Source organism: Erithacus rubecula (genome assembly GCF_903797595.1).
Source record: "Erithacus rubecula genome assembly, chromosome: 13".
NCBI lineage: Eukaryota > Metazoa > Chordata > Aves > Passeriformes > Muscicapidae > Erithacus > Erithacus rubecula.
Window position 1 is genome coordinate 14904728 of NC_136665.1, and position 288358 is coordinate 15193085.

The following is a 288358-nucleotide window of genomic DNA, read 5'->3' on the forward strand; positions in this document are numbered from 1 at the left end:
GAGCTCTCTAAACACAGAAACATTTCTGTTTATTCTGCACAGGGTGCAAGGTGAAAGTTTCCACAAACCAAGCACTCCAAGGAGTAAAATGTTACACCTATTACACAGTAAAATTTACATTAATTCGCCTATCTAATACATATTCTCCACCTGTCTAATGAATAATTATTTGGATAATATGATGGACACAATGCCGGAAAGAAAAAAGGTCTTTTGTAGAAGTTGTCTGATGTCATCAGTTACGTTCACAGAAGGTGAGAAAATTCATCCTGGAGACAGAAAATTCAGCTTGAAGACATCAACGTCAATTAAGGAAAACCTCAATTTCAGATTTCAGCGCTCTTTTCCTTAGGATGTCATTTTTTTCCAGAGCACATGGGAAAACTTGGTTCTCCAAACAGGCATCTCAGGGGCGCCGGGAAGAGCTGCTATACCGATACTGCACAGCAAAAACTCACTAAGTACGAACTAATTAACACTAGGCGCTAATTAAGAAGAGCTGCCCGGCGTGCGCATGCGCACGGGCCCGCGCAGGCGCGCTGAGAGCCGCGATCACGTGACCGCGCGGGAACGGCAATATGGCTGCGCCCATGTGCGCGCACGGGGCGTGCCCGGAGCGCCGGGCCCGGCGCCGCTGATCCCCGCCCGCACCGACCGCCTGCCCTGCATGGAGCCGCGGGAGTCCTGGGCGGCCTTGGCGGTGAGTGAGCGGGCCCGAATGGGGCGGTCTACCCGGTGTGCACCAGCCCGGTCCATAAACAGAGTGGAGTGTATTTACAGGTTATAAATTATATCTAAATTATATATATACATACATATATATATATATGTATATATGTGTGTATGTATTTATCTATGTAATATATGTAATACATATAGAATACATATATATATATACACATATACATATATATATATATATATACAGACACACATATATTTATATATCTGTTCTTTCTCTGCACAGAAAGTGGCCCTGAATGGCAAACCCCCAAAGCCAGCGCTGCGACCACCAAAACCTTTCACTATTTCTCCTCTTTACCAAACAACTAATAATGTTCATTGGCTAAACTTACAGAGGTTTATTTTTTTTTTTTTTTTTTTGGCTGTATCTTCTATAGCTTAGTGATTCTCTGGCTTCCCATAGTAATTAATCACACGGTCAGTGTTTCTCTTCTCGGGTGGGTGGGTTTCCCTGATGCAGCTGAGCTGTGCCCCTGCTAAAATTACCTTTTACCCCACCAGAACTGATTCAGCTCAGTTATTGAGCTGTCTTTATTAGTTTATCCCCTTTCTTTGCAGTTCTGTCAAATGCCCTTGTGGCCCATAAATTCTGCATTCTTTGTGCCCACTGTCAGGGGTTCATCCTTCTTCCCAGCATTTGTTAACCTCTCTCTGGTCTGACATTATTGAAGCATATGCAGCCCTGAACTTTGGCAATTCTGCTGACAAGTATTTTGGCTTTCTGGCACGTGGATATCACCTAGAGCCTGTTGGTTACTCTCTGTTTCAACAATTCAATCTCCTTTCTGGTTGATTAGGCTTGAAATTTGCCAGGCACTAACATCAAAGAACATCCTTTCTTAGGGATATTTTACATATTCCTCATTTTGCAGATGACCATTGCCAAGGTGATGAGCTGAGCTGAGGGGTGGCCACATTTTGTGGCTTCAGCAGCCACCCCAGCACCATGGGGAGCCCCTGACCCTGTGTGTGAAGCATTCCCCACCCTAAAAGCTGCTTTTCCATCTGTGCTCTCAGCAAGGTGCAGCCCCAATAGCTGGGGACTCCTTGGAAACACCAGTGCTGCTGTCAGTTCTTGTGGAAAGTCAGGGTGCTGCTGTTACTGACAGGGGAGGGAGAAATTGTGTTCTAGGTGTTTTATGAACCAAAAGTCATTTTTCTGCAGTTGTAGCAAACACACAGCTATTGTCACCCACTGGCAGGTGCTCTGTTAGCTACCTCATGAATTTAAATGACATTTTAGATACAGAACTTGGAGAACTTAAAGAAGCAATTAGTAACTTTTGATTCATGTTTTAACAGATGGCTAGATTAAATCTGATTAAATCTGATCAATGCTATTTTGAGCAGATAAGGATTTTGATGAAAAAGAGTGAAGAAGAATCAATGCATTCAAAATAGCCAACTAGATTAAAAGAGTAATTAACTTATTGATTAAACCTTTAGTAGTAGATAGTGAACACCTCTCTGAATCCTCTGTTACCCTGAAAAAAATTATCAGAGTAACACACATGTGATTTGTTTTCAGGCAGAGTTAAACATCTGTGCAGCTGTTTCTTGTGCATTTGAGGTAGCCTTCAAACTGTGTTTTCTGAATAGCACTGCATCTAAATAATGTCTCATGATGGATTAATGCTAGCTATTGATGGTGTTTTATTTTAAAACAGTTTTTCTGTTTATTTCAACCTTTTCCTCGTGTTTTTGTGAAATAATTATTTTCTACAATCTGCCGTGTCATGGAGTAATTATAAAAAACAAATCCCAGTCATCTAGAAATACAGACAATGGACGAAGATTGAGCCCTAGCTGGTTAAATTGTTAGGCTTTTGTTTCATGCATTATTTGGATATAACCTTTCCCTTTTCTTTATAACATTGAAAACACCTTTATTTAACATGATTTCCAGTACCTTGAGGGATTCTACAAGTGGAAGGAGCACATGGTGGCAGGACAAGGGGGAATGACTTCAAATTGACAGAGAGTAGGTTTAGATTAGATATTGGAGAAAAATTCTTCACTATGAGGGTGGTGAAACCCTGGCACAGGTGCAGAGAGAAGCTGTGGCTGCCCCATCCCTGGCAGTGCCCAAGGCCAGGCTGGACAGGGCTTGGGACAACCTGGGACAGTGGAAAATATCCCTGCCCATGGCAGGGGCAGGAACTAAATCTTTAAGGACTCTTCCAATCTAAACCTTCAATGATTTGTCCTTTTTTTTTTTTTTTTCTTCTATAGGCTTTTATTAGGAGGGGAAAAAAGCTTACTTTAGGCTTTGTTTGACAAAGGCAATGAAGGAGTGTGAACACTTTAAATGAAGATGTTTGATGGAAAAATGTGAATGTGCTTTCTAGAAATACCTAAGGGGAGTGAGCAGAATTGCTTCAGTCTTTCCCTGATTTTATCACACAGCTGTTGGAGCTGTTGGTCATTCTGTGCTATCTCTTGATAAGTGACATCCACTCTCTGGCTTTTCTGTGGGATGGGGAAGTGTTGCATTGCTTTGCTTGCACTATTGAAAACACTGAGATTGTTGTGAAAATGCCTTAAAATGGTTTAAAAGTTGTAGTACTTGTTACTTTCTTTTGTTGACCCCTCCTTGTAAAAGTTGTGGAAGCTGTTGAATTGTGTGTAAGACAGTTTATGAGTTTATAATTTTATTAGTTTATAAACTGACCTAGGTTACAATCAGCAGTGCTTTGGGTTGCACATGCCTCAGTTACTCACATAAGCACCACAACTTCACCCCTGAAATATTAATACACTTTTCTCCATGGTTTTGTCTTGAAGGCTGGTGGAGTTGCTGGTGTGTTTGTTGACTTGATCCTTTTTTCCCCTGGATACTGTGAAAACAAGACTTCAGAGTCCTCAAGGATTTAGAAAGGCTGGTGGTTTTCGTGGCATCTACGCTGGTGTTCCTTCCACTGCAATAGGATCCTTTCCAAATGGTAAAGTTCCTTTGGCTTCTTTAAGCAGTAATTTATGTCACATGGCACATTCTGGCTGTGGCTTCCTCTCCCATGGGTGCCTGGATTTTGTGAGTCCATGTCCAGATGTGAAGAGCAGTTTCTAGAATTCCAGCATTGAGCAAACTTGAGCAAGACTGGAGTGAAGGGTGCTGCATGTTTGCTCTGAAAAGCAACCCTAATTCCTTGGGAGCATTCCTGGATATAAACCTGTCCTTACAGGAGCACACTAAAGCATTTCTGGGTGCAAGGAGGGCTTTGAGTCTTGCTTGTCCTGGCCATTTTTGTCATGACCCACTCTTTCTTGGCCTTGGAAATGAATGGAATTTCAAAGTGCTTGAACACTGCAGGTGTTTGAGTTAATTGCCCTGGGGATGCTCTGCCCATCTCCCTGAGACAACAATGCTTCAGTTGTAAAGACATCAGGAATACTTTTGAAACTGAGGCTTTAAAAAAGTAGATACTTTTAGTCCCTGCAGAGAAAAGGCATCTGAAATTTCTGATGCCTTTGTCCATTTTGTCTTTGTAGGGAGGGATGAAAAAACAGCAATCTGTGCTGTGAACGTAAATGTTAGGAGAACTTTGCTGACAAATCCACTGACACCTTCAGATGTTTGATGTCCTTCATAAGGTGATATAAAAAAAAATCAGTTCTTTATCTTGGCTGCTCTGTTATCTCCTTTTGAGGTGATAAGCATCTTTTGATTAGTAGAAGGCAATTCACACAGCCCTTCTTTACAATTAAAATCTGTTCCCCCGCAAGACATGTCATTTTTTTTCAGTATTTACATCTCCAAAATCTGCACTGTAGTTTTATCTTTCACACGTATGACTGAGAACTGAAATTATCTTTAGGAAAAGGAATAACCCTTAAGGTGTAAGTGCCTTTGTAGTTGACTCTTGCAGTGAATAAACACACGTTGCTGTGCTCAGTTTAGTTTTGGGTGTTTCTTGTTCACTGCACAGTACTTATACAAATCCTTCAAAAGCCTGGAAAAAATGTTATGGAGCTAAATTCAATATATTTAACTGACAATAGCTAGGAAGAAGTTATTAATAAACTGCTACTGAAACAGTTTTTCACATTGCAGGATAGCAGATTTGTGCTATCCCCCAAGTTATGCTTTTTGGGTTTGTTTTTCTTTTCAATTAATCAACTGATTTGTTTTTCCCTTCCTCCTCCCCTCAAAAAAAGGACCATGTGTTCAGTTCAACCAAGAGATGGTCCCTCTCCAGATAACTGTTTTTCAAAATGTGCTGGACATTCATGGCTAATGAACACATCTTTCTGTAGCTCATACTAAATGTGGCCTGGAGTCCTGACACCTTTGATATTAATGGGAGGTTTGTCAGGGATAGCCAGAAGCTAAAAGTTCTGAAGGGATTATCTCACACATTCTGTTGATAATGTACTGTTTTGGAGTAAAAATATGCTCTAACTACAGCCCTGTGATGGAGGAACAGTACAATGATTGCATGTTTTTGTTGAATTTCAGCTGCTGCTTTTTTTATCACCTATGAGAATGTGAAATCTGTGCTGCCCCATGGATCTTCATCTTACTTGTCCCCTGTGACACACATGGTGGCTGCCTCCCTTGGGGAAGTGGTAAGAAGGAAGTTCATCTATTTTGTGTCCAGTTATGGGAATTTGGGTTTGGTATCATATCTTGTTTCAGTTCTTACAACAGCCTCATTTTTCACTGTTGGCACAGTGCCTTGGGGATGGGTGTTGAGCTCTAAACACCCCTTGCTGTTCTGCCAGCACTGCCCACCTCTGCTCTGCTGGTTTTGACACTGTGTGTCCTGGCACTGCACTGATAAAATGGGGTGCAGATTGTCTCTGCAGTTTGAGGTAAGTAAATGGGCTGTAAGGAAACAAACAGCTTTTCTGGCTCTTTTGCAACTTAAACTTAACTAATGGCACGGGGCAGAAAAATTGGTTTCATCTGTGGTTCTGTATTCTGCTTTTATTAACTGACTTTTTTATTTTCTTTCCCATGGAGGGCTTAGCTTAGGTGCATGTTGGTCCCAAGCTACCAGGAGTGTGGAGATGCCATTTATTTCAGCTTAACACCAGGTACCTCACTACCACAGCAGCACAGCCTTGCTATTTCCCATGGGAAGCAGCTCAGCTCTCCCTGCTCTCTGTGAGATCAGCTTTACCCAAGTAATTTTTATTCTTCTGTGGAAATGTTACTGATTAGATTGAATGAGATTTAGCCAGGAAACTTAATTTAACATAGCAAGTACATGAAGATAGATGAGTGCAGCACCTATGAGCACTCTGGTAGGGGTAGATGGAAGGTGATAGATGTGGGGTTGGGTGGGATTTGTTTGTGTTGCTGCCTCAGGTGGATTCTTTCTGAGCTTGGTTAGAGCCTGTGCTGTCAGGTTGGAACTTCTAACTGAAGGCAATGCACAGAACTTATTTCCATGAAGATTCTCTAAAGGCTGTTGGAAATCAGCATGAGGTTATTTACCACCAATGCACAGCCCTAAAACTCCTTGTTTGCCTGATGTGTCATGGAGCAGCAGATCCAGGAGGTGTTTTGAGCTTCTCACCTGCTATTGCAGAATCAAGCAAGATGGCAATGGGGCTCATGAAGAGGTACCAGCACTTTGTAACAAAATTACCAGAAGAAAATGTCTCTTCATTGTGGAATAGGTTATTTATGGTACACCCTCTGTCCCTGTGATGATCCTGTGAGAAAATAACAACTGAGTAATTATTTCAGCAGTTGCCTGAGCCCAGTTGCCTACAGATGACTCCTTTCCACAGAACCTGTTGCAGGTTGTTCCCTGTGCTGGTGTGTGACCTTTACAGCTCAGGCACTTGCTGCTTCCATGTTGGGGCTGGCAGAGATGGTGCAGCACAGTTCACTGAGCTGCTCAGGGCTCTCACATGCTTGGCTCTGGCTGCTCTAAGGCCAGAGAGATGTGTCATGGTAGCCATGAAATGGCAGAGTGGCTTTATATGTGGGAACTATGGTGTCAAAACAGCCATTTTCCACCTCATTTTCCTGTTTTTGCTAGCTTCTCTTCTCCTCTTGGAGTGATGGGTGTGAGGAGAGAACTAAGCTCTGAAACAACTGAGATGTTTAGAGATTTGCTACAACGAGTCTGTAATAAAATAGCACAAAGACCTTCTCATGTATGTTTTTTATAAAGTGCTAGGTGATCAATAGAAAGATAGGAACTGGTCCAAATTGCATCAGGGTGCAAGTTATAATTACAATTTTATTGATTTGTCATTAAGTTTTAATCAGGGCATATGTACTGGGAATATTATTTTGTCAGTATTTTTTTTTGATAATATGTACTTTTCTTCTATTTTATACTTCATAATTTAAATTGCTTTTAAATGTGAAGCATTAAGCCAAAGACTTAATTCTTAAGGTATGTCTTTGCATTTCCACACAGTTTTTTTACAAAACATGAGGAGAAATTAGGACTTAGAGCAAGAAAGTGTTGGTGGATTTCTAGGTTTGCTGTTCCTTCACTGGTGAGTGTAAATAAGTCAGATACCTTGTTGTGCATCAATAAAATGTGAGTATGTGCAAAACTTAATTGTGTGTTTTTGCTGACTGATCTGTGTTTTGAATGTGAACTAGTAAAAATAGTAAAATAGGTAAAGAGGAAGAGATACAAAGGTTGCTTTAAGATATGATAAAATATATGTGAGAAATGGGCCAAATAAAAACTTTTAGCTTTTATAACAGCCACTCTCCTGTATTGTTTACAGTCTGTGGAAATTCATGGGAGAAACAGTCCCCTGAAACTGGTTTAGTTCATTTTTCCTGTTCCAGACTGGGAGAGACAAAGCCAAGCAATAAAAAGGCAGGGGTTGCAGCAGTGTTTTGGTTTGTTTTCTTGTATTTTTTTTTTCCCTTTTAGGCAGGAGGAATATAGAAAGCTAATCTATTCTCCCAGAGTGAGATAAAGAAAAATACATACAAAAATCTAACCCTGTTAAGCATAATTATTTTTCCCTACAACTGAATCTCGCTGTATAGGGACTCTCAATATCCCATAATATGTGAAAAACTGCTTACAAAGGCACATCCAAAACTCTAGAGGGCAGATACATGGTGTATCATCTCATCAAGGAAGGAGAAGGTTGAATACATGAGTTGCCAATGGGGGAAAAGCCCTTATTACACCACTTGTGTAACTGAAATGTGGAGATAGGAAACACACTTATTGCATCCAGGACTTTGGAATTTTTCATCTTGACTCTGCTTTGCCCTGTATGTTTAGTCTGCCTGTATCTTTACTGGGAGCTGCCAAATGTGCTTGGAAAACATGATATCATAGGGAGTGGAAAGGAAAACCAGATGTTCTGAAATTTTACTTTTAACATTCTAAGGTGGTATAAGTAACTCTGAGAAGGAGCAGCATTTTTAAGCTCCTAGTGCCCATTTTCAGCAGTAACCAGGCCCAGAGTTAATTGTACAGCTCCAGCTTGATTTGCACAGATTTTTTTAATGTCAGTTTAATAAGTGTGTATATTAATTACAAGAAACTTTGCTAAATAGAAACCCCCTCTGAGCCTTTCCCACCAAGCTCCTGCAAATGTGGTTTTATGGCACAAATTTAAGGTTGTCCCAGTTTGATCAATGCAGGAGTGCCAAAGTGGTTGGATTCAGCACAGCTAATTTGGATTCAGCACAGATAATTTTACACCCCAGTGGCTTTTCCATGGAGGTGAGAGGAAAGTCATTTGGCTCTGGCAACAGCCCTTTCCCATCTAATATTTAGATATTGTTATGGTTACAATCTGAGCTTTGCAAGACATTAGTGAAAGCTTTGGGTTGCTGCCTGTAAATTGTGGGTTCACTCTTATCTTTCTGACCTTTTGTTCTTGACTGGCTATTTTTGATGGCATTGTCTTTCTTTTTTTTCCCTGCTTTGCAAGACAGCAAACTACCTTGGTTTTCAGAGAGGAAGTGTTGGGTAGGCTGAGGACCAGCATGGCAGGGAAATGTCCTGTGGTAATGACCATGCTCTGGATCTTCACCAGCTGAAGGCATTGAGCTGCTTTTGTCCTTGTGCAAGTTTCTAGAGTATTTTAGGGTTTAAAAGTCTGTAAAAAGTAATTTGGGGTTAAAAGTCTGGAGATTTGGAAAGTTTAAAACTTTGTCACTTCAGTGGGGAGAGGGGATCATTGACTGCACAGGGCAAGGTGAGGACAGGTATTTCAAGGTGAAATTCCAAGTTCACTTGGAATTCCAGTGCCTTACCACTTGAGGTACTTCTGTGATAAGAGCAAAGTGTGTGGTTCATCTATGATTAGCATCTGACCCTTCATATTAATAACTTTGGAATTTTTTTTTATCTGCTGTTGGGATGTGTCAAATAGGAAAACTTCTTAATGCAAGAATTATCTTTCTGGGGAATTAATTTACCTTTCTCTGCTAGTATGAACTTGTTTCTTAGAAGAAGAAAGCTCAAATGCAAGCAAGTTTACAGTTTTAAAAATCATGATTCTGTAGAATGATATTTTAACTGTGCTTTTAATTCAAATGAAAGAGGAAAGTGTATGCTTTACATTATTTTATGCTTGTGTTTTTTTTTGGATTTTCTTTTCCTGCATAAAAAGAGGAATTCTAGACATGATGGACAACACTGTTGTCTGTCTCTATCCACAAATAATCCACTTCTTCCCTCTGCTCTGGCAGCATTGTTTGAAACAATTAAATAGTTTCAGTTTAATAGAAGAACAAGAATCTCCAAAAGTATATTGGTGTTAATTCCATGAGAAACTGGCTAGATCAGAGAAGAAAGTTGTTATTAATGCCTGTTCTGAGGAAAAGGCAGGAGCATGAGTCAGGCAAATCTGCAGAGTAATGGGATGGAAATCTCCAGCAGGATAATTGGCCAGGGCTTTGCAGCATGGTAAGCTCTGGAGGATCAGCTTCAGGAGCCCAATCTAACAGGGGTGAGACAGCCACTCACATCAGACTTGAAGTTAAAATTTTAGGTATTTCAAACTCTAAACCTTGCAATGTTGGAAGATGTGACTTTTCAGTTCAACAGGAAAGTTGGACAGTCTAGGGAGAGATGATTTTAGTTCAGCAAAGAGGAGATAAAGTGCTTGTTTCTAGACTTTGGGCTAATGGCTTTGGATATTTCAGCTGCTCCTTTTCTAAAAGCTGAACTAATAAATGGACAAAATTGTCCTGCATTTTGTGCTTTGCATCCTGTGTCCTCTCAACCAGTGTAGTATGTGCTGGCAGATCTTAGTATTCAAAGCAGTGTGCAAGTGACAGCAGTCCAAGTGTGGCAGGATCTTTTCCACAATACTGAAACTTTTTTTCTTTTCCTATTTTCATTGATCAGTGCCTGTCATTTTAGCTGTGACTGCACCTTTTGTGCTGTGAAAATCTGGCTGCACTCAGGCTTTGAGAAAGGGAATACCCTGGCAAGGTGAGCAGTGGTGGGGAGTGCAACGTTGGTGGTCTTCTGAATTAATTGTGGTGGGGTTTAAAATATTCATAAATTAATCTATGTGAGGTCAGGTCTGCAATACAGATACAGTAGGATTTTTGCCAAATCTTTATGCAGAAGCAGAGGTTAGGAGATGGTTGGGAAGGTGAGACTGCTGCCTTTGAGAGATAGTGGAGAAAGAACAGAGAGTGGATGGAAACTGAGAGCAGCAGCAGGAATTGGTTGTAAATAAAGATAAACAGGGGCATGAATCCACAAATGCTGCCAACAAATTCATCATACAATTAGAGGCTGAAACAGCAAATTAAGAACTGTCAAATACCTAGCCAGCCACCCATGCTGATCTTCTCTATGCCCCATGCTAAGTGCACATAGTGCATCTTCTTCATCAGCTGCTCTCCCCACACTGCTTTGTGACCCTGCTGGGTTTAGGGTTTAGAGAACATGCTGCTTTGCTCTAAAACTTGATGCTTGTCATGCCTTTTGATCACAGGGCTGATACTCAGTTGATTTAGAAATATTTGTAGCTCAAGGTGTCTACAGAGGAAAGCAACTTTGGATTAAAAGTTATGAACGAGAAATAAATAATTTTAAAGTATTTCCTGATGGATTTCCTCACTTACTGTACCAGTCAGCTTTGGAAATGTTCGAGGCACTTTGGAATAAACTTACCTTAAGCTAATGTTCTATGCAGGATTTGTCAGGAATAGCTGTGAATAGCTCCATATGTGGACAAACCCATAATTCTTTAAGTGAAAAGGCTGAAGGAAAGAGTAAGGGATCAATTAAAGGAAAATACTTAATAAAATACAATGTAGTTGAAGTTTCCATGTTCTGAGCCAATGTATCCCCAAGAGAGTGAGCAAATTGCAAAATACTAGTCTTCTTTCAACAGGAGACTTAATGTGTTTTCAGAAAATACTGCCTGTGTTCTCTTGCCTGGAATCTCATTACTGTCTGTCCTCCTGTAGCACAGCCTGACCCCACTTGGCTCCTTGGAAACAGTTTTCTGCTGGATGGGATGCACTGTCCAGCTTTTGCTGAAAGAACAGTTTGGCTGGTGGATTTAATGAGTTTCTTAAGCCTTTTAAAGTAAGTTTAACAGACTTTCACTGTGAAAGTATTGCTGGAATAGATTGGATCATACAGATGGTTCTGTACATTGACTTAAGGATCTATTTTCTTTAGGTTTTAAGGATTTCTGACTTTAAAAGTGGTAGTAATTGATGATGATTCAAGCATCCACCAGGTTAAGGAAGATTTTTTTCAAGTTATTCAGCTGTCTGATTTTTCTTCTTGAGTTTAAACCAACTGCTTGTGATTGTACTGAGGAACTTCCAAATCTCTAGGACACAGTTTGTGCTGGAGTTCAAGAAGTGTGTAACATCAGGCTACTTTTGGTAAGTTTTAGGTCTAGTTTCAAAAAGGAAACAAAACTCTACCTTGCTTAAATGTTAAAAGACCAATTGGTTTAGGCAAAGCACACAAACTTTCAAAACATCTGCAGTGAGAAGTACTCCTGCAAAGAAGTGTCAGCTTCACAAACTTTCCCTTGATCTAACTGGACTGAGAGTTTCTCCTTGCTGTGAATGGTGCTTGGCACAAATTCCCACTGCTGGAGGACAGAAGTGTTCTGAGCTGTATCTGACACAGCTAAAGGAAAGGTAGGCAGGGAACCCACAGCAGGATTTGTTGGGAATATATCTGGGCAATTGAAGAGCCATGTGTTGGAAGGAAATCTGAGAGGGGCAGAAGCCCAGTAGCCCTGAGAGGGCTCCTGGAATGATGGATGAGGAACCAGCTGGGATGGAAAGGCTCAGCCAGCATGGCCATTGTGAAGAGACAAGGGTGTGCTGGTGCAGATGATGCTCTGAAGTGGGAAGGAGGGAACTCTGGAAAGTAATAAAACAGAGCTGTTATACATCAGAAAATTACAGGATGAAATAAATCTGCAAAACAGCTCTGCAGATTCCAGGTAAAGTCATCTAAGGTGGGAATGTGGAGAAAGTTGAATATGTTTGTGCACAAACTCCAGTTTTCCAAATGCTGGTGACATTTGGTCCCTGTGAATGGTCTCATCTCTGAAATAATATGTTTTTAAGCTCTGGGAGGTGCTGAGATCTGAGGGATCTTGCTGGGTGAGATTGTTCTTTGAAGAAAAGTTTCCAACCAGCATACAGGGGAGCTGCAGTTAAATTAATGAAGGTGGTGTTGTGTCAGTCAGAGGAAAGATGGGAGAAAGAGCTTGGCTTTGTCTAAACTTTCCCATCCAGAGCCTATTAGTCAAAACTTGTTCTCTCCATGGGGTTTAAATTAGGAGTGGAGTCACCTGTTCATGACCCCAGCAGCTTTACACAGCACTGGATTTCACTGTGCTGTGCATGGCAGTGGGGAGGAGGAAAATAAGATTTAGCATCTTTTGAGGCTTTGTGCTGCCCTTTCCCTGGGGCTGGCATTTAAGGACAGTGGACATTACATGTACAGGGCAGTTTCTGTCACCTCTGGAGACAATTCCCTCATTAAAACAGGAATTAACACTTCCATTCTCTGTGCTCTAGCAGGTAGCACAGCCTGCTGACAGGCACAAGTGGAAGGACTTGTTCACAACTGCAGCTGTGACCCACAGGGAATTACTGACCAGAGAAACTTGGGGTTTTGTTCATCTTGGTCAAAAGGGCAGCAGTTATTTAGGTGGAGGTTTATTGGTGTTTGAAATGTTTTGGGTGTGGGATTGCAGCAGTTGAGGTGCTCTGTGCAAGGAATGTAAGAAATAATATATATGAATATGAAGATATTTCATGTTCCTCCTCTTTTCTCTCATTTTTTTGCTGCTGGGAAGGGTGAGGCAGTTCATCCTCCATCTGCCACTCATGTTCCCTGCTAGCTGATATTTCCAACCCAAGAGCTGTGACCACAGTTAGAAGCAGTTATTTGGAGGATGAAATACTTTGCTAATCTCATAATATTGCATTCAGTTTTCCATTCTGTTGAATAGGGGCATCCCAGGGAGATCTGAAAAATCAAGCATAAATTGACAGGGTTAAAGAGGCATGGAAAGCTGCAGTGCTGAATTCAAGTTTTGTTGAGAGCCTTTGACATGAATCAAGAGGGAAATTTCCCCTTTCTTCTCCAGATCCAAAGGAAACCAGTGCAATTTAAGAACTTTCAATTTTAAACTCGCCTGTTATTTTAATAATTCAGTTATCTGAGAAGGGGAAAAGGACAATTTTAATGTTTTAGATTAAAAATAGTAACTTCCTACTTAGAAGGGAGCATCTGACATAGAAACTGAGATGTTCAGGTTATGACATATTAACCTATTTTGGGAAGCAGCATTTTTTTTTTAATATTTAAAAATCCCCATAAACAGAACACACAGAAAACCAGCAAAAAAGCAAACTTGAGCTCCAATGTCACTTTTGTCTGCAGCATAGTCAAGGCTAATGCAGGTTACACTTAAAAACCCCCAAACCCCAATTTATTGCTGCTTCTCTTTGAACAGGGTTTTAGAGTTGTTCTATTTTTCTTGCTTATTTTACATTCTGCTCAGCAGGCAATCCTTCTGACCTTCAGAAACGGGGTGAGAGATTAGGATTTTGTTAGCAGATTGACTGCAGCCTAAACATATGTCCTTTGATAAATCATAGCATCTTTGTTGTTGTCATTTTTGTGCAGCAGCTTTTTCTCCCTAATGGGTTAGTGATTATCTTGCACAGGTATTGTGAGGTTTAGCCTAAAGTTTCTGCTCTCTGGAGACAAAGTTTTACAGTGTCATAAATTATATTCTTTTTCGATTAAGAATAAACTTATGCGAATTATTAAGAGAAACTGTCCCCAGGCATGTTCCTTTAGTTTTGTATGAAGTATTGAATTATATTTATATGGTGAACATCAATTAAAGCTTCCCAGACTACTCAGACAGATAAAGTTCTTAAAACTTTCTGCTTGAGAAATATTAAAATCCTTTAGAAAGGGTTCCACAGGGTTTAAAGCTGCAACAAAAGAAAAAGTTTCTGGAGGTTACTCCATGTTTCTGCACTAAATTTTCAAGTAGACTGAGCTATGAAAGCCAGAAATTTGCTCAGAGTCACTGACTGCAGGTTCCTAAATCATCAACCACTCACAAATTCCATATGAGTCCTTTGTCCTCAAACTCCCCTTCCCCTGCCATGGGGCAGAATGGTTGGCTAATTAATAAGTGGAAAAATATTTGGCCTTGATGCTCAGCTATGCCCAGGTTAGTGCAGAGAATAGTTCAGCTCATTAGCCAGGAGCTCATCAGGTGCCAGAAATGGGCTCTCACTTCAGCAGGCTGTCTTGCAGCAGGTGTAATATTCTCTTATTAAAGATAACAAGTGCTCAGCCCTTATGGCTGTGGGAGCTTTTAGGAGTGTGTGAGTCAGATCATCAGCTGTGCAGGGTGCTGCAGGAGGAGATAAATGCTTTCTCAAGCTGCTCTCCTTAGAGCTACAAAGCTGGCAGTGTTGTACCAGCTGTGCCCCTGTTCTGAGGAAACCAGCCCAGCTTAAATGCCAGCCTAAGCCCTTAATAGCAATTAGGACACCTGCTCTGTCCTTTTCCAAATATTCCTGGATACACCTCGTGTACAGGTCACAGGTTACTGGTCAAACTTCAGTGGAGGTGCCTAAAGATAAATGTGTCTGTTATCTTTGATTCTCTACCAAACCCAGCCTGGGAGAAAATGCTTTTAGTGCAGCATAAAGGGTGGAAGGAAAAGGCTGTTAATCCAAATAAGATATGTTGATATTTGGATCATAATATAGCACTGAAGACCAGGAGTTGTGTTCTTTTCTAAGGATGTTGGCATTGTCTCTGTTTGCACCGTGCCTCTGTGTAAGCAGGACAATGCCCCCCCCTTTGTCTTTTTTTATTCTGTATCTTGTGTTAGTGTATAAAGAGAAGTTCTGGGTACCTCTGTGCTGAATTAGATAAGTCTGCCTGATTCTGAACAGCTGCTCCAACTTTAGGTGGGATTGGCCCCTATGCAGAAGTTACAGTTTTGAGATCAGGTGTTTCCACTAAACTCAGGTGAGCCCTTAGAAAAGGCTTTGGGTGGGTTCTGGTGCTATTTACAGATCTGATTTTCTGTTTGCTACAGCCACATTTATACTGAAACAAGCTGTTTAAATTCTGTTCTAGGTAATAACTGTTTCATAGCACTTCTGAGACTTTATTTGCTCTTTATTTATTTTCATTCTTCACAGCAGCCAGGACAGTCTGCTTCCAACATAAATCCAACCAGGAGATGGCAGTGCTGATTCGTGCAAGAGCACCCAAAAGTCAAAATGCTTTTCCCCCAGCTGACAGAGGAAAGAAATTGCTTTAATTTAATTAGAACCTCCACTGTCTTAGCAATACATAGATAAATGTTAATGAAATAGACCTGTTTTTAGCTTTAGTCCTGACTGGCTAATGCAAGTCAGCAAATTAAAAATGCACCTAGATTTTTGTCTAAATACTGGAGTCACCCTTTGACCTAGTAATGATTAGAGACAAGGTTTTTGAAATTCAGCACCCTCTTGTTTAGAAGTGGTGATAGCATTAAAAAGCTGGAAAGGTAATAGGTACTAGTATTTTCATTTCTGCATACTTGCTCTGTAAACTATTAATGGCTTTGCTTGTAGCTGTAAAATCAGGTTTTCCTATAGCTTAAGTTTGAAAATTCTTGAGCCTTTTGTTTCAGCATTATTGTCTTCCTGCCCTTATGGTGTGTGTACATGTGCATTGAATTGTGTTACCTGGCCTGGTAAATAAGGAAGGAGCTTGTAGGGCAGCACCTGAGCTTTCCCAGGGTCTTGATTCTGTGTTTTTGCTCCCGTTAAAAGATGGGAATAGTCCCTGGCTCCAGAGGGAAAATGAGTGTGGCCCCTGCTAGTGAGGAGCTGTTGTCTGCTGCCCTAATGCCACTGAGGTGGCTGAGGGGCCACTGCTGGACCCTTTCCATGCTGGCTCTGCAGATGTTCAGCACAGAGCTAATTTGTCACAAGATCATCCCCAAATGAGCAGGATGCAGCAGGCATGGCCTGAGCTTGGTGCCTGTGTTGTGCTGCTCTGTGTCAAGCAGCAGGCTGCATCTGTGTGAGCAGCAAGGGATGAAAAAGCAATTTCTCCCTGGGACCTTGGTGATTAGGGAGCTGAAGGGCCCCCCTTGTGTTGTTGTCTGTGTTCCATGTCTGTTGACCCTATGCTGGATGCAGGTAAAATTGGGAATGTGGGCAGGTACTGTGGGACAGCTGCACTCCTGCATCCTTCACCCTTCCCATGCTATTTGCTTAGAGCTTTCACATCTGAAAATTGAATTGTGGACTCAGTGTTACCATACTGGTGCTGCTTGAACATCCTTGTCCAAGAAAGCAGAGCCTGTGCATTGTGTTCTTTTACCTTTGGCAGCCTCACCTGGAAGAAGCTGCAGTGATTGGGATCAGAGCTGAGATTCTTCTGCACCCACCCATCCAGGCTGTCACTTTTTAAATATGAACTTAATCTTGCATACTTCCCTTTGGAGACCTGTTCTGCACATCAAAAGGCTGCTGGGGCTGCTGTTGATGGGAAGGTGCCTGTGCAGGAACAAACAAGGTGGCACTCTGTAAATTCAGGTGCACAGTGGAAATGTCACCCGGCAGTCTGATGTTAGCAGCTGCAGCTCGTGGCTTTTTGAATGCCACATGGAGCCAATCTGACAGCACTGCCTGGGTGACAGGAGCCTTTATTTCCTTTCAGAGCAGCACAGTGTAATCACTGTTTTTGTTCTTGTGCAGCCACAGACTCCCTTGTAAGCGCAAATTCAAATGGAAGAAACATCAAAGTTAATTTGAAATGAAATGCACCCCAAGTAGTCCAGGGGAAATGGAGACATTACTTTGTAGCCACCCTTCTCCTGCCAAAACTGCAGCACCCCAGATGTCAGGAAGCCACGCTGAGCTCTTTGTCTGGTCTTGATTGACTGGATTGTTTTCATCCCAGCCTTTTTAAAGCTTTCCTCCTGCCTCCATATTTTTAAGGAATAAAAAGCTAATATAAGGACATGGAGTGTTATGAAGCATGAAGTTCTATAAATATTTATGCTGAACTATCAAAAAAAACTTGACAGGTCTTATTTTCTTGACAGATTGGGGGCACTTGTTATTTTTGACCCTGAGAATTGAAGAGCACATGGAGTTAGATCTGTTTGTAATGACTTTTGGATATTGTTGTCCAGCAAACTTTAACAGGATAACAGGTTTTTTTTCTTGGTGTCTTTGTGAAAATGGAACTTAAGCCTTGTACTGTGTTACCCACAAATGACCACTCAAGTTACTGTGTCTGTGAATTCCTGTACTTTCTTTGGCACACATGGATTTCTCATTTAGCTGCTTGGTTTGCCACTTCAGATGGACAGCTTTCACCTGAGCTGCTCTGCACTCTGTGATCACCTTTATGTCTAGGGACTACATTGTGCTCCTGAGCCCAGCACAGGATGGTCTCAAGGCAAGCTAAAAATCTGGCAAAGGCCTGTGGGGTCTGCAGTGCTTTGCCTTCAGTCCCATCACTGCTTGAAGTATCCCTGGAGGCAACTGAAGATAAACTCTACTTTAAAATTTAAGTGCTGATAAATAGGCATTTTGTAGAGACGTGAGAGGCTTGTAACTCCCACACTTCAGGATCCTCATTCTATGAAATGATGTGCACACAATCTTAAACCCTCCCTGAAGCCAAAGTGGCAGTGAATATTTAAAATCTAAGCCTGGCTTTTTCAGCAAAGCAGGAGCTTTGTGGCAGCAGCCACATTTTTACATCCACTGCAGAGTCTAGTGAATTCATTCTGCAGGAAAGAATCAATCCAGTGCTTTACCTTGAATGAAGTGTGGTGTGTATTTTAAGGTAAACCTTGCAATGTGTTGTGTCTAAAGCTGACCAGAATGGCTCCCACTGTTGGTCACTAGAGGGCACAAAGGAATTGCCAAAGAAAGAAGTTTCTTGGTTTTACAGTTGTGAATCTCCACTTTAAATCTATGAAAGTGGGGTTGAAATTCCTGTGACTGCCAAAAGACAGGATGGATTGAAATTTTGGTTTTATCAGTGATTTTCTTCACTCAAATCTACTTCTGTTTTTGAGGTTAAAAATTCCAAGGTTGCTTCCATTCTCCTGTTACTATAATGTTGTGATCAGAAAATACATGGCACTCAGAACAAATACATAAGCTGCTCATGAACAGCTTGTAAGTCCCACAATTCCAAACCTGATCTCATTTGTCAGGTTTGTGCCCCTGGGAGAAGTTTTTGCTGTATGAAGAGGAAGCCAGCAGTGTCTGCCTGAGCTGTGGTTCTTTTGCAGGTTGCCTGTCTCATCCGGGTCCCCTCTGAGGTTGTCAAGCAAAGGGCTCAGGTTTCTCCTTCCTCCAGCACCCTCCAGATTCTCTCCCAAACCCTGTACCATGAGGTGAGCTCAGAGCAAAATTTCTAAAAGTTTTTATCCTTCCCACTCAGTGCCTTACATGTCCAGAAGCATCCCTACAACTGTATTCCAGTTGTGCTTTCCCCGCACTTTTCCATCTATTTTTCTGTTCTTTAAAGTGATTGGCATGTTATGATTGAGGAAATCAAACCCCCACCTCCCCCTGGGCATGCATTTACATGCATGCTCCAAGCAACTCCTTTTTTTGCTCCTCTTTTTATATGGGATACCTACATTTAAAGATGAGAGGAAAAGAAATAAAGGGATTTAGCTGCCAGATTCCAAAGCTCTGCTTGTATTTATGCAAACAGTCCCTGTCTGGGGCAGCAGGACATTGAGTGTCTGTGTGTAGTTTGCTGAATGAATTTTGAAGCAGGATTTGGAGGGGATGCCCAAAAGGCACCATTTCAGAGGGGCTCTGGAAATGAGTGTTCATCCAATACTGGTTACTTTTGAAAAATAAGGGCCTTTGTCTTCTTTTCAGGAGTTATATTGTTCCCTCCTGTGAAAACCTGTTCATGTCTGTTTTAGCAGAGCTTCACAAGGGGGGATTTTCAAGCTGTGTTCCATAAGAGAAAGCTGCTCCTAAAAACAGTGTGGGGAACAATATTTTAACACACTTTCTGAGTGTAAAACCCAGGGAAAGAAAGACATAAATATGACCTTTAAATGATCCACTTGATTTTTATTTGCTTTCAAATGAAAACTATTGTGATAACCCTGCACAAGAGGGTCACTAGAACTTCTTTCTGTGACTTGATTCTGCTTTAGAAGCTGATTCTGTCAAAACCATATGTTTTTCCCTTTCCATATAGCTGGCCAGAGAGCCATAAGCCTTGCCAAACACTTGAATTAAGTGCCCTATAATAATAAACAACATAATTTTATATACACTTGTAAAAAAAGTTTTAATTGTTTTGAGTGTTTTCAGCTGGTTAAAAATACAAAACATTTGTCTTGATAAAGGCCCTGAATCAAGGCTAAGGAGGTGAAAATAAAACCCTCTGGCACTGTAAGTAATGGAATACAGTACACAGTGTTATAATCAATATAGTCAATTTGAAGCTGAGGTGTGACACTTTAGGGCTGTAATGCTTGCCTTGTAATCACCAATAAATTGTGTTTTTTGACAAACTCATTCCCCCTGGATGATGCTTTCTTTTGTTGCTTTGCAGGGTATTCAAGGACTTTATCGAGGTTATAAAAGCACAGTATTAAGAGAGGTAAAATACTTGTCTTTTTCTCTTTCATTTTTTTTAATTGTTTCCTTTCCCTCACTTAGTTTTCTAAGGAGACAATAGTACAATTGAGATCAGTTGCTCTAACCTTAAGCTCTAAATCCCAGCATATTTAATTTCAGGTAAGTTACCAGCCTTTAATTTAAATATAATACTGATAATGAGCACTAAGAAAACTTTGGTACATGCAAAAATTCATTTGCCATCCTATCTCCCAGTTCTGTTGCTGCTAAAAAGGATGGAAAGGTGTATGTTAATATGAGAAAACCATAAAGTACTGGAAACTTTCTCAAGTCTTGTGATTGCATCATGTGAACTATATATGCCAACAATTGTGAACTGGTGGCATCAGGCCAAGTTTAGCACAGACAGATTTAGTCTTTCTTTAAATATATTCGTCAGCAGATGCCAAGGGATTATTTGTCATCTGTATATAGAGAGGATTGTGCTCTCTTTTTTTTTTCTTTTTCTTTTTTTAATGTGTGAAAGAAATGCATTTAGTTACCCAGTCTGTAGATTTGACATGGCATTACTTAACTCCAAATCAGAAGTATTTCACTGTTAGGAAAAAAAAAAAAATAGAGCTAAAAATATTTTGGCCCACTCAGAAGAAGAGAGTTCCTAAACTAAAATCTTTTCATAAATGTACTATGAATTCAAGGATTAGTGTCATGGAAGTGCTTGACATGCTGGGTGAACTGAGGGCAGATTATAAAATAAGTAGAAAAAGCTACTGATAGACTCCCAGTCTAAAATTGTTTCAGTATCAGACCCCAGATCACCTTTTGACAAAACAGGAGTTGCATGATGTATGTGTACCTCAAATAGAGAGATCAGGCTTGGTTCATGGGAAAACATAAAATCACAGAAAGGTTTGGGTTGGGAGGGACATTCAACCCATCTTGTTCCACCCCCACCTTCCACTGTCCCAGGCTGCTCCAAGCCCTGTCCAGCCTGGCCTTGGGCACTGCAGGGATGGAGCAGCTTCTCTGGGCACCCTGTGCCAGGATCTCAGCACTCCCAGGGAGGAATTCTTCCCTGGCATGTGTCTGGACACAGCCCTGTGCCCAGGAAGGGCTCTCCATGTGATATTTTTGATGTGGGTTTGTCTTCTCCTTAAGTGACTCAAGTGAATAAAGAGGGTTTGGATCTTCCCTCTGGTTTAAACACAGGCTCAGATCTGTTGTCTGTGTTGCCATTGATAATAAAGCCAGTTGCAGAGGCTTTTTCTTCTTCATTCAATAGCTCTGCTTTTTAAAGCTTTTCTTCATGCTGGAAACTCTTTTCAGGACAGTTATGTTGGCCATAAGCTCTTGTTACAAGTGCAGGATAAAGATGGGTATTACCTAAAATAAAAACCAGCAAACTTAGTGTTCCTTAAAGTGCTGACAAATGCTAATGCACTGCAGTTTATTTTAGCAGTTTTGAGTGTTTAAAAAATGACTTATTTGTGCAAAGATGACACCTGCTTCTCTGAAATGTAACCCCCACCATAGCTTTGTCCTGTACTTATTTTCTGGCTCACTAAACGTGTTATAAACTCAGATTTCATTTGCAGACAGGCAAAAAAGGCGAATGAATAGGAATCATTTTGATTTCTCAGAGGGGTTCTGAATAAATGAATAAATTTAGATCCCATTGAGTACAGATTTTGCATACTAACAGGTAGATAAAGCACATGGCTGCTACTGTGTGCTATTCTCCTTAAAATTTGTTTTGACATATGTCAGGGTGGTAATTAATTTGCAGACCATATTCATGGCACAGTGTGTGACCTTGCTGAGATAACTTTGTTTACAAAAATGGCAACACTTTGTTGGAAATTTAATGGGAGCCCTCTCCATTATGTATATTCATAAAAGATCCTTCAGAACTGATTTCAGCTGGAGTATTGCTTTTTGGGAGAACCTGTCCTATAGAATGAGAAGTAAATGATTACTAAATGGAATGTGCTTTCTCTTCAAAATAAAACAAATCATAGGTGATGTTTAAAAAGGAAAAAAAAAATGTTTGAATTTAACACTGTTAAGACTGATGCATTTTTCTGACACTAAATTTTGCAAAGCAATGTCCACTTGAGTATCAGCTTTTTGCACCTTCAGCTGGAGCTATTGTAAGCCTGACATTTAATCTTGGTATTTTTCCTTTTCTTTGTGTACACTTCTTCCTTTAGGGTCTTTATTTTCAGATAAAAATCTGTATTAATTCAGTATTAGACACATCCTGGTGGCTACATAGCATATATCAGCTGGTACTTAATTCCAGCTGACTTTTATACTTACATGCTTTGGTTCTCTACCTACACAAGCCCCTTTTTTTAGTTATAATGGAGTGGGAATTTTTGGATAGAGGGTCTTCAATACATGATTTTTCATTTAAAAAAAATGGAAGAGGCTGGGAATATTGATGTTTTTCAGATTATTATACTCTTGTGCTGGCAAAGTTCTTGAGCTGGAGTTTAAGGAAGGTTAATTTTAGCTGTTGCATTGGGATAAAATTTTGTGTATTATATCAAGCAGATTTCTGGACAGAGATCTGCTTGCCAGTTGATTGAATTTCAGTGAAAATAAGTCTGTTTATAGATGGAGTGTGGTGTGGAAGCCTCATCTTCTTGCTCTAGCATAGCAGATTTCTTCAGGACAGCCTTACCCTGCTCCATGTAATTGGCTTTAGCTGCTGTGCTGGTGCAAGGTTGTTGTTTCATCCTTCAGTTTTGATTCTCACTCTGACTTATCCCCTTTATCTCCTCAGAATGATTTCTGAGCAGATGGATATTAGAAGAGAAAGAAGATGGCTAAATACATAATGCTTTTGGAAATAACTTTGAGTGAACCTCTGGGCTTGAAAGTTTTGGCTGTGACTCTTTTCACCTTTTTGGTGCCTCTTCTCTCACATCTCCATTACATTTTGGTCTTTACATCTTCCTTTGATGTAGTTACAGTGGACTAATCCTAAAATGGAAAGGGAGGTGAGGTGCAGTGCATCATTCTGTTGGCAGTAGAAGCTTGAAAGAGACATCTGTGCTCCAAGAGGAAGGCTTTTGTCATAAAGCATAAAGTGGGATGTGGGTATTAGGTTGCTCAATGAGACTTTGAATAAATGGCAGAAATCAGAGGCTGTGAAATGATGTGGAATTCCCATGATGTCATTTCCAAAGCAGATCCAAGTGAGAATTGCCCCTTCCTATGGCTGTAGTGTACCAGGGTGCACCACTGTGGAAACTGGATCATGCTGCTAAGATCAGTCAATGAACAGGTAAATTTATTCACATTTTCCACAACAGAGAAAAGTTAACTGGTAAAATTTCCAGCCATCTCATAATAAGGCAGGAGCAGACTATAAATCCACTGCAAATCCTTTAGAATTCCTAAATGGGGATGGAGTTCTGCTGCTGAGATCTTATATAAGCAAATGGAGCCAGATTTTTAATTCCTGCATAATTCATTTTATTAACTATGACCAAGTAGAACATCTGTTAGAATTCCATAATGTTCAGTTCATGGGAAAAAGAAAGAAACCCCTGAGTTCCCATTGGAGCTCTTCCATTTCCGTTGGTGTTACAGGACTCCAGCAGATGTCTGGGAGGACTTTATTATAAATGAGGGGACAGCACAAAAGAAAGGGAAGTGCTTTGCCCAGTTTCCCTGAGTACAGTGAATTACTTCACTGGCATGTCTGAGTGCAGGTTGCAGCCTCCCAGTAAATCTGGTGTCCCTTCTCTCCTGAATTACCATGCTTTGGAAGAAAGCAGGGAGTCCAGAGTGGGTGTGCTGGGTGCTTTTAATCCAGTTTGTCACTTGTAAAAATACTGCAGATGGAAGTATTTACAAAAGGAGTAGATTGGAAGTAGATTTTAAAAGGAGCTAAATTAATATTAAAGTTTCTTGGAAGTAGATTCAAAAGGAGCTAAATTAATATTAAACTTTCTTGGAAGTAGATTCAAAATTAATATTAAACTTTCTTAAAGACAAAGGGGGTGGAGAATGACTGGCTCTGCAGCTCACAGATGTCTTGGGAAGAGCTGAGAGTCACTTTCAAATGTCACTCTTTGCTGTGCAGGTGGCCCTGGCTGAGCTTGTCCCCTTGGACTTTTCTGAGACAATTCAAACTCTGCTTGTGTTTTCTCCATTCAGGTGGAGGTGGCACTGGGGCTTTCCTTGTTGGTGTTTCAGAGCTCAGATCTCTGAGTTTGGAAGGAAACCCCTGACAAACCTGACCCCACTTGGGTACCACAGGTGAGACAGCAGAGTTGTCACTTTTGGCAGTCCAAAGGAGCTAAAAGTAAAGAAAAATCAAAAACAAAATAACCCCCCCAAAAAAACCAACCAACCAACCAAAAAAAACACAACAAAAAAAAAAATCCAAACAAAAAAAAAATCAAACCCACAACAAAAAACCCTCTTAAACAACTTAGTGCTGGGAGAGGGAAACTAAAGCAACTAGCAGCAAAATGGGCTTTAAAGGCACACCTGCTTGCATTTTCCTAATTTTAAAGGGTTGCTGGAGAAAGAATGCTGAAGGGGGGTTTGTATAAAGATATAAAACCCAGCTGAGATATGCTGACCCTGTTGACTGAGGGTTGGAGAGGATTTTGGGGGCTGAGCTCCATAGGGCACACTGCAAACAGGGAGTTTGTTTATCCATTTAAGGTACTTTTGCATGCTTTTCTTTTGTTAGGACATCTTTATATAAATATCCTGTTCTCTGAGCTGTTAGGGAGGTTTTTTTTTAAGTTTATCTCTGTTGCTGTAGGACAGAAAGAATGTTATTAATACATTCTTTCACTTGCACAATTAAAACTTTGATCTTTTGTCATTCTCTGTGTATTACAGAGCAGATGTCGATAGAAATAGGCAAACAGGACACTATCTTAATACAATATTTGGAAAAATAAACATCCTCCTTAGTGAAATATGTGCAGTATCTGTCTTTTGTTACCTTCTGGAAAACTGGACTGGCTTTCATGTTATTTTGTGACTCTAGATAGGTTCAGTTTAACCAGCAGTTTGCCAGGCAGGAGCTGCAACCATGTTTTTTGATTTTTACTGAGCAGCCAGCATTTCTCTGGCTTAGGTATTTCCATATAGAGCATCAGCAGTCCCATGAAAGGTGTGGGGGCTGTAAAATGGATTAATGAGCTTTGTGGAAAATTGTGCAGAGCTTATGTGACTTCAGGATTAATGGGAGGAAGTTGAAAAATAAATGTCTGCTTCCCACTCTAACATCACTTTGTCTTGGAAAGCCCAGCACTGGAGTTGTATCAGCTCTTGTATCACTTGTATCATCCTAAGTATAAATATCCAAGGGATTTTCATTCTGAAGGGGCTGTCAGGGTTAAAGGCAATTCTTGAGGGGTGGGAGCAGGAGACAAGTTGGGATGGGGTGTCAGGCACACCCTGGCTTGTGACCTGAACACCAGTAAATGGATAAAATGAGTAACTCTGCTGCTGGAGGTTGTACTCATTGCCTTCTCCCTGGAATGCTGGAATAGTACTTGGAGATGAAAATGGAGATCTCACAAAGCAGTTGTCAATGACTTTTACAGACTGCAGAATATCCCTGGTTTTCCTAATTTACCAGCTGTGGGAAATAGCTTTTGTGACACGCCTGAATGGTGGACAGAATGCTTGAGCAAATTCCTTTGGGAGGAAGGAATGAGGGATTTTTGGCTGTTTTTTGATCAGGCATGTTTAGAACCAAGCTGTTCTGGTTGAACACTCTCTTGCTCAGGCCAGGTGCAGTGTCCACATGGACTGGCCAGCAGCAGAATCCAGCCATCCTTGGTGCCATGGATTTACCAATGCAGCACACACTTACTGCATCTCTCTGACATCAGTGGGTGCATTCAGATGAAAAGAATCCCATATATGCAGAGTATTTCTGTATTTTGAAAGCCACAGCCTTGCAGCTGGGGTCTTTGAACAGCAAAACCCTTGGAAAGCCATGTGCACTCAAAGCATGGTGTGTGATTTGATAATGCAGATTCTTTCCAGCTGAATGTGGGTGCAAGCAGAGTCTTGCAGGAAGCTTGTCCTGCTCCAGGCTTCCAACAAAGATACCATTTCCATACATTCTCAAAGCAGCTTGCTAAAGTGTTTCTGCAAATGCAGCATTCATGGTGTAGGAATGTGTTTTGTGGGTGGGTAGCAGCACTGTAGGCACAAACTTGTTGGGAAAAAGTAATACTATGAAGAAAAAGTTCTGGTTTTCTTTGTGCTGTGATATTTTTGTTTCTTTTGTTGATTTTTTTGTTGATTTGTTTTTAACCTAGGCACTCTATTTGCTACACTGTTTGCTTTGATTTCTGCATGTTTCACAATAATTTGAATTTTGCCTAAGTGGTGGCTTTTAGTTTTAGTTCCTCAGCTGCATTCCAACATAGGCAACTGCATTTTGTTTGTCTGAATACTTTCTGTAGGTCTCAGTTCCTGTTTTGCTAAGCTGGAGAATAATCCTGCTGATGGCTGGAGGTTGCTGGGCTGTTTTTGGGGAAGGCCACATTTTGTTGGTGGGTGAAGCAACTTCTGTATGTGTGAAATGGGTAATTCTCTAAACCCAGAAAGATATATATGTATATGGCATATGTTGATAAAATATGTACAAATATACATGTGAATACTTCTATGTGTAAAATATGGTGTTGCTGTTAATAACTTCTTGTCAAGGGTCTTGGACTCTCTGAAGCAACTAGTCCTGTAAATGTGTGTGATTGGTCTGGAACAGCAAGCAATTTAGCAATTTCCTCAAAGTACAGGGCTATATTTCAAGGATGAAATTCTTGCCTGAAGTAGACCAAAATATGATTTTACAGTGAAAGACTTCCACTTGCAGGATCATGCTGCTGTCAATATTAATAGCACTTAAATGTTTTTTCATACTTAGGCTACTATTTTCTGGTTTCTCTGTACCTGCTAAAAACAGGAGCACAGTTAAAAGAATCAGCAAGTCAAGAATTGAAACTGTAGCCCACAGATTATGGTGAAGGTGTGAAAAAGGAACCAGATCTATGGCAGAGAGCTTGTGTGATTTATCAATTATGCTAATGATTGGAAGAATGGCTAGAGAAGCACTTGTGAGAGTGTGCCACAAGAGCAGCTCTTCCAAGGGCTTAAGACACATCATAGTCCAGTTATTTTGAAAGGCTACCTGCTTATTATCTAGCAGAAAATAGGAATTGATCCCAGTGCTTTGAGAGCTGGAGAAGTGCCCCTTTAAAGAGAAAACAGAAAGCCATGCCTCACTTCAGGGTATTTTACCAGCCAGAATTGGCTGGTTTAGTGGATGGAATAAATGAAAGAGCCTTTCTCAGCTGACTCCAGGGACATTTTGGGCAGGCAAAGGGCAGTGGGTGAATCCTGGGCAGCAGGGGCACATTTGGGGTGAAACTCCAAACTGGAGCTGATGCTTTCAAATGCTGGGGCTGATGCTTTCAGCAATTCCCATCCCTTTCACCCTGCCTCAAAACCTACCTGCAAAATATACCCAGCATCCAAAATGCTGTCCATTTGACTCTGGGAACTAGCCCTGCTGAATTTCTGGGGACTGACTTGTGTGAGGAAATGGAGTGAGGTTTAGCTTGGGAATGATTTTATGGGCTCCTATTTTTTAGCTTTAATTAGGTATGAATATATTATATATGGTCTGTAGCATTCCCCACGTGTTCTTGCCCCATGGAATAATGCCCATGTGCCATGAAAAAGAGAAAGAAGAATGTCTGATCCTAGCACCTGGCAGTATCTGTGCTGAGACTTCATGGGCTGTATAATCATCTATTTCAAATTTCACTTCAGCATCACTTTCTGTTAGTATTCTGCATTTCTTTAGCTTAGCAGTTTATGAATTTAGTTGTATTTTTCTTAGAATCTTTGAGATAGTGTGTCGTGCACCTTAATTAATATTTCATGTCACTTCTTAGTGACTATGTGATTGAAAACGTGTGTGGGGGGTGGAGCAGGGTGGCAACATGTTTTTCATAATTTTTATAGAAACTTAGGTAAAGCAGGCCTGGTGTGTGTACTGCAGATGGAAATAGTGCTATTAAACCAGGCTCTTATCTCACTTTTATTTTTCTGTTAATTTTATGGAAGCCAATAAAGCATAAGCTCTGCACATTTTCTTTTTATGTTGGCTGAATATGTGAAAATTGTGTTCTTGCTTTCAAAGCCAGCAGGTCTAGAGTTTGGCCTGAATGTTTTGGCATGATTCTGCAATGCTGGGGTCCCTCTGCCAGATGTGGCTACTCCAGGCTTGAATCTTTCCCATTTAAAGGCTGCTGGTGATGCACAATTTGTGACATGGGTAGATTTCTGTCCTGAGGAGTCTGAGGCATCTCAGTGCTCTTTCAGACAGCAAAGCCTCAAAAAGAGAGAGAATCACAAGCCAGGATACAACCCCTGCTTTCCCATGGGAGAACAGCCAGCACATTGTATTCTGTTTGCATTTGGCATTGCACAGTCTCTTAATGTAAAAGAGAGGGGCAAATAAAGAAGGTTGCTTGAGTATCAGAATAAGTAATATGCTCATACCTCAGTGGGAGGTTATCTGCTCCCTTCTTGCTTTTGCTGATATGAAATCCTGAAGTGCAATAAAACATTTTAGGAGGCTCATGAAATACAAGACCATAAGGCACTTAACTGAATCTTGTCTTGCTGACTTTAATGTACTGAATGCCAATTAAAGCAAAATTTAGCCCATTATTAATTTTGCCCCTGGCTACATACTTTAAAAGTTTTGGGTGGATGTTTCTTATGCCTTTTTCTCCAGCCTTCCCAGCATTTTGCCTCCTGGCCTGTGCAGCTGTGCTGCTGATATCCTTTCTATTTCTGGAAATGACCCATGCAGTTAGGTCAGTTTGTTTTAGCCTCACTCCTTGTTGCTGAAGGAGAATAGCACATTTCCCCTAACTGCATGAAAGCCAGGGTAGACAATCTTGATAAATATGATTAATGGGCCTCTCTGCTTTGCTGTGCAGCTGAAGGCTTCCTGAGATTCCGTGTCAGCTGGGCAGCAGCTCCCCAAACCAACCTTTACATAGAAAGTATGTCTCAGCTTCAGTTATGTTAAAGGTATTCCCTGATTTTGCTGTAGGAAAAACTTTGCTATTGAAATACAGTAATAAGAGGCTGAAGATGCATTATTGGCAGGAAACAGTTAATAAATGTGGGTCAGTTTGGGTTTCTTAGTCCTATTACCTAGAGATCTGTTAAATCTGGGGTTAGTGAGGTGTTGGATTCCTTGTCCTGATCAGCAGGACAGGAGATAGTGACAAGTGGTGGCAGCTTTGAGTCAATTATAACCTGTCAATACTTGGCATATATTTCTAAATTACTGTTATGTTTATCTCCCATAATGTGACTTAAATAATATAGTATTCATAGAATTTGACAGAAGATGCTTTCTGAAGTATTGTCAGAAGGAAAACCAAGTTAGAATCACATTATCTTGGTGGAAAATGTTATCTAGAAACTCCAGCAGTTATGCAACTTTTCCTTCACAGATGCAATTAATATGGGGGGAAAATCCCCCATAAAATAAAATGTGTATTGGTATTAAGGAACACTGAGCTTGCACCTCTCTGTTAACTGCCAAGCACTCAAATTTGCAAAGGTGTTCTGCAAGTTTTCCTTAAAATTCAGAGCCCCTGCATGTGGGAATTGCTGGCTGCAGCACAGGCTGGATCCATCCAGCTTTCCTGATGACTGCTCTGCCATTGTAATTGCAGCACAGCAGCACTCTCAATAATTGAGTACAAGTCTTAATAGCAAATAATCCTCTTGAAGTTGTTCCCCCTCCATTGCAATCAGAGGAGAGCTTTGTTAAGGCATTAATGAACAAATTAGCTACTAAATACTGGTAATAACCTATTTCCCAAAGATTGCTTTTTAATTATAGCCTAAGCTGTGTGATTCCTGAAATCACTTCTTTGGCAAACCAGTGTTTGTGATCATTTCCAACCACAGTAAGTAATTGGCAAAAAAATAGTTTTTAAGTTTTTACTGATATCTGAACAGACTTTGCTTCTATATTCCTGCCTGCAGAAATACTTTATCAGTGTTTCTTTTCACTGCTGCTGGTATTTCCATTTAAATGTATTAGGCTGTGCTGTGAAATTATTGTTTTACTTCCACGTACAATATGTGGTTTCATTAGATTTTTTGGAAGTGTACGTATTTTTTCACTTAACCAATACAAGAAACTTTTCTTTGAGGGAGGAGGAATTAACCACTTTATTTATATTTTTTTTAATGTATTGGTTAATGCAAACTATTTATTTTGCTAATCTGTGTGGCAGTAACTAATTAGAAACATAAATTATGTTTGGGCCTTGGCAAGAAGGGATGTTTTTGGTACACTGATTGTTTTTCCTCCCCAGATTTCAATAAGGGCTGCACATCTTCCAGTATATCATTCCACTTCCCTTCAAACCTGACTTTTTTCTCAGGGAGCACAGCCGTCAAAATTGGCAAGCGTTGAGCTTGATAATTAGTTCAATATAGTGACCAATTCTGTGAATTAGGAGTTCAAAGCAACACATGGACATGGATGAAATCAGATTTTGGCATTTCTCACTTAGATTGTTTCAGGACACTGCTGGGGCTTCTTTGATCTGTAAATAACAACTGTGGTTCAGTGTCTTACTTAAAATACATCAAACGCATTCATGACTTTTGCTTTTACATGTAGATCTGACTTCTAGTTACAGTTTTGGAACAGACTAATAAAACTGTTCATGTTTTGAGATTTCCTAGAGAAATCTCAAAAGATTTCTCAAAAGAGCCACCAAAGATAGCTCTTCTCATTCTTTATATTTAAAGAAAAGCAGCAAAGGCTTCTCTGGTGTGATGTGCACCCCAGACTACATTGACAGATGCTTTGTGAAGCAGAAGTGACCATTTCCTGCAGTGCAGATCCTCCACAGCCTGTTGGCAATGCTTGTCTTCCTCTCTTCTTTCAGCTAAAACTGGTGAACCAAGGGTTTATTTTCACTATGCCATGTGGTAATCTCATTTCCCTGCTGTATCTTGTACAGACCAATGTTTTTGCTATCTGACCTTTTTGGGGTTTCAGCTGTTGGTGCCAGCCAGCAGACAGAGGAGCTGGAGATCAGTCAGGGTCTATTTGCTACTCCTTAAAAATACACCCAGGTGCTGCCCTAGTTGAGTAAGAGTCACTGCCTTTCAGTGCTTGGGTAACTGCACTACCCTGGGCTTTTCACCTGGTTATAAAAGAGCTGTGTGATTTCTTGGTAGCAAAGGAATGTGTTGAGTTATGACTTCTCAGTGTTTTACCATCAGCTTTCCAGCTGAAGAACTCCATTCCTCTAATTTGACTCCCAGTGTTTGGCTTAGAAAAGTTCAGCATTCAGGGGTGGAATGGGGATTTTCTGCTCCAGAGTTCTGTAATTGCTTGAGCTCCATACAAATAGATTGGTGTGGGGTTTGGGGTGTACTGAGGTCAAAAGTTCTTCTCTACAACCCTCAATATACAACTCAGTAAAAATGCAATGCAACCCCAAAAATTATAAGCCTGAATTTAGCTGAAAAGCAAGCTTCTTGTCTAAGCCCCCCCTGCCCTTTTCTGGTTATAATCCCTTGTTATCTCACAGGTGGGGCTTTTATTTCTGTGGGTGGCAGGAGACAAAACCCAAGCAGGCAGGTTAGATTTTGCCTGATGGGATGGTTCTGTGTTCTGTCCAGTATCTTGTCTCTCAGCTGTGGAATCCTCAGGGAAGGTGCCCTGCTGTGTTTCAGGCTCACAGCTGGCAGATGTTACAAGAATTCAACCTCCCTTCAGTGAGTCCCTGTTCTTACCAGCACCCCTGGCAGAAATGACTGTAGAAACAGGTACTACAAATCCTAGACTTCCACATGAACCCTTTTAAATGGATTCAGCTGGCTTAGAGTCACCTTACACTAATGATTGATATTTTGAGGGGGAGGCAGCTTATATTTATTATATGGGAAAACAAATTAACCTTCCTAGTTATTCCCCATCTCTCTTTCCCTTCAACGCTCTGCTCCAAAACACACTTATTTATTTCTGTATCCTGCCTTGCAAAACATCATCTTACACAGGCAAACTTTGAATCTCTGAGAGCCAAATCATGCTCCCATCACTGTTCCCCTGCTGACTTCCCTCTCAGCAGAGGTTTCTGCAGGATGGCTGCATGATGGTCTCTTACCTTTGTTGCAATATCTTTTGAAAATCACAGCTTATTGTCCAGAAGTAATAGCCAGAAGAGCATCTAGCAGAGCTGTGGGCAGAAAAGATGTTTCAGAAAGAATTTTTCACCATGAAAATTCTTGGCAGCTTTGGCACAGTGTCATCCACACCACACCTGTCGTGCTTGGAAGAGGTTTTCACTTTGTATCAGGGCAGGTATAAAAGCTGTACAAATCCAAAACCCCCTGAGTTATGTAGTTATAGTGTGATATTCTTCAGAGTATTTGCCTTTTTAGTGCTCTGAAAAATATGCACATTTTCTGAGTGCTTACACTCCATCCTAAGGTAATGAGTAGGAATTCCATTTTGGATGCTCTGTCACCAGTGTTCTCTTATTTATTTTTTTTTTCACTTTACTCCTAAGTCTAGATGTGTGTTTAATTTGTCGATTTTGAGTTTTAGATGGTTGAGAGATGCTTATTCTGAATATTTAATGATACTAACTGTTATTTTGAGAGCATGTAGTGTCTGAAGGAATGCAATTAGAAACTAAGCCCAGGAATTTCTGTGGCAGGTCAGGAACTTCTGGCCTCAGCTGTCAATGACTGGAAGAAGAAAAAAGCTCACAGTGCCTCTGCAGGTCACTGAAGCATCCCCTTCCTTGATGTTATGATACAGGTCATACACTCTGTTGAGAGACAATGTGAATGTGCCTGCTGGATAAATGTTCTCTGGGTAGATTTGGGTGTTACTGTTTCTTCTCACCTTTTGTGATCCACATCTCTCAGACTGATGTGAATATGTGAAGTAGGAGCTGCTTTGAGAAAACAGAAATGTGTATACATCTAACAACCATGGAAAAAATGTCTGAGGCATGAACTGGATGCTGTGCTGAAGTTTCCAACACCAGCCAACAAAAGAGCCCTGATGTGTTTGTTTTCATTCCTGTATTTTGAGAGCCTGTTTTGTGACTGTTGATGCTTGATTCAGAATTTTAGGAGGGTGTTTGAAGAAGGCAGTGTGAGAATTCTGCCCAAGTTCCCACTGGGCTGTGCCTCATTGAGAGGAGTGAAAGGCAAGATGCAAAAGATCTTTAGTTCTTTATTTTGCTCTAAAATTTGAGTCAATGTGTGGCTCAGCTCCACAGGTCAGGTGCACATAAATGGTGCAGTTGGGATTTATCTGGGCATTAAGTTAACCTCTGACTCACCCCAGCAGTGGTACAGCATTACAATTGTGGTCTTCAAGGAAGGATGAACAAATTTCCTAAGCCATTGGGCACGAACAAAACCTTCAAAATCAGCCAAGAATACCTCCTTGTTCCACTGTTCTGTCACCCCTCATGCCCTGGGATGTATTTATTGTGGCTAATGCTAGAAAATTCAATCTGTCCATTTGTGCTCAGGGTGACTCAAGGTACCTCTCCTTGTTTTGTCCAGCTCATGTTTAGTTCTGTTAGGTCCTATAAAAGATTTCCAGACCACCAAGTGTGATGAATCTCAGCTCAGCATATGAATATCAGTGGTTTGACAAATTAACCTCTTTTGTTAATATACTTCAGCAGAAGGGAGCATAAAGAAGGGAATGCAAAAGCATGGTTTTCTTGACAGTCCCAGCTGTTTAGGAACTAACTAATTCAGGCCACAGGAATCTTGTGCATTTCTAAGTGACCTGAAAAGAATGCGTCCTCTCATCTGTGATTTTATTTTACCTTCTTGCTTTCCCAAACCCCATCAGACACACAGAGCTCCCACCAATGGTGAGGAAGGAGCTTAGAACTTCCAGAAACAAATAAAGCTCAAGTGTATGAGCTGGAAATGGACCTTGGATGTGTAAGGGAGCTATTCTTCTCTCTTTTCCTAACAAAAGCATTTCCTTTCTCTACATTTCCCCCTATTTTGGATTTAGAAGGGGAGCAGAGCTGAGCAGTAGTGGTAGGAAGAAGCCAGTCAAGGACCCAGCAGGACCTTTGTCCTAAGCAGCTAGCTGGAAGATCTTTCACAGATTATGGGGCAGAACTGGACTATGGGACTTCTTGCTGAGGTTCATGTTTGGCCTCTCAGTCCCCTTGGAAGTGATGATCTTGAAAGAATATGGCCTAGAATGACTTCATGTATTTATTTTCCAAAGGCCTGTGAATTGCCAGCATAGGGAGTACTTTGACTGTAACAAAAGACTGTGTATTTAAAGAGAATTCCTTCTTTTTGAGGAGAAATGTGACCTTGATTAAATTACTTCTATTTTTAATCAACTTTAAGGTCCCTGGAACCTCTGAAGTTCTCAGCAGCTGTTCCTCAGATGTCTCGTGGCCTCTTGGCCTCACAGATTTCCCCATCTCCTTGGGAGGACTGAGGACTCTGAACATCCTCAACAGCCAGAGATAACATTTTGTGGCCAAGAAAGACTCAGTGGTGCCCTGAGCTCAGGAAAGCACTCTGTAAATGGTCTCAGAGCTTCCCCACAGAGGCTGTGTGTTAGAGAACCCTGCTAAAGAGCACTTCAGCCTTAATAGCTGTACACTGATCCCCAAACACTGCAGCTTCTTTCTGCTGCCAGTCTTTCCTTTGTGCATTATGTCTCCTTTGAGAGCAGAATGCAGGCAGAATCTCTTCAGCTCTTGCTTTGCTCTTTAATCCAGCACCACAAACCAGAAATCCTCGGGGTTTAAGCAGCTTCACCATTTATTTACACAGATCTGAGGCAGCTTTTTGTTTTCTTTGTTGTCTCATCTGGTTCCCCCTCAGCCCTGCTGTGTTTTGGATGATTCTGTGTTCCGTAGGAAATTCTGGAATTTTGTTTAGCTGCCTGCACACAGCCTCCCTGTGCATCCACCTCATCACCTCTGCTCCTGCTGCAGTGCAGGACCAGCACCCTGCTCCCAAAGCCATCCAAAATCCTGTTGACCCTTTCCTTCACTGATGTAGCTCTGCAAACAGCCCAGCCACAGTTCCCCATGCATCTGCACCCACAGCACCTCTGCTTCCCTGTCGTGCTGACTCAGGCTCTGCTTTTGTGGCCCCAAATTCTCTCCTCCAGCCCTGAGCTGTTGGTTCAGCAGATGGTTCCAGGTGCTGGGCACTTCCCCAGGTGCTGGTTCCCAGCCCCTTGGGTGCCTGGCCAGCAGCACCAGCAGCTGCTGACTCCTTCTGCAGCCTTTCCTGCAAAGTGGGGTTGCCAAATTGAGTCTCTTGGCTCAACCAAGTTGCCTGCAGATGGGTTTGAGATGTTTCTTTGATGTTCACAGAAATTTTAGGTGTTCTGTGGTTATTGCTGTCCTGTTTGTCTAAAATCAGATGATGAGTTCAAAAGCTAAGGAGGAGGGAAAAAGAGGGGAATTCATGCACCACTTCAATAGCAAAGCACTCTAAAAATGGAGCTCTATACAGTTAGAGACAAGATGTCAGTAAATATCCCACTGAATGGCTCATGTTCCATTACTTACTGGTACAGCAGTGAAATTATTAATTTTTAGAGCAAAATTATAAGTATATGATAGAGATGAAAACCTTAGTACTGTTTAAGTATTATTATCCAAGTGATTAACTAGAAGTTTACCATCCAGACATTGTGTAGTTGCAGCTGATGGAAAGCAAAACCCAGCAAGGTTTTGGATCAGGACCATGTAATAGTATTACTAGTTGGCAAAGGCACTGGGTTTTACTGTATGAACCAAATATTGCCATTTATTGTGTGTCAAGTATCCATTGAAAATACATGGGCTGCAGTCCAAATACCTGTGGAGATTAACAAGTTGAAGTGTAGTTCAGGGCACTCCTGGAAACACTAGGGTGTGAAAAATGAGGAATACTTGTTGGTACAAAATGTCCTCAGAATTCATCAGTGCTGAGGTTCTTTCAGGAGTCTGAGAGTAACCAAACCATGATGCACATCTGAGACACCACTTTCCTTTTCCTGCTGAATATGAGACTTTAATTGAAGATCTGGTTATGGAATTTTGTCTGTATGAGCAGAATTCCATAGTTTATTATAGTGAAATGCCTGAAATAAAAAAAAAAAAAAAAAAAAAAAAAAAAAAAAAGCCTATAAAGAGGATCAAGGAGTTTAAAACCATGATATTAGAATTTTACATGGTGTTGTGTGTGCATTGGGTTGTTGCCTTTACCCAGTGAGAATCAGACTTGCAAATGCTGTGTGCTTGCAAAGGTGGAGTTTTTACATTGTTTGTTTATTTACAATTAATTGTGTCCATACCAGATAATGGTGACAGGTACTTGAATGGGATTAGAAATCATTTTTAAGAGATATCTGGTACTTTGCTGCTTTTAAGCTTTAGCACAGTCAGAGGGGGTTTATGCAAATCTGTCAATGTCATTTCCACCACTGGTGATCTTATTTCTGACTGCAAGCACTGCTATTTAATTCTGTCAAAGGTGTTTCCGTAATTAAATTTATAGTGCAGCTTAATAACAGTTCAGAGAACATAAAGCTCCCAATGTGTTTTAGTTCTATTTGAAAAGGGATACCCAGGCTAAAGTTTGGATCAGAGACAGTAAAACTGGATAGCTTTGTGACCCTAAAGTTTTTCTGTTCAATCACACCTTGACATTCCATGTCACTGGGTTGGAAATGATTTTTGTACAAGCAGGTTTGGAAGTGTTTTAATACATTGAGAAAAAACCCACAATGAAACAGAGCTGTTGGCATTTCTGTGTATCAAGAGCTGCTCTGCTCTCCAAGCTCCTGTTAACTTAAGTGTGAACTGCTTGACTGAGATGTTTGCAGGGTCAGGCTGCTCCCAGGCATGGAGATGGAAGATATCCTGGTTTCTTTACTTGATGCAGCATGTTGAATTATCAGGAAGTTACTAGTACCTTGTCTCTCTCCTTCTTGTATTTTTCCATGAGAATAATCAGGAGATAAAAGGAGTTTGTTGCTTAGCAAAGAAAGAATTAAATAGTACTTTGAGAGTAAAGAAATTGCAGCATTAGAAAATCCTATTGACCTGAAGTATTTTTCAGGTTGTAGAAACTAAAGTATCATGAATATGGACGTAGTGCAAATGCCCAGATGCCACAGCTGGAATAAACTTTTTGATCAAGGATGCAGGTGTATTTTTGGATGAAAGAATGTAACACTGAGCGTTGCTTCCTTTTTAGCCAGAGCTTTACCCCAATATATCCTTTAATGCCTATGCTCAGACTAACAGAAAACCTTTGATTACCAGTGCCTATAAAGAGCAGATGGTATCTTCTGACTGTGTTTTAATATGAGTATAGATTGAGACTGTGCATATTTTAAATCAACTGTGTCTGTAAACTCCATTCAGTGTTACCTGTGCTTTGAAGAACTTCAGATATTTAATATGTCTACAGACATCCCATAAATTCTTATTCACCCCACCTGCTTCCATGTGCAAAGTTCCTGCTGTTACAAGTAGAGCTTTGATGAATATTTTGATTGCACTATAAAATTCCTTCCTTCAAAGATATGGATTTTCCTCATGGAAAAGGCTTTGTTTCTGTTCAGAAACACAAGGAGAAAAGGACTGTCTTATGTCTGCAGCTCTCTGGCCTTGCCAGTGGGAATGAATTCCTAGACCTGTAAAGAGCAGCAAATAAAGGTTCCTATTACCCCAAAAGATCAGTAAAAAAAAAATAAAAAATTAGTCTGTGCTTTAGATTTTTGGTACTAAAGCCATCTTTTTCCATGGCACTGACATGACTGCAATGTTGCTTGTTAATCTTGTGACCTTCCCTCCCTGCTCTTCTCCACCTTTCCAACCATCCATCAGAAGTTCCAACCATCCATCAGTAGTGCCAGCTCTAGGAACCTGGCTGGGCTTTCTTTGTTTTCCCTCTCCAGGAATCAGCTATTTAGAACGAGATAGAGTTTTACACGTGCAGCTGTGTGAAATTACAGTGCTCTTTTCTGAAAGGGGATGTTTTACTGCCTCATTAATACCAGCTAGAAATCCTGTTTTACAGCATTGCATCAACAGGAGCAAGGTGGGAACTCGAGTGGCAGCACTGGGCTGAGGTTTCATTCATGCTTTAGAGTGTTGTTCCTGTCTTTGTAGAGCTGCAGGGCTCTTGGGAGAGCTGTGTACCCCAAAGCTGGCCAGGAGGGTTACAGAGCTTTAGATTCATCAGTTATCATCTTCCTTTCTTCACAAATGACCTCTTTGTGAAGCTCTCTAGTAAAGAGCTGTTTGATCAGAGTTGACTTTGTGAGGTCTCCCCTAGGACTTCCTGGAAGATGTCATAATTTAATGGTTTAATTTCATCCTGGAGCATTTGGGTTCCATGGAAAATCTCTGGTGTGTGTGCACATCCACCCCTCTAAGAGGAAAGCTGAGATCTTGCAGTTATTACTGATGTTTGTGCTGCAGTGTCAGGATCTGACCTTTTGCCATCCTGATAGAGGGCTCAACAAGAAACCTGGGTCACGTACTTGCTGTTTTAGGGTTCAAAACCAAACTGGGAATTTGCAGACATAATATAAATGTTCCCTGTGTTGCTGGTGAATAAGATCCACAGGTAAGATGTATTATTAAAGAAAATTCTTATCCAGAAGGTTTTTTTCCTTCAGGGAATTTGTGCTTCTGAATGCAGCAGTAATTGTGAACAGAAGGGGGTTGTGTTCTCAGGTGGGCTTCATGTGTGTTCTCATTGCACATCTGAGCTGGCACATTCTGTTTGGGTCCTTCAGCCACTGCTGTAATATGAATAATCCACAGAAACCTGATCAAAAGCAAAGCCTTACTGTTAACTGACTGTCCTCTCAGCAAAAGGTCATCTTTGAGCTGATGACCTTCTAGTCCAATGGACAAGATGAAGGGCTACCATTTTTCCCAGATGTCAGATCCAGAGAGATTGAGTGCTTTGCCTGAGGTTATGCTGTGAACTTCCTATGCAGTTGGGGATTTCTCCACATTGCCAGAGCAGTTTCAGAAATGAAAGACCATCCTGCTGCCTCACTTAAGGGTTTTTGTTGTGGACTAGCAGTTGAGCACACACGTGGTGAAGCTGTCACCCTGGCTGCCTCTGCTAATGATCTCCTCTGAAATTCAGTGTAAGTGTGTGGGGACTTCTCTCCTGCTCTCTTCTGAGCCCCAGAATAACAAAGCCCTGTAGCTGAGGCTCCTGCCCCACAGCATGCCTCAGACTCCACAGGCTTGCACAGACTCTTAGGGCTGTTCTTTTTCCCACAATTTTCTGCGTGTTTGTCTCTAAACGAACCATGAAATGATTCAGTGCCCGCATGTGGTTTTAATAACACGCCTATGTGGGCAAAGAGAAAATGCAGAATGTTTGACTGGAAGTTTCCAGCACACACCATGGGTTAAAACTGAAGTGGGTTTGTAGTACAGTGTTGTCAGAGTTGGTTAATTACTTTGGGTTAGATGATATTTTAGATGATATTTTCTCTCTAACCTTGTAATAACTGTTGAGTGCTGGAAGACTATGCTTAATTAAGGGCAGATTTGGAGCAATAATCTCCAGCTTGATCTTTACTGGGATCTGATTGTTTTTCTGGGAAGTTTGTGTCATGTTGTTGGTTTTTCGGCTTTTTTGCTTGGCTGCTGTTGTTGATGGTTGTTGGGGGTTTTGGCTTTTTCAGAAAGAGAAAGAAAGTGCAGCAAGTAGTTTTGTGATTGTGTTTAGCTGAGAGTTATGTCAAGGGCTTGTGCTTCCACTTTTTGAGAGCTACAACTGTTGTGCATCCATCATGGCTACAGGTGGTCTTTTCTGACTCCAGAGCAATCCTCCCTTTGCCACGTATCCCCAGCTTTGCAAAATGCTTCTGAAAAGACTTTGTGTCCCTCATCATTATTTTGTTAGAGTGAAATAAGTTCTCAGATTTTCCAACTCTGCTTTTCTGTTCCCTTTTCCCACCTCAGACATGTTCATCTCTGATGTTCCCTCTTTACTGAAGGGGGATTTACATCCCACTGCTCTGAGATCAGAGGAAATTTGCCTTCAGACAAGAGAATCTCTCAGATTATTCTGAATCTATGTTTTCTTTTGCTCCAAGACTTGAAGGGTTAATGTTGGTTTAGACTTAAACAGCTTTTTCTAACAACCTGACTTAAGCTTGCTGATGAAAAGCACAGTGAGAATTGCCTTTGGCAGTCTTTGATGTCCTTGTGCAGGAAAGGGGGGGCAAGAGCCATGGAAAAAACACAGGAAGATAAAATGATAAATAAAGACAAGTACTTGAAAATTTTCTGCAAGCAGGAGAAGAAAAATCTGTTCCTATGCTCATGATGAGGAGGTGAAGAAGTAATGAATTGAATTGCTCTGGGGAACTATCCAACAAAGCAGCACCTGAGCTGACCATGTGTGCAGCCCATCCATCAGGAGAGGTGCTAGTGCAGGTTAGACAGGCTGCCTGGGAACCTGCCCTTGCTCTGTGGCCTTCAGATCTTATTTTCTCTATCAGACTAATTCCTGTGAAAGGCAGGTGCAGCTGTAAGAGAAAAAGAAATGCCAGGAGCAGAGCAATTCCTCTGACAGCTGTACTTTAGGTGTTGTGTAGAATATGAGGCTTAGGTAAAACAGGTGGATAAAGCCTTTAGAGTTTGTTAAATTCCATTTCTCCACTTGTGTTATTGGGAGAACTGTTTTTCTCTGGGAGTTTTTTTCACTCTCTTCAGTCCCTGTGAGTGCAGAGCCCCCTGAATTTGGTGCATAGTGTGTATATAAGCTGTGCTGGGCTGCCTTGGTTTCTTCTCAATCATCTTGGAGCCCCAAACTTGCTTGCAAAGAGGAGCTGTGTGAGTGTAGGTCTGCTGGAAGCTCTGGTCAGTGTGGAGGTTAGAAATGACAGCACAAAAACTGGGGCAAAATTTGCTGTAAATCCTGCAACCTTTATGTAACTGACTTAAGTAAAAAGCAAAGGCTGTAGCATCCAGGCAAATATTTGCATGTTCCAGAAGGGAAATGCACTTTGTGAGGCACAGACAACCCAAGGTGCTGCAGATGATAACACCTGTATCCAGTTATTTTATCTCTGGGCTCATCAGGCTTCAGGAGCAGAGCCATATCTTCAAGGAGCTGTCACAGCAATCCTTGTTTGCCCCCCAGGTGTCTCCTGGAGTGCTCCTGCAGGTAATTCATCACCTAATAAAACACACTCTTTGACAGTAGGTGGAATTTGGAAATTAATTTGCACCCCTTAAATGAGGCTTCTAAATCTATAATTATCACCAGAGAGAGAAATGAGCTGTGTCAGGTGTATAAATGATTTATTTATCAAGAATAAACTGTCACCAAAGTGGCACTTAGCTTGCAGAGTCTGTGCTGCATTTCTTAAAGGTGAATCAAGCAGTGACATTTGCCTTCCTTCCCATTTTTGCAGGTCTTGGGGTAAATCTTCAGTTGTTTGTGAAGTGTTTGGTACAAAAGTGACCTGTAAGAATATTACAGCTGCTTTTCCAACATTCTCTTTTTTAATATGTGATCACTTCTTGCTGCCCCATCAATCCCTGCTGGATGCCTTATCCACTGAAGAGCCTCTGGCCTCAGCAGAACTTGTGCAGCCCATCTGGCCATTTGGATTTCTCATTATCTCTCCAAATGGTGGATTTTGTGAGCTGGATGTTGGTAGCAACAGGAAATAGAAAAGGGAGGAAGTTTTAACTCCTTGACTGGGCTGCATATGGAATAAGTTACCTGGAATAAGAGGAAATCCAAGATATCTGATTCTCTCTCTCTCTTTTTCTCTCTTTTGTTTTTTTTTAATGATAGATGTAGGTTGTGAGAGAGCAATTTAAAAAAAAATCCATATAAATGTGAGAACAGTAACATTTTAAAATCAAATAGTTTACAAAATTATTTACCTTCAAAAATACCCTTTCAAAAATGTGTAACCAAAGTTTCTGACTGTGCACCAGAGCATGTGAAGACTTATTTTAGCTTCATGTGCTAAGGGGATATGGGCTTCACTTCAGCCTTCCCTGCAGAATTGCCACTAACAACTGTTGTAGTTGCTACAGCTGAAATGTATTTGTTACTGACAGTGTAATGGGCTGGCTTCAAAGGGCATACAGTGCATATAGTCTGTGGGACATGCAAGAAAATTGTCTCATTATTACATATTAATCTTACATATTGGTGCATTTATTTCTGAGAAAGCCCAAGAGGATTTCTATTCATTTGTGTCAGGCTGGCTTCTCTAATGCACAGCTCCAGGGAAGGGCCCTGCCTCATTATTTCCCCCAATATTTGTTTGCTTGGAGTTGAGCTGACTTGAAAAAGGGGTGAGGGTGCTCAGCATCACTGGCTTGATTCAAAAGTTCTGCACACAGTGAAATTTCTTGAGTTAAAACCCCTTGAGAAAAAAATGGATCAAGGGTGAGATCAGTTACAGTGCCCTTTGGATTTACATTTTAATCATTTACTGCACCATGAGTGACTTCTGCTGTGAAGCATCACAAACACAAACAAAACAGGGTGCCATTCAGAAAAAAGTCCCTGTGAAGTGATTAGATTGGCAATGCCATATTGTAGCTGTGAGAGCTGACAGATTGCAAATAACTGAGCAAAAATTACTTGTGGTGCTGACTCTTCACTTAGGGGTGTGAGTTGGAATGATGCTCTGAAAAATCCTTTCAATATAAACTAACATGTTTCTTCTTTTAAGTTTTACCACAAGGTCTTTTTGCTGGATTGCAGAGGTTTTTTGGAAGTGTAATTTCCATAAAAAGAAGTATTTTTCCTACAAACCAAGTGGCAAAAAATTAAACACTCAGGAATGCAGCTGAAGGGGCAGTCCAACCACCCTGAGCATGTCCTGGTTTGCTTGAAATATGGTTGCCCTTTCCAGGCACTCAATTCATCTTGAGGCCAATTTTAGCAGTGCTCAGTGCAGAAATGGCTGTTATGACATGCCCTGAACCAGCCCTGGTTCAGCTTGTGTAAATTCTACATGTGGGGTGCTTTTGGAGCTGACAGGTGGAATTTTATTGTGTTCTTATTTAACTATTCTACCACAGTAAAGGCTTTTGGAATTTATCTTACTGAGTTGATCTGTGCTGCAAAGCAAATGCAAGAGGTTTTTACATTTTTTGCTGTTTTTTTTAATCAGCACATCTTGTAAAGGCTCTTGTTCAGGGTAGGGTCTCCCCAAATGGGCACTATTCAGCTGGTCTGTGAGCACAAACCATCATGTCAGGCTCTTTTCTGTCTACAGGAGATTTCCAGCATAACAGGCTGTTTTCACCATGCCCATCAGCATTTCAGAATGGATTTGGGAACCTCTTTTCCACCCCAGATTAGGCCTGGGCCTGTGACAATGATAATGGAAATTCCATGCCCATGGCAGGGGCATTGGAATGAGATGATCTGTAAGATCACTGCCAGCCCAAACTGTTCTGTGAGTCTGTGACTTCCAGACAAACTCAGATCATTCACTGGCATCAGGTCAGCTGAGTTTTTAGAATTGCATGAGAGAACACAGAATCTGCACAGTTCTGCAAGTTCTTTAATTCTCCCAGTGATCCCAAAGCCCACTACCAGCACATGCTGATACTATTTAAAGAAAGGTGTTAATGGAATTATATCCTTTGATTGAAAGCCACAGTTGATTTTTGCTCTTGTATGAGTTCTGCAGATTTTGGTTGTTTTGTCTGAAGTGGTCTATTAGCACTTGCCCTGAGATAAAAATTGCTTTTTAAGTGAAGAAAGGATTCTGGCATGAGTCAGAAAATCCCAGGGAAGATAAATGAAAAATGTAATTAAAATGCCTTAAGGTTGAAACATTATGGGAATTGTAATGTATAACTTGCTAATCTCATTAGAAAAAATCCTGGTTTAAGTCACCTGGTTATATTATATGCTGCTAACACCAGCCTGCTCCTTTTCAGCCCAAAAAGTTACAACATTATACTGTAAAAGGCACTTGCTTGGACATCAGCAAAGCAAGTGTATTAGGCAGCAGCATTGTTTCCTCCTTTTCTCTTTGGTTCTTAATTTCCTTGGTAATTTTTCTTTACTTCACTGCCTGGTGCCCAGTTCCCTGAGCAAGTTGCAGTGCAACCTGTGGGACACCATGTATTTGATCAGGATCAGTGTTCTTATTTCAGATGCTACTTTATGGTTTTGTAGAATTAATTTAGGCTGATACATCCCAGCCAGGCTCAGGGTGAAAGGAGCATTTTCATTGCCCTATGGGGACTGTGAGTAGTACCCAGAATAAGGCATCCAGTCCATTCCTGAGGCTGCAGGAATAATTCTAGAGACTAGGTGAGTTTTCCAAGTAATTTCTGCCCTACTATCCAGTGAAAAGGTAAAATTTCAGGAGATTTCTCATGGCCAGGGAATGCCTGACTATTTCTCCAAGCAACATTTTTGTGTTCAGTTTTCTTTCCTCTCAAGTAATGCCTGTTAGCATGAAAATAATTTCATTGCTGACTGCTTCCCAGTTGGAAAAGACTTAGGAAGACTGTGGTTCAAATCATATATATGTAAATCCCAGTCATTTTGTCTGTGTGCTGCAGTCAAAATCCTGTACCTACCCCCAAGTTGAGCCATTGCAATGTGAGTTTTGTGCCTGTGACAGCAGGGAGCTGGCAAATCTGCTGTGGTGGGCATCTGACATGGCTGCAAAACCAGTGAGGAAAAGAAATCATCTCATCAAACATTTTGGGTGCAGAGTGGCCTTGAAATGAGTCTAAGCTGTGGGAGCAGCATTTCCCAGCCCGTCCCTCTGGAGGCTGTGCTGCAGTGGGTGTGCAGCTCAGCTTTCTCCTCTGCTGTCAGTGCTTTCCACAGGAGGAGGGTCCTTAAAGGGGCATCAGATGCTGTGCTCAGCAGGTCTGATCTGTGTGAGAGGAGCTGGCAGTGCTGGGCTCTGATCCCATGGTGGGGCCCTGCTGGCTGTGATGCTGGAGCTCCTTGGTGGAGCTTCAGTGCTGTTGTTCCCTTGGCTTGTCCTCTCTTGGGTGTTTGAGATCACTTTGAGCTCCTCACTAATCACTGAAAAGATTTAGACTGTGTTTGCTGGCTTTTCTCATCAGTCACCATGTTGGTTGCAGCCCCAAATTAGCAGAACATTTTGTTCAGGCATCAGTTCTACAAAATACTTTGGCCCAGCTCCAGCTCTGGAAGAGAGAACTTTCAGATTATTGGGAAGTTGGGAGTGTGAAAGGAAAGGAGCATGGAGTTTTGAGAAGCTGTATTTGGTCTTTAACATCTTTAAAGCTTAATCTTGTTCCCATTCAGCAGTAGTGAAAGCTGTTGTCATGGTTTAACCCCAGCTGCAGCTCATCCCCACATGGCCATCAGTGGGATGAGGGAAAGGTTGGAAGAGAGAAATTGAGAAAACTTGTGAGTTGAGATACAGACAGTTGAACAGTAAAGCAAAAGCCAAGCAAAGCAACACAAGGGATTCCTGCACTGCAAGGACAGGCAGGTGATCAGCTCTCCCCAGGACAGCAGGACTCCATCACACCTGATGGGCTTGGAAGACAAAAGCCATCCCTTCCTCTTTCCCCAGCATGACACACATGGTCTGGGATGTCCCTTGGCTTGGCTGGGGTCAGCTGTCCCTGCTGTGTGTCCCCTAACTCCCTGTGCACCCCCAGCCCTCTCTCTAGGAGCAGGAAAGGCTTTGTCCCTGTGTGAGCCCTGCCCAGCAATAACTAAAACACCCCTGAGTTATCAACTGTTTCCAGCACAAACCCAAAACACAGCCCCATCCTGGCTGCTGTGAAGAAAATCAGCTCTAGCACAGCTAAGCATGTGCTTAACTGCTTTGCCAAATGTGGAGGGGATGATTTATGCTGGTGAAGTGGAAACTTGGTAGTGTCTACTTTGGTGATCACACTCTAAGCAGAAGAGAAGAAGCATGAGCTGCTGTTGTGTTCTGCAGTTCAGTTCCCTCAGGCCCTGCTGATAGCCCAGAGCTGCTCCTGGGCTGTGTGAACACGACTGCAGAATGAGCAAATAAAGAAAATAAGGGTTTGTGTGTGTTGGGATGTTCCAGTTGTTCAGTTATCATGCCCACCAAAGCACCCTTGTTCCCCTTGATCTTATTCCCAGGCTTTTGTAGCCTGCCACACTTTCCTCCTGTCCTGGGTAACCAAGTGTGAGAAATCATTCTGGTTTAGCTTTATGGTTAAACATTGTGGTTGTGAGAGATTCTCCAGGCAGACAGAAATGAGGTGCCTGTACAGAGTCATGCAAAGCAGCTCAAAGGTTTATGATGAAAGCATCTCCTCCATAACTGGATTAAAACAAATCACTGAGAGGGGTGGCTTTTCTTTCCAGTTCTTACACTGGTGGTGCCACTGTACAAGGAGGGTTTAGGCTCCTTTGAGGCAGCCTGCAAGAGGTTCTTGAGAGCAAACCCTCCCTGCTCTGTGCACACTGGATTTGTGTGTTTTTCCCAGCTTGCTGACAGGCAGGAAGTTGGGGGATGCAGAAGTGAGCAGCTTTCCCAGGGGCTGCACTGCCATGGATGAGGCTGCACGTCCACACCTGGGAGGGCAGAGAGTCCCAGGTGGCCCAGCAGTGTCCAGCCCAACATCCTGCAGCTGCTACCTTGGGCTGGGGGGGAGAAATGCTCCATTAGGAGCAGAGTAACTCTCCAGCTGCATCAGCAGGGAGGTCTGCTGGGTCCAGGGGGCTTCCTGTTTAAATAGCTACAGAGTCTGCAGAATTGGTTAAACTGTCAGAAAAGAAAAATAGAGGGTAAAAAAATAAAAATAATCAAGGAACCATCCTTCCTGTGTCTGTACGTGCATTGTCTAACTGCTCCTTGGGGATCAAGCAAATGCTTGCTGGGATTTTTCAGTTCACTGTAATGAGTTTTAGATTAGGTCTCTTGTAATGTAGAATCAGATTAAAGTTTGTGGAATTGTAGCTCCAGTTCAGCAAAGTTTTAGTACATGAAAGCTAAGGGAAATCGTTGTCATAGCATAGTAGGTAATTTTTCTTCTGCAAGATCATGTCCTGTGGTTGGGCAAAAACAATGCAGCTGTTTATTAAAACAGCTGAGAATGGCAGCCACAGAAAGAAACTTAGCAAAGCCCATTTTGTGAGATACAAAATTCTGAATCTGCAGTAAAATACCTTTACATGAGCAGTTCCTAAATATGATGTTAGTCTGCATTCTTCCTCTCTGCCACATGATGGAGATAATGATGTAAGATCCATGAACAGCACTGCACTGGCCTTCCCCTGCAGGGAAAGAAGTTTCAGCTTGCTTTACAGTAGTTATTCCATTAATGTTGGTTCTGCTCTAGCATTGATGGAGTAGTTTTCTGTATAGTATCCATGAAGTGTTTTGTTTAAAACAATGTTTGCTTACTTGTTCATTTTGGTACAGCTTGGGGTTTTTACCTCCACAAAGGCAAAGAGGCAAGAATAGCCTTACCAAATAACCAGGGGCAGCAATGCAGCAAAATACCAGTAAAATTTGGTAAAACATTCAAAAGAACTTGGTTAGCTTACATTAACTGTATTGGGACTTAATATTGTGCTTAAAAGTTAATGGTTTGGGCTCAGATGTGAGGCTGTTGTGTATGTTTTGTAAAAGCAGGGAATTTGCTGTAGTTCCTGTTAAACAAGTTTTAAAAAAGGACATCCTAGAGCCTGCTCTGGCTGTGAGTGGGGTCTGTGTATCCTGGGAAGGACACAGTAGAATCCAGATTAGCTGATCTTTGTGTTGTACTGTAGAACATTTGCATCCACCTTCTCATCTTTTCTCCACCTTTAGCTTCAGTTCTGATCCAGAAGCTGTCAAAGCCACATGTGCAAAATTCCCATCAATTTCAATGGCCTTTGGATCAGGCCAATATGCAAAGGTAGAGATGGATTTCCTCTTGGAAAATTTTTAGTGATACTCAGAAAACTCCTGGCAAGAGATGTGTTTAATTTTTATGGTGATAGCTGCTGTGTTATATTTGTAATCATAATGTAGTTACAAGACATTTGTAACAAAACCAGTATAGGCTGAGATATATCCAGGATGGGAGAAACACATGTTTCTTCCCAGTCTGGCTTTTTTTTGGTTTTTTTTTCTTGTGGCTGTTACTCTGAGGACAAGAGTTCTTTTGCTGATGTCAGTGCAATTACAGCTGCACTGTTTTCCAGTTTTTAGGCTGAATATTTGCTGGATGAAGCAATACTGTCACTCCTCTCCACAGATCCACCTGCCTTGTGAATCAAATATGCTGTCTCTGATTTGAATCTTGAGCTCAGTTTTGGGCTCCCCACTACAAAAAAATTATATTGAGGAGCTGGAGTGTGTCCAGAGAAAGGAATGGAGCTGGGGGAGCTCAGCCTGGAGAAAAGGAGGCTCAGGTGGGACCTTCTCACCCTCTACACCTCCCTGACAGGAGCAGCCAGGTTGGGATCAGTCTCTTCTCCCAGGTAACAAGTGCCAGGATGAGGGTAAAAGGCCTCAAGCTGCACCAGGGGAGGTTCAGATTGGACAGTAGGAAAAATTTCTTCACTAAAAGACTTGTCAAGCATTGGAAGAGGCTGCCCAGGGAAGTGGCTGAGTTGCCATCCCTGGGGGAATTTAAAAGCCATGTAGATGTGGCACTTGGGGATGTGGTTAGTGCTTGGCAGTGCTGGGTTAACAGTTAAACTCAATGATCATAGAGGTATTTTCCAACCTAAATGATTCCATGGTTTTGTAAATGTATGTTGCTTGTTTAATTCCTTATGCTTAGGCCCTTATATAACCTGCAAAATTCTCACTTGAGGAATAGTTCAACTCTGATACTGCAAATCTTTCAGTTGGGTATCCACTAGTGTATGTTTTTTTCTTTGATTAGAGTTTCCAAGTTTGTATTTAGAGGCTATTCCTTGAAAGGTACCTTTCATAAGGCATTTAAAAAAATCATATTTACATTTTAAATGCCCCATGTATGTAAAATGCCCATTAAAATGCTCTCAGAGCCAGGGAGCTGACGTGCTGCCCAGACTGTGTGTGTATCTAATAGCTCCAAATGCTGGGAGCTTTTCCTCAAAAGACTTCTTCCAGAAATGCTGCCCTCCATGCTCTTGGGTTCTGCTCCTGTTTCTTTCATGAGAACAAAGATTAGTCCTTCATGGTCCTAAACTCAGTGCATGTGCATGACTTAAAGGCATTACCTACCAATAAATGGGAGATTAGCTGCGCCTTGTGCATTTCCTGATCACTTCAGGTTTTTTCAGATGGCTCGTTGTTATCCCGTTTCCTTTAACGATGGGACACTTTAATGAGTTTGCCATCTGACATACATCTGCTTCCTGTTAAACAATACCTTCATTCTTCTGGAGCTGCTAAACTCATCTTTTATCCTACAAGATTTTTATCTGTGCCCTGAAAACAGCGTGTGCGAGTCGGTGTCAGCATATTCATTTACTTGCTGAGAGGTTTTTATTAATATGTTGTTGAAAATGAATAGCAAATGGGCATCTCCTTTAATGCTTGTTTGTTGGAAAATGGGAGAACTTTGGTTATTATTTGTGTAATTAGGGGCTGGTCAGTCCAGCTCATATTTGAAATCCAATAAAATCGACTTTTCTGGTTGACATTATACAATCTCTAATAGTTATCCTGTTCTCCCAGCAGAATAAGAAGGGGCTGGTTCAGGAAGGGGTTGGGGGTGAAATTTGAGGCTGTTCATGTTGTTTCTTTGAGGAAGGAGCCCTCAGTAGCTCAGTGATGGTCTGTGCAAAGTTAGGGCTCTGTGATCATCAGGATCTCTTAAATCAATCCAGCCCACATTGAGTTTGTGCATCTGCCTCAGTGCCTCTCTTCTTCCCATGTTTTGGAAACATGCAGTCGTGCTGGATCTCTGACTGTGCCTTTCCCCTCCACTGCTCAGTATTGCCCCCACAGAAAAACATTTTTTCCTTCATTTTTCTTTGCTTTTTTAATCACAGAACCTTTTTCTCACAGAGACAAAACTGAATTTTCCTTTTACTTACCTTTACTACATAAAATGCCATCTAAGTTCCCTTTAGGATGAGTGTGTGAGCTATTTAAAGGGAGATGTGGATGTCAAGTTCTGCCACACAGGTCCAAAGGACATCTGTGAGAATGGCTTGTAACCAAATTAAGCAACCCTGTGGGGCACATAGTGTTTTGCCTTGGAAAGGAATTAAGTTCCAGCCATTCACATATGGCAGGTGGCAAATGGAAATACTTTGGGGTTAGAGCTGGGGAAACAGAGGAAGCAAGGTGCAAATATTTATTTGAGAGTTAGCAGATGCCTGAACCAGAAAAATTACTATAATTCAGGAATTTTGTATTTCTTGCCATTTATAGTTTGCAGTTTTCTCCCAGCTCACACAGGGTTAATGCTATTTGCTTGAAAATGAGGGAATTGCTGATTACTTGAGGTGGCTGCTGGTGCATGAGCTGAAACCTTTGTTTTAATTATACTCTTGGCATTGTTGAGATTGATGTTTCTACCACCCTAAATGCCATTCCTTTGCCTCTGGCAGTGCTGCAGAGCCTCCTGTTCAACACTGAAGGGCTGTGAAAAGTTGTTTGTTGCAAATGCAACTTGATAGTTTTCCCTGGGATGGCTGAGCTCCCCGTGGGGCTGCAGCTCTCTGGCTTGGTGCAGTTTTAGGAAGGTGCTGTGGTGAACATGGTCCTTCCCTGTTTTCCTTAAGGAGTGAAGCCAAGAGCTCTTCCCTGGTCATTGCTGTGCCAGTGTTGTTAAACTTGCCTAAGAAGCTTTGTTTGTTTTTGAATCAGTGTTTATTAACAAAGCCCTCCATCATTTGTTTAACATATAAACTTGCTCTCTCAACCTTCCATCTCACAGAGCTGCTGGAACATGGCTGATGGCTTTGACAGACTTCCATTCATGTTAAAATTACAAATTACCTTTTTATGCTTCAGCTCCCTGTGGAGTCTGCAGTTTTTCAAGGAGGGAGACAATATGAACCGAACCTTTGCAAGAAAATAAGTCTACTTTGTCAGCTTGAGGTGTCCCATCCATGATGGGTCTTAAACACATTCACCTTCAGTCAGTAGAAAAGCTGTGAAACCTCCAAATTTTCTTGATGGTGGCTATTGCTATGACCTCTGACGTGACCAGGAGCCAGGCTTGCCTCATTTCATGCTGTCTTCTCAAAGCCCATCCTGGGAAAAGTATATTTATAACTGGAACATCAGTTTATCATAATCCAGATGTGTTGGGCAAGTGTGTGAAGAATTTCAGAAGGGAAAGACACCAAACCAAATTTGCTGGGATTATTAACAGAGATGTTTAACTCCAGTGGGCTGACAGGGTTGCTTTATTCTGCTTTAACATGAAGCTATTAAAAACCCCTTCTTCTCTTTCATAAAGAGGCTAGAAAAAAAGGGATTGTAAAAGGGACTTAGGTTAAGGGAAGATTGTTCTCCTGTGTATGTATCCTTAAAAACCAGTATATTTTTGCTATTCAGAAGTGGGTGATCAGACTTTTTTTTGCAATTCCAATGGAAAAAGCAGAGTTTGGCACAGCAGCTCAGTACTCCTCATGAATACAGACTTGGACAGTGCTTGTCTGTCCTTGTCACAGTGCAGGTGACAGGCTGGTGCAGGTTTGAGGATGAACTAGGTTCTCCCTGAAGTGAGCAGCTGTTCTTGCTGCTGGCCTTTGTGACATTCATACTCTCAAAATCCTCTTCAGAAGTGTTTGCTTTCCTCCCATTGCTGTTAATGTAGGGAATAGTGGGCGTGTGGGTGACAGCAGTTTCTGGGTTGGAGGTGCATTTTTGGGACACTGAGAAAGTTCTTACAAGGTGAGCCTGTTCCTCCTCTGGCTGTTTATGCCAGTCTCTCCTCCAGTATTTATTCTAACATTTATAAAAACAGATAAGTCTTCTGGAGAGCAAAGCCTGCTGAACTGGGGACAGGCAAAACCTGAATAAACAAACATGTGCCACAGATTAGTAAGAACATCTGTAGGTTTTATATTGTTTTGAGAGCACATACCACAGTTTTTCATTTCTTTTGCTTTTTTAGTTTCTCCCTTTCTTTCTGTCTCTCTCTTTTCTTCTTCTTTTTAAATATATTGGTAATAAAGGTTGGAGGTAGAAAGCACAGCTGGACTCTGCATGACATGCCACTGTTTAATTTCTAGCTCGGAGGATGAGAAGAAGAGTAGTTTTATTGTATCCTAGAAGAGAATAAAGCCACATGCAAATTCCAGCCATGGACATCTGTTTCCTCTTTGTGTGAAAGAATTCTCATATTTGGAAGGGAATCCCAGTTCTGAAGGGGCTGATGAGGTTTTGGCTTTTTTTTCTTTTGGTTCTTTCCCCCATTCTTTGCCACTTCAGCTTGCTGCCCTAGCTCTGGCTGCTGTTTTCCTCAGCACAATGTCAGTTTGCAATTTACCATCAGATATTTTGAGATACTTTAAAGTGTTGTGTTGTAGTTACAAAAAGCATTATTAAGTTCCTCCTTAAATTTCTTTTATTTAATTAAACAGTATTTGGTGGGAGGACTTTTGCTCAGTCATCAATCTTCAGTACTTACAGGTCGGTATTTTTCCTTAGAAGCAAGATGTGTGTATCTGCTGCTCTGGTGGGGAAGGGCAGCTATTTCTAAAAGTAACTTGTTAAACATAATAATTTAAAATACTTTGTATCAGGGGAATTAAGTAGATGTGTAGAAATATGCATCTGCAAAGTTCATTACCTTAAGTTAGGCATCAGGTGCTAAGGACTACAGGGACCAGAGTAAATGATAATTTCACTAACCTATAAAACATTTTAGAATAATTATTTGCAGCTGTCTGGGGGCTTTAAATTTGCCTTTTGTGTGTGTTTAAGGGTTGACTCTGATGAACAAACAGCATAGTTATATAACATTAGGCCAGACATGAGAACTGGTACTCTCTGTCTATTTTATATTGATGTCGAATCAGAGGTTGGTGGAGCTTGCCAGGGTTTCATATTTGCTGGCAGCAAGTTACCCACATGTGTGGACCACATTTTTATTGTTGCCTTAGCCTATTTCAGGCAGAAATATCTCTGTCTAACAGGGTGTGATTCTGTTCATTGCTGAAGAGCTTTTCTTTCAAGAGGCAAAATGTGAAAAGGAATGAAATGCTCTAAGTGTTCAAATTAAGAAGTGTCCCCGCACTGCAGGATTTTGTCACGTCTGCCATGGTGGAAGAATAAAGGGCAATAAGCGATCTAAAGGCTTTTTCATGGTCAGATGAGCTACCCTCACAGAGCTATTTCTTTTTTGCATATATTAATGGTACTTTTGGGTGTGGGCTGTTTAGTCTGGTCTCTTAGGGAGACAGGGCTTATGCAAGCAGGGACTCAGAGCAGCCTGTGCAGCCCTTCCACATCTTGACCACAGAAATGTGCAAAGATTAACAGGAGCTCTGATAACTTTCTTAGAAATATGTCTGTGAGGGGAGAATAAAGGTGATTATGGGGTTTGAGGGAAGGTTTTCAATAGGAGCTGAACTTTGAACAAGGGCTGTGGAATAGATCTCCAGAAGAAATGGGATGGAGGTCCCTGTCATGGGAAGATTGCTGAAAGCAGCTTGGAAATGATTTGGCTTCAGGGAATCTGATGACAAAACCCAAACCTGCAGGAAGACAGACTCCCTTTCATTCCAATACCCATGAAATTGCTTGTGTGGGTTTATTTTTGAGTCAGGATATCAGACAGGATCCAATGGGTGACTGCAATAAATGTATGGCATCTCCTTAGGATCTTCTCAGTGCAGCAAAGATGCTGCTGCTCTGCTTGGAGGTGATGGTGCTTCCCATTTTGTTGGGGTTTTGCAAGTTTTTAAACTAGTAAAGCATGACTTGTGAATGTTTAGACATTACCCTGCAGCCCTCCTGAGAGGAGGGAGCCCAGTGGCTGTGCAGGTCCCCCTGACACACATCCAAAATCTTTCTGGGCTACATCACATGGGGAAAAGGGAAACCCATAATCCCCAACCTTCCCCTGAGCAGGACCCAGAAAACAAACACCACTAACAGTGAAAATCAGGCAGCACTTGTGAACAAGTTCCCCCTTTGACTGAAATGCTTCTAGCTAGGCGATATAAAGGGGATTATGTCACAAGCTTCCCTTGTTGTCTTATTAACAGCTGCTTAATTTTACCACTCATTCATGAGCATAAAAAAGCAAAACTTGGAGGCTGTATTTGAAAGCTTGTTTTGTTTGGTGTACAGCTGGCTACAGAGCGTTTCCTTTTCTCTTTTTTAATAAATTTGAAGCAAATGTATTGGTTGTTGTTACTTATTCTTCCCTGGTTTTTTGGCCTAGATGATAGAAGATTATGTTGCTTTTCATTTTACATTGCAAAGAAATCATTCCATGTTATTTCAGTTCAACAATGCTGCAGTAGCATGTGGCTGTGTATATATATTCTCATAAATATATTACCACACATTACTATCAAAGAGCTGGACTTTTTCACCTAGTATTTAAAATGAAATTTAATTACTACACCAGAGTTTCAAGACCCTGATAAAGAAGAGCCATGTCTGACCTTTATTGTGGAGCTTTGAGATGCCACCAGGGATACTGCTCGTTGTCCAAGATGACAAACTTCCTCTGAGATTTCAGTTTGTCAGCTCAATGTACAGCAGTGACATTGATTTCTTCTCACTGCCATTTCCTGCCTGAATAGATAACAAATTTTCTGTGGCAGGTGTCTGTCAAGTTTAGTTTTGCCTGGCAGATTAACTTAATAGACTCATTTATTAATCATTACTTGCAGCACAGGGAAGCAGACAATACTCTTTGACTCCTGTGATGTTGAATGGATGTTCTAGTTGAGATTCCTTTGTGTAGCTTGAATTTGGATTAAATAAGTCATTCATTTCTCTAGTAGACATTTAGTAAATGTTTTTTAGTCACTCAGAGCAAAGATATCTGCATTAAATGGGCACGATCCATTTTGAGTATTTACTCCTTTTCATGGTAAAAGATGTATTAGTGCCTTCTGAGACTAAATAATTTGATATATTAACTGCCAAATCAGCCCAAACAAGGTGGGAAATTAAGACAGATAAAAGTGGAAAAGAAATGGGTAATAGGAGGAAGATTTGAGGCTGGGATTGACTGGCTTACAAAGTGGAGGAGATAATGCAGCTTTAGGAAGGGGCAAGGCAGACCTGCAGATAGAGCTGTAGGGTGATCTAGGACAGGCCAGTGCTTTCCTGCAGACCCTGTTCCGTGAGGATCTGGAGACAGATACTGATAGCACAGGCAGAGTTGGTACCAGGGGTAGGTGTTAGGGCTTCTGTGAGTGGTGAAGGACGAGGAGGAATTCAGTGCAGGGCTTTGAGGAGGAAGAAATACAATAGAAGGCATAACCTTGGCAAGTGATGTGTCCTGTTGCAAAGTGTTTCAGTGTGCTGACAATGAAAACTGACGAGCTGAGGTGTTTATCAGGGCAGGGTCAGTGGAGGGCAGGGCAGTGCACAGGCAGTGCTGGGACAGGTGGCAGCAGGAATGAGCCCAGGCAGGGGTGCAGGTCACAAGAACCCCGTGTTCCAGGCAGCAAGGAGAGCCCACCAAGCTTCTCCCCTTCAGCTGGCTTGTTTAGGTATGTCCTCACAACCTGCTTTTCATTCTCAGGGAAGCTGGCTCATTCCCATGAGACATGGGACATTTGTTCAGCTGATGCCCAACTGCAGAGCACAGAGCTCAGCATTTGTGAGTCTGAAGATGTTTTTTTGCCAAGCTGTGTTCCTGGGCTTGGGAACGTGTTTCTTGAACCATCCTTTTGGCTTTCTTGGCTGACTGTCAAACCAGGAATGTCCCTGCACTAGATCACACTGCTTATTGCTCTTCTAGGCCACCCTGGTAACAATACATTAACCTCTCAGCAGGGAATGTGATAAACAAAGTAAAACTGCTTTAGTGAAACCAGTCATTTAATGGCAGCATACATAAAGTGTCCGTAAAGATTTGTAAGTGTAATAAGCTGCAGTTCACTGAGAGAACAATAACTGTTCCTAATTTAGCCAGTTGAGGAACATGCTAACCCAATTTACTTTTGTAACATTATGTTGTTTTTCTTTTTTTTTTTTTTCTTTTCCCACCTCTCCAGATTCCTTTCTCTCTGGTACAGTTTCCCCTCTGGGAGTCCTTAAAGGTAAGTTCTCTTCAGTGATGGAAATAAAAGTTATACATTTTGCAAAGGCTTTCCATGGTAACTTATCTAACTCATTTATTGCAATTATGGGTATGTTCAAGAATCAGTAATTATGTGCCAACCTACCTGTGCATGTGAAGATTCATACCTGAATATCTGAAAAATAACAGGGAATATCTAACCACTGATCTGTGGCACGCAGGCTAGATTTTACTCCCAGCATGCCAGAAATTTTATCTTTCTCTCTAACTTTTTTTTACTGCTTAAAAAGAGTGGGAACCAGCTTGTGTTGTATGATTTCTTTTTCTTTTTTAAATTTCATTTTAATTTTTTAGTGTTTTGCTCTTCATGGTAAAAGGAAATTGCAAATGAAAAAACTGTTTCAGCCTGGGTTTTATAAACATCACTGAAAAGATATTTTCATTGGCTACATGTACTTTATTTTTAGGTCATTTAGTGAAGGTGTCAATGGAAGCTGTTTTAACAGTGCAGTTGTTTGGAATGATGTGCTGTTCTTGCCCCAGCAGTTGGTTACTCTGTTTACCATGGTCAAAGTCAGAATCTAGATTTTTGAGTGGAGGGTTGGATTTGAAAGTGTAATTTCTCCATCCCTCTGCAGAAGATGAAAGGAAGAGTTTTTCAAGTACTTGGAGGTCATGGGGTAGAAGCACAGAGAATTATTGCAGCTCATTAAAAGCATTGTAGCAAAACATATTTATAAAAGAGGAGCTGGAGAGAGAAACTTTCCTCCTGGTAGGAGTGCTGGACTTCTGAGCAAGCTCAGCACAGAGACCCAAAGCGGGTCCTTGTTGGGCTGGGACAAGTTTGTCCTCTTGCTGTGGGGCTGTCTGGGGGGGACACCCACATCCACACTGGGAATATTTGCTTGCAGAGGCTTCAGGGAGTTTGATTTAAAGGTGAATCCACAGGCAGGAGGAGACTGAAAATCATCAAGAGCTCTTGCAGAGCTGGGCTGTGTTTGTGGAGGATTGTGCAGGTGCTTCATGAGCTCAGCCTGCTCTGGGGTCTGGGTATCATCCCACTGCACAGGGAGCTTGGGCTGCCTTATTAGGAATCTGTTTCCCTGCCAGTGTCCAGGAATGGCTTTCTGTAAACTCCTAGCAGTGGTACTGGCCCAACCTGCTCATGGTTACTGCAGCAGCAGTGTTGGGAGCCAGAGGTGGCAGTGCTTGAAGGGAAATGGTGCTGTGCCAAAACCACATCAACCAGCAACATTGTCTAGCTGCTTGCAGAATGTAAAGTTGTTTTAACTAATGTCCACGTAGCTGTGACAGTAAAATGCATTGTTTACATTACAGGCTTTAAAGAAGACAGTTTGAATTTAGCTAACTGCAGGAGTGAGTCACTCAGAATGAGGCTTCATGTTTAATCTAAAGAGGTCAGTGCAGATCTGAAGAGAAACAAAACTTGTGTCAGTTTGTTCCACAAACCTGTTGCATTATATTCTCCTGATGTGGAGTCAGGAGTAGAAAACTGCAAAATCAGTCTGGCATACTCAGTCCCTTTGGCTCAGCACAGGGACAGAGCTCAGGGCTTGTCAGATCAAAGCCAGGCACTGAAAGCAGAATACATTTTGTTTATCTAAGGGAAGCTCTTAAAAAATTGTTCTGACAGTATAACAAAGGACAAAAATCATTATGGTCCCATCAAGAGGATGGATGTGGCCAGTAGCATCACTGGGAGTATGGCTGAGGGTGTAGGGCTCCTCATGGGTGCAGGAAGGGAGCATGAACAGGCAGTAATTACAAAGAAATAGAAATGCAAAGGACAAGAGAAAAATGGCACAAAGCCTGAACAGAAAAGAGTTATTGAGATGAAGCCTGAGGGACTATTCTGCACTGTATTAATGGGATTTCTTGAGCAAGTAACTGTGGGAGCAGTTGTGTATGATGTGTGTGGGCCATGTCACTGAGGAGAACAGAACAAGTGCTGTGGCTGTGTCATTTTTAAAACCATTAGTATGAACTTACATAAGCTGATGGAAGAGAGACTCAGTCTTATGATTCCCTGAACAAGCTAATCACCATAAAAATGAGGAAAGCCATTCCACTGTGAAAGGACAGTTAGAGAAGCACATGGAAGAAGATTCTTTTTCCTTCAGATATGTGCTGACTGCAGCCAGCAGCAGGGTGTTAAGCTTAAAGAAGCCTATTAAAGGCTTGTCATAGGTGGCAAATGGTGTGTTTCTGTATCCCATTTTCTCTATCTGCTTTACTCCAAGCTGCTCTGGTTATTTCTTAGTCACAGAGTTTACATGCACAGTTTTCTCCTGCCTGTGAATGCACCAGCTGTCTCCTGTGAGAGCAAACTTGCATGCCATGCACTGAACTATGTTAAAGGAAGAGAGAACATTCTGTAGATTACTGAACTATAAAGTTTCATTGGCTGTGGGTGCTGGCAAAGGGAGGATTGCAGTGATTAGCAAGAAACAAAGACTGCTTCAAATACAGGTCTTACTGGCAGTGACTCAGGTGAATACACAATTTAGGAATAGGTTATAGACTCCTTTCTTTGTTCACAATGACTCAAAAACAACAGTAAAGAAATTATGGTGCTTTTAATAAAAAGAAAAATCTTTTTTAAAATTTAGGTAGCATCCACTGCTATGAGGTGTGCTTAATGTCCTTTCTCTTCCCAGTTCTCAATTTTTTCAGATTTTGTTTGAGGCACAGATTATTGCTGTAAACCAAAAGAGAGAAGGAAACTGCTGTGGTGTATCAGATTTCAGGACCTTTTAATTCCCAACTAGGGTGAGTTAGTGTAGCTCTTTCCTGTCTCTTTAGTCCAAACCTTACAGGTAAAACAGTTTTGAAGGTGTGCTTCCCAAACACCAGCCAAGCACAGAGCCTTCCATATTAGTTCAGGTTTTGGGATTAATGTTGGAAGATACAGTCCCCTTGTATGCTGCCCTGGAATTTCCAGGGTGCCTCAGTAAGTTGCTTTGGAAACTCTATATGTGTGTTCCTGACTGTAGGAATTTCACATTGTGGGCTGTGTCTTTGGCATGAAATTGTTGTGGGTTGCACAGAGCCTGGTGCTCACCCTGCTGCCAGGGCTCTGCAGTCTCTGCTCAGATGGCTGTGGCCCTGTGGAGCCCATCCCTTCTGTCTTGTCTTTTATTATCTTCTGTTCAGATATTTTATTCAGTGCTTATAATCATATCCAACTTCCTGTAATCAGCACATAAGTGATTTATCTTTTACTTTTTGTTTCAATCCTATTTTAGAACTAACTAAGAAAAAAGACAACTTTCATTTCTGCTGGGGGGCTGAAAATTGCAGATATACATTGCATCAGGTGTTTGGTTTTTTCAGTAAAATAGCATTTTTAAAACCCTACAGAAAATCAAGAGCCTCTGGTTAGGTTTGAGTCCAGAAATCTTGTCAAAAATGTCTGTTTCTTAAAGCTCAGTGGCAATGGTCAGATCCCTCAGAGAACAGTACTGTGTGTAAGATAAACCCTTCTCAGGTGAAACAAGACTCAGTCCTCTTGGGTTTTATATTTCTGCATGTTGGCTGTGCTTCAGAGCCTCTGAGAGTTCCTGAAATGCAGCTGTACAAGGAGAATGGTCTCTTTATAGACCAAATGTATTGTATGTCTGGAGAAAAGGCTTTGGTAGCCAGTGGGGAGGGAAGGAGCAGCCAGGACAGGAGGACACAGGTCTCAAATGAGTTGCCTTGAAAAACAAGGGGGTTTTTGTTTATATAGTTGGTGGATTTTTTTAAGAAAAACAAGCTTACTATCCTGGGAACCTTTTGTCTTTTTCATTAGACAGGTCAGACTCTTAAGGTGAGATATTGGACATTGCTGAGACTGTGGGACATCAGGGCCAGCCAGTGCTGCCCCTACAAACCCAACCTCTCTGGGAGGGCTGGCACACTCTGTGCTGCTCTGCTGGCCCAGGAGCTTCAGAGAAAGATAAAAATCCTCAAGTGGCCATGCTCAAGGTGATGTCTGACTCTCCTGGCACTCTGTAGGGCTAGGATTTCCCTCTTTGTCTCAGTACTGAGCAAAATTTAGAGTTATTAGGCTTTCTGCAGATCTAGTGAGCCCACAAGTTTTTTTGTTACTGGTTTTAGCAATAAAATAATTTTCTCAAATCTGCAGGTCCCACAAATTAGCAGGTATTGTACAAAAAGAGAATGGGGAGAGTCCAGGCATTCCCCTGTGAGGCTGAGAGAGCTCAGGGGGCTGGGATAGGCAGTGTGGGATATGAGCTGATTTTGGGGTCAGCTCAGCCTTGCTCTTGGTCATCAGAGCAGATAGATTTTGAGATACATCTTGAAGCTTGCTTTGCAAAGACTGCTTGATGGCTTTCTGTGGAGAGTGAAGATTCCAACTTTGGTTGAAGGTCACTGCACCTGATTTTTTAAGTTAATAAGAATCAAAAGCTTGCAGAATACTTCTGCCCAGGCAGCTGGGGTTCTCAGCAGTAATATGTGTTTATAACTCCACCATTGAATCAATAAACCATATGCTATTTCCCTCCTAAAATTTACAGTCAGTTCTGTTGCTGCTTAACAGGGCAAGTAGAAAATAGAGGCATGTAGCCAAACTGGGCCTTAAATGGCTCTTTCCCTGCTCTCCAGGTAGGTGACCATTTTCCTTTTTTCCTGGAGAAGCAATCTAGTATTTCTTTCCTCTCTGCTCAGCTGCATGTAAGTCAGGAGTAAATGAAACCCAGGCCCAGCTTTAAAGCCATTTCCTCACAGGCTAAGTGTTCTACCATGTTCCCTCTGGGAGTAAGACTGGGCTGATTTTGGGATTAAGTCCTAATGGTTAAATAACAGTGTCTGCCATTTGCTGAGGTGCTGAATCAGGAGAAGAGCTTTGCACAGGGTATTGGGGGTGGGTTTGCCACGAGCAGAGAGCTGCATTTTTCTCACAAAGGAACAATGCACCCAACAGCTGTTGAGCAAACAGCCCTGGCTTTATTGCTGCCACAATAAGTGTCATTCACAGCCCAAGGAATGCTGCACACCATCTGCACCAAAGGGAGAGAAACAAATGCAACCCTTGCTCACAGCACTGCAGGCACGTTTGGGAAAAGTCAGATGGCCTTGGGTCATCAATGCAGCATTTGAACAGACCAGGGGAAAACAAGCTCACACAGTCTGCAGATACAGAGCCAGATTGTGATGCTCTTGGTCATGGCCAGGCCACAGGAGGTTCTCTAGAAGTTGCTAAGCTTGCCAGTGACATCTGGGGATGTTTGAATGTCGAAGATTTGATTTGGACACTGGTTATTTGCTGAAGAATCTTAGCAGATTTATGTAATTCTTCCATGTAATTTATTCACACACACACCTACAAAGGTCTATTAGGTAAGAGCAGTGCAGGTGCTCAAGAAAAACCCTGCTGGCTTTAAAGTGATTTTTCAGAAGTGCATTTTCCCTCCCCATATGTCCCTTTGTGCCATGGAAACTGAGTGTAGCTGTTCTGCCTTGCCATGGGAACACTGTTTTGAAGAACATTTCCTTTAACCAGGCTTTTAGCACATCCATTTTGATTTACATCCAAATGGGTCACAGACATCAATGCAGTATTATATGGGCAGAAAAAGGGAATGAAATGCTTTTAACATGAAAAATATGCTCTTGCATATAGGCCAACTTTTGTTCTCTTTCAATTTATCTAGGATTTGGGTGGGTTTAATTCTAGGGCTGAATTCAGTACTGGCATAAGTGAGCACAACTCCATTAGTGCAAATGGAGTCTCAGCATTTGTGTCAACAGTGAACTTAGATCATTGAATTTTTCCCATGTTTGGGCTTGCATGTTTCCTGCAAGATAATATACACATGTACTTGCCCATATGCTGCACATATGCACATAAAAATCCACTGAGGAGGACGTTTGGCTCCTTGCTCCATGTTGATTTTATGTATAGAAACTGCAATCAACTTGTGAATTTTTTTGCTTCTCCTGTAGCTAATGTGCCATGCATCTGTAAGGGTCAGCCATGCAGAATGCCACGTTGTGAGTTCAATCCCTGGCAGGAAAGGCAAACATGAGAACTGCTTTTCTTTCCTCAGCCTGCAGGACCTCACATGCACACAGATCCATGGGTTCATTTGGAAGGATTTTTTTTCTCCCCCGTTGTCATGAAGTTGAACACTGTTGTGAACAGAGGGATACACAGAGATACTACAGATGCTTATCATTGGAGTGAATTGGAGTATTTATTCAGCTGCAGGCCTCAAGTGTAGTGCATGCCATGAGTTCTGCTGGCTTGAAGAATAGCAAGGGCAAGGCAGGGATGTCATTCTCTGCAGGGCTTCCTGCAGCATTGCTGGTGTTGGGCTGGTCATCAGGCTTGAGAGGTGTGTGACTTGCATTTTGCAAAGCTTAGATGTCCTGAACGTAGACACCATGACCTGACTGCATTGAGAATATAAAGCTGACAGCTGATTTTTGCTGTGAGCTTTTACTATAAATGCATGGCAAAGGTGACAGGCATGCACAGGTAAGAGTTGTGTGCACTGGTCAAAGGTTATTGGCCATCTGGAGGCCAGGTGTCCTCAGCAATGAGCAGTCCATATTTGTGGGCACCAAATACTTTCCCCCAGTATTTAAAAGCAGAGGTAATATTTTCCATTTTTGTTTGTTTTTAGATTGAGGGGCCTTTGGTATATCTCAAGACTGACTTTCCAGTGCTCCCTCTGCCCAATAAAATGGAATGTCCTTGTTTTCTCAGTGCCAAAAGAGCTAAATAACATTTATGGTGAGAATTAGGGGACACTGGCCTGTGGAGCAGGATGAAATGAAGAAAAGTTTCTATGAAGAAAAGTAGGGCTCTGCCCACATATAAAACTTGACCCTTCTCTGTGAACATTATCCCTGAGAATAATTGGAAATATGCAGCCAGGCTTCCTGCTGTGTCCCATCCCCTGAGGCCACACCCGCTGTATTGCTTTACATGGTGCAGCAATGCACAGTGAGATTTACATACATATCACAGAAAAGTGTTTACAAAAAAAAAAATTACCATGTGATTGAGCTGGGAAGCTGCAGAGGGCCCCAACTGTATGAGTTTCCATGCACTTCAGCCAGAAGATTTATTTCCAATTTGTTATTCATAAGGGAAGAGAGAGAGAGAGATTGGGATGGGGTCCTTTGAAGTGGAAAACAAAGTCTTCTATTCAGCCTTCAGCTTAATAGAATACACATGACACAGGCTTGGCATGGCGGCTGCTTTCATGTAATGTGCTCCTTGTCATTTTGCTTTCCTAGGCTGGGAGTGCTAGTGGGAATGGGTATTGCCCTGGAAAAGTCAGGTTATCCCCTGCAGCCTGCTGCTGCAGCAGCACAGTGTGAGCAGGTAGAAGCCTTTTTGGAGATGGGGTGGGGGAGCCAGGCTGAGCCAGCTGCTGGTCATGCTGCTGGGAACTGCCAGGTGGTTTCACATTGCAGGAGCATGTGAGAGAGAGCAGTGTCACTGGGGCTCTGCAGCATTGCATGGGCACTCCTGCCCTTCTCTGGAGCCTCTGAGCTGTGCCCCTTGGGCTCTGAGCTCTGCCTGACCTGAGCTCTCACCATTATCCTCCCAAGGGTGGAAGGATCTTCTGCTTCCAAGCAGCATCTAGGATGACAGAGCATTCTCTAAGCACTCTATCACTGCAATAACCAGCAGTTTTGTTCAAAGTCAGTGTTTTGGGGAGAGATGTATATGGATCTTATGTTTCTTTCCAGGAGCAAGGCCCTGGTTTTATAGTAATCTACAAACCCCTAACAGCTTCTGTGCTTTGCCCTGTCTTAGTGGTGTTAAAACCTGCTGAAAGGGTGAGTGTTTTTGAAGAACTTACAGGCCTGACATACCACAAAGCCCTGTCAATTATTTGGCCCATGGTCTATGAGAGGAAACATGTGTGACCTCCAGCACGTCATCCTGGCCCACAAGATTGTGTGGTTAGAAGGAATTTGGACCAGAGTCCTGCTGGTCCTCTTGGCCCTGTGACACTTGTTCCTCTTGGCTTCCTCCAGGATCATGTTCTCGTGCCCTGCTTCCCTCTTGCTCTTCTGCATGTTCAGGTTTGGAGCTCTGGGTGAATCACCGAAATTGGAGATGGAAAGAAACACATGAAGTCATCTCATGCTGCCCTTGCCAGCACAGGATTATTCCCCACAGTGCAGTCTTGAGTGCCTTCTCCAATCTATTTTTAAATGGCTCAAAGGAGAGGGCTTTCCTCTCCTCCCTGGGGAGGCTGGCTCTGCAGTTCAGTAGACCTCACTGTTGGGGAATTTGCTTCCTGTTCTCCAGCCTCAATTCTCCTTTTCCCTAATTTAATTGAACTGTTCCTGGCTCCACCCTTTTAAACCATTTTCCGTATTGCATGACTGTTGCAAATACCTGTTGTCAATTTGCAGTAATGGATGGGAATTCATCACTGCTTGCCTTGCTTGGCAGAGGCTCTTTGTGCAGAGCTGCACTGGGCAGCCAGGCTTTATTAGAAACTAGATTTTAGAGCTACATGCCAAGAGATCAGAACGGCCTTTTCCTTCTTCTTTGGACAATGACATTAACATAAAACTCCATCATGACTGAGAATAGGCTGGGTTCTGGCAAAACCATGAACATCTGTATTAATGGGCTGGTTTTCCTCTTAGTCTTCCAGCAGCTCTTCCACAGTGCATTTTTACATGGCAGTAGTAACTGTTCTGAGTTCTCTGGTTTAGCTGTAGATGTACAGATGTTTGGAGAATGTTTAATTAAAAAAAAATACAATAATTCTGTTTTGATCAAAAGAAAGCTGTGACTCCAGCAGCTGAGTTTTTAAACCCTGGCTTTCAATTCAAGGCTTTTTAAGCACCTGAAGTGTTTTGCAGATGGGTGCTGAAGGTGGGATTTATGCTTTGACAGCACCCAGATACTCTGGAAGGTAATTTGTCTAAGGGAGTGTGTCCTTCTTCCATCAGGACTAAGTTGCAAGAGAACTGTGTGTCCAAAGACTGTAAGTTATTCCAGAAAAGCACATTATGGTTTTGAAGAATTATGAATCTCTATTTATTTATTTATGAGATGAAAATCAGTTTCTGCTGTGGGTGACGGCAGAATAGCAGCCCATACCAAAAACACCAGGAAAAGAATGGCTAGCATTAGAGAGGCTGGAACCCCTCTAGTGCTTTGGTACAGCAGAGCTGCAGCTATTTAGCTGTGGCAGGGTACCAAACAACATTGTGGCTGGCCATTGTTGCTTGAACAGTTTGATTTTTAAAACATTCAACTGAAATAGAAGCGCCAGCCAAGTTGGAAGAAGCCAGTCACGAGGACAGCATGTTAAATAAAGAGTCAGCAAAGGAGAGCAGAGTTCTCCTGCTCCAGTGGAAAGTGGCTGTACTGCAGACCAGGAGCAGTAATCTCAGCCTAGCACTGCTATCCAGTTGCTTCTAAGAAAATTTTATAGTTCAGAACTAATGTGACTTTAACAAGAAGGAGAATGCCACAGCTATAAAATGAAATTGCAGTGGGTCTCAGAAGGGCTGTGGATCCCATCCCTTTTTGCTCAGTACTGATCCTTTCTGGTTACTGATAAACCAGAAACTGTCCTCCAGAGAGCTTTCCATGTGAGGTGTTTCAGGAGATGAGAAAGGGGAGCTGGAGCAGGGTGAAGGAGGGGAGAGCACGTGGCTGTAGCTGCCATGGCAAACCCCTCCCAGCACACACTGGCCTTTGCTGCTGGTACTGACCAGGCTCATCAAATTGTGTGATGGGACTTGAGAGGTGGTTTTGGAAGGCATTGTTATTTTGGGGGCTTTAAATGTGTTTAAAAGCTGCTGTGAGCAAATGGATGGGAGCAGGGTGTGTGGGAGCCATGGAGAGGAGGGTGTGTGGTCCCTAATGATGCCAAGTGAAAAACAGAGACACACCTGCTTTGGGATGTAATGGGAGTGATAAGAGTAATTTCTAAATGATGGGGTTTTTTGGGGAAGGGTTGATTTAAGAAATGTGGGGGAACAAACAGGACTTGTATCTCATGGAAGTGGGAGCCTCATTTGAAATGGGAGCCTTTTGTAAATCTGGGCTGAGCTGATATTGGTTCTTGCATGCCGCCCTCTCGCTCAGTGTTTTGCTTTGTGCTGTTTTATCTGCCAAAAAGAAAATAAATTCACAAAATATTTGCAAAGTTGCATGGCCACAGGCTTAAATACATACATATGAATTCCCTGAAAGCAATTTGCTTCAAGCCCTCCTCAGTTCCAGACGTCTTTCTCACTCCATCTGCTTGTTCAAGTACACAAGTTCCTTGGGAAAAATCACTTATTACATCACTCAAAAATGCCACAAAAATAGCTTTTCACTTAAGTTCCCATCCTCAGAGTTAACTCGCATGGGGATCAGATAGATTCAAGCATTTAATAACTTTTTATTTTCCTTTCTCTTTAAACACAGGATCTCTGGTCATGGAAGCAGGGTCACGTGGTGGATTCTTGGCAGTCAGCAGTCTGTGGAGCTTTTGCAGGTGCAAAGGATTATATGTTATACTGGGAAAGACTAAAGAAGAAAGGGAAAAATGTGCAAATCTATTAAGTATAGCAGAACAACATTCCTTTGTAATTCAAGTTTGTTTAGAAGAAAACGGATCCAGTTGTTTGGAAATAGGAAAGTCAGCAAAGGAAAGAGAAGAAAAAAAAAAAAGAGACTCAACCAGGGTGTCTGTTTGAAAGACAACCAATTTGTTTTTGACAAATTTCTGTTATTTAAAAACTGTGGGCCTGTCAGTCAGGCTTTGTGATTATTTCAAAGTTGATTTGTCAAATCCTCATGCAGGAGAAGCTTGGTTTGGGTGGGGGTTTGTGCAGCTGTTTGCTCCCAGCACTTCCCCAGGGGCTGAAGGGGTTGCAGAGCTGTGATTCACCATTCCTGTGACAGCTCTGACAGCCACCTAGATTAACTGGAGGCAGGAGAGCAGAGGGCCAGCACTGCTCAGCCTGCAGGCAAAAGCCTTCCACAGCAAAAAAAAACCCAGAGGATGAAACATCTGGGCAATCTCCAGACACTACAGCAAGAATAAAGAGTGGCAGAATACAATACTGCACTATTTATTACCAAACAAGCCAGAAGTTAATTGAATTCTTCAGCAGGCTTCTTGCTTGATTTTAGCCTACTGTATTTGTTTCCAAAAAAAACAAAATTAAGGGAAAAAAATCAATTAATGACTCATCAGTGTAGCTGTCAAGTTGGAAGGAGGAGAGATTTAACTGTCTTAATAGAAAAAACAGATTAATAGTAAAGGGATGGACAGCCAGAGCTTTTCCCCCAAGGAGTTAAAATACACTTTGAGATTCCAAACCAGTAACAGAATATGTGGAAAAAATAAATCCTGTTTAAAGAGAAATGATAGCATTTCTTGAAATAGAGATTATCAAAAGCAAAGCTTGTTCTTTGATAACTTATAAAATCAGAGCCATTACATTGTATGTAATTTTTAAAAAATAAATTCTGTTGGGGGCAATGAAGTATTAATAGCAGCAGAATTCCAGCAGAGACTGAGGCTTGGTTTTGAAGGGCACTGAAACTGCACAGCTGAGGGGAGGCAGCCTGGCTGTAGCTGCACAGAGTTAAGTAGATGGGGTGTGTGAGCAATGAGGGAATGGTTTAGGTAGAACTGATTCCATTCTGGGACTGAGGGAATATTTTAGGTGACCTCTTGTAGTCTTGTCCAGCTGTCTTTTTTCTGTTTATGTTGATGGGAAGGGAGTTTTCTGCTTCAAGGTCCTGCTGTTGGATTTTACTCTGACTTCATCAATCAGTGCAAACAAAACAAGAGGGAATGAAACAGATAGTTCATTTTTTATTTAAAACAAATCAAACTAACAGACTAATACTGCTTTAAAATGCAATCTGTATGTCTGCAGGTGTGATGGGAATCATTAATTTATCACTGTTGGTTGAGAGATTACAGTTAGATTGATACAACAACTGTGTTCAGGCATGTTCAGAGAGCTGGAAAGGTTATCTGATTTACCCAAAGCCTTGCAGAGTAATTTCCTGAGGTCAAATGTGGTGCCTCAGTTGGAAATTCAGCCCAGTGCCTCCAATTCTTTCTCTGTATGTCCTGATTCTGACCAGCTGTGCTTGGTTTTTCTGCTGTTTAATAGATGTTCAGCAGTGTCTGCTCCTTCTCTAGAGCTTCCAGAGGCACAGAAGGCATGGACAGGTGCTCACTGTCCTGGCACACTCTGGGGACACCAACTCTGTGCTGGAGGATCCACCAGCTCCTGGAGCAGCACAGAGGCTGCCAAATCCAGCTGGGGGTAGATGAGACACTTCAGCCTGCTTGCCTTCCTAGGCTCTATTCCCCAGGCACAAATCTTTGCAGAGCTGGAGTCTTATTTTGTAGATCATGTTGTAATTGATGAGGATAAATATTCTCTGGGTTATCCTTCCTCCAGCCTGGTTTTCCTTCTCTGTGCTGTCTCCTGATTCTTTGCTTTTCACCAGCAGTATTGTAATCTTCCTTTCTCCTGTGTCCTTTGAGGGCCTGTTTCAAAGCTCAGGAGGTTGAGCTCTTTTTGGATCAGAACCTTCCCCTCTGTCTCCATTGCCTCCTTCTGAGATGTGTAACAAGCTGGCTCTGATATTGATCTATTCTGGTACTGCATCCATTCTATTTCACTGAAAATATTTTGTCTTCTTGCTGAGGGGAGGCAGTGGAAAAATAATTTCCTGCATTCTGAACAATGGATTCCAGAGTTAAAAATTATTAACTACCTACATGCAGCATCAGATGAGGGAAGAAAAGGCTGACCAAACTTTTTATGCCCTTCTTTCCATCCCAAAACAAAAGAATTAAAACCTCGCCAGTAGGAATAAAACAAAGTGGATGTGTGCTTAGAAGTGATTTAAAATCATTGTATTATAAACCTTAAAAGGAGAATGTTATCCAAAAAACACCCTTTGCCCACAGATAAGCCTTCAAATGCCACCATGGTGGTGGTGGGATGGTGAAGTCACACAGACAGGCTTTTCTCCTGTGTTCTTTGCTTGAATTCAATACTTTCTAAAAATATGTTAGAGGTCCTGAGGGGCAGGGTAATAAGCTGAAAGAAACTGAAAGAAAAGTCCTGTTTAGCTTCCCTTTATGGCACACACACACATGTGTGTCTGCATGAGTTGGTTACAACTATTTGGTGAAGACAGAACCAAGAACAACAATCTGTTGAATTCCATGCCCAGTGCCTGTGAAATGGCAGTTTCAGCCCTCATGTGTAAGATGGATGTATGTGATCCATGGGCTTTTTATGGAAATGTAATAGGCATGAGTATAAATATTAGAGATTTGAAATCCTCTCTGACTCATCTGTTAATAATTTAGTCCCTTAAGGCCATGTCCAGCTTTATCATCATCTTTTGTGTCTTAACAGAGATGTTTGGGGAGTAGGAAAAGGTGATGCTTGAGCAGCCAGTGGGGAAGATCCCAAGGGTGGATGTAAATGAAATTTTAAGCCTGAGGTTTTGTTTGAACCAAACCTTGCTGGTGTCTGAACTGTTTGGACACCACCCCAGATGTGGGCAGGGCAGGGAGGCAGAGGAGGGAAGCTTGTCCCCATTCAGGCATGATGCTGCTTTCACCCCATGCTCAAGTTTTCTCTGGGCTTACACTGCCTGGCTGGATCACCCCAGTGTCCCAAGGCAGGCTGTCCCAGGAGAGCTTCTGGGCTTCCTCTCTTCTCCATGCACGTGGGACAGTGGCAAGGAAATCCTGTGAAAATCCAGGGGAAGGAAAAGTACTGCCCTGCAGCAGAGAGGTGATCCCCAGCTTGTCAAAGAACCTGAATGTCCATTTAATGTGACTGAAAATTGCCCCTGGTAAGATGCTTTCTTTCTCACTGCCATAAGAAAAAGTGTGGCTTAACATTAATAATTAATGCTCTGTGGTGACAGAGTCACCAGGAATGGAGGTGCAAGTCCAGTGAATATAATGCACTAACAAGAGCTTTTTGCACATTAACAGGGAGGATTTCCCATCACTTTTGTTTTGGTGTAATCGGCTCTGACAAGATTACACACTGTGTCTAAAAGCCTCTTTAACTCTATAGCTCTGAATAAATTTTTGAGTAGTTCTCAAGATTTCCCTGCAGAATCTGCTTGGAACATGCTGCTAACCCTGAATTGGTTAAATCTCTGGAGGGAGCAGTGCTTTGTCTTGGTATTTCTGCTGAAATCCAAGGAGTTTTTCAGATCATTTTGCTCTACTCTAGGCAGGTGTCGTTCCCACACTGATAAAGGACCAGAATAACCTTCCTCTTAAAAAAATTTAACATGATACCAATAAAATAGAAGTTCAAATAGGAACTTATTGATTGAAGAGTTCTAAAAAAGAATTTGTGAATTTAGAAATCAGTCAATGTTAGAGAATGCTGTGAGGTTTAGTGTTGGACCTGAGCTACTCAGTTTTTCAGCCTGTGTCTCAGTTTTGAGACAAATTTCAGGCTAAAACACCCTGGAATGAACATTTCCTCTAAGGAGAAGGGCTCTAATAATCCTTTCTTGCCAATGAGAGAAATGAATACCTGGGTGAAAGTGGAAAAAACTTGTTTATTAAAAAAAAAAAAAATAAGGTCCTGGATCCAGGTTGTCAGTATAGAAAATAATAATGAAGAAAGCCAATAGTATAGTTTGATGTGATTTTTTTTTTTCTTTTCCTCAGATGGGCTAATTCCGTCATGGAACAAACTCCTGTCTCTTGAAAGGAGCTTGACCTACAGAACAGGGCTGGTATTGCAGAAAAGAGAGCAGAGTCTGGCCATATGACAGGAGCTCAGGATCAGGGAGAACCCCTGTAATGGCCAGAAGGATTCCCTGGACCCTTTAGAAAAGAAGTTAAAATTGTACAGAAGAACAAGATGCCAAAACTGAAGGAGAACTTGTCTTCTTCCCTTCATAGGATTTTATTTGAGGATTGTATCTAAGTACCTGAGAAACATTTTCCTGTAGCAGCAAATTCTATAGGCTGCAAGAACCTGGGGTTATGTATTGTTCCCAGGTGAAGCATTGCACTCAGTTCTAATGCTTTTATTTGTGTATGACAGCTAAAATGGTAGAAAATGCCATCAGACACCTAGAGGAATATTTTAAGTCTTCAAGTCTTTTTATTCTTATTGCCAAATGAAGGTAAATCATTCTCTGCAGATGTCTGTCACCAGCACTGCCATCAAGGACTGGTCACTGGGAAAATGTGAGTAGCAGGGGGATTTTCTGTTTAACACCCTGACTTGGTAAAATTTGACTGCTCAGCTGATGTGTTAATATACAGTGACCATTGTAACTTCTGGGGAGATGGGTGATGAATTTTCCACTACTGCAGGAAGGTTTATTTTCCCAGCAGAGGCATTTGTCACTCTGCTAGTAGTATTAATGAGCCTTTTCCCATGTGAAAATCCATCTTTTAGCCTACTTGCTGAGCCCAAGTCATCCCCAGCTCTAAGGCAAGGGAGAAAAGAGCCTGGGCACAGACTGCCTGCAGAGGTGCTTCTTCTCCATCAGCTCTGCAGAGAAACCAGGATGGTTTAGGAGTGGGAGGCTGGATGTGTCTGGGCCTTTCTTGCCCACCTGATGCTCTGATGCTTTTCCTGGTGGCTGATCAGTGGAGCAGACTCCAGCCTCAGGTGGCAGCTCCTGGTGAGTTCAGAGACAGCAGGAACTGAATGATTATTAAATAAGTGATTTAAAGATCTGTTGGCCCTATTGTGCATTAGTGCACTGCACAGCCCTCCTATTTTCAATGAACAGACTTTAGCAGTTTCTGTCTGTTGTATCAATCTGGTGAAGCAGTCAAGTTTTAAGTTCCCATATCCTTTTCCTGGATACCTGTGTACTGAGCTTTAAGAGGTCACTCTAAAATTATCTTGGACATTCAGAGTTAAGGCTGGAGAATATTTATTTTGTCAGACTCTCTGCCTTCAATAAAAAGCAGTCCCCAAGAAATGCTAGCTTTAATCTCATGTTTTTGTCAAGCATATACAAACTTGCTTTTAATTTAGCCGCTATCCTGCTGCTTGTTGTGCTTATGAAGCATTTTATTGTTGCTGTTGCCATTCTGAATTGATTGGTAAATCTGTACCAAATACTTCCCAGTGATGGAAAAAGAAACATTGAAATGTTAATAACGAAAGAGTAGGGAAGATCCAGATGTCAGCTGGGGAAAAAATGAAAACCAATCAGCCTTGATTAAACTTTCCAGATAAGAATTTGGGAACATCATGTCAGGATAAATTGTGTTTGTTCTAATCACTCTATCAGCCAAGCTGAAGCTGCTGCCAATAAGAAACTCTCAAGAATAAATGCATAAAAAAAGTGCCAGGGATCTGATAAGGGACATAAGTTATTCTGATTAAAGTGTTGCCATCAGAGCTGGGTGATGCTTTGAGATTTTTTTGCTTGATAGAGCCTGACAGCCATGTGGTTCACTGTTTAATTTTAGCTTGGACTGTGGGCAAAGGAAGGCCTTCTACATCCAGACTTGTAAAGCCACTATTTTCCATGGAGATTATTTTTACTATTCTAAAAATACATTGCTGACATGAGTATGAAAGTTTCTATCCAGACCATTCTCTCAAAGCCTTTTGGTCACTTACGCAAAAACTGGCTCACAATAAAAAGATTTTTCTGACCTTAAAGAAGGTCCAAGAATGGACTGGAATTTAGTTTAACTTGCTCATAGCTTCTGCTTTGACTTCTTGAATACAGCCCATTTTTCTGCTTTTTAGTGAGGTATCACTGCTAGAAAGCTTCTGGCAGGATGAACCACATGGGCCAACCTTAAGGGAGTGGGAGCTGCTCCTAAAACCATTTTGGGCTGCTCAGCTTCCCTGCTCTTCTTGTTTGAGATCCAGGGGACTGCACATGTGCCTTACTGCATCTCCTGAACTGTCATGGGACAGTCCTTAATTAACTGTAAGAAGTCAAGCAGGGTGCCAGCTGGCCCAGCCTCCTCTGTCATAAAACAGGGGTTTAATATGTTCAAGTTAAGGTGGTTGAGAGAGATGCAGGTAAAAACACAAGCCAGCAGGGAAAATGTTTTTTTTTCATTACTTTACAGATTTTAGAAGAAATGTTTTTTCCCTTCTCCCATTCCAAGAGAAGAGAGATCAATTTTTCTGCATTCCATAAAACTTGGAACAGAAAATAGATTATTTTTAGCTTATTCCCTGGGTACTGTGGAGGATTCAGTCTTTGGAGTCACTTTGTTCCCAGCTGCAGCAGATACAGGATTTATACAAGCTCCAGAGAAAAGAAAATATTAGGAGGAAGAAAAAAGTTTTCAGAACAAGTCTCTTTCTCTTCTTTCTTCCCCTTTCATTCTTCACTTACTGCTGCTCCTACATTTCAGAAGTTTCCTTCACTTTGGCTCTTCCTCAGCATGAATTACTCATTTTAAATATTTTGAACAGATGAGGGAAAGATTAGAATTGAATTTAGGATGGGGAAATAAGGCAAAAGGAATAAAATCCTGTGAGGAAAAGCAGCAGAGCTGGTCTCTACATAGCACAAGAGGCCAGGCTGTAGTCACAGGGTTAAAATATGGAGCCAGACACACACACACATGTTTGGGGTGAGACATGCAGATGGATGAGCTGAAGATTTCTGGCTTTCAGGAGAAAAGTCACAGCTGAGCTAGCTGTGACAAGTGACAGTAACAAGCTCCAAGGATGAAGTTTGCGAGAGGGTAGAAAATAAAAATGCCCCTGAGGGTAAGATGGCACTGGTGACAGCAGAGACTTTGACAATTTCCTAAGACCCTTGGGCAGCTCCACATTGCTGTTATCCAAAGTGGAGCTGATTTAATGTGTTGGAGATGATCTCCATGCCAGACACTGACTTGTCTTTTTTCCTTGAAACAGTCCCAGATCCAGTCTGTGTGTATCTAGTGAGGAGCCCAAGCACATGTGTTTCAGATACTGAGCATGTTTCTATCTTTCTAGCATTTAAATGGTCAGACTTTAATTCTCTAGGCAGAACACAGTGTGATTACTTTATTTTCCCATCTCTGCAAATGACTAAGTAGTTTTTTTTTCCTTCCGAACTTGCTGTAGATGCTGGAAGTGGAATCTGTTATCCTCACAACCTTCCTATGTTCATATATGTACAGAGTCCAGAACAAAAAGACAGTAATGTCCCTGGGGATGTCTGGATTTAGAGTTAAGCAGCAGAGAGCTGTTTTCTAAAGTCAATACACAGTAACAAAACATCTGTGTGGAGCCCTTGGACAGAGGTACCTGGGCTGTGACGTGAGGGAACGTGCTGTAGGCATTAATAACACACAGTGTTGACCACAGCCCTGGGAATTATAGGCAGTGTGGCATTCATATTCACACAACAATGTCTCACTTGTGCTTGCTATTTTAATTTTCTCAGGTGGATTTGCAGCTGCAGTCACCACACCGCTCGACGTGGCAAAGACAAGGATTATGTTGGCAAAGGTAAGGGGGGCACCAGGCAGGCCAGGGAGTGGCCTGGGTACTGCAGGGTTGTTACAGAATGAAATCCAGCACCTATTAATAATCATTTCTGCTCCTGTCCTAGAAGGCAGGAGTAGATGTGAGCAGGCACTGCATGCAGAACTAATGAAATTATTGTGCTCCTTTCCATGAATGCTTCTCTGGTCCTTTCCCAAAGGAGCTGTCTGAAACAGACTCAGGCTTGTGCTCAGCTTCCAGAGTCTCATGCAGCGTCTTTAGGAGAAAAGCCTTGCAGTGTCAGACACCCAAAGTTAAAAAAACCCATCAGGGATTTATTGCACTGTTCTGATAAGTCAGAGTGTGTGTGTCTTTTCTCAGGAGAGCTTGGTACTGGATTTTCTGTCAAATTTTAAACTATAGAGATTGTGATGGCAAACATGTGCCAACCAGGGCAGAAGGAAGATTGCTTATAGGATCAGTAAGTTTAATAAGTTTAGAAATTGCTGGTGAGTCTGGTGTTCCCATCATCATCTCACTGACCCAGGGCAAAGCTGACAGCCACTGAGCCAAGAGCCCTCAGCAGGTGGATGTTCCTAAAGCCTTTCCCAGCCCTGAAAAAGCTGTTGTGTTGGTGAAGGATGGGAATTCTGGAGTTTCTCTGGGGGTTTTTTACCCTGTTGCTCACATCTCTCAATTTGGGATGTTTCTTGTTGCTAGCATGCACCTCCCCAGCTGAGTCACATCTGTGCTCACCATGTTGCTGTGTTATCTGTCATTGTTGGGTTTTGTCTGCTGCAGCTCCTTTGTCTTTGGACAGAGTCAGTGATAAACCTGTAAAAACTGGGTTTCATGTATCTCTGCCTCTCTCCTGAGCAACCAGGTAAAGAAATGAGGGTGCTTGGAGACCATTCAGTTTATATTGGGTTTATATTGAGTGTAGTGCAGAAGGGACTTGGTGCCCAATTCTGAACTGACCAGCTCTGTGACCTTGATAGTTTTGTGCTTCTGAGCGTCTCTTTCACTTTCTGCCCTTTTTCCATTCCTGGAGATGAGGAGCTTTTGCCTGTGCCTGGGCTAAGGAGGTCATTAGGATGTCTGTAATTCCTGTCATGAAGCACTGGGCAGGGACAGGAGCTCAGTAAAGAGCCAAACCTCTGCCAGCAGTTTCCAATCTCTCTCTCTGTGCTGCAGGCTGGTTCCAGCAATGCCAGGGGGAATGTTCTGGCTGCCCTTGGTGACATCTGGAGGACACAAGGCCTGTCAGGGTAAGGATGTGCTGCACCTCAAGGTTGTGTTGTCCATGTGTTTTTGGGGAGTGTGAGAGGATGGGATGGGATCTGTTTGTATTTAAATACTGGCATACAGAAAAGCCTTTTCATTGCTGTGCACCTGGGCAGGGAGCAGCAGTCAGGTAGCCAAGAAAAGTCCCTCAGGGAGGTTGAGTGTCCTCACTTTAGCCCTGGCTGGGGGCAGTGTCCAGGGAAGAGCTCAGAAAAGGGGCATTGTTGGGAGCATATCCAATGTCTGAGCTCAGCTCCAGGTGTCAGAGGTGATGGTGGCTTTGTGTTAATAACCCATGATGGACTTTTCCCTGTGAACGTGTGCATTTGTGATTTGTATCCATTTAAATGAGATCACATCTGATGGCAGTGAAGACAGCAGTTTCATCTGAGGGATGTGAACATTTCAGTATGGGAGCACAGTCTCTTCTGCTGGTGTTTCTAGAACATATTGAGGTGTCAAAATTAATTTTTTACTGACACTGCTTCACTTACACCAATCTTGTCCTATTTGAGTGAATGTCTTATACCAGTAGTTGACCTCTGAAATTGAATATATTTCTTAACTTCTCCAGTCCATGAAGTTCAGCCTGTGCTTCCTTCAGCAGGGCTTGTGTCTAACCTGGAAGAGAAATTGAGGGATTTTTGGAAGCTTGGTGCTTTTTCCTGTAGTTTTCCCTAAGTTTTTAACCCTCTCACTCTTTCAGGGCACTGCTCTAACCTTTATTGCCCGAAGCACTGTGCACAACACAGCTTTGCAGGGGACAGCTTTCTCTGAACATCTGATCTCTGCTTGCCCAGCTAATAAAAGTTCAGCCCTCTTTCTCCACACGTGGGGAATAATTCAAAACAAATTGCAGGAAGTTGCTGAACAGTGATTCCAGGAAGGCACCCAGCTGTGCCCCAGGCAGCACTCAGGGATGGGCTGCCCAGGTTTGCTCTCAGAGGGGACAAGCTGATGTGGCACTGGAGGAGTTTTGGGTCCTGCATGACTTGGTGGATTCTTAAGGCATGTTTTGAAAGGGATTGGGAGAAGTGAGGCCATGTCTAGTGGAAGTTGAGCTCTGAAGGGTGTGAAGAGGCATGGATTTGGCTGAGGTGACTTCCCCCACCCCCAGCCAACAGCAGAAAGTAAAAATGTATGTTTGTGTTCTTTTCAGAGTGTTTCAGCTGTGCCCTTTACTAAATAACCCAGAATTAAACTCTGCCCAAAGATAGCACCAGTGGACTAGGACCAAAGGGAACACAATTCAGTTGAAATCAAAACAAGAAGAGATCTGGATAAAAAGTAACATGTGAAGGAGGCCAAGCTGCGTCAGCTGCGAGGAGAGGGAAGAAAGTCTTGGGAAAAATAAACGCAGAGGCTGCCATGCCTGCTGCCAATTATAAATCTATTAATCAAAACCAATAAAAATGTCGGGCTTTTTTGGCCAGTTACAACATGACATGATTTATGGCTCCTCTAATAAATCTCATACTTGAAGAGGAGGAATTCTGAGGGCAGAAAGACGCATTGCTTATTGCCACCTTATTAAAACCAGAGCACAGGGCTCAGCTTCCTGGTCTGCACCTAGTAAATCCCTCTGCTTCATGCCAAGGAATTCCACATCCCTCTCTGAGCAGGGAGAGCCAGGACTGGGGCAGGGGCTGGGATGGGGATGGGGTGAGTGGGTCTGGGAACCTCTTTGCTCTTGCCAGAGGGGTGGAGGAATCCTTCACAGGAAAGGCAGTTTGCATCTTGTCTGATGGCTTTTCACACAAGGAGACAGTGGTGTTTGAAAGCCTGGGTGAAGCTCCAGAGCTGTTTGGTGAGAAACATGAGGACTGTTGGAGTGGTGATGCTGGTGAGGTGGCCTGTGTAGAGCTGGAGGTGTTGCACCAGGGGTCCTGTTCCTCCCATGAGCTTCCTGGCCACATTGGCTCGTGTGAGGTACCAATTTAATTTTGGAATAATAATCCCTCACCATCGATTAGTTTTATTTGTTGAAGTGTGGGTTATGAATCTCGATTTCAGTGAAAAACACCAGAAGGGCACGTGCCTCAGCTGTAACAGCACATGCAGAGAAAGCCTCTGTTCTGGGGCAGCCCCCTGGAGGGGAGGAGAGCAGAGAGAATTAATTTTGGGGAGCAGAGAATAGTCCCATCTCTGGCAAGCAGGGAGGAGAAAGCCTCCACCACTGAGCTGCAAGTTGCACTGCTGAGACTCTTGAGCCTGTCCACTAATGTCCCATGAAAGAGCAAACCACGGGAGGAGCTATGGGATATTTTTCAGCTGTGTCCAGGCCCTGCATTGCCTACCCTCTTTCCCAGGGAAGTTTTAGAATGAGCATCCCTTTCCCAGGGAAGTGTTCAAAACGTGTGTAACTGGTGCTTGGGGACATGGGTTAGTGGTGGCCTTGGTAGTGCTGGTTATTTTGGGTTTGTCCTTTTTCAACCGAAATGATTCAGTGATCCAAAGGGAACTGCAGGGGTCCTGTTAGTCTCCTGTTAGGACCTGAGGAGTGGCAGAGTGCCAGGTGAAATCTGCAGACAGAGATTAAATCCAGCTAGACAGCAGACCTCTGCCCACCAGAGCAGTTTCTGATGGGGCCAGCAGAAACAAACCCAATTTATCTCATCTGCTGATGGAGGCAGGCATGGCCCAGCAGAGACCAGTTTGGATCAGACCTGCACAGAGCTCTGCCCTTTGGATTTGGGCCCTCCCTGCCCAAACCAGCTCTGCCCTCGGGCACAAAGGGAGCCCCTGGGGGAAGCGTGGATTGCAGGGAGCACGGGTGGCAGGTGGGAGCAGGAAACTGGGAGAAGCAGGGCCAGGATTCTTGGAAGTGATGGTCAGTAATAGGGGTTGCCAGGGCTGCAGCTCCTGGGTAACTCAGTTATGGGCCCCTGTTTGTGTAATAGCTGTGTCTCGAGTGGGTTGTTCTGGAAACGAATGTCTCCCGTAATGAGGCTTCCTAATTCAGCAGGAGAGGGATGTTGTGTGCTGCTCCCTAGGACTGGCCCTATCACAGCTCTGTCCATACATGCCTTGTACAAATTACTCTGTTTTAAAGCTGTCATTATGGTAATAGGCCCAATTGCTGTCTAGTAAAGCCATAAAATGTTTCCATCTGCCCGTGTGCTCCAGGCTCCTTAGCAGAGCTCATTACTGCCAGAGGTTTCCCTGTGCAGCAGGAGCAGGGAGCTCCTGAGCAGCCAGGTCTCAGCAGGAACTGCAGCCTGTCCCACTGTGGACATGCTCTCAGCAGGGACCATGTTTCCCAAACACTTTCCCAGGTTTTGGGAAAGCCAGAGACAGGATCCCTGTGGAGCTCAGCCAGGCTCAGCCACAGATCTGGAAGGGGATGAGATGCCAGACCGATTTGAGTTTATTATTTAATCCTTACTTGCCACAAAGGAAGCCTGTAATCCTCTGGGAGGATACACTGGCCTGTCCTGAGGTTGTTAAACCAACTATGAGTTCAGATGTGTCAAGCAATTTGCTTTGCACAAGTTTCCTGTTAATTTTGAGAACTATGAAGATGAGGCTCCTGAAAAGGGTGGCAGCCGAAGGTGCCACCAGTGGAGCATTTCTGCTCCCTTAGGGCCAGCATAGTGATCAGGGCTGTCTTTGCAAAGGGAGCCCTGGCCCAGAGGGGCTGGTGAGAGCAGTGCAGGGCAGGATGTTCCTCCTGTCTGCAGCTCTCTGTGGCCATGTGCCTGAGCATCCCTGCCCAGTGGCCCATTGTGGCCTCCTGCCTTTTCCTTCTGCACCCAAGGAGAGTGGAGAGGGGTTAAAATCCACAATCCTTGGGAGTGCTGCGTTGGGGAAGTCCAGACAGATTCCTTCGGTGAGAGTGGGGTGGGATTTGAGAAACCAGCAAGAGAGACTTTTCCTTGGTTTGTTTTCCAAAGCTCCCTGCTCATCCTCTCAAGCTGCTTTTCCTTTGCCTTCAGCCTGTTTGCAGGTGTTGTCCCACGGATGGCAGCCATCAGCCTGGGAGGCTTCATCTTCCTGGGGACATACGAGAAGACTCGGCAGCTGCTGCTGTGAGCCAGCCTGGCCATCCTGCCAGGGCACAGGAGGAGGAGTCTGCCTGGGGCTGAGCCTTCCTCTGCACCCTCACAGCAGCTGTCCCACAGCCTGAGAGCCACTCTCCCTGCTGGAGAAAAGTAAATCCTCCAATAATCCAGTTTCCCAAACACGAAATTTTCCTGCATGGAAAGTGGGTGAGGTCACTGTGAAGAGTGGTGCCAGAAGAGTAATGTTTGGGGGGTAAACAGCTAATTATGGTGGCTGCAAAAGGCATTATTAGAACTCCTGCAGGGGAAGTGTTTTGGAAAGCTCTGGCTTGGGGGCTGAGTGGGGAGGCTGAAATAAAGCAAGTTTTCATCATTCAGTGGCACCTGCCTCGTAACAGGGAGGGGAAGGGGCTGATAGAGTTACAGCCTGCTGCCCTCCAACAGCAGAGAAAGGATTCCAGCTTGGGAGAGCTCTGTGGAAGAGACAATAATCCATTTGTTCCTGATTCGAGCTGTATTTGTGGAAGTTTATATTCCTGTTTATACCTACAGGTGCTCAGCAAGCATTCCTGTGTGGAAGCCAGTGCAGCTTTATTAATCACACTCATATTTCTCCAGTAAAAGCACAGGCTTGTATTATTTTACAGCTGTGCTTGTGCAAAGACATGGGAGCTCTGCCTTTCTTTTGGTCTTCATCCCTCAGCTGCTGAAGCAGCAGGAGGATGGAAATGAAGCCTGGGAGGGCAAGGCAGGGAGAACATCAGCTGAAGGATGGACATCTTTATGTGGGGATAGATCCTGAGGGCTCTCAGGGGGCTGCTGGCAGTCAGAGTAAAATCCTGGTGCTGTTCTCACGTGGGAAACAAGCTGAAGCAGCCAAAATGGTGTGGGGATGAGTGTGATGGAAAAACCTAATTGGAATTACTCAGTTGGCTGGGGAGGTTCATCTGTGGAGGTGTTTGTGTGGGCAGGCAAAGCCAGGGGATGCAGTGGGTGATGGTTTGGGCTGGGCCATGACTCTGGGAAGCTGCTCACACAGGGGAGGAGAGGAGAGGGTGGCACAGGGCCCTTGGCTGAGCCCTGCCAGGTCACCGTGCTGGTGGCACGTCCCTGCTGTGCCAGGGGCATGGGCTGCCCTTGGGGCTGTGATTTACCTGTGAGGCTCTTCCCCTCATGAGGACAATGTTTGGAGTGTTTGGAGCCCCTGCAGGAGGAGAGCAAGTGCCTGACCAGGTTGGTGGCCTGACCAGGGGACACGGGTGACACCAGACCCAGAGTGCAAAAGCACTCTGGATGTTTTATTACACTTCTACCCATGGCAGAGGAGTAAGACTTTAATTTAGAGGCCAAAATTTAGAAAATAATTGGCAGACAAGTAAAACATACAGAACAAAGGACATAATTCTTAAAATAATCTTCAATTAAAATGAGGAATTCAGCCAAGTCCTGTATTGGCTGGCTGGCAATGCTTCTCTTTACCATGGCTTGGTGTAGCTGTGCTTCCTGCCACTTTGAGGCTGTCTCTTTAATGATATTCTATATATATATGTATGTATCACATCCAGTTTTAGGGGTTGGGGACCAGGAGATTTATTACTCTGTCTCAAAAATCTATCACATTTTCTATTGAAGCTTTTAAACATGGTGAGGGGGTTAGCAGTGCAGTTGAGCTGTAAATAATCATCTTTATGTCATTGGGTCCAAAGGGTGCCATTTTTGTTGTTTCTAATTAATATTGCAGAATTAGCTTTTGTCATCACCTTTTTTTTGTTTTTAAATTTTTAATTTTTTAAATTAAAATAAAAAGCCCCAAACAAAACCCAACCAAGCAGCCAAATTGTTTCAGCCAAGCTAATGGTGGGAGGGGACAGATGTGACCCTTCCTCTGTGCCAGTGGAGCAGCTCTGCATCACAATAAGGCCAAAGGTACCTGGGAATGGCAGCAGACAAGTGTACCAGTTTGCCTAATATGGATAAAAAGGACATTTTTAGTTTTGGGACTGAGGGGAGAAAAAATAGACAAAAAATGCGTGGGTTCTGCTATGTCTGTTTAAATTTTAGCAATGTTTTGTTATTTCAAGTTTGCCAAAATTTTAGAAACTAATTGTACTGGGATAAAGTAGGCTAACAACTTAAATTTCAGACCAGGCAGCAGCCTCTTAAAACCTCTCTCAGTTTTAAAAAATTTTAACTCCCAGATGTGTTAAGGAACTTTGAATATTCTCAGACAACCTGCTTTATACCCAAAATGATTATTTCAAGGGGGAGTTAGTTTCAATTTTTAAAAAATATACAGAAACTGAATTGAGATTTTTGGTTAAAACAAGAATTCAGGCTTATCTCCAAAGCTACCTCTGGAATTTCCATCCAGGGTGGGGCTGGGGTTTGGGAACACCAGAGGTGTTCACAACTGCAGCTGGGTCTGGTGCTGTCCTGGCCCTGTTTTTACTTGCACACATGCACACACCCCTCATCTGTTCTGTTCTCACTGCCAAGATAGAGGGACTTGCCAGATCCTAAAGCAAGCTGATATAGTGGAAATGTATTTCTTACAAGTTCTGTATTGTATTTTTCAATGCAGCCCCAAATTCCACCCCATCCACGTGCCAGGCTGCTCCCCAGGAGCTCATGGCCCAATTTTAAGAGCAGGTACTTTGGCAGTTAATCTCATGAGAGAAAGACAGAGAAGAGATATAGCAATGGATTAGAATTTTATTTAATTTTCAACTGAAACTCCCAAAAGCTCACTCTCAACAAATCAGCCGTAATATTATAAATGAACCTTTATTAAAGACACTTCAATGCCATTTGTTAGACACTTCAATATCTTACATGTTTTTCAATGTACAACATTGTACCAAATTTTCTAATAAATAAATAAATTTGTACACAAAAGTAATACTTCCTCTTTCACATTGCCTCTTAGAAGCAGCAAATTCACATATTTAGTGGAAGTCATAACATTAGGCAGTTAACTTTATTCAGAAACATTATTTTCAATGTTAACATGGCAAACATGCTTTGTATCTGCACTGGTGATGACATTTCTGCCAGCAAAATGAGCCCATTGGATCATTCCCATCCTCCCTATGTCCCTGGTTCCATGAGTTGGTTCTGCAGCATTTTCCCTTCAGTAGAGGGAAAACTGTGCTCAGTTTATAATTTCCTAACATCCATTTCCTTTTGCTTTGAATAAACTTGGCACTCAGCATAATTCACCACCTGTCTCAAAGTGCAAACGTGTCAATAGTCAGGGATGGGACAGACAGGTAAAGGCTGAATTATGCCTGGCTTCATCCAGGGGCAGCTGCTGCTCTCCCTGACCCTGAACTCCTTCCCTTACAGGGGATGGTGGCTCCTTAAGCTAGGCCTGGGTAGGACCAGCTTGTAATAAAACCAAAGGGCAGCTTGCAGCCACTCCCTGAAACCCCACAGGTGCAGCAGCACAGGGCAGGTCCCTCAGTGATGGATCCCAAGTGAACCTGAAGGGTTTCTGCCCTGTCTCTGCTGCTTGTGCTGAGCCACAGTCCTGGCAAAGGTGGATTCCCAGACCCAGCCTCAGTGGAAATGGTATTTGAGTTGCTCCTAAGGAAAAAAGTAACAACCCCTCCCTCCCCACCATGATAAACCTGCCCCAAAGTAGTCATCACCAGAGTTAGCAACCTCGTGTTAGCAGAACTCAAATCACAAAGAACTGGGAGTCCTCCATCCACAGGAACCAACAAACACCAACAGAAAGCAACCTTTCTATAAATAAAAAGAGCCACTGTGAAGTAAGAAGTGACAAAGATCTGTTTGACTGATGTGGGCACTTCTTTATACCCCCCATTAATGGAGGAACTTAAAAGACCACATAAAAACATTGGGGACATTTCCATTTAAAAGTCTGTTCAACCACGAATCCACAGTTTTCCTTATAAGTGTATTTCTAACTAGCCCAGAATTGCTGCACAAGGCAGCATAACTCATTTATTTGAAGGTGAAATTTTCATATAGAGAGTCTGGCTGTTCAACTACAAAGTGTAATATTGTGTTGCAGGGGGAAAAAAAAAGTGTTGGATGAATTAGTGATGCAGCTGTCCCCTTAGGAGTGCAGTTTAGTTTTGTTGTCAAAACAGCTCTATGGTTTCAAACCCCCCACAGAACAGATGTGTTTTTTGGGTGTGAAAATGCATTACACTGGCAGAGGTTATTCATTCTGAGCAGGGCAAGGCTGGAGTGCTGCACACACCTCAGACAGGTGGAGCTGGGTCCCTTTGGGAGGGGAAGGGCCCGTGGTACTCAGTGCTGTGCCAGCACACGTGGCAGGTAACACCTCCTGTGATGCCCTGTTTGAGAGGTGCACTGTTCTGAGACCACCCCTGGTTTACTGCACAAGTTATTTATTTTGGTAACAACTTCTTCCCAGTCAAAACAGCCTTTTCCTCTGGTTGTTTTGGGGCTCTGCACTGTTGAAGAGTTATTTAGTGCCTCCTGTGTGGTCCACTCTAAAGTCTCACACAGTCACGGTTCAAATACTAATTTTTATAAAGTTTTGAAAAATAATGGAATTTAAGTTCTTCCACCAACAGGAAAATATCAGGTTGCTATGTAATTGCTCACTGCTTTTTTTCTTGATAAATTTCATTTGACACAGTTGAAGATCTCTGTTATTCAATGTGTTAAGTACAATAAATTTCCAAGGGGAAGGAAATTTGTGCTAAGTAACCCAGTTGAATCACAGAATGTCTTGGGTTGGAAGGGACAGAATCACAGGATTAACAAGGTTGGAAGAGACCTTTGAGAGGATCAAGTCCAACCTATGACCTAACACTGCCTTACCTGGCTAAGTGCCACATCCAGGGACAGTGACTCCACATCCCTGGGCAGCTCATTCCAATGCCCAATCACTCTTTCAGTGAAGAATTTTTTCCTGATGTCCAGCCTAAACTTCCCCTGGCACAGCTTAAGGCTGTGTCCTGTGGTTCTGCCAGTCATTGCCAGGGAGAAGAGCCCAACACCACCTGGCTACAGTCACCTTTCAGGAGTTTTAGAGAGTGATGAGGTCACCTCTGAGTCTCCTTTTCTCCAGGTTAAACACCCCCAGCTCCCACAGCTGTTCCTCACAGGGTTTGTGGTCCAAGCCCCTCACCAGCCTCGTTGCTCTCCTCTGGATGCACTCCAGCATCTCAATGTCCTGCCTAAACTGAGGGGAGAACTGGACACAGCACTCAGTGTGCCAAGGACAGGTGAATAATGACCTCCCTGCTCCTGCTGGCCACACCATTCCTGATCCAGGCCAGGATGCCATTGTCATCACCACCCTCACAGGGAAGAATTTCAAGTTCTATTGTATTTAACCTAAATGTTCCCTTTTTCAGTTTGAACTCATTACTGCTGGTCTCATCACTACAGTCCTTATACTGAGGGCACCAGAAATGTGTGCAGAACCCCAGGTGGGGTCTCACCTGAGTGGAGCAGAGGAGGAGAATCTGCTGCCCACAAGGCTCTGGACACAGCTGGGTTTCTGAGCTGTGAGCACACATGGCTAGGGCATGTCCAGCCTCTGATCCACCAACATCCCCAAGTCCCTTTCCTCAGGGCTGCTCCTGGTCACTTCTCCACCCAACCAGTCCCTGGGATTGCCCCAGCCCTGGTGTACATGGTGTAAAGGAACTTCCACTGAAAAGAGGAAAATCCCTTTGGAACAGTCTGGCTTTTAAAAGTTCTGTTTATGCATTTAAGGCACCAGAATTATTTCTCTCACAAAGTTTAACAGCAACCTGATACTGAAAACAATATTGCCAAAATTGTAAAATTTCACTCAGTTTCCCATGCACTAAAGATTAAAATAGCCTCTGTAAAAGATATATATATTTTTTATATATATATATATTTATATATGAAAACTCTTATGTACAATTGTATCAAATACTTTTCTCTTTACACAATAATCCCTTGCATTTATGTGCTTCATATGCAAGTTGACTTTTGAACACTTCATACTTCTCAGGGAAGTTTTAAACTATGTACAATCAGATGACGCTCGAACAGGAGTTTGTTCCCCATACAAGCTTGTTTCTCATACCTCAGTTGGTTGCCTTTGCCAGGCCATCAGTTCAAGATTCGAGGTAGAAGTAAGTAGCCTATATACTCTGTGCAAAAAAAAAAAAAAAAAAAAATTAAAAAAAGTAATAGTGTGTTTGTTAATTTGCACGTGGCAGTCAGTCTGTCTCAGTCCAGAGACCTGCTGGGCAGCTTGGGCTCATGGGTGGAGTCGTGGGGCTGGGCTGTCCTGCTGCTGGGCAGGAGAGCCTGCTGCACCTCTGCCTCCCTCTGCAGATCCAGTAGTGCTGGGGATATTTCAGGAAGCACATTCAGTTGCTTTAATGATCCTCCTGCAGGTGAAGCTCTCACCAAATTAAGGTTGTTGAGCTCTGAAGGCTTTGCTGCTGCTTGTGAAGAGCCTGTAAACACCAAAGGAACAGCGTGGTTAGGTGATGCCCAGCCTGACAAGCACTCCCATCCTCCATGACTTTGGAAGTCTTCCCCAAGCTTACTGACTCCATGCTGTGCTCAAACCAACCCCACCCTGCCCGTGAGCTGGCTGGAGGGGCTGAGGGGAGCAGTGCAGGGGAGCAGAGGTGACCCCAGCAAGGACATACCGTGCGTGTCCGCGCCCTCCGCCCTTATCCTGTCGTGGTTGCTGGGGTAGAGGGTCCCATCTGTCTCCAGCCTCTTGCCACTGGCAATCCCATTGCAGGGCTGAGCATGCAGAAGGCTGGTGGGGCCTGCAGCCCTCTTCCTGTGGCACTCCTTGGTGCTCAGTGCACTGGGCTGGGCGCCCTCCACAGCCCTGGGGCTCTCCGAGTCCTTGGGGAGCGAGTGCGCGCTGCCGCTGTCCCTGCTGCCGCTGCACTCCCGGCACACCACGGGCAGCCCGAAGCCTGGGGAGGAAGGGAGAGTCAGCAGGGAAAATGGGCAGCTGGAGTGGTCAGCCCTGGGGGGAGGAAGGGAGAGTCAGCAGGGGAAATGGGCAGCTGGGAGTGGTCAGCACTGGGGGGAGGAAGGGAGAGTCAGCAGGGAAAATGGGGAGCTGGAGTGGTCAGCACTGGGGGAGGAAGGGAGAGTCAGCAGGGAAAATGGGGAGCTGGAGTGGTCAGCACTGGGGGAGGAAGGGAGAGTCAGCAGGGAAAATGGGGAGCTGGGAGTGGTCAGCACTGGGGGGAGAAAGGGAGAGTCAGCAGGGAAAATGGGGAGTTGGGAGTGGTCAGCACTGGGGGGAGAAAGGGAGAGTCAGCAGGGAAAATGGGGAGCTGGAGTGGTCAGCACTGGGGGGAGGAAGGGAGAGTCAGCAGGGAAAATGGGGAGCTGGGAGTGGTCAACACTGGGGGAGAAAGGGAAGGTCAGCAAGGGAAAATGGGCAGCTGGAGTGGTCAGCACTGGAGCACACAAGTCGTGGAAGGAAAGGGCAGTTCTGTGCAGTTCAGAGGGGGAATCTCTCACTAAATAATGTGGTCTTACACAGGGCAATTACACACTCAGTTTTCAGAACTCTGTAGCCACCATCACTAAAGGTATTCCAATTAACAGCTTTAGTTAGTCAGGGATTCTTTTTCACTCCAAAGTACTTTTTTTTTTAATAAACTATGCATTTATTTCCTTTTCCATACTTTCTAATCAGGGTAGAAGTGCAAAGTGGAACTTTCCTGCAGCTGCTTTAAAATGCCAAGTTACCTTTCTTATTTTTGTGCTGCTGCTGCTTTACAAGGATCACCATCAGCTCACACTCCTCTGAGTTATCTCAAGATACGTTATTACTGGTAGTGGGAACAACAGATGAGCAGAATTCAAAGCAGCAAGGAGTTTCTAAATGTTGAAAATTAATTTTCTTAGTGTGCTCACCAACCTTCCATTATTAAATAAACTTTACATTAGTTTCTCCTAGAGAGAAAATTTGTTTCATTGGCTGGTTTTTTTGTGGCTTTTACAATACAGTGTGAGAACAGAGAGCACATCCTGAAAATAGAAAAGTATGAGTGTAACACCCTAGAAATTGGCAAAGAGCAGAGGCAGGTGTAGTGCCCAAAACAACCTTTAAATTTTGAAAATAAATTAAAAAGCAGAGCTTTGAAGTCAACAGCCTTTTTAAAAGAATATGAAAAATTTTAACACTTTCAGTCCTGAAAGTGCTCTCACATCAAAATTCCCATTAGCCAGCTGCACAGAATGGCAATTGGGAGATTTACTCTGCTTCTGACTGTTCCTGAAATTCCAACCATCCAAGCTTGAGAGAGGATCAAAGCAAGCAGAAGAAAGTAAATTTTCTGTGCTTGCACCTGAGAATCATTCTGAGCTTTTTTTTTCTCTGAAGGTAACAATTTTTTGTGTGAATGCTGTCTGACTTGGAGGGTTTAGTGATCTGTACAAACACAAAATGCCTTCCCAGATTAATGGGGTTTGTACCTGTCTTGTCTGGAACAAGCATTCCATCAGCCATGTCCTCAGTTTTCCAAGTGTCTTTATTATAGCTGATACACAGCTTGGGCTGTCTGCAACCTACAGCAGGAGCTTCAACATCTGGACACCTTCCAGCATCAGCCTGACACATCCCTGTAACAAACAAACCATCTGGGTAAGGATCACAGCCATCTGCTCACAATTAGATGGCTTGTTGGTTATACTTATACTAGAAAAGAGAGGAAAAATAGCAATGGAGATAACAGATAATTTTCAGCAAACATTTAACAGAATAAATGCTGCACAATCTCAGGAGGATCTTAGTTCAGAACTCTTAACTTCTCCTTCCTAATGTGCTGTGTTTAAATAGTGTAAAACCCCAACATTTAATTTCAAAGCCTGAAGGCAGGGACAGGCAATGCTAATGCATTTTCTAGTTTGACTACAGGTAACTCTGCTGCCAAAAAAAAGAATCCAAAATTAGCAAAAAACCAGTCCTTAGGGCCTGAGTGAGCAGTTTCTGAGGCAGCCAGCTTGTAGGAACACTTACTGCTGGGAGAGGAGAGCTCTGTGAAGTCAAACACAGATCCCTGCTCTGCATAAATGCAGCAGTTACTTTATGAAGATCTCTCAGATAACTCAGAGCAAACACAAACACAGAACTCCTCTGGGCTGAGCCTTCTACCTCCCATAGCAAGCAGAGATGCAGCCCTAGGGGCCAATGAAGCCATTTCTCACCGTTGCTGTCCATGTGCCCATTGGGCTGCGGGGTCTCCACTCCAATGGCCACTTCCTGGCGCTCCGACAGAGTCCCTTGGGAGGACAGGTAGCTTGGCACATCAGGAGGCACAATAGTCTCATCTACAGCAATGGCAGCAGGGAAAAGTCAGTTCCCAGCAGGATTTTTAAAGTAAATTCTCATTTTCAAGGAGGATTTGGGAGCAGATCTAGAACCGGTTATTTTCTGAACTGTCTAAATATTCCTTTCCCCTCAGAAGCCCCATTCCTGATTTTTCAAAGCTTAAAACTGTGGGAGAAAGTGCTGATAAAGGCACTTTGAGTGTTTGCATGTGGCATAGTCAGTACACAGTAGGTGCAACAGAACTATTTATTCAGAGTAAGTAAATCCTTTTCTTTCCCCTGAAATTCAGTCCTTCCTTTGACTCAAGTCTTCTGCCTCCTGAAGTCAGGAGTAAAAGTATTCTGCAGAATAGCATATGATTCTTTGATTCTCCTAAGCAGAAAATAAGTCTTAAGCCTCTTGACTGTTCTTAGCTGTCTCCATTTTCTATCAGGCAATTTCAGTTTCCCTTGCCACACAAAACCAAGTGAAACTCAATTATATCAGGGTATGAAGCCCTGGATTTTCAGGATTGAAAAAAGGAGTTATAAAAGAATCCCACTAATACATCACACTGCTAATAGGCTATCCAAGACTTCCTACCTACCCATATCTTTAAAAATCCTTTTGTACTCTATCTAAAGCTAAGCATAATGCAGGAAGGCTAGGAATTCCAAGCTGGGAAAGACTTAGGGTGGTTCTTCCATATTTCTGTTTTGTTCAGAGGCTGTGTAAGGAGGGCAGGACACTATTCTCACTGCAACACTTATTTCAGCACCGAATTATCCCCTCTGAGCATCACGAGAAAGCAATAAATGCTAATTTGCTCTAAAAAGTAACATACCACCCCCCAGCAGCAGGGTTAGCTCTTATAGCCAATGTGGAAAAGGGATTCCAGCTTCAAAGTCTACCTTTTGAAGTTTTGACTTTGAAAACACAGATTTCCAAAAAGTAAGACAGGCTCCAAGCATCACGGACATATTCCAGACTGTCTCAAAAGTTATCATGTATGGTCATGGAAAACCAAAGCAACTGCCAAGTGGAAAAGACCTTCCTGAAGAACCAGCCAAGGGAAGAAAGCAGCTCTGAACACACTTCAGCAGCAAGTGGAGGCTGTTCCAGCCCTGTGAGCCGAGAGAGCCCCAGGCTCGGTGGGATGCCTGCAGCTCAAAGCTCAGGGGGACCCCGGCACAGCGCAGTACCTGTGTTGGTGACGCTGTACTCCTCGCTCTTCTTCCTGGTCTGGTAGATGATGCAGACCCAGACGAGGGAGGTGAGCACGATGCTGCAGACCACGGCGATGGTGATGATGCCCAGCGTGGTGCGGTCCCTGCGGCAGCCCAGGGCGGGCAGCACGCTGAGCTGGCTGTGCGCGCGCTCCGTGCCCAGCGTGTTGGACATCTCGCAGGTGTAGCGCCCCGCGTCCTCCGGCACCGCCCCGCGCACCACCAGCAGCTGCTTGCCCGAGGCGAAGTGGTGCCTGTCCGTGGGCACCAGGGGCTGGTCGCCCTTCAGCCAGGTGATGCGGGGCGGGGGGCTGCCCGTGGCCTTGCACTGCAGCGCCACCGTCTCGCCCACCGACACCACGTGGTCCTCCAGGGGATGGAGCAAGGACGGGGTCTCTGCGGGGGAACAAAGGCAGAAATTCATGGTGAGGGAGGGATTTAAACAGAACTGAATGTTCCTGCGTGAAGCAGGTCCGTGCTCAGGAATGTGGCAACAGATTTACCAACCACGGCAAATTTGTGTTAAGTTTTCCCAACAAGAAACTTGCAAGATCACGGGCCAACAGCTGGCAAGTGAATTATTTCATACGGCAAAAGAGATTAAGTACAATTTCTTTTTGAAGTCATTTTCCCAGATAGCAAATAGGCTGGTGGGAAGATCTTCCTGAGCACAAGAGGAGATGTGACTTACAGCTCCTGCTCTTGCTTAACAGGTATTTTTCATTAGAGAACTCCAGAGTAAAAAAATGAAACAAGACTAAGCAGATCATTTGACTCTGTCTCTCTTTTATCTGCAACTGATAAAGAGATTGAACAGCCATCCCTCCCACTTCCCACTTGCACTTGGCCTCCTAGGGCACAGGTGATGCCTTGTTGGCACTACCTAAAAACAGAGGCCAGACAAAATTAAGGGAATAAAAAGCTGTTATATTTGCTGAAGGGCCTTCAGGTACATTTAGGCAGGGACTCCACTCAGAAATGGATGATGGGTCTTGGATTTTCATAGTTTTATAAGTTTGGCCATTTGCTGCCCCCAACTCTCTTTTGTTTCCATCTCTCAGGGCGTGAGACAGTGAGATGTCCTGGAATTATGTCTGACCAAAACAGGGAAGCAGCAGCTCGCACTCTACACAGAGTTTAGAGTTACACACTAAAGAACACGTGAAACACGGAATCTGAACGCCGGGGCTCCTACCCAGCACGGTGAGGGTGGCGTTGGCCAGCACGGAGCCGGCCGAGTTCTGGGCCGTGCAGCTGTAGACGCCCATGTCCTCCACCTTGACGTCGGTGATGAAGAAGACGTCGTCATCGGGCATGACGTGCATGCGGCGCTCGCGCGCCGCGGGGAAGTCGGTGCCGCCGTCCTTCTGCCAGGCGATCTGCGGCGCCGGGTGCCCCTCGGCCGCGCACTCCAGCCGCGCCGTCGTCCCCGTCCGGCTCGTGATGTCGTGGGGCGTCTTGATAAAGGACGGCAGCACTGGGAAAGGGGAAACGTGGAGAGGGAGTGAGTGGTTCTGTTGGGAGGGATGAATCGGGAAAACCTTGCCTAGCAAAAGGACTTGAGAATATGGAAACCGTAAGTGAGATTGCTATGAAAGCCACCTTAGAGATACCAAACCTTAGTTACTAAATAACTGGAAGACAATAGGATGGCCAGCTGAAAGTAATCCCCCCTCAATACAACAATGCATTCTGCTGGAGAGGAGGTCCAAAGGTCAGAGAAGACACTGCTAGCCTGGCAGAAGGGGTCCAAAGAGTTGTTTTTAGGGTTTAAAGTGTAACACATTACGGTAGTGTAATGATTCGAACAGGCTGTCTGTAAATGCTATAGGATTTGTATTTTGTATTAGATTGGTTAGCAGAAATTAGAATATTCAACATAGAAGATTATATTGTAAACAGGAAAATCGCTCTCTTACTTCCCTCTCTTACCACTTTCTTACCTCTTACAACTCTTACTACCCCCCACTCTCTTTCTGCCCTGCTCCGAGCTGTGGCTGGCAGCTCCTGGCAGGGCCCTTTTTACCCACACCCTATGCAATAAACCACAAGACCTGGCTTAGAGAGATCTCTGTCTGTCACGACCATCCTCACCACCATCGCACTGTGCAGTCTCTTACATGATTCCGTGGGGAGCGCCATCTTCTGCTTCCCTTCCCACGGAGGGGAATGACGGTGACAATTTGCAGTAATAAGAACAAGCCTGGGCCACAGCGACATGTCAACAAGTCCACGCTGTAGTCTATAGCATATGCACCAGCTAAACTATATTTAGCTGTTTTTATCCATATTTTACTGCCTAGTTGTTTTTCTCCATATTTTGCTGTTTTTTCACACGCTTAGTTGTTTTTCTGTGTATTTCTTAGTTTAGACCAATGTTTACAATAAGTGAAAAATTGTTCTGTACTCCCCTGCAGTTCTGTGAAGTTGGTTCAGCCCTCCCTTAGCCCCGCCCCTCTGGTGCAATCCCATTGGCTGCAGCTCAGTTTCCCCGCCCCTCACGTGAGGTTTGAATTCCCCTCCACTCCTTGGTTTGCCCTCTTTTTCCCTGGACCCTATTCAGGAATAAACCTCATGATATCCTGGGAAGAAAAGCCTCCTTGGTCTTTTGTTTTGTCCATGCCAAATTCCCTCCATCTCTGACCCGGAGCTAACCAGAAGAAAGGTCAGAAAGCAGGGCAATTACAGCAGCAGCCAACACAAAATGGCGTGTGCTCCTGACAGGGCACATCCATCAGGAACAAACCCTGGGGAGCAGCGAGGGGCTCCCACAGGACTGCAGTGAGTCAGGCTGAGGAGAGCGAGCAGCTGGCACTCACCATTGACGGTGAGGCGGGCCTTGTTGGAGTAGGTGGAGCCGAAGTGGTTGGTGATGACGCACTGGTAGCGGCCCTCGTGCGCGAAGGTGACGTGCCGCAGGTGCAGGATGGTGGTGCACTCCATCACCTCCCCGTCCTTGGCGCGCACGTGCGCGAAGTTCTCGATCTCGGCGTTGTGCAGCATCTCGTTGTCCTTCTTCCAGGCGAACACCATGGGGGAGCTGCTGCTGCTGGCGGCCAGGCAGGTGAAGCGGATGTCCTTGCCAAGCACGGCCACCGTCGTCTCGGGCTGGATGATGATCTGAGGCTTGGGGAAATCGTCTGGGAGGAAACAGCAGCAATAGTCAGTGCTGGACTGAGGGGAGACTGGAGCAAGGCAAGAGGTGAAATGAGAAATAAGCAGTGCTCTGTGGAGTGGGTGTGCCATGCACAACTCCTCTGAGTTGTTGGTTTACGTGTGATTGTTGTTCCTCTGGTCCCTTCAGTGGGCTGAGATGGTCACCAGGGATCTCAGACACCTACAAGACACCCAGCTCCTTCACCAACTGAATCTGAGAAAGATGCTATGGTATCTTTCTGTTGTATGGATACTATGGTCTGAAGAAGATAGTCAGACTACATTCAGGTTGTCCTTCCTTGTACAATCCATGCATGAAGACCACGACAAATTAAAACCTCACCTCCAGACCTGCACTGGCATGAAGTAGGAGGGGAGAGGGCACTTAAAGGGCTGCAAGAGTCACCTCCAAGGAAAATCACTCACAGGAGGTTTTAGTGAAGTGGGGATTGGTCTCCTCTCTCAGACAATAGGTTCAAGTTGTGCCAGGAGAGGTTTAGATTAGCTAACAGAAAACATTTCTTCCTCCAAAGGGCTGTCAAGCACCAGAATGGGCTGCCCAGGGACCAGGGACTTGGTGGACTCACCATCCCTGGAGGTATTTAAAAGATGTGTCAGTGTGGCCCTCACTGCTGTGGTTTAGTGGTATGTTTGGCTGTAGCAAGCTGATGGCTGGATTCAAAGATCTTAGAGGTCTTTTCCAACCTAAAGGACTCTATGACTCTTAAGCAGCCCAAAGCAGAAGCAGCTGCCTTTGCCTGTCACTCGACCGGGCTGGAAAGCTTTGCACACTCTCTCTCTGCCCTGAAGACTGTTGGTTTTAGCAAAGTTCCAAGCAGATTCATTTATTAGGTTTCTACAAATGGTGTAATTTAATATTTGACTAAGGTTTAATTAAACAGCCAGGCCTCTGGAAGCAGGACTACTAATGCCCTGGAGGACTTGGCAGGCACGGGGAAGCAAAGCTGCTTTTGCTTTGTGATGTTGCTGTGGGGATGGAGCCCTGAGGATCTCCTCTTCCAGATGAGCACAGCAAGCCTCCCTCCCAGCCTGCTCAGACAGAGGCCACCTAGGCAGAGCATGTCACTGGGGGATCAGGAGGGACACTGGAACAAAACTTCTGCCCCGTGTGCAGTGCAACTCATGCATTCAGCTCAGTTAAACAGTGTTTGCAAAAGCTCATTTTTCCTTCAAGCAGCTCCACCCAGGATCCTCACACGCTGGCTCCACTGCACAGGGTTTGGCTCCCAAACCTGGCCTTTCTTTTCCCCAAAACCTGGATGCCTAAGCAGCATTGATTTGGCCTCTTCTGATGATTTAAATTTCTCTTTCTTTATGAGAAAGGTAGTAGATGTTTATGTATGCTGGGTATTAAGTAAAGCTGCTTTGAAACCATAGCTCAGGTGCAGAGGCAACTGCAGTATTTGGGTGGGCCTCAGTGGCCCCCTGGCCCCAAAGCAGCAGCTGTGATGGAGGGATTCAACTCTGGGTTTTAACTCTTTGTTGTCTCCAAGAGGGAGAAAAGGTGGGTGAAGAACACAAATCTACAGAATAGCTCAGAACACTGCAGAATAAAAAAAAAATTACAGCTGCAGTCTTGATAGTGTCAAACTGAGAAGACTGGGGAAGTGTCTGGGCAGCCCCATCTGGAAGTGGAACAGGCTTTAGTCCCTTTTGATTTAATACTCAGGGAGCCCTGTAAGGAATACTCTGGATGCAAGCAATGCACTGTGTGGTTTTAGTGGGAAATAAATTGCAGCCAATGACAAATTTTTTAAATGCAGGCTTGGGCTTCCTTTGATCCCACTGAATAACAAAACAAAACAGAAACCCTCTCATAATAACATGCTGGTACTCAAAGAAAATGTTTCCCAAGTGACTCCTACCCTTCATACAACCTCAAAACATGCAGGCAAGACTTACCACACACAAAACTCTCTGGCTGGATGGCAAAAATGCTCTTGCTTTTCAGTGACTCAGGATGGGCACAGGTGGCCACCACAAAGGACTGCAGCTCCTTCTCCACTAACCACTGGGGCAGCCACTTCAGCTGGCAGTCACAGAGGAAGCTGTCACTGTTGATGTGGCTGCAGGGAAACAAAACCAACATGAGTTTTGTGCTGTGAGCCCTGCACAGAGGGAAGGCTGGGATGCTCACAGCCCTTTCATGTTAAACACATTCCTCCTGCCCCCTCCCCAGCATGGGTGGAAGGAGGAAAAAGGACTGCAGGGATGTCCTCGAGGCACTGATGATGTTACAGACATGACATATTTAAACAGAATTTCATCTCCACGTAGAGAAACCCCCTCCTGTACTGCAGTGGCACTCTGCAGCACCTTGTAATTATTTAGCAGTTCCCAGAGTGATCCCCAGGAACAGACAAGCAATGTCAATGAGTTCCTGCTCTGCCCCTGTGGTTTGGTGGGGACCAAATCCAGCACTTAACAGCTGACCAGAGAGAGAGAGGACACCCAGCTCCCACTGTAAGGCCTTGAGTTCCCTCCAGAGAACTCAAGAGCAGGAAGAAAAAGGGAGCTTTGGGATTCATGTGGGTGCTTTTTAATATTCTGGGCCAAATTATGGCTCAGCATAGCTCTAAGGCCAGTGAAGAACTGTAAATTTACACAAACAGGGCATTCATACCTTGGTCTGGTTTGCAAAACTCAGTCTGATCCTTGGAATTGAATGTGAGAATGCCTCAAAGACTGGGAAAATGCCCCAGAGAGAGCTCCTGTCCTGCAATACTGCAAGCTATGCAAGAGCAGGGTATCAAGAGCACAGCAGAATCCCAACTCCAGCACTGCACTGGAAGATGTGAATCTCCAGCTCCTTTTCTACCAAACACCTCAGGAAATGAGCAGGAAAGGGAAAAAGAAAGAAATTGACTGGAGAGGGAGGGAATACAGGGATTTGATTTTTCAAAGCTGTCCACTTTGCTGTTCTAGAAAGATGTGTAGCCTCTAACACATATGATGGCATAAAACCCTCCTGGCTACTTGGGACAGGTCACGAGATCCTTCAGCACAATGTATTGTGCATGTAAATGTCCTCTATTTGAACTTCTCCATTTTATAAACATTCCTTCACAATATCTGAGATCTCACTATCTCTTCCTAGTAAGATCAATCTTTCATCTCAATTTTGTTTCAAGTGCCAGCGCAGAAGATAAAGTTTTTCATCATTCAACAGAAGCAGTGTTTATCTTCTTCACTCCCAGTCACTGGTATCAAGTGTCACTGGCCAACAGTGACCATCTGATTCCCATTTCCAATGTCAGGAGCAAGAATCTGTACCTGCCCAAACACCAAATAAATGATTTTCTGTTCCACAGACACTGCACTACTCCAGGGCATAGCAATACACTGACAGTGGATTAAATATTTATAGAGAAGAAGAGAAAAGGAAACCAGGCAGGACTGGAAACAGTGTCTGATAACAGTGCAGAGCCCCAGCCTGGAGCACAAGCACCAGCTCTGATAACACATCCGTATTTTTACACCAGAAGGCTGAATGACAAGTGGATGCAGTTCAAATGGTGCTTATCACTGCAGTATCAGTCCTGTGTGTGAACCCTGAACACAGCTACAGCAAGGGAGCAGATGGGCCACTGGGAATTAAATCCATGGTGGTGTGAGCAGGAGAGCTGGCTAACAGGACCAGGGCTGGACTTCCTGAACAGAATGAATAATTGCACAGGCACAAACCTGCTGGAACAACCTATCCCAATGATCTCATTTCACTCACTATTACATGCATGATGTTCCCGTGGCATCTCCTAATGTAAAAACACCCCAGAGAGGAGGATCCAGGGGAGGGGGCAGTGAATGGGTGTAATGTGGGTGCTGCTGCCCACACACAGGGGCAGGAGGATCCTCCTGCTGCGGGGGGAGCAGGACAGTCACTTACAGCTGCCGCAGGCTCCTCATCCTGCCAAAGGCGTCGGCTTGGATGGAGCGGATGGCGTTGTCCCCGAGGTTCCTGCAGCACAAGCACAGGCACAGTGAGCACAAGGGATGCTCTGCCTGGGACACAGCCTCTCACATTGATTTCAGAAATGACTCCAGCAGCATGTCATTTGCTAACTCCTTGTTAAAACCTTCTGCACTTGCAGCACATAGAATGTGCCTCAAGACACCTTGGTATTATTACAGTATTGCTGAACAATAGCCAGCCAACAAAAATTAACTGAATCATTCCCTACTCCATCTCCTCACTACACTTTCTCAGTCTGAGCTACCTCCATCATGCATAGCTCAGAAATTCCTCAGCCCCCTCCATAACCAAAGATAGCCAGGAATGTGGTACCCCAGGCTAGACCTTCAGCAAACATAAAAGAAAGCAAATACTTGCACTAAGCAGCATCTGAGGAATTATTTGAAAATTACTTGGAGAGGATACTGTTGGGTTTAAAAGAACATCCCAGTATTCCAAAAGGCAGGGGTTAAGAGCTTCCCTCACAACTATTGCTAATTAAAAATAATTTGTTCTCTGAAAAAATACAGTGTCAGATTTAGGGCTGGAGTTGACTAAGTGACATGTAGGGACAATCTCAGTAGAGCACTAAAGGCACCTTTATTTGGGAATGTACTCCCAGTCAGGCAGCCCAAATCTTTCAGTGTGCTCTCGATGGCCATAACATTTCATACAATCAACAGCCAATAAAACATGTAGAGTACAGTCACATATACTTTAACTTGTCTTAATCCAAGAAAGGAGGTTATTCATGAATCACTGCTGGAGTCATCAGCCTTGGGACACAGAAAAAAAATTACACAGAGGCAGCCAAAATTTACTTCTTGCAAATGGCTCTAAGGGGGTTGTGCTGAATGGGGATGTTCAGTGGGGATGGATCAAAACCACTCATCTGCAACACATGTCATTGCCAGAGCCTGGCTTTAGGAGAAGCTGGGGCAAAGGAGGAGAGAGTGCTATTTCTGAACCAGCCTATTTTCATTGCCAACAGCCTGCAAAGCAGTAATGTGCAAGTCAAGGTGATACTCTCAAAAATGAGGAGCATGCAAATTTCCCATATGTTCTATAACTTTCTTCCTGGCACAAAAAAAGGCCAAAGTTGAGGCAGGCTTATAATGAGAAGGAAGCAGGTGGCCCCCACAAATGGACTGACTTCTCAGTTTACAAAGACACTATTAAATTGCTAGCAGATTTCTCAAGCAGCTACTTTTGGCAGACCCCCCTTTCCCAAACTCTGAGGCATGGTGGGTTACTCACAGGTGCTCCAGAGCCTCCAACCCTGAGAATGCTTTCTTGGCCACCGACTTGATCTTGTTTCCAAACAGAGTCCTGCAGTTTCCAAACATCCAGTACCAGATAAACAGAAAGAAAATGGGGAGAGGGGGAAAAAAAAAAAAAAAAAAAAAAAAAGAAGGAACACAATTAGTGTGGCTTTATCTGATATACACACTCAGTGTAAGTCCCAGGAAATCTGAACTGTACAGAGATTAAGAGGGCTGAAGCACACTCGCTTTCCTGCTCCTGAAATGAAATCCTTTTATCTGTATTTGAATTTAATAGTGATGACAGGGCAAAAGGGAATGTGCCATATCATGTAAAAAGGCAGGTTTGCTCCTGTGCTTGGGAACCAGCTTGCTGAGTAACTGAAGGTTCCCCTCTGTTCTTCACAGGCTGCCTGTGGACAGGATTAAGTGCAGTGACAGCTTAACTAGATATTGGTCTCTCCCCACAACACTTTTCATTTCTGACTTCTTCCCAGACAGGAAAAAGAGTGGTAATTTATTCAGTGGTGCTTGGCCTGAGCAGCTACCAGCACACAGAGCTGAGGGCTGCCCCTGGGCTGCACATTCACACAGCAGCTGACTGGAGGCACTGCTCATTCCTTCCTTGTAAATGCAACAGCAAAACAACATCATGCAACAGATCATAGCCAGGGGATAATTTCAAGGGGCAAAAGGCAGAACAGGTAATGTCCAGGGCTGAGAGTGGCCTTGCTTGCATCTGTGACCAGAGAGCATTCCTGTGAATCAGCAGCAGCATGGGGACCATGGCCAGGAAACAGCCAGCTGGAGATCCCAGCCCAGCTGCCATCTCCAGAGCAACAGCTCTCCATAAATATTGACCAGTGCTAATGGCCAGAGGCAGGGCTCGTGCCAAATGGATGGAACCCTCACCTGTTTTAATGAAACATCAACCAGTGCCATTAATTAGGAACTGCTTTCCTTCCCCAGCTCCCTCTGAGGTTTCTCCTCCAGGTGCATCTGTTATCAGCACATGGTGTCCAGGTGAAAAAAAGACACATCTAGTGCTGCATTTGCTTTTGAGTTTTCCTTCAGGAGCTGTCCTTCAATATAGGGTGTGACCCACTTCTGTACCCTAAAAAGACTAGAAGCTATGATGGTCCCACTGTCCAGGGAAAGAGAGGAGTACAGGATGGAGCATGTGCAGCCATTCCATAAGTAATACATTTCCAAGAACTTGTCAAGGCTTTCCACAAAGCACTTTTCAAATGTCAGGATAATCTGGTTGTATATTGGCTCCCAGAAAGCCCAGTTTCAAATACCCCCAGCACCAAAGGATGTGTGCAATCATGTGTGTCACCATTTGGTAAAAGGGATGTTGCATTAATGAAGGCTTTGAAAAATCCATTAGAATGATTAATGCAGTAAATAATTTACTATGTGTAAACTCTGGTCAAATGGCTGCATCCATACTCACTAATGCCATATTCCTAAATAAGTGTGCTGTAAGGACAAGGTAAGGATAACATAAGGACTAAAGGAAATAGCCTTAAGCTGTGCCAGGGAAGGTTTAGATTAGATTTTAGGAAAAATTTCTGCAGAGAAAGGGTTGTAAGTGTAAGAGTTACCATCCTTGGAAGTGTTCAAAAAAAAGTGGATCTGGCACTTCAGGACATGGTTTTAATGAGGAACATGGTGATGGTGCTAATGGTTAATGGTTGGACTTGAATGATCCTAAAAATCCTTTCCAACCTTTAAGACTCTAATGGAAGTTAGATGGGCACCTGCTGTTGAAAAAATTATGCTGAGCTTGGGTTTGATAGCTACAGATTTCTATTATTGTTCAGTGCATTTTGGACTTTGAAAATTGGAGATTCTGCTGTTAGCTGTGTAGTTATCTGTGCAGAGATAAGCAGAACATCTGGGGAAGGGAATACACAACTACACCACTTGTGTAGGTGCAAACAGCTTGATGCCTGGACTTGAGAAATACCTACACACATAACAAGTCAAGCCTCAGCAAACTCATTACTCCTTGCAACTAATTTCAATTAAGTGCCTCTACAAATCTGAGAGTTTGAACCCAGCAGCCCCCATCAAAGGGCTGTGGAAGGCTGGAATGTGAAGGCAGCAGAACACTGCCACAATTAGCCATCCCACTGCTGGCCAAAGCCTCCTCCACAGGGCAGAGCCAAGCACCAGATCTCCTGGAGACTGCACCAGTGTAATTACATGCCAAGCACACAATTCATTGCAGTGTTTTCTCCTCCAGCCAGTTTTGCACCTGCAGGAAGATCTCACTGAGTGAGCCATCAAAAAGCCAGTTACATTTAGCAGCTTGAATAATTAGGAACCTCCTTGTTCCACAGTGATTCCACCGGTGCTTTTTATGCTTCAGTGCTTCTCAACTCCCTCTTTCTTCAAGCAACATTTTAATTTAGGCCTGTGCTCTCCATCCTGGAGAGCTTCATATATAATTCAGAGAAGGCTAAAGTGACTGGCCTCTCCATCTCTGTTTAACACCTTCATGTCAGAGAACAACCCTCTCTGTGCTAAATCCTTTCAGAGGCTAATCTGTGCCAGATCAAAGGGGAACAGCTTTTAAGGCAATCTCCACAGAGCTGAGGTGATTATTAATTCATTGGAAGGTCTCCTCTGAAGTGCCCATTTATTTTTTTTTGCATGCTAATGCATTTAAAGCAGTTGATGGTTTAAACACAGGCCCTAAATCACACCGTGAAATGTTTGCTGTAAGGGCTGATCTTTTATTTACAAAAAAAATCCTGATACTCACTTCAGCTGTAGAAATCACCACTTTGGGATTTATGTGCTGATAAGCTAAAACAGTTCTGAGATGATCTTTTTAAAAGTGACCACTCACAAGTATTCTCAGAACATCTCAAGAAATAATAATAAAAAGTAATTTCATGTTCTGAGCATTTTTCAGCCTTACATGGTGGCTGACAGTGAACAATCCCAGCGAGCTGTCCCACAGCAGTTCACTCTGTTAAGTAATCAAAGCACTCCTGTCTGCCCCAAACCAACCTGATCCACATGCTTTTCCAGGCTATGAAATGTGCTGCAATCCCCTGCACAAACCTTCCCTGCACATGTGCCTCAGCCTGATGACAGGCACCAGTCAACAAAGGAAAGAGAGGTACAAACCAAACTCCCTCCGACTTGCACAAGCCCTCAGTGCATCCTTGGCTACTGGCAGCCCAAGCCAGCCATCTTTTGGAGGTGTTCCTTGTGCAGGGTGATAAACATCACACCAGGCAGGGCATTTCACAGGGGAGAGAGAGCAAGAGCTGCTCTGCCCAGAGCTCCAGCACATAACCCCACAGGCTGCCCCTGCTCCCCTCCTTCCTCCTCCTGGCCTCTGCCTGACCCCCACAGCTCACCAGGGCTCACTGCTCCTGCTTTCCAAGCCAATCCTTTTGCTGAACTCTTTCCTTTGATGCTGTCTCCCCTGGATTTTTCACCACTCTCCTGTTATCTGCACCCAGTATTTCTAACATACCCTGATCACTCAGAACCACTATTTTTGCTCCCACACCAGTGGCACTGTTGGAGGGATGTACCACCAGAGCAGCTCTCTCTGCTCCTTTCCATCACCTTCCCTCCCTTTTCAAGCAGCATTACAGACTCATAATCCCTACAGCCTGCAAATCCCACTGCACAAACTCTCTGCTCCCATCTCCCTTCCAACTGCTCACATGGTCTCACTGGTTTCTTCACACAAACCAAATACTTTAGTCAGGCAGCCAAGGACTTGTCTATCCACCACATCTGCTCCTCTGCCTTTTTTTCTGGCAGTCATGGGAAGATTTCCTGACTCTGCATGCACAGCAATTCTTCCAGACTTCTCTCACCCCCACACTGCTTGTGCTTCCCTGCCTGGCTCCCCCTGTCCTCAAATCCTCCTCTGCCTTCTGCCCCACTTTACTTGCAGCTGCAATTGGTCCCCTCTGCACGGACCCAGAGACTCCCCTCAGCAACCATCAAATGCCATGTCTGTCTGTGACTGCAGATTTTCTCCTCTAAGCACTGCACATCTCCACAGGCCCTGCCCTGGCTCGTCCCACTCCCTGAGGAGTCTCTGATGAGAGTGTGACAATATCCCCCTGCCAGGAGCCATCCCAGCCATCTGCTATCCATCGAGGTGCTTTTACTGCACCTCTGGCTGTGCCATCCCAGCATCACAGACAGCAGCACGGGGGGTGCTGAGAACTTCAACAAAGCCAAGAGGTAATGATTAGAGACTCTTGATTTGTCACAAGCCATCAGAGACTCCTCTGACAGGGCTGATTTATATCACCCATTTCAAATGGAACAGGGACTTGCACAGAGCAATGTGAGAATCCTGCCAAGGCCAGGCAAGCCATAAACATTTGCAAGGCGCATGCTTGCCTTGGCTTTCTTTTTATCTCTTTAAGAGCCTGTGCCCCATGGTGCCTTTTATTGTCACTGCACATGGAACTGAGCCCAAAAGATCACTCTCAGAAAGAGTATCCCACAGAAAAGAATCCTGTTTCAATCCTCTGTTGGAACAGGAAGTGGGGTGATTTTTCTCTTCTGTTTATTGTTATTTGCTGCATCAATCAGTGCCTCGCTGAAGATTGCAAGGGTTCATTTTTGTCTTTTGTTTGCTTTTAGAAGTGAGGAATGGTTGTGCTGAATTTTATACATGACAACAGTTTAAATTTCTCTCTGTGTCTGAACTGCAGTGTGCAGCACCGTCTGTTCACCATTCAGAAAGGAAATAATTGCCTCATACCTGCTTAAAAACATCAATGCTTGAAAATCACATTTTGCAGTGAGCCTGCAAAACTATTACAGCTCATATTTTCTGTTGATTTTTGTCTTGTTCCAAGGTGAGGGAGGCTGCATAAAAAGGGACAGACCCAACCCCACACAGGCACACAACAAAAGTGGCTTGCAGAATCCAAGCCCAGGGATACTCACAGCTTGCTCAGGTTTTCCAGGCCTGTAAAGGCTCCATTGGTATCTTCTATTGTGCCTGAGATCTCGTTGTGGTCCAGTTCCCTGGGGAGAGGACAAGAGAGAGCTCAGAATCAAAGCTTGAGTCCCAATGTCACTGTTACAAACAAATGGAGGAAGCTGAAGAGTTTCCCATTTTCTCCTGACATTAATCAGAAAATGCAGAGTCTTGCAGCCAAAGCAGCACCAATCACTTCTCCTGCACTGGCACATGGTGGGATGGTGCATTCCAGAAAGAGCTCTGGCTTGTTCCTAGCTGAAACTACCAAGTAACTTTCTGTCTTTTTCTAGTTCTGCACATCCAAACAGAAGGAGGAAAATGAAAATTAAGTGCCAAAATTAAACAGAAAGAAACAGCTGTCATTAAATACTACTACCACAAAATAAGATCACTTGGGGTATTCCAGTGCATACATGGATTTGTCTATAGGTGAATCTTAGGAAGATGATTTGGTGGATTTTCTACAAAGCTGCATTTTTTTCTGGCAATGAACTTGAAAACTTAACAAAGGAAAGTGCCAGCATCACTACACCAGCCTAACTCTGTATAACCAGTAAAAAAAAAAAAAAGAAAAAAAACACCAAGAGAATTCCTTTTTCTGAGTTAGCTTCTTTTGGCTTTCAAATTGACCATCAATTACAAGAGTCAAAGAGGTCTGAAGAAAAACAAGCACACAGAACAAACACAGAGATCCACAAAAGCTGTTTAAACAGACTGTTTAAAAATCCTTCCCTCCCTGCTTTTAAATACTGCTAGCAATGAATACCCAGCAATACAGACAGAAATTCATCATTTCCAATGTTAAGTAAAAATAAAGAAAAACTAAATAGGCTTTGTTGGTTTTGTTACATCACTCTGATTTAAAACCTGGCAAAACACACCACCAAAGCAAACTTCACCACCCAGATAACCCCTGAGCCCTCAGGTACTCTTTTGCACCTTTGAAGATGATTATCAGAATGCTTCCAGATTAAAAAAAAAAAAATAAGACCAAAAAAAGAAAGACCAAGTCCCCCTCATTTTGCAACACTCCAGACACAGGCTCACAGTGTGGCTTCTGTGCAGCACAAATACCCTCACAAGAAGGGAAGACAAATTTAAAAGGAAGCCCCAGTTTCAATATGGGAATGGTTTTCCCTCAGCTGGCTCAGTCTTTGCTCCTTTCTCTGCCTTAGGGTGAACTGAAGATGTGAAGGGAGATGGCCAGAAGTCACAATTGCTGTTTCTGAGCTGCCCTAAGCCTGAGACCTGAATCCCAGTCCCTGGAGAGCCCTGGCCTCAGCCAGCATCACTGGGGATGTCAGGGTGATCTGTGGCTGCTCTGTGCCAAAGGCACAAAAACTCAATATCCCCACGGGGTGTGAGCCCACATAACCCTGTGGGGGCCAGAGGGACGAGTGCAGGAGAATGCTTTGATGTGCTGGCATTATCCTAGGATAGAGCATCACTATCCTGGTGGGACAGGAGCAAACCATCCTCCTGGAGCTCAGCTGCTCCATTTTCCCTATGGTTGCCAAGCCAATGTCCCTTGTTCTGTTTGTTTTTTAAGGGAAAATCCCTTCTCAGACATTTCTCCTCTTGAGTTTCACCACAGGCTACTGGTCTTTGGAGCAGCAAACCCTTTCCCATGGCAGAGACAGACAAGTGGGAACAGCCTGTAGGAGCTCTGACACACACTTTTATTAATTGACTGCCACACATTGTGTTTTCTTGAAAAAGGGAAAGAAAATGGTATTGCTTGTTCATCCAGTGGCAACTCAAAGGTTTAGTGTTAGAAAGGAGGAATAAAAACCTTTTTAACAAATGAGTGAAAATAGAGAGAGGGAGAAAAAAAAGAGTGGGGTATTTTGGCCCAGCTCTCTTTGTATTGCAGCTCCTCTCCCAGCCCCTGTTGCCAATTTCCTATTCTTTCTGGCTGGCTGAGCTTGAATGCTCCAAGCCTTGTTAATCATTGTGCTCAGAGGTCTCTGGGCCTGACCTCTATTTGAATAGCTCCACATTTCAGCAGTTTCACACCCACCAAAGGCTCCCCAACAATAGCCCATCATTAAAGCATGCTCAGCTCTTTTTCACCAGGTGCAGGACCCAATAGGCCTTTCTCTTTATTAAATTAGAGCTCGCTCACACTCCCTCTCCACCTCCCCCCTCTGCACTGGACATAAAAGAGGCTCCACATTCACTGCAGAGCAAAGGGAAGGACCAGCTTCCCTTCCCCTCCATTTTTCTTTGGAAACCTTTAGTTCCGGTCCTGACAGCTGCCTAGAGAGGTCCCTTTCTGAATGCCCACTGCCTGAAAGGCTTTGGCTTAAGTTTAAAAAAAGCAAACAAAACCCAAACTCACTTTCCAGTCACTTCCTTCACTATGAACTCCAATAAAGAAAAGAGAAAGATGCAAAAAGTACTGTAAAGAGGGGAGATTTTTCTGTTCCCATTTCCTTTTAATGACTCGGGTCACAATGGGCTTCTGAAGAGGAATGAAAGTATCAAAGTGTGTTTTTTTTCTTTTGAAGGAAGAATTAAATCAGTTTGCTGAACCCAACCAGCCTGGGAACACGCCTGGTGCTGTCACAGGGACTGTGAGAACTTTGTGGTGTGCCAGATGAAGGTGCTGAGCCTGCAGCTCCCAGAGAGAGCAGCCAGCAGCCCTGCAGTCCCAGTAAGGAGACAGAGGAAACACAGATGCAGGAATGGAACTGGATTCCCATCTTCTGATGGGAATAAGGCAAGCCCAGATGGAGTTCAGGCTAACACTCAGCAGTCAATAATGGTACAATGCTACACCTGCATCCCACAGGAGGTCACACTGATCTGTCAATGGGCTCTAGCACTCCTAAAACCTTACAAGCTGGCATTTGGACTAGGCAAGTTCATTTCCAGTATCACATTTCCAGGTATTATATTGTGTCAGTGGTTTTACAATTAAAGTATTGGGTAAATTGCCATGGCCAACACTGGATGGATCATTTTTGCAATTCAGTACTAGGGTACATAGAACTACTTTTGGCAACTTTTTGGTTTTTCACAGGGTTTACCATGAAAATCAGAGCACAGAAAGTTTCATGGGCCCAACTGCACTAAAGAGAAAGACTTTTGGTTACTTGCATGGTACCTGCAAAAGCTTTTTATTTCTTTTACTGGACTGAAGGCTGGGTGAAGCTTCATGTGTTGTTACACTTCTGGTACAACCAGATCCCAAACACAACCTCTGTGTTTTTTTCTGTTTTACCATTGTTTTTTTCTTAACATCATCTTAGCCCATAATTTTATATTTAATATTCAGCTAAAAAAAAAAAAGAAGTAACATTACAGAAGTGCTCAATAGCATATTTAGGGATATTCAAATTTCCAGTGCTGTCAGTGGAAGGAATAATTCCCTGCTGCTTCTGACTGCAGAATGACTCAAAAGAAACTAATCTTTTCTAAGAATTTCAATTCAAGTCAGTATGATAGCAAGAGAAATACTGCTATGAGCTGCAGGAATGAGACCTCAGGGATTTTTGTTAAGCTGAGCTGGTTTCAGGAACCTGAAACTGCCAGACATGGGCACCCAAAGCATTTTCAAAGCAGAAGCATCTGGCAGGACACAAACTGTGGAGGGAACATGGGTGTGGTCTGACACAAGCAGAGAGCAACTTACAGGACACGGAGGTTCTTGAGTCCCCTGAAAGCACCTTCTGCAATGTGATTGATGGAATTGTGGCTCAGCCTCAGCACCTGCAGCCCCCCCAGGTCTGCCAGGCTCCCCTCGTCCAGCCTGCTCAGGTTGTTGTAGGAGAGGATCCTGAGGGGAAAAATGCAACAACAGCCCTTGTCAGTCCAGTTTGGTATTTTCCAAACTCCTCTGTGCCACCCAGTGCCTGCCTCCCACTGCCACCTGACACGAGGTGATGTATGGAACACCAGGGTTAGGAAATAACTGCAGCCTGCAGGAACTGCCCCAGGACACCCCTGGGGGAGCCTGGGTGACACCAAGGGAGCAGGAGGCAGCTGTGGGGACATTTTGTGTGCAGGCTGCCCCAGAAGTGACTGAGAGCACACACACACACAGAGTAAGGCACAGCAGGGAGAGCTCCTCCTGCTCCCACGCAGCTGGGGAGGGTCTGGGAGCACACCCTGTGTCCCCACAGGTACAGACACTGCTCAGAGGGCTGTGCTCACTCCTCACTGCAGCTGAGCTCCCTCTGAGGCTTGCAGGGAGAAGCAGCCCTGTCCCCACGCCCTGTGAGGTGCAGAGTGATGTCACACAGATGGATCCTGGCCTTCACACAGGCTCTTGGCACAGGAGCTGCCTTATCCTTCTGCACTTGTGCACAGCCAGCCCCAGGCTCTGGGTGTGGGTGCCTGGGCTCCACCCCAGCCCAGAGCCAAAGGCATTTCACCACAAGGCAATTGAATGCTTCCTTCCACCACAGAAAGGAGGTGTCTGCTGTAAACCAGCCACCTCTCCTTCCTCCCACTCCCCTTTGTCAACGAGCATATTTGCCTTGAATCCTCTCCACTTACAAGTGACTATTGCAGGGTTGTTTTTTTACCTAGTTTTCCATCTATCTCTTCCCCTTGCCTATATTCTCTCTGGTCTGGGAGATTTTATTAAGCACTGCTCCTGTAGCAGTTTGGAAGCTGGCAGGAAGGCAGCTGCTGCTCTGTCCCAGCAAGGTCCAGATGAGGCTGTGGAGATGTGACACTGAGGGCAGGCCTTGGGCAGCCTCCTCACACACTGTGCAACCTCCTTCTATCCAGAGTAAAGCTTGGATTGTCAAATGAGGGGCCTCTCAGAGTAGCAGCAGGCACCAGATTTTCAAAACCACATTCTTAGTGACCTGGGAGTACAACTCACTTCAAATGATGTGAGGGTTTGGGCTGCTCAACTTTTGAAAAAGTGAAACAGCTTTGAACAAGCACTGAAATTCTTCACTGCACAGACAAGAAAAAAAAAACAAAAAAAAAACTTCACTGAGTTCCAAACCTCCAAATTCCTCTTCTAGTACTGCCTGTTAATGAGTCTGCTTAAAAATGTGTCTAGGGCTTGGGTGAAATTCACTGCAAAGCCAGAACCTAAGTCCAGACACATACTCCAAAGCACTGAGAGTGTCATTTACTTGGCAAAGGTGCTGTCTATCTTTCAGCTGTGTGAGTGGGCAGAGGGCAAGCTCTGGAAAAAGTTCAGCAAAGATTAATGAGTTTGAAGGTATGGGACAACATACTTTCATTCCTAAAGAAGCTATAGTGTTAGTTGTGGAGAATTGGCATCTGGTCAAAATTATGTCCTCACCTGCTATTAAAGAATTTGGCTTTAAAAAAAAAATTGTTCAAAAGTAATCCTAAACCTGGCTGAGAAAATAAATAGTTCCTTTTGATTCCACACATAAGAGTTCCTGCCACAACTGGTGAAGGCATGTTCTCTCTGTTTGTTTGGATGTCACCCCAAGATGGACAGACAGCAGCAGGACGTGGAGACTCTCTCAATGGTGTCACACATGGAAGGTTTCAGAAGGTTTCACTGCACCTGGCAGTGGCTTCTTCAGCATGCCAGGGCTCTGCTTCCTGCCACAGGACAGGCCAATTTGCAAAAGCCAAAACATCAGGTTTCCTCCCTCAGCTCAGGAGTGTGGATTATCTGGTTGAGAGAAGCCAGCAGGTCTCTGCTGCTTCCCCAGTCCTGGCATCTCTCTAGCAGTGAGAAATCTGGAATGAATAAATGGCAATGTTTGTCTACACAGCTCTTCCAGCCTGGTGAGAAGTCAGAGATTATGAGCACCATGCCAAAATTGGTACAGAAAGGGGTTAACCAGAACCCTGTTGTGCACCTGGAGTTGCTGCTGCCAGCCTGTTCTGTACATCTTACATACTTCACTCCCTTTGACCAAGCTCCAGGTAAATAGGGAAAGGAAAGACCCAGCAACCAAGCCACCATTTACCTCTGATGAAATCCTGTGCTCCCACTGTGGTTTTTTCCATGATGCTGATGCTCTAGCACCTGACTGGTGAATACAATCAGCCCTTTCTCATGCTCAGAACAAGGCAAGAGTTTTCTTTCCTTGTCAGCTTTTACATCAGACCAGAACCTTGGGGTCACGTTCTGTCCCAGCAACTGAATGAGAGATTGCTGCTGCAGATGACCAACTCCCTCCTTAGAAGATTTTGAAATCCATTCCCAGTGTTTTCTGGTAACTGAAACCCAGTAGATTTAGCAACAGTGGAGGTGAGCAAGGATCTCTCAAGCAGGGATGAAACACACACAACTAACCAAGTGCACGAGTCAGTCCAGGTGTCTATGGCTTCCTTTCCTCACATCTGAATTTCAGCACAGACCTCTCCTACAGGTACTCCCCTGCTGTGGGAGTTTCAGTTTGCAGATCTGATGCTCCCTGCAGCAGCTCTACCCTAAAGGCAGCACCTGGAAGAGCCTGTAGTGCTCTGCAGGGATGTGCCAACACCCACACAATCACCTTTCCCATCTCAAAGTGCAGCACAGCCCTGCCTGTCAGCTCAGGCACACCCCAGTGCCTCACACCACCTCACACCACTGGGCACTTCCCAAATCCACCCCATCTGCCCCAGCATGAGTGAGTCCTGCACCTGAGTTTCTGCAATTACTGCTTCTAGGACAGCACAGCTCACTGCCAGAACTGCTTGTTGGATGAGATCCTAATCCATTCCTGAGAAAAAGGACTCAGCATGACAAGCAACCTCCAGTCTAAACCCTGAGAGTTTGCAAGACTGTGTCATGCAGAGAAGACAAGCTTAGCTCTCCCTAAAAGTGTTCTGACATTAGCTCTGTGAGGTGCAGAGGGGCCTTCCCCATCCCATCTAACCCAGGCTGAAATAAAGCTCAGCACAGGCTCCAGGTATTTGGTCCTGAGAGCAGAAAGCTCCCAGAGCTGTGCACAGTGAAGTGATCTGCATTTGGCTGTTCCAAGGATTCAACTGTGAGTGCCTTGGTTCCCCTTTTCTTGATGCTTCAGATTTTAACAGACCAAAGGCAGAGCACAGTTCCAGTTCTGACCTGCTGCCTTGAAGATCTCTCCATTATCACTGCCTCAATCTAGCAAAATATCCTGTGAGGATCTACATATAAAAGAACTGCAGCTGTCCACAGACCTGTGCCAGGCATGGGCAGTTCTGCAGCAATTTGAAAAACTGGGCAATTAAACAACCACGAGTGTATTTAACTAAAATCAAAAATAAAGTACTTCCATGTGCCCCACAAAAGTAATCAACATCTGAACAAATAATTTGTGTTCAACAGAAGATCACAGGGCTAGTATATTAATTCTAAACATAAAGAAATTGCATGTGTCATGTCTACCTGTCTCTGAATCCACAGCCCAAAGGTTTCAGGACTCAGGTGGGCAGACACCAACCTCTAGTGTGACTGGCAGCAGAAAGTTGCTTTACCATACTGCTTCTGGTGGATAGGAGAATCCCTAACAATATTTAACATTTCCCTGCAGCAAGCAGAATGAATTCCAGTTCCACTGACCATATGTCAAGTTCACAAAGAAAAAGGCAAAGCTTTCCACACAGTCCCACCGAGGGGATGGCAGCTACTTCTGTAAATCCTGCAAGCATCCCTGTGTGTCTCTTCAAAAAGGCATTAAGCAGTGCCACAGACACAAAAGACACCCTCAGCAGCAAGGCTTTCCTTCATTTGTCAGGCTGTATTCCCAGCTGGAAACCTCAGGAGAGCAAAGCCAATGTATTTACTCTTCAACAACTGAACCCTACAGGATGCATAAACAGGAGAAACAAGGAGAAACTGCCTTTAAAGGGGCAAATCTCTGCTGGTTGAAAGCATGACTGTTCTTTGTAAACAGAGGATAAAGCAAAGCTTCCTCCAGGCTGTACCGTTATTACATGGCAAGTTACAAGTCTTGTAACTTGCTAGCTAAAAACGTTGGCAAGCCACAGCTCACAAACTCTCCAGGTCTTTTGGCACTGTGCACTTTTAGTGGGTTCTAGCCTTTGTTTCTGGTACAAATGTCTTTTAATGCTCTGAAGGTCATAACATCATAAATAACACGGGCATCACTTAGGAGCCTGCAATTCCTGCTTTTCTACAGGTTCATATAATGGGAGCTGTAAGCCTTGAGAAAATTCCTTACTCCCCTCTCTCCTGCCAACATCACACAACAAAAACCAACTTACAGCTCATGCAGCTTCTGGCAGAAGCTCCAGCCATCAGGGTTGATGCGGGATATGGAATTGTTGCTGAGGTGAAGCTGGTGCAGGGAGGAAAGGCCATAGAGAGAGCCACTGTTCACTTCTGTCAGGCTGTTATATTCCAGGTGGCTGTGGAGAAAAATCAGAAGGAATTGACAGGTAAGCAGCACTGGTCAAATGCTGAAAGAATTTCCAAAAATAACTGGGATTTTAGACACAGCTTTCTACATACCCATGACACATGCATGTGTGGGCATTTCTTGTCCAACAAAGATAGAAATTCAAGGATGATACAAAGGAACTGCCCAGAAGGAGATGTGAATGGAGAGAAGCTCCACTGCAAGTAAACTGGGCTTAAAGCATCCCATTCAAATTTGTATTTGCAGAGTCTCAGTTGTGTGACAGCAGCACCAGAAACATGCTGCCTTCATCACCTGGAACCTTGCAAACAAACCTGGAAGCCAAGTGTGTTGTAAGCTTCAGGTATTTCTCTGCAATGGCTAATTAATTTATTCTCTGGTATGGAAAGAAAACCAAGAATGACCAGCTTGGTTTCTAGATATCTAGGTATGAGATGAATAATACTCTCTACAACAGTTTCCAGTCAAACAAATTTGCAGAAGCCAGGTATTTAAAGACCAATTGAGATAAATGCCGAATGTTCAAACTGTCCCACTTTCAAAGGAGTAGTGCCACAGATTAAAAAATAGTGCTGTTTTCATTGAACACCAGTATTTTATTTAATTAATTCATTTTATTTATTCACTGCTGAAGCAGTGAGCTTTTGCAAACTGTGGGTCAGCTGAACAGAAGCTGCTGCAGCAGCTCTGGGCATGCAGGACAAAGAAAGAAACACAAGAAGTGGCACAGGCACCCACGTTCCTGCTAAAATACAGAGAAGGATGTGACAGCAGCTGAAGCTGTTAAGGAACAAGAGCCCATCTCTCCAACTTACAGAACTTGCATTTTGGCCAGGCCCCAGAAGGCCCCATCAGTCAGTCTGCTGATGTTGTTACGCTGCAGTTTCAGCACTTCCAGGCTGTCCAGCCCCTGGAACGTCAGCCCTTCGATCAGGCGGATGCGATTGCGGTTCAGCTCCCTGAAAACACCAAGGACACAGCAGTTTGTTCAAGCCCAGCCCTTTGTCACCAAGTCATCTGTGCAGCACACAATGGGGACAGCAATGCCAGCAGCTCCTGTGTCAGTGGTTCCCAGGAGACAGCAGGAGAGCACCGGAAATTTCAATGCCAGAGCCATCAGGGAAGGCAGCTGGGTGCAATGCTTAAACAAACTCACCCCAGGACAGACTGCAGGGAAACAGCAGAGTGCAGCAATCCCTCTTCATCCCTCCTCTCTCTGCATTTCTTTCAAACCATTGATCCTTCTCATCAATTTTCACACTCCATCCTCCAGACACCATTTGAACCAATACAGTCCAACGTTGGCATTATTTCCCTTGCAATCCATTGTTTTTATAGGACTTGTAATTGCCCAGTAAAAATGTGCTCTGAAACATTCAGGTGCCCCAGAAGTGTGGGCTCAAGAGGGAACTTTATGGCCAAGTCTGAAAGGAAGGCTTTCAGTCCCCCTGACAAATGTCACTTCTATTTTTTTTTCTACTATCAGAAACTAACAAAGAGTGAAAGAAGTTTTTTCCAATAACAATGTAGTCTTAGAATTTGTGTAAACAAAGGTTTCCAGTCTGGTCCATTAAATTTCTCTTTAGTTTCCCCATGTGGGGAAGGACCCCTAAATTTTGGCAATATCTTTTTTCTGATTAGCAATATGAACATCATCACAGCACACTTTACCAACCTATGTCAGTCTTATGGACTGCTTAACTCAGACATACCAGGTGAAAATCCAGTTCTGTAAAGTCTGTGGAAAAACTTCAACACAATGCACTAAAAGCTGAAGCTAGAGCTTTTAAAACTGATACTTTCCCACACATACAAATATTAAGCTAAAATTAGTTCCCTATTCAGTGTTTGTGTTGAGGAAAATGGTGGAGGTTACAACATCCAAACTTGTTTTGGAAAAGATGAAGAAGCCATAGAGACTTTAAGCTTATTTTTCAGCTGCCTAAAAAAACAGTGTTGAACTTGCACTCAAGTTGAGTATAATTAAAGTCAAGCAAGCAATAAAGATTTTGCAGGCCTGAGTCCCTTGTTGCACTTCCTGGCCTATTAGTGAAACAGGCTTTGCCAGAAAAAGAACTGTACACAAATTCTACAACACACCAATCTGGATAACTTGCAATTCATTCATGTTTATCTGTAGAGTTAAACAACCAGCTCTGGGGCTGTCATTAAGAGCACCAATTACTCCATGTCTCAGTGCAAACCATGCTCCTAAACAGACTGAGCTGTTTTCATTACAGTTCTGCACATGATGCAGACAAACACTGTGAATTTGAAACCCTCACTCAATGGACAGTAACTTCCAGCTGAGAGGCAGCAGACTTTTCAGATGCTTATGCTGTTGTGCCCCTCATCCCATCCCAAACTGGCTGTAAATCCTGCAGGTGTGCAGACTCAGATGCACACACACTCCTTGGGCACACCCTGGCTGAGGATTTGTCTCTCAGTCAAGAGGGTGACACTTAGAGGTGTGAGTTCCAGCAGCCTTTGTGACTTTGTGTTAACAGACAGAGGTGGACTTTTGCCCATAAAATCTGATGGAAAGATTGCAAGGAGCCTTAGGCTGGGCCCATTTCTCCCAACCAGCAGAAGGAAAAGCTCAACCATTAAGTGCTGCTTTTTTACACACAAAGCATGTTTATAGCTGCAGATGTCCGTGTGTCCCCATGCAGGCAGAACAACAACTGTGTGTGTCTTAACTCATCTGAGCTGCAATTTTCTCCGCCCAAATATCACCTCACAGTTTAACAACCTTCCCTCACTGTTTTTTTATTGCCACATAAAGAGACCTGTGTGGCCTTGACACACTAACATGGCAGTTGAGTTCTGTCACTCCCAATAGAAACGTCACAGACACCAGCAGCTTGCAAGAAAATGGATTTGTCTCTCTGTCAAGTGCAAAACATGCTGATGTTTGCTGCAGCATCCCTCCCTTCCTCCTTCCCTACCTGATCCAAAAAATGGCCTGAAAAGCCAAGAGTTACAAGACAAAAAGGACACTCTCCCAAAAACTGGCAGAGGACTCCTGCATAGTGAATTCTGTATTTCATAGATAGCAGGTGAGGAAGGGTGACTTGATGAGCACACCCCCAGGGTCACTTTATCCCCAGAGAGTGTGGCTGAGCCTAATGAAAGTGGACATGAGTACTCACAGCTGTATCAGCCTGGGCAGCCTGAATGCCTTGACAGGAAGCTGAGTGATCCTGTTTTTGCTCAGACGAAGTGTCAGCAGGGACCGTGACAGGCTGTCAAAGGCTCCAGGCTCCAGGGTGCTGATTCTGTTGCTCCCCAGGTAGCTGCAATAAATCACAGCAGAAAAATGAACAGTTCTGTCAGAAATCACCTTTTATCAGTGTTTAGTTGGTCTGCAGACAAGCTGGTGAAACTGCAGAGATGGTTTCAAACCAGCTGAACTTCTGGATGCACAAAGGGCACAGGGGCTTTCCCAGAGCCTGTGTGAACGTGGAGGATTGCTGGGTACTTCCAAAGAGCTCCCTGACATCCTCCTACTTGAACAAGGCAATCAGGAGAGGAAGCCAGAAACTGGAGACATTTCCATTGCAGGATGATGTTATTTATTCCCAGTTTTTATCTCAGTATCTGTCCCAGAGGTCTTTCTTATTTGGGTTCTAGTCTGAGCCACAGGGGGCTGTTTCTGGAGGACAACAGGCAAACATCAGTCACAAATCCACTCTCTTATACCCTCTTGAAACCAGGAACCTATATTTTAGTGTAAACTTTAATGCAGGCAGACTATTGGCCTGCACCTCTTCAAAGGTATCTAAAATACAGATTATTTCATGTTTCTCTGAATAGCCAAGCATCTTGTTGGGAGGGTATTACTCTACTTGACCCCATTTTCTTCAAATAATCAGAGACATTTCTGTTCTCAATATTCAGAAAGCCACTTTAATGATGAAATAGTTGTTCTCTCTCCACTCTTCTAGATGCACATGGGTTTGCAGTTGTAAAGACACCCACACATGAATAGATACATTTTCTCTGCAAAACAGTCAATAATAATCTGCATTCTTTATAGCTACACCAGAAACCAAACAGCCCTCAACAAATAACCTGACAACAGTTACAACGTGCTGCCTTCTAACCCTGACAAATAATCCCATACTTCTTATACTCGTTACTTCATTTTTATTTTTTTTTTTTTAAGGTTTGAGGCCCTTTTCTCTGCTGTGGTAACTCAACCAAAGCAGTTCCCAAGCAGAAAAACTCACAGCTCCTTTATGTGCAGTCCCTGTGGGAAGCAGCCGTTTCGGATTTCCGTGATGTCATTGAAGCTCAGGTCCAGGGTTTCCAGGGAAACAAAGGGCTGCAGCCGGCTGCCCTCGATGCTGCGGATCCTGTTGTGATGCCTGCAACAGGCAGAGGAGACAACAGACACTCTTCAGCTCTCTTAGAAAAGCAGAATGGATATCTGCTGCAGCAGGCCCACAGGCTGGCCCTGAGTTTGTACAGAGTGAGTTTTCAGCAGCTGGCAGAGGAGAAATCCATTCCAGAGAGACATTCCCTGATCCCCTGGCTGCTGCTCTCTTCAGGTATCTGCAGGCTCACAGATACTCTCTTCCTTCTACAGAACTATTGACTCCACTCATCTGTTTTTCTCCCATTAATCTGGGCTCTCCTACAAGCCTGCACTTCCAAACTGGACTTGAATCTCAAAGGCGAAGAGTGAAGAGCAGTGGCTTAACCAACCTGCCAAGGCTTTATCCAGAGAATGTGGCTTTCATTAGAGAAATAAGTAAATACAAACTCAACAAAAGTTACATAACATTCTTAATTCCTAAGGATTCTTCTGAAAATTCCCAGCGTTGCACTATGTTACAATGGTTTGTAACACACAGGAATAAGAAGCAAATGTTCTTGCAGGCGTTTCCTCATCTTTGGCTACTTTTGTCCCACTGCAGGATCAGACCCTGCACTCATCACCTGTGTTTGCTGCTTACCAGGACAGCCTGAGGCATTCAATCTATGGTTTTTCTTTAAAGAAAAGTCCTACCAATTGCCCTCAGGGTTTCCACAGCCACTGAACAGTTAAATACCTTTAGACCTCATTTGCACTCAATGAGGTCTAAGTAAAAACCACCCCTCCAACTGAGTCCTTTCCTCTGACTCCTTTCTGGCCTGAGTCAGTAGAGAACAGTAATCAATTAAAAAATACATTGTGCATTAGTCACAGGAGGCAGAGCACATGCCTGATGTGAATTCAGACCAGTCACTGATATTACTGGCAAGGCTGTGAGTGAGCACTCCAAACAGAGATGCTCACCAGACACTTGGGAACTTGCTGAACAGTAAGAGATAGCAAAGAGAGCTCAGACAAGCCCTGTGCCTCAACCCATCCAGACACCTACAGGGAGAGCAGAGCAGGGAATGCAAGTGCCAGCTCCCCTGACAAAGCATCTTTGAAACAAAAACCTGAGCCATGTCTGACACAGCCTTTGAGGCACTGAAGCTTACAGCTGTTTGGGATCCCACCTTCTCCAGCTTCACCCCCACTTCAGGCTCTCCCAGGGGCTCAGAATCCCCTGTGGAAGAAAACCTCCTCCCTCTGACAGAAGATGCCAGCAGCACATGCCAAGGGACCTGCTCCCCACACTGTGATCTGCTCCTCTACCCTGTTATTAAAACCAGATTGTTTCACTACATCATCTGCTGCTCTCCACAGCAGGAAGAGTGTAAAATGTGCAGCCCCAGAACAATTTGTTTTTGGGAGACTCACCCTTTAAACAGCCAGCACATGGCCCTTGCTTAATGCTGGGGAAACAGGCACAGAAATACTACTTTGACTGAAGAGTTTAAATGATAATTAATTCAGTTCAGGCTCAGAAAACATTAAGGACAAATTTTACAGCTCTATAGCAGTGTGCTGCTGATACAATGCAAGGAGGTGTCACGAAAAATCAAAGGAAAGTTTTAATTTATGTCTCCAAAGTGGTTATTCCATGGGTTACTGGCACACAGGTCTTCACAATCACAACTGTTTCAAAGGCAATGACATGGCTGCTATCCAAAGGACCAATATTCATTTACAGCTGGGAATAAAGTCCAAATTTTTACATTCATGTGCCCAGTAGGACAGAGGTACACAGAATTTACAGTACAGTGAGACTAAAATACAGGGAAAATCACTGCACCCAGAATTTTGTGACCTCCATTAGCTAAACACATGGGTGAGGGGAATTTCCTTCCCCCTAAAACTAGTTTTTTTGCAATTAATTCAAATAGCAGAATCAGAAAGTTAAGAAGTTTAAATTTTTTTTTTCCTCCTCAAAAGAACAGCATCCAAACCTGATTCAGGAAAGCACCTTAACACACAACTGAAAGCAAACCACGTTTTCTGGAGCTCTCCTGAAGCAGAGGCTGCAAGTTCAGCTCTGATCTCATCTAAGCTCTGATGGCTGAGATGAATCTGGCTGTAAATTAACAGGAAATGAAGCCTTGTACAAACGAACGTGGAGAATCTATAAATCACCTGACAATCCCTACACAGGGCAGTTAAGTCTGCAAGGGACTGAGAGCACAGAGTGAATTTGGACATGAAATGCTCTTCAGAAGCCAATGTTTTTTTTGAGGGTTTTTTTTTTTTTGAGTATTAATATTTTTGTGCTTTGGTTGCTCAACATATATCCACTCTGCCCGCCTGCCAGATCTCCCAACCCATCCCAGAAGACAGACTTGAAGAAGGGAAGAAAAGGACAGGAAAGAACTATTTTGCTTGAGCCAGGTTTGCAGTTTCCAGGTGACTTCTGTCTGTTCACCCCCTGCTTTTCATGTGCTGCAGCTGGCAGATGAGATGGATGTGTTATTTTACACAGAAAAAGGCAGAAAAACTGGCTCCTTTCTCTCCCTCTCCTTCAAACATGGGCTGACTCCAAATGCAGCTCTGGGCTCCAAACACCATCCCAGGCCAGTCCCAGCTGGGGAATGTCAGACAGTTTGCTGCAAAGCACTGCACCCTCTCAAAGCACTGCACTTCAAACAAAGCCTGGGACTTTTCCTATACACAGCATGTGATATGAAGGCAACACAGCCCAAACCTTTTACTAGCTTGATTACAATTTATTTTTCATTCTTTTGGTAAGAGCCCAAATGTGATTTAACCCTTACTGTTACTACTTGGATCCTCTCAGCTCTCCTGCCTTTGCTCCCCTGTTCATTGCAAGGGAGTTTTACAGAAAAAAGAAAAAAAGACTAGTGATGTTATGAATTTGTCTCTCCCTTTTATCACTGACTGGAAAAGGGCTGGATTTTTCCCAAGCACTTCACACTGGGTTGGCTTCAAATGTGACAGATCAGATTTTAGCACTAATTGCCAAAACCAGGTGTTAAAGCACAAAGAGCTGGTGCTTGCACAGCCAACACCTCCAGGTACCCTTTCCTCTCCCCACCCCTTAGGTGCCACAGCCTGGGCACAGCTCTCCCTGCCTCTCTTCAGTGCTACCTCAAGAGTGTACAGTGACAGGGCTCCAATGAGAGATTGTGCAATTAGATCCTGGAGTGGGAGCCAAGGCTCTTGGTTTCTATTCCCAGCTCTGGCACGAACTCATCTGCCTTGGGCAAGCTCCTTAACCCCTCTGTACCTCTGCCTTTCCAGGGGAAAAGGACAATTCAGCTAGGGCGATGCAGCCTTTGCTGAGGACTAAAAATCTGGAGTGAAAACAGCTCAAGTGAGAAAGAAACCATAGGAACTGAGGAGGCCATCCAAGTCCATTTAGGTTTGTTTATGAAAATGGGAGGATCTGGCTAAAACAGCTGAACTTCCAAGCTCATACTCAGCATCATTTGCAGAGACACCTCATCTGCAGAACACAGACCTGCAACTGGAGCAGCTCTGTGCCAGGCTGGGCTAACTCAGAGCCAGCAGGATCACTTTTACACTCTGTACACAGGACACTTGTTCAGGAACTTCCTCACCCTCGGGTCAGCAGCAGCTCCAGCCGCAGAGGGAGGGGAGATGCACCCTGCAGCTGCTCAGTTAACCCACCTGAACCCCAGGTAACACCTGAGCCAGCACAGCCCTTGGGCTTGCAGGAGATCTGGATGAACCTCAGCAGCTCTTTGAACCAAGCCTGGCAGGACCCCACGGGGAAACAAGATGCTCCCTGCTCCTCCAGGCTGAGAAAAACAAGAGAAGGTTCCAGCAAAGCCAAAGCGTGTTTGGGTTTACTCTGAGCTGGGAGGGAGCTGAAGGGGGAGGCAGGAAAATAACAGGTGGCACAAAGTCAAAGGCTTGCAGCATTTCCAGGAATCTCAGCTTGTATTTTAGAGGTAAAGTTACACTTTAATCCCAGTGTGTTTCCTCATTCGAAGCGTCTTTGTGAGTATTTATTTGATAAACAGGCTGTGAAACATTTTCCACCAGACCTAATAGGGGAAGAATTCACCTTCCTCTCTGCAGCAAGCAAGGAGAGCACCCCTCAGTTTAATTTATACCTCAGCTTCAAACTCCTCGTGTGAAATGGAAAGAGCAGCACAAACACGTTCCTCTGTTGTTTGAGCCACATTCACTCCCCCCAGCAGCTCGAAAAGCTGAGAGTGGAAAAATCAAAGCAAGCAGACCCTCTGATGGGACTGCACCAGGGGCTGTGCTTGGGCTGATCTAAATACAATCAGCACAAAACCTCCTGGCTGAGACAAAGCTTGAATTAAGGCTGCTGTAGTGTAAATGTTCAGTGTGAAGCGAGGCTAAAGGCAGGGAGAAGTCACATGCCTGGCCTTCATGTAGTGTCAGCTTTCAGATCTGGCTGGGCTCACCAGAGAAAAAGGAAAGCTGTAATACAGCAAACCTATTAAAGCAGCACCTGTTATAGGCATCAAAAATAAAATGGAGCTTCTAAAGAGGGGCTCCACACCTCGGGCAGGGTTCTATTAATATGCCAGCACATTTTCAAAATTAGCGTACGAGGGAGATCACAGGACTAGAAAGAGAGACAGATTTAAAAAGTTCGGGTTTGGTTAGTATTTCCATCCCAACAAAGTATTGAAGAAACAAAATGCTGGAGCCAGAAAGAGTTATGGGGTTTGCTGCTGAGGGACAGGCAAGGTTTGGTGTCAGAGACTGGCTGTGCAAAGAGAGGGAGATCAAAGGCAGGGTAACTGGAGAGGGATCACACTCACTGTGACTAACACATGCCTGGAACTACCTGCCCTCCTCCTCAGCTCACAGGAGATGGAGATCCAGCACTGATCCTTCCAGAAACACTGAAGGTGATCAAAGACATGGGTTCCTAAGCTTTCACCTTATATGATTTTCTATTTGATTTTAGCCTGTCACTCCCTACACAAACACAAAAAATAATAAAATAATGGTTTCAGAGAAGATTGCAATGCCTGAGTAAATTTCCTAACAAGGCAAGAAGGTAACTGATAATCTGGAAGATGAATTTGTGTTTACAACAGCAGTAACATAAATGTTTCTGCTTTCCCTTTTTCCTTTCTTACATTCAATAACCGAAGATCTCCTAAGCAATTTTTATTAATGTATGGAAAGAAGGCAGGGGAAGAATGGGAAGCATTGGAATCTGCACATCAGATTTGACTCAAAATTCAAACAATTTACCAGTGTAGAACTTCTGAAGTGGTTTTAACATTTTACTCACAAATTTTACTTCCAAAGACTTATTTCAATGAACTTTTTCTTCTCTACTGTAATTAGTGAAATGTCTGCCTTGGAGTAGAGTAGAGTTATCTCTACAGTTGAAGTAAACAGGCAGGTGACATGCTGGATGCCTGTGTCACACCATCCTCTAGTTCTTCACATGAGACCTCCCCAAAAAAACTGCACTGCCTGCTGTGCATGAGCCCTCACACTTCCCCAGAGCTCTGGAAAGCCCCACTAGCTGTCTGACACTTTGTCATATCAGCCTTTCCAGAATAATCCATGAGCCACAAGATTCTGTGCTGCCACAGGAATGGGTATTTTTATCCAACACAAAAGCTGCATTTGCTTATGGGAACTGCCCCAGTGTCCTTCCAGAGCAAGGCTGCCTGGGCTGCTGTGTGGACAGGAAGAAGGATGCATGGAAGCAGCCCCCACTTTTCTCAGATGCTCTGAATCACTCCTCCCCTGAGGAACCCTGGCAGATTCCCAGGCTGTCACAGATACAGCTCTGTTTGTTCAGGTGCTGGCTGCACACACAACAGGCCAGGCAGCCACTGCATTTTAGGGTCAGCCACACAAAACAAACCAACCCAAAAACACCAAAAAACACCACCCCCAAAAAGGCCCAAACCAAAAAAACAAACCCCAAACCACTGAAAAAAGCCACTTGTGTAATTTTTTATGGATATCCAAACTTTCCCTTTCTCCTACCCAAGACCATAAGTCAGGATCTTCCCTCTTCCTAGCACGTCTTCAGAAAAAGGTCTAAGATGCAGCAAACAAAATCCATGACCATTTTAAACTGTTTTTCACTTAAAATTATATACAGGAATAGTGCTAACAAGCTGATGGAGATAATCCAACTATATCTAACTACAGCAGAAAATCTGAAGACAATTCCTGCATCTGCTGTACATCAGCTTCAAACCAGATATATTCCAGGGGGCTTTTATTTATCAGGTCATGTTCTTACTCTGCTTTATGTTTTAGGATGGAGAAGCAACCAGCAAACTACCCCCAACTACACACAGCTGAGACTGAAGACAGGGTTTAAAAATAACCTGGGTTTGGAGTTGTTTTTTTTTTTTGAAGATGGAGGGTATGGAAAAAAAAATGCAACCTTTCTTGAAGTGACTGCATCTCTGTTCCAGGTCATGGATGTCTGGAGGCAGAAATCAGTCTGGGAGACGAGATTTGCTAATTCACCCCTCTGGGCCTGGGAGCAGCTGCCACCTGCAGAGGGCTGTGCTATGAACTCTATTCCCACAGCAAACTCACTCACACAAATAGCTCCACTGCAGCCAACAGGACTATTCATGTGAGCCCAGTGTGACCCAGGGCTGTGTTTTCTCTGCCTATTCAAGGCTGCTCTGTGGCCACTCACAGGACCAAGCTCATCTGCCTCTCACTGATGGACTGCAGCCACTGACCCTGCTGCACTGCCAGTGGCCTCAGAGCATCCTCGTGCTGGGGTACCCAGCCAAGGGCAGATGGGATCCTGCTGCCAGCACACTCCTCTGAATCTTTCCTAGCAGCTGGACATAAGCAAAGGCCTGGCTCTGATCAACAGCCATTAATGGGTATTGTTGGGTTAATTAGGAACTGCATGAAGGAAAGCCCTTCTCCTACTGTAACCAAATCCACCACATACCCAGTGAGATACACACTCTCTCTGAATATTTCTGAACTAGCACTGTAAATTTTCTGACTTCTTACATGACCTGACTAGCTGTGGGCTAGATCCACTGAGGTAAGTCATGTCTTTTTTCAAAGCTCCCCCCTCACTTTGATCTGCATTTCCTTTCTCTGGACTTTGACTTGCCACCGTATGATTTTGGATACTTTTTGCAACGTACAACTTCCTACGCCTTCAGCATTTCATTCCATTCACAGAACAAAATGTGTGGGACAGGCAGGATTAGAATTTAGTAATCTTTAAAACTGTCTTATCTCTTCAGCAGATTACACAACCTGCTATGACATCAAAGCAAATTAAGATTCCTGAAGACAAGACAGTCTCTGTTATGGGCACCGTCCCCCCATCAGCAACTGGGTGGTTCTAAGAGGACCAGCTCTCTTCTGGTTACACTGGGTGTTTCATCAAGATTGTGCTCTGCAGCAGCTTTTAAAATGATGAATTCACACAGGGCACAGATCTCTTAAACAGGCTGTGCAAAACATCTCTCATTGTCTGGCACAGCTTCTCTGTGAAGAGCCTCCCTGAACTTTTCTGAACTTTTCTGAACTCAGTACCAGAGCAGAACCTCACAGCCCCATGTGCAGCTTGACCCCCAACCATCCCAGTGATTATCTGCAGAGCCCTGAGCACATCCCTCAGTGGAGAATGCACCTGCAAGGGTTGGGGCCAGGTATCTCAAACAGGAGCTGCCCAACCTGTGATGCAGCTTGGCCAAAGGCACAAGGCAGGGATGGGATCTCTGAGCCACTGAGCACCAGCAGTGCTGGTTTTGAACTGTGCTAGCCTTCACCCCCTCCTCCAGTTCCCTGTCCAAACTACCACCCCTGTCACTTTTCCTTTTACCATTCCCTGACCTCCCTCTGGAGCAGGCACTGAGAAAGGCTGCAGAGGAGAGCAGAGGCTCTTCTGAGTGCTGAACTCTGCTAAGGAGAACTGTCCTATGGGAATAGAAGGAAGAGTCACATAAGGTAAATGGCAATTTTCATACAAGAATGCAGGAAACCACAGAGCTCTGCACCATCTGTCTGAATGGGGTCGTGGGGCTCAGCAGAGCCTCTGTGAAGGAAGGGCTGCATCAGGATTTGAAAGGGGTCATTCAGCTGCTGGCAGATGACAGTCAGGTCAGTGTTTCCATGCTCTACATTTCATATCTTTGGTCTGCTACTCTCTTGCTCTGCCACTGGCTTTTCCTCTTGCGCTTCTCCCTCAAGGGCTTTCTTCTGCTGCTGATACATGCCAGCCAAACTCAATTTTCTATCACAAATTAAATGCATGAGCAACTCCTTAAAGCCAAGAAAGAGGCCAGCTTCACCCCACCAGTTTGCTGCTGTGATGAGTTCCTGCTCTCCACAGTCCCACACTTGCATAGTGCCCTTGCCAGGGATTCTGCCAAAGCCCCCCACCTTTCACTGGCCTCAAAAACAAATCAGGTTTGTGATAAGGAAGAACAGACACCTAAAATCAGATCTAGCCCAGATGTCAAGTGAACTAGCTCAGAGCAGGGACAGCAGTCTCCTTTCATTTCACTGCACAGAAGTTTTGTACTTCTAATCATAAAGGATGGCATTTCCATTTGAAAGCCAAGAAGGTCCAAAAGCACAGAGCATGGAGGCACTTCTATCCTTAAATCCTGATACTGATTTTAGTTTCTCTTTGTGTAATACATGATCAAAGTAAGTAAGATCCACCACAGCCTAGAGAGTGCATGTGTTTTGTGGGTGGTTTTGTTTTGCTTTTGTCTCTCCACGGGAGTGAGGAGGGGAAAATAACACAAGACAAGAAGCAATTCAAGTGCAAACCAAATGCAATGGCTCTGCCCATGATGCTGCAATTTTAATCCAAACTGTAACTGCAAGCAGACTTCTTGATAGCATGCACTGTCTGTGTCTCTAAGCCACAGTGTGACACAGGGGCTTCTCCCACCTTTGGCAGGAACACAGTGGATACAGGAGGATTTAACTGCATGGATGATAAGGGAGGTAAAGAATGGACAACTCACTTGAATTCATCTTCCAGACCATCAAAACTCTCTCAGGGAGCTTGCAGCAGAAGCTGCTATAAGACCTGCCTCTTGAAAAAAGCAGCATTTGAAGAAACACATTTTTGACTGGCCAGTCAAACTCCTGTTAACACTTGAGAGATGTAGATAGGCTGGCGCTCTGTCTGCTCCAACATGACACACACTTGTGCTCTGTTGAAAGGGCTTATCTGTCTTGTCAGCAAGGTCACAGGAACAGGGATTGCCTCTGGGCAGACTTCACTGAGCTCTGCTCAGCTCTCACTGCTCAGCCTGCAAGAGGGAACAGCTCTATGTGGAAAAGTAGTGGTCAAGTTAGCAAAGAAAAGAGCTGCTCTTCACAAGACCAGGCACCCTGCTGCTAATAAAGCTCATTAAGCAGGAAGGGTGGCTTTGGGAAATCCCAGAACAAGGTGTCAAAATATCCAGGGAAGAGGAAATTTGGGGTTTAGTGTAGTACTGCTTCTGTGCTAAACCAGGCTGGTGTAAAACAGGCTGTTCAAGCTTCCCTGGTAAAGATCTTGTAAAGTCAAGTGTGAGCATACACCACCACTTAGCCAGAAAGTTCTTCAAGCTTATTCAGTAACACCATTTACTTCTCCAGCTCCTCCTATTCTAATAAAGATGTCTGTTCTCACAAGGAAACAACCTTGAGGGCAAAAATATATTGGTAAGATCACCAAAAGGTGTTTCTTTTCCAGGACACCTGAGGGATGACAGAAAGTCCAATTCCCTGGCCTGACTGCTCATGCTGATCACCACCCTGCTCAGAGTGGATGATCTACAGTACATGGACTGGACAGAAAATTATATTTAAGTTTAAAATTCATGAGATATTTATAGATTTTCTTTTGTCATCAACTCTTAATTCTGCCTCTCCCCAACTCATTTTTATCTGCTCAAATCTGATCTGACCACTAACACAGCTGTCTTTTCACTCAGACAGCCCTGCACTCCTATTTCATTTTCCAGCTACCTTTGCTATTTTCCCTGACGTGCAATTGAACATTAAATGGTTTGACAGGCAGAACATGCACTCACCCAACCACTTATTCCCAATCAATATTCACGTGGAATTCCTGTTAACAAGCAGGAGTTATGCACACAAATGTTAGGGAGGGTGGCCTCTCAAGTGATCACTTCATCTGAAGGCATGACAGATCACTTTCTCATCTATCTTAACAGGCAATCACATTTTCCACAATGCACACCCCCAGCAGGGCTGCTTTTGCAGGATAATCACTTTTGACATGATCTCTATTGTTCACTTCTGCAATTAATTGGGGAATTTGACATGGGTTAAAAATAAGAGAAAATCCAGCACACAGCTGCCTTTTGTTCAGTTAGAAATGAGCTTCCTATGGACTTTTTTGCTAATCTCTCCCAGCCTGCACATTGAAGGATCACATTCAAGTGAATGTTTTATTCACCCCACACTATTCCTGATGCTGCCAGTGTTTTATGCCACTCAAACCCCAAAATTCTACCCCCACCCCTGTTCTTACTCCTCTCTGGTCATTTATTTCATACTCTGAGCAAGCACCACTGTCTACAACCAGGATGACTAACTGGTCAGTCTCAGTAGGGAAGCAGGAACACATACTGAGAGCTTCCTGATACTGTGCAATTCTGTTAAAAAAAACTGAATTGGCCAAGCTTTCAGAGAGGAAAATGGAGAGAGAATTTCACCCAGAAATAATTCAACTTGCTTTTACTGTATCTTCAACTTCCCTTTTACTCACCTCTGAGCAAACTTAATTGCCACTGCCAGCAGTTTTTAGGCAGGAAACTCCAATATGCTAAAAAAAAATTCAACTCAGCAAGTTATTTATATTTGAAATCTGCTTGGTCTGTGAAGACTAACAAAGGAATTGCTTTTGTAGATGTGTGCTTTATTTGCCATATGCCATTAAATGAGGCAGTCAATCTACCACAGATATTAATAGTAGCAAGTTTGGGCTATTCTAAGGCTCAAATATGAAGCTATTTTTCATACTGACCTTAACAGAAGATCATGGCTGCAAATGACCCTAACAACTGATCTGCAGAGGGACAGAACTTGGAAACCACTATGCATTGTACCTAAAATATGCACCTGCCCTTGGAGATGCATCACTTTCCATCCAGGAGATCCATCTGCCCTGCAGGACCCTCCTCAGCTCAGAGGAAGCAGATCCACCAGAGGGGAATTTACTTTGGGGTGCAGTGAATATGTGGCTCATGCACAGAAAGATTCTTTTCCAGTATCCAACTCCCAGCCCTGTGCTCTGTCCCACAGGAGCTCTGGTGTGCTCCCCTTCCTGCAGAGCAGCACACAGGTGCCAGAGCAGAGCTGCCCTAGCTCAAAGCAATTCTCTGCTCACAGAAGAAGCTGCACAAAATCCTTATCCTTGTTACTAAATACATAATAGAGAGCAGCCTCCAGGGGTAACTGGTATTTCATGAGCTGCCACCAACTTTCACTATCTTTATCCTCTGGCCAATTTTTACACTCTGCTGTGTGTGCCCAGATTAATTTCTGATGCTCTTTTGTTGAGTCTGATAACTGTGTGCTTTACTGCTGTTGCTTTTCTAGAAGAAATGATTACTCATTTCCCTGGAATAGCCTCAGATCCTTTGCCATTTCCATGTGCTCATGTTATATCTAAAAGCTCAAAGAGGACATGCAAATGATTAGAACAATTCCAACAGTCCAAAAGAGAAGTCAAAACAGCATCTCTTCTGCTGCTTGGGAGCACATGATTAATGAGAGTTTCCCCCACTGGGAAAGGCTCCTGCAGTCTTGGGCCTCAAAAACTTACAGACTTTAAACATCACAGTCTTAATATGAACTCTGAGCAAAACAAACTTAAGAGGTGTGTTTTGGAATATCTTATGCCTGTACATTGCTGCACACTGAACAGCCTGACTGACTTTTAATTTCCTCTTTCCATATTTATGTATTTCACACTGACACCCAGAAGCTCACTAGTATAGCATGTAGTATGGACCAAACTCTCAGCAAGCAACACTCTCCATCTCCAAGGGGAATTGCTTAAGCAAATACAATGCTTAAGCAAATTACACTTCATAGGTGATGCAAGCAGGGGCTGGGGGTGAATCTGCTCCCACTTTGCCTTAGCTCCCAGAGAAAGTTTTCCCAATTGCTGGCCCAAAGAAGAGTGGTTGAGTTGTCTGAGCTGCCCAAGGCACGTCCTGCACACAAGCAGAGCTGCTGGCTGCAGCCAGAGCCCGTGCATGGCTGTGCCTGACTCATCTGCACTCTGTGCTTATGAGCACAAAACCTCTCGCTGCGACCCAGATGGAATTAACAGAGCACTCTCCTTATTCCTAATTGTTAGATCATCCCTTTCTAACTCCAGCAAAGATGACTTGCAGATTAAACCCCTTGGGGGTCGAGGCAGTTGTTCTGTTTGTACAGCAATTAGCACAGCAGGATCCCAGGCCACAAATGGCCTCCAAGGCTACGTCTGCACTGCTCCAGCCCCATTCCTCCTGCAAACCAAGCTCTCAACACCGCCTACACTGCAGAGCTTTTCTGTTTCAGGAACACAGAGTGAGCTCACACCTCGTGTACAGACCAGCTCAGGCCCTGGGAAAGCACAGAGGGCAGCAGCTTTGAGCCCTTCCCTCTGACAGGCTCACCCTGAGAGGCTGCCGTGGGCACAGCTGCAGGTCTGGGGCTCAACCAAGTCTGCACCATCTAAACTTGGAAAGCAAAATGCAGTGAGGTCACAGATCTCAACACCCACCACTCCAGCTCCTGGGAAATCCTGCAGAAAGGAAGGTGGATTTGTGAGATCCTGCTCACAGCAGCAGAGCACAGACTGCTTGCATTGTTTCAGCTCACAGAGCAAAACAGCAGCTCAAAGAATCTAAATGGACCACATGGGTTTCCAGAAAGAGCCTCTGCAAACCACATCTGACAACACAAGTGAAGCAATTCACACAGCACTAAAATAACAGCTGCTTTCCCAAGCCTTCCTGTGAAAGAATGAAGCAACAGCTCAATAGTGTGATCCTGATTCTGCCACTTATGGACCTCCACTACCAGTCAACTTTAATCTAGTACAAAGGTCTACTGAGAGTCAAAGCAAATCAAAATTAGAAAAGAAACAAGGGTCACAATCATAACAATGTGGCTAATTTAACAAGAATTATAATGAAATCCCCAGCACTGAAGAGGAAAAGCTCTACAAGAAACCATGCAAGTGAAATGGAAGAGACTGGCTGAAGTCCTTGACCCATCTCACCCAACATCCAGCTGGAATAGCAGAGTACCCTCCTTTCCCTTTCCACAAGGATCATGCTGCCCCAACCAGCATCTGAGTTCATCAGCCCTTTTTTCAAGCAGTCCTAGCATGTTCCCTGCCACTCCCAGTTTCCAATTCTCCATGCATTTAGTTTTCAAATTTTACATGATATATTTTGCCTGGGGCACAGTAGATCACTTCCCCTTCTCCTATTAGCTCTCTGTTTAATTACAGTTTAATGTGAATTGATCTTTACATTAATGAGTCTGTAAAGAAGATTGATTTTCTTCAAGAGACTTTTCTGCTCAGTTTGGCAGCAGAGTAGTCCTATTGATTTCGTTTTCCCCAGTAAATACACTGCAGTGTCACTGCATCTTCTTGTGAATCAGCTAATCCTATTTCACACTCTTTTGCTCTAAAAATCCCTATTCTGAGTTCCTTGTTATCTGTGCAAGATGGGGCCAAAGCATCTCAAACAGCTCTGCCTGTTGCTAACACACAGCTGACTGCTGTGGGTCACTGTCCCCTTTGTTCCTAAATGGCTGGAGGCTTAAAAGACTTACAGTGAAAGAAATGAAAGTTATTTTTTTAAGTGTTTAATCTGTTAACTTCCTTAATTCCCAGCCAGCTAAGGATGTGGCAGTGTGCTGTGTTCACCATGCTTGCTCCAGAGGTCTGGTCAGCATCTCCACTGAGCCCAACAGCCTGTGTCACAGGATGCTGACTGCATCAGGCTTGGAGCCAGGCACAGGACCAGGATCCACCTCCATCACCCTGTCCAAATGCCCCAAAACCCCTCCAGGATGCAGCAGCAGGGAAGACAAGCTCCAGAGTAAGGGCTGAGCTTGTGCCTGCTCAGGGGTTTATAGGAAACCCATAATAACAGAGCAGAGCAGGGTTGATTACAGCTCCCTTAACCTGGCAAGCCTAAGAGCTCTTCCATGCAAGTTAGTGAGGAAGTTGGATATAAACAGACTAAGTTCTGCAAATAAATGGTTTCTTCCATCACCCCTTTCCCCACCAGATCAGGTAACAGGGTCTCCTCCAGAGCCTGCAGAGTTAACACACTGTGGCTGCACTGGGATGGGAAATCCTCAGCCAAGGGCATGTCAGTGAAAACATCCTGCCATCAACTCCCAAACGTCCCAGTCTAGGAACTGGAACTAAATTACAAATGCTGTGGGAATTTCAGGCAAGGTTCTCCTCTCAGCTATTTCGATGTAATTTCGGAATGAATCCAGATTCGGTCTCTCCCCCTCCCAGATGAATTTCCTGGCTTTTGTTTGCACTAACAGATGTTTGCATTTAATGTCTGTCTTTATTTGGTAACCCATACATAGATTATTTTTCCCTCCTGTTCTATTAAAAGCCTTATCAAGTCCCTTATGTTTGCTCTTGCTGAAATTTGGCAATATTTTCAGCGTGCAAGGCAAACAAACTGATTCTTCGAGGAATAACTAAACTGAACCAAACTCCATGGCAGGACATTAAGACAAAGCATTTTTGATGCATATGTTATGTCTGCAGCCTGGGATATCCAAAGGCTTGCAGAAAGCTTTGAGAATTCTCTCTTCAGCAGATTCTCACATGCTTTTATATATATATATTTAACTGGCCTGTGGTCCTCACACATGTGGGGGTCAGGCAAGTTTTAGATGATGGAGACAGGTATGGAAAACTCAAAAGCAGGGAAAGAAAAACAAAGCTCGTTTAAAAAAAAAAAAAAAACTTGATGGGAAATTTGAGCTTGGCAGTATTCTTTCTCCCAGCCCCAAAAGGAGAAAAAGTGTGTTCTCCTGTTTAGGAAGAGCAGGAGATGAAGTAACTCATTCAGAAGGGCTGTTTTGAATGATAAATATACAACCCTTGCTTTTATAATACATTAACAGTCCTTTGGAAATACTTAACCACATGCAATATACAAAACCTACTTCAGAGGTTCGTGAGGTAAACACACTTCACACATTTCTAAACACTGAAAAAAAAAGGAAATGTATTTATTTTTCTTTAGCATTAAGAATACACTGTAACACTATACACTTAAACAGAAACCAGTTTCTCAGTACACAAGTCCTCATCATGAGTCTTCACCCCGGGTTTGGTTTGGCAGACTCCCCAATTATTACTTCACAGATTGTAAGGCCAGAAGAAACCAGTATGACCATAGAATCTGATTCCTTGCATCACAAAAGGCTAAATAACTTTACCCACAATTTGCCTATCAAGCCCATTAACCTAGGGTTAAACTAAAGGACCACCTTTTAGGAAGCCAACCAATTGATTAAAGACTCCCAAAGATGGAGAAAACTTCCTCAGCAAATCATTCCAATGTGAGTCAGCAGCATTGATTGAAGCAAGTACTTGAAAACATCCTTCAGGTTATTTTTATCTCTGATAAAAATTAAAAGGAAATGCAAGAGGGAAAAGAAGTGGCATTCTCTAATACAAGCTAAACAAAGAGACCCTTCTTGCACAAGTATGACAGCAGCATTACAAATCCCACTATCAGAGTTATTTATGTGTAGCAGCTGAGGAGAGCAATTCAGATTTCTGGAAAGTGATACTAAGCAGGTTTTTTCAGAATACCATCCTTTTATCATTTGGCTTTGTAGCTTCTCCTTCCTTCTGCACCACTCTGAAATTTCAGAGGAGCTGTAAATCTACCAGTCATTATTCCTCCTTTCCAAACTGCTTATTTCATTTCAGGAATAAAAAAACCCAAAGCTCCAGCAATTTGGTTCTTTGCCAACAGCTAAATTAATAGCAAAAATAACAACGGGGGCTTGTGGCACTCAGAGCATTTACAGATTTCATGAGAAAGAAAAGCCAATCTGGGGGGCCTAAAACTATATCCCTGGATGGCAAATTCTGTGCAAGCTTTCTATCCATAAATCAGATTTCTGGAGGTCTTTTTTGAACCCTGGTGCACAGCAGCACAGTAAGTCAACAGATCTGCCTCAGAGTAAGCCAGAGCCTTCTGAGCAAGAGGCCAAGCAGCTCCTGTTGTGGTCACAGACATTTTCCAGCACAACAAGTACCAAACCCATGGAAAACACAGATCCCTGCCTGCAGGTGTACTGCAGGGCCATGCAGGCTGGAAGCCACCACCTGAAGTGCTGCAGCACTTTGCTGGAGTCCCTGCTAGCTGGAAACACTTCCAGGAACCTGGGAGGGATCATGCATACCTCAGCAAAATTCCTGCTCAGTGCACATTACAAGCAGACACATGTAAAAATAATTTTAGAAACCCACACTCTTCAGGTGCTAAATAGTTTGATATTTTAACATTTTATTCCCTTCAGCAGCACCACTGACCCCAGATCCTTGGTGGCTGGTACACAAGGGCTCTCAGGTGTCCAACTACCAAAGTTAGGAACTTCAAACCTTCTGCAGATCATGCTTTACAATCACTGCTCTCTCAAAAGAGAAAGTGTTAAAAGGAAGTTGAAAGAGATCATAAAAACAGGTCTGGTATGAGTTCCCTAAAAGATTCAAGATACTAATAGTCTCTGGCTTCAAGAGGAAAGAAGAAACTATCAGAAGAGGGCCAGGGAAAAAAAGAACAATAAAGAAAAGGTAAAATTTAATTGCACAAGTATGACTTGATGGTTGAAACCCAAAGGCAGATGAGAAAAAAGAAGTTTTATTCAACCTGTGGAATTTACTGACCATAAGCACAACACACAACCTCACACAAATCACACTGCTCCAGACAATGTTCCTTAATTAAAGTCCCAACAAGCCAAAAGCCAAGATCCAGACTGAGCAGAACTGAGTGTGGCAGGCAGGAAAGCTGAGAGGCAGCTAAGCCCAGCCCAGAGAGAGCCCAGGGGAGTGGCAGTGACTCACAGGTGCAGGGAGAGCACGCTGGCAGCAGCAGGTCCCAGCCAGGGAATGGCACTCAGCTCGTTGTGGTCCAGTCTCCTGCAAGAAACACAAATTGAGGGTTGGAGCCAAGCAGTGCCCAGGCACACAGCAGCAATGTGACACTGACACTGGGGCAGAAACCTCCATCTCCAAGGGGGTGCCACACTTTGCTCTTCAATACCTGAGAGCCACCAGCACTGGCTCATCACTACTGTCTTTACACAAGCAAGGCTTTGTCCCCCCTGCCACCCACTCCCTAAAGTGCCAGGCAGGAAGGCATTGTGCCACAACCCCCAGCAGCCTGAAACAGGACACTTCTGCACCTCAAGGCCATGTGTCCCAGTGCCTCAGGACAGGGATTTCCCCCCTTCCCAGGCAGCAGCCCCTGCTCACCCCCCACACAGCTCAGGGCATGGGGGCACAGCCCTCCATCCATATGGAATCCTCTGCACAGCAGGAGCAGCTCTGGAAATGCAGAGGGATTTCCCCCCAAGGCAGCAGCAGACAGGGACAGGGATGTCACAGACACAGGAGCTGGGGGCACACAGAGCCCCTGGGCTAAAGGAACCACAGCCCAGCCCTGCAGCCACCAGCACAGACACATCCCTGCACAGGACACAGCCCCCTAATGCCCCCAGTGCTCCTCTGACTGAAAACAGCCATGTGGCTGCCTCTTCCTTGCTTTAAAGAGCCCTTGTTTGTACGGTGAATTAGTCAATTAATTACTGTAACAGTCGCTCGTCTGGCTGCTTGAAAATCACCTAATTCCTCAGCCTCCTTGCCCACTCCCCCCTCACTGCAGTGATCACAGCCCAGCCCTGGCCAGGCTCCCCAAACCACCTCTGATCCCACTGCTCCTGCTCCAGAGCCCTGCTGGGCCACTGCAGGCCTTCCCCTCTGCAGGGAACCTGAAAAAAAATCACAATTTGGGTGCAGAGCACAGCATCCCAGAGCTGCACAGCTGAGGTGTGCAAAGCCTCAGGCACAAGTAGAGGCAATCCTAAATTATGCTGGGTTGTTTTTTTTTTCCTTCTTTCCTTTAACACTATTTTTGGCAGGTGGGAGAGGGCAGTGGCACATTCATCCCAGAACTTCCCTTCTGGCTCCTCTGAGAGGAGGCAAGATATTTGATTTCACGAGGAGTTCCAAGCACTGCTGGGATAAAAGCTTTCCTCTGCCTCTGACATTATACCCATGCCTTAAAATGTAAGGGAAAAAAGCCAGATGCATTGCAATTCAGCAAGGAGCTCCACTGTGCAACTAAAAGCTCACTGTTGCTCATGTTACAACATGGTCTAGAGCTTCCAAAGGTACAGAGCAAGCTGGAAAAAGCTTTAAAATGCTTATTTGAGCACGATTTCATTAACATCTAACAGAGCATCTTGTGGAGAAGGAGCCTGGGTCAGCTCTGGTTAAGCAGCTCTGACACCAGCCAGTGTCTAACAACTGGTCAAACCCTCCTCTGACATAAGTGTGATATATGAATATCAGCCTCCTGCCATGTCAGGAATCAGTCAGAAGTGGTTCTCCCACCTCATTTTCTCTCTTGGCTCCATTTGCTAACACAGAGGAGACAGCCAAGCTCTGTATTTGCCTGGGATTTCCCACTCATCTTCCCTTTTTCCCTGTGTAAAGAATTGAAAAGGAAAAAAAAAAAAAAAGAAAAAGAAAAAGAAAAGAGGGGAAAAAACCCCTCAAAACAGAACAGCCAGCCTCAACAACTTCAAACTCTCAGTCTCCTTCCCCAGCCCTCACCCCTGACAACACAAACCCTCTTGGATGCTGAGGCAGAGGAGGGGGGGCCACCCATATAAAATATTTACAGTCCAGTTGCCAGGCTGGTGTCAAGCTGAAATGGAGCCTGCTCAAAAATAGCACAGCTCTCCAGAGCCTTCAGTGAAAGGCACTTTAGAAAATAAAAGGTGAGTTGTTTGGAGAGGAATTTTAGCGTGGTTACTGCTTTCTTTGCTACCAATGAGCCTGGAAAGCCTGAGAGCCAGGAAAACCATCAGCTGGGTGGATTGCATGGTCCATACGACCTGAGGAAACCCCAGAAAGGACCACAGGGCACTCACAGCAGCAGCTTCCATCCATCCCTGCAAGGACTGCCATCACATGAAGCCACCAAAGGGGATGAGAGAAAGATCAAGTGTCTCAGTCCAGCCCCTACCCTGAGCCTGCACCACTGATTTCAGAGCAAGTGGGATCACAGGGTTTTATATCACTTCAATCCACTAAATTTCATCCTACACAAACTTATTAAAAAGGCCACCAAAACAAACCACAGTAACAACTGCCTAAACTCAGGGAAAGGGAAAAGTGCAGGGTAAATTCTGCTATAATCTCAGTAAAGCAAAGCAGAGCATCAAAGATAAGGTGAAGTTTAAATCTTTTGGTCTACAGATATTTTCTTTAAATATCTGAAAACAAAATGTTTTCAAAATATACCACACTAATTATTCACATGGAGAGACACACACAGAGTTTCAATCCTTGTGTAGGGCTCAGGAACCACAGACAGCACATTTGAAGCATCATGGGAGGTTCCAGGGCTTATCAATACATCTATTATTTGGGGCAATCTCTTTCCCTGAGGGTGCCTTGGTTTGCCCAGCACAGCATGCACAGAGAAACACTGACTTGCTCTCAAGACATGCCACAGCATGATGCTTATTTCATGAATGTTTGTAAAGTGCTTAAAAAAAAAAAAAAAGCCCTCAGAAAGAAGATGCTCTGGCAATATAGATGTGGTTCTCCTCGTGAAATGAAGTTTATTTCAGTGGTCTGTGGTTTAGCTGTTATTCAAAAGCAACCAAGATTAGTAGATAGGGCTTTTAATAGAGCTTCTCCCTCACACTTCCCAGAGCCTGCCTTGCAGGCTGGGCTCCAGACCTCTGCCTCCCCTCCAGTCTCCCATTTCTACTGCTCCCTTTCCCTCCTACTCACTCTCCTGCTCCCTCCCTATTCCCTAACCCAGTTTTTCTGACACAGCAAGCAGCTCTTATCCACCCATTACTTTGTGGGCTGCATTATCTCCCCAGAAACCCTGACACCTTTTTACAGCATTTAACTGTTCAGCGCAGGGCTTGTCCTGCTCTATACATATGCAGCACTTTGCTCAAGGGAATTCCTTACCTGGGGAATCAGAAGCCACACACATTTCCCACCCCATGCTCCCTGAAGTTACACACCTTCAGGCACTTCCATGAATAAAAGCTATTGCTAAGCCACAGTCATGTTAGGATAATTATAAAGTCTCATGGGATCAGGGCTGCAATTCTCTCTTTTAAGCACAGAGCAATTTAAGGCTTTGCACAGGTAAAAGAGAAGTTGAGAAAACAGATCCTATAGGCAGTGTTCCCTCTCACTTTCTCTCTAGACATTGTGAAGGGCTGATTTCAGAGCACTGCAGTCACTTCAGTATACATTCCTCACTTAGTCATGATTCCCAGCAAGTCCCCACTATTCATGTAAACAGAAGGAGCCAGGGGCAATCAGGCCAGGAGAGAGATGCTACATTAATCCCCACAGTCCAACCCAGCAGGCATCAGTCAGGGAGAATTCCACTTTTTGCCTATTTCAGAGTCACAGGATCTGGCCCCTCCATGAGCTCCAGAGCCAACACTTAATGAAAACAGAGGACAAGAGAAAATGCTTGATAGAGCACAGCATTGTTTGTGAAAGGAAATGTTTTTTCAGTTTCCCATGAGGCATCAGTAGCTCCTCAAACAGAGCCCAAACCTCAAGAATGCCAGCGATTCACCAGCACACACAGCTCAGTACCTCAGCCCACAACTGCAGCCTTTAAACCCCAAAACCAGAGCTGCAGGAGCCCCTGGGGAGGGTGACAGTGCAGCCCCTCTCTGAGTCCAACTGCTGAGCCTTCAGGAGAGCAGGAGCTTGGCAAACCTGCAGTGCCCTGAAACAGGTCCCTGCTACCAGCAAGGAGGGTCTGGCACACTCAGACCTGCACCAGCTCCTCCCCACCAGAGCAGGAGACAGCTCTGCTGCTTTAGCCCCTTCCAGCAAGACTTGCAACAGAATTGGTTCTGGTTCCAAAAGGAGCACAAATGTCTGAGAGAGGAGGAGACACAGTTAAGTGCTTTGTTATCCACTACACTACACCTTTGTTTCCTGGGAGATTTGGGTTAGGTTGGCATCAGGTATCACAATCCAGGCTGTTCTGCCTTGCTTCAGGGTCATGCTTTCAGCAAGGAGCTTTGTGTGTATGCTCAGGTGTGCTGAACTGCTCCTGCAAGCATTGCACAACACGAGGGAGGCAAACTCCAATGATTTCCAATAACAGCTCTGCTGTTTTAATTGGGATGTTGTGTTCTGCTAATTGATTAGTTTAAAAGAAGCAGCCCAGGTACAATATGGAAAGAAAACACCCCCAACACTAAGTCAGACCTGCTCATTCAACTTAGCTAAAGGAAGGTACTGTCTTAGGAAACGAGATATAATTTCCTCACAGCCCACAAGCAGTCTGGCAAAATACAATTAAAACCTTTGAAGGAATACTTACACTTCCTGCAGGTTCAACAGCTCTGCAAAGGCAGAAGGATCAATCTCTGTCAACTTGTTGTAGCTCAGGTTTCTGTTAAAAGAAAAGACAGTGGGATCAGCAAACTGCAGTCACCCTGCTCAGCAAAACAAAGTCATCTTAATTATTCTGGATTGCACTGGGAGGGTTTGGATTTTGGTTTTTTTCAAAAGAGAACTTAAAGAGGAGAGCAGCACTTTTCTGCTGAATGCACGAGTGACTTTAGTTCCATGACAAAATTGTTATCTAGCTCTCCCCAAGCTTCTTCCTCTTTTGCATTAGATTAGTGTGGTTTTAATTTGTCTTCATATTACACAATTACATTTATTATTCTACTATTGGTTATTCACAACCACAAAACTAATCACAGATGAATAGGATATTTCCTGACAAATTAAGTCTGAACTGAAACAATCAACAAACCTTCCACTAAATATTTTATAGCTATATTCACACAGAGTATTTTTTTATACCACTGTGTGTTACACACAAAATACACATATATAGTTGTGCACACTTACTATGTGTAAATATAAAATATATCCTATGTTTTCTAACAAGATGATATAATTGGTCTATCCCTAAATAGTTTTTTTTAAACAGTGAATACAGCTTTCAAGCCACACAGCAGTACACACTTTGGTCCTCAATGACCCCAGCCAACACTTTCCAACTATCCAACAGCCCAAATCTAAATCATATTATAGCACTGGTGGGCAACAAATGGGTTGTGCTGCGTGATCTGAGAGCAGCCTGGTGGGAGAGATCTGCCTCACAGGACATCCCTGACTGGAAACACATCCAGAGCCCAACACGCTTCAGGAAGGAAACTGCAAGGACTGCTAGGGACAGCAAACAGGCAAAATAATGCAAATTAAGTGCCAGGACCAGAAACCACAAGCAAGAGCTTTGCCATGCCCTGCTGTAGCATCATACAGTGCAATCTTCCCTCCAAGATCTGCACTTTCAGCACAGCACACAGGACAGGCAAACCTGCAGCCAGGGACAAAGCTGATCAATTAAGATTGAGTGACTAATGATGCAGAAAGCAACAAGTGCTTTAATTACCATTCTGTATGCAGAGCTGGCATGTTTCTGTGAGTGTGCAATCTAAAGAGGGAGGAGGCAAATTGATGGGTGGTAGCAGAAAAGCAACCACAGTAAATTGTAAGGAAATTGTGAGGGGGACTTCTTTAATTTTGTTTTGCTCCACACCCTGCTCTCGGATATTACCCTGGGTAAAATTCAACCCTTCTGCCTCCTCTGCAGGGAGGTTACACCCTCTTACTGCACCTCTGAACACAGCCCAAAAGATTCATGGCCTGATTTTAGATAAGCCCTCCAACACCTAGCTGCTTATTCATACCACCAAGCCAGTCTGACTAGAAAACTGGCCAATCTTCCCTGGTTTGGGTTTTTCTTTGCTTTAAAGCTGTGCCCACAAAAAGCAAGCAGGTCTGGAACCCAAACAGGATCTAAGTCACCAAGGCACCTACTGAACTTTTACCAAAGCTCCATGACCCAAGAGTGAGGCACACACAAAGAAAAGGCAGCAGCAGAGCAGCATGGATGGGAAACACCTCTTGAAATGCTCACACTAACACACTGACTCTGTGGCCATGCAGAGAGAAATCCAGGCTCACAGCAGCCTTACAAGTACCAAGACTTGAAAGACTACAAAGCTTACCAACTTTGCAGGAAGTGACAAACACCTCTTTCAAGCTAAAAAGCAGATATTGATCACCAGCCCTCTTGTAATGCATTTATGGGAAGTCCTCAAAGCATTCCCCTGCACAGGGAATCATTTGATGGCTCTCACATCACCCCATTCCCCATCATTTCAGATCTGAAGGCAGCTCCTTGAATCTTGCCCAAAATGTTCAATTTTTTGCCAATACCTGCTGTGGAAGAATGCTCTCCAAATCAACAACACAGGCTGGCTAGAACTGAAGCTATACAGGAGTGTAAAATCTAACCAGGCATCTCAGTTTAAAATATACTGTCCTGTAAGCCCCTACTGTCTTTTAAAACACTCAAGAGACCTTTAAATCAATACCAGCCTACAGCAGATATCCATTTCACTATGAGCTCAAAGGCATTTATCTAAATAAAAGTCAAACTGCAGTTTAAACTCAGTGTGTTTGAAAGCCAAGTCCATATTCATAGCACAATTACAAATTAAAGTGCAATTTGCCCACAGATTACATTACTACTTTTTTTTTTTTTTTTAACCACACAGTAAGATCAGGTTGGAGCTTGTCCCTGCCTGATCTACAAGCAAAAAGAGAAAATACAACAGGTAACATCCTACAGGCTAAGTACTATAAAGCTGACACAAATTCAAGTGACAAACTAAAAGGAGAAATACAGCCAGACATGATGGTGCATGAATCCATCTGGTTTTGTGTATTTCTATGCCTTTTACTGCAGCCAAACTTTACATTTTTTAAGGTAATGTCTTTTTCCTCAACACATTCCTCTGCAGTAGGCTGAGGTTATTTTATGAAGCAAGAAACAAGAGCACATGCACCAAAACTGAGCATCCCTGCACTTGCCAGAGGGACCAGATCCCTGGCTTAGCCTGTGCTCATGCACTGACACTGACATGAACCTCCAAAGCTCACAAGTGAAAAAAAAGAAGATCTTCATAAATTAAAGGTTTTCACAGCCACAGCTTAACATCACCCAAAGTAACTTTCTGATTATTGCTGCTGCCATTCAGGACATTTGAACATCAGCCACTGCACAAGGAGCTGGTTCTTCAGACAGCACAGACAGATTTTGCTGCAGCAACAGAAAGACTTTCCAACAGTTCTGCACAAATGCAGGTGAACTCCCTCCTCCTGCACACCAAAGCTCTCCCCACACTACTCACCCCATCCACCAAGTATCCTCACTAAATGTACAACACACCATTCAAAATCCAGTGGGGAAATAAAGCTAGAAATACAGCCAGTACAAAATAAACAGGAGACTTGAAATTACATAGATATGCCAAAATAAAGTTTACTGCGTTTCTGGCACTAACTGTATTTTAACTTATATTAAAATACCCAAGAATTTCTAGCCTGAAGCATTAGCAATCAAAGGATGTGCTTCCCACAACTCTGATCCCCTCACTAGGCAGTATTTGGCATGCCAGTCACAGAGTTTGAGGGAGAGAAAGAATTAAAGTGCTCCAATAGAGAGATCACTGGGACTGGGAGTCAGGAAAGCTCTGTCTGTTCCTGGCTCTCTTCATCTCCTGCTGTGTGACCCGGTCATGTCACATCACCTCTCCAGGCCTTTTGTTTCCACAGCCACCCTTTGTCTGTCTTGTCTATTTAGACTGTAAATAAAATTGAGGTAGGTATTGTCTTGGTTTGCCTGATGCTGATGAAATGAGGCCTCAGTCTTGGTTGGGCTGCAGTAATGCAAATAAAGAAGGGAGCTCAAACCTTGAGGTCATGGGTGCACACGATGCTCTGCCACCCCTGGGTGTGGGTCCCAAATGTCCAGCAGGGACTGAAGCACTGCAGGGCTTTGATGTCCCCACCAGGCTGGCCTCTCTGAGCTGAGCAGACCAGCAGTGCAGGACTGGAGATGCCAAGCCCAAGAGCACAGCTGCCCCATCATCAAAAGCTGCCACATTTACTGTTCCTCTAGCACAGAGTGCATTCCTTCTCCAGGAGCCCCTGGGGATGATGGCACACAGTCACCCAAGGGATTGCTGAACAAATGTTTCTGCCATCAGGGTCCAAAAATCTTCCTCAAACAAAGAGAGCCATCAACTCCAATCACCAAAATCCTTTCCCAAATCAGCACTTGCCCAAAACTCTGAGGTCTCTCTCATCTTGGGCATCATCATAAAAAGCCAGTTTATAAAGCATCACCTACAGTGTTTCATGCCAGTTCCAAGAGCCCATGGCCTTGGTGCATGTTCTGCCCCTTTCCTGGCACCTACAAGTGAGGTTAGCAGAGCCCAAATGTGGGACTGCCCCCAAACTGCCCAGTGCCCTGAGCCTGCTTCTCTGCATGGGGACATGCTGCTGTTCAATTACTCATGGAAGGATATTTTGATCCCTCCAAGGCAACTATGGAAAGAAAACAGAAGTCAATTAATATAAATTCAGGACAAGAGCCTGGGCTGTGAGCTCAGGGAAGCATCCTACAAAGGTTAGAAGGTTACAGCTGGCAGAGAAGAACCAACCTGAGTGGCCCCTAACATTCAGATTGTTTTTTTCTGATCAGCTTCTACTGAAAAGGAAAAGTTGGTAGATGTTTCTAAACTTTATTCTGATTTACTGGCTTGAAAAGCACTCTGTATATTATTTATCCATCACAGACTTCAAGTGTTCCCTGTATAGGCTAATCCAACAATGTTGGGTTTTCCCCTCCTGTCACTAAGATGCCCATGATCAGGAACTGAGAGCCTTTAAACCAATATGGGAAGGGCCCTGGTGTGTCCTTTCAGCCATTCCAGTCTCTCAATAAGAAAGCTTTGCCTTCAGTTGGCATTGAGAAAGTGGCACTGTGGATCACTGAACACTGCAGAGACCAAAATGAAAGTCTTGGTAAATAACTGGGTATGTTAAAACTACCTCCCAAAAGAAACCACACAGAAAGAGTCCTGCTGCCAGTGAGGAGGGATCAGTTCTCTGACCTGGGAGAAGCCAATCCTGCCCCCTTGGGCAAGGTGCAGGGTAGACCAGGAGTCCATGTGCCCCTTTTGGCTCTGCTCAGTGCAGAGAAAAGTCAGGTCTCTGTTGAAAACAGATGTGCCTGTCTGACTCTCCAGAGAAAGGAACAGAGACAGACAAGGCTGCTGGTCTCTGCTCACCACCACGATGGCAGAGTTCTGTTCTGCAAGGTGAAAGTTTCCAACCCTTACAGCATTTATCTGTCAGTGCAGAAGATCGTGTCAAAAGTGTTTCTGCACCTTTTGATGACAGGCATTGGAGAAAAGGAGGATGGCTTGAAATTCTGCACTGCCAACTGTGGCTTTCATTAAACACTTTGTCAACCGTTGTCATAACACAACTTTTCATTGCTCCTGCACAAAAGGGAGCAAGGGCCCAGAACAATTGAGCCCTGCAGTAGAAATTCCTCTGGCTCATCTGTCGAAAGATAGCTGCCTAGTCTGCAGCTTACTGAATAGGCACCATCCTCTTCCCACATGTCTGTAGGTGGCTTTACAGCACTGGAATGGAGGCCCCATGCACACTTGAGTGGGTATGAAAAGCATGGCTGCAGCTGAATCAGCTTGAGGATGGGGCCAGGGCAGCAAGAGAGGGAGCACACAGCCCATGCTAGAAGTGAACAGCTGTGCAGGAAGCAAGCACACTCAAATGCCTCTTTTAAACAAGCTGTGAGGTGCCAAAGTCCTTGTAAGCAGTGGCAGGTGAGCACTGATGCTGAAGCACAAAGCCAAAGGGATTGCATGGGTTCAGGACAGAAAGATACAGCTTTAGTCCATTTTTGATTCCTGTGCACAGGACAGGTCCAAAGTCTTTTCCCATGAGGCAAGAGCAGCCAAACAGCTGCTGCAGCCTCTTCTCATCAGCCCTGTGCTCCAGTCCTTCCCTCTGGCCATGCTCCAGCACCTCACTGTGTGTCCTGTGGTGAGGAACCCAAAACTGAACCCAGGATTCAAGGCATGGCCTCACCAGTGCTGAAGATGCTCACTGGCCCAGTCCTGCTGGCCACACTGTTGCTGGCACAAGCCAGGGTGACACTGGCCTTGGTCACCTGGGCACTCCCCAGCCCATGCTCAGACAGCTGTGAACCAGCACCTCACCTCCTGGTCCTTTTTCAGCAGGCAGCATCCCAGGCACTGTGCCCCAAGCTGAGCCCCTTGGGATTTCTGTTATGGGGCACCCTACACAGTGTGCTGCCTGCAAGTGCAGAGCATCTAGCTTACAAGAGACTAAAATGGAACACAAAAGCATCCACACCAAGCATGGGAGAGTCACCTCCTAGAAGGAGCTGAGAGCACCAGAGAGGTGGATGTCCCAGTGCTTTGGGCAAAGGGGACTCTGCAGGACACAGAGAGGCCACACAGCACCCACAAGGGTGAAGCTGTGCCCCACCACAGAGGGTCTGGTAGTGCCTCAGCTGGTGTGCTCACTCAGGCTGGGTTTGTGTCCCTGTTAAATTACCAGCAGCAGCATCACACTGGCTTGGGTTAACAGCCTGCTCATGTAAGGGGCTTTATGTGCAGGGGGGAGTCAACTTAAGGGCAGCCCTCAAGCCATAATATGAGCCAGTTTGACAGTGAAGACAAACTTTGAGAGGTCATCCAGACACCAAGAAAACTGCACCATGAATCACTCCCAGTCATGACCAACCACACCATCTAAAGGAAATTCCTGTAGCATGATCCCCAAAGAATTGATACCACACTGATTCCAGTGCATGTGTGCAGCCATTAGCACAAAGAATACTAATTAAAACCACATCACTGAGAAGTATTATAGTGCCAAACTACAATTTAATTTACCATGTGGTTGGTATGGTTTGAGAAACTTCAAGTGACTTTCAGGGACAAACTTCCAGGCCCTTCATTCTTTGCTCTGCCACTCTGCACTCACAACTTTGGGTGCACACAGATCTATAAAGATAAATATCTCTCTCAGTGTGGACTGCCAGACTCCAGCAGGCAGCACAGGATGAGCAGCCACACTCCCAGGGCTGAGGAAAGTGCAGGAGCACTGGGTAATACTAAGCTGCTGCTGGGGCTTCCACATCTCCTACACCCAGAATTTTTACAGGCTTATTGTCTCTTTCAACAGGGCAGTGTCAGGTTATTTTAGACCCTGTTTGGCTTACACAAATGTGTTTTGACAAAACCTAGGATCCCATTTCCTTCTATTTTAATAACCTTAGCAAAACTCAAGTAGAGTTCTTGTCAGCTTTTTTCTTTTATTTTTCTTGGAAGACCACCTCCTCCAAAAACCCCTATTTAGTTTCTTAAGACAGAAGGATTAGATGCAACTCAATCTACATAATCACACAAATATGCAAATACTCCATAATACATGTACAAATCACCTGGGTAACTCAGGTACTCATCAGAAGAGACATGAGGATACTCATTAGGAGAGCTTGATCCTGCCCCACTCAGGTTTTATCATGTTCCAAAAAAATTAGTGAGACTTCAATAAGTGATTTGAAAGTGATCCAGTGGTCTGAGTGGCAGGGGTAGAACTGTGACCCCTGTCCCTGCAGTGAGACCCCCAGAACTGTGGCTGTGGCATGAACAGCCCTCTGTGTCCTGGGGACAGCCCAGCCCTCACAGCCACGCAGGGACTCACACCAACACAGGACAGCAGGGCCAAGGAACCACGAGGAATCACAAAGCCTCTTCTGCTCCTGAGAAGAGCATTAGCCACAGGCACACAGGCTGCACACCCTCCTGCTGGAGCCACACTTCTCTGCTCCCAACAGGACAGCCCAGCCAAAGGCAGCATTGTGAGCAGGAGCAGGGGATGCTGCAGGGGTTAGGCAGGCAGGATTTAATTGCAGCAATCTTTCTCTGTATTTGCCTCTTCTATTAAGCTGCACTGCCTGAAGGAGAATGATCCTCTTCAAAACACACTGAGGCATCAGCTCCAAGGATTGCATCAAAGAAAAAAACACATTTCAAAGGGGGCATGAGCATCTAAATAAGAATAACTGTGTTTAATTTCAGGTAAAGCAATCCTGCTTTGCTACCTGTGACAGGTAAGCAGTTGGAAGAAAAAGCAGGATGTGGAAGGTATTTTAACCCATAAATAAAACTCCACCCATCATCTGCCCTGACACCCATAGGGTTTGTTCTGGGTTTATTGCTTTAATTAAAGTGCTAACTACTGCCAGGAGAAAGACACAGCCCTAAAACCTCAATGCTCAACTGTAGATGACCAAATTCACCTTTTTCTAATTGGATAGCTAATTTCTTTATTGGTGATTTTGCATCCACAAAGCAAAGCACTGTGTCTTAAACCACTGAAGCAAGCATGGACCAGCTCATAAACAAAATAGTCACCAAACAAATTGCTTCTGCTTCCATCACAGCTGTGTTTCTTTGGTAAATCAATAAAGGCCATGACTGCTTTCATGATATTTTCAATTAAACTTCCCCACTGTGTATTCCACATATTAAAGCAATTTATTAAGAATTAACAACTATACAATTTACTATACATATCTACCTTAGAACTGCTTAGCCTCCTTCAACAATAACAAGCTACATTGATAAATCAGCATTAAGTGCTATTTACAGTTTCAAAAATGGCTTCTTTTGCAAAGCAAATATTTTCATCTGAAAGTTGTGCAACTCTTCACAAGTACTCACAGCAGATAAATCATGTTAAACCTCTGGCTTTTTCAGATGTTTGGGAAGACCCACATGTTGGACTGCTGGCAATCAAACCCTCCCACCACATGATTTTGCAAAATCCAGCTGTGGGTTAGAAGTTGAGTGCAGAGAGAAGAGAGGGAGAATTCAGAAATTCCTCAAACACGGTTCAAAATTCCCATGATTTTAGAAAACTTCCAAGGTCAATCACTCAGTGATACTGAATAATCCATATTTCAAGATAAGTTTTCCCACTGTGTTTGCTCAACCCTTAATTCTCATTAAGAGTTAATCAGTAAGGACTGATCTCCCCCCAGAAAACAAGCTTGCTTAGAAGTGGCACAGAGGAATATTTGTGCACTGGTTCAAATGACTCAGGCAAAGAGTTGGGAAGAAAAGTTCTTAAAAGGCAGTGTCCTGATTTTTCCTGTGGCACAGGCTCACTCCAGGCTTGCTCCATCTCTTTACCCCCACAAAGGGGCTGCATCACCTCCTGCTCTCAACACAGTGATGGCACCCAAGTGTTTTTAGAGGCTTTTCCCAGAAAGGACCACTGCTGTCCTGTCCTGCACCTGGCTGGCCCCATACATGACATTCTCCTCCCCAGCCACTCAGAGCATCTCCTGTACATCCAGGAGAACTCCCAGCACATGGGCTGATGTGAAACTCTGCATCTTTAAATGTGCTGCAAAGTTTAACAGGCCCAGGAGGAGAGGCAGTGCAGCCAGGACAGGGGGAATGGCCAGGGGACAGGGGGAATGGCCAGGGGACAGGGGGAATGGCCAGGGGACAGGGGGAATGGCCAGGGGACAGGGGGAATGGCCAGGGGACAGGGGGAATGGCCAGGGGACAGGGGTCAGCCCTCCCAGCCCTGCAGCAGGGACTCCCACCCATCTCTCAGAACACCCAGGCAGCTCTGCAGAGCTTGGCACAGAGCAAGCAAAGCCCTCTCTGATCCCAGCAGCTTTCCAGAGTGGAATTACAACACTGGACTCCTTGCTGTGCCCACCATCAACTTACTCAGTTTGAAATCCACCCAGAACAAGGACACTGCTGGCACTTTGCAGTGCCACGGGCTGAAACTGAGAGCTTGCCAAATCCAAACATCTTGAGTGTGGAAAGGAATGATGTATAGAAGCTCAAACCATCTCAAGGACTAGTGGACCTGTGGCTGGCAGCACTGTGTGGTGCAGGGCCAGCTCTAATCCCCCAGAGGTGTGAGCAACACATGGCAGACAGCTTTTCATTTCCAGTTTAAAAATAGCTCTTCTCTGTAATAAAGAGCAGCATTTTAAGGGCAAAACCTGAAGATTTTAAGCTAAAAAAAAAAAAAAAAAAATTAAGCTGACCATCCTGGCTGGAGGTGTGTGGTTTACACAAGCATCCACCCCCTTTCCTTTCTAGTAATCAATGTCCAGTCATAATGCACTTCCAGCACTTTTGTACTGCCAACAAAGCACCAAGCAATTTAATGGATTTCTAACCCCAAACTGGAAGCTGCACTACACCCAACTGATTCAATTTGTTCAGCCTTAGAGAAAGCCTTGGGAAAAAAAATGCTAGAAATAAAACCACATGCACTGATAACATTACAGAAATAGATACACCAAGAAGCAAATGTTCTGTCCCTTTTATCTGACCTTCAACTTGGTTTAATTGACCTTCAAGATGGAAAGACTGCATTTAAAACAAGCCATTTCCACCTAGATGGAAAGTAATAAAATGTGAGTGTGTATGAGTGTGTAACTTGTATGTGCCCTATAGAAAGTACTTTCCTACCTCAATGTTAAAATCAGGGTCAGCTCTCAGAACAAGCATTCAGACTTTTTGGCATAACTCCTGTGTTGCTTTTTGCCACTGGGACAGCAGCAAGGTCAAAGCAGATGGAGTTGAAGCTCAAATCCCTGCCCAAAATCATTGAAGGAACAATTAAACCTATTTCTGCTTTATGTCAGCCTTACCATTCCCTGCAAACAGCAGAATCTCACATGTACATTCACACTTAAATAACTCACATGTACATGACCCTAGGCAGTTCTAAGCACAAACACCCACCCATGCATGTGTACATGAGGCACCACAATTACAGTGATGTTCACTGCTAGAAAGGCTTTACCAGGGGAGTTTGGGACAGCTGTACAACCTACAACTAAGTTGTGAAGAGCACTAGTAAAAAATCTTTATTGCACTCTGCCCCAGCATATAATGTCACATCTTTTACAGAAGCACTATTTTAAAAAATCTTTGAGAGCTTTACAGTTTTTATTGGTGCTGGTTTTCAGCTCCTTCCACTTACAAAGCCAGATTTCTGTATTAGTGCAATTTAGGCTGCAGAAAGTCTCAGAAGAAGAAAAAGTTATAGGCAATTAAATTTTTTTCAAATTCTTCAAAAGAACTTGCTCTTCCTGCTATCTCAGAACTTGGCAGGATCAAAAGCCAGTCCTTATTTGCAGTGGTTGCAGTTTTTTGCTCTTTGGGTCTGACACTTCCAGGACCCTGGGCAGACAGGGCTGCAGGCAGAGCCAAGGGAAAGCAGCTGCTCATGATCCCACATTTGCTCCTGCTCCCCACTCTGTGCTGGGGGACACTGGGGCTGAGTTTGAACCCTGCATTAGCATCAGCCACCAAAGCTGAGCACACAATTCTCCTTCAGATCAGAAAGGCATCTTTTCATCCACTTCAAAGGGCTCTGATGTACTTTGCTGGATGGATGCCTTGATTTATTATTCAATGAACTCCCTTGGATTTGCACAGTTTCTCAGCTAAAAGCACCACAGCTAATTCAAAGGGAATGTAGATGTTTAAGGTTCAGTCAAAGAATAAACTTTCCCTTCTATAGATTTTTATCCTTTCCACATTGCAGAGGAGAACATTTCCCTATTTTTTTTTTTTTTTTTTTTTTGCTACGGGAAACAAAGAATCCACTTTCCTGCAAAATTACTGGATTCAGAAGGTACTTGGATAAATTAATTTCTTCTTTTAACTTACTACTGGAATCATACTGCTCCTCTTGGCATTTCAGGTCAGATTATTTGTTCTAATGATCTTAGTCTCTTCTCGCCAGAGGATGTATATTTGTCACAGGAGCTCCAGTCCCAGCTCCAAGGACAAGGAATCCTTCCATCTGAAGGGATGCTGCAGTCAAGCAACAGATGTTAAAAGGCAGACAGGTCCTTCTCTCTTGCTTTGAGCCCACCTCACTCAGGCACAATCCAAAGTAGATGCCATCTTAAACTCACCTCAATGGCCTCTCAAAATATTTTTTTTAAAGTCCCAAAATGAAACTCCATGTGGGTGGCCACCTGGCTGCCCTGAAAATAGAAAAGCTAACACTGCAATTTGGGCAGGAACAGAAATACCCTTTCCCTCTTATGAGGGGTCCTTGTGAGCCCAGGCACTGTGCCAGGGGCTCACCATTCCCTGCAGTTCTCACAGGGCTAAGGGCTCCTGCTTCACACCAACTCCTGCTCCAAAACACAGTTATTTGGGAATCACAAATGCAGAAGGTGCTCCCAAGGTTTGTTACTGCACAGTGAGGGACACAGGTGCACTCATTGCTCTGAGAATTCAAATCATGTCCTTTTGGGAGCAGACAGATTAATCTCTGAAAATGATAAATGTCATCACTTCAAGAAAATCATAGAATAGTTAGGCTTTGTGGAAAGCACTGCTGCTCTAAGCACAGACAGCAATGGGAAAAAGGTGCAGCAATTCACATGAAAAGATGAAGAAATCCTGAGATAACCATGATGGAGAAGCCAAAGCACCCATGGGGGCAGGGGAGAGATGGATGTGGGCAAACCCAAGGAGACCAGGGATGACAGCACCTCACACGGCTGAAAAAACACAGGAAAGGAGGAACCCCTGTGCCATTCATCACCATGTTTCTGCAGCCATGAAGAGCAGACAGCTGCACAAAACTGCCAGGAGAAAAACCTCCCCAGTGCTTCCCAAAACTGGGCACTGCCAGGAGCAGGAGCCTGGGTCAGACTGGCAGGGTGGGAGCACATGCTCTGCACACTCCTCATTCCCAGCCTGGCCAGACTTCAGCAAAGCCACATTAAAAAAATCCCACATTTTCCTCAATTTGTCACAGCAAGTGAGGTATGAAATAAAAAAAAACTTCCCAGATCTTCCAAACCCTTCAAGTCTTTGCAAACCAATCAAATTCGTGTAAAAATAAATTGCAGCACATTTTATAGGGGAAAAATAACTACTGCAAATGGAAACACATAATCTTGCTTTTCTCTAACAAAACCTACAGGAAATGGCTCTGCAGAAGTTAACTAAGTGATACTGAACTTTCTCCAGAGTGTTGTATGGGAAGTCACTGCAGAAATGAGTGCCCAATTTAACCTTTTGTCCAGCCTGCACTGCAGAGCCACACCAGAGGAATCTGGCTGTTGTTAACAATCCTCTGGTGCATTCCCCAGAGCTGCAGCACAGAAAGCAGGTTATCTCACACAGCACAGAGCCCAGGCAGCCAGCTGCTGATGGAAAAACAGCATTTTAGAGTTTTCCCTTTCTCTGGCTGGCAGTGGGTTTTTATTTTGTCATTTAAAGATGTGGTGCAAAAAGCAGAGCAGATGCCTGCATGCCCTGCACTCAGACCTGTGCCACCAAAGGTGTCCCATCCCTCTGCACATCTGCCAGACATCCATCCCTTTGTTAGAGATATAATGTGATATCTATTTGTGGTGAAACCTTTTTTAGCACCCATCACTAACACTCACTGTGCCTCTGTCCCTCCACTCAGCACCTCCACCACCCCAGGAAGGGCTGCAGCAAGTGCCAGGGAAGGATCCTTTGCTCCCAAGGCATCTCAAGAGCAGCACATCTGCCAAGGAACCTGGGGTGAGGATTTGCCTGGAGCTCTGCAATCACACAATTCCAAAAACTGAGCCAAGCTGTCCTCCCATCCTTTCTCCCCTACCCATCCACGTGCTCCAGAGTGGAGAAGGTGCTGCTGCAAACACAGCAAACAATTCTGGTTTTCAACCTTTTAATTGAAAGGGAGGAATTACAGCTTTATACATGCCTATATACACAACATACACATATACACACACATCTACTGAATCTACATCTCATTCAGGCCTCACTTGCCATTAAATACACTGTACTGGGGGAAGAAAAAACAAATCTAAGAAACCATGGCTTTTCCAAATCCCCACAAAGCTTGTGTCCTGTGCAATTGCTTTAACCAGGACAGAGCTTCAAGAACTGCAAATACTGCTTGATCACATTAGCCAGCAGGAAACCATTTCATGCTCTTTTTTTCAGTAAATTTGACACCACCACCAAAGTTGCTCCAAGACACATAAAAAGCACACCAAAAAAACCCCCACACCCATAGGGAAGAGAGCCAAAAAATCAGTCTGGAGCAAGGAGGCTCACAATAAAATACCCCCCCATGGAATGACACTGAATTCAATATACTGCAACAGCCACTGGGAGGGAAGCCAATGCACAGGAATATTGCAATCAGCCTTGGGAATTAGCTCTGGTAGGTTCCTGGAGCCCCACACTTACCTCAAGTCACGTGAATGCAATTACATAAACTGCACCTTTTCCATGAACACCTTCACTGCGATAAAGGTTCTCGTTTTTCTCCACATAAAAAACACTCTCCACAGGTTTATAAGCTTTAATTGCTATGAGAACCCATAAAAAGTGCCCAAATAAGTCTGTTTAATGGTTACACATTAACCATCATACACCTCCAGGCTTGTGTTATCCACCTATTTGCTAAATCAATAAACTGCTCCTAGGCAAACTTTTGAAAAGCATTGTTGCTGCTGAAAATGTTCCATTTCTGTTTACTAATAACTTCATAAAATTAATTGGAAACTCCCACCCATATCTGAAGTTTTCTGTTTAGTTCTTATAGGGGAAAAAAATCAAGTTGGTTTGCAGCAAAGAATCAACTTTGAATATCTGTCTTGTGCTTGAATTTGGATGCTGGCCCATAAGACAATGCAAGAACAGTACAAATCCAGGCTGGGAAGGACATGGGTCAAGAGGAATATGTGAATTTGTGTGTGCCTGCAGAGACAGAGCTCCTCTGAGCCCAAGTAGAACCAGTCTCTAGGAAACACCATAAACCTGGACAGCCAGGAACAGGGAAGCTGTTCACATGAGCAGGACAAACAGGAACCATTAGCAAGGGGTTCTAAGACAGCAAACATCCAGAAAACTTATTGACAATTAAAATTAAGGGCACTGCACTGGGTGGATTCACCCCTCTGCCTTCACCTGCCACTGGGTGCAGATCAAAGTGTTGATCAAATCCAACTATTTCATAGAGTTTGTTGAAGGTGGATAGGCATACCAGAGTCTCTGGGCTTTGCTGTGAAATCCCTAGGATATTTATGAAAAGCTGGCAAATAATTCCTTAAGACACCTTCCCCCAAGCCCTTAACAAATAAAACTCAGTGTGAAATCCAGAGATGCACTGTGAAGTCCCAGTGTGGCTTTATTCTCCAAGCAATCCCTATGGAGAAAGGATGATCCTATGGATGGGACCCTGAGCAATCTCATCTAGTGGGTGGCTTCCCTGCACAGGACAAAGGGGTTGGAATTGGATGGGTTTAAAGGCCCCTTCCAACACAGTCTGAAGGATTCCATGGCTCTGGAGATGGGTAACACACCACTATTTCCCTGAGCAGCTCCCCCAGCCCATCTGCAGAGCAGGGGGGCAGACAGACAGACAGACAGGGCACTTCTCACCTCCCCACCATAACCCTGCCCAGAGCAATTACCCAGCCCCACTCCAGGAGCACACTGCTGCCTCATTTACAGCACCAGAGCTGCCAGGGCAGCAGGCAGCTGGCCCCAGCCATGCACCAGAGAAGCCAAAACCCTCCCAGCAGAGGAAATGCAAACACAGGGGGCTCACACTACCCGCCCCCCTGCCTGTGCCCACCTTAAAAATTAATCCCAATTGTAAAAGCTGGAGTGCAGCCTGTATTTCAGGCTGAATAATAAGGTGAAGCCTTTATAAGTAAGGAATCACTATTCAGAGGGAGGGGAAATTATAAAGGTTATTTAAATTAAAAACAAGCCGCACAAACAAATAAACCTCAGTGTCTTTCCCCCCCAGCCCCACGCTGGCTGCCTGCTGCACACATGTTATCTGCAAACCACAGGGAAAACTGTGCCCTGCTCTGGCCCTGCTGTTTCACAATCTGCTCCTCTGAACCTTACACCAGGCAGCAATTAAACAAACATTTCCTCCTTCTTAGGGATTTCCCCCTGCCCCATCCAGAGCTCGGCTCCAAAGTCCAGCTGCAGCAGGCATGGGATTGGGGTGGAACAGTCAGCTCCCCACCACCTCCAACAGCCCCCAAAAACACCCAAAAAAGCACCCCAAAAAGGTGGTGATGGAGCACAGTTGCCCCTGCATTGGGAAAAGCAGGAAAGCTGGAGTGGGCAGGTATCCATTGGCACCTCCCACAAAAACCAGCCCAGAAAACAAGAGGAGGTCTGTGAAACCCCAAATATCCATCCCACTGCTCCACTAAGGGAGAATAAATGCACCAAAGCCACCAAACCTCATGTCTGCATGATCATGTCTGTAGCCATGCTCAGAAAGGAACAAGGCTGTGGATGTCTGTCCTCTTCCCCAATAAGTTTAAAACTGGAATAAGACCAGAGGGCTGGGAAGGGTAAAAGGAGCTCCTGCCAGAGCCAGGGCAGGCAAAGGAGGGAGAGCAGCCAAGGGACAGCACAGAGCTTCACCCTTGGATGGCCTGGACCCATCACTGCAGAAAAGAGGAGCCCCCACACCCCCAAAACACACCACAGACAGCCAAGGTGGGAAGGGAGGCCAATAATAAAATACAGTCCAGAGATAACAGGAATACTCTGCAGAAGTCAATTAAAACCTCAGTCAGCCCTGGAGACACAAATCCTCAGGAAACAAGAGTTCTTGTGCCCATCTTCATGCATATCACTGAGATTACAAGTAACTGCAGCAGAAAAATTCCATGAGAAGTCTTGTCTTAATTTGTCCATGTTACCAAACAGGTTTATGTCACAAATTTGGAGTTTTATCTTCCTTGGAAAACTCTGGTCATAGCAGGGAACCAGCAAAGTGAGAGCATGATTTAAACCAAGGGGCTAAACACTGGGGAACAAAGTCAGATTGGCTGAATTTTTGTGTGGCTGCTGCTATTTAATGGCAATGCCTCATTAAAATGTGGGATAAAGGAAGCTTTTGTTAATGACCTCCTCTTTCCCTCCCTCACCTACCTTCCCCTCAGGGTTTTGAGATCACAAATAAAACACATCCCCAAGCTCCTCAAGGGATTTTTTTTTTCCCCAGCAAAGCTAAGGCTGACAAGACTTGACATTCTTGAAATGTTTAAATGGGGAAAGAGAAAAACAACATTTTTTCAAACCCACTTTATACATCAGAGACAAGCAAAAGTTGGCCCAGGGCCAAAAGAAACCCCCAAAAAACTCAAAAATATTCGTGAGATCATCTTAAATACTCCCAGTGTTCCTGACAGAAAAGTCCCCAGCTGCACAGTGGAATACTGCACATTCCTGGAGGGAGCAGTGGAGCAGGGAGGCAGAAGTGAAAAGCCACCACAGAGCTGCCAATCTGTCCCCAGGCACTCCATGGGGACAGTGCCACCACCAGCATCACCCACAGCAGCACTCAGGCTCTGCAGGGACCAGCCTCCCCTCCAAGCAGGTGGGGAGCCCTTAAAAAACCCCAAAACCCACATCCCTGGGACTTGGTAATGAGCTTGGGATTTGGAAACCAGCTAATGAAGAGGCAAGAGCCAAGATATCCAATTTCTGCCAAGCACCAGGAAAAGCACACTGCTATCAGTAGCCATTACATTAATTAATTCATACACCAGCCTATTTTGTAGCTTTTTCCAGGCTGGGATTTCACTTTCCTGATGCTGTGAGACAGAAGTGGGCAAGGGAAAGGGTGCAGATGGAGCACTAGAGCTTGCAATAAAACCACTGAAGGTGATCCAAAACAGATGTGGATGGTAACCCCATGTGTTCCAAGAGGTGTTACAGCTCCCTACATCACACACAGCATGTCACACAGCCCAGAGCAAGCACCCACAGTGCCAAAACACACCCAGGAGTGGGGAGCATTCAAGGGGTGCAGAAAGGGTTAACAGAACCCACTGAGCTCAATTACCCTTCCTGGGTTTACTAGCACAGAAATTTGGGCATCAAAGAGGAGCAGAGTGTTCCACTTGTGCAGTAAACTCCTTTCACCAACATCACTTCACACTTTCTAGAGTGCAAAGTTCGTGCTGATATTGTTGGCTTTCTTGCTCCCTGCTTTTTGGCACAGTTTCTCCTTCTTGGCTGTTCATTAATATGCAATCAGTACATTAAAGGCTTCATTCCACAGGCTCAGCCAGGCTGCAGCAGCCTTTTCCAGCAAGTGCTGTCTTGTGCAGGACAGATGTGCAAATGCATTTACGTGCTCCCAAACAGTCCAAATGAAAACCTCAAGCCCCATATTGCCATTAATTGTTGTTTTACAGAACAAGGAACCACCACCATCAGAGAAAACCTGGAAAGGATGCTGAATTTACACTCATGTTTTACTCCTCTGTGCACTGCTTATAATACTGATGTTTTGCACCATTTACAGATCATAGTTTCATAGCAAAGGCTGCCTGAACACACTGGCACTGAGAAAATTTCCACCATTTGCATCTGAATGATCAATTGCTGGGATGCTGTGAACAGTCTTCCAAAAAATACCACCTGATTTTCCAGCTATCTGCTAATCTTCCAGACCTGAGCAGGAAGCAGGACAGCCCTACCTCGTTCACCATCACTGTGGCTGCATGGAAAACCATGTCACCACAGACCAAAATAATTCCTGCTCTTCTGGGAGCTTTTTCTGAAGGGCTCTGCTGCCCACATGCCTCACTCCTAGCAGCTCCATCACTGACCAAGGCTCATTTCAACCAGGAAACCAACTCAGCTCAAGTTCCCCTGGAGTTCTCCACAAAAACACCCCATCAGCTGCTGGCTAACAAGCTCCTCAGTTAAACACCTTGTATTTCCTTCACAGCCTCCTCTTCTCCTGCCCCTGGGCTTGACCATTTCAGCTGCTGGTCCAGCCCATCCCCTCCTGCCCTGCTGTCCAAACAGGCACTGAAAACTTACCCCAGCCTCACAGAATATATTATTAAATCCTCTATTTTTCTTCCCTAGGAGACTAAACATAGGCTCTTAGTTCAATATAAAACTAAGTACATGCTCAAAACAGATCAAACACAGTTTAATTGCAGAGAGTACCAGAATAAGCACTCTGGTCATTTTAAGCCACACTAATAAGTTTTTTTGTTCCAGTTTTTCAAGAGTTGCTTATTATGGAGATGAGCCCAACTGGAAAATCCAAATCAAGAATCCCTGAACTCTGCAGGAAGGTTTATCTGAGTTTGGGGCTGTATCTGCACTGAATGCAGCACAGCCAAATAACATTTTTCCATTATTTTTATCACTCTTGCTTCATGTTCTCCCCCATGAGCACAAGGTCCCATCAAAATTTCTCCAGACAGCCCCCAGTCCCATAAATTGTTAGAAATTTGGACTTACATCAGTGGGATTACAGAAGAACAGACAAACGTGCACATGCTGGATGGAAAGGGGACAACACAGCACTTTCAAACTGGAGAGTATTTTTCATTTATAAATAGTTTACATTTTTTGGATCCAGGGGCGGACAACCCGCTCAGTCTGTACTGAAACCAAAGAAATATCATGTGTGAGCACTAACCACAGTGTAGCAAAGATAATAAACAACAGACAGGCAGCCATATGCAATGAGACTGGTGCTTTTGGTAGGGGAGAAAATTAAAAGAACACCAAATCCAGCAACCTAATCACAGCTAAAGGACTTATTAAATTCCAGAGGGACCCTTTTGTCCAGTTTTGGCTGCAGGAGTAAATTCCAGCAGGGACTCAGCTCCTTACACCCCACTTTACTAATGCTTTTAGGTCTCAGACCATCATCCTGGCACAAGGGAGGCCAAACCCAGGTACCTGCAGCAAGGGGGGACAAAGTGATGGCCAGGTGACAAATGAAACCTGGGGCAATGCTCTGGGTTAATGTGCACAAGCACAGCCCAAGTTCTGATCCAAGACAGACCTGCTGCACTCCTCTAAATTTAAACAGGAAATAACTGCAAGAAGCAGGAACTACAGCACACTGTGCACCTTGCCAACAGGTACCATATTTGCAATGTAATCTGAGGGGGTGTGAAAGCAACAGCTTGTACCCAGCTCCAGGCAAGCAAGGGCTGCTCTGGGCAAAGGTTTGCTGGGCTCTTCAGAAGCCTCCAGGCTCCTGGACTTGCCCATGAGAACTGGCTGTGCTGGACTGCAAACCTCCTACACCAGCCCCTGCTTTCTCAGCAAATAAAGCTGAAATGAGTGCAGACATCTGCATTATCCATGCTTTTACAAATGGTTTCAGTATTACATTGAACAATATCCTTTTATCCCACAGAGGAGACGAGTCTGAAAAGGAAGTGGGACAGCTCTGCTTGCCAAGCTGAGAAACCTGGACTTGGAGCATCCCTATTGAAATCAGCCTGCCAAGACCAATTTGATGTGTTTTATTACTGCAAGGAATTCCACAAATATGCTGGCAACTTTTGAGCATCAGTGTGGGTTCCTAGGTAGGAAAAAAACCTCCTTAAAAATATGCATTTTCCAGATTTTGCAAACATTTACCAGATGTAAATTCACGGGTGATTCATCTGCCATGAACAAGTGTGTAGACATCAAATCCAGCAGAAGAGGCTGAGCACCCACCTCTGTCATGAGTGAAAGTTGACAGCCAGTTATGCCTGGCTGAAAAAAGGTTTGTTTTCAATTATATTTCAAATTCTTCTAACAATAACTGTGTGGCATCTGGCACCAACACATCTGAGCCTTTGAAGTGGTTCTTGACTTCAGCTGGAAAAAGGGGGAGGGCAAAAAAGGGAATCAATCAGAAATTTCAATCTGAGTCAAACCATTTCTCTCAAGAGAAGATGCTAATACCACAATCCCCCAGCACCATGAATGTGCTCACAAAAACAACAAGAAAACTAAACCAAACCTATACTTGGGCCAAAATAGCAATGGGTCTGCTTTGGAAACAAGGTTAGATATACATGACTCAGTGGTCCCACCCAATCCCCTTCCTGGCCATACCTCTAATAAAGAGCTCATGGCAGGAGACACCCAGTGCACAAACCCAAAGTTTGGAGCACCCATGACAAGCCAGGACAGCAGCATGGGTGCTCAGAGCACAAACCATGGGATGCTGCTCACACAACCAAATCACATCTAGAAAAACATTCAGAGGTGAACACTCAGAGAAGAACATGTAGAGAACATTCCCAGGAGCCTTAAGCAGGTTTGCAGTGCCTGCAGGTACAGGGTTGCCATACATCATTATTTCCCTTTCTTTTAAGCATCTAAACTCCTTTTCAGATTGATGTGACACAAAGATCACTGGGGAAGTCAGTGCAAGAACAGGGAAAAACCTCAGTTTTAAAATCTGTATCTTTTTAGATCTGATTTATTCCAAAAAGTACAGCTGTGGTTTAAGAACAACAAGGCAGCAGAGCACAGCAGCTCAAGACTGGGAACAGTGGTTTTGGTCAGAATGATGCTAATTTAAAGAGGGATAAAAATGCCTTATTAATTTTTCCTAAGCTATGCCCAAGTCCTACCAACTCCTACTTGGGTCAGACACTTTCTGGAAACAAACTTTTTTTGCTCAAAACATTTGCAGAATTTCAAGAATTTGCTCCACAAATCTTGAGGCTGCTTTGTTCAGGAATGCTTGACATGTGGGCAAAGGGAAACCAAAACTTTCCTTGAATGCTGCAGAAAACTTTAAATGCTCAAGATAAAAAATGCAAGAGTCAAAACTCTGAAGGAAGTGTGGGTTTACTGTTGCATTTCAAGTAGAACCCCTTCTTCCAGGAGGGGACAGCCTGTGTGCCCAGCAAGGCTGATGCCTCCATCTGCTCCCCTCCAAGCAGGGCTGCAGTCAGGAATGAATAAATAAAACAGGCTTCCAGATCCAAGTTTTCTTGGCCTTTACAGAGATGATCATGCTGTGAAAAAGCTCTGGGCAGAGTCTCTTCTCCCAGACAGGATCCACCCAAATGCCAATGCCCCCTCATCCACAAGCACCAAGAAGCCACACTTGGTTTTTTTGCTTGCATGGCTCCTGGGACAGTGCTTGACTTGTCCTCTGGAAATACCCATTGCATTCCATGAAACTGAGAAAACTAAACCTCCAGCTTATCCATAAAGCCTAATGTTTGCAGGGTTACCTTAGGTGAGACAGATCTTCACTGCTTTAATCACAGGGCCATTTTCAGGCTGAGTCTCACCAAAGCAAGGCTCAGCTCCTGCTCATGGAGCTTGGCATTTATTATTGGCATTTATTTGTGCCCTGCTTCCCAACAAGTCCCCAATTCTGCATTTCAAACCTAAACAGCAGGAAGACCATCAAAAAGCTTTTCATTTATGACAGACCATAACCTCCCCAAAATATTTCAATGCACATTTTCAATTCACTCCCAAGCCCAGTCTCATGAGGGCTGTTGCTGTTATTGTCTATCACACAGAGCCCTGTTCAGGGAATTGACCTCCCAGAGCTTTGGAAATTTCCCTGTCCCCAGCTGCCATCAGCCCAGGGAGCCTGCAGGGATGGGATGGCAGCAAAGGGAGATCTGGGCAATGATGCACCCTGCAATGGCAGGAGAGACTGTTTTATAACCAGGAGTCAGAATACTCAGGAAACCATAGAGGAAGCAATTAGAGCTTGTTGAACAGGGAAACTTCCCCATTTTGTTTCCAAGTGCACAGACCTCTAAGTCTGTGCTGAATTCCTCTTCTTTTAACCATGCATCTCACGAACCAAGCAACATTCATTAACCTGGACCCAAAAGTGTTCAGCTGCCACCTCATCCTCCCCCAAAAAGGGTGGATTTGTGGATTTTTTACTTGGAAAAAAAACATCTATGACAATCTTAAACAGCTTAATGGTGCACAGCCTGTTCCCCAGCAAAGCCCCATGGTGTCATTACAACTTGCACACAGGGTGCTTCAAGCCCTGCCTTTGAGCTGGCCTGAGAATTCCCAGCTGGAGAGAGAAGCAAACAGCAGGACACAGTCCAGGCTGCCTGAGCACACCATGGCTGTGAGAGGGATCTTCACAGAGCACAGGGACACACAGGGAATGTAATGGGAAAACCCTCTGCAGTCTGAATAAAGCAGAGCCTGGGAGCTGCAGTGCAAGCCTGGAGACACACAGAGGGATGCAGCACAGCCCCAGTGTCCTGCCAGCTGAAAGCACAGCTCAGGCTCTTGTGAAGCAGACCACAAAGTGGTAACACTTGAGACAAGTGCTAGGAGCCATGAGAGAAAAACTGTAGTGAACAGGCTGAGCTGTGATTTGGCACCTCCCAAGGATGCTGCCCAGCTGCATGGCTCTGCCCTCTCCCCAAAGGGGCTGTAAATCCCAGAGCCCTGGAGCCAGCCAGGCAAGGAGCCCCAGTGCTGCCAGAGGGATGCAGACACCCAGGGCCATTCCCTGTCACCCACAGCTGGCAGCCCCATGCCCAGCAGGGTGAAGCCACCTTCTTCCTGGAAATTCTGCTCCAAGAGGAGCAGCAAGTCACCAAAACCAATCCCTAGCTGTGGCTGTCACAAGAGCTTGCTGCTTTGGCTGAGATGCTCCTCCACTGCACTGGTGACATCCCTTTAGACACAGAGGAAACCATGCTGGTCCCTGAGAGTTCAGGATTTGGGTGCTTTCTCCATGGCATCAATCCCCTGTTCACAGGAACAATGCAGGGGTAACCCAGCACCAAACCCTCTGCTCCTGGCTATGGACATCAGGTAACACCAGCTCCAGTCCAGAAAGACTCTGACCATCTCCACCAACCTCACAACAGATATAAGCACAGCCCTGTCTCACAGCTGGGGCTCTGTCATCCACTTCTCCTGCAGGGATGGTTAAACAGCACTGCTGTCTCCCAGAGATTCTGTGGTTTTCATACAGGTAACCTCACACTGCTTCCCTTCCCTCAGTGAGGGTACAGCCACTCTCCTCAGCCTGTGGCAGAGGCAGGTATTCCAAATTTGAGTTCACCCCTTAAAGTGAAGTTGGCCAACAGCATCAAAAGTTCTGGGGGAAGAGAACAGACACATGGACCATTGCACAACCTCCTTTCTCAGGAAACCTGGGCAAGCAGCAGTGCCTGCCCCAGAGAGATTATTGCACCAGGGAGGAGCAAATCCAACTGCTGTTTTAAGTAGGCAGTGTAAGCCAAACACATCCTGTTAGATCTGTACAAGTCTCTGTCTGAGGAGATTAACTCAAAGACCAGTACATGTCTCAGCTGGTAAGGTCAGCAAGGATGAAACCAGAGCTCCTGGAAGAGCTTCAGCTCACCAAGGAGTCAGAAGCAACTTCACTGGGAGCTGGACTCAGCCTCACAGAGATAAAGAGATGCTTTTACTGAAACTGCAGGAGCTGAAGGAGTCACAGACAGGCTGCCAGCCCCTTGTCCAGCAGGCAAAACAAGTGGCACAACTCTGGATAAAAGTGCTCAGAGATCAGGGGTGATGCCTCAGGTCTGCAGACTCCCTCCCAAACTAGCAAACTTCTCCTTGCCCACTCACACAGCAAAGGTGGAGTCTGCCTAGGAACCCACCCATTCCAATACAATTTGCAACCTACTGTAACAGAAGAAGTTGATTTACTCACTCTTATGAACAGTCATTTAAACCCTTAATTTAATCAAGGTCAGCTTTGGGTGGTCACCACCTCAATAACAAAGGTAAGAAAGTAGGAGAAAAAATATACAAGTTTACAGCCACGTGAAACAAAGATGGCAAAACTCTCACAAATCCTTCCTATTCAGACAAATCTAAAAAAAAAAAAAAAAAAAAAAAAAAAAAAAAAAAAAAAACCAACCAAACAAAACCACACACTATTTTTTATTTACTGATTTATATGCAAAATACATGCACTACTCCAAAAGAATCCAAAGGTGTTCAAAAGCCAGAAATTCTGATTTAGATGACTTGTTTAAGGAGGAAAAAGAATGGAGTTGTTTATAGACCAACAGACAGGAACAGCACAAAAATACACTTAGCAAAGAAAAAGCACAAACTATTATGACACCTTTCAAAATAAAACATCACATGGTTTGTTTAAATCTCCTAAAACAGGAGAAGTCTCCTCATATTGCCAAAGCAAATGAAACACAAGTGTGGATGTGACTGTGCCGCAGTTCAGAGGGGGACAAAGGTTCCCAGTGAGCTGCATGGACAAACAGAGCACAGGATGCTCTCCTGGCTCCCAGTAAGGCCAGAGCACAGGCAGCAAAACCTGCAGCACCAGCCCAGTGCCCTGTGCCACAGCACTGGCAGCTCTGCCCATGTCCTGCCACCAGCAGGTGGGTGAGTGATGAAGGAACAGGGCATGAGAGAAGCAGAACATCCAGGATCAATATACACCTCACCCTCTGCAAATGACACATGGGCACATCCCTGACATATCCCTCCATTCTCTCATCCCCTGAGGCTGCAAAGTCTCTTGAGAGAATTCATGCACCTTCCTTCTCCATCTCAAATCAACCACCTCGTGCAGGGAAACAGCCACATTCAGGCTGCCTGCCCCTGGACTGCAGAAGAGCTCATCCTGTCCACACTGCTAGGGGACAGTTTATAAAAACCTATGTTAAGGGGCTGTTTCTGGTGCTTTTCCACAGCTCTGGAGCCTGGAGAAACAGCACAAAGCAAGCAAAGGGTGCTGGAGCTGCTCCCCAGGCAGCAGCAGCAGCTCCAGGCTCCCCCTGCTCACTGCACAGCAAGGAGAGGCACTGGTGTTTGGACAACTGGAACACATTTAGGGGGCAATTTTTCACAGGGCCTCCAGCCAGGCCATTTCCTACAGTCACTGTTTTATTACCCAGCACACAACCCATAGACCAGCAGCTTCCCCCCACTCCCCCAAAGCCTCCCACCACCCACTCCCACATGGACATCACCCACAGCAAACCCCAGTGCAGCACCTGCACACACAGGACACCTCCAGCACTGCACTGTAAGTGTGACTACAAATCAATGGGCACCAAAATCTGTCACCTCCAAGGGAATCTCTTCCACCAGTGTAACCCCAGTACCCTCTGCCACACACACTGCACGCCCTGCTGGACAGCCAGCACTTCTTAGGAGCACTTTTTAGATGACAGATAACATAGAAAACTTGTGTTTATATTGGCATGCAGCAGGCTAAAACACACTAAGTGAAGTTACAAAGCAGCCTGAACACCAGCTAGGCAAAGTGTGTTTGGAACTTGCAGGTCAGCAGTTTGGAGAGAGGCTAGTGTTGATGGTAAACTCTCCAGAACAGAGGAGTAAGCAAACACAACAGGGTTCCATCCTGGCAAGTGCCCATCCCAAAATCACAAGCTTTGGGCAACCAGAGAGACATGCAAGTGGTGAGGATGAATCCCTGTCCCTGTGTGTGGCAAGTGGAAAGCAGCACTGGCCAGAGCTGGCATTCTGAATTTCTCATTTCCTCCTTGCACCCAAAGGTTTGTCTGCCTTCCTGTAGGGACAAAAAAAAAACCCTACAAGTTGGAGGAGGTGGTCTAGGAATTCACAGCCAAATTGCCAGAGAATTCAGGAGGGTGTGTTCTCTAGTCTGAAAGGATTAATCACCTTCAAAGGGGAAACTTTTGCAATATGCATCCAAGCAAAGTTGAGCAGGATTTACAAAAATTACACTTAAGACTGCACCTCTGCCAATTAAAAAAAAAATTCCTAGCAGGTCCAAAAAAGATACCAAAAGAAAATTCATAGAAGTTACTGCCCCATTATGAGCAGCAATATCAACATTACACAAACCCTGCCTCCCACCCTGGAAAGCAAAATAAAATAAAGACAAATTCTCTTGCACATAAAACTTTTATCTCCAGAACAGAGCTTTAGGCAGATAATGCATTTTCAATTGCAACTTGTATATAACATTTTAAGGATCTGTAGCTCTATATCAAATTGTTCAATTGTTACATCTCCTATACTTCTGAAATCCACACAAAGCCACTGTGGGATGCTACAAAACTGCCATGGCAGATGCAAATAACCAACCATTCTGTCTGCACATCCAGCATGGTTAATGAAAGCTACACAGATAGCTGCAGCTTGAGAGCTGTCCTTCAATTCTCCATCAAACTGAAAAGGGAACCACGTGGAAGTGAACCATGCTCCTGGAATTGCATGCGACACGTCATCAGGTCTTCAGAGGTGTCCCCAAAATAGCAGGGCCTGCTTCTAGACATCTCCAAAATTACATGGCTGTGGCCTGAGAGACAATGTGCTGAAAACATAATGAGGGAGTGTAACATCTTGCACGTGTTGTGGTCCTGCTCTGAACCAGGGGAGGCTGAGCTGCAGGACCTGGGCTGCCAACAGCCCTTGGTTAACTATTAATGGATGACTCAGCTACAACAATAAGAGGTATTTCATGTGCTGCATTAGCACAACGGCACCCTGGTCCTTGACTTAGGTCTCTATGCATGCTAGGAAAAAAAAAAATATATAGTGCATCATTTAATAGCTGGATGTACCAGGAAACAGTTTTTTCCAGAGTGTGCAGGAAGAAACCCTTTGTTTCTCCTTGCACACCCTGGAGCTCACACTCTGCTCCTTTCTTACAAGCCACTAAAAACCAGCAAGGGAGAGCTGTCAGGGGCTGCATGAAACCACTGTCCAGACCAAGGTGCTTTATTTATTTACTGTTATTCACCCAAGCTAAATTCTGTTAAATCACCCCCCTCACCCTGCATGAGGTGCTAATTCCTGCCCAGCCCAGGTCCTGCAGAGCTGATCAACCTGAAGCCTGGATTTTCCACAGATGGCTCTTGGAGTCAACATTATTCTGAATTATCTCTGCTGCATCCATCCACATGACCCCATCCAGCTCCACGCTGCAAGACAAGGGAGTCACACTGGGTGATTAGGTTAGCAACACAAAATGATTGTGTTAAAAGCTGATGAGCTGAGCTAACTCAATCCAAGGTGTCTGGCAGGGCAGCCAACGAGATCAATTAAAAGCCCTGCAGCTCTAATTGAGAGTTTCTGGGTGCAGCTAACACACCAATCAGGGCCAATACACAAACCAGGGCCAATACACAAGCCCTGAGCAGAGCTGGCTGCTGAGGAATGAGAGCCATCATCCCAATTTGCAGCCACTCAAACTTCAAGGCAAAACCTGGACCCCTCTTGGATGGATCAAAGCACTCAGAACCCAAAGCTGGGCACTGCTCAGGCATGCCCAGGGTGGCACTCAGCAATTCCAGCTGCCCTGCACTCAGGTGGGAGATATTCAGGAGCCCAGGTGCAAGCACAGAGTCAGAAGGGCATTTCAGGGACAATTCTTGGGGGATTTGCCTCAACATGAAACCACCTTGAGCCCTTCTGAAGCTGAGTCTGGGACTTCCCTGCACCAGGTGAGTCTCACACCAAAAAAAGCCCCACTTCCAAGCACTTCTACATCTGCCAAAATCCCCATCAGACAGGACTCCAGCAGCATCTTAAGCAGGGAAGTGAAACCTCACCCATGCTTGAGGAAGCATTTAAGTACCTGAAGTGCTTTGTTGAAGTGTCTGGGGTCTCAAACGTATTAGTTTACCACACTGAGCTTCTTGATGCCAACAAGCAAAGGGATAAGACAATCAACCTCACATTTGCTCCTTAAATTCCAGGCAGGAAATCCAGCAAAGCTCAGCAACCCCCATACCTTACAACCAGAAAACTGTAGAGCACTTTGCACAAGCAAAGAAAAAAATATTAAACTGTACCTAACACATAATAGTTGATTTTTCTAGAGAACACTTGGTGGTGTGCTCAGTTTTTTTTTTACTGCCTACTGAGAGGCTGGTTCCCCTGTCCTGGGAATTTTCCCTCTGCAGCTCCTCCTCCCCCAGCTCCCAGACCATCCATTCTCCCCTTTTCAAACTGCACCCATTGTAAATGGCACTGAATATTAACACAGCCCATTGAGCACTTGCTTCTTTTGTATGGGACCCCTGCGTTTCAAATTGCAGTCACTGCAGAGAGGAAAAGTCTCAAAGTGATTAAACGCCTGTGAAGTTTCTCAAAAGGAGAGAGGAATATGCAGAGGAAGCTGAGGGGGTCCTAGAGCCTTTCACTAGGAACCAGAGGCTTCTGCAAGAGGCTTCTTAAATGGGGAATTTTTTTCATTTTACCAATATTTTATTTACTTTTAATCCTAGTCCGATGAGCCAGTTTCTGCCCGGCTGTGGCTCAGTGTGGGATGGAGATGAGAAGCTCAGACTGCAGATGCAAAGGGCTTGCTGTTAACTGCTGCCCTCCTGCAGAACTGATAAATAAATACTGCAGCATGCTGAGGGTGGTCAGCGAATCCACCGACACATGTTCGCACAGGAAGGGTGGATTTACTCGCAAGCACGTGTATTTATTTGTGCTTAAGCAGCAGCCCCAGAGGCACTGCTCTGCTGCTACCCACCGGGGCCAGGCTCCAGTGCAGCAGCTGAACCCTGCAGGGTGGGGATGGGACTGTCCAGAGCAGCTCACAGCCAGGACAGGGCTGCAGGAACACCAGATCTGTGTCACTGCAAGCCACGCAGGAATCCTTTCACAAGCACCACCAGCTCCAGCACTGTCCCACCTGAGCAGGAAAAGCTCCCTGGAGCACCACCCAGGCTTCCTGGCTGTCTTTGGGTTGTCCCAGGAGGAGGGAGAGGGACCAGCACCTGCACCAAGCCATCCTTGCAGCCCCCCCAGGCAGCCAGCACACGCTGAGCTCCACAGCTGCATGGGGCCAGGAGCCCAGGGTGACCATTACTTAATCTTTGTTCCATTATTTCAGCAGGCCTGGAAGCAGGACATGCAGGAGAGATCCTGCCAGCAGCACTCCCCCCTCCCAGCACTGCCAGCAGGAGAGTCCCCCCACACCAGCTCCTCTTCCAGCATCTGCAGGAGCAGAGCTACTGCAGGGCCTGAGAGCAAGTAATGCCCTTCTCTCCAAAAAATCCCATGCAACCAGCATCAGCAGGAGCAGAGTTACTGCAGAGCCCAAGAGCAAGTAATGCCCTTCTTCCAAAAAAATTCCATGCAACCAGCATGACCAGAGCCCCTTACCAAGCAAGCAAAGAAGCCACCCTGACATGTGAAAGCAAAAGCAACACGACCTGACACATAAGAATCCCAGTTCAGCAAGAAATTTACAGGGACTTTAGTGAAACAAACAAGTTTCATTGAACGAAGTTTTTGTGTGTATACACTTGAGCACAGAAAGAGACTGCTCCTGATTCCTGGTTCAAATGCACTTCCAGACCCTGAAACCACTGACAGGCACCCACAGGACTCTAAAAAGCATTCAGACACTTTGCCCTGCTCTCTCCAGAGAGCAGCAGCACCCTGCAAAGAGCCAGCACGCAAGCAGCTGGTGCCTCGGGGCAACTTATCCATAGAGCCAAGCCCCAGAGCCTTCCTGGGAAGCAGAGAGCAGCTCTTAGCCCAGCTCTCCTGGGGACTTGAGGATGCTGCCTCTTCCCAGACATGCCAGGCACACACACCCTGACCCAGAGGCATCCTCATGCACAGATGGTCAGCATCCCCCAAAATATCCCATAGTCATTTGGGTCAAAAATGCACAATACTTCTGTTTAAAATATAAGCTTTCTTTACTGCAGACCATGCTAGCAATGAATTAACTGTTCAACCACAGCCTCACTGTCCCTAAATCTTCTCACCAAAAGCTCTACCTAAAATATTGCTGCTTTATCACTAAATATGAAAGGAAAACCCCTCAGCCATACATGATTCCTAAAGGAAATACCTTTTCTGTCAGTCCTCAAAAAACCAAAATGTGTGGAGAGACAGAAGCAGAGGATACAGGGGATGTTCCACATCACCAACACTGCTGGAGCCCTGGCTTTTTTGGGGCACCAAGCATTCTGTACTTAAGCTTAGCCCTAAACTTTATGCCATACATAACACTCTACTGTAAAAACAAACTTCAGACTTAAACACCACAAGACACGAAGCAGCTCCAAAGGCAGGCACTGCAAAGGAGCTCTGTGCACATCAGCTGCCCAGCAGGGTTGGACTGTCCCAGCTTTCCCCTTGCACCAGGAACCCTTCCCAGCTGGTGCTGGATGGGATGGGCCATGCAGTGTTGCAATGTGCCCTGTGCAGCAAGTCAAGAACACTTATATAACTGGTACACAGGGCCGAGCTGCCTGTTGCTTTTAAGATAAAAAAAAAAACAAAAAACAAAAAAAAAAACCTAAAAAAAATACAAACCCATCCATGCCATACTACATTAAATGTGAGAGACTGCAGCTCCTCTGAGCATCAGCTATTCCTTCTGAAAGCTTGAGAGAAAAATTACAACTCCGAACTCTGCTGCCAGCAGAGAAATAACAATAGTTTCAAAAAGCCCCAGCGCTTTTCCTCGGTACTGATAGTCCTGTTGACAAAATACGCGGCGTGATTAAGTCTGTTCCAGAACCCTCCCCGGCTGCCGAGCCGCATTTCCAACCCGACAAACAAAAAGCTTTATCTCCAGCACACTGAAAGCCGACTCCGAGCACTGCCGCAGCATTGTGGCACTCGTTAGGAATAAAGATAAACTGCTAAAGAGGGATTGTTCAATAGCGCCCTAATGAAGTTAAAGCAGTGCCACCAGAGCCACTGGAAGCTGGGTTTATCTCGTCTCCTATTAGCGATCCAACGTGCCCGAGCTTATCAGCCCCGGCGGGATACAGCCTGCCCAGCAGGGACACAGATGCGGATGCACAGCTCCAACATCGCCCGTCTCTGACCAATTTTGGGTTAGAGAACCCGCACCCCCGCATCAGCCATGGGTCACTGCAGCCCTCCACACTCCCCTTCTTGCTCTTTAAAAGGGCACGTTCAAAAAAATTAAATACCAAAAGAGATACTTGCACAGAGAGAGCTTTTCGCTAGCACACAGTGCTTTTACAGAAAACATTAAGCTACTAAAGAAGTGAGTTATCAACTTTCTGCTGTTCACTTGCAAATGAATATATGATCCCACAAAGCCTGAAAAATATGCTTCATCCTCGTGCTGCTAAACTGAAATAGGTCATTTAAAGTGGTTAAGAGTAATATTGTTTCTAATTACTACAAAAAACCAACAGTATTTGCAATAGTTTCAAATCTCTTTATTTTTACACTAGCTATGAGGAGGGGAAAAAGCCTTAATGTTGCATTTCCAAATACAAAAGTCATCGATTTAATCAAGTCTTGTTAGTTTGCAACATACAAAGTTACAAACTGCATTGTAAGTGTCTAAAACACCAAGAACCCACAAGTCTATAAGCAGAAGATTTATGCGTGCTTTTACTTCACTAAAAAAATTTGGATTGAACACAAGACAAGACACTCCAAAACCTGCTCCATTTGAAGAAGACACTCCGGAAAAAAACGCACTCAATAATAAATTTGTTCTGTCTGGGATATTAACGCACTTCCTTGCCCGAACAAAGATACGCTGTCCTATTTTAAGAGGTGCATGGGAATAGTGGAATTGTTAAAAACTTGCTCTGAAAGGTGAGGGAAAGATGCTTTAAAGCAACAGGTGAATGGGATGAATCAGGGCTTTAATACAGAGGCCACACGTTCCTCTCAATATGAGACATTATAATTTCATGTAAACCAAGGCACTTCTGCAGCTAAAAGTGAACTCCACCAGGAGAACCCGACAAAACTCTAATAATTCTTCTTAATAAGGAGCTGGATGACCTCCAGCAACACATCAGTGACCGTGCTCTCTCCTGGCAAGGCTGAGGAGTATCTGTTACAGCCAGGTTTTAGAGATTCGATGGTCTATGAATCTGTTCAAACAGCAGAAAGGCCCCGCAACAGAAGCGCTGTTTCCCTTTCTGGATAGCGATTTCCCCAAGTTAGCTAACAGTTCAGGGACTCATTTTCACAAGTTTGTGAGTGCACACACATACTCTCAGTACTCCTGGACTGTTAAATGACTAGAACTCAATGCTGAACACACTTTTCCTCCTGAGCTTTAAGTGTCTAATGTTTTATTTCACCTTCTTCGAGTCCAGAGCAGCGGTCACACTGCACTTCCCGGGAAACAGCAGACACCATTCTGCGCTTGGACACGAACCTGAGCACTGTGAAACACCTTCCAAGGGGTAAAACCCACCGCACGGTGCTGCAGCAGCCGCCAGGTGCGGGGCTGTGAGCTCAGCTGCCGCCCAGAACCCGCGATACACCGCGGCTCCAAAACCGCGCCGCACACGCCAGCACCGAGCCAGCCGCGCGCCTCCGCTGGAAAACACCTGGATTCTACCGAAACGCCGCAGCAACCCTCGACTCCCTTCCGATCCCCCGAAATTCACAGCCTATAAAAGCTGGCAGCATTAAAAGCCACGAGAGCGGCGGCAGAGCTGGGGTCCGGATTCGGGGAGCCGGGCGCGCCCCGCTCCCAGCCCCGGGACGGACGGACGGACAGATGGATGGATGGACGATGCCCTAATAAGGATTCGGAAGCCCAATCTGGCTGTTATCTGCAGCAGATCCCATCGCTGAGACACCAAACCCGCTCTCGGCTCCTTTTCCCCCGGGACACCCGAGGCCAGCCCCGCACGGACCGAGATACGGGAACCCACAGCTCCTCCCGGGACCAGCACCGGACCGACCCCTCCAACCCCCATCCCCGAGCGGACACCGCACCACGGGACACGCTCCGCACCGCGCAGCCTGCAAGGCTCCAATAAACAAACCGGAGTTCCGCGGGGGTTTTTGTTTAAAGTTTTCCCGTCTTTGACAACAAGCCAAAGCGCGGCGGTTTGGCCGCCCGAGCCCCGCGCATCGCCCCCGGTGTCCCCCCGGTACTCACACGTGCCGCGGCCAGCGGGGCAGGTCCCGGGGCAGCGCGGGCAGCGCCAGCCCGCCGCAGCTCAGCGCGTCCCCGCCGCAGGCGCAGCCCGCGGGGCAGCCGGCGGCGGCCGAGCCCAGCAGCGCCAGCAGCAGCAGCGCCGCCGCCGCCCGTGACGGCAGCGCCATTTTGTATCCGGCACCGGGGAACGGCCGCGGCGAGAGGAGGCGGCGGCAGCAGCGCTCACACCGCGGGCGCTCAGCGCCGCTCCGCCGCCCGCAGCATCGCCTCGGCCGCCGGCCCCGCGGGGCGCTACGGCACCGGCATGCACCGGGCACTGCCGGCCGGGTCGAGTGCGCGTCCCCGCCGCGGGAAGCGCTTCCTGCTGCTCCTGTCGCTCCGCGCCGCACGGCTCGGGGGGCGCCGGCCGGTCCCCGTGCGCTGCCGCGGGCTCGGAGCCGCCACTGCCGCCCGGCCCGAGCGCCGCTCGCCGCGGACCCACGTTGGCGACACCGCAACATGTATCCGCGCCGCCCCCCGCGCGCCCGCCCATTGGCTGCCGGGCGGCCCCCGTCCCGCCGCCATTGGTCAGGGGTCCCCCCCTCCGCGGCGCCGCGCCTCCCCATTGGTGCTCACGGGCCGTCAATCACGGCGCGGGGCCGCCCCCCTTTCCCACTCCAGGTGTGAACGCGCGCGGCCGCCGCCCCCCCGCGCTGCCCCTCTTAAAGGGGCCGCGCCCGCGCTCGCTCCCCGCGCTGCCGGACCCCCCGTCCCGCAAATGCGGATAGTGTGCGGGAACACCGCGGCCTGCGGGAACACCGCGGCCTGCTGGCATCCCCGCACCCCGCGCTGTGCTTCTGGAAACGCCGCGGAGCGGCCGTGGGGCTGCACTCCGCCGGGACACGCGTGGCAGGAGGGGATCGGTTATTCACGCTTGTTCCGTGGCACACCTAAGCGGATGCGCTTCCCAAATGTGCCTTTGAGTGGGATCCCAGCACGGGAGATATGGAGGAGCCCCAGCCCGAAGCGGGTCGAGCCGTGACTCACCGGGAGCCGCACCGGGAGCATCGCGGGCACGGCTGGCTCTGGACCAGGGATGCGCTCGGAGCGCGGGGCTGGCAGGATGCGCTCGGAGCGCGGGGCTGGCAGGATGCGCTCCGAATGCGGGGCTGGCAGGATGCGCTCGGAGCGCGGGGATGGGAGGATGCGCTCCGAGCGCGGGGATGGCAGGATGCGCTCCGAATGCGGGGATGGCAGGATGCGCTCGGAGCGCGGGGCTGGCAGGATGCGCTCCGAATGCGGGGCTGGCAGGATGCGCTCGGAGCGCGGGGATGGGAGGATGCGCTCCGAATGCGGGGCTGGCAGGATGCGCTCGGAGCGCGGGGATGGGAGGATGCGCTCGGAGCGCGGGGATGGCAGGATGCGCTCGGAGCGCGGGGATGGGAGGATGCGCTCCGAATGCGGGGCTGGCAGGATGCGCTCGGAGCGCGGGGCTGGCAGGATGCGCTCGGAGCGCGGGGCTGGCAGGATGCGCTCCGAGCGCGGGGCTGGCAGGATGCGCTCCGAGCGCGGGGATGGCAGGATGCGCTCCGAATGCGGGGATGGCAGGATGCGCTCGGAGCGCGGGGATGGCAGGATGCGCTCCGAGCGCGGGGATGGCAGGATGCGCTCGGAGCGCGGGGCTGGCAGGATGCGCTCGGAGCGCGGGGCTGGCAGGATGCTCCCGATTTCGGTGGAGAGCATCCAACTGGCTCTGCTCAAGTTTGGATGTGGCCCAGCACAGCATTTAGGGAAGGAAGCTCCTGGAGTGTTCAGCGCACCCACGGCGGGCGGGAGAGTGATTTAACCCCTTACAACAGGAGTTACATGGGCAGAAGGGGGATATTTTAGGGAGAGAAACACATATCGCAGGCCTATCCTGCTTAACCTTTGATTAAATCTGCAACTTTCTACTGCAGATTCCTCCTGAGTCCAGAGACAGAGCCACATTTCCTTCTTATAACAGAACGGGGCATTGCACTGCAGGATGCTCCAATCACACTGCTCATCCCAAAATCATGCATCTCTACCCAAAAACCAGGCTGCACAAAAGCCCAAAACTAGGCAAAAATCTTGCAAGGACTTTCTCAGCCATCACTATCAGTGCTCCCAGTGATTAAGTGCTACCTTGATGATGTGAGGGGAGGTGTGAGAGGAGACACATTTTTGGGAAGCTTTCACTCTGGATGAGGACATTCTCACCCCCTGCCTATTCTCATTTTCATCTAGATTTCTTACAAACTGGTCAGTGGAGCCATGAATTTTATTTGACACAATGCACAGGGAATTTTTAGCTTACTCCACCAGCTGTCTGACACAAACAGCAGTCAAGTCTTCTGCTGGACCCAAAAGCACTCTCATGGAGAGGATTTTTCCTGCTCAGTAGTGATGGTATCATAGAAATAAATAATTTTTCTTCTTTTACAGTGTTTCCAGATGTGACAACCAGGCTTTTCAATTAACTTTAACAATTAATGTTAATATTTTTCAATATTAGGGCAAGATGGTAAGTATGGGATTTCCCATGGAGAGAGAGATCCAAAAGCTTTAGCTAATCTTTATTAAACAGAAAGCTAGAAGCAACTCTGCTGGAATTTGTGTCCAATCACCTCAGATGAGCACAAGATATCCTTGCACAGAGAATAAGGGCAGCTGGAAGGAAATGAGACTCTTCTCAGTTGTGCTCTCCCTCATCCCCAAGTCCAAGCCTGTGCTGGAGTCTGTGTGCAGCATGGAGGATGTTTCTTCCTCAAACCTCATTAAATCTAATTAAAAAGCTTATAAAAGTATTTATGAAAACAAATTTTAAAATGGCAAAGGCATGCCAACACGGAAGATACTTCTAATTCTGCCAGTGTCTTTTTGTGGATTTGGAGTTGGTTCAGAAGTGCACACTTGGAAGGTAATTGCTGACAGCATGCAGAATCCATCAAGCTATAATTAACACTCCACTATTATTCTAATTGCCTCACTCAAGCTTCTGTGTTTTTTAATTGTAGAGCAATTTGCCAATAGAGAATTTAATTGCAATACATATTTTATACATTTGGGGACAAAGTCCCATTATTTCCACTTCAGCAAAAATATTCTTCAGTTTTTTTATAGCTTGCTTTATTCCTTTCTGGGATTTTTCAGGGGTTTTTTTCCCCCTTATACAGGAATTTGATTGCAACCTCTTGTGAAATTAGCAATGATATAATATCCAGGAGTGCCTGGAGGCTTCAGTTTGGATCATGACTCTATTAAGCTAGGAACTGCACATACATGTATCAGACACAGCCCTGAGGAGCTTGAAATCTAAACAGAGAAGACAAGCTGAGGTGAGAACAGAAGTATGATCCCTCTTTCCAGCTGGGGAAGCAGCCCCAGATGATTCACCTCAGGCGACCCCAGGCTGCTGGGGCACAGCCAGGAACTCACACGAGCCCTGGGCACCCTTCACCTTCAGTGTGAGCTGAGTTCCTGCCTCCTGGTTCCTGCAGAAGTATCTCTCTATTATTTGATTTGCAAGCTAGACCTTCCAATTAACTTCTCACCACCCAGGATCTGGAGTTGCTTTCACAGAGGGTTTCAGAGCAAGAGCCAGCACTGAGGAGGAGCCCCAGAGGTGTCACAATGGATGGGTGACAATGGCAAAGCTGTCAGGATTTGGGAAGGATGCATTTGACTTCTCCTGGGGCAGGCTGAAGGTTGGAGGCAGCAAAATAGGAAAGGATGGACCTTTGCATTTTTGGACCATCCTTGCATTTGACATTTTTCATTCACTCCTCTATTCACTTCTATTTGCAGGGCTGCAAATCCATCTGTAACAACATTTGTCTTCTAATAACTTTGATGATGGCTTTACACTCAACACCAGTGCTGTTGAGGTTTGCAAAGCAGCTGCTGCCATGGCTACAGCCCCTTGTATTGCCAGCCTGGTGCATTGAGGTGTCAATCAGTATTATCCTGATGCCAAATGCTTAGAAAGTTTTCAGCAGGTGTGTTGTGGAGACAGTGTACAAAGTTGCAGTGACTATTCAGCATAGCAACAGTCACATAAATACATCTCCAGCAGTGGCCTTTGGTATTAGCTGCTCATGATTTGGCTCCTGCCATCCCAGCTGCAAGAGATGGTTTCTCTGGTACAACCAGATCAACCACAGCATCAGCATTCCAGAGGTTTATTAGTTGTTCTGATTACACCAGACCTGCAAGGACAGTTTTATGGCTTGTTGCCACCCAAAGCTGGTGTCTTGTCTCTCTTGGATCCCAACCCTGCTCCTCAGAGCTTGTTCTGTTGGTAGTGCAAGATGCATGACGTGATGCACAGGTGCCTGGAAGCCCTGGCAGGTGATAACATCACCTCTCACTGCTCACAGGGCTGAAGCCAGCTCAGCTTAGCAGGAGGCAGCATATGACAGTGAGAATTAAAGGAAGAGATGAGCAAATCAAGCTTCAGTATAGGGTCACTAACAGTGCTGACATGAAAGCTTACCTTGGCCTCAAACTCTGAAGTTTGCCTTGCAATGACACATAAACCTATTCTCTTGAATTTAGAGGCTGGTGCTTGAACTCTGTTCCTCCAGAACATAATGTCTTTGATCAAGACCAGATCATGCTTCATTAATGTGAAAGTTCACTCAAGTAGCTGCTGTCATTTCATTTTTCACAGGCAATGAGTTAAATTGCTTTCTCAGCCCAGAACTGACACAGGCAGTTAGTAAAAAATGGTGCAAATAAGTAGATCCAATTAACTAAATCCAAGTTGTGTCACAACTTTGCCACCTCCGATTCCTTTTTTTTTCTCCTATACTGAAGGACTTCTCATAAAACTGTTGTATAAATGTGTGTGTGTTTATCTCATCTTTCTAAAAGCAGACTATCAAAATAGCATGACAGCAGTTTCTTGTCAAGATAGAAAAGAGAGTGAAAGAGACAGCACTAGAATATTGCCTGGGCAAAATACATGGTAAGAGTGAATAGTACTCAACCTGTGGCACTCAAATCTGGAGATTACAAAGTTTAAAAGTTTTTTTTTTCCTTTTTTTTTTTTTTTTTTTTTTTTTTTTTTTTTTGGTAGAGAAGGCAATGGGCTTGTCTTTTTTTTTTTTTTTTTTTTTGGTAGACAAGGAAAGTGCAGGAAGAAATCTGGTAAATCTGAAGTCTGAACACTGTTTGCTTGGATCACATATTTCAGCATAACATTACACTAATCACACTGATCTCCAAAACCCAGAGGTTTCCCCAAGCCCAGGGTAAGATTTGGCCCCATGGGCAAGCTGGCAGGTTTTGGGCTTTGCTCTTCAAATCTGGGCTTGGACTATCTGTGCCAACAGCAGGAGCAGAGCTGGAGCCACAGCTGTTCCCAGCAGTGACTGGTGCTAGCAGTGTTTGTGCTGTGAAGAGCTCTATTAACTATTAATAATAACCATAATTACATGGTGTAACTTCTGCTCATTGCTCTCACCTCTAGGCTGAGAGGGAAGTGTGAAGTTCTTGCAGCCCCAGAGGAATGTGTTAGATGAAAAGATGCAAGTGGAGCAAGGAAGCTGGAATCCTGCTGCAGATAAAATTGGAGTCACCTGCCCCTGCTCAGAGAATAGGAAAAAAAATAGGAATCATGGAGGAGAAGTTTAATCCCTTTCAGATAGGGATGCTTTAAATCAAGTCTATTTCTTCACTCTGGATAAGTCTCTAGAAAGGGCTGGAGACTCCATGTGCAGCTGAAAAGCAGTAGATGCTTTATTTCACTGTAAGCTCTTGTCTCTGTAGAAGTGGGGAAATGAGCCATGAGCTTGCTTAATGGAAGTAGTGGGCTCCAAAGTGTTTCCAGAGTAAAGGCTGTATTTCCTTGCTGTTGACTTAATTTCCAGGGACTTTCATGGCAAAGAAAGGTAAAACAACCTGCCCCAAAACAACCCCAACCTCTCTGGGGGCTTATATTATATTAATAATTAATAAACACTTAAATATATAATTAAAACCATATTTATTTAATAGCTCACTGTCCAGTTGTTTTATTTCTGCAGATGAAGGTCACCATCAGCAGGGGTGGTCTCTGCCTGGCAGGGTTTTCAAGGCAAGTTTAGCTGAGAGTTGCACAAGTTAGGGCTGCTCACAGAGGTCCAGATCCCATATAACAATTAAAGGAAGATGATTGCAGAATGACCAGCAGCCAGACTTTGGAAGCATCTGGCAAGCAAGCACTGCCTTACAGGTCAGAGCTATTTTTTCCCAACTCGTGTCCTTGATCTTTATCCATAGTGTAAGTGGGGCAAGATACCTTGTGACAACTTTTATTGGACTTAGTTACTGCCTCTATGTGATTACTATGGGCTGTTACTACCAAACTGTCTTTTGTTGCTTCATCTGGCTGGAAGATATTAAGATTTGTCCACTGCTTCATCATACTTTGATCCCTTGTTTAGGAAAGAAATCTGTTTCCTTGCTTGAGTGCCTCATTCTTGGCTAGGGATTGAACTGCAGGCTGATATTTCTGCTTGGCCCTTGAAGCCAACTATTAACCACACTCCTCATCCTGCTGGTACCACCCAGGAGTGCATCAATACTGCAATACAAATGGCACAGCATCATTATATGGAGAACAAAATATGTGGCAGGGCCCTGCTGTGGCTTAGAGGCTCTGAGAAGAATCTCTCAAAATATCTTAGACATCTGCCATGTGTAAAATCTCATGATTGTTCTTCAAATTCTTCTGTGGATACATCAGCCTCTCCTCCACTGCTCTCTTGGTCTCCCTGTGCCAACACATGTGTTCTTACCAGCAGAGTGTGACACAAGGCTTGTTTTCCTCCACAGTTGTTCTGTTTGTTCAGTACCTGAGGTATTACCCTCTGATTTGAGACACCCTAAATCACTCCCCTAGTGCACAGTTGGGATGACATGAAGGATTATAACTTCATGTGGGAATAAGGAAGAGCACACGAAGGCTTAGCAGACGCAGATCCCAGTTCATGCCAATACCATAACTAATTAGAAACAGGGGAAGCAAGTAGATGGAAAATGTCTCAAGCTTCTCTCAGAGTCTGCCATGGCACATGAACGAGTTCTGGCAGCACCACACCATCATTGCAGCAACTGGACAACTTTGTCCCCAGATCCAGTGACGGATGTTTGGAATTTCTGCATAAACTAGTGTGTCTCCAGTGACACCCATTTCTCAGCACAAGCCTTCATCTCCCACAAGATGTGAATGACCATGGGGAGTTCCAGGGATGCAGAACCACTGTTTCCATTGTTGCATTCCTTTTGCCATAAGGATGCTGCTTCCATCAGCTCTGCAGAAAGGGACACTGTAATGAAGAGCTCACACAGAAATAATGAGAATTAATCCCTTACCAGCTTGTGATCTGAGGTAGCACTGTGTGAAGAGGCATAAGTTGCTTTATGTCCCTTACCACCCAAATTTAAAAAAGAAAATACCTTCAAAACTGAAACACTCCAGCATGGTGTAATTTGTCTCTTGGGTTAGAAGAAACCACATAGAATTTTTAGAACATAGATCTTGTAGCCTCACACCTGTGCTGCTCCAGAGAAGAGCTAAATTCAGCTAGGATTTCTTTTCGTTCTTTAGCTTTCATATTTTTCTCCAAGAGGTTTACATTACTTCCTTCCATCCCACTTGGCCAAAGCCTCTCTATTCTGATCCCATTGGACAATACATTCTTTTGGAGGATCCAAAATCAGACACTTGAAGGTAGGGGCAGACCAACCAAACCCCTCTGCTCCTCACAGAGCTACAGCAGCCTCATCTGCTGCAGGGGCAGAGAGGGAGCTCTCTCTGAGGACAACTTAGGGAAGAAGCCCCCAAACAAGAAGGTGGAAGAAGAGAACAAAACTGCCACTCTTACCTTCCCACTTACCCCCTTGTGATGAGGATTTTGCAGTCACTGACTGCAGCTGGCAACAATGCAGTAAATAGCCACGTGCCCTGTGCACAGGCTGGCTGAGAGGAGGAATGGGAGCTGAACCCCTTCCCTTCTGCTGCATCACCACCACCTGATGCTGTACAAGCCCTTAGCTACACAAACCATGCCTCTGAACCAGGGCTGTCTGCAGCAGAGGTGACCTCTGCTCTCTCCAGTATTTATGGGGTGTTTGGGACCCTGGATGGGCTATACCTGTGGGGAGAAAACCAACTGTGGGCTACCAACTTCCCAGGCACCACCTGCATTGCCCCAAGCTTTTATCCTTCAAGGGAGCCTTGAGGGTGAAGTGGCAGGTTGTGGGTTGCTTTCTTTTTTTCTTTTTTCTTTTTTTTTTTTTTCCCATTCTGATCTTGCTAGCTATTTTGCCAGAAATGCCAGAGTTACAGTTCAGGTGACTCCTTGTTTCTGGCCCTATAACTTGTCCTTTTTTGAGGAGAAGGGAATCTGTCCAGGGTGTGCTGGATGTTTTTGAGTGTATGGTGGAGCCTTATGATACTTGGAGTATCTGTCACGGTCCCAAGCTACCATGTGAAGGGTAAGTGAAACAGATTTGCTTCTCTTATTAAATGCCATTTTATCAAGTGCTATCTTTTTTTGGGCTGTTTATCTCCAGTTTGACTAATAATTGCTGAATGGCTGTGAGCTCCTGCATTGCTTGAGCTGGTGTGAGGTGTTTCCTTGGGACTCCAGATTCCTGCTCTGCTTCTGTGCAGAGCCCACGCTTGGATGTGCTCAGGAGGGGCTGCTGGTTCTAGTGCAGGAGCATTTTCAGACTGGTTCCATCAGGACTGGTGGTTTCCCTTGGCTCCTTGAGGGCTTTGGGCAGTAGCTCTAAATGTCCTCCCCTGGCAGAGTGCAGGGCAGGCAGGAGGTGTGTGTGTGTACCACAGGCTCCTCTCTGAGACACCCAGATTGTGTGGCTGGGACAGCTCCCTCACACATGGCAGCCTCCAGGTGACTGGGATCCTCCCCCAGATCATCCACAATTTGATAGAGGTTGGCTCTGTGTGCTAGCACAAGGCAGCAGGTTGGGAAAAGCCATTAATCAGGGCGAGGGTCGGTGCTGCTGAGAGCACACCTGCGAGGCTGCAGCCTTGGGAAACAGCATTTCAGCAACCTGACAAATGCCTGGGAGCTTTTCCCATTACATCACTGCTGGGGCCAGCACAAAGGCTATCTGGCTTGCTCAAGGAAGTGTATTGTGGAAAACAATTCTACTTTGATGACTGATCCAGGCATTTATTTAGGCAGTTGCATTGGCTCATTTGATCTGTGCTGTTAATGGGAGGCAACTCACTGCATGCTTTTGTTATACTTGCTCTTGCTTGCAGAAGTTCTTGAGATTTGTTTTTTTATGAACAAAATGATCTATCCCTTCACATGGCAATTGTGCCAGTGTCACAACCTTAATTATCACTCAAATTTTCCAGATGGGATTTTTTCCAAAAATCTGGCTCAGAAGAATTTACCCAGGTTTAAGGAAGTCACTGAATGTGATACTGAAAAGCATCTGTGTGTTACAAGAAAACAAAAGACAGGATGCAGCGTGTGCAGGCATGGGGTGAAAATAAAACAGCCATTTGATTTCTAAGTTGCATTCTTTGCTTTTGCATCAGGAATGTGTCAGTAGCCCCCTGTGTCCTTTTGCAGCATGATTCCCTGAGAGAGAAGGAAATCTGTTACATGAATCACACTGATCTGGGGCAGTGGCTGGAGCACCTTGCAAAACAGTCACTTTTTTTTTTAACATTTATTCTCTGTTAGCATTTCTCATATGTTAGTGATGTTATTAAAGGTTTGATAAATGGTCTGAATGAAAGACTTGTAGAAAAGGTCAACCGACCCCTTTGAAATTTTGTTTACTCTCTATCTAGATATTAATTAACTAAGATAAACTGACCTTCTGAAAAAAATCCTAAAAAAAAAGTTTGGCTTTCAACTGTGTAATACACAAACATAAAAGGTGAAACTTGGTGGAAGAAGCTGACAAATGGATGTTAGGCTTTTCTCAGATTTATATCATATGCTAAAACTTGGTGTCACTGCAGGATTTTTCTGTGTCATCAGCATATCAGCAGTTTTATCCTGGTTTAAATCTCTTCTTAGGGTTAATGTTTCTCACCCTCAAATCTGTGGGAGAGGAAGGGGTTTTCAGCTCCTTATTTTAGAGAAATTCTCAAAATTCTCCTCATTTTACAGAAAGGCCAATGTAAATAGCAGGGCATTACTGGTTGAAATTGCAAGAACCCACAATGAAGAGAAATCTCCTCCACTCTTCATTAAGGTAAAGTCACAGGAAATCAATCTTTCCTCCTAACCTGGTCTTTGAAAGCCTCAGCAAGACTTGTTTCTTGCATAACTGTTTCTTGCATAAAAGGTAGTTCTGGTCCAACTCTACACTCCCAGGTCCACCAGCACTGCCAGGGCAGCTCCAGTGGGAACTGGCTCAGTTCCTTCTTTTTCTACAACAGGTCAGGCAAGCAGTGGGCACTGAAGACTTTCAGAGTTTCCAAAAACCAGGAGGGCAGCCCAGGGCATAGCTCCAGCCAGGAGTCTTGTGAATGCTTCTCCTAAAATCCTGCCCACCCTAAAGGGGAGGATCACAGAACAGGAGCCAGGACAGCTGGAAATCAGGTCTTTGGAATAATGGGGTGTGCAGATTTGCATTGTGGTGCATTTGATCCAGACTGAATGTCAGCTCCTAAGGGTGCTGACAGAGCCCATGCTGAGTCCCCTCCACCATGTCCCTCACCAGAGCAATCTTTCCCACCCTCTGCTTTCTCTGCTAGATCATTTACCTGCTTTATGGGCTCCAGGAATCACCATCTCTTCCTAGTTCTTGCAATTAATTTCCCCCAAACCTTACAGGGTGTGTCTACATTATTTATGTATTGACTGATTTTTGCAGAAGGGGTTTTTGCCTAGCTGTAAGGTGACCTGAAAAGCCTGCTGCATTGTGAGGCTGGAGGCAAGCAGGGCTGTGTGAGTGCACCAGACCCTGCAGCTACTCATTCCTTCTGGTGCAGGCAGCTGAGAGCGTGACAATAGCACTTGGATGTCATCCCATTCCCTCCCCCTTAAACCTGAGTGCTGTCTTCCAGGTGTTACAGACGTTTTTGAAGTCAAAACACTTGCCAACTCCAATTAAACTTGTGGTTTGCAGACAAATTGGGAGCTGGCCGGAGAGGAAGCTGGCAGGAGAACAGCTCTGTACGTGAGCACAGCTCCAGGACAGCTGAGCTCCCAAAAATTTTGTAGAAATAGTCATCAGGGCAGAGATGAGACCATAGTGATCTGGTGAGGAAGGTGTAAATGCACAGCTGCACAGTGTCTGCAGTGAGGAATTCAAAAGTGGGGACTGCTGTGGTTGGGTAGGGGCAGCTCCTGTTAGAGGTGAAAAATTGGAGAATTCAGATTTCATTTGTCCAGCTGGTGGTCCCAAAGCCTGGTCTCAGTGCCACCTCTCTGGCTGTCCTGCCTGCAGGGGCTGGAAGCAGATTCTGCATGGACTGCTGGTGGTTTTTTACAATGAGGGTGGTACAACACTGGCACAGGGTGTCAGAGAGGGGGTGGATGGAAACATCCAAGGTCAGGTTGGACAGGGCTCTGAGCAACCAGATCTAGTTGAAGATATCCTTGTTTGTTGCAGGGGGGTTGGACTAAATGGGCTTTAAAGGTCCCTTCTAACCCAAACTATTTTATAATTTTTTTTAATAATTTTTTTTTTAATAATTTTTTTTTTTTTTGGGAGGGGGTGGTAATCTCTACATTTTCCCTCCTTCCCTCTCTATTTTGGTTGCTCCAATCCTTCCTTCTCCACTTATTCCATGCAATACCTGGTCAGAAAAGGGCTGATTTGCTCTCACCTCTTTGCAAATGACTTCTGGACATTTGAGGTCTCCTTTTATGCAGTGTTAAGCAAGTTAAGAGGCAGCTTGGGTCCATTTGTAATGCATTTCTTTAAAACAGAGTGGGAAAGAATTTTCCCAAACTGGGAATATTTCAGACCCCTTTTGAACAATGTTTTTCAGATTACATAGTGACCATATTCAAGCACTTGGGTTTTGTTTGGGGACAAGGGAGAAGTTATTTTGATCCTTTTCCTACTTGCAATGTAGGGAACAGACACATTTTGAACAGTTACATAAAAAAGACTTTCAATTTTGGCACTCACTTGAAATGGGACACTTCACCTGGATTTAAGAAATGGATCAAAATGGCCTCTAAATTAAACATTTCCTGCAAAAATGTTCATTGTGAAAATATTTATTTTTTCCATGGGAAAATTTTATATAGTGAGGAAACTGCTCATTAGTTCTAGCATTTGATACTATTGGAGAAGTCTTTTACAGTTAAAAAAAAAAAATCTGCTTTTTTTTTTTTTTCATTCAGTCTGCCAGCCAAAGTGGAATCTGAGACTAAAGTCAGACACAAAACCAGGAGGAGGCAGTTGATTAGACTAGGGGTGAGTTCTGCATCTCACTCTCCTGCTTCAGTGTTCTTTCCAGCACTGCAGAAGCACCACAGAAAACGTGTCCCTGGTGCTGCAGTGTTTCTCCCAGGATCCCAGTTCAGCTCTGGGGGATTTCCAGCCCTGCTGCTGCAGTTTTGCTGTTCTGTGCCTGCAGGCACCACAACCAGCTCCCCAAGCGTGTGTGAGCCTCTCCTGGTGCCATACCCTGTGGGATTTTGCTTGCTGCACCCTGTCTGCCAGGCACAACTTTCATTTTCTGCCCTGCTGGGCCTGTGAAAGCTCCAAAACCTTGGAGTGAGCTGGGCTGCAGCAAAGAGAAAAGCCTGATTGTCATGGTGAATGTGAGGATAAAGAAGATTGGGGAATAGTGCCAAGTGACCCTTTAGAAAATACTTTCTATTGCAAATGTAGGATTTTCCATGTTCCTTGTAGGAAGTGTTCCTGGTCCAGGCACCACTGGGGCATTTTAGAGGTCAGCACTGGGGAGCTGCAAACCTCCAGGGAAGCCTGTGGATCTGATGGATGGAAACAAGCCACATCCACGCTCTTCCCACCACAAGATTTTCCTTAGCCATTCCCAGTGCTGGTGGCCATGTGGTGTCCCAGGTGGCCAGGCAGGATCTGAGTTTCCAAAATGAGCTGCTTTGAGTGTCCCCCAGTGCCTCACCCTGTGGGTGTGCCCTGCTCCACCCCAAAAGGACAGGGTGGGTGATACCTGCTCCTCCTGGAAGCCTCTCTCCTGCATCTCTCCTTCTTCCTGACCAGGTTTCTGTTTTTCCTCTTGAGTGTTTCTCCATCCTCCACCTCCCCCCACCTCCATCTGGTTTCTATCTGGACTAAACAGATGTTTTTCCACTTCTTAAATGTCCTGTACTCTCACCTCGCCGATGTCTAACAGGGGCTGTTCATTCTTCTTTCCCCAGGTGTAAAACTTGAAAAACTGGAGGGGCTAGGGGAGAAGCAGCTTCTCTTAATGCCTTGCTGTGCATTTAGGAGGGATGAGGGAAACCTTTCCAATTACTCACCTTGCAGCCTAGAACCCCCTTACTCCTTCCAGGTCCCCTTTCCATTGCTAGTGTATACAGAGGATCAGACCTGTGATTTATGCCAGGGCAGTGTGTATAATATTCTCACTTTCATGTTATAAATGTTTAGCAAATCCACAAGGTATCAAAAGAACTTGTGGAGGAGATTTGCTGCAAAGGGCTTGTGGATAAACCTTTTGGACTTGGCAGGAAAGCAGACATATACAGTTTATTGCTTCCCCCTGCTGCAGAGTGACAATAGGTTAAATGCAGACTTTTCCTTAGAATAAAAGTTCCTTGCTTGGCAATTCAATCAAGTGGTATCTGTCATGCAGAGGTCTCCTGAAGGATTTATTCCCATTTTAAGTAATGTTTTGGAGGTGCAGGCTGCACATGGAATACATTAGGCAGAGGGAAGGTTTGCTGGCATGCTGGTGGGGCTGGGAAGGTGCTGTGGGCACAGGGGCTCATCCCTGGGGATCTGCTTTCCCCTCGCCCTCTTTCTCTCTTTTTCCCCTTACATGGCTCTGAAGGTGTTTGAGGGAGGGTTTTCCCAGCCTTCCCAGGGAGGAACTGAAGCATCAGAGCCCATTATCAGAGGGCAGGCAGGAGAAGGACCCCAGGTCCACTGAAATAGGAACCCAGCAGAGGAACCCACAGCAAGTGTGGGGCAGAAATCCCAATGCTAATCCCAGCTCAGGTCCTTGAGACAGTGTTGGCACAGCAGTCCCAAGCCCCTGCAGCCTTGCTGGGGTTGCAGAGATGGTCTCTGAGCTGCTTTGAGTCCCTCAGGTGGTGGCAGCCACTGCTGGTGCCCCTTTCTGCTCAGCTCCCACAGGGGGGACTGAGGTGAACGACCATTTATTTATTTTTTTTTTCTGGAAAAAACCAGCTGCTTTCTGTGATGGGAACTGAATGACCAAGTAAAATAATGTAATTTGGAAGCTGCTCTCTTCTTGGCTTTTGTATTTATTGATTTTTTTTTTTGTTGGCTGGACTCTTTCTCCAGTGAAAACAGCACCCAGAGATAGGGTAAGTGATCAAATCCTTGCAGGGCAGGTGGCTGCCAGGTGTCACAGCTCTCTGCCACCTTGGGAGGTGGGTGCTGGCCCCTGGCCACCCTGGCTCAGGCTCTCCTGCTTTGCTCTGGGTTGTGGAAACTGTCCTCCTTGGAGACCATATCTGTGAGCACTGGCATTTTCCACCCTGCCTGCCAAGGGGGGCTGTGCAGTGGGGATTAGTGACTGAACTGAGCACAGCCTGCACTCCTGGGGCACTTGGCTTTTGTCAGCTGCTGGGACCAGAGCACCCACATTGCTCTCTGCTGTGCCACAAATGAGCTGGGAGAGGTGCTTGGGCACTGGTGAGCAGCAGCAGGCAGTGGGAATTGCTTCTGCTGTGAATAGGTGCCCTCTGTCAGATCCATGGATGGAGGGATGCTCCCATTCCATGCAGGTGTGAGCTGCACTCCCAGAGGGGCACAGAGATAAACCAATGGATTGCATGGAGTAAAAAACCAACCAACTAAAGAGCAGAAACCTGAACAACTTGAGGCCATTTTAATCCACATTTACCTGTCATTCAGCTATAGTTTGCAGCATCATGCACCCGTGGCCCTGCCTTACCATAACATGTCTAGCCACAAAATCTGCAGGGTCCCTGCTCCCTGGGACTGTGGGCATTTGGGCACATTCCCTGCAATTGCTGCCAGTCCCAGAAAGAGGAAACACAGCCCCAGGAGAAGCCCACAGTGTGGGGGCAAGGGGAGGAGAGTGTTTTAATTGCTTTTATGAAAGTGCATTGTAATGACAGACTCAGCTCTGCACCCACATGGGGTCCCTCTGGAGAGGGAGCCCTTCTCTGGGTGACCCTCTGCTCTGACACCAGCACCACTCATGGCAGCAGATACATTTAATTCTTCACAGAACCTATTTCCCTAAACTTCTTTCTGACCTTGAAGTTTTCAGCCAGTTTTGGTATTTTGTGCTCCCCAGCCCAGTGAAAGCTGAGACTCAGGGCAGGGGAGGGGGACTGCAGGGTGCTGCATTACTAATGGGAAGTGGAAGTGCCATATGGCCCTGAAAAATCACTGTCAGTGAGACAAGGCTGAGGAGCCCCTCAGAGGGGCAGGGAGGGATAGGCAATTAATCATCCTCACCTCCTAATAAGCATGTGAGCTCCAATACCAACCAGTGCTCTTGCTGGAGGAGCAAAACTTCAAAGCCTGTGGTGCCCTGCAGATGCACAGGGCATTGCTGAGCTGGGGCTGTGTCCCACTGGGGTACAGTGTGTGCAGCTGAGAGCACTGAAAATCAGTGAAAAATGAGATGGGGGTGGCTGCAAATGCTGCCTTTGGACAGGGATGTTGTGTTTTACAGCTCACAGCATCCCCTGCTTGTCCCAACACTGGTCTCTGTGTCTGGGGGAAACTGTGCTCCCTGGGGTGTCCAGCTGGAGATCTTTCACTTCTCTTAAAATGTGAGGGGTCTGTAAAGCAAGGAAGATTCAGCTCCCATGAGCATTTGGTTGTGCTGGCTTCCAAGTTCTGAGTCCTCATCAGATCAGTTTGTGAACACAGTACTTGAATCCCCCAGCTGGGTGTCCCCCACTGGAAAATCAGCAGCTCCTTTTTCTTTCATCTTTAAGCTCTGGCTGGATGAAACTGAAAGTGGTATTGGGGGGAAAAAACCCATGTTTATTCAGGCTTTTCTTACTTTAACAGACTTCCCTTTGTCCCAAACACCTCTGTTTCACACATTTCCCTGCTGCAGTACCATCCTCTGGCCAAAGACAGGCTTGTTCAGCCCTTTCCACTGTTTTAATTGTACACTTGGTATCAGGCTGGAAAACTCTTGAGCTAATTGTGTTTCAGCTCACCCCGACTTCCATTGTTCATGGATAAAATAATACTTCCAAACCTCACAGCACTTCATAAATACTACTGCCTGTGTGGAGAGCAGTAGGTACTTCCCAGAGCCCTGTTTGCCAGCCCATGGAGAATCCGAATATTTATTGGGAAGCTGGGCTGCATCTGTCCCTGGCTGTGGAGTCAGGGCAAGCTCAGGGCAAGCTGGGACTTCCAGAGGAGTTTATACATCCAAGTCCATTATCTCTGGAGCAGGGATTTGCCCCTCACTGGGCTGGCAAGGACTCAGGCAGTGAGGTGCATGGTAGTGCTGTGAGGGATGAGCAATTCCTGTGTGGATGCAACTGAGTGTGCAATGATGGGTTTGGGAATGGGGAGCTGGAGGAGGAAGCCCTTCATGTGCCTCAGGGATTTTTTCCCTGCTTTCTACTGAGACTGGGTCTCCAAGAAGGACCTTGGGGGCAGCTTTGAGTTTGTCCTGCATGTGCCAGCCCTGCATGTCCCTGATGGGCTCAGCCCAGCCCTGGCACAGCTACTGCAGCAGCCACAGCACTTCATGTGGGGTATCCAGAATAAAGGAGCTCAAACCAAGCTGTCCTTGGCTCGTGCTTAGCTCTGGTTAAGCAAACAGGCTTTGCAAATTCTGTGGTCTGAACAAGCTTCCACTTGCATTTCCACACAAGCTGTCCCGAGCTGTAACATGAAGCAGATCCCACAGAGGTTTGTGTGTGGGGAGAGCTCTGCCCAGCAGGGCTCAGCCCCCGTGTCCTGCTCCTGGCAGTGCTGGCTGGGCACCAAGGGCCAGGGCAGCCTGCACTGGACAGGCTGGGGTGAATGTGTGTGGCATTTGCTTCACCATGAAAACCAGCACCCAGCCTGGGGGATGGCTTTTGCTGGAAGGTTTTTTGATTTTTTTTCAGATGTCTGAGCCTGAAAATTTGTGTGTCTGCACACATGTTCTTCTCCCTTTAGTTCACTGTCAGCCAAAGACAATTTCCTTTTCTCACAAACTCTGCCTCTCTCATGTGCCCAGGAAGGCATGGCTCTTCCAAGCAGAACTGCAAAATTTGGCTTTCTACATCCACCCTGGTGCACCTGTGGGGGGAAGAATATCCATGTGATGAGCACAGTTGTGTCCTCAGTCACAGGGAGGGCCCAAGAGCAGCCAAGCTGGAAGCAGCTGATGCTCTGGATGGGTTTTGGAGACCTCCCCCTCACTGTGGGAAGGGACACGGGGGATTTGGCTGAGCACACAGGGCTGCAGTTGGGATGGAGCAGCAGCAGTTATCTATCAAGTTATTCCTGGCAATTCACCATATCCTTAAAACACAGTTTCACTCAAGCTTCTTGCTGAAGCAGCTCTTGTGTCCCAGCAAAGGGAGGTAGGCTACCGAACCAGCTGTGGGTTTTTGGGAGCTTGCTTACTGGAGTTTTGAACCCTCTTGCTCAGTTTGCCAACTGCTGTTCTTTCTGATGCTACCCAGTTGTTTTGCATGGCCTTGAAGTGGTTTCCCAGCTATTTGAACTCCCTAAATGACAATGCTTCATTATTGTCTAATGGCGAAGTGGATTCTTCTGTTTATATGTAAAGGTTCCCCTCCTTCCCCCCCTACCTCCCTCAACATATGCAAAGACACTGCAGAAACTGGAACCAGATAAAAAGAAGAAAACAGGCTTTTAAAGCAAGTTCTGAAGTGTAAAGATGTGAAGGCCACTTAGAAATCATTGCCTTGTGCTTTCTCCCACACTGTGATTCATTTGGTCCAATCCATCATAGATTCAACATGCTCATGGGCCAGAGCCTTCAAAGGCAACTGTGCATCTGCTTTAGCCATTCATCAAGGAGGAGCACAAAGGAGAAGGGCAAAGGAAAATGTACTGCCAGCTCCCTTTGGTGCTGTTTAATGGGTGTGAAGGAAGGACAGTGGAGAAGCTGGGTTAATGAAAGCCAGGACGACCGAGGAAGTGCCCCCAGAACATATATTTTTCAGCCTAGGTATGGACCTTGCTAAATTTGATTTTGCTGAGGAACTTCAAACACTGAGCAAGAGAGCCAAAATGAGGTCAACATCCAGAAGAATAATCCAGTGCAGGTGGATGCTCCTGCCCAGATGTGGCCACCAAGTGGAGAGCAGCTGTGGACCATGCAGCTCTGTCATCTTTCATTTCTCTGAGAAACAACAAAGTATTTGCAGGGACATGACACTCTGCTGCTCCGAGAGCTCCCACAGTCTGATCCCTAAAGATATGAGGCTGCTCATTCTGCTGCAGTTCTGCCTGCAAGTGCCTTATCTTGCTGCAAGGTAGCACTGCCCTGGCTTTTGGATCAAGCCCAGGTGTCCAACTGTGTGCACATTATCCTGGGGCAGGATCTGAGGGATACCTGAGCTCACTGACTCCCTGCCAAACTGAGCTCTGTGCTCTGTTCTGGGGGGACAGGTACCACTGAGCCACCTCACAAGCAGCAGCACCTCCTCTGACCAACCCAAATTATGATGGGCTCCAGGGGGAAGTATCTTGTCTAAACACAACTTGGAAAATATTTCCTTGAGGTTGCTGGGCTTGCTGCTCATGTCATCTGTGACCCTGCTGAATTGTCTAGTGATTAAATCAGGGCTGGTTTACCTCATGTGTTACTATTTATTTTATTGCCTTCTCACATTGTTTCTCCTTCAACGCCCCATTGTCCTCCCACATTCTCTGTCCCTCCTTCTTGTGCATCCTTCCCCTTGTGCAGTGGAATAGAAAGAAAGAGATGGCTGGTTATTAAGAACAGGTTTGACATTTGTTTGTTCACCTTAAAAAACACAAGTTGGAGGAAAAATACTCTTCTCATATTTCTCAATCTGTAGAAAAAAAGCAAAAGGAAGATTAAGACCACGACCTGCCTTACAGACTCTCACAGGTGTTCAGATGATGCCAGTGGACAGCAGCAAGTGGGACAGCAGAGAAGAGACTTGGTTTCCAATTTTTTGTGTCTGAGCAGAGTCACAGCTGGGCAGGTGGAGCTGTGTGAGAGGCTCCTGGTGTTTGTGGTGCTGAATGCAGAGTGCCACAGCTGCACAAGGAGGGTGAATTCACAGCTGACCCGAGCTGTCCTGGTGTGATATCTTCCCCAAAACGTGTCAGGTACTTGAGATGTGCCTGTGCTCTCCTTGGCAAGGACAGGAGTTAATATTAACCGGGTATCTGATTTTTTTTCTGGGCATTCTTGAAGCTCACCCCAAATTCTCTAGGCCAGCCAAGCCTTTGTTAACAGAGAAGGATTATTTCTCCTTTCTTACTGTGAGTTTGTCTTGGTGGAGCAAAGTTGTTATGAGTTGCACAGAGGAAAAAGGACATTTTGTACAATACCCCTGGGAAAGCTCTTGGGCAACTTATTGGCTGGTATGGAGTAGCAAATGATAGAACATGCCTGATGTTACTTATCTCACTTTTGGGAGAGGTTAAGGCCTCCTGTGTTCTCACCTGATATTATTTATCACTGATAATAAGTTCTTTTCAATCAAAGATACTTTGCCTGAAGTTTTGTGAAGACTCTTCCAAGTAGTTGAGCAACAATTTGTTCTCGGAATAAACCAATTTGCAGCTGGGGCCTGAAATGCTTTGAAGAAGATGAGTTTATACTTGCAGGCATTCTGCTTTGTGCTTATCTTGATTTGGCCTTGCAGATCTTAGTCCAGATTTATAGCTGCTTTGAGAGCAGTTCTTCAGCTCCAGCACAGGAGGGAAAGCACATTCCCAACAACATGGGAATGGGTGAGCTCCTGTCCAAAATCCTTCTGTGAATTAAATAGAGCTTCTGGACCTGGGTAATGCATGGTCCAGTCTGTGCTCCCTTCTCCCCTTTCCATACTGCAGGATATAGATGGAAGCTGCTATGAATTATTAATCTTGGTGCTTCTGTAAAATGAAGGAGTTTGAGGTTGCAACCTCCCTTGGAAAAGAGGGGAAACTCTGGACAAAAAACCTGTAGGAGTTCTGTGGAATTTTATTTTTCATATTAGTGCATCTATGAGAGAAACCCTGCTATATCTGTATTTTTGTGGTCCATTTTCCATACATAGAATTTATTTTTTCTTTTGGCCGGAATGCAGCAGGTTGGGATTTGCTTTTCCTGGCTGTCTCCCCTTCAGCCTCCCTTATTAATGCCCTTGCTTTAGCGTTTTTTCTCTTGAATTCCCTTGAGTTCAGCCCATTTTTGAGCTTTAAAACTAAAAACCAGGACATCTCTGCTAATTTGCTTGCAGCTCAAATCAAACACAGCCACTCTTCTCCACAAGTTCATCATTGTTACAGAAATATTGTAAATCATTCTTGTGAGTTTTCAGTTTGCTAATGAAGAAAGCAAGACAATGCCTGCTGCTAAATGAGTGTACTCATGTTAAAAGGCTCTTGATGGGAATCCGGGGCAGTGAAGTCACATAGTCCCAGTCTGGGTGCGGTCAAAATTGTGAGCAGACATCAGGTTTAGATAAAACACAGTTCTAGCACCAGTGAGCCTTTATTGAAAGTTAGTAGCAGGGATGTTGACCTTATGTTTGGCAAAAGTAGACTACCCAAAACATGTACGCAAGGCAGATGGGGAATGCGATTTAATTAAAAAAGAAAATATTATGATATTCTGAGAACAAAGTGGTAAAGTCTTCTGGCTGTGCAGGAATTCCTTTTGAGAAAAGGGAGGCACTGAAAGCCAGGCTGGGAGAGGATGGGCTCTGGAAGGTCGTTCTGCAGTGGGGAGGATGATGCCAGGGTGCCTGGCAGGGTTATCAGTGGCTCCCTGGAGAGCTCCCAGGCACGTTTTTCCACAGGAAGGTGCCAGCCTGCAGGAGCCCAGGCATTTCAGAGAGGAGGGTGTGATTGCAGTGTGATAGTGGCAATGGCTCCCTGCCTGCCCCACCTGTGCTGCCCCCAGGCTCTCCCCGAGCCCCTGGGTGCTGTGCCAGCAGCTCTGCACCCACTAAACCTCAAGGCACCAGGTGATGCAGCAGGGAGGAGGGAGCTGAGCTCAGTAAACACCAAAGGCCTTCTCCCATCTGTGTTCCCATACATCTGGATTTCCCTCCATCCTCCACTTTTAATGAAACTCAGAGCCTGGGATTGCTGGCTCCCAGATCCTCTGTTCTTTGAAGTGCTGCTGCAGGTTTTTGGGAGCAGGGCAGCCCCACGGGAGGACAGCTGTGCAGTGCTCTCCCGGTGGGAACGATGTGACCCCGGATTCCTGCAGGGTGGGAGAGGGCAGCAGAAACCTCCTCTTGCTCCCCTGGGGTCTTGCAACTTGCTCTGCTCGCTGCTGGCTGTCCTCTGCTGCTGCCTTCACCCCAGCCAGGACAAGGCTGCAGCTGCTCCCAGCCCCACACGAGCAGGGGGCAGAAAATGGGTCTGTGTGGGGCAGCTGCAGCCCAGGCCAGGCAAATAAACAAAGTGGGGCTTTCCTGGGGCAGGGAATGCAGCCATAGCCTCTGCTCTGCTGTGGATCCTCTGCCCAGGATTGATGCCTCTCTGGGGACTGCAGAAGATTGCTGAGTGGGCAGGGGCTCAGGAAATCAGGCAATTTAAGGAGCTTTTGTGTGGGTTGAAGAGCCCCCAGACAGACACCTGCTTCTGAAAATGCATGCCAAGGGCACCAGTTGGTGCAGGACGTGGGAAAGTATCTGTGAGGTTGAATTGATCTGAAGCTGCTGTGTCAGAGAGGGGTCCCTGAGCCAGGGCAGCTGGCAAGGGCACAGCTCTGGGTGCAGGTAAAAGGGTGAGAGGGTCTCTGGGGGTGATGGGGAGATGCCTCAGCTCAAGGAGCACATCCCATTCCATGGGGCTGCTCAAGTACAGCCATCAGCCCTGCTCACAGCATCAACCCCCAGGCAGCAGAGTGCCTTCTGTCACAGCTCAGCCCTTCAGGGTATGATCCCCCAACCTCTGCAGACCTCCACCCTTGAATGACCCCTGACACCTGCAGACAGGGCAGTCCAGCCTGCAGCCCAGCTCCTCCAATCAACCACCCAGCCCCATGCCTGTGCAAACTCTGCAAGCTGCCTGCTCTGACTCTGGGGGTCTGTGGGGACCAGGGGAAGCAGATCTGGCTGCAGCTTCCAGGCTTTCATTTGTAAATAAGCACCTAGCTGCTATGGTAATGCTTATTTAATTTAGGCTAAGCATTTCTACAGCTGTTCTGGGGTAATCGTGCTGCTTTATGCTCAATGTTAATTCTTGGCTGCTCACAGCTGCAGAAGTGTATCAGCCAGGCATGGCCCTAAGGACAGGTTCTGCTGCCTGTTATAGCACAGCTGTGTGGGCTGTCCCTGCTTTGGGCTTCATGGAAAGTGCCAATTGCTCTCCAAAACCATTGCACACAGCTTACACCAGACAGAGACCAGTGCTGATCTGTGCTAGCAAAGCAGGTTGTAAATTGTAGGTACCTATGGCATTTTAATAGAAAAAGGATGCTGGTACATCTCTCAGACACAGCTGTCTTTTGCTTCTCCTGCCCTCTGCCCAGTCCCACTGTGTCTGAATGCATGCTGGGGTCTCCTGCCTCAGTTATATGGGATTGAATTTTCCCTGCTCCTCCTTCAGGTTCTGGATGCCCAGGGTGGGTCAGGGTGCAGAAGTCGAGGGGACAGGCACTGAGCATGTGGCACAGACCCCTGTCACCCAGGGTTCACAAGCTGCTGGAGGAGGCAGGAGGGTCTCAGGGAACTGCAGGGAGTGCCCCATGCTTTGGAGCAGCCATCAGAGCACAGCTACTTCAGAGCTGGCCATGGGAGCCCTGTGAAATCCCCTGCTGCCAGTTCCTCTTCCTTAGAGGTGTGGGGACACCATCCACCCCCAAAGAGCCCACAGACCCCCTGCTCCACCCTGCAGCATGCCTCACATTGGTTCCTCTGCAGCTGACACCTCTCCCATGGCATCGATGGACTCCAGGGCTGAAGGCTGCCAAGCCATCCTGCTGCAGCAGGTGGCCCTGAGCAAGTGCTCACAGCTCCCAGGGCTGGCTCCTCCAGTGCTCTGAGCAGCTGGGAAGATGCTGCTGCTGGCCAAGTGTGATAAAAGCCTCCTCCAGCCTCCCCTGGGCTGGGCTGGATTGGAAAACCTGGCTTAGTTTGGACTAGGGATGAAGGCACACTGCAAAAAGCAGATTTTAGGACATGATGGGCTGAAGTCAACTCTCTGTTGAAGGTTTTGGGGCAGGCTTTGGGAAGCAGCAGGGTGCTCAAGCAGGGGCTCAAGATTGCCATGGGGCCAGTGCTGTCCCAGAGGGCACAACCCCTGGTGCAGGTGAGGTGGCACTGGGCACCAGTGTGCTGGCAGCCCTGATGGAGGTGGCTCCAACCTTGCTGAGGTGACACCACCTGAGGTGACCCTGGCTCCAAGCATGCCATGAGATGCTGGTGGCCCCAAGCTGGCCAGGACCCCAACCACTCTGCAGAGTGTCCTCCACCAGGACAAACAGTAAAAAAGGACAAATAACCCCTCTCTGTTAACAAAGGTTTGCCTGGCCCAGGAATTTGGGGTGAGCTTCAAGAATGCTCAGAAAAAAATTCCTGATACCCTGTTAATATTAACTCCTGTCCTTTCCAAGGAGAGCACAGGCACCTCTCAAGTGCCTGACACTCTTTGAGGAGGATGCCACACCAGGACAGCTCGGGTCAGCTGTGAACTCAGGTTTAGCAGAGGGGCTGGCTCCAGCCTTGCACTCACCATCATCCCAATCTGCTCCTTTGGACCCACCACCCTCTCAGAACCCATTGCACAACAAGCTCTGCCTCCCCTGGGGTGATGCTGGGCCCATGGCATGCTGAATTAAGCCCACTGTGACAGGAGCCTGTGCCTGAGCTGTCTGCAATCTGTTTATAGCCGGGGTTTGTGTCAGGATTTAAACACTGCAGCCAGGAGTAAACGCAGAGAGCCCCACGTTGGCTTTGTTATGACATTTTGTTGCAGGCAGGAGGCAAGCTCCAGCTCCAATAACAAACACCCAGTGTTATGACACTTTTACCTTTCCAACTATTTATGCAAGCACAAATATTTTATTTTAAGGTTTGAGACGCACCGTTAACATAAAGCAGTCTCATTCCTTTCAGCACAGGCTGGTTCTCACTTGGGGAGCTGTTGTTTAATGAAAAGGTTAATTGTGTTTTATAGGGCTCTATTGCCTGCCTACCAGTTTCTGGCTTGGAGGGAGGCGAGGTGTGGCTGCTGGTGCTGGTGCCAAGTTATGGGCTGTGAATACAGGCAGTTTCTGGGAAGAAAACAAAATGCACGACAAGAAGTGGCTCAGAAACCAAGGGGTTTTGTGGTGCAAATCCGTTTAGGTGCTACAAAATTAATTTCATGTGAAATGATTTCCAGCGAGGCTCCCCCATGACAACACCCAGTGCAGTGGAGGATGAGAAGGGAGTTTCAAAGAGCAAACACTGTTTTCTGCTCAGCTGCAAACACACTCAGCCTTTCCCTTCCATAGCTGCACCATGTTAAACCCTACGAGCATTTTCCTCTCCTGAGGTTGAATTAATTAACTTGAAATTTCTTAACAGCCCATAATGAGTGCAGAGAGCAGAAGGAACTGAAAGTTTAATCTTGACTTGTCAGCAAATTCCTCTTCCAGCAGCTGAAGGAGCAGCAGCCATGCACTTGCATAATGCCCTGGTGTGGCCACCGGACTGTTTTGATTAAATGGATTCTGGGGGTTTAGGAAAACTACAAATTTTATAGCTCTGGTGTTCTCTGCAGAAGTGATGTAAAGCATCGTAAAGCTGCCAAACCACCACTGTGGGGCAGGGATCCTTGCTGGCCTCCTCTGCAGCAGGGACTGTCAGCCCCAGAGAAGGCTGCTAAGAAAACAACCCAGAGGGAAGGGGTGGGATGGTGTGAGGGGAGGTCTGTGCACTGCAAATTTTGTTCCCTCTTTCTGAGCTATTAATGTGTTTTGATCTGTGCCACTTAGAAGCTGTGTCTGAATTTGGCCTGGTGTTTGGAGAGCCAAGTGCTTCTCTGCAGCAGCATCACTCACAGCATCAGGAGTGGTGCCATACCTGAACTTCTCTCCTTCCATTTGAAAAGGTTTAATACTGCCTGTATGACAGTACTGACCCTTTCTGCCTTCAGAGTGCACTGAAGATGGATCCAGGGGAAACTGTCCATCTGAACACTGTGGTTCCAGAGTCACTGAAAGAAGGTGATATTAGCCCACAAACCTCATGTAGGGAGTCATCCCCTGCCCCATATCCACCCCATGTTTTCCCCTGACAACTGCCCCAAGCAGTTGTACCCAGCCCCAGCAGCTCCTGAAGGCTGAATTTTCACCTGGCTGTCTCCATCAAGGTGGCAGAAGCTTGCTGTGGTCCCCAGGTCAGTCTTGTCCCCTTAACCTAATCCAGGTGTCAGAGCTTGCTTGGTTGTTCACTCAGGATGGGCTGGTGCCTTGCAGAAGAAACAGGCTGCAATATATAGCCTGGCTGCAGGGATTTGTCAGCTCCCTCTGTTGCAAAACCTCACAGGGTTTGGGCTGGCTGGAAGCACTGGGAATGGTGCACCCTTCACTGTGAGGGTCTGTCTCTGAGCTTTTGGGGAATGCTCCCTCTTTTGGAAAATTTTGATGTATTTTCCTATGGGTTGGAGACGTAAAATGCAGCTCAAGGTTTCTTAGGGAAAACTGAATTCCAGGAATCAAATGCATTATTTTTCTAGTTACAGTTCTAGTCGGTCTTTCTTGGGAACAGTCTCAGAGGGGTGTGCTGAGTATGACTGATGATTCCTATGGCCAAGACCTGAGTATTTCAACATCCCAGGCCCTGAAGAAGAGTCAAACTCAGAGCAGAAGGGGAGAAAATTGAAGCCAGTTCACTGCCAAGAGGCAGCAGGGAGGATGGGCACATGTGATTCTCTGATCAGCACTGCCACCAAACTGCTCACTTGACTCTTTCCTTCTTTTGCTCTTTTATTTTGTTCCTTCTTCTTGTCATCAGAACAAACTGCAGGTCCAGCACCATCTCAGATGCAACAGAACTCGTGTGAGGCAAAACTGTGCTCTGAATGAAACTGGTGGAAAAAAAATTAGAATCAAAATACTGTTAAATGTCTCTAAAGTAAGTAAGTTCTTTAAACCTGAAGGTTTAATTGATATTTTTTCTTCAAATAACACACTAATGTCAAGTAATTTAAGCCATTTTACAGCAAAGGCAATTGAATAATTGCTAATGGCTTTCAGCTGAATTTGAAGTCAGGTCACAAATCTGGGCTGATTGAAAGACCAAGGGGCATTCCTTTCTCTTGAAAAAGAATTAGATAACAATGACAATTAGAAGGTGGGATTCAAAGGAAAGTTGGAATTTGAGTATGAGCCTTGGCAGACCAAGAGGGAAAGAATTGACCTGTTGAAGAAAAATTGTTGCCAACCAACCTGTGAAGTGATTGAGGAAAGAAAAAAAAAATGGAGATTTTGCCATAAAATTTTTGAATCCTCTTAATGTCCATTAAAGGGTGAAATAAGAAGGTTTTTTTCAGCCTGGTCTCACGATGTGGAAATCAGTCTGGTGCAAGATATCCTGGGCTGTGGCTGCATTTTCATCCACTCCCAGGCTGGAAAATGATCTGATTGTGGGATGATGGGCACTTTGGCTGGGAGATCCCATGGGCATGCAGAGCACTGCAGACTGGCAGGGCAGCACTGCCACAGGCTGTGTGTCTAGGGGTGAAGATTTAAAATACCCCCCAAGCTCAGGAGAAATACCCCTGGATATTTGCCTGGGTGTTCTCTGAACAAATAAACCTCACACTTTGACAAAGAGCAATTTATTGATACTGCAGACAAGCTGGAACTGCAGCCTCAAGTTGCTGCTGGGGCAAGTCACTGTTGTGTTTGTTTTCCAGGCTCAGGCATGTGCTGGCTTTGGGAGCTGGCAGGTGCCTGTCCTCACCTTTGTGCACGTGTGTCACCTGGCACTGAGCACTGCCAGGCTGTGCCTGCCCTTCCATCAGTTTTTCTGTCACTTGCAGCCCTAGGGCTCCTTTCTGGCAGTACAGTAGTGCTCATGAAATGTTCTTGCAGCCCCTCATTGCAGCTCTCATGGGCTGTCCTTCTGCTTTATGGCTCCTGGCAGAAGATCCTTCCCCACTGGATCTCATCTGTTCAGTGTCCCAGCTGAGGAAACCTTTGTTCAGCTCTTCTTCCCTGCAGATTCCCTTCTGGATGCTCCTGTTCTCCATCAGACTTTGGTAGCCTTCATCCTGATGTTATTGGGATGGCTCCTCATCTGAAGTCATGGCCACTCTTCATTTTCTTACCCTTGTCCTTTTACTTGCTCCCCAGGGCTCTCAAGGCACAAGACAAGGAGAAGCCAAAGAACAAACAGAGCTGCCAGTGGACTTTTATCATCCTTTTGCCTTGGAAAAGGCACTGGGTCCTGCTCTTGGCTGTTTTCTTTGCTGTCACCCAACACAGTCTGACATGGGAACAGTCAAGCACTGTAAATAGCAAACAGGTTAATGTGCCTAAGCACTTCCAGATGCCTGAGCAGGTAATGCTTTGAAATGGGTTTTAAATGAGTGCTGAGTTTTGACCTGCAGGATAAATGCTGGCTGGCATGACACAAATAATACCAATCTTGAAAATTGTCTCAAATTATCCCCACTGGTAGTAATGGTGGTAAGAGCTCAGGGGCTGCCCCTCAGAGGGTGATTTCCTGCCAGGGTCCTGGGGAGCCCTGCAGTGACTGTCACCCACTTGTACCTTGAATTTCCATGTCTCTGCTAATTGTCCCTGCTTCCTCAGGAGGTCTAAACACAAAGCTAATTTTTAATTCATTATCTGTTCATATATCCATGCTCAGCCATGCCCAGTCTCTATCCTCCTGCACTGGCATTAAGGAGCTGCATGTTCAGCATTGCTTGTGCAGAGTTTTTCCTTTGGTTGACTCTCCTCATGCAGGGATTTTGCAGCTGGTCCCTGCAGTATAAGGGTATTCTTTTCCCTCATCTCCCTCTCATTACAAGCCTCTTTTTTTTTGAGGAGGATGGTGTTTGTCTTGCTGCAAGAACAGCATTACAAAGCAGAAATAAATTGAGATGCTTACATATCTCCCTTACAACTGCAGGCTCCAAACAGCTGAGATGGCTCCAGAACATGGAGGCACCATTAGGACAGATTGTGTTTTGTGTCTTTTTAGGAAGAAAATTCTTTGTAACCTCTCACACTTGAATATAGCCTGTAAATCAGAGAAGATTAAACACCATATCAAACTGATACTGATGTGAGAATATTCTTTTTGCTCATGAAATGGTGGAGAAGGGGTGGAGGTGAAAACCTGGATTCCACTCCTGGATGCTTCAGGAGGACTTCTTGTCCTTTAGAAATCTTGGCATCAAATCCTGACTCAAATCCAATGAGCTCATGAGAGACAATTTCTATAAAAAATCTCATTATCTATATACTAAAAAAATTCCTCTCTGTGTTTATTTTTATTTTTTTTAATTTTTATTTTATTTTATTCTTTTTCTGCTGAGGATCAGTATTTCATCTTCCATATTAGAGAAATTTATAGGCAAAAAACCTGAGGTCTGTGTGGGGAATAAACCAGTGAGCTGGACCATGCACTCTGGTACTGCAGAGCAAAATCCAATTGCATTTCTAATAACTGTTTACAAATGCTTGCTTCTTGAAAACTGTCTTCTGTATGTGAACAAGGAATTAACCTACCAGTTTAAAATTATTATGAGAGGGATCATTTTGCTTTGTGCTGAGTGATAACAAACATCCAACAGAATTTTAGAGCCTTTCCTTCCTCTGGCTGTTAACATTTAAAGTTTAACACTAAAAATAAAACACTAAATGAATTATTCTCTCTTAACTGCATTCTGCCTGCTCCCACTTTCTCCTGCAATAGCTGTAGGAGACCTTCCCTAATCTTTCCAATTAACTCGGTATTTCCTGCAAGGCTGACACCGAAGAGGGTAAGAAAGGAGTGCAAAGCGAGGAAAGACATCTGTCAACTATTGGAAATACTTTCCCTGTTAGAAATTGAAGGGAGCCCACACTGAAGCCAGATGATCTGAGCAGAACAATTGCAGCGTTGGCTTGACAAGAATGTGGGTGATTTGTTATAGCTGTCCTCACAGTAGGCACCTGGTTGTCATGTTCATATGAGAATACCTTGGAGATATGCTAAACACATATCCTGTTCCAATCAAGAGTGCTGAAGGGCCAGAGCAGGCAAGGTTTGACTTGCATTTTCTGAAAGACATAAATTATCATTTGTTCCTAAAGTTCCATCTTTTCAAATTCCTTCTCGTTCCTCTCTGCTGTCCCACGACTATTTCAGAGTAAGCAGTGAGAGTTTGTGTGTTGGGTAGGCAACTGAAAATGTGTGTTTTACCAACTGTGGAGGCTCCTGACTGGCCCTTTTCGGGGGTAAGGCTTTGTGCAGAAGGGTTTTGGTGGTCTGGTTTTGACTATGAGCTTTATATAATAGGTCATCAGAGACCCGTTTTGGTAATACTGCAGTAAAAATATGAAACACTTTCTGGAGAGGAGACCCAGTTTTTCAGCTGATCTGACACATAAACTCTTGGATTGCTGTTTGCTTGGTTGACTTTTTGATTTACTCTGAAGTCTGAAAATGGCTCCAGTGTAGCTTGGAAACAAACTGGAATAACAGTTCATGTTTGTGAGCCAGGACACGTTTTAATGGGGAAGGCACTGCAGATTTCCAGGGCTCTCCTGCTTCTCTGCTCCTCGCCCAACCCAAAGGAAATTAATTCTAGATGCAGAGAGTAGAACCAGCTTCATCTTTATAAAAGAAAAAGCAATTCCACTGTGATAGTTTCTGCACCACTTGGTGTCCTCCTCCCTTCCCTGCTCTGATCAAAGCCCAGCTTGTCAGCAGTCCCTCCCCATCCCCATCTCAAAAAGAAGCCTATGACACAGTTGAGTCATGGCCCCACCAGTTTGTCATTTCACTCTTTTGTTCTCCTGCATTTCATCTCCCTCATTGTGCCAGGCTCCAGGAAAACAGAAAAAACTTCTGTGAACAGCTGGATTAGTTTAAAGGGCAGAGAGTATCGCAAGATCAACAACTGGAAGTTTACATTTCATGAATCATGGGATTTACCAGTCACACTGGCAATGAGCCCAATAACTCTTATCCCAAAATGGCCTGCCAGTGGAGACATCAGGGATGGAGACTGTTAGTATCTCCTTTGTTATCTTTGTGCTTAGTCACGACGCTTGAATTGGAGGATGTTAATCTCTAACACAAATTCACACCAGTCCTTCCTGAATTTTGGCAGTGGATGTTACTGTGGGGTGAGAAAAGCAGAACTGTGGAGGTCACTGCTGCATGTTTGGGTCCACCAGATCAGCCTGTGCTCTGGATCTCATAAAAAAGAACAGCCTTGCCTGAGGGTGCAAACTGATCCAGGGTTATCCCTGAAAGCACCAGATCTCTGTAGTTGTGTCCTCCCCTGCTGCTCAAACACAGAGGGACTATTTTAGTCAAAAACTCTATAAAAACTGTTAACATGGTCTCCTACAAAGAGTCAAACCTCTGTCATCATCTGGGCATTTTCCCTTGAGCTGTGTCTCTCTCTGGCATTCAGAGAGCAATGCACAGGAGCTGGTGCAAGGCTTATGTCAATGCTCTGTAGGTGACACTGAGCAGAAAATCTGCTCCAGCCCATGCCTGGACAGGGCTCTTTGTCCATCATGAGTGACAGACCTGTCCAGCTGCATAATTTGTCTTATATTACACCTCTTCCTCTGCCCAGACTTGGTTATGCTGACCTGACTGTTTGGTGGGACATCCTGGCCATCACCACTTCCAGCCCCTGCCTCCATCCCCAGGATTTAAACTCCTCCCTGCCTTGCACGCCTCCCCAAGTCCAGCCTCATGACATATGTGCTATTTGCAGAAAATGTTTGTCAAGACCAGGTGGTTGAAAGTAAAAATGCCAACAGATCTGCCTTTTGTAACCATGCAAGCAGCTTGTTAAAATTAGTCCCAGGCTAAGCTGCAGTACATCTGTGCTGTCAGCCTTCCAGGGAGCATCCATCCCGCCCGACAGGAGCTGTGCTCCAACGCCCATCTGGGGCTGCACTAGCACAGCCACTGCTGCATCCTTCCCAAAGCCTCTTCCCCTTCCTCCAGCTCACAAACTTTGCCCAAATTTAGCCACGAGCCTCCTTTGAAATGCATAAACACTTGTGTGTCCTGAGTTTCAGATACCGGCAGACAGAGCATCCCCAAACAAAACCTGGGAAATCTCAGTGCTGGCATTTGCTTTAGAAGAATTTGTACTTGGCTGCTCTGAGAACTTTTTTGTTTTTCACTTAATTGAGTAAGGTCTGTGATTTCCAAGGTTCTTGGGGAGTGAGGTACCCAGCTGTCATTGCAGGATTTATTAAATGTGTGCCCACCTCCTATTTGCTTATAAAACTGAAAATCAAAATTTCTCCCTGCTGTTGTACAGCTGTCTATGGGAAAACACGGAATCAGCTGGTAATTAATAGCTGTCCCCAGTGTTGAGCAGGAACCATCTGTCCCACTTTCCATGCAGTACCCAGCACCAAGAATCTTTGGGAACTTCACCCCAGTGAGCTCAGCATGTGGGGTTGGGGTGGCAGGGCTGTGCCTCAAACTCTCCTCTTCCCCACTGGAGCTGCCTTAGATGCACACCCAAAAATATGGCTTGGATTGGCTTCTTCAGACCCATCATGCTTAACTGCTCTGCCAACTGCATAAGCAGTTTTCATGTCTATCCTGGAGCCAAGGTTCTTGCATTTCATCCCATCCTAACTCCGAAGATTTCTCCTGAATGCTGTAAATGCTGCTGTGCTCACTCTGCTCCCACCTGCAGGCACCTGGCCCAGCCTGCTCAGCTTGGGAATGGCTGCTCCTTCTCCTGAAGCACAGAAACACGAGGGATTGGTTTACCCACCCTAAAACAGGGATTCTCATGAGTTTCACCAAGTTTTCTTGCACCACCACCAGACCGAACAGCCCGTGCTGGCTGGGGAAGGGAAGCACATTGCTCTGGCTTTGCCTGTTTCTGAGCACGTTTGGTGCTGACTTCCAGGCACTCTGCACACAATTCCCTGCCTGTGTGGGAGCCTGCTGCAGTGCTGGAGGCCATGAACACAGAACCTTTGTGCTCAGGGCATTGTGCTTTTCCCGTGCACATGCTCTCTGCTCACACACGCCGTCTGGCCAGCCCCGAGCTGGCTCTCTCACATTCCACGCTTTCCTATGGAATTTGGACCCAAATGTAAAAATTCTCTGCCACACAATAAAAGTGGCATTTCCATGCCCTTTAGCACATCAGTCTTTTCTTGTGAATAGAGCCCTGAGTTCTTTGGCTTTTGCCGTATGGAACAATTGATCCCTTCAGTTCACTTGCCAACAGTAATCGGTTTCTTCTAGCTGTAAATTTTAGCCATTCTTTCCCCCCTCCCCCCGTTTTGGGGGGAATAGGGGTGAATAAAGTAATAAAAGGAGACAGCCATAAAGTAGGCAGCTGTTACTAGTCAGATCTTAGTCTGGGAAAGAAGCAAATCAAATACTGACCTGTATCTTACCTGTTGCTGTTTGCTCACATCAGGACAGGTTGCTCTACAAGGGGTTCCACTGCAAAGGTTCCTGCTTCCTCTGTTATCACTGTTCATGTGGAGTTTTCCTGTGTTTAAACTAGAGGAATAACCTATTTGAAGCACCCTGTGGGTTTTAGGGATGATGATGAAATTCAGGTAATAGAAACTAAGCAGCAGGAAGACAAATTTTTTAGGACGGAAATTTTGTATTCATCACTTTTCTACCTGCTGCCATTATTTGTTTGCCTGCCCTCTGCCTTGCATTGGCAGGCTGTGTTTGCACATTTTGGCCAGGCTTTCCTTTCCTGTTCTGCAGTATCTGCTCCAGGGCTCCTTGCTCTGGTTGATCCCAGTGAGCTGCTGGTCTCATGCTGGGTGGCACTGGAGGAGCTCTCCAGAGTACCACGGCATCCCAACTCCAATCCCTGCAAAATCTCCCTCTCCCCTCCTGTCCCAGGGACCACATGTGTGTTTTGCTTTCCTTCTGTCTGCAGCTGAGGCAAAAAGGGATGGGAGATGCCAAGGAAAACAGTTCCCCTCTCCCCTCCAAAATGAGTGCTACAGAGTTTACTTTATAGGCTAAATCTAGAGTGTGTCTTGAGAACGGGTTTATTGAAATATATTTGTCCTGGAGGCAGATTTCCTACCCATATGGCCCAGTACAGTAAGAGCTGTTTCACACTTCTCTGGTGGTTTCCAGTAAACTGGGAACACCTGCCTCTGCTGGGCTTGGGAAGAGCTGAGCAGCTTAGAAATTGTTGATAAAATTGTTCTGTGAGAGGACTTGATCTTACAGAGTTTCCTTCCTCTGCCTGCTCAGTGCTCCATGCTGCTGGTATCAGAGAAGGAGGGTGGGGACCTCTGTTGCCAGCAGTTTATCAGAGGAAACACATCAGATTTAGAGTCCAATCCCTTGGAATTACAAAAGAAAACATTCTGCTGCTCTGGAAGGGAGCAACATCCTATTTGAGACCAACCTGTGCCTCTGCAGCTGCTGCTGCCACTCCAGTAAAACCAGGAGACATTAACTGGAAATGTGATGGAGCCTGGGCTCGCTGGGCAACCTGCAGAGAAGCAGAAAACCCTCCTGCAGAAAGAGTAGCTCCTTCCCTTGCAGCTGAGGATCTGCAGACATCTGCTTTCTCTGCAGCAGGACTGATTCCTACAAAGTTCTTCCAAAGCTGATGTCATCTGGGCAGAGATCTGCCAGATTTTCTGACCTCTCTGACGTGCTCCCAGTATCCCCATCCCCAGGGGCTCTGTGAGATGCTGTGTGCCAAGGCCAGAGGCTGCTGGCTTTCAAGCAGGCACTCAGCTCACAGGCTGCCTCAGGAGACCAGCCCCAAAATCCAGTTTCCCACCCCAGCATGGCTAAATCACTCCCACTGAAACCACTTTATTTCCCTAATAACCCTCTATAACATTTTTGATTTTGGAGAGGGTTTAGGGTCCATTCCACCATCCCCACTGAGGATTGGAAAAAAATAGATGTATTTTAAAACCCCTAGCTTTGGCAGAATCAGCTCTTTCCAGTGCTGTCCCTGTTTGTACACCAGGTGCCAACATCCACCAGCAGTCCAACCACAATGTCACCTTGTTTCCATCAGTTCAGCATGAGATGTTTTCTCAAAATCTGGGATAGACCAGGACCACCAAGGAGGTCTGTGTCACATGTCATTAGAGGCTTTCTCTTGAGGAGTATCCATTTCAGTGCCTTGTGTAACCTTGGATCCTTTCTTGCACCTTACACCGTGCTGGTGTTTGTAGTAATGCTGGATGACCCCAAAGTCCCCACGTGTCACCAGCCACACTCAAAAGAGGAGGATGGTACTGGAACACAAATGGAGACTGCTGGACCAGCCAGTGTGGGGACGAGTCTGAAAAGCATTGCCTGAGGCTGGACATGTCTTGGAGGCACTGCATGCCAAAAAACTCCAGTGTTTGTGTGACATTTCATGCACTAAAGCAGAATCTGAGATGCTGTTTCAGAATCCTGTTCCAGACCCTGACAAGGTGGAGCCACCTGGGCTAAGCAATGGTTTTCCACCTTCAGGTGCACAAAATTTGGAGCATGCTCTTGAATCAAGATGAGATTTTTTTTTTTGTCCATGCCAAGCATCTCCCTGTGTGTGAGGCTTCTAACTGTGTTTGTGCAGGGTCTGGCTGGAGAAGAGACCTGCTCAGATGGATCACCAAAATGCTGCTGACACCCAGAGATTAACAAACTCAGGGACAGGCCAGAAATAATATATACAGTCCCTACTCACATTCTTGTCATGAGCAGTTAAAAGAAAAAAATATACATAACAGTCAGTCCACCACAACTGAACACAGTTGTATTATCTGCTCCACTTTCTGATTTATTTGTTAAAGTGGAGCAGGGCACTTAATGCTCTGCACAGCTCAGAGCTGCTCTTTCACAGGCAGCAGAAATGCTTATGCATTCCAGTAGTTAAATGATGCAATATCCAGGTGGATATTTAATGGCCCATGACAAATCTGGAATGACACAGCAGACACCATAAATATCTTCACTTGAACAGATAGAACAAAACCTTTTTTATGAAGGCTGTTCCAAATATTTTCCACGTGCTGGCCATATTTTTAGAATACCCTTTAAGGACAGTCTGGGGAATCTTCCCTGTCCTCTTTGCAGCCTGGTCCACTCTGAACTTTCCAGGATGTGGAACCTGTGGTACTGCAAGAAATGGAGCCCTTTCCTATACAACAGGTAGTTCTTGGCATTTCTTTACACTCACAGAAAAAGCTGCAGAAGTTCATTCATGTGAATGTGCCCAGTTTGTTCAGGGAACCTGTACCTTTATTTTTTATTTTTTATTTTTTATTTTTTATTTTTTATTTTTTATTTTTTATTTTTTATTTTTTATTTTTAATTTTTTATTTTTCATAATCCTGGGGGATTTTAATCATGGTTGGGGCAAGGTGTTGCAGGATGTCAAGGCTGAATTTTGAAAGCAGAAAAGTTTGTTTTTTTTTTTTAAATGAGCTGGAATAACTGATGCACACTATATTATTTACATTGAAGAAGAACCATGTTATGTGTTGAAGACTTTTTCTGAAGTTTCTCAAAGGGTAAGGAGGAGATGAGAGTGCTTTCCTGAAACATTACTTTTGGTTTAAGATCATTAGGTATATTTAACTTATTTTGTTTAATCACTCATTGACTTAAAAATATTTGGTTTTCTTGACTCTCTTAGTGAAACAATGTCATGACATCCTCTGTTTGATGCTTAAATTATGAAGATCTCCAAGTGTGTGCAGCCCCCCAGCACTGGCACAAACAGAAAACAACTGGATTCTTGTCATGTAAATCTGAAAACTTGGATCTTAAAAAAGCAAAAAAGCTTGTGGAGGGCAGAGCAAAGTGAGGGCTCATAGTGACCAAATCCTGCTGGCCACAATTGCCAGGGCAGAGCTGTGATGGTCCCAGGGACCTGCTAAAGGGATGGAGGTTGGTGAATCCCTGGAATACACCTTGAACTAAGGAAGGTTTTAGGAAAATTCTGGCACTGCTTAACACAGGATTTGATCCCTTGTGGAGTGCATGGCAGAGCAGTAACCCCATGTTTGGGATTACTGATCCCAAGCAGGCTATAAAGATCCAGAAGAATGCATCTACTGCTGCTGTCCTTGTTTATGGACCTTTTTTGTGTACTTCTCTCCAAAACATTTAGAAAGCAGTAGGATTTAATGACTGATACATGTGTGCCTCAGAGGCAGCTGCAGTGGAAACACCACTGTCCCTTAGAGACAATCAGGTTTGGCCAAGCAGGTATTAATTAGTCTGTTAAATTCAGCAGCCCATGCTGCTATGAGCTACATTGGAGTCATTTTTCAAGCCAGGCAAGCCTGAAATGCAGCACACTCAGCTTAGTGGACTATGCATAACTCCATGCCTGCAGACACCTCTCCTCTCTAGAAACTCTCTATTTATTCTTTGAAATACTTCCTTTATTCATAAACAGTGAAGAGCTTGTCAATTTGTCACAGTCTCTATGTGCCCTTCTCCTCCCTGCAGTTAAATCCTTGTTACAGGCTAACACAACTGATCTTTATCTGTTCTTAACCACTTATCCTTTCTGCTGTTTTACAGTCACTTTTACTGATACTGATGTTTATTTCTGTTTAATCTCTAGTGTCAAAGCCCTAGAAATCTCTCATGGTCTTGAGTTATGGGATACTTGTCCCTACCACAAATTAATGAATGATGTAATCACAGCTGCATCTTGAAGTAGCTGGAAAATACCTCAGCAGTGCTGTTCAGACAGGAACACATTGCATTTGCCCTGCAAAAAACCATGTGGTCAGGCCAGGCATCCATGGGAGACCCTCTCAGATGCACATGTGGACACAGAACCCCAGAATGGGTCAGCCTGGAAGGACCACAGTGGTTTTCCAGCCCCTCTGCTCAGCAGGGCTGTGCCAGAGCACATGGCAAGGATTGCACCCAGCCAGTGCTGGAATCTCCTCAGAGCAATTGCTCCATCCAGCCAGGGTCTCCTGCCTGCTCCAGCTGCTCCTGGTGGGGTGCTGGGTTTGTCCCAGGAGCAGCTCTGTCTGATGGCAGATTCCCATTTGGACAGAGGCAGAAAATGTCCTGGCCATGGCTCAGCCCCCCCAGCAGTGATGTTTTCCTCTCATGGCCTTGCAAACTCCTCTCTCCTCCAGCAGACTTTAATGTTTCACACTATTGTATGGAAATGTTTGTGTTGCTCTGTGAAACATTGATGCTTCTTTTATTTTATTTTTTTTTTTTTTTTTTTTTTTGTAAATGTAGACAAAACAACCCTGTTTTCCATGAGCTCATTCTATGAAACATGACACATATTTCAAGTGTTTTCCCCCCAAGACTTAGACTGCAGCAGATGCTCACTTGGAAAATTTAAGCCCCAATAGTGGAATTTTGGCAACAGCAACTGAAAAACCAGTGTCTTGTCACTGAAAGCATCTGACAACCGTAACCACTGAAAAGTGCAACGTAAAATAAACACAGGGAAATGGTTTAGTGTGCAGGGGAGGCTGTGCAGATGAATGAATGGGGAAGGATATCTTCAGGCATGTGCTTTTCTCCTTGATTTTGGGGCTGGGGACCACTGGGACAGCCCAGCTGCCACCAAGCCATGCTGTTGTTATCCAGGGAAGGATAGCAATGGAAATTCAAGTTTTCCCAGCCAGGTCCTCTCTTACCAATGAGGAAAGGGGAGAAAAAAATCCCCAGAAAGATGACATACTAATGTCCATGTTTGTCAGATTCAGTACACAATTCTCACTTTGCATACCCAAAGTGTTAAATTGCTCTTATTATGCTGGATACCAAGAGAAAATTGCCAAAGCAGTTGATGGATAATGGTGTTTCTTCTATTTTCCCATTTTTCCTCCTGTAGAAAAGATTTGTTTGGTGAAAGGACCTCTGTATTTTCATCCAGTTTTTCTCCCACTGTGATGGAGCTGTGTTCTCATTACTCATTCAGTTTTTATCTTTTATGGCAATGAATTTAGGGGGTTTTTGGCCATGAACTCATTTGTTCTGTCTTCGCCCTGATTAGCTCACATTTTCTTTTCCTTCTCTTCCTGAAAGAAAACCTTTTCCTACCAAAAAAAAAAAAAAAAAAAAAAAAAAAAAAAAAAAAAAATCCAAAAAAACCCCACCCTTATGCATTTATCTTTAAGGCATTTGTTTGTAAACCTCCAGCAAGCCTTTGTACTTAATCCAAAGGAAAAATCCCCAGGATCTCCAGGAGATGTTTGCAATCTGACCACAGAATGGGATCCTGTGTGTGGTGGGTGTTAGGACCCTTGTGTGGCTCAGAGCAGAGCTTAGCCCTGCCTCATGTTTGGGACTATGGAGCAGATGCTGAGAGAAAAAGCAAAAGGGTCCAGATACCACCATCAGCATTGTTTTGATCCACAGGAATCGATGGCTTGGGGACTTTCCACACCAGAGGTTGCCTGTTGGTATTTAATGTCCATGTCTCTAATCCCAGTTAAACACTGTGTTTAGCAACATTTGTCTGTGTGGTGGCTCACAAAGCCTTCTGTAAGTGGCTTTTTTATTTTCGTTAGCAAAATACTTTTGGGTTCCATAAAACGTTTCCCTTAAAAAAACAAACAGAACAAATCTTGGTCATCTATCAAACTTAGGGCTGTAAAAATCACAGCCATTCCCAAGCCAACCCCATTGTCTTGGGCTCAGCTCAGACTCTCCAACAGTTTTCCTGCAGGAGTTTTCCTGCAGGGGTCTCTGGGGGAACCATGCATGCCCCAAAATTGTGACTTCTCCCTGCAGGACTGATTCCACATGTGCAAAACCACAGTGATGTGGAGTCACTTCCACAGCGTTTCACTGGAATTTTTCCAGGAAAATTGGTTTTTCCAGGTGTTCTTTGTATTGCCCTGAGTTGAAGGTGCTGGATTTTTTGGCAATTTTTGGTTTTTTTGTGGGTGTTCCTTGGGTGACTGTGCTGGGCAGGGACTGATCTCAAGGTCTGTGTCACTGCACAGACCCTTGCTGCATCCTGGTGATCCCAACTTGTGCTGGAGAGAGTGGCACAGTGCCTGGCCCTCTGCCCCTCCTGGTGTCTCCAGGGACATCCTTAGAGGAAAACAAAACCCTTTTCTCTGTTTGCCCCACGTTGCTCTTTATAGCATTATTTTACAGACAGGGATTAATTTCTCCTTGATGCATCAGGTGGTTTTGCTCTCCCAAGCAAAATCATAGGATTGTTTAGTTTGGAAAGGAATTCTAAGATTGAGTCCAACCATTAGTCTAACACTTCCTTCTGGTTTTGACTCTTCCCCCTGCATCTTTTTTTTTGCTCTTCAAGCAGTTTAGGTTGAATTTTTGGAGTGTATTCTCTGCTGTTCTCATGTCTTGACACTGGATAAGCCAAAATCTCTGTACACCTCTTCTACCTTCCCTTGTGGTTCTGCACACTTGGCTCAACTTTTCTCATGGCTGTTGCTCTCCAAATGAGTGATCCTTGGGATTGTCCCACAGCTGGAAACCCATTCCCAGCCTCACAGGCTGCCCATGAGCATCTGGGAATCAGGAGCAGGATGCAGTTCTACTCATCTGTCTGAGCCCCAAGGGATCTGAATGTGCTCCAGTGTCCTCTGTCTGTCCATCCCCAGCTCAAATGCAGCGTGCAGCCAAAAAACTCTGCTCTGAGCACTTGGGCAAGAGCCTCTTGTAGGAATCTGCCTGGGTGCCTTGGCAGTGGTGGTTGTTTTCCAACCCAAAGCAAGCCATCAGGGCAACAGATGATGTTTACTTCATGTGACATAATACTCAAGTCAAATATTATTTAGTAGCGCTTGCTTTCATGTCCTGACAACTCTGAAAGTGCCTCTGTATGACAAAAAGCTGTCGAGCAACTTTCTGCAGCTTTGTCTTATTTTGTGTATGGAGAGAATATTTGTCTTTTCTTTGGCCAAGTCAGACTGATCCCAGCAGAGCTACATCAGGTCAGACTGAAGCCATTTGCCTTCAGTTTTACTGGTGCGAGTTTATCATGTCCCTCAAAAGAGACTGGAAAGGGCTCTGGTGGGTTTTGAACTGGATTTAAGGTCTGCTAGAGCACTTGGGGAAGTGGGAGGGGTGGCAGGAAGAAACTTCAAATTATGACCCAAAAAATGTGTCAGTGCTTCCCAGCTGTGTTCAGATGTTTGGGCTGGGGTTCCTGCTCCCACTGACATCCTTCACTGCCCTTGTGCCAGGTCAGGACTGCAGAAATACCTGGTGCAGATGAGCACTGAGAGACACCATCACTTTCTAGCAGCAGGGGCTGGTTTATTAACCTCTGGTAAACCAAATTTTCACATGAAACAACACATTTTAAGGACATGACCTGGCATCTTGCAATATCACAAGTTGACTGAATTTACAGAGCCTTTCCTGCTGAAGATTTGTGGATCCAACAAACCAAACACCCTGGCAATGTAGTAGCTGTGATGTAATGGATGTACTATTTAATTTTTATGGTGTGCTTAAACATATTTTATTGTCATGTTCACTGCAGCAAGCAAGCACTATCTGTCTTAATGAAGATGTTTCTCTGGAGATGGTATTCCAGGTGGTTGAGGCTGTCTGTTCTTCAACAGACAGCCAACAAGGAGTAAATATACAAAATTTGTTCAAATTTTTGTTGATAAGGGAAAGCATTCCTCCTAGCAGGCCTTCTAGCAGCAGCCAGAGGACCTGGCTGAGCTCAGGCTCTCTGCTCTGTGCCAAATGCTCTCCAAGTCTCTGTGAGAAAGGCAGTCCCCCACTTGTTGCTTGGTCCTTAGCAGAGGAATCAGTGGATCTGAAATTATTTGGAGAGGTTGGAATTTGCCCTGTGCAGGGGTAAGGCACATCAAGGATAACTGGGGGGACTGGGAGATAGGGCTGTGTTTAGGATGTTTACAGGCTGTGCTAAGCACTGGAAAGTAAAGTTGCATTGGTCCTAATTTAGCAGTGAAGTGTTGATAACTCCTGTGTGAAGAACAAAGCTTTTCCCCTTCCCCACAGCTGGCTGTGATGCTGCTGGGGGAAGTCCAAAATGCTGTTGATGGCTGCATGCCATAAAAGTGTCATGAATATTCATTGGAATTTTTACATTAATTTGCTTGTGAGCACACCCTTTGTATCCACTTTTCACTGATACCAAATCCATCAGGTTTTTCTGGCAGCAGCAGACAAGCATAGAGACCAGAATGCCATAAGTATTTGTAGAAACTGGGCTTTACTTTCCCATGCAGGGAAAAAGAGAAAAAAACCCCACAAAAATCAGGAAATATTCAAGATATTGCTGAGTAACAACTGCCAAGAAAACTGGACTCTGGGAGATGACTTTGTGATGGCTTCTGGAGTGCCAAGTACAAAAAGGGTAACAGCCACCAAGTAACAGCTCAGTCTTTGCCCAGCAGCATCCCTGGGCTTATTAGGGTGGGGTGTTTTAATTGCTCACATAAAGCTTCCCCTGGACACCTTTTAAGCACAACCCTCTGTGCAACTTGTCAGAATCCAAAACATCCAGAAGCGTTGCATATGTGCAAGCAGTAAATCAGTTTTAAAGTTGCAAAGAAATATCTGCGTGCTCTGGAGTCTCATCAAGCCCTCTCTGTTTTCCTCAGTGCTAACTGTGTGTGGCAGCTCAGGAAAATAAACTCCAGGCCTTTAAAGTAGCCTTTGCTAAGAATATTGGACTGATAGAACCTATTTTATTATAAAGTCACTCTTATGGCTGATGCAGATCTGAAGTCACTAATGCTGGTGTGTTTGGAGGAAACATGTTTGGTCTGCTTTATGGGTTTAATTGTTTTAAGATGATTGGTGTTGCAAAAGGCTTTATCATGCTGTCAGCAATAAACAGGGAAAGGACAGAGCACATCCAGAATCATGGAGCTGGTGGTTCAGTCTGGGTCTCCTGACTTGCAGCTGGGTTCCTCCTCTGCTTGGCCACCCCAGTCTTCTCCAAAATGCTGGACTATGGTCAAAGCACTGCTGTGTCCCAGCTCAGCAGTGAGCCAAAAACCCACAGGAAGGAGAGGGAAGTCTATCAGCAGCTCTGGTGGGCTCTGTTTGAGAGCTTCAGACCTTGGGGGATTTTCAAACAGGGGATTTTCAAACCCAGACAGTGTCCCAGGCTCCACTTAGGGCTTCTGCAGAAACATTGCAGCCAGCTTGACTTCAGATTCAGACTGGAGACAGGCAACACAGTTTAATCCAGAAAAGATGGAGAGAAGGTCTTTAAAATGGACAATTTATGGATCTCCTTACTGCTTTAGTGCCAGGAGGGGCATGTTAGGGAGATGGAAGGTTGGTTTAAGGAGACACACATCTGCACCCTGCTCCTCCCTCCCATCCTCCACAGCAGGGTACAGATGTGTGCCTGTGGCTGTGCACACAGCAGGGGCAGTGCCTGCTGTGCCCATTCCCTGGATCCTGCTGTGCCCATTCCTTTGTTCCTGCAGTGCCCATTCCCTGATCCTGCTGTGCCCATTCCAGGATCCTGCTGTGCCCATTCCTGGATCCTGCTGTGCCCATTCCCTGATCCTGCTGTGCCCATTCCAGGATCCTGCTGTGCCCATTCCCTGATCCTGCTGTGCCCATTCCCTGATCCTGCTGTGCCCATTCCAGGATCCTGCTGTGCCCATTCCTGGATCCTGCTGTGCCCATTCCTGGATCCTGCTGTGTCCATTCCCTGATCCTGCTGTGCCCATTCCAGGATCCTGCTGTGCCCATTCCCTGGATCCTGCTGTGCCCATTCCCTGATCCTGCTGTGCCCATTCCAGGATCCTGCTGTGCCCATTCCAGGATCCTGCTGTGCCCATTCCCTGGATCCTGCTGTGCCCATTCCTTTGTTCCTGCAGTGCCCATTCCCTGATCCTGCTGTGCCCATTCCAGGATCCTGCTGTGCCCATTCCTGGATCCTGCTGTGCCCATTCCTGGATCCTGCTGTGTCCATTCCCTGATCCTGCTGTGCCCATTCCAGGATCCTGCTGTGCCCATTCCCTGGATCCTGCTGTGCCCATTCCCTGATCCTGCTGTGCCCATTCCAGGATCCTGCTGTGCCCATTCCAGGATCCTGCTGTGCCCATTCCGGGATCCTGCTGTGTCCATTCCCTGGATCCTGCTGTGCCCATTCCAGGATCCTGCTGTGCCCATTCCCTGATCCTGCTGTGCCCATTCCAGGATCCTGCTGTGTCCATTCCCTGGATCCTGCTGTGTCCATTCCCTGGATCCTGCTGTGTCCATTCCCTGATCCTGCTGTGCCCATTCCAGGATCCTGCTGTGCCCATTCCCTGATCCTGCTGTGCCCATTCCAGGATCCTGCTGTGCCCATTCCAGGGTCCTGCTGTGCCCATTCCAGGATCCTGCTGTGCCCATTCCCTGATCCTGCTGTGCCCATTCTGGATCCTGGTGTGCAGGGCCAGCCTTGGCACACAGACCCCAGTGACCAGCCAGCAATGAGGGGCACCTCTTGCTTCACTTCTCCCTGCCTGCTTTTATAGGGCAGCATTCTTCTGCCACTCTGGCAGTGAGACAAGCTTTGTCTGAACAGGCAGGAGGCAGCCTTTGTTGGCAGCTCCCTGTCTCCTTTCTCGTTTCCCCTGGTGCTTTGGCTCTTTCTCCCCTCTCTGTTTATTCCCTCGGGAGCCCAGACACCAGCAGAGCTGTTGAGACTCCAGCAAGGGTGCAGCAGTCACAAACATGCCACTACATTTCTCTCTGCAGAGAGAGAAACAGAGCAGATGCTGCATGCAGGGAGCTGCCCTGGGAATGGGGACATGGGTGCACATGCAGAGTCAGACCTCTGCTGGCACCATCTGACCCACAGCTCAGGTCATTTCAGGGCCACCAACAGTGGAGAGCACTGTGCCAGCCTCTCACAGTGCCAGACAGGACAGGCCAGGCTCAGGAACAAACTGCAGACCTCTTCTCTGTTGGAAAACTGCAGGTCTACTGTGGGTTTAACTCCCTTCCTGTTTCCTTCTGCCTTTCCTGTCAAGAATTCAGATTTTAGGTGCTGAAAGGAGAACATGAGTCTGGATACTCACAGATTTGAGTAATCCAAGCAGGGTTTTGAACCCTCTTCCAGATAACTGGAAACTGGAGGTGCAGTGGTGTATTGCTGCCTATTTCCTGTCATAGCAGGAGATGAGGATTTTTGCTTCTTCACTACTCACCTGCAGACCTTGAGACAGTTCTTTGGCTATCCCACTGGATCCTACCTTCTCTTACTCCACCTCTGCACCACTTTCCCCTATGGGAAATGGGTGCACTGGACTCTAACCTCAACTCCAACCCCTCTCTTGCCCCGTATTTATACCCTGGACCTCCTTTCATCTCTGTCTTTGACCACTGGCTCCTAAGGAGACCCTGTTCTCTTGGTTATTGCATTCAGATTTTTGGGCCTAGTCCCACATTTACTTTCATTATTATTAAAGTGTTTTATGTTACTAAGTGTGGTTGTTGTACCCGCTCTTCTTTTTTTTTTTTTTTTTTTTAATTTTTTTTTTGCCAGTTTTGCCCTGATATATGAGAACCCTTAAAACTATTGTTGGGGACCACCCTCACCCCAATAGCACCCCACACCTGGCAGGATGAACAACAGCAGGGAGGGCAGCTCCCCTTCCCTGTGCCCTTCCTGAGTGAGAAACACACAGAGCAGCTTCCAGCTCATCCCAGCTCCTCGAGGCACAGCCAGAGGGGAGTTTGTCCTGTGCACAAACCACCCCTGAGCGTTTCCTAGGCTGGCTCTGGGCTGCAGGCTCAGAGCTTTGAAGAGCAGGACCACACAGGCAGCGTGGCCATCCCAGGGACTCTGCTAATTATCTGTGTCTGCCCGTCTGTCTGGCTACTGCTTGGCACAGGGAGCAAGGTGGGCTCAAAGGCACAGGACATGGCCAGGGCAAGTGACTCCTGCTGTAAATTCCCCTATAAATAGCTGAGGAATTACCTTTCCCTTTCTCTCAGGAAGATGTGCTTAGCTAAACAGAGAGCAGCACCGAGGGGTTGCTTTGTTTGTTGACACAGTTGGTCTCCATGCAGTCCGCAGGCTCTGCCAGGTTGGAAACCCCAGCAATATTTTGGTGACATGGAGTTACTAAGCTACTGTCAAACCTCCCTGGGAGAGCAAGCAGAACACCTCCCTGAGCCCAGCATGCTCGCTGAACCCTCCTCTTGCCATTTTGAACCTGTTTTTCTTTCATTCCCTGGTTTTTCTTTCATTCCCTTCATCTGGTCCTCCTTAGCTTCAGAGGTGTTGGAATCAGGGTGCTCTTCCCTTCCTCCTGAAGATGCTGAGCTGATAATGCTCCTCCCTACAATGCCCATGGTGGAAGGCGGGATTGGGAGCTGGAGAAGCCTTTTTTTTTTTTAGGAAACCCAGCCCAATCCATCTCCCAGCCTGGCTGTGGTCATCCCACTGGGGGGATGCACAAGGCAGGAGAGCCAGGCTTGGCTGAGGGATGCTTTGTTCATTCTCCTCTCCCTGCTTTGACTTGGAGCCTTGGCAATGCCTGCAAAAATGCCTGGGGGTTAGAAAAGTCTGAAAATGTGTTTGTTTCAAATATTTGGCTGGGTTTTTTCTAGGCAAGCTTCCCAGCACAGGTGTGAACTTTTTTTGGGTGCTGGTTGTAATGCAAACAGTGAAGGAAGTGCTCCCAGATGCTACCTGGATTACATAACATTCCTGCTCACTTTGGGCTTTTTTTTTTTTTTTTTTTACTTGGGGCCTTTGGCAATGTTTGTTTTATTCCTTATTTGTACATTTATTACTTAAAATCCACTCTTCCTTGCTGCCCTGCCCCAGTCCCAAGCCAGATTTGGGTGTAGGTGGGAGAAGCTGTGGTCCCTTGGTGGCTTTGTGCCCCTGTGGGGTCACTGCATGGGGTGTCCCTTCCCTGGGACTCTCTCTCCAGAGCTCTTTGGCTGGGTCTGTTCCTTGCAGAACTACCCATTTCTTTTTCAGCTCTGCAAAAGAGGTGACATTTCACTGAATTCCCATGTTAGCATTTTGCCTGAATCAGCGGTGGGTGTGTGGGGTGGATTTCTACTTGAAAAACAGGACAAAAGTGTACCTGGATTGCTTTGCCTTTTTTTCTTCCTCCCCCACTACTCTCCAGTTTTATGGAACAATTGAAGAGCTAGTTGAAATACGACTTTAAATGTCAGAGAAGCTTTTTCTTGCCATGGGAGAGGTCTGTGATGTTCCTGTCCAAACATGGTTCAGGTGAAGGGACATGGCACTCCGAGTTAACTCCCTGTTTCTTTAGAAAACAGTAATGTAAAAAACCTAAATACGAGTTTTGGCACAGAAATGGGCACAAACAGGCAGAAAAGGAGAAGGTTTGTAATACTTTAATGATCAAGTCTGCTGGGGTTGCTGCAGGTGAGGAAACCAAAGAGGGTTGAGGTTTCAGGGGAGTTTATGGTGCATTTAGAAAGTGCCTTTGTGGAACACAGACTGGTGATATAGGTTATTTAAGGTGCTCAGGGGAGCAGGAGCTCTTGCTTCATGTGTCTCATTAATTAATGTGAGTATATTCATATTTAAATTTTCTTGCCATATTAATAAGTGAGGTTAATGAAAACCAGCAAAGGCAATCAAGTTATCTAAAAAAATTTAAATGGGATAGGATAAAATTTAAAAGCTTCATATTTTTTCAAAATGTCAATGTGTATTTCCCCCTATCTTTGCATTGATGAGGTCTCAGACAAGAGAGGGCAGAACTGTCCTTTTAAAAGAGTTGTATAATAAAAAGTAAAGTTCCCGGCAAAATTTTCATCCTCATTTTGCCCTAGTTCATTTAGTTCAGTCTGAAAGACTGGAAGAAACCCAAATCCTCAAAATATCCCAATGTCCTCTGAGCCCCACACCTCCAGCTGTTGGCTTTGTCTGCCTCTTTCTCTTGCCAAAAGAGACCTAATTTTTTATGGCACTGCCCAGAGATACCTTAGATATTTTGATGAGAAAAACTCCTCATATTTTAATAAAATGAGCAAGACTGGGCATCTGGGTATGCTGCCACCCTTGGTGTATCCATGGGCTCTGGTGTAAAGGGAGTTAAATTAGCAACAGGACCAGACCTTGCCCTGCAGACCAAAGCTCCTCCTGAGTGCTGTGGGGATGGAGGGTGGGGAGAGGGAGCTGCTAATCTGCTGGAAAGGAGATTTCCTGGAAAATCTCTAACGAAATCAGCTCTGCCAACACAAAGGCAGGGACTGGGGTGGGACCAACGCCCTTCCCTGGAAGAGTGGGGAGGAGAAATGCAATTTATCCCTGCTGTGGCAGCTCCCTCCAGCCTCACTGGTGCTGAGAGGAGGCTGCAGGGCCAGGGTCAGGTTCAATGTGCCCCAGGCTCTTCTCACCAAAGCTGGGCCATTCTTCACCCTCTGCACAGGCTCTGCCTGTCTGTCCAGTGTCTTTGATCCATGCTCAAAGCTGCTGGGAATACCAGCCTGTTTTACAGATTTCAGGAACTGAGGCAGCACCAGAAAAAAAGGGGCTCAGGTGGGGAAAGCCAGGCTTTCCTCAGCTCACTGCCTTCTGCTGCTCTTGGGGGAAAAACCATAGGACTCTTCCTTCTCAAAGGGTATTGAGATCTATTAAAGGCTCCTTTGAAAAAGAACCATTTAAAGCTCTTAGCATCATTTCCTTGCTCAAGCGTGACCCAGAAGTTGTAAGTACTCACATTCTCTATCTGTACTTCATTTCAACTTCAGTAATAATTCCTGGTTTTAATTTGATGCTGATTGATGGTGAAGCTGTGTGGAAGCCATATGGCACAGTGTGCACAGTTTTACACCATTCCCATTTTCCAGCAATCATGTCAAATGATTTATGTAGCTTCAGACATGCTTAAGGGACAAAGAGTGGCATTTGTTTTGATTGTCTTATTAATGCTTTATTCAATCAAGAGAAATCACAGTGAAAGATGTGTGCAAACACGACTGCCCAAATTCAGGAGGGCCAGCAAGCAGGAAGGAAGGAGAGGCACTTGATAGGGCTTTACACATCTACTTTCAATTAAAAAAAAAAAAAAAAGAAAGATATTATCTTTGCCCATAATCAGGAATCAGGAATTCCAAGTTTCCTCAAAATCTGACAAAGGAAGGAGTTCAACTCCTGCTGAACAGCTGGAAATGTCCTCTCCCATAGCTCTGAGCTGAGAGTGCAGCACCTCTGGAACAAAACTTGTCCTTTTTTCTCTCTGAGTGCTTAAGAATTTAGAAGCCACAGGTGCTTCATTTGCATGGCCCAGATAATTCTTGTTCAAAGCATAAGATGAAATGGCAAAGAGGCATTAAATCATGACAAAAAGCAATATTCATTGTAATCTCATTCCTGGCAGTGTCTGGAGTCTTTCATCATATCCAGGCATCTCAGAAGAGCAATTCATAACTAAAAGATTAATTTCTTAAAGGTAAAATGTACATTTGAAATAAAAATCAGGATAAGGGGAGAAACCTGGGCTGGAAGCCTCATTCAGACTGGAGTCAAGGTGTATAAATATGGTTTCAGTATGAAGTTTACAAGGATGTTTTAGAGATATAGTGCTCAGTTCCTGTTAATTTCTAAAGCTGTTGATCACTCACATCCTGCATACAGCATTTTCCTTTTTGGATAAATGCTGCTTGATTTACCTATTTAAACAAAGATAATTTTCTTTATGAGAGAGATCCAACAGGTAAAAATGAGAAATATTCCTTTCTAATAACTGGAACACCAGTTGTTTAGCCAGTTCAAAATCCACTAAACTTTAAATAACTGCACCTATAAGTTTCATACTTTTTTTCCAATAAAACCTCATACTTCCTTGCCAAGGATAATGATGAATCCAGTAGTGAATTGGCAGTCACTGGCATAAAGTGGGACAAAAAAATTACATGAGACTGTCACTAGTACAAGTGCTTCAATCTGCTATTAGAAATATCCAATCTGATATTAGAAGTATCTCCTGCACACTGGGAAATTAATAGTTACTGACTGTTTTGCCCTGAGCAATGATTTTCTCAATGACACTAAATTTAATGAAATTTAATGAAATGGTGTACACACACACACACACATATATATATGCATTGCACATTTCTCATTATTACATGCACTATTTTCTTCTAACATCTCAGAGTTAGAAGACAGAAAATGAAAATAAAATGCCAGCTTTGCCAGAAAAACCTTTTCAGTTGAACTTTGCCCAGGGCAACTTTCAGCTGTGCACCACAGGGAAAGACTTAAACTGCACCAAAAAAAATTATTTTCCTTTCTAAGAAGCTTCTGAAATCAAGAAAACTCCAGGAACAGTGGATGAGCAGGATGCCCTGCCAGGGTGACAACACCTGAATTGAGTGTATGGACATCAGCTAAGGGGGGTTTATCTGCAATGTGCACTTGGATTAAAGCACTCCTTGATGCTGCTGTCAACAGCCTGTTCTCCCTGGTCATCTGTCACCAGGTCCAGCTTTTGCTGAATTCAGCATTTGCCTGTCACTCTGTGCTTCATGCACAGGTGATTATTTACAATTCCAGGAGTGATTTCTCTCCCTCACAGCAGGGTGGGCAGGACACTCTCCCTCCCTGTCCCCCTGCTATTTTTCTTTGAGACAAAGCAAAAGTCCAAGCAGAGAATTCAGAGAATGTTTTTGCTTCCAGCTAAGGAAATCTCAGGGTTTCTTCCTAAACCTCTGGTGAGTGGCTGCAATGTGCAGCATTTTCCACCAGCTCAGCCCCTCACTGGAAAATGTGCCCCAACCTCTTGGGCAGCAGCTGGGGTGACACTCAGAGCAAAGGAGGGTTTCTATGTAAGTGGGGGATTGTTTTTTGGATCTTACAGAAGGTGAATTTCCTGGTTGTGTGCTCCTTTTCCTTCAAGGAACACCTAATGAGCAGAGTTGTTGCTCCTGCACCCTGAACAGAGAGGGTTTGGGCAGAAATCTGGCCTGCAGTCAGTGTTTTATGAGATAAGGCATCACTTTGCCAGGTGTGGCATGTGATGGAAGAAGTTCTTGTCATCCTGCAGGGCTGGTGCTTTCCTGCCCCCCATCACTCAAAGTGCTCACTGGTAATAAGCCATTTTTTGTCTGTGTTTCCCACTGATATTTCCCTGCTTTTCCCACTGCTACAAGCTGGCTGTTAGCTTGGTTCTCACATGCAGAGTTTAGGAACGGGTGTGTGATATCTCCTGGCTGTCACCACATCTCTGGGCTCTCCCTGTGTGACCCTGATGCTCCTGAGTCACCCTGGGAGAGACACACAGAGCCTCAGCTAAAATGGTCCAGAACCTCTGGCCTGCCTAATTTATTTATGGAAAAATACATTTCTCCTCTTTCTACAAGAAAATTCAGTGTTTCTACATGAAATTTAGATTGACTTTATGGGTACCAAAGCTGAAATCTCCCAACACAAAGACAGTGAGTTCTTTGTTCAAATCTGCAGCAATTTATTTGACTTAAGCCACAGGAAAACCATCAGAACTTAGCTTCTATATAGATTTTTTTTCTATTTCAGAGAGGTACAGAAATAGATTTTAATTATTTTTAAAAGAGAAATGGTTAATATCAGAATTGATTGAAGTATTTTCTTTCTGGTAGGAGCAAGGAGTCTTTTGAGGTCTCTTAGGCAAGCTTCAAAAACACCTAAAAGTTGCCTGATCGAATTGTTTTCAATTATTCATTTGTTTTCAATATCTGAAGGTCATACAACAGGCTGTGATGGGGAATGCAGCTGTCATTAAAAATTTACTTACTTTTTGTACTCCAATTAAACTTACAGATAATAGCAGATAAAAACAACCATGTGATTGCTTTCCTGATGAGGGCACTGATTTACTGATACTGGACTTGGCTGCAGTGCACTGAGTTTGTCTGAAAGGTTTGCTTCCATTTTAGGAAGAAAAAAATTGACAGCTGTAAAATCTGCAGGGTGTGATGCTGTCTTTGGTGAGGGTTTTCTAGGCAGCATGGCACACACCATGGCATGCCCCATGCACTCTGAAATATGGTCAGACAATGCTGGTGTGTTAAATTAGGGAGTCAGTGAAGGAAGAAGCAGATTTGGGTCTCTGGTGGGAATGGAGGAGCTGCACTCAGAGTCCAAACACTGAACCTGTGAATTTTCCCACACTGAAAGCCAGGTCTGTCCCAAGAAATCTCCCATTCAGTTTTCTAGACCTGGAGGTTGGTGTTTTAATAGTTCACTGGGCAGTCAGTAAGACAAAGTTATAGAAGTGGTGCTTTTGGAAATCCAGCCATGGAATTTTGGCACTTGGACAAAGCCTCCTTTTACAGAAGATGCTGCAGTGAATTGATGCATCCTGCACACATCCAACAGATTGACTTACAGGCCAGTAGTACCCAGGAAAACTGCACAAGTAATTGGGATATGCAGCAATAATGCAACCTTGTGCTGTACATGATCTAAACAAGAAATGAGACCCAGCCTTGTAGCCTGGCCTCTCCTGCCTGAGCCAGGGCTGAATTTACAGGGGATGTGCTCAGCTACAGCCACCTCAGATATTCTTTGACAGAAAACTGGAGTGCTACACAAGAGCAAACTCTCTAGGAATGACATCCCTTATCACTGATAGTTAAACCTTAATTATACTCAACATATGTGCATAGGTCTGTGGACAAATAGAAAGAAACCCATATACAAAAAAACCCAAACCAATACAGATTGCATTTGGAAGCAACTGTAATAGAAAATGTCACAGTTTATGAAGAAAGAACAAGAGGAGGGAGCTTTGTGTGGAAATAAAACAAGGAATTCATTCATGCTGATGTCTCAAGGGTCAGGATTTCCCAAAAAACCCAGCAATTTTAAATGGAAATGGATCAGACCAAGGATAGCTTCACTCTTATCCCTAAGGCTCTCTTCTTCCAAGTGGCTCTTCATCTCTTCTTGTGGTATTATTTGTTTTCTCTGTCCCAAAACAGTATCTCAGTTTATCAGTAATATTAGGCAGTGATCTTAAGGACTGGATCAAAGGGATCCTTTTGCTGTGAGATTTCTTGTCAGTGAGCTTTGACTTCTGTGCAGCAGTCACCCCCACCCAGAGCCTGTGCTCTGAGAGGGAGATCAGCACCTGTGGGAGCCAAAGAAACCAGAACAAATAGATAATTTGGTAAGTGTTCACTATAAAGTGGGTGTCTAGTTTGGTTAAGAATGGAAGAACTGATGCAAAATCCACTGAGGATTGGTCACAGGACAGGCCAATTATGGCAGGAATTATACAGATGACAAGGTCTCATTAATTCAGGAGGCTGGATCATTCTCACTGGCCTAAACTTTCATCCCCTTTTTAAAGTACTACTCCAACGTGCTCTATAGAAGCTTTGAATTTCATGAGCCATCAGAGATGTTATCAGCAGGGTGCTCCCAGAAAGACTGATGGTACAGGGCTGCTGTCATCACACTGTCATCCTCCCAAAGTGGCTGCACTGCAATAAATCCCAGCCCTGCTCTGACCAGGGAAAGGCTTGTGTGTGCTCTTGTGAGCACAAACTCCTGCTGCAAGCCTGTAAAATGACTGAGATGGATGAGCAGGGCTTACATTTGAACTCATCTTTAGGTCCTCCTCATGACTGTAAGCCTGACTGATACAACTACGTGCAATGAGTGAGAACATTGGGTCTAAATTATGAAAACAGCTGCAGCAGAAGGTGGCTCTTAAATCTTCCCTGGATGTCTGAGTACGTGTGCATGCAGCAGTCAGCTCCCTCTTCCTGCCCAGCATCCTTCCAGACAAAGCTTAGGGAACTATTTGCCTCAGATTTGAGTGGAATTTGATGAGTAATTTCAGCTGAACTCTGATATAAGGTGAATTTTTAAAGGATTTTAAGTGCCTGCTAATAAGTTTTTAACCAAGAAACAATTTGCTATTTGCTGTTTTTCATCAATTTGTGATGCACCGAATAGAGCAATGAGCCATTTTTATTTTTTTATATATTTCATATATGTGTATGAATTCATATATTGGCAGTGCCCAAGCTAAATATACTCATCCAGAACTGTCATTTAAAGAATACCAGAATAAGTGCTGTTGTAGCCATGAGGAAAATCTTCAACTGGTAGGAATAAGGGTTAAAAAAACATGAGCACTGAACAAAGAAGAGTTCCAGACCAAAATTGAGATGAAATCTAGATGAATTTGGGATCTCTCCTTAGCAGGACAATTGAATCTCCTCGTGGAGTTGAACAATGTCTGGGAGACTCTGTTGGGATTTTCATTTTCATGCAATTATTTCTGTACCCAGCCTGCTTTCTGCATATCACTGCCTTGCAAGCTCACCAAGTCCCTGTTCCCACTGAACTCAGGCTCCTTTGTCAGAGAGCTGCTGACACAAACCCAGTGCAGAATCCTGAAACCCAGTGCAGGATTTGCCTGGGAAGCAGAGAAAGGGCTCAACTTGGTTATTATAAACATAAGCAAGACAGGGTTAAGGATTCTCCCTGCACAGTTAGAATTTTGCTGTGGGCTCTCTGAAATTAAAATAACTTCTGGAACGCATTATTTCTCTTCTTTCAGCTGATAAGAATTGTAATACAGGGAATATTTTGTTATCCACAGAATGTTTAATTTCCCGTATAGACAGAATGTTACATTTCTGCTTTTTTTTTCTCTCTTGGATATCCCCAGATGCAGCCTGAGATCTTGAAGCTTGCTAGTGTAGGGGAAAAAAAAATTTAAAAAAAGATGAGCAGTTTTGGTTTTTCTGCACTGAATTTTCATGGAGTAAAAAGTTAAAAACAGGCTTTAAGGAAAGGACAATTGTAACGAGGGCTGCCTGAGCATGAGTATAGAAGCTAATTGAAAGGCACAATTGCTTTTCAAATCCCCTTTATCTTACTGCAATGTTAACTTTAGGGTAATTTTTTCCCTTTCTGGGAGGTAGTGTCACAGCAGGTTGATATTGGTGTGATTAGATAAGTGTTGCTCTTGCATGTGCACCGCCTCAGAGGCTGGTGTGTGTACATTTTTAATGACTGAGTTCTCCTTCTTATTAGAAAATATCCTTTTACACCTTAGCTGGTGTAAAAGGACACAGCAAAAGTATCCCATGCTGGGAAGTGCAGTTAAAAGCATTCAGAAAGTTGGAATTTATTAGACTGAGCATATCTAAATGGAGAGTGTAGCTGGTGCAAGGGAAAACCTTTTTGATAGAAAAATGGGAAAACCTTTTTCCATAGTAAAACACAAAAACATTCTGCTGGAAAAAATTCAGACTTGGTTTCAATTAGTGAACTGTAAAATTTCCCAGAATTTCTGGGTGGTGTCAGATTTCAATTTTTTGGCCTCATGGATTTGCTCATGGAAGAAATCTCCCTGAGTTCAGCAGCAGCAGATCTGCAGATCCTTTCCTGGGGATCTTGCATGGGAGCACAATCCAAACCCAAAGGAAGCAAATCCACTTGCCCACAGGTACAGGGTAGCACTAGCATGTGAACATCATTAAACCAACCACCCAAATTTCTTCTTCCATTCCTTCCCCACCTACTCCCTTCCTGTGCATTCAGAATAACTCTGTTCTCATGTGAAAGCCAACAGGAACCTGGGAAGCTGATACCGAGTTTCCAAGTCTTTTTTTTTTTTTCTTTTTCTTTTTGCGGTTGTCCAGTTACTGTTTCAACAGGAAGGCGTTTGATCAATGCAAAAGGCTCAGGAAAAAAAAAAACAAAAAACCAACAAAAAACCCAACAAAACAACAAGCTGGTGATTTCCAGAAGGAGAAAATGTGGGTCTGATTGCAGAGTTTCTTTCTCAGGATGGAGCAGACAGCACAGAGCGTGTGATAACACGTCTCAGAGCCCAGCAGCAGCAGCAGGCTGCAGTGAATGGCACATTTCCTATCGGGGCTTCACAGGCTGATAAGGAATGTCTGGTGCTGCTGAGTGTGTGTTTGAGGTCCTTGGGAACACCTTTGGAAAAGCTCAGTCCTCTCTCAGGCAGGAAGAACACCAGGAGTTCATAGACAGGGAGAAGCTCCCTCTGAATTTTTTAGCTTGTGAACTTGCTGGTCTATTTACTTTTATTTTGAATATTGGATAATTGTATTCTCCAGCTCAGACCATGGCAATAGGATGAGAAGAAAGAGGATATTTCCCTTTAGTTTTGACCTGGAGAAGTGAAATGTTTGGTCTCCAAGTGGGTACAAACTCTTTTTTGTGCTTTAAAATTTGATTGACACTGGCAAAAGGGACATATTATGCACATAGCTTCATGTCCTGTGGGATGTGTGACATGGAGTCATTAATCTCATGCATTTCCTGTGCTCAGCACTGTGTGCCAAGATGATCAGAAATAGCCAGGGATTTGGGACACCTCAGCTCTTGGGTGTCTAGCTGAAGAAACTTCTAAAGGTCTTGGCTTTCAGAAAGCTTTAATATCCATCCTCTGAAATTTGGCTTGTAAGATGTCTGGACCCAGTCCTTGGAGGTCTTTGTGGAGCAGACACTTTCATAGTTGCAGCTGGGTTTGGTGGAGCATCACTGGCATCCTCAGCTGCTCTTCCAGAGTCATACTCCATGTGGGCAGAGAGCTTGACCTCCAAATGTCACCTGGTATACTGTGATGCTTTAGTTTTCCTTAGAATTGTACTTGGCTGGAATGGGAAAAGGGCAGAATTTCTCCTTGAGACAAAATCTGTGATCGTTAAATGTAAAACAAGGAAAAAAAGTACCTTCCTGAGATATCCCAGCCTTATCTTCAGTGGATTGGCAACAGGTCTGCCAAAGCTGTGACTGACCTTCATGCTATGAGGTTAAGGACAGAGGAGTGATGCCTCTGCTGTGTATTAAATTTGCAGGCATCAAGTTTAATAGAAATGTCAAATTAATTTTTTTCTAACTGATGTTCTCCAACATCATCTCCTATCCTATCCTATCCTATCCTATCCTATCCTATCCTATCCTATCCTATCCTATCCTATCCTATCCTATCCTATCCTATCCTATCCTATCCTATCCTATATCCAATCCTATATCCTATCCTATCCTATCCTATCCTATCCTATCCTATCCTATCCTATCCTATCCTATCCTATCCTATCCTATCCTATCCTATCCTATCCTATCCTATCCTATCCTATCCTATCCTATCCTATCCTATCCTATCCTATCCTATCCTATCCTATCCTATCCTATCCTATCCTATCCTATATCCAATCCTATATCCTATCCTATCCTATCCTATCCTATCCTATCCTATCCTATCCTATCCTATCCTATCCTATCCTATCCTATCCTATCCTATATCCAATCCTATATCCTATCCTATCCTATCCTATCCTATCCTATCCTATCCTATCCTATCCTATCCTATCCTATCCTATCCTATCCTATCCTATCCTATCCTATATCCAATCCTATATCCTATCCTATCCTATATCTTATCCTATCTCTATCCTCCTCTCTGCAGCCTCCCAGCAGCTTCTAGAAGTGCTTCATAGATGAATTCAAAGTTTAAAATGCCAGAGAATAAACAAAATGAGGAGCAGAGGAGGCGTGAACCAGCTTGTCTCAGTGGTACAAAGCTGGATAATACCTGGGTAAACACAGCAGAAATGGTTATTGACAAAGCAGCCCCTCAAGAGCAGTGAGTGCTGAAATGCTGGGGCCTGCCAGAGTCCAGCAATGCCAAATATTAACAACCACATGTGTTTGAGAGTGAAGACGTGGGGAGGGATATAAATTACATCCCAGATGTTGCAGTGTCCCACAGTCACACCTCTGTTATCTGCACTGCTCTGTGCATAGCACAGTTACACACACTTAATCTGGGGAATAAATATGGCAAGGGACAGCCAGTTTTCATCTCTCTGCTTCTAATGCTTCCTTCATTCTTTTTAGAAGAGAATAATGCAAAATAATAACAATAAAAGCTGCACTTCAGGATGTTTGCAGCCAGCTTGGCAGGTTCAAAAGATAATCCTTCACACTTTTTGGCTTTAAATAAATCACCTTTTGTGTAGAGGAAAAAGGAAGCCTAGCCTCTTTTTCTGCTTTGAGGAACCAACCCTCTCCAATACCTCCCAGCTAAATAAATGCTGTGGCCATCCTGCAAACACATTTCTCAGCTGGGCTGGGGGACAACACATTTCTTTCCATCTCAAGGACTGAGGGGATAAGGTTTGCTCATTCTGCATGATCTCAAGTAACCAAACCCTTAATGCTTTGCAAACCTTTTGTGAAGGCAGAGCAAGGATGCTTGTTCATGCCAACAAGCCCTGCTGGGTTTGCTTACAGAGCTGTGCAGTTCACCTTCATGAGCTCATATAACATGGAGGCCTTGGATTTTCCCTTCCCATATTCTGTTTCCAGACTTTCCACTGTCCTCCTCCCCCTGAAAGCTGCCTTGCAGGTAGGGTTACTCATGGAAGTTAGGGGTGCTCATTACCCCAGCTGGGGATGCACAGTTGGCAGCAATTGCTGCTGTGAATATTGAATGTGCAACAGGAGCTGGGTTCTGAGCCTTGTGGAGAGCCTGGACTCCTCTCCCCACAACACAGATGCACTGGAGGAAAGTCTGAAATGCTACAAGTCTCTGCAGGTATTTAAAAGACACTTCTCAAGGGACATCTTCAGTGGTGAACTTGGCTGTGCCAGATTAACAGTTGGACTCAATGATCTCAAGGGTCTTTTCCAACCCTACTGATAATGATAATGGAAGATGCAGAGGAATTGCATGCATTTCTCAGGGAATAACACCTGTTGGTTTGTTTGATTTTTTTTAAACCTCTATCCCTGTCTTCTATGTGAAAAAGCAAGATGCTTCTGTACTTATAACAGCAAATTTTTGGTCCTGGGAAGACGTTTCATGACAATGACAGCCACAGTTCTGAATAAGGGTCTTGGTAGGAGAAGCAGGAAAATGGGAGAAGGCTCTGTCTTGGTCCAGCTGGGGTTTCTGAAAGATGATTTCGTGACCTCCCCTGTGCCAAAATCAGCCAAAAGAACAAGTCATGTTTATGCTTTATGCACACCATATGCCACTGATTTTTTTATTTTATTTTAAGCAGCCAAAGCCCTTCACTGGCTAGATGGAAGTGTGTGGATAATGCATTTTACCAACACCAATGCTTCATGTCTAGAGCAAAGCATAGATGCCTTTGAAAGCAACTCCTCTAAAGATTTATTTTAACTTGCTCTTACTTCCTGCTTGATTTTTGGCTCAGGTCTGCATGGAATCACAATTGATTTTGCTTTTAAACATAGTATCAGTTATTTAAAAAAAAACCCCTTTGTCCTCCACCAAAATGAAAAAAAATCTCTTCCTCTAGAAAACGAGATATTTATTCTGCTGCTCTTATGTGAATTCGTGTCTGCTTCATTCCAATTCCTCCCTTCTGGCCAGCTGCAGTTCACTTTCTCTGCTGAGCTGGGGTGGGAGGGAGGCTGTTCAGTGAGACATTTCTGAGCAGTTGTTTGCAAGTTTGTTCAGAGCTCGTCCTGCTGCTGCTGCAGAGCGTGTCCTGGGGAGCCGTGTCCCCTTTCAGGGCTGCAAATCTCATCTTCTCGTCTGCCTGGGGGGTAAACCATTTGACCTGTGACCTTCAGCTGATCCCAAACCTCCATCAATCCTTCTGCAAAGTTTCACTGGAATCATGGATTCCAAATGACCCTTTGCATAGTTCCTAAAAGGAAAAGGAAAAAGACAATAACCGGCTCAAAAAAACCCACTCCCAGCCCTGTGCTGTTTTCTGTTGTTTTAGCAGAAACCAAACATAAGTCATAAAAACACAGGCAAGAAAAATAGAGCACGCTGGCTGCCAGAAAAACAAATCCTAACAGAACATAGAGGGGCCTCTCACAGGGAGGAGGCAGGGAAGAAACACCTGTGATTTCCATTGAAAATCCCCTGATATCTGCATTCCCCCCGTTCTGCTCCAATGAAAGTTCTCCCTGCTCTATCTCTGACCCCGGGGCAAGGTCCTGGTGCAGAGAGCTCCCTCCTTGCTGGGCTGCTCAGGCCAGTGAATCACAGCTGAGGACCACAGAGAGTGCCTGCCAACTGTCCTCATGTCATTGCTATGGTTATCTCAAAGTGCTCTGCAGATATTTGCCTGCTTCAAAAACAAAAGGAGAGAAAAAAGGAGCAGAGGGAGAGAGAGAGAGGAAGGAAAAAACAAAGCTTTAAATTTTCCCTCCCAACAGTTACACCACAACTGCAAAAAAACCTTGGATGGAGGCAGAGCTGAAGTTGCTGGTTTGGTTTTGGACTGTGTTGCTCCCTCGAGGCTCTGGTGGAGGAAACCTGGATGGCCCCACTGTGCCCACAGGGACATACAGAGCACAGCCAGTGACAAGTGAGCAGGGACATGTGCACAGCTTCTGGACAGGCTTTCTTCTGCTTTGGCCCTTCCCAGAGCAGGGGGACATTCCCTGGAGCTGTGCTCAGCCCTGTGACATCCTCTCCATGCCAGCTTGTAGATGTCTTTGCATAGAATTTCCTAAAACTCCTTTATTACAGGGTCAACTTTGGGCACTGAAATCAGTTAGGCACAACTGAAATAGGCACTTCTGTTCATCTTGGGCAGAAAGCCTCCTGGAAGCTGTCAAAAATCAAGCTTAGGTTGTTAGAAAGTGTAGCTGTATCAGAACAGCTCTCACTGGATAAAATGCCAGCACAGCTGCACTGCCTCCAGGACTCCTCCTAGGACTGCTGTGCAGGACAGACCTGGCCATGGGGTAATCACAGCCCTGAGCCTTAGGACACAAACATCCAGATTTCAGCAGTATGTCACATAACCCCACCTGTGGATGGTGTTTGAAAATGCCATCTCTTGGTTCCTATTAATGTCTCATTGTGTTCCTGACTGTCTTCCCCAAATGCCCTTAGACAAGATGCACAGAAGAGATCTGAGACATTACACAGACCTGAACGTGCTGTTTAAACATTTTTTGTGGTTGTTTAATAACCTTTTTATACTTGGTGTTTACAGGAGGCAGGAAGATAACTGATGGGACAGAGAGGTGCTGTGGGTGTCATTTGGATGAGCAGGAGGACATCAAACAGGCTCTTTGCATTAGAACTGCTGCAGCACTTGCACTCTATGTGCAAATGTCACACAGGGATGTTGTAGGGGTGTCCAGCTCTCCTGGAATCAACAGGAGAATTTTTCCATCGTCTCACACAAGCCCTGGATCAAATGAGTGTGCATATTCTCAGCAGCAGCAACAGCCTGCTGGGCTTGGGTTGTTACCACAGGACACAAACCACTGTATGGTGGAGTGGCTGTCCCCAAACTACACAGAAAGAGAAACAGCCTGGGGAGAAAACTCCCTCTGTTATTCCATGGGTGGCAGGTTCAAGTGCACAATGTTTTCAAGAATATTTTCTGAGGCTGGGGTGGCTAAATGTTGTTTCAAAATAGTGCAATTTCCTTGGCAAAATGGGGTGAAGAATCCTTATCAGGGAAGCAGAGCCCAACTCAGAGCTGAATAAAAAAATAGTCTTGCTATAAAAAGCATCGTTGCCTCTCTGAAACATCAGCCCAGGCACATAAAGAGCTCAATTCATCAATACATGTGACCTGGGGTCCCCAAATTGTTTGCCTTGCTGTAGGACAGGAAGAGAGCCACGGCTTGAAACAATTTGCCAAGCCCTTTCTTGGGAGCTGCCTGACTTACCTTCAGCAGGGCAAAAGAGGGAGCTCAAGTTAAAGGAGACAATGAGCTGTGCAATAGATCACAGAACCCTCCAGGCTGGAAAAGAGAGCATCGAGCCCAACCATTCCCCCAGCACTGCCACAATCACCACTAGATCCTGTCACAGCTACACATCTCTTCAATCCTTCAGGATCCTTCCACCACTTCCCTGGGCAGCCTGTTCCAGTGCTTCCCAATATAACCTTCCTGTGAAGATTCTCCTAACTCCTCACCTAAACCTCTCCCCAGTGCAATTTGAGGCCATTTCTTCTTGTCTTATTGCAGATAAAACTTTTTTTCCCAGGTCAAAGAAGATCCCAAGAGTTCTGGAATGTAAATGTTCTCTGATCTCATCAGATCTACCTGAGCATCATCACAGCAGAGCAGGGGTTCAATTGAAACAAATTTTGACACCAAAGGCTGTGTGAAAAAATGCCTATTTTAGTAGAAGAGCTTGATTTGGGGTACTCTTTGAAGTTCATTAACTCATTGAAGATTCTCAATAGTGTTGTTACTTCCTCCTTTCCTTTTCTTATCCTGCTTTGCTCATGTGAAAAACACCAACAAACACAAACAACCCAGATGACAGGAAGAAGTGGGCTTCAGGCAAGAGGAGAAATCAGGAAACATTTTGGAAAACTTCAGTAAACATTGGCTAAAACTCTGAGGAAGTGGATTTCTTCATGTCTTGGAGTGGAGGATACACCCTGATGCAGTCTGCTACATGATTTCCCATTTCTTGCACACACATATCCTTCTCCCATTTTAGAGAGCTGTGGAGATTTTTGGAGCACACATTTGGAGCTGTGGCTTTGCAAACAGGTGCAATGGAATATGCTGAGCTGCTCTTTTGCCCCTGATGTTTGAATGTCCCTTGTGCAGCTTCTGCCCTCCTGGGCATTGCTCAGGCTCAGCTGTGACAAGCTGATGTGCTGGGGGACCTCTCCTGGTGGCATTGGAGTCAGGACACCTGTTCCATTTCCAAATCCCCTTCCAATTTCATTTTGGAGGTTTTCTCAGCGTTTCATATCCAAGACAGACTAAAAATGAACCTGTACAGACTTTAAAAGAGGAAAAAAAACTTGAATCGACACCAAAAGCTGTGTGTTCTGGTAGAGTTCTGGGAAGATGATGCTTAAAGGAGAGCTGTCTCTGTGGTCAGTGCAATGTCTGTGCTTCCAGGGCCAGCCAGCACAGCCTGTCTCTGGAGCTTGCAGAGGTTTGGTGCAGCCAGAGCTCCCCAGCCTGTGGCTCTGCACTCAGGCTAAGGTTACCCATTGCTGGCCACTTTGGGCTGGTTCTCCATCTGAGGAGATCACTGCCCAAAGAGGGATAAAGGGTTCCTTTCTTCTGGGTAGCATCTGAAATCACAGCCTGAGCTCTAGTAACAGGATACTGGTGGCTTCAGTTCTGCTGATAAGGGGATTGCTGCTTCTCCTTGTTGTTGTTAATCCTGGGAGTGGAGATCAGTTGCAGTGCAGGTGTCTGATTTTCATTAAAATTGCAAATTGGACTGAATGCTTGATCAGATAACAAAGACATCATTGAAACCATGTGTCTTCCTTCAGCAGCAGAACAGGACAAGACAAAGAATTTCCCAGTGTGTGTCCACTTGTGCATATTTACTGCAGGGAGAGAGTCTTAATACTTTGGTCATGGGTGAATAAATAGCTTCTAAGAAATGCTAACCCTATCAAACTTGCAGCAGCTTTGGAACAGCTTTAGAGTTGAATAGAAGAACTACAGTATTAGCCTTTTGGGGAAAATACAGGCTGCTCTCAAAGAAAATCAATTAACTGTAGCATCTCTTTAGTCCCAATTCATTGGATCTTCCCTTTTTATCAAAGCACTTAAGTGTTTTCTTAGCTTTAAGCATGAGCTTAAGTGCTTTGAAGAACAAAGATGGACTTTCACACATGCTGCTGTCCTCTCCAGAATGAGGACCGTGTGTTTTTCTTGTTCTCTTTCCCATAGGAAGAGAAGGAGTTTAGTAGAGAGGTTCATCCACTCCTTCTGCTGGGGAATCACATGCAAGAAACTCATCTGGAGTAGGAAGGAGTGGGGGCTGATGGCATCTACATGATGTTTGGAAAGAAAGTTCCTCATGCAATGTGCTCCTGGCAGCTAAACAAAGTGATTTTGAAGTAAACAAACACACAAACACTGTGTTTCCTACAACAACATCTCCTGACAGATGTCACTGAGTTTATGTCTTCATTATGTCACTTTAGACTGTTGTCCTCTCTTCCTCTTTGTTGGCACATTCCCTTGGACTTCCCTTAGCAATGATGAAGGGAGCAGCTGAAGAAAGGCTCATCCCACCCAAATTATTAGCTAGCAGGTATCTAAAATAATCCTCCAAACACCCCAGAAAGAAGGATCAGTGAGAAAGGTGCTGAGCTGTGCCTGCACAGAGTCAAGCATTTGTTAAAAATCTGTGAGACAAGGTTTCAGCTGTGACCCCTTTGGCTGGTGTTTGCAGAGCTGCTGAAGGGTTGTGTTGAAAATGGAACATGTTGAATGGGTACTTGGCATTAGAGGGACACTGAATGATCTCTTTGCTGTCAAAAGGGTTATATACAGCCATAAGAGTTTAGGGGTAAAAAAAATTCTGTTCCTGCTGCAGGAGAGCAGTGATAATCTGGACTAAAATCTTCTTTATCTGGAGACTCTTAACAAGTTTGCCCTGCTCCAGGGTAATGTTGCAGGAGGAATTCTTCAAGGAGTTTAGACAGGTTAGGGTTAGGGAAAATAATTCTTTATCTTTACAAAGAGACAGAAATGAGGAGTTCCTCATGCTCTGCATGCACTGTGAGCAGCTCAGCTTTGAAAACATAACTTGTTGTCCTGGTGTCATTGGGTAAAACCTGCTCAGCCACAGCTGTCTCCAGCAAGTCCCATCCTATTTTTTGGGGCAGTTTGCTTTGCTCTGGGTGATGCAGACATTGCTCTGGTCATGGGGACAGGCATGCAGGGACACCTGGCTCTGCCCAGGCTGTGCCTTGGGACACTCTGGGTGCTGGTGAAAAAGGCAAATTCAGATAAACTGCAACCCTGAGAAAGAGCAGAACTCCCTACCCCCAAATGCTCTGAAAACCATATGAAGTCTGTGAAACAAATTGTTTTCTGAAGAGTGGGCATTATTTAAATTTTGCAGAAACATGCAAGGGATTCCTTTGGGACTAGGATACACAATACAGACATACAAAGGGATTGCTCTGACAGCTTCCCATGCAATGAGCACTCAGTATTTACTGTTCACTTTCATCCCTGGGTAAATGGGACACGATTTGAAAATATTTTCATTCCTCTCAGAGCATCACTTGGAATATCTGTAGAATCATTCAGCGTCACAATTCCAAGAAATCTGCCAGGATTGTGTTCTGAAGTTTGCTTTGGATATAAAAGGACTCAAAAGGCCATAGATTATCCCAGGACATATCAAAACATGTGTTAAAAAATCTCCATGTTCTTGAATTTGTGGCAAAAGTCAGCCACATTCAGTCAGTTCTGCTCAAGTTTAAGCTCAAGGGATCTTCTCTCTGCTTGCCAGTGTGTCAATGCTTTGAGGGGAGGTGAAAACTGCTCACTGGACTCTGCCCTGTCCTGTCAGAGGAGAAGTGCTGGGACAGGCAGGGAAAGCATTTGGGCTACAGAACATGAGAAACTGCTGGCCTGAGAAAGGGCTGTGAGGAGCTGCAGCATCAATTGGAAATTAGTGCAGGGGAGCAGCCCCCCAGGCATTTATAACCCTCTCTCATGTGATGTTGGATGTGCTGTGAGCCCAGCCCAGGGCTGTGCTGCAGCAGGTGCTTTGAAAGGACAGCAGCCACCCAGAAACTTTGGGAACCAGCTGCTCTTGTCACTATGGGGAAAATGCAGTTTGCTCCAGCTCTGCTTTGCTCTTGCCTAAAGGGATGAACACTGCAGGGAGCCAACATCCCCATCCTGGCCTTTTGCTTAAACTTAAAGGATTTCCAGTCTTTTCCAAGTGCAGAACATCACCGAAGGACACTGGTTCCTTTGCTGCCACCTTCTTAATCCCTCTTGTATCAGCAAAAGCTGTGGTCAGCAGAGAGGTGAAGGTGATGGAGGGTGGGACACTGGCATAGGGACACTCCTGCTGAACCAAGCTGGTGTCAGAGGATGCAGCACAGAAATGGATGCCACAGCTGATCACTCGTGGAATTGCATCATGGAGTTCCCACATCTGTCTGGGACACCCTGCCCATCCCTCTGTTTCAGACCTGTTACCAGGTGATCATTTCCAATCACAGCAGAATGGTGTCAAGAAGCAGCTGAAATCATCACTGGGCAGGGTTACAAGCAACAGCCACAAGATCAGCAGGAGCCCCTTGGCCAAAACCATTTCATAAAGAGAAATGGGCCAGAACGGGAACATCGGTGACCCTGAGATTGTGTGGAGTTTTATCAGTTTAAATAATCTTATCTAGCAACTCTGTTCTAAACAAAAGCTGGGGTTTCATGGCCATCCTCAATGCTTTTGCAGTGGCAAGCTGCATTTTGGGAGGGTCAGTAGTGGAAAACAGTTGTCCACAGTTTAAATGTGTACAACAATAACCAAAAAAGAAAATATTGCAAGCACAGAGTCTGACATGAGCAGGATGGTATCTCTGAATTGACAAAATGAGAGCCATGCTCATGAAACACAGGATTAAATAAGCTGCTGTTTTCTAATTGTTGTGCAAAGCTGCTTTTGTGACTATAAAATTTCAGTCCTTGTAATATACCCGCATCAGAAATTTATTTTAGCAGAGCTTGCTCCTAGTTCATGCAGGGATAAACTTCTGTCCAAGTGGTGTTGCAGGAAAGGGCCACACTGCCAAGAAGACAATGCAAGATTCATTATTTGCCCAGCACACTGCTGCCAGGCTATGAAAAATGCTTCTAAGTATTCTTTTAATTAAGAAGAGATACTTCCACTGAGTAATGAGGAGACCTACTTTGAAATCAGAGAGATTCCAGTATTTAAAAATTAGTTTCTATTCCAAGTTGGATTTCTGAAATGTGTCTATTCAGAAAGTTTTTTTAGTAGTGTCAAAATATTATGCCAGTCAAAATATGTGTCTCATACAATATTTAAGCCTTTAGTGAACATTTGTAAATTATTACCATGAAAAATAATCCAGTTGAATAATGTTTCTTTTCCTTTAAACATCAAAACAGCCTCCTGAAATACATTATTTCAGACATGCTTCATTTTTTGCATAGAAAACTAATTATTTTATTTTATTTACACCAACAGTAGCAGTATCTGTGAGTTTCAGCTTTATTTCTCTTCATCAAAGGCATGTGATGCAAAACATGAAGAGAAATTATTTCGTAAAATTGTTTTTATGGCATGCATTTAAGCATGCAGAACTGCAGTGGGATGATTCAAAAAAATTGGAATTGCTCTATTTAAAATGATAAAGATCATCTTGTCCCTTTTCACTGTGTCTCCCTGTTATTCTTGGAGGAGGAATAAACACTCTCAGAGTAAATGTTGCATTGAAATCCATTGAGAAAAAAATTAAACTTTTATATTATTTGCTGGGAAAAAATGATGACTCTGCGAGCTGACATTAAGGGACAGATTTTCAACATTATTCACCCATTGAAAATAGCTCCTATTGTTCCCAAGTTCAAAAGCCTCTCTGCTTATTGCAGCTTTGTCCTAAATATGTAGCTGAACAGTTGGGCTGGGACTCCTAAAATTCAGTTGCACACACATGACTTCCCGTGCAGTTTCTGCCCAGCACATGCAGGGATGCTGCTCCCACCTCCAGCAATGCCACAGACACTGTGTTTGCATTTGCATTTCCCAGGAGTGTGGGTTTGGCTGCAGCAGGAGCCCAGAGAGGTTATAGGAGCCTCTTTTCCTCACTCAAAGCAGCACCTTGGCATTTTACCATGTTTCTGATGAGTGCATGAAAAGAAATGTGGCTGTTTTGTCAGATCAGCCAGTGGAAGATGTAATTGTTGCTTTGGGCTTACCAGGAGATGAAAAGTCTCCTTTAGGTTGAGGGATGTTCTGTGGCTTGGGCACTGGCTCTTTTTGGGGATGCCTTTCCCTTGGGTCCCATCTCATCCCCTGCTCCATATCCGCAGAGATCAGCCCACGGGGTTTCACCACTGCTCTGGGATTGCAGCCCTTATTGGGACAGGACAAGCTGAGCAGAGGACACAAGAGGGGACACAAGAGGCTGTGCCCAAACAGGAGCAGAAGCCTCTCCCCAGGGAGGGGCTGGAAGAGCCCCCAGCCCACCTGGAAGGATCCGCGCCAGGCAGCGAGCGCTGTGGTTGTGGCCAGCCTTCCTCAGGCCCTGCTACAATTTCACACATGATTTCTCTGTGAAACTGCAGCAAGATAAACAAGATTTGGTATGAATTTAAACATACCACTGGTTATATTATTTGGGAACAAAGCAGTTGCATAACCCTGCAGAAAGCAGCGCAGCTGTTGGTGGCGGACAGAGTGCCAAGAGCTGCGCTCTGCTCCCGCCAGAGGTGCGGGCTCAGACGTGCTTCCTTCCCCTCTCCTGCACGGTCACACTCCCTCCCAGCCCCAGGGACCAAGGAAAACCCACCAGCCCCTCCTGTCAGGGTTCAGGAGACACCCAAGGAGTGCAGCAGAGCCCTGCCCTGCGCTGCTCCCTGCGCCACCATGACAATCGGATTTGCTGTGAGATTAGGGCAGTGTAATCTCATTAAGGGTGACAAGCTCCCCTGGGCCACTCTGCAGCCTGCAGTGTGCCCCCTCACACACACACACACACACACACAGACAGGGCTCTGATGAGCAGCTGCAGCAGAGGTGATGCTCCTGCCAGCTCCGCAGCAGCATGGGTGGATGGATGGAGCTGGGCATCAGTGCAATCCCACAGCAGAGAGGGCTGTCCGTGTCTGCTGGGATGGCTGAGAAGAGCCACATCTGCTCCAGCTCCCAGGACTTGTCCTCATAAGTGGCAAAGGCCTCTGAAGGTCACTGGGATGGGTTAATCCCCACCCTGAGTGATGCTTATGGTGCAAACCAGCCCCAGACTGCATTCAGCAGAGCTGCTCTGCAGTGTGGCAGCCTGCATGGGAAGGATGGGTGGCTGGGGACTGTGCCAGCCCTAGACAGACACTGCCAAACCTCTCCTGCTCACTTACATCAAAGGGGACTTCCTACCATTAATGCCTGAGTCTGTGTGCAAAACACTTTCCAAAATATCCCATGTTATATTGCAATATATTATAATTTATTTATAACATAGCGTATTCCCTTTGTTTTCTTTGCTTGTTATTTTTATGTGCTAAAATTGAAATAGAAAATGCAAATAACTAATTTACATATGCAAAACAGAAGTCACCATGCTAATGATTGATTGCCTGCAAATAGTGCAGGCACTGATTCTTAAAGGAAAATTATTGAGAAGGAAAACCAGGACTCAAACCACATGGCAAGCACTACAGCAAACAACTGTCTCAGTGACAACAAAAAGAGAAAGCCAATCCTGCAGGTTTTCTGGGAGTTCAGTTTTATTCACATTCCCTCCCTGGGCATTAAATGGAAATCCTTCTTTAGTGAAAAACTGTGAGCTGGGCTGTGCATGGCTGTGTGCTGCTATGCCCATCCTATTTCCATGATCACCACTAATCTTGCCTTGGGTACAAGTCTTAGTCATTTTGGGAGAGGCTGTGGATGCCCCCACATAGAAAAGAGACAAAAAAATAGGACAGTTTCTGTGTGCTGATGCTCTGCCTTATTTCTTCTCAGAAAAGTTGCTCAAATACTTCCCTGAAATGCTAAATATTTTGGAAGCTAAAGATAGCTCAGGCAGAAAAGCAGACATCTAACTGACACTGAGTAAATAAATAGAAGTTATGAAGAATTCTTAGTGAAAATAAAACCCAGAGGAATGGAGCTTGTGACTGAAAACAAGGCAGGAGGCTGGGATGATGGCAGACTCTGCTGATAACCACTGGCTCCATCCACAGCATCCAAGCTGGAGCTGGAGAGTGTCCACACTTTCTGTTAATGCTACCCAAAACCATGCTGCAGGTGAAGGGAACTGCAGCCCTGTCAGGTGGTGCAGCAGTGCACCTGGACATTAGTGGACATGAAGGCTGCAGTTAGGAATGCAGCATCACATAAAGAGACCAGAAGAGGCCTGAGGAAGACACTAAGGGCTGAGGAATGGTTCTGCAGAGTGAGCATCCTGTTGCCTGGTGTTCCAGTTGTGAGCTAGTTCAGTCTCGTGGGCTGAAGCCTTATTCTTTCATGGGATCAGTGCTTGGTTCCCCTGAATTAGCTGATTTCCTTGACTCAGGGGGGGGCAATGGCACTGGCTGTTGTTTGCAGGGATGTGTTGTGGCAGTGCCCAGATAAAAGCCTGTTTCCACCCGTGGTGCAGCCAATGTCCCCTTCTCGATGCTGGGGCACTGAGCTGAGCCCAGCTGCTCCCCTGGGACAGGCTCTGCCCAGCACACACAGCCTCTGTCCCAGGGAGGAAGGGCTCCTTTTCACAAAGAACTGATGAAATGATGTAAAAGACTGGCAAAAACAGAGGAGAAAAATTCTCAACTACTTAACACTTCCGATAGCTGCTGTTGTTTTTATTCCCTGGGGCTGAACCAGGGCTATTTTGCAGAGTGGGAGTAAATCCCATACAGAAATACCACAATGAATATTAGCTATTAGTAATGTCTCGATAGAAACACAAGATACAACCACAGTGATCAAGAGGGATATGCCAGAGATGATTTCACTGTTGCAGAAGCTAATGAGCTCGTTAGGAGAAGACACTATTATTAGCTCTGCAGATCCTTGCAGCCTGCCTGTTCAATAAGCTGCTGCTCCTGGGGTTTGCAGCATGGCTTACTGCAGAGCATCAGCCCACGTGCTTTCCATCCTGACAGCATCCTGCAAAGTCCAGGCTGGTGTCCCTGGGGATGTCAGCTGTGATATCAGCTGTGCTGCAGTCTGCCCAGACCCCTCCATGCACCTGCTTAATCTCCTTGGGCTCCATCCTTTCACCTGGAGGGGATGGAGGTGGTGTTCACCTACTCCCATGGGAAGATGTTCAGAAAAACTTACTGCAGTGTTTGCATTCCTGGGGCAACCCTGGGCTGCTGTTTAACAGGGCTGTGGCTGCAGCTTTAATCCAGCCTTGTAGACCCCACAGATTCCTCACTTTACACTGGGGTAAGCACTAAGTGAGGCCTAGGCCATACTGGGGATTTGCAGGTTGGGGAAGTCCATATGGGCCAGTACAGAACTGCAGAATAATTAAAGCTGGAGAAGAACTCTCAGATTATTGAGTGCAATCATTAATCTAACACTGCCAAGCCCACTACTAAACCATGTCCTTAAGCATGACATTTTCCTGCTATTTGAACACCTCCAGGGATGGTGATTCCACCACTTCCCTAGGCAGCTCGTTCCAGTGAAGGAATATTTCCCAATATCCAATCTAAACCTCTCCTGATGCAATTTCATGCTGTTTCTTCTTGTTCTATTGCTTGTTACCTGGAAGAACAGACTGACCCTCCCCTGGCAGCTGTAGGGCAGTGCCAGATGAGGGACAGGCTCAGCTGACAGGCGCCACTGTCACTGCTCCTTCTGCAATCTCTGACCATGTTTGTATTTAATGGCTCAACTCCACTTGAAAGCCCTTGGATGTGATCCTTCACCTTGTCTGGACAAGGCAGGTTGTTTTTTTCTTAATGCAGCAGGGAAATGAGATCAAAGTTCAGCCGGAGCCTTTCAAAGCAAAGAGCAGAGTAACTTCTGATTGGGCTCTTAACTAAAACTGCACAGCCACCCTTTGAAAGTGCCTGGACCCAGCATAAACCCTGCATTATGCATGGGAAACACCCAGAGCAAATGCTTTTATCACCCAGAGCGATCAGGGCTGGTTAGTAGCTGAACACAGCATTAAGAGGGCAAAAATGGAGCCTGTGGATGCTGCCAGAGAGGTTATGAGGTGCAGTGGGTTTGGAGTGGAACATGGGCAGCCACCTCCATGGGCAGCAGAGGTGAAATGGGATCTCCAAAGAGGGCTGAACTCACAGCCCATCAGGAGGGGCTCAGTTATCCCCAGCACTGGCAGGGCATGCACATCCTGCTGCTGCCTCCCTTCTGCAAGCAGCTCTGAAAGCAAAGCTGTGGTGCCCACAGCAGCCTGGCAGTCTCACTTTGTGCCTCAGCATGGCCAGAACAGCAAAATCTGAGCATCCCTGAGTGTAACAGAGGACACTTCCAGCCTTCCCAGGTCAAATGATGTGTGTGAAACTGTTTGGCAGCAAAGGGAGCTGCAGCAGCTCTCAAGGTTATGGGAACCAGGAGAGAAGGCTGAGATGGGTGAAATCGTGGAGTTCTGGAGGCTCTTCCTGGCCCTGCTACAGACTTTCTGCATGACATTAGCCCAACTTATTTTTTTGTGAAGAAATTATTTTCATTTGGTGATGATGGGGTCCTTCCTCTTTTCTGGTCTGGGATCTCTTCTTTTTCTCCAAGGGGCTCTCAGGATGCATGTCTGTTCTCACCACTGAGGTGCTTGCAGACTGAGGTGATGAGAAACCTATAAAAACACATCCAGCTGTGTCAGAACTGAAAATGAAATGGTAAACAAATGTTCACCCCATATTAGAATAAATGCAGAGGGATTGCTTGCTCTGTTGGAAAAAAAGAAAAAAAAAGGAAAAAAAAAAGGAGAATAATTCTGCACATTTTGGTCTCCATGTGGTGTGGAAGTGCACAGCTGTGAGTACTCCAGGGTGAAATGACAACCCATCCCCGAGGTCACTCTTAGGAATACTGTGCCTTCAGAAAGACACAGTTTTAAACAATTTGTTCCTAATTGAAAGAGGTCACATGAGACTGACTTTACAAAGTTTACATAACAAAGAGTAATTCTGTTAAGTAAAATGATTAATTCCTGTCACTGCACATCAAACACAGCAGTTACAAAACAGTATTGTCTATGCTTGCATTGCATTGAAAGCCATTTTTCCTCCAGTTTCCCTTCCCAGAGCACAACCTTTTGACAAAGCCTTAACTCTTTGGTGTTATTCAGGGCAGGAATTTGTGAATGGGAAGTGAGTAGGCTGCCATGGATGTGTGAGATATGTTATGGTGGTGTGGTGGCAAGCAGACAGCAGCTCTTTAGAGTGGGCCAGGCTCACCCAGAACAGTGAGAAATGTTTGCCAGGACAATGCATTGGTTGTCACCCTTCCACACAATGAGCCATTGAGGGAGACCCACAGCCCAAAATGGCAGATTTGAACCTTGAAATGTTTCCATGGTGCTTTGCACAGATGTGTCAAGGACCCAGAGCAGCAAACAGCTGAGTAATTTGGTGTTGGGATGGCCTGGGAGGACTGGATATCCTCACACCCATCACAGTGTACACAGATGCTGGGGCAGCAGAGAAGCTGGCTGTCCTGAGGACCTGGAAAACTTGCACAGCCCCTGTATGATAAGTTGGAATTTGATAGAAGGGCTGGCATTCAAACCCTCTGGTGGATTTTAATATCATGTCTCCCCCACCCCATGAAGTTTAGGGGCACTTCTTTTCTTTCCTGCTCACATTTTAAGCCCTAAGACAGTCTCTTTCTTGCTTGGTAAGAGCCACAGAGAAAGGAGGTGCTAGTAAGGGCACAGAAGACAGAAATTTGTGCTTAATCAGGCTATAGTTCTGCAGCTTCTGAAATTCCTTAGGAAATTAGGAATTTTTTGTGTGCAAATTTCTCTTTCCCCAGCCTGTGAAGTAGAAACGACTTTCCTGTAAGAATTTATTCTTGCTTGCTTATTCAAATGGAGCATTTATTTGCTCTCTTCATGTTTTTTCTCATTACAATCCCTTTCCTTCTCTTTCTCCAACCTCCCCTTGGGTCTCTCCTTCCTTGCCTGCATTTCAATTCAAAGCCCTGTTGGAGTTTTCCATTCTCTTCTAGGGCTGAGTCACTGACTTTTGTCAGCCTCCCACCATGGATGGCAAGGGAGAGGAGGAAGAGAAAGAAGAAACAGACAGAAATTGCTTCAACACCAGCCAAAAGCTGCATAAAAAGGCCCAAATGTTATGGCATCTGAAATAAAATCAAGCACAAGCGAGCCCTGCCAAATCTCCCTTGAACTGCTGGAAATCTGGAAGTGTTCAGAGCAGTTAAAGAGCAGATTTCCAGCCTAAATGTCAGTGGAGGGGTCAGGGCACATATCCTGCTTTGCAGGTGGGATTGTGGTGTTCTCAGCCCTTTGCAGGCACAGCTGATGCCCTGAGGCTGCTTAGAACAGAGGCTGGACAGAGTTAAAGGAATAAGGTAGGGATTTATTAAAAGGCCTTCAAAAGATACACTTTGGGCAGGATAAGAGCCTGGCTGATGGACCCTGGGAGGACAGACAGATGAGTTTTCACACTTTTATAAGTTCTGGTCCATTTCCACACTGGGGTTAATTGTCCAGTTCCAGCTCCAGGTTCTGCAGTCCCATCCTCCCAGATTCTCTCCTCAATTTGTGTTGTTTGCACTTTTGGGGCCTGAAGCTGCAGCTGTGTCCTTGGTTCTGGGGCTGGAAAAGGATTGTTTTGTCAAACTAGACTGTGAGGAGAACTTGCTAACACTTCATATGGAGTTCAGAGTTAAATGCTAATGCAGAACAGAATTTGGAAAATATGCAAGCTAAAGCTGAAGGCATCCCAGCAGGCTCAGATCCCTCCCCTGCTGTGGGGCATCTGCTCTGCAGGGGGATGATGCCATCCATGGCTCATGCTGCAGTTTGGTGGCCTGGCAGCCCACGTGTGGCAGAGCTTGAGTCCATCCCTGGATAATGCTGGAGCAATGCAAGGAGTGGTTGGATACCCCAGTCACCCCCAGCCCAGTCCTGGCACTGCAGGAGCTGAGGGAAGAAAGGGTTGGGGCAGCTGCTACACCCCAGGGACATCTTCACACAGACTGAGCTTTGCACCCTGACTCCTCCAGGGAGTGCTCCCAAATATATCCCCTGTACAAATCACCTCTTTTCCCCCTCATTTTCAAGGCAACAGATCTCATTTCCAACTAGTGAGAAACCTGCCAAGCCTAATTAATCTGTCTGTGATGATGACAAGTTTGCCCTTGTTGAAATCAGACTCTTTACTGCAGCAGAAAGCCCTGGGCTCAGCACCCAGAGTGCCAGAGCCCTGCTGGAGCTGTGGGCAGCTCTGAACCTCACTGGGCACCTCAGCTGTGGCTGCAAGGAGGGCTCAAACTTGGAATTTTCCAGAGCATCCAAAACTCCTGTGGCCAGGCCTCTCCTTTACCTGTTCAGGTGGAAATGATGGAACAAACAGTTCTTCTGTGTCTACAGGGAAAAGTCCCATCTCTCCCAGGTCTTTGCCTGGAGAGGGAAATGTTGAGAATTGCTCTACAAGGACATTTGGGCTGGATTTTGTCCCTATCTTCTGGAAAAGCCCATTTTTCTCCCATTTTTTCTACTATATGATCTAATCTTCTCCCCACCATGCTTCCTACACTAAACACCACCCCTTTCTTCACCCACCACCTTTCAAAGGCTTTTCCAAGCCCAGAACAGACCTTGCATGGTTTGCTTCCAAGGCACTTGGCTCCCAGAACTCCCAGAGTAGGTGAAGGTTCATTTCCATGTAAGCCCAATAAAATCTACTTCTGCTATAAAAGGCTATCACTGGCAAGTCTCAGGCATTTTCTACACCTCTTGCCATAAACCTAAGCAGTTTTAACTGCATTTACTTATTTATTTGTGTCACCAGCTAATCTGTTCTTTTGGGAAAGCAGATTTAGTATTGTTTGTCATTTCAGAGACATTTTTTCCATCTCTTTCATGTGCTAAATCACAAGTTCTCTAATGTTGCAATCCATTTTTCTCCATAAAAGTGTTTAATAATGATAGATTAGATTGGCCTTTCTGACAGATTAGATAGGTTTTTAGGTTTGGCCTTTGATGAAATTACGAGGGAGAGCAGGAGACAAGTTGTAAAAAACGTCCTCATAGTGAAAGGCTTGACTTCTTATCTTCATAGATTAGCACCCTGCCTCTGCAAACAGCTTCCAGAAAGCTTAATGAGTCTGTGGGGACTGGCTGTTATCAGGAATAGTTGCTCTCTGGGGACTTGAAGGGCAAGGAGCAGCCACTTTGATTTAATGAGTAAAAATACACTGTGCTGCCCACTGCAAGGGCCATTAACCAGAGGAGCCATGGGCTTCCTCAGTGCTGCACACATTGTCCCTTCTCTCTGTCTCCAGCACATTTTGGGGAATGGGATGGGTGAAGGTTGGTGGTTTAAGCTCTCAGTCCTGTCCATGGGTTCAGCCAGCCAGGAAAGGGGCAAGGTCTGGACTCTGGGACAAGACAAGGGAAAACCAGTGTGATTCCCATCTAATGAAAAGGAGTCTGAGACATCCTGTCCACCTGCAGCTCTCTCAGGACGTGTGTTCATGGCAGAGCAACATGGTCTGCATGCCTGCCTCCAGGAGCTGAGCAGGGATTTTGGGAGATGAACAGACCCAAGTGCATCCTACAGTTTCACCATGCCTGTGATGAGCTCTGCTCCTTACTGTGTGAAAAGAGACTGGGCTCCAGAAGGACACCAAGGGCATGGAAAAGATGGAAACCAAGGCCCTCAATGTCCTTCTCAATTGCAACAGTGTTGGAAAGTGCTTAGAGAAAAAGTTCTGCAGAGTGTCTGTGATGCATGAAATATTCTGTGAGAATGATGCAGGGCAAGTGTTTCCAGGAGGAGCAGGGATGGATGGCTCAAGCCTGCAGAAGCTGTGGGTGAGACCATCCAGAACCCAGAGAGGGTGCATGGGAGGGCTGGGGATGGGAAGCAATGGGAAATCTGTCAGGGAAGCAGCTAAACCAGTCTGGCAGAGATGAAGGGTGAGAGGGGGTCTCTGCAAGTACACATTTACAAAGCAAGGCCCCATATTTATTTATATTTTATTTATATTTTAGTTTAAAAATGGGAGCCTTGGATTTGTTATTTTGATTTTGGTTTTTATTTTTTTGCGGGGTGTTGTTTGGTTTTTTTTTCCTGAAGTAAATACAGTAGGGTTCACAGTCATCTCCACATATCAGTATCCTGAAATTGCTCCATCCTACAGACATTTTCAAGTGTTCCCATTGACTTTGATGTTCTTTTCCAGAAGGCTGAGTGCACAGGTGGCAGGAAGTGATGGAGGCACTGGAGGAGTGGGTGCTGCCAAGAATGACCTGTACCTGCAGGAGCTGTGTGGGAACACACAGATCTCCAGGTGCAGCCTGTGCACCTTGTGCTTTGTCCCTGTGTCCCAGTGAGCTCATCTCCCTGGGGCCAAAATCCCTGAGGCAGCCTCAGCCCAGCTCTCTAGGGGCTGGATGTTTGGTCACTCACAAGAACTTGGGCATTTCCAGGCCAAAAGGAAGGTGTTTTCTCCCTGTGTGGATTTCTCTGATCTCCAAATCTGCTCAGAGCTTCCTCCAGCAGCAAGGAATATCTCATGGAAATTTAATCACAGACTACCACTTTTCTTGTTTTAATTTACACAGAATATTCCCCTTTTAACAAATCAAAGCCCAAAGGACATCCTGTGTTTTTGCATTGTGTCTTTAAGAGTCAGCCCTGTCCTGGAGGGGCTCATCCCATCTGGATGTGGGGTGTGTGCCCTGTGGAAGTGCCACAACCACAGGGATTTCCTACAGGGTGAGCTGCACTGGGCTGCACATTCCATGGGGAGCTCTACAGGGAAGTGCCAGCATGTGGAAAGGACTCCCACAAAGACAGGAGATGGTTTTGCTGAGTGAGAGTCTCACCTCCCTGTCTTGGGAATGCCAGTGTCTGTTTTTCTGTTTTCTAACCAGGAGAAAGGAGGAATCACCATGAAGCTGGTGCAGGTATCTGAAGCTGCTCTGGCCCTGCAGCTCCCAGCCCAGGAATGCTCAGGGGGTGTCAAGGCAGCATCATTTCCCTCTGTGGGAAAAGGAAATATTCCCCTGCAGCAGGGCCCAGGCATTCCCCCAGAAAAGGCAGGTTTGTCCCTCCCTACAGAAAAATCTTCTGTTGTGGGGGTGGCTGTGGTGCTGCATTCCCTGATCCTGATTCCTGCAAAACAAATAGCTGGGTTGGTTGCTGGTTGGTGAAAAAAGAGGTGTCTTAACAGCATGACCAAGTCATTCTCCTCAGGAACAAATCCCCAAACTCAGTTTTACACTGAGCACTTGGAGAAACCCTGCTCTGACAAGGGAATCTGTGCCCTCCCCTCACACTCCTGGATTAATTAGAAAAGTCTTCAAACATCCCAAACACAATGATTTCCCTGTGATTTTTCAAACAAGCAATTTATTTCAGAAATAACACCTCAGCCTCAGGGACCTGCTATCTATGCAAGTCGTTTTTATTAACTGCAGAGAGGAATCCTTTGGGGTGGAAACACCAGCTTTTGGGAGACTGTAATACACTGCTAATTTGTACTTATTTATTTATTTGACAAAAGCCATGAAAACTGAAAGGCATCCCAAGGATTATTTTAATCTCCTTGCCATTCTCTGGGTATTGTTTGTATTCTGGGGAGATCACTTGAAATTTCATCACTGTCTTCTCATACAAAGGATATGTTATTAACATGCATATTCTTTGGCAGCATTTCCACGTGCTTTTTCAACCAGGAAGGCATTTTTTATCTTGCTTTCATTTGAAAGGTGGAAAAGCTGTTTTTCCATTAGGGCAGATCATCAAGGGAAATAGTTCAGGCTGGAAGAAATCAGTCACAGGAGTGTCAATTCAGCTGCAGGGCCCCAGAGGAGACACTGGAGGAGTTTGGCTCTGTCTGGACTTCATCTCACATGGCAGACTGTCCAAGCCTGATGGCTTTTTGGTGTGGAAGTGACATCCAGGGAGCCTGTGAGGATCTGTGGGGCAAGGTGAGGCTGGACATGGCTTGGAGAAAGAGGGACCAAAGCAGCAGTTGTGCTGCTGAGGGCTTTGAATCTGAGACAGGTGATGCCAGCTGAGCCTGGCTCCTTCTGGGCTCACTGAGATGATTTTGGCAGCACCAGGGGTTCAGTTCATCTGTCACCTGGGCTAGAACTCCCTGCAACCCAGGCCAGCCCTGCAGAGCTCAACTCTGCTTGAAGGCTGCAGCTCACACACTTTGGGTTAATGTGAATTAGCAGTTTTCTCCAGACATGAGTCTTTTCTGCTGCAGCAGGAGGATGGGCTGTTTGTACCCATGTGGCTGGATTTTTTACCCATGTGGATGGATTTTTTACCCATGTGGCTGGATCCAGAAGGGAATTTCTGTCCACAGGAGGGGTTTGGAGCAGAGATGCAGCAGTGAGGTTCCCCCCAGCACAGCTGGACACCCCAGGAAGGGGCTCTGTGAGGCTCAGTCTTCCCTGTGCTCCTGGACACCCCCAGCATGACCTGATCTTTTTGGACAAAACCTGTGTGCAGCTGTTTCATTGCCTGCTCTGGGCCTGGAACAAACTTGCCTGACCATGCCTCACTTTGGCTTTCCCAAATCTGTTTGTTGGGATTGCTCTTGTACATCACCTTGTGCTGCCAACCTCATCTGCAGCCAGGGAAATTAATGGTCCCAGCTGGCTCCACGTTTTCCCCTAGAGAAAGGGCACAGTGAGAAGGGAAGGTGCAGCAAACAGCCAAAATTGTGTGTCCTGGGAGATGGCTGGGGATGTGTCCCCTTTGCTCACATGTGCAGGCAGTGCCCTCTAGTGCTGCTGCCTTTTGGACAAAGCTGGGAAAGTGAAACACAAAAAGCAGAGAGCAAAGCTCTGGTGGGAGCTGACAGCACAGACAGATGGACACACATCCCTCAGTCCCCCCTGCACCCTGGGCATGGGGTGGCCACAGTTGCCCTTGTCCTGGAGGAGCTGCATTGGTGGTGGCCAGTGGTGAGGAGAGACTGGGACATGTGGAGAGGTGAGACACAGAGGAAATCCCTTAGGCACTCCTGGGGAGACAGGTGCCACTGGCAAAAATGGGGAGAAAAGTTAAATATGTTTTAAATTAGGAAAACAGCAATGTTAGTTTAGGGTAGAGACTTCTTTTGTAACTTTTTTCCTTTTTTTTTTTTTTCCTCTAAGAAATTTTTTTTATTGTCTTGCAAGTGTTGAACATTTTATTGCTTAGTTTTCATTTCTTAATCACAGTTTGTTTGCTGTTGGTTCCTGGCTCTAATCAGCTCTGCTTTCTAGAAGGGAAAAGAGGTTTTACTTTTCTGAATGCATGTATGTTCAATGAAACTAGAAAGCCAAAAAACTCAACTGGTTTGAAGAAAATTTTCATTGGTACCCTTGGGAGGTGAAAAACTTTTCTATTAAACACAATGAAAAAGGAAATTTGATCCATATGATTCCACAGAGCCTCTTCCTTCTTATTTCTGGCAGCATTCTCAGAGGATGCCTTTTATCTTCATATCATCTTGGCTGACACCAGCCACAACCCATGCCCTGCTCTCCACACACTTGAGCACAATCCTGCTTCTTGATTCCCAGTGTAGGTGGTGCCTCATTCACAGATGAGTTTTAATGGAGCCACATCCCCCTGCCAGCATCTTCCTTGGCCAGAAAATAACTTTTTCCTTTCAGTGAGTTGAAGTTCTTAGTTAATACTCATTTTTCCTTAAATGATATTTCACTGATACAGTAAATGATCAATTTCTGTTCCTTGTAACCAAGGTCAGGTGTGAGAGAATAATAGTCTTCTAGCCCAGCCTGGCACACTACATGGAAATGATTTATTGCATTTCTAAAAGAGGATTCTTGACATTTTGAAAATGCAATGTAGTCCAACAGTAATTAAGCAAAAAGCAGGCTGCTGAACAATTGATTGCCACTGTCAGCAAAGCTTGATTAACTCAGATGCTTGAAGAACTGTTCCTGCCACCCATGAATTAAAGGTTAGTAATTAAATTTATGGGCCATGGCCACTGTCTCTGGATGGCACTTCACTTATAAGCATCCCAACAAAGAATAATCACAGAAAAAACACAGGTTGTCACCTCAAAGGCTTTTTATTGAAAAGTGGCAGAGGATTGTGCAGCTGGATCAGCCATTGGGTGACTTGTGGCCAGGACAGGACTTGATGTCCTGACAGGGTGATGGAGCCTTGTCCAAGCTGAGAAGCAGAAACTTGACTTGAACAGGAATTCTATTCCAAAAGGATGAGCATCAGTGATGTCTCTCCCACTTGGAGCCCTCAGGAGGGTTCCTGACCCACCAGCCTGCTGCACAAAGCTAAACTTGACACAGAAGCCACTGGTTGAGCTCTCCAGTGATGGGAGAGGCCAGCAGTGATGGCAGGAGCTCTTTCCCAACACAAGCTGCTCACAAGCACAGCAACTGCCAGGGAGATTGTTTTTGGGCTCATCTGGTCAATGTGGAAAGCAGATGATGGACAGAAAGTGCCTTGAAAAATCTCTATAAAGCCAAGGGGCATTGTGGTGCTCCAAAGCCCTCACATTTCAGATCCCTTGTGCTGGCTGAGAAACATGAAAGATTTATGGGAATTCCCCATCCTTTAAAAATATCTACATTTATGGCTTGGTGTTTCAGGTTCCTCTTTGGGCTGCCTCACCTGGGATGCACCAGGGCAGCCAAAATGCAGGGTTTGTACCCAGCCACTGGGATGTGACAAATATTTCTGTGAAACACTTCAGGATTTGGGAAGCAATGGCTTTTACTGGATTCATGAAAGCTGTGCCTTCATCAGGCAGGTTTATTGTGTGTTTGTTGAGATTATGGAGGTTTTGAGAGACGGCAGAAGTTCTGTTCCTGAGCATAAGTTAACAGATGTTATTTGATTGCTTTGACAGTGTTAGACATTGTTTTTGCAGGTTTCTTCCCACCACTGGGCTGTCATTCTTCATGAAAGCAACTTGAATTTAATTGCAAGGCTATGTTGGACTCCTGCAGAAGCACTTTGTAGTCTTATTTTCACATTAGGATAAAAATGAAAAAAAAAAAAAAATCAATGCATAATGATTTTCACAATCTGCCATCCTCTTGGGTGAAACTCATCCAGAACAAACCAAAGAACAGTAAAAACCCACTTCTTCTGTGAAGACCCAACTCTGCTCATTGCACACTGATTTCTGCAGCTTTTCCCCCCCTTCCTGCCAGTCTTGACAGACACATTGAAAATCCTGCACTTTATGCCAGCAGCTGGAAAAGCAGAGTGCCAGAGCTCGTGCTGCACCTTCACTGTGGTTCCCTGATGGACACAGCCCTGCAAACCCTCCTGTGCACTCAGAGGGATGTTAGCAGGACCAGGATTAACTCCCTTGTGTGTTAAACACACAGCATCTAAACGTGCCCATTGCACCAGCTTTGCTCTAGCACGAGTTACCTCTCCTGCTGATTGCAGCTCTGTAGGTATCAGATCCAAAACAGCAGAGTTTCATGGGATTTTTGATGATTTTGAGGTTAATTTTATTAGGGTTGTTGGGAATCTTATACTGCTGCCTTTCAAATTTTGTTCTTGGGCTCTTCCTAACTGACACCTGCACTGATTTTAACTTTCTTCTGTATCCAAGCAAGGGGTTTTGGTCCATCCTATGGCACTTTCAGGACCCTCTTCCTGTGGTTTTGTAGGTGGAGCACACACAGATCTCATCTCACACCACAAGAACATGAAAATGTCACCACGGGGCAGACAGGGGTGGCCAGGGACATGTGGCAGCAGCATTTGCTCACACAGCCTGAATGAGATAAATAGGCTGTGATTCATATTTCCATGGGTTTGTGCACATTCACACAGCCCTACTGAAAGGAGAAGAAAGAGTTATTTATGATGTGTTCTGAAATATAAATTATATCAAAGTCAAACCTCAGGGTAATTGCTGCTGAAGTAGATCCAAAGGTTGGCATTATGATTAAATAGTGCTGCTGCCTTTAAGGGGAAATCTAGTTACAGACAAACAACATGGAGGTCAGCAACAAAATATAATTCAATTCCTAGCTATGAATTAATGAATGTGCTTTAGATTAATTTAAATCCACAAAGAGACTTTGTGTTGCAGAAATATTCATTAGGAAGTTTACCAGATTATTCCTCTGGCAGGGGTTCAGCTTTCTGCACTCCTCCAGGTGAACACACTTCACACTTTTTCCTTACCAAATCCTTCTGCTTTGGTTTCTGATGCTCTCTCTCTGCTGACCTGTGCAATGCCTGTCACTGCTCACCAGGCTTTGGACAGAGCACTGGCAGGGAACACCAGCAGGGTGACAACTGAGGGTTGTTTCAGCTCAGTTTGGTTTGGTAGCAATGAGGTAACAGTGAAATGGAACCAGAAAGCCCTGCTGGAGATACCAGGTGATAGCTTTCCACCTCTGCTCTGGGATCCTGACTCTGCAGGAGAACACAGGTGTCAGTGGGGCTTAAGTGTGTCCTTGAATGTTCTCTGGTTTAATGAAACTCTTTCCAACCAGGGCTTATGACAGTGTGTGCTGGAAGGTTTTTATTTTTTAGGTTATTTGGAAGCTTTTCTATGTTATAATAGTCTCTGGCCACCTTCCTAAACATGCAAGGAAAGGAGCTGATATAGCCAAGGACTATCCAGGGGAGGAAAATAAAATGCCTTCAGGGGTCACAAGAGGGGACAAAGTGGGGACAAGTCACACCAGTAGGTTCACAGCCCTGCCAAGGGGTGCTGAGCCCCAGTCCTGCCTCCAGGAGTGGCGCCAGGGTGGGAAGGGCTCCTCGACCCCCCACCCTTTATCTGGAGGAGCTGGGGCTGGGGGGTCTGTGCTGGCAGCACATGAAAGCAGCTCTGACACTGCCCTGCCTGTGCTGCCACCTCCTGTGACCTTCCTCTGCTCCTTCCCAGGGCTGGAGGGATTTATGGTGTGCCTTTACAGGCCTGGAAGGCCACACTTGAAATAAGATGGACAGACCCCTCTGTCCTCACTCAGAGCTTCTGTGGCTTTGGGCTGCAAATCAAACCACCAGGAACACAGAGGGCACAGGGGAAGAGCACTCCCTGGAGTGAAATATTTGGATATTGACAGCCAGATCAGCTTGGGTGCATTGCTCCTTCAGTGCAGTGCTGCTGATTTTGCTGTGGGTTTACTTTTTATTTTTATTTTTATTTTGTTTTCTTGGTGTTTTTTTAAGCAGAACATTGTTCTTCTCCCATGGATTGATATGGTTTGCTGCAGAGAGCTGCCTCACCTCTCCCAGACTCCTGCTCCAGAGGGTTTTGCTTTCCTGCAGCACCAAGATCTTGTGCCACAGAGGCCAGCAAGCAATAACTCATAAACCATTTTTGCTTCTTTTAGCTCACAGTCAGGAGCTTGGGTGGAAAACATTTACTGTGGACAAGCAGTAGTCACCAAACTTAGACTTTGCCTTCCAAGCACTGTGGTAATTTCTCACCCATTAGTTTTGCTCATTATTTATGGTAGGAAATCAATTGAGGAACAATTTAGCACCAATTTAGGAATTTAAGGATGTGACTTTCTTCACCCCTGTGCATACTTAGACCTCAGGGAGCAGGTGGAGACTCTTCCACACTCATAAAAAGGGATTTGCAGTGGCCACAGATTTGGTCCTGGGGTTTCTGGAAAGATCTCTCTTGGTTGAATATGGACTATTTTTTTTTTTTTCCAGACACCATTCACACCATCCCTGGGGTCTCTGTGGAGATGCCACAGAATAAAAATCCCTGCCCTGGAGTAAAGAAGCAGGTGGACTAGGGCAAGAATCTTCTTCTTGTATGGCAGCTCTGATTTAGAGGACAAGATTCATTGCTGGCATAAAATTGTACAGCTCAAATGCAGTCAGATAATATCTGCCTGAAATGAGATGCTCTAATTTCCAAGCTGCAGGAAAAGCAGCTCAAGTTTCTCAGCTGAAGTCTTTCCTTTTGAGCACTAAGCAGGCAGCAGAAAGAGGGTGGTGAAGGCAAATCTGCCTGTGCTGCTCTTGGGGATCACAGCCCTGATTTCACTCTAAGATTTAATTCATTTTAATTCAGTCATGAGTCCCAACCTCCCTCTTTGTGGGTGCTGTAATTTGTCTGTAAGCTTTACCAGGAGATTTCCTCTCCTGACCTAAATGCCATGGTAGCATTTGAGCTGTGCACCTGTTCCCAGCAGAAGCATTTCACTGCACTTCCCAAACACTAATTTAATATCCTGGCAATCCCCAGGACAAGAGGGTGTGCCTGTTATCGGCATGTATCTACTATCTATTACCTAAATATGTTAAAGGGTCAACATGATAATTGTAACCCTGTCCTTTAAAGGGCCTGGTGATGGAAGGAAGGACCTGTGTTGATAGTGCTGCAGATGTTTGATTCAAATTGAAGTTTATTTTAAAAGTACCATAATTCTGAAGGACTTTTTTACTAAGAAACAGAAGGAATCTTTAATTAAATCTCAAAGCACAATGAGAGGAAACACCAAGAGTGTGAACATTTGAAATAAGCAGCACACCATAATAGGTTCAGGAAATAGCTGTTTTCATGGAGAGCTCTCAAAATCTATAAAATTAATCGAACAGGAATGAAAGCAGTGACTCCCAAGGAACAGATGGAGCAGAGGAACCTTGGTACTTGGCTGTTGCTGTAAAATTCCAGCTCAGTTTCTCTTTGCCCCTTCTGGAGGGCAAACCCCTGGAGTCACCTTGGCACAAAGGCCACTGTGCCCATCACCTGTCTGGGCTCCTGCAGGTCAAGCTGGGAGGTACAGAGGGAGCAGAGACACAGAGTCATGGAAAACATCAGCTGGAGATGTCTCTCCTGCATTCCCAAAATGCTGAGTGCTTCCTGTCCATGGGATGAGATGTTCACCTGCCCTCCTGGCAGCCCCAAACACTCATTTTCATGGCAAGCAGGAGCTTCACCAGCAGGTTTGCAGGCTGTGGGCTCTGTGTGTGAGTGTTCACTGACCTCTCCTGGCCAGACCCAGGCAACTCTCAGCCAGCCTTCAACACCCTCCCTGGAAAAATATTCCTGCTGGGAAGCAGCAATGGGACACAACTTACAGTTAAAAGGCAGAACAACCCTCTGGGGACATGCAGATCTTCATTAGTATCTTTAACAAACTAAAAGCATCTGTGATTGTGAGTTATTATTGCAAAATATATCACTGTATAGGGACAAAGGAGACCTGGAAGCATCCAAAAATCCATCTCAGTCCTACAAGCCTTATTGGGGAAAAATTAGGGGTAAAACTGAGGGCTGCAAAATGAGGCCTGTGGGGAAACTGGGCAAGCTGGGAAATATTAAATAAGTATTAGGAAGAGAGGAGAAAATCCAAAAGGTTATCACATGTATTTGAGAGGGCATCATTCCCTGAAGGAATCTGGTAAATCTCTCAGTAGGAACCATCTGTAAATCCTGTATGAAAAATGGTTGTTGTTGTGCAGTTGTAGTAAGAATTCAAATAAGCAGCAGCAGTAATTTTCCTGACAAGATAAGCCAAACATCTCCCTATTCTTATGGATTTCTACAAATTCCTCTTATTTATGTAACCATCTCAAAGCACCTCATTCAACTGATATTTCCCAGCTGCATATTTCACCACCTGCACCTCCCAGCAGAGCTGAGCTAAGCTGGGAACTCACATTTGCTTTCAGGAAGGAGCAGCACTCACCCCTCTGCAGCTCCCTGGCAATGCTCTGGGTCCAAACAGATCCACATCTCCCTTCTCAGCTTGCTTTCTATTTTTAAATTTCTTTTTCTTGCTGGAAGACAAGGAGGATTAGCTAAACCTATAGCTTAAATATTATAATTAATTGGTGCTTTTTTATTTTCTAATATTCCTTTTGCTGCTATGCTAAAAGTGGGTTTTCTTTGTGTGAGAAAGCCTTTGTTTGCCTGAAACAGGCTTTTCCCACCCCTGCATAAATAGCACTCTGAAAAATTGCATCACAAAACCCACAGCACTGGGATTTAAGTAAAAGAGCCTGAATGGCTGGAAACTTCACATAGCCCTGCAGCTGGGAGAGGGTGGCTTTCATCTGACAGGCTGTTTAAGGATGGTTTGACCTCTCTCTTCCTTTACATGCTGGGAGTTAACTTCTCCTGTAAGTGTCCAGCATAAATTATTTTCATGCAAATTTTCTTGTCAAAACTACAAACAGACATTTGATCAAAGGTCAGCTCTCCTTTGTGTTCCTGTTTGATATAGAAATTTCTATTTCATCTTTGACTGTCATGGTCAGTTAAGGGAACTGTTGCCTGATGGGAAATTACTGATGCATTTCATGTCCTCTCTCCAACAAGGCTTTTTTCCCTCCTTTCATATCTTATGGGTGTTTTAATTTGAATATGTTTTCATTTTTTAATGGAATAGTTAAATTAGCTTTGAAGAATGTCGTGGTATGACACTGAAAATTGTCTGCTTTTTAAACTGAAGCTCAATTTACTGCCATTTGATACCCTGGGAGCTGATCAAATAATTACTATTCCCTTACTGCTGGTTTTATTTCATGCTTAACTTGTGGATCTTTTTTTTTCCTTTTTTATGGGACAGTGCCTGAAGAACAGGAATTGCTACAAAAGGAAGGATTTTGGAAAATGTTGTAAGTATTTCTTGGGGTTGTCTGGCTCTGCTGTACCCAGGAGAGCCTGGAGCTCACCCAGACCTCAGCACAGCAGAGGGGAGATGCTCCTGGTGCCATCCTGCCCCAGCACTGGCATCTTGGGCTCCTGATGGGAGATGCTGCAGGAACTGGCCACACCAAGACTGGGGAGGATGCAGAAACAAGCTAGGGAATGATCCCAAAATTACATTTCTATCCATACAGACTCTCCTAAGAGGCATTTTCTTCTTTTCTGAAGCAGTTTCATGGTTTAACAGTCTACACAGGTCAGCCCAGGCTGTTTGCCCTTCCAGTCTTCCCCAAGGCCTCCTGATTATCAGTCCCTCTTTCCCCATCAGCTTTGCACCCCCAGTCCCATGATGAGATTTAGCATCAGGGCACCTTTGGAAGGCAGGGGAATTTCATTTGAGAGATGTGGCTCTTGGGCTAAGTCTCCAGATGTAAAAGGATGACTCCCATGAGGCTTTGAGGTGCTGAACCTACATGATTTGCTTAAAAGCAGAGGAGATTTCTGCCAAAGCAGGGAATTGAATGCAGCTCCTCCTGTGGCCAACACCCCAATCCCCATTTATCACCTCCTGCAACTTTATTGGAGCTCTTCACAGTGTGCAAAGTCAAGTCCACATCTAAATCCTTGTGGGATTTGCAACCTTGTAGGATTTACAGCAGAAAACCACTGCTGCTGTATCCCTTTATTTTCCCCTATGCAAGTGCAGAGATGTGTCTCTGGCTATGGGGCTGACAAATCCTGGTGAAATTTGAGGATGAAAACCAAGGTTATGATCAATGTTCTGCTACCCAAACCTAGAGCCACTTTGGGGGGGGCTTGCTTGCTGATGAGTTCTGAACCCTTTCCCCCCTCAGGGTTTTTACTGATGTGCACCATGACTGTCACTTAAAAAAACACACAGGGCCATAAGCTCATCTAATGAGGTGGGGGGCATAATTAGATCCCACTCTCTGGGAGATGTGAGATGCATTTTAGCCTTCAGAGAATGCTGCCTTCTCATGTAAAACTACTTAAAACTTGAAGATCTTGAACTCATGACAGAGACAGTGCCTCCTCGTCCCCACAGCTCCAGTTTCAGCTCCCAAAGACCCGAACTTCTTGCTCTGCTCTGTAGCTTTGCAAACCTCCCCCTTTCACGAGCATTTCCCAGGGGCTTTTATGGAGCAGTATGTGCAGAGCTGCTGATCCATAACTTACACTGCCAGGTTGTGTCTCCTGACAGCAAAAAGGCTTGTAACCAATTTCCCTTCTCCCTTGTGTCTCCTGATCTTATCTCCAAGCACATAGATGGGTTCCTTTGGGATGGAGATGGATGTGAGGCTGGGATGTGCAGAGCCCTCCTTTGCCAGGGAAGTCTTTGTCCTTCCTGTGTCTGGCATCAAGTCACTTCTCATTTATCCAGCAGCAACTCCTGCCTGTGATGTCCCAGCTCTCCTCACCGGTGACAGTGACACCAGATGGCAGCAGTGGCCTTTGGAAAGCTCTGGGTGAAGATGCTGGCAAATATTTCTCTGCATCCCAGCTTTTAACAGGACAGCTTCCCTTGGTACTTTCCTTCAGCTCCACCAGTTCCCACATGGGCCATCAAAATGAAATTGCACCAAGTATCTACATGCTGTAGTTATTTAGTGTGTCAAAATGACACACAGAGGCCAACTTAGAAAGTCAAGAAAGAGAATTCCTATCTTCAGGCATGCTTTAATTAATCATTTTGTGGCTTTGATGCTGCACTGACAAGTGAAAGCAAAGACCAGGGTTTTTTCAGGTCATGGGGATTTTGGGGTGCCTGGTTAAAGTGATTCAACTGCCCATCTGAGGAGCTCCCCAGGGATAAATGAGGATTTGTGGCATCCTGCATCTTTGGTCTCATGAGGCTTTGGAAGATGCTGGATGGCTCTGGCTTCATCATTTTAGAGCCTCCTGTGCCCTGGCACCAATCCTGCAATGCCACTCAGCACTGAAACTGTGGCAAGGACCAAAAGCTGGCCCAGGAGGCCACAGGCTGTGTTTTTTTAAGATGCTCTCACCTAACAAATTTCCTTTGCAGGAGTGGAATATGGGGCCCTGAATGCATTTTGTTTATGATGATGCCCAAATATTTATTGAATTTCTTTTAATTGATCTGGAGGCCATCAATTTACCTGTTAGCCACTCCAGAAATTATTACTGTACTAAGTACAAACAGGAAAAGAGAATAGCCAGCTTGGATGATTGATTGTTCTGTGTGTTGGGGCAGAGAGTTCCAGCAAAAAGAAAGAACAGAGCTAAATCTCAGGGGAAGTGATGGACAAAAGTGGAGAAAGCCCAGTAAGTGCCATGCTTGCTCCTTGGATTTCAGACTGGTACCCAAACCAACTAAAGTGGTGCTAACTAATTCACACTGGCACACTTTAAAATAGTTTTCAGCAGCTCAGCAGTGAGAACCACTTGGTTCAACAGAGGAACTGGACTTTTTTAGGTTAAATAAGAGAAATACTGATACAGTCCAGGAATCCTGCTGAGTTTTTCCTACTAGATACTAATTACTGCATTTTAACTTCTCAGCTACTCCCAGTGACCTGGTTTGTAAACAGAAACAAAGCATTACAGCTTGATTTATGCAGGGCAGTGACCCTGCAAGTAGCAGGATAGGAGACCTGGGCTCAGTATTCTCTTCACCTGTGCCCAGGAGCTTGGGAAAATTCAAATTTAAGGAAAAACCTCTGGAGTCAGGAAAGCCTGAGAAAATCCTGGATTGCAGGCTTAGTTTCTTTTCTCTGTTTCCACTACCCCTGAGCAAACCACTGGACTGGTCTCTAGGTGGAATGAGCTGGAGGGGCCAGGAGGGGCTGGGATGGATTCCTCTCCAGGTGCTGTGTCAGAGAATGGAACATAAAGCCCCTTCAGACAGGACTGGCAGTGTCTCCTACACTCTGCTATCTTGAAAACCTGATTTAGCTCACTACACACCTCTTATCCTCTAGAGCAGAGACCCCTTCCAGCACCAGGCAGAGTGGACTGGACCCTGCTCTGGAGTTAGCAGCTCTTAAACCAGCCTGAAAACAACTGGTGGCACATGAACAAAACTCTGGGTGTTCACCACTGAAAGAGGAGCTTGCACTGACTTTGGATACAACAGCATTGTGGCTTTGCAACTTGGGATGCTGAGAAGGTGCTGCAGCATATTGCCTTGTAATAACATGAAGCAAAAGCTCAGCAGAAAGTCTGTGAACCAGATAAGATTGATTAAACAATTTCTAAGCAACGGGGTTGCACATAAAAATTTTATTAAAACCTCAAGTGCTAAATTTATTTCCTGGGTCTGTCACCGCTATTTTTTTTTTTCAGTAGTGATAATTACTACATTAGAAATTAAATGAACCTCATATACTACATCTTTCAGACCTCCTAGGAGAGTTGTGAAAGTGATTTAGGGAAGTGAATTTGCTATTGTGCCTAATCAAGTTACAGTAATTGTCACCTATAATTTTAACTTGACTGCTATGTGTTTAATTGGAAGCTTTACCTTTGGTTTTCTTGCAACTGAGCTTCTCTGTGACTATTTTTCTATATTCCATCCTCTTCCAAAAGCCACTGACAGAAGACAAATCATTGGATACAGCTGTGCAGTCAGCAGCATTGCTGTTTGCAACCACACTGGCTTCCTCATCAACCTGATGTGTTGCAGCATCAGATGATTTTCCTTGTGACACCAGCACCAAGTTGTCTCCTTTGGCAGTCTAATCACAGCTGTGTAGATATGAGTGGCAATAAAGGGTTTTTCTGGGCTGAGGGCTCCTTAGCAGGACTGCAGGTATGGTTCTGACTGGCCTTTGGTTCTGCAGGTGTTTGGTCAGAGATATATTCACTGATTTGGCCCTGCTGTGTGCTTTGGAGATGCTGGGTCATGTGCAGCCCCTTTTAGAATAGCTCACAAATAAGTCCCTTATTCTGATTCCCCTCTTAATGAGCTCTGTGTGGCAGCAGGCCAAAGGGTTTGCAGGGCTGCAGGTGAGGCACAAAGCAAGGTACAATGGAGACAAAGGTGTCCCAGTGCTTCTCAGCAGGACCCCAAGCTGCTGAGCTGGGAGCTGGGCCAGCAGCAGCCTTGTGGGTGCTCTTAATGCCTCCTCCCAAACACTGCAGCAAGTGTCTCACAGGTTCCCTCCTGTGGTTCGAGGTCTGGGCATTGCTCTGGTCATTCATCTCTAAAACCAGACTGCCTGCTCCTCCTCCCCTTTTGCTAAAGGAATGTACCTGTGTACAGATACAGAGAGGTGGCTGCAGGCTGCAGCAGGACAAGGTTTCCTGTGGGCTTGGGGAAGATGGCAATGGTTATGAACATGGAAACCCTAAAACAGATGAAGAATGGGACTGCTTCTGACCATACCCATTCAGCACAGTGCAACACTTGCCCTCCTGAAGTCCCATCATATATAAAACTTGTTCAATTTCTGCTGGGATCAGGCCCTTCATTTTTAGAGAGTCTTTTATGGAGCATTAAAGATCCAGAAAGGCTATATTATGTTGATGCAATTAAAGGAGGTTACTCGAAACTATTTTATCACTGTAACACTCATAGAGATTATTGTGTTTGTGTGGCTCTGCACTGGCATTCTGGAGCAATGTGTATGGAATAGCAGTAACCTTGTCCCTGAATAATTCATGTTGTTTGTCAGCCACTTCTTAAGCCTTTCTGCTTAACCACAGAAGATTAGCATTTTTGTTGCTTTTTTTTTTTTTTAATCAAAGGTTTGGGGTGGGGGGAAGGGAGAGTGTCAGTTTTCTTTTTAAGTTACTTTAAACACTTCCCCAGGCTTTCAGTAGGTACCATAGCAATTCAAATTGGGATATTTTGGTCTTAGAAGTGTTTTAGCTAGCTCTTAGGCCTGCTACATTATACAACTTTCTGGTAAATCATGAATAAGCTGAAAGGCTAGAGAGCTTTTTCCCTAATTTCTCAAGGGTCCTTTTACTACCTAATTTGTTTTCATCCTATGTTATTTACTTACTAACTCTAATCAACATTTCTGGTATTGCTCCAGTCCACAGTGTGGGAAGGTTTGGCAGGTAATGTGTGGCAGTGCAGGGAGGCTGAAAGATCCTGGCCTTGAAATGAATATTGCTGGTTGGAAATTGGACTGCAGTCATTACATGCTGCCATTCTCCTGAGCTTTCTCCTAGATTAAAGATGCTCCAGTGCTGTAAAACAGCAAAGCTCTGTTAGGCTCTGAAGTGATGCTGAGCTGCACAGTTGCAGTTCAGAAATACTCAGCCTCAAAATCAACAGAATGGAGGTAAAAGTCAAGAGTCTGGCTCAGAGCAAAGTGAGGGGGAAATGCCAGGCAAATACAGGGCTGGAGTATGTTTTCTTTGCTTCCACCTCAGGGTCATGCAAAGTAGTCTTTGATTTTTTGGTTTTGACTTTTTGGGGGTTTTTTTTGTGTAAATTAAAAGCGAAAATTTGAATTAGTGGTGCCATTCAGCATCCATCCTGCATTCCTCATGGAAAGAGCCCAGCAGAGAAGCCCAGGGGGTTTGCTGTGCACTGGCTGCTGGGATGATGACAGCAGGCAGCCTGTCCTGGCCTCTGGTCTGGGAGCTGCTCCTGACCCAGAAGCCACTAAACTGGTGACACATCCCCTTTGTCTGTGGATCTGCACCAGCCCTTTGTGTCTGAGCAAACTAAAATCACTGGCGTGCAGCAGCAGCCAAGTGCTGCTGGCAGGAGTGTGTCACTGAGGGGAGAGTGCTGGGGCTGGGCTCTGGCAGATTTCAGAGAAATGCTGATACCTGCAGCGCTCTGTGGGCAGATTTGGGCAAGCAGAGGTTGGAGTGAGATCACTGCTACAGGACACAAATTCCCTGTCTCTGCAAGGCATCTCTGCTCTCCACTGCTCTGTGTGTTCCCTTTATTTTCTGTGCTCTTTCTTTCACTCTGAATTTTCATCTGACACACCAGGTAAGGTCTGGCAGGGGATGAGGTGGCAGAAATCAGGATGTGGCTACAGCTGCTGAGTGTGGAGTGCTGTGGTGTGACATTCACACCTTCCTCTGGCACTCAGAATTGGCTCATCTCCTTTTTGCCATTGCTAATTCTTTTGTTTTCCTCTCTATGTTGCAACATTTAAGAAAGAAAACCAGGATGCTCTTGAAAAACCAAACAGCTTCTGGAAGAGACTCCCGTGTTAAATCCCAAACTTTGCAATTCGACCTTTCCAACCAAGCTAATTTTCCAAAATGCTGACACTGAGTTTCTCCTCCTTGCCTCAGTGATGCTGTTCCAGCCTCTTCTCCTGGAGCTGCATCCTGCTCTGTGCTCTGCCAGGAGCAATCCTCAGCTCCCACCCCAGCCCAGGCTGGGATGGCAGCTCTGCTTTCACACGCTGCTGCGCTGCCCTCGCTGGGGAGTTTCTCTGCTCCTGTTCCACTATTAGGTTTCAAACCTCCCTGCTGAGGAGCTGTCCTCAAGTCACATCAGGTAAGCTTAGCTATGCATTGAATTCAGGGAGTGGAACTAATCCCACATTTCAGCTCGAGAGGAGAACAATGAGGCAGGAGCTGAGCCTGGCCCCTGGCTCCAAGGCAGAGGGTTTAATATATTAGTGGAAACAGATGCTTTACACTTAAGAATGTGTGTTGTATCTAATTCCAGGTCTGTCTCTGTTCAGCTGAATGACAGGCCTATATATTTCATGGAAAGTAGATCCAATACATAATGGATTACATATATGCCCAAATTATGTATATTATGTTTAATATGTGTATGCTTTGGTCCATTACTCCTGACATAAAAGCTGCAATGCCAGGATCAATAGTCTGCATATAAATTCAGGAAGACATAAAAGACTTCCACCATTAGCACATAGGAGCTCCTCTCAACAAGTAAATGCTTTTGCTTTCCCAACTGCTGATATTTCAGACACTGAAAGAATGAAGTTCTGTCCCAGGTTTCATTTCCACTACTCTGTGGAGAAATGTCTGGCTTATAGTGAATTTTCTCTCAGCATTTCCTTTGCCTTCAAGGACATTTATATTGACTATGAGAGAACCAAGTTTAAATTTTTTAAATTATAAACATGAACCTTTATTCAGATCTGAATTTATAAAATCCTTATTTATAAAGATTAGAATCTTTTAGATGAGTGGCTATGCTGGCTGCAAAAAAAATGGCACTTAATTGTCTTATTACCAGATCCCCAAGGTGCAATTGCCATCTTTGACAAATAGAGGAAAACTTTAATTTCCCCTGATTTGAAAAGTAAAAAGAGTGGTGACTAAGAGGGACTGTGCCTGCACAGTGCATGCTTGAAAAGAGAAAAATCTCTGCAAGAAGGAAGTCAATAAAATGACTTTCCCTTTTAGCATTTGTACTATTGCTACTATTAGTAAAAAGAACCAAACCCAGAGATTTTCATGCCTATGACAAGCAAGCATGACAAATCTGAAAATGAGTTAAGACATTCTTTTCCCCTGCCCTTTGATTCCTGGGCTCCTCAAGTGGCTGACAAGTTTTCCCTTCCTGTTTGCTTGGGGCAGCAGGAGACAAAAGTAATTTCCCAGCCAGGGAGGAGCACTCCCCAGGCCAGGTGTGGGCAGGAAGGCTGAGCCTGAAGATTTCACCAGGAGCCCAAGGGAGCACAGGCTGGCCCAGCCAGACCAGTCTGTACCCTGGCTCTGGCTGATCAGCAGGTTTAGTTCTGGAGAAATTAGAAAATGCAGATGTTGCAGTGGTGGATCCCCCAGTGTGGGTGCCCTCCTGATCCCTGGTGTGACTGTCTCAGATTTCCTATGGGAGTTGTATGTCCTGTGCTTGCCTGGCATGGGACTTGGGGCAAATGAATAAATAAGAATCCTGATTTTCAATTCCAATGTGGCCTTCAGTGTTTGCTCTTAAACTCGTGTAGCAGACCAAAATAATTAAATTTAAATATGAACAGATGTTAGAGCAGGATAATACTGATATCTATATATTAATTTCTACTTTTATTTATATGTCAGCTTATGAAAACACCCTAGGGATGTTCCATAGTCAAGATAGTGGTATTCAGTGTAATTTTTAAAACATCAGAATGGAAACCTTGGACAGCCTTCCCCTTGCTACCCAACAGCAAAAAGTGAATGCTCTGCCAGGTCTAAGTATAATATAAACCATTTCATCTTAACTATTTTTATTTGGAAAGCTCTTCTTTATTCTGCTAGGTTGGGAGCAGGCATGTTGTCTCAGCACAGTTAAATCCCACAGCTTATTACCATGAAATACATAAGCTCAGAGGATATGAAAGTGTTCCATCCAAGAGGATATGGAAGTGGGCTACCCAGAGAGAGTTCAAGGCTTCCTGTATGTGGAAACATTTCCAGACTTTAGAGCTGTGCCATGTCAGGACTTTCAAAAAGGCAGATTTCCAAATGGCCTTTTAAACTGGCAATTATCTCCCATAGATTATTAAGACAGACTTGTAGAGGAGAAATTAAAAGGATTCAGTTTGGAAGGGCTCCTCTGCTTCAGAGGTGCAGTGGCAGGATGTGGGGCAGTGCAGCCAGGTACAGTGACAAGCCCAGGGACCCAAGAGCAGCTCAGTCACTGAGGCTTTAGGAGCCTAGACTGGGTGGCAGATCCCAGCTGGAATCATCACAGCTCTACTGCTGCTGCAGCTCCCTGGGTCAGGCTGGAGCTCAGGGACTGCAGTTAGACACAGCCTTACTTGGAAAAGCTTTACTTGGCAAAAGAATGAGTGACCAAAACCCATGTGAGGGTCAAATGATGGAAAACCCCACTATCCATCTTCCTGCTTTAGATTTCAGAATCAGTCATCTTCCTTTTTGTATATTCTAATGCAGTGTTTACACATAATTTCTAGGAATCCAGCCATTGTCTGACTTTCAGTTATCTTATTCATTCTGGACCTCAACTCAATGCCCCTCCATCCAGTAACAAAGATACTGACCACAAGGAGAAAGTAAAAATTGCCAATAAATAGAAATATGTAAACTGAAGTTTTACAGACAAATATTCCAAATTTAATATAATCATAGTCCATAAAATAGAAATTATGCAATCAAATTTGGATGGGGCAAGTAAATAAGGGAAGTTATTGGGGCATCTCTAACACACCCATTATTTCATTATTTTTAAAAAATAGGCTAATGCCCTGTATTAAAATTATTCCCTTATGTGGGGAAAAATTATTCCCCCATGTGGGGCTTTCCTCTGTTATCAGAATGGCTTCACTATCCATCACCTTCTCCAGGATGTTATGATTGTTTCTGGTTGTTACTTTCTGCATTCTGAGTAACACCACACTGCCCCATATTTACAGATAGTAGTGACTCAAAAATAGCCATTAAAAGTTAGAGGTCTGAGATGTATGTTTTAAAGCTACAGGACTTCTGAGATATAAAACCAACTCCAGTGTATTAAACTTCCAGTTTTCTTTGACTAAAAGGATGAAGGGGAATGATACATTCATTCCTATTGCAGCTCTGGGGATTGTATGTTTTATATTCAAATTCTTCAAAATGCAAAAGAAAAAAAGTTATTGAAGAGAGGAAGAATTCAAAAATACACCATCTCTGAGTGATGACTTCAGAATAGCCCAGGGGTACGGGATGGTGTTGAGTAATTCAAGTTTACTTTCTGCTAAAAGATCCCTCTGGCTCCCACAATTAAGGAGGAAAACTAGTCTGCTCTTGCCTTTCTTGGCTTGTTCCAGGCAGAAATGGCACTTTATTTTTGCTCTTACCCTTCTCTATCCATCTGTGCTCTTTGGGAAGGGGCTGCACCTTTCCCACAGCTGAATCGCATTCTGACCACAGTGAGATCTATAGCAGTGCATTAAAGTCCCAGTTCTTTGCTGTCACTGCTCAGGACACCAGTGACACATTTCTGTGGAGGCTGCTATGGGTTTGTCCATGCAAGCTGCAGAGTTTCAGTGACACACATGCAGGCAGAAGCAAAGATGGATGGAGGAAAGTGGCAGCAAGGCATCATTGCTCTTCTCTGTTCTTACTTCTTCCATCATTGCAAGGGTCTGTTGGATCTGGGCTGTCTGGAAGTAGAGAGGACATAGCAGCAGGGCTTGGAGATGAGATTGTTCAAATCCTGGAGACAAGGACAGAAACACACCTTTTCCTGCTCTGCATGGGGCATTATTTGACATCTGTGTGTGGTTTGTTTTACAGAGTGACCAGGAAGCCTAGGGGATATGGGTCATGTTTGCTGGCAAGAGGGATTTTGGAGATTACAGGTCTGATATGGAGTGTTTGTTCCAAAGAGCTGAAAGCTGGTTATTTTGTGAGTTTCCATTTTTAGGAATAAGAAATAAGCACATAGATATGCATGAAACACCAACAAAAATACTTTACTTGTGAAGAGGCTGGAGGTAATTCAGAGGTTGCTCTGGTAGTGCCAAATTTTCTGGCAACAAGGGCTCTGATGCTCACCTCTAACACAGCCACGAGAAGCTTAAAGGTCCTGGTGTCTTAAGGAATGATCTGTAAACTGTAAAACTGATAAGAGACTTGACAAGCTGGAACAGGGCTGTGCCTTTTCAGATGGCTTTGGGTTATAGCTGCTGAAAAATGAAGTTTTCAGAGGGATTAAACTCTCTCAACTCTTCTTCCTGCTCCCTGTGTTGCACAGAGCAGCGAGATCCAGCTGAGTGCTGAGTTTGTGTCTCAGTGCAGGTACTCCAGCCTTCTCTTTTTCACACACTACTCCTGCCAAACTTTATTCTGCCAGTGGAAGAGCAGCTGTTTTGTTCTGCAGCGACTGCTCCAGGATACATTGCTGTCACGTCACCTAAATGGCACCAGTCACCCGGGTTTGCAGCAGCTGCTGGGACTTGCTGACCACAGCAGAGCCTGTCATTCTGAGATTAAGGAGGGATTAGCCCTGCGATTTCAGTCAGCTTTAAGAGAAAGGTTAAAGACTTTGGGAGGAGGAAGTACGTGTGTGTGTGCGCACATGTGCTTTCCAAAACAACAGATGGTTTCAATAAAGTTGCTCCTGCTGCTAGGAAGTGGCACTTCTTGACATTAGCAGTGCCATATCTCATCAGGGTTCTTGTTTCTAGCAGGCTGGCTCAGCACTGTCCACCATGGGGTAATCAGGGAAGCACTCCCATATCTGCCCCATTAATTGCCCCCTGCCAGCCTGCCCTCTCTGCTGATGGAGCCACCACTGTGCTCAGTGTGCCGGGATCGATCGGCTTTGAAGGGCAACTTTCCCTCATGATCCCCAATTCCCCCTACTTAAACCACAGCCAGAACTGTCTCTTTACAGATTCTGCAAGAAATGTGGGATTTCTTGGAACCGCTCAACAAAAACCTCTCTGCTCCGATCAATGGATCGATGGATTAAATTATTGTGCAACTAAATTAATGTGCCCCTCGGTGACAGAATTGCAGAAAATGAGCAGTGTTTTATGCATTAAAGACAACCTAGTAAAAGATTGTTTTTCAAGGTTAGATCGTTCCACGGTGAATACCAAGATTTTTCCAATTAAAATATGAGGGGTTTTCGGAGCCGCATCAGCTCTATTGCTTCTCACAGTGTCACAGTGCAAATTAACAGGTGCAAATAACTGAAGAACTGTAAATAGTAATTGAGACATATTTGGGAGTTAGCAAGTAATACCAGGGTTTTTTACTAGTTTGTATTTAAATTTTATAGGTAAACAATTTTGCTGGATATTGCTGTGGGGTCATTTTGGTGGGATTTTTGTTTGCTTGTTTAAACTCAAGAGTCATGATAAACTCCACCATTCATAATGTTGTCACGAAAAACTAGAGAGCTTCTGCAGCCCTTGGTTTTCACTTTTCAGGCTACATGGCACATGTGGGGATAGGCTGTACCTTTCTTTCATGATTCCTTCTTTTCAGTGAAAAAAACAGAGAAAAAATGCAAAGAAAAAAGGAAAACAGGATGCAGTGACCTCTTCCTACAACTTTAAAGTAGACACGATAGCCAAAATGAAAATGGGAATATTCATGTGGATTAAAATATGTTCCCTTTTAAAGCTACAACCCTGGTTCACATTTTCTTTGAATTTTGGTCCAGTTGCATTTCTTACCTTCATTTTGCTGATGGGAGGAAACATGGGAAGTTTCCTACACACCCCATAGTCTGTGTGAAGAGCTGCCTGTCCCTCAAGTGCTCTGTGCACCCTCTCTTGTGCAGCAGGAGCACTGGTGCAGGTTCCTTCCAGGTGTCCCAAACCAATCAACTCATAGATGTGATGTTCTCTCTGTCCCTATGGTGAAGGAAACCAGATGAACCAGTTTTTCTGCAGGTGCAATGACAAAGGAAAACTTTTTCAATAACTTCATTGTTAGATCAAACTCTTTTTATGGGAATCTTCTAAGCTCTCAAATATCTGAAAAAGTTTGTATTTTGTCTCCTGAAACTTCTTCCTCTTTTCTCTTTTGAGCTCATGACAAAGACATTTTTATTCTAAAGGAAAGAATGCCAGCACACAGCGCCAAGTGTGAGTTTATAAGGAATCAAATCTCTCTAACTACTTATAAAAGACAGGCATAGACTGTGTGTTCCTTATCAGTTGACATAATTTCATTTTTATTTTGAATTTTTGGAATATCAAATAGGAAAATTTCACCACTAAGTGTGTTTTCAATAGCTGTCTCAAGGAATGATAAATTAGGTGTGAAATTAAAGAACAAGTAAAAACATCCCAGTCCCTCCATAACAAGGACTTTGAATCCTTCAAAATCCTAAAAGGGGTTTCAATGCATTGCTACCAGAAGAACTAAAAGAAAAAGAAAGAAGTACCAGAAATATTAAAATACGTATCAAAACTGTTATAATATAAAAGGATTTGCATAAATATATCCATTCTGGGAAGCCAGATTTCATGAAATCAAACTATTTTATCAATAGCATGAAGAAATTTGTAGCAGCATCAAGCTAAAAACCCAATTTTTCACTTCTACACTCAAATATGGACCTTCATCACTTCACAGACAAAACAATGACAGGAGAAAGAAAGTGATGCAGAAGGGAGAGGGAATTCTTTAAACATCTTATAATTTCTGAAAGAATAGGCTCAAATATTGTGTATAATGCAAATGCTGTTTATATGAAGCTCTAACATGGTGTGTGACTGTCAGAGCAGCTTGCACAGGCAACACATCTCATTCTTCAGAGTCCCAGGGAATATCATATCCAGAAGTGGGTGAAAAACTCAGATCCCCTGATTTCCATGGGAGTGCTGAATCCTAGGAGTGCTAATGGAGGTTTCCAGGGTGGGAGATGGTGATGGTGTTATTCCACTGGAGAAAGGCAAAGGTGCTGCCAGTGATGCCTCTTAAAGCACATCTAAACCTGTTTGTATGGCAATTTACTTGCTTCACCAAAAACCATACAAAGGAAAGCTATTTCAAGAAAGGCTCATGCTGCAAAGTGCCAGTTCAATGCAGGATCTGTAATAGAAAACATTCTACATTTTAGCTTCTGCATTTTAACACTAATCCAGCCTGGCCTACGTGCCCACACCGAAGGAAATGAACTGTATCAGGCAATGTCATTTGCTAAAGGGTGAGAGCAGAGGAATCCTCCATCCCTTCGTTTCAGATTTCCAGGGACAATTTCACAGGCCGTGCCATTGCTGGATGGGGAAATTGGAAAACTGCAGAATCGATTTGCAGACGTGAAGTTCTATTTTCTTTTCCACCTCCTTCATCAGAGCCCCCATCACTCCTGCACTGTGCAGCATTGCCATCGGAGCAGCCTGGGCACCACTGATGATTGCTGAGGGAGGGGAGGGCTGTGCAAAAGCAAAGTAAAACCGGTGGGGTGGCACTGCCTTTATTATTTAATTCTTTGTTTGATTGCGTTTCACAAAGGAAAAACCTCAAAATCTCTTCCACAGCAAACGCTTGATAATGACACTCAGGAATGAGACCAGTGGCCAATTGCTACAGAAAACGGGAAAACCTGGTGATTATCATGCACTTGACATCTGGGATGAGGAGAAAAATGTGCTTGGTGATATTGAGGGTCAGGGGCAACAAAATGGTGCCTTGTGTGCTGCAGTCATCCAGCAGCTCCGTGCGACATGTACGGCTGATCTGGCTGCCCACAGCATGCTGGGGTTACCAACCCTGGAAAAATTACGAATATTTCTGGTGTAATAAGCTTTCAGACCTAGTAGACGATTATTGGTTTCTAATAAAGATCAATTCAACCTCGCAAAGTTATGGGCCCGACATCCTGACGCTTCCCTGCCCCTGAGCACATCCTTGCAGCATTAGGACGCTGGCAGGTGTTTCTGTGCCCCGTCCTGCGGGTTTTCAGCAGGGATTGTGGCTGGAGGGGGTAATTTTTTCCTCTGGAGAGGCCATTTGTGCCGGCTGTCCCTGGAGAGGAGGGAACAGCCTCCAAACCGCCGGGACAAGGCCCAGCCCGAGGCCCCAAAATGGCGGCTCGCCCGCAGGCGCCGCCACCTCGTTGCTAAGCGACGGGCAGAGCCCGCCTTCCCCCGAGAACTACAACTCCCAGGCACCCCGCTGCGGGGGGACTACAACTCCCGGCAGGCACCACGCGGCGGAGGCGGCCGGCCGGCACTACATATCCCGGCAGGCCGCGGGGGCGGCGGCCAATCGGCGCCGTTGGTGCTGCGGGGTGCGCGGCCGGCGCTGAGCGGGGGAAGCGGCGCGGTGACATTTCCTGCCGGGCCGCCCCCGGAGCCGCTGCCCGAGCGGGGCCCAGGATGGCAGCGCTGGGAGGTCGGTGCGGGGCCACGGGGGAGCGCCCGGTGCCGGGGGGAGGGTCCTGGTGAAGGGTATCGGCGCCTGTGTGTTGAGGGGTGTCCGTGGGGGGGTGGCGATGAGGGGGTTCGGGCCTGTGCCGGGGGAGCACCGTGTGAGGGGCTCGGGGTGCCCGGGCTGGGAGGGGCAGCGGTGCTCGGCTGTGGGAGGTGATGGCGAGGGCTGTGTGGCACAGGGGTGCGAGCAGTGCGCTCGGTGAGGGGCAGTGGGGGCTGTCCCGTCACGGACCCCCTGCTGTGGGAGGGGGCGCAGCCGGGGAAGGGAGCGGGGCTGATAAAAGGCTTTATGAAAACGGGTGTGCTCTCTCTCCTCTTCGCCCCTTTGTGTTGCCTAAATTTTGTTGGAAGCGCTCTGTTGCAGTCAGCAGCTTTACCTGATTTGCAGCTCCTGCCACCTAATGTTTTTCTTTTGAGCTCTCCTTTGTTATTGTTGTTGCGTAAAAATTTTGGTGCTATTGCGAAACAGATTTTTGTGCTTGAGCTATTGCTCAATTTTCACTTTGGGATTTACCTCATTAGGCTTATCACATGTTATTTAGCAGCATATGCTCTACTAAATATGTTTCCACGGTGATAGATGAGCTCCTTCACACCTGAGAAATTTCAAATTATAATTCAGTTTTATTTGTAGAGAAAACATATAACTGTATGTACAAATTTATGTGTCTTTAAGTTTGTTGCCCAGCAGACTTACTATAGGGCTGTTTCTTCATGAGCTACTGCTCCAACCATTACTTGTGAAAGGCAGGAGCCAGTTCCTGTTTCAAATGTGAAGTTAAATATTTACAGACAGACTTGTGTAATGGTGGGGTAGGTTGGGGACTTATTTTATTCCTCTGTGTCCCTTTTCATTTACAGGTCAATAATTGTGTCTTGACTTTATTTCCCCTTCCCCAGTTGTATGAAGTATTTGTATTGTTTTCCTTAATGGCTATAAACTTTATAGGGGTATAAACTTTATAGTTGAATGGTAACTGACACATGCATTGTGAAAAGGAACAAAAGGTATTGAGGTATCTTTATTTATTTGCTCTCCCTTGAAAATGTTTGGCTTGCTGTTGATGGCTGATGATGTTGAGAAAGTATGGAACATCAGTTTGTGCAAATTGTTGGTCATGCATGGGTTTTGAGCACGTGTATGAAATTTTTGGAGGCTCTTTTTTTTTGTTGTTGGTTGTTTTCTGTTAAAGCTTCAATTTTGCTTTGTAGAACCAAGTCAGTTTTCACAAACACTGAACGGAGTTCCTCCCTCAAACCAAGTCACCAGTGGAATGGACCCCTTCCATGCTTGTAGTATTCTCCAGCAGCTGAAGACCATGTATGATGAAGGACAGCTGACAGATATTGTGGTGGAAGTGGATCATGGGAAAACATTCTCCTGTCATAGGAATGTTCTTGCTGCAATCAGTCCTTATTTCAGGTACAACTGTGCATTGTTCTAGTGGTGATCAAAGCAGAAAGAATATTGGTATAGGTGTGATTTTTAAACATTTCTCATTTAATGCAAATAAGTTTTGTGTATTTTTAGGTAATACAGTGCACCTAGCAAGTAAAGGTTATTGTTCTCTTAAGGTTAATGAATTATCTGTATCTATTTCTCAAAGGAAAGTTTCATTGAGGAAAATGTCACACAGTTTTAAATCAAGCAAAACTGCCTCTGGTACTGAGAGTATCAGAGGTACAGTAAGAGCATATTGAAACTACTTGTTTTCTTTTCAAGCTACATATTTTGGTGTGTTAGAGTGCACATATGAAATAACTAGTTGAAAGTTAAATGCAAAGACTGATATGCCAAGAGCTTTGCTTGTAAATTCAGTGAATTTTAGCGTGGGCTTAGTGAGATAGTTAAGCGAGAAGTTCTCCCTTTGTTTCTGCAAGTGTAGAAATGATCTCAAATCTAGGTACCACACCAGGAAGGTTTAACACCTGTGATGAATGTATTTATGCTGATGGAGGTTCAAACACACTGGGACTGGCTGCACAATATATTTAATTTAGTGCCTGTAGTTGACAGCACACAAACTGCTGGGTGTTTTCCTTTGCAGATCGATGTTCACGAGTGGCCTTACCGAGAGCACGCAGAAGGAAGTTCGGATCGTTGGTGTGGAAGCAGAGTCCATGCATTTAGTGTTGAACTATGCATATACCTCCAGAGTAGTGCTGACAGAGGCCAACGTTCAAGCTTTGTTCACTGCAGCCAGTATCTTCCAGATCCCTTCCATACAAGACCAGTGTGCTAAATACATGATCAGTCACTTGGACCCACAGAACTCCATTGGGGTGTTCATCTTTGCTGATCACTATGGCCATCAGGAACTCAAAGACAGGTCACAAGACTACATTCGCAAGAAGTTTCTGAGTGTCACCAAAGAGCAAGAGTTTCTTCAGTTGAGAAAAGACCAACTGATAAGTATCCTCAACAGTGATGATTTAAATGTAGATAAAGAAGAACACGTTTATGAGAGCATTATAAGGTGGTTTGAGCACGAACAAAATAAGAGAGAAGTGCACCTTCCAGAAATATTTGCCAAATGCATCCGTATGCCTCTGTTGGACGAGAGGTTTTTAGAGAAAATCCCTCCCGCCTTTGCACAGGCGATGGCCAAAAGCTGCGTGCAAAAGGGACAACCCAGTGCCAACGGCTACACGCAGCGGCTTGGAATGACCGCTTCCGAAATGATCATTTGCTTTGATGCTGCCCACAAACACTCAGGAAAGAAGCAAACAGTGCCTTGTTTAGATTCGGTCACAGGGAGAGTGTTTAAACTATGCAAGCCGCCAAACGACTTGAGGGAGGTGGGGATTCTGGTGTCCCCCGATAACGACATTTACATTGCGGGTGGTTACAGGCCCAGCAGCAGCGAGGTGTCCATCGACCACCGAGCCGAGAGTGATTTCTGGATGTACGATCACTCTGGCAACAGGTGGATTCCCAAGGCTCCTCTGCTGCGGGCCAGAATCGGCTGCAAGTTGGTTCACTGCTGTGGGAAGCTGTACGCCATCGGGGGCAGAGTCTATGAAGGAGATGGGCGGAACTCCCTCAAGTCTGTGGAGTGCTATGACAGCCGGGAGAACTGCTGGACAGCTGTGTGTCCCATGCCCGTAGCTATGGAGTTCCACAGTGCTGTGGAGTATAAGGATAACATCTATGTGCTACAGGGTAAGGTGGTTTGGCTGCCTCTGTGCTGTTCTATTCTTCATCCTGACTCTGCTTTCTTAAGCAATTTGGGAAAACCCCTTGGGTGGAGGGGGGGAAAATAGAAAGAGGGAGGTTGCTGCTTGAATTCTCATGCCCTGGGAATGTGTCACTAAGTTGTAGTACTGAGTTATTGCACAGATGGTATTTTGTGGTATTCTGAGTCAACAGTACAGTATTAAACTTAATTCTGAAAATTCTTCATTAAATCTTTATATGGGTGAAATGCACCAGCGTTTGTCCTATGAAAAAGCACTTTGCATTTTATTTGGCTAAAGTTGAGAAAATTCCTGGTGTCTTTGTTCTTGGTGGCTTGTAAAAGTTGATTCACAACTAAGTTTTCGTTTCCTGCCCTACCCTGCTTTCTGAAGTCATCTCAGAAACTAGAAAGAGAAAGCATCTCTCTTAGTTACCTCTGTTTCTTTGGTCAGTAATTACTGTACTGCCTTTACATTCAGTGCACACTGAAAAATGCTGAGGCTGTGGTAAGAGGCCCACAGAGTGGCAAGAAGGAAGAGGGGAGAGGTGTCCCAGTTTTGTTTTGCTGAGGGCCACCTCTGTAAACACCTGCACAAGTTGAGGACTCATGCACACCAGCTCCTTCTTGGGTCACTTCCATGCAAAGCTGGACCATGGGGAAGAAACAGGATAGAGTACTGTAAGGTCCTTGTTGTTAATTAGAAGTTAACATTATTTCTTGACTTTGCATTTGTGATTTTCCATGTGACTTGCAATTTTCTTCTTCCATTGCTTCTGTATCATGATTTACTCTTGTTGGTTGTGGCTTTAAACTAAAAATTTTTATGTTAAAAAGTTCTCTAAATCTCTCTCTTGAGTCAGATGTCTGCTTTAGGTGGTTAGAAAGGAATGCTGGAAGAATACTAAACTTAGTATTTATTCTTTTAACGTTTCTTAGAACTGATAAAAGGTGGATGATACTATTATAACCTACAGAATAAGAGTGCACCTTGTTCATAAATTTTAGCTGCCCTGATTCTGTGCTTCAGTGCTTTTAGTGGCCACTGATTGTTCATCTAAATAAGCTACTTGTGTGCTAACCAGCAAATTCCAAAGGATAGTGTTATGGGTGGCTAGAAAAAGCTTTGATTGAGTTGTGCTATAGCACAAAGAGGTAAGCTTTTAGTAGTTTTTCTAGGGAAACCTCAGAAGTTGGAAGTAGTCAATAAGAATTGATGAGAGTGTGAAAATGCTTATGGAATGCAATTGTCAGTCACAGGAGACTGCACTGTGGAACAAAACTGAATAATCAAAATTAATATTATGTGTAAGACTTAATCTCTTAAACTGTTCCACTAATTTTACTGTCTCACTTCTGTTTTCTTTGTTATACTTGAGGTGCTTGGTCACACAACAGCTTGGTTAAAACTCTTAAGATAGCCATGTGAAATCATATATAATTTGAATTATGCTAGTATTTGGCAGATGTCAGGCCCTTCTCCCACTGGACTTTACAAAAGTCAAGGTGGTCTTTATCCATGTTCTTTTCATGAAATGTAAGAGCATGAGATTTTGGTCATCTAAACTTCCTGTCTCTGCAGTCTGTAGCTGCTGCTCTGTGCACTGAGCACAGAGAGAAGTTTTTTATAACCTAACCACAAACCTAACTGTGATTCAGTAGCTTCATGCAGGTTCTCACCTGGTTTCCTTTTAAGCAAATCAGCCTAAATGTGCAACCCAGCCACCTGATACCAGTAGCTTCAACATCTGTGTGCAGTATATGACAATTCAGGGTTTGAAAGCTGCTAAACCTGAGCAAATAATTGTGAGGCTCCCCATCTGCAGATGGCACATTGTGAAGATGTTAAAGAGTGAAATAAATGTACTTCAGACATTTCAAGGCTGGAGTCTTGAAAGGTTTTGTCACAAATTAATAAACATGGTTTAGAAGTAATAAAGGGTACCTAGAAACTGTGTAAAATGTATTTCTAATAGGCTTCAGATTCTCTCTGTTTCAGCTGAAACAAACTCAATGTAGTTTTAGTCATGCTGTTAGTATTTTTGTAAAGCACCAAAAGGAAAGCAGTTGATGGTGCTGGGGTGTTTGTTTTGGGATCCAGGCTCTAGAAAACATAGAACATTTCTGTCTGTGGAAGAACATTGCTGAGAGCTTCACTACCACACGACTGTTACCCCATTAACAAATCATGAGCTCCCTTTGACTTTTCCTGTCTTTTCAGGGGAGTTTTTCCTTTGCTACGACCCTCAGAAGGATTACTGGGGCTTTCTGACCCCGATGACTGTGCCTAGGATCCAGGGCTTGGCCACTGTGTACAACGACTCCATCTACTACATCGCGGGCACGTGCGGCAACCACCAGCGCGTGTTCACCGTCGAGGCCTACGACATCGAGCAGAACAAATGGACTCGGAAAAAAGACTTCCCCTGCGACCAGTCCATCAATCCATACATCAAACTTGTTCTCCTCAAAAACAAACTCCATCTCTTTGTCAGAGCTACTCAAGTCACTGTTGAAGAGCACGTTTTCAGAACCAGCAGGAAGAATTCACTCTACCAGTACGATGAGGTCACTGACCAATGGCAGAAAGTCTACGAGACTCCAGACAGGCTCTGGGATTTAGGCCGGCATTTTGAATGTGTTGTTGCTAAATTGTATCCGCAGTGTCTTCAGAAAGTTATTTAAATTTTTTTTGTTTTTTCTTTTCTCAGTAACGGGCCTTAGTGATTTCAGTGGTAATTTGATGCTAGAGAAAACATGTCTTAAAAGAAAACAAAGAAATTCTGTCAGTATTTATTGTAAGATGAAACAGACAGTTTTTTTTTGTATATGGGGATGGGTGCTCTTTAAAGGTTGCAGTCCGGGGAGGGAATTGTTGGTTCAGTTTCATATTTACTGATATTTTCCTGGGAAATGAGAAGGAGGTTACAAAGTGCAATTATCAGCATTTTTTTTTTCTGGTAAACACTTAATCATGTCATACTAAAGGGTTTTTTTGTGGTAAAAGCAAATTAAGTGGAAGAGCCAGCATAACTATGCACTACAGTGAAAGAAAATCTAGCATTAATAGTTAAGGATGTCCAAGATGTGTTGAAGTGACTTTTCTTCTTTTTCTCTTTTTTTCATTTTTTTTTTTTTAAATACGGGTAAAATTTGAGGCAATATCACTAAGTTTTGTTGCTTTTTATTTTATTTTTTTTTTAAATATAGATTTAAAGTACATAGAGAGGAATGGTAGATCCTGATTCATAATGAGCTCTTCTTTTTGTACTGTTTTTGAAGTCTGCTAAGATGTTTGTGATGTTGTTTGTGCACTGCAATTTGGGAGAAAAACTCAAGTCAGAATTGGATTGTGGAGTACCTTTGCCCCGGATGGAGGCCTGTTCCTATTGTACCAGTTCCTGTCTGTGGATTTTTGTTGAGATTGAGCTTAATGGTAGTGGGGGAAAAAACCCAACACCTTTTTTTTGCCACATAGGTGTAGTGCTGTAAAAACTTTTTTTTTTTTTTTTGTTTGAAACACTGATTAAAACCTTTTTTTTTTTTTCACCCCGTAAAGGGCTTTAACCCAAAATTTGATGGTGCTAGTACATTTTTAATACTTGTTTGTCTGAACTGGGCCAGCCTTCTGCTACTGTTTGAGACAGCCTGTTATTTTCCATGGAGTGTGTGTCTGTCTTCAGGCCCTGTCCTGTCATCAGATTGTCTTTTCTAACATAACATTTTTACTGCAGTGGTGTTCTTGCACAGAATGGTGACAGGATATGGCCTTAATAATGCTGATTCTCTTTTAGTTTTTCTCTTTGTGTGGAGTGTTCATTCTGTCTCCACTACAGTACAGTGCTATGTGCACAGTTGGCATGTGCTCTGGTGATTTGGAAAAGTGTGGTTTAACTTTGCAAGTTGTTTTTCTTTTCTCTTTGCAGTCAAGCCCCCAACTATCTTCTATTTCCTTCTGATCTATAATGTGAAAAATTGCACTACTGAGCTGTCAGCATTATCCAGTGTGTATGAGAGCAAAATTGACAATAAGCATCTATAGCTTAAATAATCTTTGAGGAAATACAGAATAAGGAATATATTGCAACATTTTTCTTGATGTATTTAACATTTAACTTATTTTTAAAAAGTAAGTAAGTTCAAAGTTCAGCCTCTACTTCAGTAGTGAAAATTGGATTTCAAAGGGAAAAGAGGATTCCTAAAACTTGCATCAGCTGTAATTTACCAGGTTTCTTACAGCTCTACTTTTTGCAGAGTTTTAAGTTATCTTACTGTTTCCTGTTTTTTTCCTGTTGACCTAAGTAAACCAGTTAACTTGACATGGCACTGGCCACCACTGCCTAAAAGTGCTTACCATTATCTGGCTTAACAGCTGATACTTCAGTCAGCCAAATATTTAGCTCATTGTTTATCCCCCTGGCATGGCTGAGGATTTGGATAATGTTTGTTTACTACGTGGTCTTCCTGATCCCAAATGGAATCTTCCTAATACATGAAAATACTTGCCTGGTTCTATTTATTAATTCTTGCACAAAAATGTTTGAGAGGCAAAAGCAAACAAAAAACTGTGAAATGAAAAGCAAAATAAAAATGCCTCTTTGCATTACATACCTCATCTTCCAGAGATTCACCAAACTCTTCTTCCAACGCGAGCACCTGCATTTTGGTTTGGTTTTTTTTTCCTGAATTTGGCAATTCTTGCTGAGACTGCATTTTCCAACAGTAGTGAGGTGTTTTGCTTCTTTGTTTAGTTTTATCTATATGCATAGCCAAGAATAAGGGGTTTCTGAAAAGTACAACTAATTTAATTTTTAGCTAATGATCCTTAGTCCTTGGCTAGCTCTCTTTGTGCTGTTGTAGGCCTCTAGCTGCAAGCTTTCTGAAGCACCCTCCCTAACAGTGTTGCATTTGTGTGTAAGACCCCTTTTTTTTTTTTTTTTTTTTTTTTTTTTTGCAAAGTGTTATGTAACTTTTTCCTTCTTTGTTTGTTTTTCTTTGTTTTCCTTTTTTTTTTTTTTTGAGCTTGGTTGAATATTTACAAGATTTCTTGCTGCTTTTTGACAATCTATATTTATTTAGTAGAACAAATTTCAATATATTACTTGAAACTATGAAATAGAATTGAGTTAGCAGTTGACTGGTCATGTGATGTATAGAAGTACAATATGCTGTGGTTAATTCTGCAGTAGGTTTGTTAATTTTGTTTATCTGCACTAAAGTACGAAGATCTCCATTCTGTTTAACCATTCAAACTGAGGGTGTGATCCAAGTCTGTCATGTGTTTGAAAGCTAAATCCTGGAACTTGCTGTGGGAGTAGAATATACTAAATCTTTTGCATGAGGAGTTTGTTGAGACAGTAATGTAGCTGTGACATTTTGCCAATTCTTAAATGCTTCTACGTTATGCTCAAAGTCAGATTCCTGGTAATGTTTTGCTTTAGAGTCAGGCTTAAGAAAACTTGCACAGCACAAAAAAAAAATAATTGCACCAAAGGTACTGATAATATTTGAGCAGTAATCTGTACATTTTGCTCATCTGGAATTTTTTTTTTCAGTTTTTATTTCCCTTTATGAAATGAATTTCTAGTGTTGTAAGAACTTAGGTGAGTGTAAATCTCTTCCAAAATTATTAGTTACTTTAGAAGGAAACATTTTGTAATTTCCACTTGCTTCCATCAATGAAATTTAGAAAAACTCAAAGCAGTTTTGGTGCACCAGACATGCAGTGTGTGTATGTTCTACAAGAGATCCAAGAGCTCCCTGTTTGTGAGGCTGTTGAGAAGTGGCATCCAACATTCAGTGCTCAGGTATGTTAGTAAGAAGTACTGTAGTCCTATGAGGGCAAATGTGTGGATTTTTAAACATTTTGCCATAATTGCACAATTTTGCATTTTTTCTTAATGTCATGTTATGTTTCTTAAAATAAACCTATTGTTGAAATACAGTGGAGTTCAACTGTTTTTGTGACAAATTAGTGTGCATTTTAGTAAATTTCTGGAAATTAATGATGTATTTTTGTTTGTTCTTGTATTTCTGCACTTGTGCCTCACCTGTGTGTAATGTCTTTTTTTTTTTTTTTAAGGTGGAAGGTGCTTTATTCTTTTGTCTCATTCCTTGTGGCTGTTCAGGTGTAACTTCTCATTTGCCTGCACTCAGGTGACGTGTTCTTTCCCTTCTCCTTGCCTTTGTCTGCAGCTGGCATCCCAGCAGGAGAGTGTCACATGAGGTTTTCCAGCCTGACAACACTGTCTATTGGAAAGCCCCAACCCCCTTCACACTGAATTTCCCAGCACCTTTCCTGCAGAGCTGGGAACTGCCTTTCAGAGCAAAGCTCCAACATTATTTGTGGTTTCTGCTGCAGTGATTGTGCTTAGCAGAACTGCTTGGGCATGATACCAGCTGTTTGAGAATCTTTGTTCCATTCCATAGATCCTCATGGCCAGGGGTGATGCCAGGAAAGCACCATGGAATTCTCTTGTTTGAGAGGATGAGAACAGGTGGCCAGGCTCTCCAGGCAGTGCCAGGGCTCTGAGCTCCTGTGGCTGCAGAGCTGTGCTGAAGTGTTGCTGTGCAGAGCTGCTCTGGGTGGGACACACAGTCCAGGAAGGATCATGGATCTGCTGGCAGCACTTGGAGTGTATCAGAGTCTGAACTGGGGTGGATGGTGGGTGAGTCCAGACTTAGGGGCTCTGCTCATAGGGCAGCCTGGCAAGGGTGGCCTGCTGTGGGTGTTTGCTGCAGGCCATGGAGCACCAGAGGATGAGGCTTTCTGCAGGCAGCCTCTTCAGAGGCTTGGAACAATCCCATAGGAACAGGCCCTGCAGGGAACAGGTGTCCAAGAGAGCTGGTTTATACTAAAGGATCACTTCCTTCAGGATCTAAAATGATGTAACCTGGTGAACAACAAATTGGGTAAAAGAGATTCAAAAAGGAATTCAGTTCCTGCATAAGCAGGAAATACACAGGAGGTGGAAGCAGGATCAGGACAGGAGTATTTCAGCCATGCTCTTGGAGTCCTTAATTTCTGCTGTAATGGCAAAGAACGTGGATTGTCCCCCAGTGCCCCAAGTTCCTGTGGAGCTCTTGTGAAATCCTTTCAATGCTGGCACGTGTTAGAGTGCCAGTGCTCCAACAGAAGTGATCACTTTGCACGGTCAGGTTAACCTGCTCAGGTGCAAGGAGGGTGAGCAGCGAGCTGGGGAGCCACAGGTTTGCAAATGATTATACTCTTTTAAGTGTCAATAAGGATTTTCCTTCTTTGGATACTAAAGTAAGTTCCAAGGCATTTTTTTTTTTTAAGAGAGAAGTAGCTGAGCCCTTGAGAGATTCTTTCAGTCTGCAGGTTGTGGGTGGAATTATTTGCTGGGCATGTTTTTGCCTTCAGACATCCTTTTGAAAATGAGTCACGTTAATTTGGAAGTGTCTGCTGAAGGACAGGAACACACAAACCCCTGCATACCCCTAAAAACGAAGTAGCATTAGTTAAATGAGCAGTTGCACTGTGTCTGTGGCCCAAAGCTGTGCAGGCAGGGCAGTGTCTCACAGCCTGGCACTGGTGTGCAGCCAAAAGGTGGGGAAACAACCATCCAGCTGTTGCTTTCTCCTTATCTCTTTGCACATGTTCTCCCCTCTGGGCCTCTCAGAGATGGAAGAGTGAGACCAGCAAAACTGGAACCTCCCCCATTTCTTAATATCTCACTGAGGTCCCCGTGCCTCACTGCTGATTTTTGTGTTTTACACCAATAATGATGCAAATTTCCACTGGAAGAAGCAGGTATTTATTAATTTTTACGCAGATTGTGATCAAGTTACTTAACAAGTAAGTGCAGCAAAACCAGCTGATTTCTAACATCTCTCCAAGATAAATTTTTGAATTGCAACAAAGGTGTTTGTCAGCTTTCCCTTTCAGAAGGTGCTGGTGGGGTCTCTTGGTTTTTAACCAACCAGTAGGACACAAATATCTATGTCTTTGAAATCTTTGGCCCTCTAACAAATACAGTTTAAAGCAGCCACCACCTGAGGAGTTGGGGGGTGGTAAACAGACAGTGAGAGTACCAAAACCCTGAATATTGTATTTCCTTAGGGGAAAAATGCTAAAAATCCTCACTTGGAGAACATTTGGCTGGGTTTGACTGTTTCTGGAGGATTAGGTGAATTGTTACATGTCCCAAGCTTTGAGTGAGGAAGGCCTAGATCTGCCTGAAGAGGAACAAAAGGGAAATAGGTAAAGCATGGTGCCCTGCTCTTTGTAGGTCACAGTGGGTCACAGCTTTCTCCTCTGCCCTCCTTTCTGTGGCTGTGAGCCAGACCATAGCCTGCTCCCAAAGCCAGGCCAGGCTAACAGCACTGGGGGTTGTGCCCAAATAACCTCCAGCTGCTGTCTTTTAACAGATCAGCTCCACAATTTACACATGGCATGTGTTCATTTAGACCTTTAAGTGTCACTGAGTGTTAGCAATGATAAAATACCTGTAAAACATCAACCAAAATGGTACCGAATATATCTATTTTAAGGATTGCCCTTTGTGTTCCCATGTCTCAGATCTGCATGTGAGCTCTGCTTTGCAGCCCTCACTGTCACAAAAAAGTAGCAATGTCCCATCCAAGTGTAAGAACTGTGAACTGTATGCTCACTTTGTGCTAGCTTTTGATCCTTTTATTTAATGATACATATCTATTTTTTTTTATTATCTATAAACTCAGTTCTAAATTTCATTAGATTATTTTGAATTCAAGATGGTATGTGGCACGTCAATTGCAGAAAAAAGATTTGAGGATAAATTCTGAATTATCTTAAACCCTTCCAGTTTGATTCAATTCGTATTTCTTCAGAAACAGATTTCTTTATAGATTCTGAAGAGTTCAGGGGCAGGAATATTTGGTGAATAACAAATTAACCTTCTCCAACAGCCCATAAATTAAGTACTGAAATTGTCTTTACTTTTCAAATTTACATTTTATTTTTCTTGAGTAAAAATTATACCACATTTTATATCAAAACTAGTATATCGAGAGGATGTGATAAGAAGAAAAAGCCATGGGATTAGTCATTCAAGTTTGTTTTTCATAGGCTAGTAAAAGAGTAAAGGAATAGTAAAAGAGTTTCTGCTGCTTTTGTCCATCTCAGCCACAAGGGAAGTGTCCAAGATTTTTCCAAAGCGATTTTGAAGAGCAGTCTCAATAGTATGAATTGCTTTTGTGTCTGAAGGGCACTAGAAATAGTCACAGCCCAGTAACTATCAGCAAAAACCTTTATAAATTAGGCAATTGCTGTTAACACAGAGATGGAAGGAGGGCCAATATCTAACAAAGGCCAATCCACGTTTTGATTTGGTCAAGCACCAGTCTAAAATGGCTCAGTGCCAGGGGAACTGTGAAGTATCCACAAGCAAAATGGAAAGTACATCTTTGGAAGTGTAGAAGCAAATTTCTTCTGAAAGCCTAAAGGAATTTCACCTCTTGCACTGCCTTTGTTTTTTACAGTAGCATTCTTCCAACACTACACCTTTAGGAATAAATGATTCCCCTGGTCTCTAGGTCTGGTGTGGTTGCATCCTCCTGCTGCCCTCCCATGGGGTGGAGCACAGAGCACCACATGCACATCCAACACTCTGAAATGAATCCCCACGGCACCTACAGCTGCCTTCAAGGATTTACTCATTTTAGAAGACAGGGAAAGCAGCAGATAAGCTTGTTTCATTTCTGGCTGTAAAACATTTTTAGAGAGAATAACTGGTAGGAGCCATGACTGGTGAGGCAGAAAGAGCTGGACCACAGGATCAATCAGCCCAAGGAACGTGGGAGAGAGAATTGGAATTCTCTCCCTGGCTGAACTAATGGTGGGTGCCTGGGGAGACAAGCATGGAGTTGCCTGTCAATACTCCCCAAGCTCCAGCAATTTGCCATTTGCAGTGCCACAGGTGACATCTCTGTGTTTAATAGCCCTCCATGGATTTCTTCCCAGAATTTATCTTGCTGCCTTTTGACCACTGGGGACTTTTTTATCAAGCTGTTACAACTGCCTGTTAGAAAATCTTTATAAATGGGAGATGTGTATTGTGTGTCCTGTGTTGTGAGAAGAGCATCTGAGCTGGCTGGGAGAGCACCACTTTCAGCCTTTTGTGTTAATGCAAACTAGGAACTTGTGTGTGGGTTTGGATATTTATTGTGTCCTTGCAAGGGAGATATTTCTTTTGGGGCTATGTGGAAGAGAGTGGATGACTGCATGTGGCTGCAAGGCAGGAAATATGGGCTACAGGAGATGCTGACTGGTAAAGTTAACCTGGATGCATCATTTTTCTGTCTCCATTTATCTTTCTGATGAATTTTCAACCCAGATTGGATGAAAACATTTCCCTGGCCCACCCACAATCAGTTTTTTCCCCCATGTTTTCTATGTTTTTTGTGCTACAGTAGTGCATTGCAGCATTGGGATTATAAACACGGCAGGGGAATGTTTTAAATCCCCCAAATGGGGATTTGCAACATAAGTCTGGTGGAAAAATTCCTGCTGAAATTGGGTTACATTAACCTTTAGAAAGCATGGACTCACACTGTGGACATTGCTCGTTTAACAGTCCCAGTGTACTGCTTGGTTACTGGTAAAAAATTCAGGAATTTTCTGTATCTTTTCCCCTCACTCCAGGACGACATTTACCCCTTGAGAAGTATTGCTGTGGTTTATCAACTCCTTCATTTCTTAGGTGATCAAAACCAAGGTGATGCAGGACTTCTGGTGATCATGCAGGAGAACTTCAGGCAGCAGGGTAAAATTGCCTTTAGCAGGATGGGCAAAGATTCCATGGGCAGGTTTCCCTGGATGAGAGTGGGAGCAGAACCTGCAAAAACACATTATAGAGAAAGAATCAGTTAATATGTGCAAGGAAAAGTGATATCTGACAAATAATTCATCAACATGCCCAGGGAGCTGAGACATGCCAGCAATCCAAGTGGAGGGAGAGTTTGCCCTGGATTTGTTCCAGGCTGGTCAAGGGCCACCCTTGGTCAAGAGGAGTTAATGTGAGACACAGCCTTGGGGTCTAACTGGGTGTTCCAAGTGAGAATGGAGCCTCTGGTGCCAACCTTTGATCCCAGCTGCATCTGGGGTGGGGGACAGGGTCAGCAGAGGGGTTTAAAAGCAAGCAGGTGGCTCCCAGTGGAGCCAGCAGCATTCCCAAGGGATGGGAGTGTGAGCAGTGCCTGCCTCATCTGGACAGGAGCAGCCACCAGCCAGTGCTCAGTGAGTGTTTGGGGGTGTGGAGTGCTGGGCTTCAGGGAATTTTGGCCCCGTTGTATCAGCAGGTGAAACTTTATTAAACTCTGGTTGGATTTTTCATGGTGCTCTCATTTAGCAAAAAAAATGCCAAACAAACAACCCAGCCCCAACCAAATTAAACAAGTGGTGTAGAAAAATGATTGTACAACCCAAGAACAGTCTCCAGTTGGTCTGGGTTACAGAATTAAGATGGTGGTTGTATGTGTTGGTTCCTAAAGAGAGCAGTTCAATAAATCAAGGGAAGAAGATGGTAAATGTCAGCTGGACTGAGATGGAAGGGGTTTGATTGTGCAAGAGATTCTGAAATTCCTTTATTTCCATGTTTTCATTAATAGCCTCAGAGAGATTCCTGAATAGGATTGAAGAATAGTGGAGAAAAGATCCAGAATACCTGTCTAAAGAATAAGTCTAAATAAACAGGAATTAAGCAGGAAGCCTACAGGTAGTGGTGAGTGGAAAAATGGGACACCCAGACATTTTAACTTCACAGAAAAGAAATAGGGGTAAAATGAGAGAGCTGGCAAGTAAATTCATGCCAGACAAAGAGAACTCTTTCTTTAAAATGGCAAAGTTGAGGTTAAGAGGGTGGTAAGAGTCCTGGGCCCTGCTTAGTGCACAGGAGAAATGAGGGGAGACTGGGACTGCATCACACCCCTGTCTGCTGATTGCTCAGGCTATCCAACCCTCCAAAAATAATCCCAAATTTTATAATCCCGAGGTTGGATTCCCCTAAATCTTCCTCTGAAAACCTTGTTTTACAGCTGGGGAAGTATGAGTCAGCTGCTGTGATTTTTTTGACTGTACAGTACATTTTCATTTAACTTTGGTTCCTCTCTTTGGAATTCTGTATTAATTCTTGATGTAGAAAAGCTGGACAATGATCTGATACCATAATCTGATTTTATGCTAATGTCTTCTCAATATATCTCTCATTAAACAAAAAAGCACAAATATATTTATCATGTAAGACTTCTAAAGGTGGTGTATAATTGGTCATATCTTTAGAGTTGGTGGTAATAGAAAATAGCCTTTCTTTTAAATCCCTTTTATAAAGTTCAGGCTCAACCTTTTTAAAGGGCTACCAAAAAATTCTGAATTTGAGAGGCTTGAGAATTTTGCATATCCTAAATTTTGGTAGATTGTGGATACCAAGCATAATGTTAAATAAGGAAATGTGTGCTCACTGTAACCACTCTTAATCATTTTTATTTTGCCTAATTTCAGAACCACTAGTATATGGCAATATTTTTGTGAGCTTGGTATTCTCCATAGTATTTGAATGGTCTAAACTGGGTAGAATAGCCAGAAATGAAAGAAGCAGTGCAATCAAATGGAATTAGA

General features: G+C 44.8%; 3 protein-coding genes across 3 annotated transcripts; 2 read left to right on the forward strand and 1 right to left on the reverse strand.

Moving 5' to 3' along the window:
* Window positions 1-558: 558 nt before the first annotated feature.
* Window positions 559-81531, forward strand: SLC25A26 (solute carrier family 25 member 26). The gene is given in 12 exon segments (XM_079317457.1): window positions 559-700; window positions 3529-3567; window positions 3569-3686; window positions 5201-5310; window positions 18487-18591; window positions 19782-19829; window positions 56003-56047; window positions 66458-66527; window positions 74426-74490; window positions 75661-75734; window positions 79686-80679; window positions 81021-81531. Coding segments are annotated over 11 exon segments (804 nt in total). The 5' UTR covers window positions 559-667; the 3' UTR covers window positions 79783-80679; window positions 81021-81531.
* Window positions 81532-82443: 912 nt separating this feature from the next.
* LRIG1 (leucine rich repeats and immunoglobulin like domains 1) lies at window positions 82444-171737 on the reverse strand. The gene is given in 19 exon segments (XM_079317437.1): window positions 82444-86677; window positions 88197-88343; window positions 88929-89051; window positions 90234-90653; window positions 91453-91734; window positions 93077-93397; window positions 95337-95500; window positions 97321-97392; window positions 98644-98715; window positions 103593-103673; window positions 107267-107410; window positions 111778-111921; window positions 112748-112891; window positions 115085-115228; window positions 116165-116302; window positions 133370-133444; window positions 137913-137984; window positions 171200-171660; window positions 171663-171737. Coding segments are annotated over 19 exon segments (3444 nt in total). The 5' UTR covers window positions 171732-171737; the 3' UTR covers window positions 82444-86306.
* A 100661-nt stretch (window positions 171738-272398) lies between these two features.
* On the forward strand, window positions 272399-281686 carry KBTBD8 (kelch repeat and BTB domain containing 8). Its single transcript, XM_079317438.1, has 4 exons — window positions 272399-272528; window positions 273779-273989; window positions 274615-275729; window positions 277964-281686. Exons 1-4 carry the CDS (start codon window positions 272513-272515, stop codon window positions 278425-278427), a joined length of 1806 nt encoding a protein of 601 aa, XP_079173564.1. The 5' UTR covers window positions 272399-272512; the 3' UTR covers window positions 278428-281686.
* The last annotated feature ends 6672 nt before the right edge of the window (window positions 281687-288358 follow it).

What these genes read in the sequence shown, in the direction of transcription:
- KBTBD8 (XM_079317438.1), top strand. An exon ending in GCAATCAGTCCTTATTTCAG is followed by an intron (nt 273,990 to 274,614) that starts GTACAACTGTGC and finishes TTTCCTTTGCAG; the next exon opens with ATCGATGTTCACGAGTGGCC. An exon ending in TAACATCTATGTGCTACAGG is followed by an intron (nt 275,730 to 277,963) that starts GTAAGGTGGTTT and finishes CTGTCTTTTCAG; the next exon opens with GGGAGTTTTTCCTTTGCTAC.